This window comes from Electrona antarctica (assembly GCF_951216825.1).
Source record: "Electrona antarctica genome assembly, chromosome: 18".
Taxonomy (NCBI): domain Eukaryota; kingdom Metazoa; phylum Chordata; class Actinopteri; order Myctophiformes; family Myctophidae; genus Electrona; species Electrona antarctica.
Window position 1 is genome coordinate 30,013,064 of NC_136799.1, and position 288,358 is coordinate 30,301,421.

General features: G+C 41.0%; 12 protein-coding genes across 25 annotated transcripts in view; 4 read left to right on the top strand and 8 right to left on the bottom strand.

Moving 5' to 3' along the window:
- Positions 1 to 87,360: 87,360 nt before the first annotated feature.
- On the bottom strand, positions 87,361 to 90,881 carry rpl13a (ribosomal protein L13a). The gene is made up of 7 exons (XM_079528189.1): positions 90,796 to 90,881; positions 90,058 to 90,130; positions 89,728 to 89,793; positions 89,413 to 89,514; positions 88,459 to 88,544; positions 88,201 to 88,260; positions 87,361 to 87,717 (listed from the first exon to the last, which is right to left on the bottom strand). Exons 1-7 carry the CDS (start codon positions 90,814 to 90,816, stop codon positions 87,508 to 87,510), a joined length of 618 nt encoding a protein of 205 aa, XP_079384315.1. The 5' UTR covers positions 90,817 to 90,881; the 3' UTR covers positions 87,361 to 87,507.
- Positions 90,882 to 93,358: 2,477 nt separating this feature from the next.
- On the bottom strand, positions 93,359 to 102,834 carry LOC306941715 (uncharacterized protein). 6 transcript variants are annotated; one of them, XR_013792204.1, is made up of 17 exons: positions 102,770 to 102,834; positions 101,852 to 101,926; positions 101,373 to 101,436; positions 100,860 to 100,903; positions 100,549 to 100,656; positions 100,261 to 100,325; positions 99,706 to 99,761; positions 99,274 to 99,341; positions 98,955 to 99,076; positions 98,398 to 98,461; positions 97,482 to 97,557; positions 96,984 to 97,047; positions 96,470 to 96,527; positions 94,768 to 94,843; positions 94,422 to 94,581; positions 94,065 to 94,224; positions 93,359 to 93,871 (listed from the first exon to the last, which is right to left on the bottom strand). XR_013792204.1 is itself a non-coding variant. In XM_079527338.1 (15 exons), the coding sequence occupies exons 9-13, from the start codon at positions 98,969 to 98,971 to the stop codon at positions 94,524 to 94,526; spliced, it is 273 nt and encodes a 90-aa protein (XP_079383464.1). In that variant the 5' UTR covers positions 98,972 to 99,076; positions 99,274 to 99,341; positions 99,706 to 99,761; positions 100,261 to 100,325; positions 100,549 to 100,656; positions 100,860 to 100,903; positions 101,373 to 101,436; positions 101,852 to 101,926; positions 102,770 to 102,834; the 3' UTR covers positions 93,359 to 93,871; positions 94,065 to 94,224; positions 94,422 to 94,523. The 6 variants fall into 6 exon arrangements, 3 of the variants coding, with proteins under 3 accessions (XP_079383464.1, XP_079383463.1, XP_079383462.1); XR_013792205.1 differs by having other exon boundaries at positions 98,377 to 98,461; XM_079527338.1 differs by lacking the exons at positions 97,482 to 97,557; positions 98,398 to 98,461.
- Positions 102,835 to 104,908: 2,074 nt separating this feature from the next.
- Positions 104,909 to 106,189, bottom strand: LOC306942579 (ATPase inhibitor B, mitochondrial-like). The gene is made up of 3 exons (XM_079528580.1): positions 106,034 to 106,189; positions 105,340 to 105,452; positions 104,909 to 105,212 (listed from the first exon to the last, which is right to left on the bottom strand). The coding sequence occupies exons 1-3, from the start codon at positions 106,103 to 106,105 to the stop codon at positions 105,071 to 105,073; spliced, it is 327 nt and encodes a 108-aa protein (XP_079384706.1). The 5' UTR covers positions 106,106 to 106,189; the 3' UTR covers positions 104,909 to 105,070.
- A 3,000-nt stretch (positions 106,190 to 109,189) lies between these two features.
- On the bottom strand, positions 109,190 to 111,390 carry LOC306942404 (ATPase inhibitor, mitochondrial-like). Its single transcript, XM_079528260.1, has 3 exons — positions 111,262 to 111,390; positions 109,720 to 109,820; positions 109,190 to 109,338 (listed from the first exon to the last, which is right to left on the bottom strand). The coding sequence occupies exons 1-3, from the start codon at positions 111,331 to 111,333 to the stop codon at positions 109,197 to 109,199; spliced, it is 315 nt and encodes a 104-aa protein (XP_079384386.1). The 5' UTR covers positions 111,334 to 111,390; the 3' UTR covers positions 109,190 to 109,196.
- Positions 111,391 to 112,056: 666 nt separating this feature from the next.
- zmpste24 (zinc metallopeptidase, STE24 homolog) lies at positions 112,057 to 119,629 on the bottom strand. Its single transcript, XM_079527630.1, has 9 exons — positions 119,188 to 119,629; positions 117,408 to 117,554; positions 116,996 to 117,199; positions 116,616 to 116,768; positions 115,929 to 116,070; positions 115,170 to 115,345; positions 114,470 to 114,574; positions 113,845 to 113,988; positions 112,057 to 113,683 (listed from the first exon to the last, which is right to left on the bottom strand). The coding sequence occupies exons 1-9, from the start codon at positions 119,296 to 119,298 to the stop codon at positions 113,459 to 113,461; spliced, it is 1,407 nt and encodes a 468-aa protein (XP_079383756.1). The 5' UTR covers positions 119,299 to 119,629; the 3' UTR covers positions 112,057 to 113,458.
- Positions 119,630 to 122,407: 2,778 nt separating this feature from the next.
- Positions 122,408 to 142,026, bottom strand: rlf (RLF zinc finger). Its single transcript, XM_079527168.1, has 8 exons — positions 141,735 to 142,026; positions 137,325 to 137,479; positions 135,924 to 136,005; positions 133,305 to 133,440; positions 132,970 to 133,172; positions 129,664 to 129,800; positions 129,307 to 129,448; positions 122,408 to 128,081 (listed from the first exon to the last, which is right to left on the bottom strand). Exons 1-8 carry the CDS (start codon positions 141,918 to 141,920, stop codon positions 122,910 to 122,912), a joined length of 6,213 nt encoding a protein of 2,070 aa, XP_079383294.1. The 5' UTR covers positions 141,921 to 142,026; the 3' UTR covers positions 122,408 to 122,909.
- On the top strand, positions 131,976 to 146,043 carry znf593 (zinc finger protein 593). Of its 2 annotated transcripts, none has more exons than XM_079527171.1 (4): positions 131,976 to 131,986; positions 145,051 to 145,245; positions 145,532 to 145,594; positions 145,718 to 146,043. In XM_079527171.1, exons 2-4 carry the CDS (start codon positions 145,055 to 145,057, stop codon positions 145,845 to 145,847), a joined length of 384 nt encoding a protein of 127 aa, XP_079383297.1. In that variant the 5' UTR covers positions 131,976 to 131,986; positions 145,051 to 145,054; the 3' UTR covers positions 145,848 to 146,043. The 2 variants fall into 2 exon arrangements, with proteins under 2 accessions (XP_079383297.1, XP_079383296.1); XM_079527170.1 differs by lacking the exon at positions 131,976 to 131,986 and adding an exon at positions 142,711 to 142,829.
- A 293-nt stretch (positions 146,044 to 146,336) lies between these two features.
- selenon (selenoprotein N) lies at positions 146,337 to 154,284 on the top strand. The gene is made up of 12 exons (XM_079528149.1): positions 146,337 to 146,800; positions 148,137 to 148,254; positions 148,810 to 148,940; positions 149,403 to 149,615; positions 149,724 to 149,848; positions 150,074 to 150,211; positions 150,648 to 150,729; positions 150,987 to 151,175; positions 151,317 to 151,422; positions 152,091 to 152,203; positions 152,500 to 152,601; positions 152,818 to 154,284. Exons 1-12 carry the CDS (start codon positions 146,591 to 146,593, stop codon positions 152,983 to 152,985), a joined length of 1,695 nt encoding a protein of 564 aa, XP_079384275.1. The 5' UTR covers positions 146,337 to 146,590; the 3' UTR covers positions 152,986 to 154,284.
- LOC306942315 (nuclear receptor coactivator 7) lies at positions 153,769 to 169,843 on the bottom strand. Its single transcript, XM_079528148.1, has 16 exons — positions 169,751 to 169,843; positions 168,818 to 169,040; positions 168,180 to 168,379; positions 167,167 to 167,246; positions 165,852 to 165,992; positions 164,864 to 165,031; positions 162,393 to 162,524; positions 162,034 to 162,218; positions 160,979 to 161,358; positions 160,234 to 160,393; positions 159,344 to 159,524; positions 156,518 to 156,634; positions 156,197 to 156,349; positions 155,995 to 156,090; positions 155,638 to 155,711; positions 153,769 to 155,428 (listed from the first exon to the last, which is right to left on the bottom strand). Exons 2-16 carry the CDS (start codon positions 168,916 to 168,918, stop codon positions 155,293 to 155,295), a joined length of 2,304 nt encoding a protein of 767 aa, XP_079384274.1. The 5' UTR covers positions 168,919 to 169,040; positions 169,751 to 169,843; the 3' UTR covers positions 153,769 to 155,292.
- Positions 169,844 to 170,146: 303 nt separating this feature from the next.
- Positions 170,147 to 176,396, top strand: mtfr1l (mitochondrial fission regulator 1-like). Of its 3 annotated transcripts, none has more exons than XM_079528543.1 (7): positions 170,147 to 170,263; positions 171,367 to 171,412; positions 171,563 to 171,670; positions 171,809 to 171,918; positions 172,048 to 172,259; positions 173,741 to 174,104; positions 174,232 to 176,396. In XM_079528543.1, exons 2-7 carry the CDS (start codon positions 171,398 to 171,400, stop codon positions 174,344 to 174,346), a joined length of 924 nt encoding a protein of 307 aa, XP_079384669.1. In that variant the 5' UTR covers positions 170,147 to 170,263; positions 171,367 to 171,397; the 3' UTR covers positions 174,347 to 176,396. The 3 variants fall into 3 exon arrangements, with proteins under 3 accessions (XP_079384669.1, XP_079384670.1, XP_079384668.1); XM_079528544.1 differs by having other exon boundaries at positions 170,150 to 170,267; positions 171,373 to 171,412; XM_079528542.1 differs by having other exon boundaries at positions 170,153 to 170,263; positions 171,269 to 171,412.
- Positions 176,397 to 190,443: 14,047 nt separating this feature from the next.
- On the top strand, positions 190,444 to 229,204 carry stac (SH3 and cysteine rich domain). 3 transcript variants are annotated; one of them, XM_079527279.1, is made up of 13 exons: positions 190,444 to 190,967; positions 193,355 to 193,369; positions 195,127 to 195,264; positions 195,629 to 195,812; positions 204,040 to 204,179; positions 211,081 to 211,162; positions 211,585 to 211,691; positions 213,213 to 213,297; positions 214,496 to 214,563; positions 220,239 to 220,330; positions 223,986 to 224,037; positions 226,050 to 226,187; positions 227,383 to 229,204. In XM_079527279.1, exons 1-13 carry the CDS (start codon positions 190,854 to 190,856, stop codon positions 227,479 to 227,481), a joined length of 1,314 nt encoding a protein of 437 aa, XP_079383405.1. In that variant the 5' UTR covers positions 190,444 to 190,853; the 3' UTR covers positions 227,482 to 229,204. The 3 variants fall into 3 exon arrangements, with proteins under 3 accessions (XP_079383405.1, XP_079383406.1, XP_079383407.1); XM_079527280.1 differs by lacking the exon at positions 193,355 to 193,369 and having other exon boundaries at positions 195,121 to 195,264; XM_079527281.1 differs by lacking the exon at positions 193,355 to 193,369.
- Positions 229,205 to 283,939: 54,735 nt separating this feature from the next.
- The window catches only part of tonsl (tonsoku-like, DNA repair protein), a 24,032-nt gene continuing 19,613 nt past the window's right edge, over positions 283,940 to 288,358 (bottom strand). For 2 of the 4 annotated variants that reach the window (XM_079527626.1, XM_079527623.1), the window contains exons 24-29: positions 286,895 to 287,066; positions 286,428 to 286,603; positions 285,952 to 286,025; positions 285,303 to 285,436; positions 284,288 to 284,483; positions 283,940 to 284,157 (exon numbers count right to left, since the gene is read on the bottom strand). In XM_079527626.1, the coding sequence (XP_079383752.1) occupies positions 284,290 to 284,483; positions 285,303 to 285,436; positions 285,952 to 286,025; positions 286,428 to 286,603; positions 286,895 to 287,066 (750 nt within the window). In that variant the 3' untranslated portion in view covers positions 283,940 to 284,157; positions 284,288 to 284,289. Of the gene's footprint in view, positions 284,484 to 285,302; positions 285,437 to 285,951; positions 286,026 to 286,427; positions 286,604 to 286,894; positions 287,067 to 288,358 lie in introns of all 4 variants that reach the window. The other 2 variants (XM_079527625.1, XM_079527624.1) reach the window with 2 other exon arrangements.

Below are 288,358 nucleotides of genomic sequence, written 5' to 3' on the forward strand. Positions count from 1 at the left end.
TGTTTATGTGCTTTCCCTATATTTGCTATCTTATGCACACAGGTTTAGGACAATGGAAAGTGCCTCTTCAAACCACCCATAATGCGAATTCTGTTTCATAAAAGAATGCGCTCCTCTGAGACGGTAAGACCTGAGTTGGAGCTGCCTCGGCTTGAGTCATGTTGCACAACATTCACAGCTCAGAGGTCTCGTTCTGTCTTAATTCTCCACAAATCTCTGTGATTGGAATTTGACTATAATCAGCAGTGTCAATTCCTTGTGCTTATTGTGTTTAATTGTCTAGTCAAAGAAGTTATTAGATTTGCACGAGTGAGGCTGTGTTGGAGCTACTGGACACAAAACAACCCGGCCTCTGTATCAAATATAAATATGCTATATTTCAAGGCAGCAACGTGTGTCGCTCTTCCATGGCCATGGGCCATAGTGTAAATCACTGGGCATAATGTAAAAATGGATAATCTGTTAAAGGTAATGGCAGGTGGCACTGTGATTGGTTTAATCATGGTAACGCCCAAACCACACCTATGCATAATGTAAGGGGTAATGGAGGTGTTTTAGGGACTTAGGCTGTGGCACAAGATAACACATTTTACGGGGCCACACCTCTCACACAATACTAAATCCACAAATTAAGGAAAAAGGGCCCCTGCCACAAGATGGAGCCCAATCTATTTTCCCATTCTATCCCACTCCATCTCTTACACCATAGAATTAACCACTGATACTATAAATATATACAGTACTTCACTGCTCTATCCACATCAAATCTCCTCGCCAATATACAAGCTCACAATGTGTCTGTTGTGCAACACATTGTGAGCTTTCAAATCTGCTGTTCGTCAATTATTATGACATGCCCAGAATATGGACACTAGAATTCGAGTGGTTATTATTACAGTTGGAGGCCATCGATATTGTCCTTTTCTTTTTGCTGAGGTTTGCGTGATCTGCGCAAAAGGACAGTTAACCCATTTTGGGCGGGAACCCCTTTTGGTGTTTTAAACATTGTTATAATTTAGCTATTGAAAAATAGCAGATCTACAAGCTCATAGCGCGCCACCGAGTGGCGCGCTACGAGCTTGTAGGTCTGCTATTTTTGAAAAATCGTGAAAATATTTATTTCAGAAAACTGGAGGATTTTGAGGTCAGGCCTAAATGGGTCAAATGATAAGGGACAATATCGGTGGCACCCAACTGTACATGCTTGTTAAAATTGAAGTAGGCATTGTGACTAAGAAAACATGTCCTTGACGAAATGGACTCTACACCATCTACCCTTTGGGAATATGGATAAAGGTCATTCAATGCAACACATTAGACGTGACGTGTGAAAACACAACATTGCAGCCATCAAACCCCAGCCAAAACACACAGCCCCCTCCCGCCCCACCCTCCACCTCGAATGTTGTTTGTAAAGTAAATTCAGTGTGAACAGTTCCAAAGCGCTGGACCATGAGCGACACTAGGCTGTGGCTCGTCGCTAGTTCTCCCGGTTCCATGGAGGGGAAGATGAAAGCATCCACTCCACAACCATTAGGCACTGGAGGGGTTTATTTCCACTTGAAACGAGACACATCCCAGCATACTAGGTGTGTGTGTGTGTGTGTGTGTGTGTGTGTGTGTGTGTGTGTGTGTGTGTGAGAGAGAGAGAGAGAGAGAGAGAGCTGGGCTATAGGTGCAGACTATTTGTCTTTATATTTGGCAGCCTATAGGGCATACGCACAGACTGGTTGTTAGAGGGTTCCAACAACTTGGGATGCCCAAAAAGGAGACAAAAAGGCTGGCAAAGTAATGTGGTGTCTCTGCTATAATTGGCAGCCTTCATATATGGCGGAGACGCTGTTACTTATACCCATAGAGTATAGTGACATGCTGAGTGTGCTGTGATGTGCTTCTGTTCCTCATTAACATTTATATTACTCAAAGAGCTTGTTAATTAGCTTCCACTGAGCTAGCAATGCTTCTATTACAGATAAAGGGGAACAGGAGACAGGAGCACACACACACACACACACACACACACACACACACACACACACACACACACACACACACACACACACACACACACACACACACACACACACACACACACACACACACACACACACACACACACACACACACACACACACACACACACACACACACACACACACACACACCATGAGTTAAAAGCCTGTATGTAGTAAACTAATACTTACTTGACCAGGGGTCGGCTCTGTACTTGGTCCACTCCAGAGCCTTTAAGATAGAGTTGTCTCAAAACATCATAGGGTCAATCATAAAACCATTGCTTAATTTCTTACAGATTAAGACAAGAGACCAATAACTTATTAAGAGTTATTAATGTCCATAACTATTTTAAACGTAATGTGTTCATTTTATGCCACAATTTACTACAAGCCCCTGTGCAATAATGGCATACAAAATACATACATATTTGATATTGATTGATTGATTGAATCAATCAATCAATCTTTATTCGTCAAAAGGTAATATTTTTAAAATGCCGTGAAATAGGTCAGCCCCACAGACAGTGAGCAATAAAACAGGACAAGAGGACTAAAAGCTAAAATTACAATCTACCATTTACAGCACTTCCAACCCTAAAAACCACAAACAATAAAATAACAACAATAATAATGTCCATAAAGGTATTAATGTCATGTCCATGTGAAGGGATAGGGGAGGGGGTTGTATGTGCGTACGTGCACGCGTGCACTCAACTGGTCTCCACGCTCAAGTACGTGGGGGGGTGACTCGATCCCTTCATTTAGAATCCTAATGGCCTGGGGAAAAATACTTTTCCTCTCTGTCTTTCAAGGACAGCCTTGTGTATTCTATATCTTTTCCCAGACATCAGCAGCTCAAACAGACCATGAGCCGGGTGGGTACTGTCCTCCATGATCTGCTTGGTCTTTGTCCTGCACCGCTTGATGTAGATGTCCTGGAGGGCCGGGAAGCTACCTCCTGTGATCCGCCCCGCCGCCCTGACGACCCTCTGCAGGGCTTGCTGGTCTCGCACCGTACAGTTCCCATACCAAGCTGTGATGTTTCCTGACAGGACGCTCTCTATGGTGCAGGTGTAGAAGTTGTGTAGTGCAAGAGCAGACACTCCAAAAGATCTCAGGCGTCTGAGATGGTACAGCCTCTGCCGTGTCTTCTTCACCACAGCGTTCGTCTGGGTTGACCATGACACGTCTTCAGTCAAGTGGACACCTACATAGGTATTTGAAATAGGTTAGCCAGCTGATTGATTGATTGATTGATTGATTGATTGATTTATTGATCGATTGAAAAATTCCTGGGGACTTGTTTCCATTGTGGCCATATGAATATACTGCTGGCAAGTAATTCTAGAAGGGTTGATCTTCATTTCATGACATTATAAAAGTTTGAAGAAAGATTCACTATGACACAGTACTAACAGCTAAAGCAAGAGTACACAAGTAACACAAATAATGACCAAAAGATTGGCAAACGTTACAATATTCTCTGATTTAATTGCCCAACCATTTGTTTCATTCTGTTCCATAACAGCCTGTACAAGTGAATCTGCCACCTTTCCAAATTAGACAGCACTCTCCTCCTTTCATTCCTCGAAGACTCACACTGAGAAACAAGCTCACGTTAAATAGACAAAATTAAACACGTTTCTTCATTTTCTCTTTCCCTCCTCCCTCCATCCTTCCTCCATCCCATCTTCATCTCTCCATTCCTTCCAGGAGAGATGAGCACATGTTAACCACTAATGTGCCATCTTCATTAAGGTTAGGCACATTAGTGGGATCTGCTCAATGTGTGTGTGTGTGTGTGTGTGTGTGTGTGTGTGTGTTAAATCAAAGCTCAGGCCATATAACTTTCAGTAATTGACAGGACATTTGTACACGCACACGCACGCACGCACGCACGCACGCACGCACGCACGCACGCGCGCGCACACGCACACACACACACACACACACACACACACACACACACACACACACACACACACACACACACACACACACACACACACACACACACACACACACACACACACACACACACACACACACTCTCTCTCTCTCTCTCTCTCTCTCTCTCTCTCTCTCTCTCTCTCTCTCTCTCTCTCTCTCTCTCTCTCTCTCTCTCTCTCTCTCTCTCTCTCTCTCTCTCTCTCTCTCTAAGTTGCCTCGTCTTCCCAGGCTGCAGTGCGTAACTTCCTGTCATAGCCGGTTTAACAAAGTGACACAACCGTGGGCCAATTTGGGGAAAATGTCAAATGGCTAATTTGGAAGTGTTTTTGTCATGGTCTGTGGGCCTGTCCCTATTTTGGCCCATTAAGCACCCTCAATCGTAAATGAAAACTCTACAGCTATATTGCTGACTAGAGGTGCTCTTTCCCAATCTGAAACACGTTTAAAATATGTAATTGGTTTAAGTCTATCCAAATTCTAATTGCTAAATTGAGATATTAGAGTTAGTATCTCAGTGGGTCCCTCTTGAACTGGTTTTGGTTTCACCGTAAAGGGAAACAAGAAAGGGTCTAATAACAGCACGGCTTCCTTATGCAATCTGTTGCAATGTTTAGCTCAATCTCAAATTACTTATATTTCTCAGACGGTAATCCTTCATCCCATATCTGATCACAGGCCAGGCATTTATATTTATGTAAAGTTTTGAATTTCCAATTCTCAATTGTATTTATTGTATGGCAGGATTACACTTTTAGTCTCGTCAGTAACTTTAGCAGTTAACCATTCCGAATCCTATGCAAGACAGAAAACCGATGTTATATGAATAGATTGTTCAGGCTATATGAAACATGATGTACAGATAGGAGAAGGAATCATATTATAAGAAAAAGGGATTCTTTTCAATCCTCAATTTTACACGTCCTTGATCCTCTATCCTACAGCTGTGACCGTAAATTGATCGAGTTCCACCATGGGCTCTTCTCAATAATGATTTTCTCGCATCCCTTACTCGCATGAATGAATCTTAGCCCCCTCGCCCCACACACACAATGACGCATGAAGAGATGCAAGGCAATTTTGGCAACGTCAATTACTTATAGGGAGTAAACGAAACAGATTTCAATTATTGATGCATAGCTTCAGATTGCGAGCTGTTCAGGCAGATACAATTGAGAGTTTTACACGCATTCACATCATTACGTGGGTGATGTATGTGATGTGTCAAGCAGTTGACCAAATTGGCAGTTAAGCTCACCTCAGTCATTGTGCGTCCTCTTGCTGTCAATGCTGTCAGTGATTACGGTGTTATTAAATGATTGTAAAATAACAAAATTTCACAAGATATAATATTTCCTAGGGTGTTTTAGGCATTATAGTAGGCTACCGCAAAGGCTTAGTCCCTTCAGTTTGTATTTGTTGCAACTTGCGCTTTAACTGGGGATCAATGAAGTTGCTTGTCAAGACAGGCAGCCCCTGGTACGTTTACTACCACACTCAGACCACAGGTCAGTCAGTAGATTTACCCACAAGTCCAACAAACGAACTTGGGGAGACAGGGCCTTCGCAGTGGCAGCCGTGGAACTCACTCCCTCACACATCAGAGCTGCCCCCACCTTTGAAATGTTCAAAAGCACACTCAAAACCCACTTTTCAGACTGGCTTTCCCTACATAACCCCCCCACACACACACACCCTTAGCCACTACCAAGGAGGGCTGATACCAGCACCTACAGCAGCCAATCAGCGATAATGAGAGTGGCCACTCTCTAAGGTCACATTCACACCAGAAAGCTTTGCTGCGATTAAAACGAATCATGCTGCGCATTGTCAGAAAGTGCACTTCGTTTGGCAGGTGTGAAGGCTCATTCGAATCCTAATGCGTATCAAAGAACCGCATTCTACTCCGAGCAAAAACGGGGGTTTCGCTTCGCTTCCAATCGCACTTGATTACGATTCGGTGCAGGTGTGAATGCAATCCGCAGTAAATAAAGGAAATTAAGCAAACAATGTGGCGGGTGAGGAGCTGAACACAGTTGGAGACGGAGAAGGCATATTTTACGCAGCGCAAAGATGTCCCGTTACCGTGGATAGACGTGGTCGAATGAGGAGACTGAAGCCCTGATCGAAATGAGGAAGAGTACATTAATCAATTGCTTAAGGAAACACATAAAAACACTGCAGTGTATAGCCTACAGAATATTCTGTCTGTCTGTCTGTCTGTCTGTCTGTGCGTGCCGTAAACATGGAGTGCTGTCACTGTGTGGGGACTGAGGAGTAGGGACTTTCATCTCGATAAACTTGTAAACATTTTGCGCTGCTGAGTGTCTGTTATATCAGTGCGCTCAGCGCTGTGCCTCCATGCCCAAAAGAACAGTGCGTGGCTGCGTGCGTAGAGAGAGAGAGAGAGAGAGGACCAGAGGTCCAGTCCCAGACAGCACTACACATACATGTTATGAGTATAATTTTATCACCATAGATTTCACTGTGTAGGCTAGTTTATGAATGGAACAGATTGATAAAAGTCCCCCCTGCTGCGTTTCCAATTTCTGCGGATGACAGTGTGAAGGCAAACCGCAGCAAATGAAATATGCCTTCAGGGAGGACCTTTCAAAGCAGAGTCTTCATAAGTCACTGCGCGAGAGTAATCATTCAGATTCGATACCAAGATCAGAACCTCTATAACTGGGACCAGTGTAGACGACAAGACCTCCAGAATGGGAAATGGTATGAAAATATAACTGATTATGCTCTGCTGCTTTCTCTATTAATGAGAATGTAACAATGTATATCATCTCTGTTTCCATTCTATTGCAGGTTTAATATCTAAGCCAACTTAACCTAGTCAACTAAGCTAAGCCTTGATAAATCTGATACTAACACCAATCACTAAGACTACATATAATTGGTCATTATAGACACTTTTCACTGTCTGTAATAGCACAATTCATCTTTTAATGTGACTACCTAAAACCAGGGCTAACAAAAGGCCAAAACTGTGCACATAGCCATTACGGATGTGTTCACTAAATGTTGTTTGTTGTATCCGATGAATTAATAATAAAGTTATAAAAAGACACTTTGTAGTACTTAAGCTTGAATATTCACTACGCTATTCTGGAGATCTAAATGGGCTTCTTCTTGTGTGAAAACCCATGGAATACTAGAAAGATGTACAGTGGCCGTGCTAATACAATCTCCTGCAGCCTAATACGTCCTCATTTCCAAATCCAAGAGGACATATGAACTTTAATAATAAATTGCCTGTTGTTTTTTAAATGTCCACATAGGGACAGCTTCGTGCTCCATGCGTCAGGAGCCACACATTTGATGGTGATCTGTTACTGAGTTAAGCAGAGACCGATAAAGAAAGCCAGTAGGCTATGGATCACTGATGATGACTGAGGGTGATTTGAAAATACCAGTAGAGGGGCGAGGCTGCTTAAATCTGTCTCTCTCTTGCTGTTGTTGTTTTTCTTTTTTGGTTATTGGTGTTTTGCTTTCTTTATATGAGTAATTGTCTTGTAATGTTCACTGTTGTTTTTTGTATATTTGTATTGTCATTTGTGTGGAAAAAGGAAAATCAATAAATACATTGTTGAAAAAAAAATCTGTCTCTCTCTCTCTCTCTCTCTCTCTCTCTCTCTCTCTCTCCCTCCCACCCACAACCCACACACACCTCATACCTGTAAAAGTTATGCACTGACAGAATATTACAGTACACAGGTTCACATGCATAAAAATAGACCTCTCCTAAGATCCTTATGACTTCTGCAAACCGGCAGGATTTGCGAGGTTGATTACAAATCATCATGTACACAACTCTTTGCGACTGTTGGTCGCAGATTACTATGAAAACCTGTAAAACCTGTCAGTCCCGTCCGTCCGTCCGTCGTTCCATCACGCCACCATATATGGCCGTCTGTCCCTCACGTCTCGTGACACGTCACGCCACCATATATGGCCGTCAGTCCATCACGCTCCATATATGGCCATCTCCATATATGGCCGTCTCCATATATGAAGATCACGATACTGACCTCATCGAACTCCCGCCCCAAAGTTATTAGTGCAGCCGCAGCCGGCGAAAACTAGAGTTCTCAAGTCGAAAACAAGCCGAAAATGAAGGCCCTGCCCTACCTGGGCCCTCATCAAACCCTGTACACTCAAGACACTGCCCCCGCTGCAACCCTTAGATCTCCATATATGGAGCTGACCTGTTCTGACATTCCATATGTTGATCTGACCTCATCAAACCCTGTACACTCAAGACACGCTCCATTATGGCCATTACAGAATTCATTCCATATGTTGATCTGACCCCCCATGCCAAAGTGCCAGCGCTCGCCCAGCAGTCTGCCGTCACCCAGGCAGATGCGTGAACGCGACCTCGCCCTCAGGGCGTCTTACTGGTTACTGACTTTAAATTTAAAAGTCATAAGAACCTAACAAAGTAAATGAAAAAAACAAAAAAACAATTGCAATTAAATTACACCTCAAAGCAGGTAAAGCTTCTAGCGAGGATGTTCACTGTTTTAGCTAGAGGGGCTAGCTACAGTATAGCACAGACAGGCGTTTGATAGGTTAAGGGAGTTTTTGATCAAAACAAACTTAAGAAAAATGTAAGAGGAAAAATGGCTTTGTAATGGCTCGTACACACTGCCCGATATTTGCTCCGATTATGCTGTCGGGGAGCATTTTTGGCGCTCGCCGACAAAACCCCCGATCTGATGTAAAATCGGGCTTTGATCGGCGAGGTTTTGCTCGCTGTGTGTGAAAGGAGCTGCGAGAAGATCCAGCGCCGATAAAAGCGCTCGCCGACATCTTGGTGAACTCTTGCAGTGTGTGATCCCTGGTCGGCGATCAATCTGCAGTGTGAAATACACAACGATCTGATGACTCGCCGACAACTTTAAAACTCCTACAGTGTGTAGGGGCCATTAAGGTATCCTGTATGAGGTTAAAGATAACAAACTAATGAACACAGAGTGCAACAATGATGGGACCTTAATGCATATAGAGATAAATGTCAGCATTATAGAGAGGATCTATTTTGGCTAGTGGGACAAGCAAATCTATAAACAGTGTCACTGTAATATATCTGAGACGAGCAAAGGCCAGAGACCAACTATACTTACAGAAGGAGGGGGCCGCAGCTGAGTGGTCCAGGCACCTAGGCCGATAATCCAGCCTGACTGCGTGCCACGGGTTCGAGTCCCAAGCCCGCCGCATGTCTTCCCCCATCTCTCTCCCCCTTTCCTGTCACATTACTATACCCTATCAAATAAAGGCAAAAAGATCTCACGTGATTAAGAAGAGCACTGTTCTGTATTAACAGAGAGAACAGAAGATCTTCCTTTTACCATTATGGGGCTCTCTCTGCGAGGTCACAGAAACCTATACAAGGCTTAACAGTGAGAAAGCAGCTCACACCCTGCTGAGTTGAGCAAAGAGCAAAGACAGATAAAAAACCCAGTAGGATCACTGATGACGACATACTCGAGATTTATTTAAAAATATAAGTGGAGGCTACAAGATAATTTAAATGTAATCTGTCTGTTCTACCTCTCTCTCTCTCTCTCACTCACACTCTCACTCTCTCCCACCCATAACCTACAGTACACACACCTCAACTTGTAAACGTTATGCACTGGCCAAGAGGCAGAATATTACTGTAGTACACAGGTTCACATGCATAGACAATACAGGACAAAACTCCACAAAAAACATACTGACTGAAACAAAAATGTAATATGCACTAGTAATTTGGCAGAAGTGTGATCAGGTCTTTATGTGATTAAGAAGATCACTGTTCTGTATTAACAGAGGGAACAGAGGAGAGTGTCAGATCTCAAGGTAACTCAAGGAAAACTAGAAAAAGTGCCCCTCGGGGCACATGTCTCCACCAGGCAGGTCAGGTTGTGGCCTCCTGGTGAAAAGGGTGCCATTTCTTCTTACACCTTGGATGGCAATTGGATGATTTGAGGCATTTTGTTCCAAAAATGTGTTTTGCAAAAATCCACCTGTGGGTGGCGCTATAACAGGCCAATGTGAAAAGGGTGCGATATATTCTTCAGCCTAGTAGGAACGTCTGTGAAAGATTTCACGTAAATTGCACGATGCGTTCATGATTTAAAGGCTTTTTGTTCAAAACGGGCCAATCTTGCAAATTTTGATAGCCAATGTTAGCCAATCAGGATGGAATAGGAAATAACGGACAGATCTGTCTTGAGCACATGACTGTAGAGATACTGTGTAACGATTTGAAGACCTTTTAAGCGTCGTACGAAGCCAACTCGAGTCGTGACAAATCATGACAACAAACACAATATTTTGGACCAAACAAATAATTACAAAGAAGAACAACAAAAAAAGTGTTGTAAGCTGCCGTTTTTTTCTACTTTCTAATTCTTTGTTTGGCCCAAAACATTGTGTTTATTCACTTTATTGTCATGATTTGTGACGACAAGAGTTGGCTTTGTCCGCGGCGGAAACGTCTTTAAATAAATACTTTCTGAAAAGTATATGAGGAAAATGAACGGGGATTTCTTTTCCGGGTCTCTCGAGGGGACGGGACTGCGATGCTCTATAGTCATGATTTGTCACAACTCGAGTTAGCTTTGTCTGCGGCGTGAACGTCTTTAAATAAATACTTTTTGAAAAGCCTATGGGGAAAATGAATGCCAAACCATTTCCTGGGCCACTCGTCGGGGACTGCAACGCTCTATAGGGAGGTAGATTTTGAACATCACAAATGGACGCACACACAGCAAAGAGAAAAAAATACTCTCAGTTACAGTCTGTCTTGCAATGGGGAAGATTGGAATCCTGGCACGCCACCATCAGTGGTCGTGTTGTTAAAAGTACAGTGCTTGTACCTTTAAAGGTATCTTTCTGCACATCTTGTGCTTTCAGCACAATCCACATAGGTGTAGAGTAACGTGTAGTCCTTTTCTCGTCTCAGTGATTCCCATTAAAAAATAAAGAAGGCATACTGTTTCTGCTCTCTAAGCACCTACAGGAAACCTGGGAACCAGTGACAAGTGTTTCTGTAGTGGTAAGCCTTATTGAGGAGTCATTCCAAGGTTAAAAGACTAACCCTGGAGACAAACTGGAGCTCCTTAACCCTTAGAAGATGAAAGACGCCAATTGGCGTCTTCATCAGAATTCCGTAAATGATCAATGACGCCAATTGGCGTCTTCACAGTTTTTGATGAATCTAAACATATTAATATGCTCCGAAGCGCTGTTTAAATTCCTGAGCTTATATTCCAACTACATTACCCAGAAAACCCGTGTCACGTGACACACGTGTACGTGTTGCCATTGGAAGCTGGTCCCACCCCCTGTAAACAGTGGGGGCAGAGGGAGTCTTCATAGTTTTCATTGTTTTGCCTGTTTTGCCGTCTCGCCCGAGCGATTTTCTAGCAGAAAAAGTTGAAAGCAGTACTATTTATTTGAGCGAGTTTTGTGGTAGTAGTATTGATCCATACGCGTCCCAGTCGCCTTCTCCAGGCGGAGTAGCCCTGGTCCAGTGCTTACAGCGAGACTCGCTGCTCCCTCCCTCCTTTTTTCATTGTCTCCCCATCGTCGTCCGATGAGCTATACCGGGAAACCATTGAAGAAGACGATCAACCCGGAATGTTTTGAGGTAATCTTATTGTAGAAAATGCCCTTCTATAGTGATCAGAAATCATAAGATGATCGCTACAAATAGATGCTTGGATAATTACTACTACTAGTCAGATCATGACGCCAGAATGACTCACCACGATGGTCCCCAGCCATTAGCCAGCACCAAAGGTGCTGGCTAATGGTGTTGGTCGGTGCATTGGTGCTGGCTAATGGTTGGAGGGGGGGTTGGTGTCGATCGGTTGGTGCAGTACAAAATGTATCGTAGCAGGCATGCACGCATGGCAGTACAAGTATTTTATATTGTAGCGTGCCTTATAGGCGATCTGATCTTTAGAGTAATGTTCGCTCCTTTTATTTACTGTCTACAAAGACGGAGAACAAACATGCATCGTTTACTGAAGCAACGCGTGGTTATGTAGCCCCATATGTGCCCTCTCCCTACGCTCATCATCTCGGAGCTACAGAATGAGCGTAGGGAGAGGGCACATATGGGGCTAGTGGTTATGATGACCTTGCTACAAGGATCGGAGGGGGGACGGGGAGTGAAGCTAACAGTAGCGTATTATATAAGATCTGTATGACGTTTCATTGACGTCTGAGCTTGCATGATAATTGCATTCATTGTATATTGTATACAATCATGATTGTACATTGTTTAGTGTGTCTCCGTGTGATGATGATGACGATGATGTCAGATAGCCTACGTCGTCCCCCCCCAACTGGCTATTGGCCGGGCTGACTACAGCTAAATGTTTATTTTTATATATTTAGAACTGGCATCAGATGAGGAGGAGGATGATGATGATGATGATGAAGACGAAGAGTCAAGACTGCGATGGAGTTCCCCCGACACTGAACCGGATGCATTCATTCATTTCAGTTGTTGTTTTTTTTAAATTTAGCCTACACACACACACACCGTCAAGAACAACTGGAATGCAGTGGTTTGGGGACACTGGGGAGTTTGGGGACAACTGTTTTGTATGTAGGCCTATTTATTTTCTGTAATATTTATTATAATTGTATTATGTTAGTAGTCATAAAAAATAAAAGACAAGCTTTTACAATGAGTTAGACCTGTCATGGCTATTTTGTTCACTATTCTGAGGTTTATGGTTTGACTAAGCGAGTTTCAACTGTGATTTACTCTGTAACGGTAGATGGTAAGAACCCAATTTTTTGTTATAATACAGTATACATTCAAGTCTATATTTTGATACATATCATGGGCACAAAGTCATATCAAAACAATGTCCTTGGATGTGTTTTTTTTATCAAAACTGTTTCTTCACAACAGGTTTTTGAGATACATGCATGAATAGACACGGTACTGGTAAGACTATGTAAACATGGTATATATCAAAATGTGCGTTAGAATGTCTAATTTTACCCCAAAAAAGAATTGAGTTTATATGATGTTCCATTTCAGAGCTAGGGGGACTTTTAGCTGGATAGGTCAGATTGATCATGACTGACCATGCTATTTATAGATGGCAAAATATCTACAGTGGTACATGTGAGAAACTTTTTATTTTATTTTAATTGAACTAGACAACTCACCCTTTAAAATGAGATATTGCATGGCTATGTACGCCCAGCAGAAAAAAAGTTATTTAGAAAATAAAACTTCAACCGGGCATAACTTTTTTTGTTGTCCTAGAAACACTACCCAGTGTAAATGCAGGCTCTTTTAAATGGCTTCCAACACAAAAACTAAACATTTTATCAACTCAGTTCATTTTTTTCCTGGAAGCAGACAAGCCAAGCTTTCTCTGAAGGTCTTTCGTTGTCACACATTCACAGCAGAGAATTTTCAATAAATCATTCAAAAACGCCATTCTGCCATAGAGAAGTCTAAAAACTATATAGAAATCCTTGAAACTCTCAAAGAGTTAATATGCAACGGCAGCCTGAATCATGTGTCTGTGTTCCTTCTCCCCGTCTTCTTTCAGGTTAAACAAGATAGATAGATAGATAGATAGATAGATAGATAGATAGATAGATAGATAGATAGATAGATAGATAGATAGATAGATAGATTAGATTTTCTTGTTCTGGGGTATGTACTCACTGTACTGTACTGTACCATACCATTTATTTATTTATTTTAGAGCAAAAATATCATTGTGTCACCTGAGATACAAATCTTTTAGCTAACAGCCATTTTGTTTATCGAATTCATCTTACAGTAGGGTCAGTAAAAGGAAAGGACTACTGAAAGGAATTCATCTGTCTGACACACAATGCAGCACAGGCCTATTGTTGTAACGGGAGTGAGGCCTTCTTGATTTATTAACATTTCAAGCTTGAATTGCACTACCTTGCTATTTTGATGGTAAATGGTAAATGGTGCATTTATATAGCGCCTTTATCCAAGGCGCTTTACATAGATTGTGCATTACATTCACCCATTCATACACCGATTGCGGCGGAAGCCATGCAAGGTACCAATCGGGAGCAATTTGGGGTTCAGTGTCTTGCCCAAGGACACTTCGACATGTAGACAGGAGGAGCCGGGATTCGAACCGCCGACCCATGGATCATTGGACGACCTGCTCTACCTCCTGAGCCACAGTCGCCCCTTGATGACCTACTGTACATTAAGTCCATTGTCTGGCCTTAACATTCCCTACTGTTGTCCTACAGCACGTTCATCAGCAAGTTCAGCACATCTTCTGTGTTAAAGGCAAGGGATATTTAAGATATCCATATCCATTGAAGCAGTGGGTTCTATTTGTATTATTTCATGCAACAAGAAAATTCAATGAAAATATGTAATTTGTCGCAGTCTTAAAGGATTGTTTTCTTCACTGACCACTGTAAAACAAAATGGATTATGACCCAACACACTGGCTATAGTCTGGTGCCACTACCATGCTTTGCAATCGTCATCATGCCCCTGAGCAAGATATTAAAGATCGAACAACTTCCATTGGAGTCTCCTCTATAGCTGATGCTGACACTAACCATAGTATGTAAAAGTATTTATATTATATTTTTCTATTCTGTTACTTCCTGGAGCCAATTGCATTATTCATTGGCTAGACTGATGTTCCACTTCATGCATGCTTTCTTGCTAGACATTCATCCACACGAGAGGCAAAGTCAACAAAAAGGAAATACATTCCCCCATTTGAAACGCTGTGTTAATTAACTCCTATTAAGGAGCTTCTTCCAAATTTGCAAGGTATGGTGCTGCATCATTCCAGGAGAGATACTAAAAATCTTATACATAATTCCATCCTGTGCTCCTCAGACAGCAAAGAATATACTGCAGTGATGAATGACTGAAGCTGAGCATATAACCTTGAGAACACAGCAACCTATACAGTATAGGCTATACCCATTACCTATAGTTAAATAATGATCTTAGAGTGCTGTATCATACTGTCAATTACCTCACATGCAATGTAAGCAAACATGTAAAGTACAGTATATACAAAGAGAGGCATTAACCATTAGTTTGGATAATTTTTATGCTGAATCCATGTTAAAATATTAAGGTAACTTTAATGTGCACTAATGTAGTTAACATTTCAGTCTATATAGCCCTAAACTATTATTATATAGCCTACTACTATTATTATTTCTCCGCTATAATCGCTTTAGAGGCTCTCCTGATAAACACGGGCAGAAGGAGAAAGAAGGACTTTCCAATTTCACCTGCACATGACCTACAACACGCACGCACGCACGCACGCACGCACGCACGCACGCACGCACGCACGCACGCACGCACACACGCACACACGCACACACACACACACACACACACACACACGGCTTCTTCCAAAGAAATCACATATATACTTGTATGTACAACTTCAAGTATCAGCCTTTTGAAAGTATGCAACAGTCAGTTAAAATAGAACAATACCACTGATCACCAAGGGTGTTTGGATGAAACTGATGAACTTTTGAACATGGGCTCAACGGTGAAATGGAGAAGATTGCTCTTCCCCGAAATACCTCAATCATCCATGATTAGGCTAAAGCCTAAATCTGAGCAGTCTCTCCTCAGAGGGAGCTCAGCTTGTGGCTGTGCATGGTGATTCATCTAAAACCCAGCACTACCGACTGTCATGGAGACTACAAGAAGAGAGTCAGTAATAAGAAGAGAACAATATTGACAATAGTCTTTCAATTTAAGGTTCAAAATCTATTATTGCAAACAATGCCATAGGACACATGGTTTGGTCTCTGTTTGAGAGATTTTATATATATACTGTATATGCAGAGGCAGAAACTATGTGTCTCTCTGACAGTGTGTCTGTGTACACTTGTCTGTCTGTCTGCCTGCCTGTGTTTGTGCAGCTAATCTCTCAAACCGCTGTCACGGTTCAGAATGTAATGAATCCAAATGCAGAAAAAAGGCAAGCTCAACAACAGGGGCCTGGGCCGTGGCTCAGCGGTCCAGGCACCTTGGCTGGTAATGCAGTCTGGCAGTGTGCTGCAGGTTCGACTCCCGATCCCGACGGCCCCCACCACATGTCACCCCCCCATCCCTCTCCCCATCTCCCGTCAGCCCACTGTCTAGTGTCTATCCCAAAAGCTTCAAGTCGGGATACAGAGGTCAAGCAAAGTCCAGCAGCTCAAACACAAGGCAAGAGCTTCAAAGTATAACATCAAAACATGAAGGTATGAACTAACAGTGTGTGTGCAATGAGTACAGTTTTATAGGTGGTGGTGGTGGGTTGACTGGAGAAGTGTCCTCAGGTGAGAAATGGGCATGGCACTGATGAGGGAGTGGAAACTAGCCTCGGTGATCAATGGACTGATGTTGCATTTACATGAAGCAATTCATTATAAGACAAGATGACAAGACATGAAGCAATTCATTATAAGACAAGATGAAGCTTTATTGATACCTGGATGGAAATACAGGTGTTATTTCCGCAGCAAGGTTGAAACACAGGAAATAGCCTTAATGGCATTCTGCCAAATTATTGAAAGTTCACACATGCATGGAACATGACCTTCACATGCATGGAACATGACCTTCACATGCATGGAACATGACCTTCACATGCATGGAACATGACCTTCACATGCATGGAACATGACCTTCACATGCATGGAACATGACCTTCACACATGCATGGAACATGACCTTCACATGCATGGAACATGACCTTCGTTAAGCTAAAACACATGCATGGAACATGACCTTCGTTAAGCTAAAACACATGCATGGAACATGACCTTCACATGCATGGAACATGACCTTCACATGCATGGAACATGACCTTCACATGCATGGAACATGACCTTCACATGCATGGAACATGACCTTCACATGCATGGAACATGACCTTCGTTAGGGTTAGGGTGGAACATGGAACATGACCTTCACATGCATGTAACATGACCTTCGTTAGGGTTAGGGTGGAACATGGAACATGACCTTCGTTAGGGTTAGGGTGGAACATGGAACATGACCTTCGTTAAGCTAAAATCCTCCTCTTTTCAGCTTTATATAAAAGTATACATTATTTTTAGTTTTCTTTGACAGTGCAATATATTTCTTCCTCCAGGACTGTGCACGGAATGACTTTACAGAGAAATAAGCCTTCACGATACGTGAAATGATCCAAGTAAAAAGCTGACTGAAAGACTGGTGGAGAAGATCAAGAAAACAGCCTAATTTACATTATTACATTATTATTACATTATGGCGCTACTGCCCTTTGGTGCAAATCACTCAGCTATAGTAAGCTTAATGAAAAGAGATGTGTGGGGTTATTTGTACAAAGATTGCACTGAAAGCCATCCATTCATCCGAAGCACCGATGATGTGTGAACAATTGCCAAGACCCCACCCCTTCATTTTCATTCTGAAGATAAATGTATGGCTCTCAATGGAGGTGCTCGTCAAGGTTGATTCTTTAGTTCTGGTCTGGATTGGTAACGAGAGGATAGGAGAAGGCTTATGTATTATTAAGCTGTATAGAGTTGAGGAAGGTCACACAATTAATTATACAGTATGTTATTTGAGCTGTGGTATCTCCCAGCCTTGACAGGTGACACCTTCCGAGTGTCTTCCATGGGCAGACACTGACACTAGCTGTCATTTTGTCTTACGTACAATAAATCAATAAAGGGTTTTTGTGTGATTGTATATATTTATTGGTAGTATTTCCATGTTCTTAGAATGAACTTGGAAAGTAATCCCTCAGCAATGCCCTGTGGCCCACAAGACCCTACTGTCATCTACTTGTAGCAGGAAGTGGCATTGATGTGAGCAATATAGAGGGTATGCACGTGACATCATCATTTACCCGGAAGTTATGCGGGAACGCCTACTGAGTGGGAGAGAAAAAAAACGACTTTCTGGAGTATTTAAATTAACCTAGATAACAAGCAGCAGAGCCAAGATGTATAGCCCACGTAAGCTGCAGCCCACACACACACACACACACACACACACACACACACACACACACACACACACACACACACACACACACACACACACACACACACACACACACACACACACACACACACACACCTCCAAGACCACCACTGCCGCCACAAAAGCCCGCCCCATTGCTTTTCTGAATGCGTCATCCTCATCCGAATGAATTCATTGCAAGCACTGAAAGGAAAATCCAGTATCCTGTCCAATCCAGTCTGGACAGGATACAATAGAGAAATCATACTACAGCAACAATGGAGCACCAGAACCAATACAGATAGTGCAGCAAGGCTGTCTAACAGCCCACGATTCTCAAGCCATAAGCGACTTGAGAATCACTGTATACGGGAGACCTACAGTAGCCTGACACAGTCTGAATTTTCATTTGGTTTCACTTTGAATCGCCAGAACATTTTTTTTAATGGGCGTGGCTATAGCGATTCAGGGCTGGAGCCAGGCTAGACCTAGGCTACAGCAGAGGGAGATTAGATTCAATCCCTCAGCTCTGATTGGGCAGCAGTTAACTCCATTTCACTCTCAATAGTTCAGTCAGATAACTCACGAATAGATTTAACCAATATTTATTATAGAATGAGAATACAAGTGTGCATATAATATTTTATCTTGGCGTTCGGCTCAGCTACATTTTTCTCAGTGCTCGGCACAATTAAACACCATTCATTAAACATTAAGAGCAGGGAGATAGATATACAAACAACCCCCCATAGGGAACATAAATAACAGAGCCGACCGGTGGTGCTGGGGTGGTGGTGGTGGGAGCAAACATCACATAACAACAACCAGGAACCATATGCAGAAGGAAGGCATGAATAAGCATGCATTCTAGTGATCTTAAATACCCCGCCCAATTGGTCAACTGACTGCCACATCAGCGAATGACATGTGGGTCTTGCACACACTGAATACACCCGCATAGTAATGCAGCATATTAACCCCTTGAGTATATGTATGCGCCCTTGGGCACAGCATGAAACCCCTCGAGTATATCTGACTGAACTATAACTCTGCAATCTACGCATCATTTACATTATTGTTAAACATCTGCATTAATAACTAGACAATTAGAGAACGTAGAAGAATTGTTATTTTGATCAACATTTGCCTGTATGCTATCACATTAATACAGCATGGAATTGGAACGACAACTAAATATTCAAAGTTTTGGATCTGAGAGGATAAATCTCATTGGTGGTCTGTGGCTCAAATGCAGACTAAATAATGGGCCTTGATATGAAAAAGGTTGAAAACCACTGTATCAACAGACCATGCCTGGCCTGGACCGGCCTAGCGGTCTGGATACCTAGGCTGGTAATCCAGCCTGAAAGCGGGTTAGAGTCCCGATCCCAACGACCTTTGCGTGTCTTCCCCCCAACTTTTTCCCTGTCTCCTGTCAACCTTCTGTGATCTATAAATAAAGGCTTCTTTTGCAAATGCCTTGCCTTAACTGAGGAAAAAAGTATATGGATTTCATTTGGACCAGCTGTCACCTGAGTTTCAAAGTTAAATACAGAGATAGCAGAGCTGTCTCCCTGTCAGCAGAAATGATGGAACAGTCAGCATAGAGATGGATGGAAGTTAGGATGACAAATAGATATAGCACATTTACATAAGTCTCTCCACTGCCTGGAAAACAATTCTGTCAACTTTCTGTACAGCCCCATTCCTTCTTTCTACTTATCAGTATTATTTCACACCCACATGCACGCACGCGGCACAAACACGCACGCACACACGCATGCACACACACACCCTTCACCATTGCAAATCTCTCTCTCTCTGATTTTAATGTAGCTGCTGTCAGATGAAAAGCATTTTTTTCCCCTTTTTTACAAAAAATAAATTGTAGATGCAGTAGGTAACAATGCATTTTTGAAGTTAAAGAACATTGTCAACATTGGCTTTTTATCCTCTGCCCTTCCACCAACAATATACCCTCTATACCAGACGGTAAGGGGAGAGAGGGGGACCTTTTTACAGGGGCCAGTTTCTAATTGCAGCCGTCCGTAAGTGCTCTTTGAGTACAGTTGGGTCTTGGGATTCACATTTCATAAAGACTTATGGTGCAGAGATTAAAATAGGGTGCATTTTGCATCCCAAAATGCAGTTTATAGTTAAGGGACGCAATAAAACAAAGACCTCTGCATCCACGGGATGCACTACTGTATTATTTCTTCTTCTGTTTTCTACATGAATATAACCACATTATAACCATATAAAATGAAATGGATCCGTACTGTTAGAATCCGTCTAACAGTAGAATATCTGTACAATGAAACTATGAGTATATACTATGTGCTATGTCTACATAAAATGCTATCTAAATTACATAAGTTGAGCCTTTGCATACGCCTATAAGGTCGTCGAGGCTAGGGAAAGTTATACGGCAAGTGCTATGGGCTAAGATGGAGTCTGAAGAGGTGTTTTCAGACTATGGCGGAGGATTGGAAGTGAGTCTGCTGTTCTGATTGCAATGGGCTGTTCATTCCATAGTTTTGGAGCCAGAAGGGGAAAGAGTCTGGGACGAGTCTGGGCCATTGTAGCCTACCTGCCAGCCATGTTGTAATTCCATAAGCCATACACACAGACTGCAAAGAGGGATAATGTGCTGGGTTGGGAGAATTGCATGTCAGATGTGCATATTGAATGTTTTCATAGTATTCGTAATCGTAACATTATCACTGAGCACATGGACAGATTATGGACAGGTACATATAACAGCAATATATAGTATGTATTTGTATGTGTCCGTGTATGGTACGGCACGGCATGCATGCATATGTGCGTGCATACCGTATGTGTGTGTGTGTGTGTGTGTGTGTGTGTGTGTGTGTGTGTGTGTGTGTGCGCGTGCGTGCATGCATTTTTTTTAATTTCCCCTAGATTCAACATGATGGATTAACCATAGGTGCTACACAATTAATTTTGTAGCACCTACCTAGAGAAACAGTGAGGCGGTTTTCAGCTCCAATGCCCCCAATAAGGCTTTAGAAAATTGGAATGCCCTACCAGGCAATATCAGAGAGACTGAAAATCTAAATACTGTACAACAATTAACACATTTCTTAAAACCTTCAGTTAGCCTTTTATTCTGTAATCATTCACATCAATCACTCACACCAGTTGCTGCTGTCTGACAACGTGGCTTCGCGTGCGGTTAGGGTTAGGTTAGGCTAGGGACAGGGTTAGTAATGGGGCGAGTCGGACCAACGCGCCGTCGGAATAATGGGCTGCCTGCTTCACCACTGGTTAATGGCTAGGAGCTTTTGTTAAATACAAACTCCACATAGGAGGCAGGGCAAAGTGACATCAGTGGGACCCTAGACTGGAACTCAGCTATGCTTTCTATGGCATGGAGACTAATTAATTAGAGCGACAGAGAGAGAGAGAGTGTGTGTGTGTGTACGTGTGTGCATGTGTAAGACTTTTTTTTTCTCCCTGGAAATAAAAACGTCAGGGTTTCCGAGGCTAGTGGGACCCCAACACCACCCTGAGGGCCCAAAGATGACAAAATGACCAAGTGACCGAACGATCGACATTGTCACAGATTTACGCGGTCCGATATGGTGTATGCATGCTTAAACCGGTTAGATCAGGTGTGCCCAAAAGGTAGATTGTGATCAACGTTACATCTCGCAGAATTTTGGCCACTTATGTAGGCAACTGCAGGGCCATTGTGTAGTGCGAGTTTTGTTTTTAGTAGCCTATAACCTACAGCAGTAGTAGGCTACAGCAGCTTGTGGCTGCTATAGTTGTACACATGGAACGCTAAAAACTAATAACAGCACACAATGATAAAAAGAGAAGGGATTGACCTGAGCCAACCCGGAAGAAATCTGATTTCACTGACACTCACATGGCGTGTTGTTTATGAAGCATACAGTAACAAAACATTTGACCCCAGCAGCTGCTGTTTTAATCATCAAGGTTGATCTGATCCAGTAAATTAAAACCAGCCTGTTCACCCAAGATACATGAATTGATAAATTAACAAACCTGTCTCCGTCAACAAAGCGGACTGCTGTAAAGCTATTTCCAGTGTCACACCATAATTGGGGACCTATTCAAACATGCAACCAACACACAATGTTGTTTACAAAGTTCATGTGTTTTGACAAAAGGAGACATATGGCAATGACACACTTAGAATCAAATTAACAGGGAAAAAAGCCAAAGAAAGAGGTGAGCTGAAACCCTGCCTGAAACACTGCCTAAAAAAAGTATTATTGTAATTCAGTCAGACAACTCACGAATAGATTTAACCAATATTTATTAATAGCATGAGAATACAAGTGTGTATATGATATTTGACTTGGCGTTCGGCTCTGCTGGATTTTCTCCCTGCAGGGAGATAGATATACAATATACAATAATAACACAAGAGACGGTCACGGCCACACAGCCAACTCAAGGTACGGCCACTGAGCCGACTTGGGGACCCAACACAAGGACAACACAAGAGATGGTCACGGCCACACAGCCAACTCAAGGTACGGCCACGGAGCCGACTTGGGGACCCAACGCAGCTCCTCCAAGGAAAACAAACAAATGAACGGAGCTGAACGTGAATCCCCCCCACCGCCCACCCCTTTTTTTCCCTCACTGTATATGTTTCTTTTCCCTTTTTACCTCCTTTATGATGAATTCCTGTTCTGTCCTTTGTCTATATAGAAGTGTCTATTTGTACGTCTCTAAATGTTTTTGATGAATTGAACATTGTGGACCCTATTGGAAACAAGTGTAATGCTTAATTGGGTCGTCCACTCACAGTTAACAGCCTTTGTATTGAGTTTGTGCTTGAAATGTACTGTAATTCTGCAAACTGTTAAAACATTTTTCAATCAATCAATCAATCAAAACCCCCATGGGGAGCATAAATAACAGCGCCCACCGGTGGTGCTGGGGTGGTGGTGGGAGCAAACATCACATAACAACCAGGAACCATAGCAGAAGGAAGGCAAGGACTGTCTAAAGAGACGAGACACGAAGACCGTACGGGCGACGCCATGTTGCTCACATGGTGCTCCATGGAAGGAAAGAAACATGCGCAGTTGAGACCAGGAAGTTGGACATGACAAATCATAGATATGGCGCAAATGGTCCAGCAGATGGCGTGATGCTTGTACATATGTCACGTCCGACCAACATTACTGTCTGTGTGATGATCCATGCTGGGACTTACTTATCCATTTGCTGTTAAAACGTTAATATAAAAGGTAAAATGCAATGACGTGACATGATATGTACAAGCATATCTCCTGTCAGTGGCATCACGCCATCTGCTGGGCCATTTGTGCCATATCTATGATTTGTCATGTCCAACTTCCTGGTCTCAACTGCTCATGTTTCTTTCCTTCCATGGAGCACCATGTGAGCAACATGGTGTCGCCCGTACGGTCTTCGCGTCTCGTCCTCTTTAGACAGTCCTTGAAGGAAGGCAGGAAGAGCATGCAGACTAGTGAGCTTAAGTAGCCCGCCCAATTGGTCAGCTGACTGCCACATCAGCAAATGACATGTGGGTCTTGCACACACTGAATACACCCACATAGTAATGCAGCATGTTAACCCCTTGAGTATAGTATGCGCCTTTGAGCACGGCATGAACTCCCTCGAGTGTGACTGACTGAACTAACTCTGCAGGCTACGTGTCATTTAATATTTTGATGTGAACCTTTAAAAGAAAAGTACCACAAGTGGAAGGCCACATGATCACCAAAATGAGGCAGGTTAATCCTCCGGGAGGCATGATTGCATTCAGCATATTTATGGCCATCATCCTGTCAGATTTTGAGATAATTGTGTGGTGCTGGAGGAGAAGCCATGTACCACAATCAGTAGTGGGCAGTGTTGTTGAGTGACGAACAGTAAGCAAGGACAAATAAATAAACGCTTGCACACTGAGGGCTCCAGCATCTGTCGAATTGGAGCCCTCGGTGTGCATAATAATTGGGCCTCAGGCTAATGTTTGTTTTTTTGGGTCTTGAGAGAGAGGTTAATGGGTTGGTTCTGTCCTATTGTTTATTATTTTCTTTCCCTTTCCGACACCCTAGTACAACCAAGTTGTATAACAGTAATAATTACAGAGAAAATAATTTGTCATTGAAATGTACCATTTCAAAGTAATTGAATAATCCTTTACTATTTACAACTTTACCAAAATCTTAAAGGAGCAGTTTACCCAAAAAAGTATGTATTTTCTATCAAATACACACCCCATGAAGCCTTGAACTAATGGAGATTATTTTGTTTTTGTAAGCCAATAATTTGATGACCGGGTCATAGGTCAGTAGGAGACTCCGCCCGTCATCAAATTATTGGTTTAGGAATACAGATTTTTATTTTTTAAATAATCTTGATTAATTCAAGGCAGATAGACCCATCACTTTAGCGTGCCCATCCTGCTGCCACTACTGGGTTTTACCACCTGGATATTGACTTGTTTTCTTCTCTCTGACATGCTTTGGCAAATTTGTCATGGAGATTTTGCCAATTTGTGCGAAAACCGTTTCTCTCAGAGAGGAATTATAGGTGTTTGTACATCCATCCTCCTCAGCCAACGTCTCTTAAAAACTATCCACCGATCGATTAGTTAGTTAGGTCAGGTTAGATAGGTTAGTTGATTTTGTAAAAATCTGAGAATCTTAATTTCCCTCAATGTCTAACATAAAAATCTACACTTTGCTGATATACAGAAAGAATACAAAAGTCATATTTCATTCCTTAATCAAATATATATTTGACTATTTGCGATACAGGGCCAGGCAATGGCATCTTTGTATGCAGGAATACAATTAAATGTCTGTCACATCCCACGCAAAAGCAGAGACGTATCTGTGGCTACCATGGGGGGACTTCATTTTTTTACCGCCCCACGTGTGCTTTCCTCGGCCACGTGCAGGCGCAGACAGCACAGAAAACCACCCAATGATAGAACCGCAGAATTTTCGATGAATTATTAAAACTAAGCAACAATGTTTGCTACTAAACTAATATCAAACAACAACAGTACGTCAAAGCAGGAGCAGTGTCTGGGAAGTGTGCCCATGGCAATCCTTTTAACCGTAGAAAACTAAACATATTCTTTAACACCATCACTAAACCATCACTAAAATATATAAAATATATATTGAAGTACAGCAATACATGGCAACTTTCACACAAAAAAACGAAAAATAGATATCATGGGGGGGCCTGTCATAGGGGTCAAAATCGGTGAAAAACATGCATATTATATAAAAAAAATTTCCTTTAAACATTATGAAAATTACAAAAATTACAAAAGATCACCCATGTTTAGCGTTCTAGGGTAAAAAATCACACCCGTGTGAAGTGAGTGGTGCAACTCCGTGTGGGGGTCCCCGGGGGGTTCCCGGAAATTCCAGACCCACAGGACCACGGCCAGGGTGCCCCACGTCCGAAACGGTAGAGAAATGAGAGAGTTACCATGTGGGGGTCCCTCTACTGTACTCTCTACTGTACTGTAATAATAATAATGAATTGCATTTTTATGGCGCTTTTCTATGCACTACGTGCCTACTCAAAGCGCTTACAATGGTTCATTCATTCATACATTGGGAGGTGAAGCGGCGAACAGTCGACGCCAGCGTCCTCACTTCCCACATTCACACACCAATGGTGGCAAGCTCACACCGACCGACTCATTCTCTGTACTGTACTGTACTGTACTGTACTGTACTGTACTGTACTGTACTGTACTGTACTGTACTGTACTGTACTGAACTGTACTGTACTGTACTGTACTGTACTGTACTGTACTGTCACACCCAAAATCATCATATATACAGTTAATATGTGCGTGTGCATTTGTGTGTGTGTTAGGTTGCGCATAGGTGGTGAAAAACAACCATGCTGTTTTCGTGCTCAGACCCAGGCACCCACCCAGCCACCCACCCAGCCACCCAACCACACACATAGCTCCGTAAGGGAGTGGTTGCACCACTCAAAAAATGCTAGAAGGCAGCATTCAAGAGAATTGCATCCCCTAACTTACTCTCCTGAACTTGAATGCAGCATTTTATGTTGAAAGAATTCCCTTCTATAATCCATGCCATATGCTGCATCTCCAGTAAAGCTTGATTATGCTTAATTAAGCTAGGGAGGTCAAATCAAATCCATATCCATTCATGGTACAAATCCATAGTCAAACTAGAAAAAGTGCCCTTCTGGGCACAGGTCTCCACCAGGAGGATAGGACTGTGTGAGATGTTTGGCAAAATGTTTAGGATTAATATAAACATGTTTTTGAGGCATTTTGTTCCAAAAATGTGTTTTGCAAAAATCAACCTGTTGGTGGCGCTATAACAGGCCAATGTGAAAAGGGTGGGATATATTCCTCAGCCTAGTAAGAAAATGTGTGAAAGATTTCACGTAAATTGCATGCTGCGTTCATGATTTGAGGCTTTTGTTCAAAACGGGGCAATCTTGCAAACTGTGAAAGCTAATTATAGCCAATTAGGATGGAATATGAAGATGAGATGAGATTAGCTGGTAACAGACGGACGGAAGGACGGACACACACACACACACACACACACACATGGACGGAGTGCAAAACATACTCTCTCCCCATGCCTTTGGCCTGGTGGAGACAATACATCCTTAGTCATGGTACAAATCCAATAATCCATAGTCAAACGGTACAAATCCAAGAATCCATATTCAAATATCCATAGAGATCCATAGTCATGGTACAAATCCAAGAATCTATAGTCAAATCCATAGTCATGGTACACATCCACAGTCAAATCCACACTCTCCATATGCCTCCACACTTCCCTGGTCTCAGAGGAGGGAGAAGCTAATATGAACAGCAGGCTTTTTATTCCTGGAAAGTTAGCATGCAATAATGGAAGCCATTGTTTTCGCATTAATACAAATCGAAATGAAATAGGTTGAAAATGGGTGAAGTTGTCCTTGAATGAATCTGTCTTTTAACTGTTTCTGCTTTCTGGATCCTAATAAGGATCTGCATAGAAATCATTCTATTTAAAAATAACAAATTCACATACTGTACAGTACAGTACATGTGTGCATGTGATGAAATCTGTGCTGTATTCATGAGAGTGAATACAGTTCATAGAGTTAACAGGACAATGACAGTATGAGATCCTCAACCCTCATCAATACACTGACCTTAGATAGTAAAATCCTCAGTGTTCATTTAGCTTCTTTATGTAAGCAAATGGTTTGGTTACATTTGTATTCTCTGAGAGAAATGAACATTGAAGATATTACTGCGTACAGTTAGTCGGGAGCCATACAAAGTCACAGATATGAAAAAACTGTTTGACATCAATTTATCACAGTGAGTTAATTCTCTGATGGCCACATGAAGGATTGGCCAGTCTGACAGCTAACATTCAATTATGCGTGTGACTTTAGATTGAAGCAGCACAAGATGTACAGTTGGAGGCCATCGATATTGTCCTTTTCTTTTTGCTGAGGTTTGCGTGATCTGCGCAAAAGGACAGTTAACCCATTTTGGGCGGGAACCCCTTTTGGTGTTTTAAACATTATGTTATAATTTAGCTATTGAAAAATAGCAGATCTACAAGCTCATAGCGCGCCACCGAGTGGCGCGCTACGAGCTTGTAGGTCTGCTATTTTTGAAAAAAATCGTGAAAATATTTATTTCAGAAAACTGGAGGATTTAGAAGGAATTTTTAAAATTTTGAGGTCAGGCCTAAATGGGTCAAATGATAAGGGACAATATCGGTGGCACCCAACTGTACAATGACGTTTAGAGCACGTTTCCCAGGAGTGCCCCTATGGCGTGTGTACAGTGTATGTGCATGTATTTGCTGTGTACACGTGCGTGTGTCTGTGTCTATGTGCATGCAGGGTACGTGGGACGGATCTCATGACTATAGATTTGTGGCATCCTTAATGGTAATGGGGGCAGATCATCACATGCACTCATGTCAACAGATCAAGTGGAGCATCTGCCAATAGGCATTGCCCTTTTGTCATGACCCCAACCTGCAGCAGCAGCATGCTCTCTTTTGCCCCATCAGTCTCACTGTGCTGACCCTGACGAACACTACCTCAGCCCCTCCGATTCCTCTGCCTATTCTATTTGTATGTATTGTGAAGAAACATTTTTGGACACTGAATTATCATTTCTAAACAAAGCATTGAGCATTCAGTCTACATTGAGAATGTAATTGCAAGGAAATTATCCATCTGGTCCATTTATCTCGTCATTAACGAGACATCAGCAGGTTTTGCTGATGATAGTTTGACAAAACAAACAGATTACTCTGATTTTTGGATGTGTAGTTCCAGACTCTATACGTGTATAGCATTCAGAGATTGTGGAATAGTTGTCTTGCTACGCGAGACTATAGGCTCTGGTGTAGTATTCATTCAAACTTGGAAGGAATGTGTAGAGAGATGGAGTGGGGTGGTCATTGAGGACTGTTCAAAAATAATTATGCTGGTGGCCCAGAGTTCAAAAGAGGTTGAGAACCACTGCCATAGACATCCAGCCAGCCAGCTAAGAAAGAGAGAAGACAACATGGGGCAGAAAACTAATATAACAGCAACTTCAGCAAGGAACGGCACTAACGTGAAAAGTTTTGTCATTGTGGAGCAAAACTAATATTCTTCTCTACCAAGCTGGGTGTGGAGTAATAATAGTAGCTGTCTGTCTACTAGAGCCAATCAATAATTCCAGACAAAAGCCAGCAACCTGCAAGCATTCTGAGCATTGCTTGGGTCTCCACTGTGTCTCCTCTCATTTACTTCAGCTGAAATATAGCAATCTCACGAGGAGCTCAGCTTAGGATGTCTCACTTTCTGTCCCCTGTCCCCCCAGAATCCCAATCCTGGTCAGAACTCACAGACAGAGGATGTTCCTTCATAATTGTGTGTGTGTGTGTGTGTGTGTGTGTGTGTGTGTGTGTGTGTGTGTGTGTGTGTGTGTGTGTGTGTGTGTGTGTGTGTGTGTGTGTGTGTGTGTGTGTGTGTGTGTGTGTGTGTGTGTCCTCTATTAAACTTTTACAAGTGAAAAGACATCCATTCCCGAGAGTCCAAACTAAATGTGGAGAAGCAGCATTCAGTTTGTATGGGTCACATAATTATCTGGAACAAACTCCCAAAAAACGTCTTTGTCTTTTATTGAGGCATTTTATGTCTTGTTCCATTCTCATAACTCTTTAATAACTAATTGTATTCTAATTAAATGTCATAATGCTTCTCTTGCGCCTTGTCTTAATACTTAATATTGCCAAAACGTTACTCATAGTTCAAGAAGTCCAGAGCACTATACTGCGGTTATGCATTATACTGTATTATTAAGCTCTGTGCACTGTGTAACTACACCTCATGCTTTATAGTAAAATGTCATCAATATAGCCTCAGCTCCAGTGTTTTAGAATGCTTAGCCATTTAGTCATTTGAGTCGCATTCATTTTCTGCACCCTGATTTATTATAATAATAATAATTACAAAGCGTTTCACACAGCATCAAAGATCAAAACAAAGGAGCTATTGTGCAAGTAACATATTAAAAGAGCATATAATAAGACAGACTAACCAGGTAGTAAAATAAGTATATATTACCATAATGACAGTGAATATGATGAATACAATGTTGGATTTCTCAGGTGGTGATTAGCTCGGCAAGTAGACAGAGAGCTTAACCCCTTTTGTGTTGTGTTTTAAGCATTATGTTATACTTTCGCAATTGAAAAATAGCAGATCTACAAGCTCATAGCGCTGCACTCGGTGCCACGCTACAAGCTTATAGATCTGCTATTTTTGAAAAATCGTGAAAATGTGGCACAAATCTTTGAATATATATTATTTCGCAGCGAACGTTTTTAACTCAAATCTTTGCTTCTGGGGGGGGGGTCCCTGGAACAACATATTTTCAGATGGGGGTCGGTGGCCAATTACATATAGTTTCATCATCAGAGATTCCACTGATTGGATCATGAATGCCTGTCTAGATATACAGTAGCAATAAGCTATGTTGCCCACACCCACCATTCTGCCAATGTAAATGGAGATATTTACAAACAAATAACACATATTCAGCATGTCTTCGCACTCACATCAACAAATTGTAACTGTTGCTTTAGAAAATGTCTGTTTAGCTAATTCCATGCAACCCAAATGGCTTCAGATGATAGCAGCTTTTTCCAAGTGGAACAGCTGCTGACTGAACAGTATCTGCAAAATTGAAATCTATTTCAACGAGAGACTCTTTTACAGATATAATTCCCAGGTAGACGTCACATTCCGTGCTTCTTGAGTTCTAGGAATACTCTGTGCTGGTGGCACGCACACGCACGCGCACACGCACACACACACACACACACACACACACACACACACACACACACACACACACACACACACACACACACACACACACACACACACACACAGTCATATCTGTCAAGCGGCTGCATGCAACTGAATGCTAATAAAAACTGCGCTGGTTTGTGCATTGGACCTACTATGCAATGTACTGTATGGGTGTGAGAGACAGCCAAATGCCTATAAGTACATACAAGCATCCTCATTAAGTATACAGAAAAGTTACACTACTACTCCACATTGGAAAGGCAATTTAAAATAAAATGTCATTCCAGGCAGTAGGGAAGATGTCAGCATTGCATGAATGCAGTTTTTTGGTTTTCTTTCCCCCTACCAAATTAGTCCTTCTGCCATTCCTCTTGAGCGATACTACACAGTCCCTGTCAGTCACTGCTAAACCCCACAGTCAGTTAGGAGAGGATGTAGAGACAACCACTCTCTGATATACAGTACTTGGAGTTGCGAGTCCCTTATTTTCACCTGAAAGTGAGGGGTTTCACAGAGGGGATAGCAGGTGGAAGAATGCATTTTTATTCATCTGAGTTCTGCTCTCTGCTGAATTAACCTTAATATAGCATTGTTCCCACTTTAAACAAAGTGCTGTATAGATGCAACAAACAGGTCTGCACGTGCCCCATGCACAGGGTCAGGCAGAGTCCAGTGTGAATCCCACGTTGGACTTTACAGTCATCAAAGGACCCACAAATTATAGCAGAAGTCATTATATGGACTACCTTAAGCGGTAAACTGTAAGTGTGCGTGTACGTGTGTGCACGTGCGCGCACACAGAGAGAGACCACGATGGCGCGGCACCCAGGCCAGTATCGTATTGCTCCAGAAAAAATGACTGATGTCACACTAGCCTTGCAATGAGCGATGGGGTTTGTCACCGTTTGTGTGTACGAGTGTGTGCATGCGTGCATATGTGAGTGTGTGCGAGTGTTTATGTGGTTATGTTGAGATGAATATGTAAGTGAATACAGTGTGTGGGGGGGTCTGACATTGACCCAGTGCTTGTGTTTGTTGGCAGACATGGTTCAGATCCATTAATCAGGAGTCAGGACACAATAATTCTTTAGCGAGTGACAGTGACTCTTGAAGACCTTATTACTGTAGTAGATTGCTGCAATAGATCACATTATCACCATGTCAGCATCATCGAACTGGGTAAATAATCTACAGTAATGAGAACTGAAGCACTGAGATTCTTCATTCAGTGGCAAGGGCAATGTTAAGCCAAATGGCACGTCCGTCCGTCCATTCTTTCGTCTGTCCGTGGCCGTGCACATGCGTGCGTCCATGCATGTGTCCATGAATGTGTGCATGCGCGTGTGTGTGTGCGTGCCTGCATGCGATATGCATCATGTGTTGGTGCATTGTGAATGTGCATAGTCCCTTTCCACTATGTCAATTGCCATAGGATTAATGGCAAAAATATACAGTATATTATTAACATCTCCATAATGAAGGCCACCAATGTCTTTTCTCAAGCTATTGTGGCATTTCAGAGTTTCAAGGATTCTTAACAACAAGGTGCCAGTGGTCATGAGCTGAACAGGTACGGCAGGCAGAGAAATCCAATTAGTCAAAAATGCAAACGGAAAACACGCCTATAAAACATCTAGGTAGACAATTCTGATATAATAAACTAATAATACATTTTTATTTGTATAGCCTTTCATGACATCAAATGCAGACCAAAGTGCTTTACATAAAAAAGAGATCAACAAAAGAAAATAACACAATGTTAAAAGAGATTAAAAACAATAAGATCAAAAAACATGATCAAGAACAAATTAAAAAGAGGCAATATCAAAATTAAAACAATACAAGAACAAAACATCACTACATCACTTTAGAAGGAATACAGACTCTAGACCTATTAAAACATAATTATATTAGGCCTACTGTATCTACATTTAAAGGGATCCACACAGACTAGGCTACCTGTCACCTATTTAGGTACACACTTCAATAAGGAACCACACAGACTCTACCTATTGAAAGATATACTAAATCTACATTTACAGTCAATAAATATATTGTTTAAAAAAAAAATCTACATTTACAGGGAACCACTAAAAGCAAGAGTAGAAATCACACCCGTGTGAAGTGAGCGGCGCTCTTATCATCGTACATCATCATCATCATGATGTAAAATAGATCTATTTGCTCAGACACTATGACTTAAAATTGGGAATTTAATGTTTGTGTAGGACAAAGATTGTGCACATACACCAAAAGCTGGACATAGGAGGGGCTAGCACCCCTCAAAAACATAATGAAAGGATTTTTAGAATATATCCCCTCACTTCACACCTGTGTGAAGTGAGGGGCACTCTTATCATCGTACATCATCATGAATCATCTCATACTGGCCTATCAGAATGCCTGTTGCCACAAATGTACGTCCTATTTGGTGGAAATTTGACCTATTTTCTCCTTTCATTGTCGACTGCAAATATGAGACGTGTGGGGACAAGATGACTTAAATGTTCCCTTCATTGTCAATGGCATTTAGGGCTCCGCATCTTATGCCATGCTTTATCCTCAAGTAATAAACATTTTCTGTGAATTACGCATTTAGGAGCTTCCACTATGCGTAAACGTTATCTTGCGGCCACACAACCCACTATTCATTTTGCCGACTCCTATATTTGCGGGTGGAGGTGTGTCTGTAGGCGTGTTGATGCGCTTTCCCTATATTTGCTATCTTATGCACACAGGTTTAGGACAATGGAAAGTGCCTCCTCAAACCACCCATAATGTGAATTCTGTTTGATAAAAGAATGCGCTCCTGACTCTGAGACGGTGAGAACTGAGTTGGAGCTGCCTCGGCTTGAGGCAGGGCTAACCATTTAATTTCCAGCTTACCATACTGAGAAGGTGTCATTTCTGGAACACCCCTGGGACGACACCTTTTGTGCTGAAAAGTTATAGTTCCTTCCAATTTTTCCCCTGAAAGCACAGGCACATGAGATGAGAATATTCATGAATGATTTGTTGATTAAATAGAAAGCTCATGTACTAGCAAGTAGCAAGTGTAATGATGAAGTAGTGTATACAGCTTTCATTTAGAGAGAGACAAATCATCTTTAATCCTGTAAAGTATTAGTATTAGTGTGAAGCAGGGAAAATCGAGAAAATTGTTGTCAGGAACAAAGCAGCTTCCAATGAAGAGGAGTGGTGGTAATAATAGACCTGGACAGAGTGATGAATGCACTCTCTCTCTCTCACTCTCGAGCGCACACACATGTGCATGCATGTGTACAGTCGGGCACGCACACACACACACACACACACACACACACACACACACACACACACACACACACACACACACACACACACACACACACACACACACACACACACACACACACACACACACACACACACACACACACACACACACACACACACACGACAGTGTCTAACTGTGTGTGTCACTAAGGTCTCAGAGGCGATTGCCCGTCGGGCAAGTACAGGTCATTTTCTACATGCCCAAAGGTCATGCCCTCGAAAAGTACATTTTCCATTATAAAATGATTAAAGGGACACACACGCTGTAGCGGTCGGTAGCGCTGTCGCTTCACAGCTAGAAGGTCTTGGGTTCGGTGGACACTGTGGCGCTGGGGGCGTGTTCTGTCCTCCGTGTCATCAGTGCCCAACTGCCCATACCCTAGGGTATGGGGGTATGGGGGTTGGCGACAGGGCCTTTCTGCGTGGAGTTTGCATGTTCTCCCCATGTCACTTAGGGTAGGTACCCTCACAAAAGAATGCCTGATGGAGGGGAAAGGAACTGGTTGGAATAGCGTGTTCCTTCCACGCACTGTCCAACCGGGGAAACTCCCCCATGTCAGGTGAAAAGAAGCGGTTTGGACTCCTCATGCATTGAAGGAAGCATGAGGTCAGTCCATTGCTCTCCCCAGGTTGGCAAAGGAAGTGTAGAGCCCAGGATTACATTAGATAATTGAAACTGGGTGAAAAAAAGGCTTACAAAAATAGTGAGATAAAAATAAATAAAAAAAGATTGAATGAATGTAAAAGGCAGCATTGTTCTTCATAGATAGCCTAATGAGCATTTGTGCCTGTCGTAGACATGCTCAGAGCAAGTTCAGTCAGGGAACCTCAGTGCAGTCGCTGCCGGCCGTTATTGGGCCACCTCAGCATCACGCTCTCATTCACATGATTCACTCAGCCAATCACACACTCACTCCATCTTCATACCGGCTATTTAAACTAGAAGGGTTTGCACTCCTCCTCCTGCTTCCTTGCTTGCTGCTGCTGATTCTGCTGCGCCGCTGTATGCAAACCTTGCACCCTCCTCCACCCCAGCTACCACCTGTCGTTTTGGATCTACTGTTTAGGTACGGGGGATCCAGAGTCCCTATGGTCGGGACTGATGCGCTTGATCTGAGTACCTAAAAAGCAGATCCAATACCAAACCATAATAAATTGAGTTGTCCTGACTGAATTATATTTAATGAAGATGGAATGCACAAACGTTTTATTTACTTGCATGGGCAGTTGGGCAACCGTATAGTTGTTACCCTTGGGTTTCTATCTCATTGATGGATGATATTGTATGTCATTTTAAATTGTGGCAACACAATTTCTTTAGAGCATACTTATTTACACACACCTGGACAGTGGGTGCAGGACCAATAAAGCAATCATGGAAGGAGGTATGGTCCGCACACCATTCTTTTGGTAAAGGATTACTTTATTGAAAAAAACAACAACGTTTCGATCCGAATGGATCGAAACAAATCGAACTTCTCACTCTCTATGAGAGATGCCAGCTACCCGTCGAAGAAAACTAATTTCAGCCGATTATATCCACAACCTTATTCTTTCGGTCATGAAAGTCACATGTACAGTAGTCTGAATTTCTAAAAACAATTCCTCACTATAGTCCTTTGGGGAATCTAGTCTGTAGAGAGTAAATCCAATATGTCTCTCTGAGTTAAGCGGTCCCTGTCCCCTCCTCATTTGCTACTTCAATGGCCTGAAACATAGTACAAACCTGTACCTGTCCTGTGTGGTATTGAAAAGCCTGTCCTGGCTACAGGGGACTTTTCATCATGATTGCTAATGTTTCATCATGATGCCTTTACATGTATGTATTTATCAAAGCATCATGCCTTGATAAATATTAATGCAGTCAGAGGCTGATTTAGAGCTGTTACGTTCTTAATTAAATGGTGGGCAGGTCTTCATTCATTCATTAATATTTATTAAATTTGTATCTATCTATCTATTTAGTATGCCAATAAATTCATAATTCTATCATGGTTTGTGGAAAGGTTGGTGACCAGTGAATTGTTGAAAATCGAACACTGTACAGTATTTGTGGCCTTTTCACCATTGGACTTATTATTATTATTATTATTTCTGTACAGTTTGGAAGGGCTATTCTTAAATCCACCCCTGAATGCAAAGTTGTAGAAGTGTGTACATTGATTCATGATGCATTGTATAATAGATTACCTGTAACTTGCACCTGTACTTCTGCCTGCATCCATGCATTTGACTATAATGAAATATACAGTATGTGTCTATCTGGCTGTATGCATGTGCTATACACATGTGTCTATGTTGCTGTTACTGCTGTCCTTCCAAGGTTTCTTGCCACTATTTCACCTGAAACACAATTAACCCCCCCTGAGCATATAGCTATTCATCATTTGGGAGATTTCCACTGGGTGTTTTTCTGCTTATACATTTAATCCAGGCTTGGGTCTCGTACTGAGATAAGACTGTTCTGCTGTGAAACGAGGCCCTGTCTTGCAGGCTAACAACATGCACCTTTGACAGAGAGCCTGACTTGTTGACAAATGGCTCCCGCTGAAAACCCAAGATGATGGACCATAGAGAAATCCATGCTGGGAGAGAGAAACTGAGAACAAACTAGAAAAAGTGCCCCTCGGGGAACAGGTCAGGTCAGGTTGTGGCCTCCTGGTTGGGCAATAATAGGCCAATGTGAAAAGGGTGCCATCTGTTCTTACGCCTTTGATGGCAATTGGATGATTTGAGGCATTTTGATCCAAAAATGTGTTTAGCAAAAATCCACCTGTTGGTGGCGCTATAACAGGCCAATGTGAAAAGGGTGGGATATATTCCTCAGCCTAGTAGGAAAGTGCGTGAAAGATTTCACGTAAATTGCACGCTGTGTTCATGATTTGAGGCTTTTTGTTCAAAACGGGCCAATCCCGCAAACTTTGAAAGCCAATGTTAGCCAATTAGGATGGAATATGAAATATCGGACAGATCCGTCTTGAGCACATGACTATAGAGATACTGTGAAACGATTTGCGGGATTTTTGGACAAAATCTGGAGGAGGAAAAATTGGCCTAGTACTGGTGGTGCTATATAACAGGCCATTCTGGAAAATTTGGAGCAGAGGTTCATGTTGGCATCTAGGGAGTGTGTGTGCAATAGTTGGCATCGACCGGGTTAACGGTGCCAGAGATTAGCTGGTAATGGACGGACGGACACACACACGGACGGACAGAGTGCAAACATACTCTCTCCCCATGCCTTTGGCCTGGTGGAGACAATAATGATGGTTGATGGGCAAACATGATTAGATCAGGAGCTTCATCGTAGCCCTAAGACTATGAACATAACGATGGATTTGCTGCAATTCACACTAGTGTACCTCAATTTGGCATATCATTTGCTCTCACAATTATTCATAACTATTTGGCAGATGATCAATTACCCATAATCATCTACTTTAAGTTATTTGTTCACAATTGTTTGATCAATCACTGTACAGTACAGTATGACGACTCGCACGAGTAACCTAAATGCTAAATGCATGCTGCTGCTGTACTGTCTCCAACTTCATTTGCAATTGTTTAAAAAGCATTCAATGAAGTACTTTAATTGATTTGTTTTATTTTATTTGTATTCATTAGTTATTTCTTCCTATTCTTTTCTCCTGACAGATGAGGAGTGAAATGTTATAACTCCCAGTTCCAGGCCCTGCTGAACAGTGGAGTGACAAAGAACACAACCCCCTGCTGGAGTTCTATTGTACCTGCAAACATGGCCAATTGTGTTTGTTGGAGCAAGGTCATGTTACAACAATGGATTGCTTTTTGTTTCTTCTACTCAGCATTTTCTACTTAGTATTTCAGAGCACTTTCAGCAAACTTTGGATGACCGAAGATAAGAAGTGCATCACTTTGAAGTTTACAGAAAAGTGTACATACAGTAAAAAATATGTATTACAGTACATTACCTGTCAAACCGTGCAAGAAACTTGGTACTTAAGGAAAACATTTATCTGAGAAATGTTAATCAAAGCAAACAGTGAGAATGCAGTGCACACATTTCAAACCATTGCAAGCAGCAAGAGAGCTCCCCCTTGGCATCTTATACGCTAACCACCATATCTCGAATAGTGTTTGCACTTATAATTGCCTTGTCAATACCCAAGGCTATGTGATTATTCTGGAGTTTGATTGCTTATTACCAGTGGTGGAAAGTAACTAAGTACAATTACTCAAGTAGGCCTACTGCACTTAAGAACAATTCTGAGGCATTTGTACATTACTTGAGAATTTCCAAAATCCAATAGACCTACTTTTACTTCTACTCCACTATATTTCCGAGGCAAATATTGTAGTTTTACTCCACTACAATTATTTGAAAACTTTAGTTACTAGTAGTTATACTTTGTAGATTTTTATACATTTGAAAACTTGAAATGGGGCTTTTACTTGTAACAGAGTATTTCTATATTGCAATATTAATACTTTTACTTAAATAAAACATTTGAGTATTTTTTCCATCACTGCATACTGCATGGGTACAGTAGGCTCCTGCACACATTTCATGCTTCAGGGAATTTGAGTTTCTTCCTCCAGCCAATGCCTGCATTATTATCCACATAGGGATATTGTATTTCTTAGTTTAAAGCTGCAATCCATAAGAGTCATGCCCTACCTGGGATTCAAACTCTGGTCTCCCGCACAAGTACTTTTTGCTGTAGTAATAAATAATGGGAAGGCAAGATATTACCATTTGACATTCAATTGACCTATCTTAAATAATTCAAGCACTTGCAATGCCTGTGGTGAGGTTATTGGCCATTCCCTGACTTGAATTTCATGTCTTATTCTAAATCTATATATTGCTGTAGCTAAAGGCAATAAAAAGAACTCACACATGATTTATAGTTCCATATATATATTGAAACACATATTACCCACATAAAAACCCCAGGAAAGTGTTTCTTGTCTCCCAAACATAACTAAAATAAGATCTGGTTGCAGAAAGGATGAAGTGTCCCTTTAAAAGACAGCATACATTCATACAAGAATAAAATATCAAGTGCAAAATAATACTCTAAATTAAATAAATCCTAAAAACTAGAGCAATTCGTATCCGAATAAATCACACCCGTGTGAAGTGAGGGGCGCTCATCATCATCGTACATCATCGTACATCATCAACAAGAATGGTGGTCCCTTATTGGCCAAGCGTGTAACCAATGTGATTGGTTAGCCGATTTGCTCGTCTACAGTACATTTTTCCTTCATTGTCAATGGCGTTTAATGTTTTGATGTTTAATTTACGTCATATTTTGCGGATATTTGACATAGTTTTCCTTTCATTGTCAATGGCAAATATTGAGACGTGTGAGGACAAAAGCTGTATAGGAGGGGCTAGTGCCCCTTACAAATGAACATAGCCAGATAAAAACAGTATAAAAACTGAATATAGTGAATCTATTTATGAGGGGCGCTCCTATAGGTTTAATGTTTGTTTTTAGTTCAATGTCATTATGTCATATTGTCTCTTTATTGTCTCCACCAGGCCAAAGGCATGGGGAGAGAGTATGTTTTGCACTCCGTCCGTCCGTCCGTGTGTGTGTGTGTGTCCGTCCGTCCGTCCTTCCGTCTGTGAACAGCTAATCTCCGGCACCGTTAACCCGGTCGATGCCAAATTTTGCACACACACTCCCTTGATGCTAACGATGAACCTCTGCCCCAAAATTCCAGAAAGGCCTGTTATAGCGCCACCAGGAGGCCGCTTTATGCAAAACAAGTTTTTGGACAGTACACCTACAGATTTTGTCCAAACATCACGCAAATTGGTACACAGTCTCTCTAGAGCCATTCAACAAAACGCGTCTTTCAGATTTCTCAGACTCCATCCTGATTGGCTAAGATTGGCTTCCAAAGTTTGCAGGAGTGCTCAGTTTCAAACAAAATGCTGCAAATCATGAACACATCGTGTGATTTCCGTGAAATTGTGCACGCACATTCCCACTAGGTCGAGGAGGAAATGCCACATGAATATTTTCAACTCAGCCTCATGGTGGCGCTATAACTGGCCGAAAAGTGTTTTTACCTCTAACTGCACGGATCTGTGGATAACTTTGTATGCCAACTCCCTAGAGGCCAAGGAAAAACCTTTGCCTGGAATTTTTCACATCTGCTCTTTATAGCGCCACCAGGAGGCCGACATATGTAAAACACATTTTCTAATATCACTCCTTCAGATTTTATCAAAATCGGTACACATGCTCTTCATAGTCATGTGATCAAGACGGGTTTGTTTGATTTCTCATAATCCACCCTCATTGGCTACAATTGGCTTATAAACGTTTCAGTAGTAGCCCGCTTTGTACCCGTCTTGTACAAATCGCCACAACTACTCAACGCAGCGTCCGATTGTGGTGAAACTGTGCATGCATATTCCCACTAGGCTTTGGAAGAAATGCCACTTGACAGTTTTCAAATCAGCCTCAGCTACAACAGGCCAAGCCGCGTCACACACACACGTTTAAATTGCTCCTAAACATTTTGCCAAACATCACACACACACTCCTATCCTACTGGTGGAGACCTGTGCCCAGAAGGGCACTTTTTCTAGTCTATATAATGTAACTTAATATGTAAACTATGTATGTCTGTCTGTCTCGCTGTATGTCTGTCTGTGACTGTCTGTCAAGTCAGTCCATAAATCAGTCAAGCCAAGCCTGGTGAGTCAGTACTAGTAGGCAGAATGCAGACAGCTGTCAGTCTCTAAAGAAAGTCAGTCAGTCAGTCAGTCAGTCAGTCAATAAGCAGTCAGACTGTCAGTCAGTCAGTCAGTAGAGTCAGTCAGTCAGTCAGTCAGTAGAGTCAGTCAGTCAGTCAGTCAGTCAGTCAGTCAATAAGCAGTCAGACTGTCAGTCAGTCAGTCAGTCAGTAGTCAGTCAGTCAGTCAGTCAGTCAGCCAGCCAGTCAGTCAGTCAGTCAGTCAATAAGCAGTCAGACAGTCAATAAGCAGTCAGACAGTCAGTCAATAAGCAGACAGTCAGTCAATAAGCAGTCAGTCAGTCAATAAGCAGTCAGTCAGTCAGTTAATAAGCAGTCAGACTGTCAGTCAGTCTGTCAGTCAGTCAGTCAATAAGCAGACAGTCAGTCAGTCAATAAGCAGTAAGTCAGTCAGTAAATTAATAGTCAGTCAGTAAGCAAGCAACAGTCTCGGTTCAAAGTCAAACCACAGAAGACATGTCAGCCAGCGCATGGGGAACAATTTACAAATGTGAGTGGGGGGTGGTGAGTCCCCCATACCATCACTCAGCACCTGGACGATTAGATGGAGAGATGAGCCTTTCAACAGAGAAGCATCTCATCTCTAAGTTTATCCTTGGCTCAGCTGCAGCCAGCTCATTCATTCTTCTCCCTTTACCTGTGTAAAAAGATCCCAGACATCATCCCATGTGGACTCTGCCCTTGACAGCATGGCACCTTTGCATTGTTTCCTTTTTGTGCAAACGTCTACTGAATCAGACCTGATTCTCAGTGAGTCCAAGGACCCCAGGACCGGGGGTCCGTGGGATGGCGTGGGGGTGTTCAGGGGATTACCATCAAAATAAGGAACAGCCAGGTACAGAAAAAGTGCAATCTACAAGCTCAGAACACCATGAGGGGATCATGCGTTGTGAGCTTGTGGGCCTGTAATATAATTTATCATAATCTCTCCTTATGACATGCACAAAATAGGGACACAGGTTATTTTCTCTCCCCATCTACAGTATAGACAGTTGTATAAATCTGCACTTAATCTAATCTAACATCTAAGGAGCAAAGGAGCATGGCACCAAATTCTTTCAAATGGTGGGTACTGTCTTTAATACGTATCAATGTATCAATTTAGGGGTCCCTGACATGTTTTGAGAAGAAGCACATCACCAGGTCTAAACAAAGGCATTTTATACATCTGGCTCAACTTGACTGGAGCTCGTGCCAAAACGGAGTTAAAAATCGGATGCATGTTTTTTAATGTTTGGGTCAGGGGAAATCTAGCCTTGGATCTACATCTGATCTGATTTACACCTTTACACCTTAGCCTCCCCATCCACGCCCCCCAATCCAGAGGGATGGAGCTTAATGAATAGCAGCGGACATCTGTGGCAGGTTTAACGGTGGTGCAGGGGTAAGTGAAAAGTGCCTGTCCACCACTGCGGCATCTAGGGGTTAGAAACCACTGCATATAGACTGGACGTCTACACAGTATTATGAACACAATAGGCTCTGACTGTCTAATAATAAACTGACTGTAGTCCCAGTTTTGAGAATGTGGCATACCCATTTCCTGTTATCATTCAGCAGCAGATTTGAACAGGAAACCTGAGGATTTTAAGCCTTAAGCCCAAACCACACCAAAGGGTCGGGTCGGGACAAGACTGTTTTTTAAGGTCAACCACACACATGCAACTCATTGCAATTCAATGAGTTGCATTGGTATGGTTGACCTTAAAAACAGTTTCGTCCCGACTCGACCCTTTGGTGTGGTTTGGGCTTTAGGCCTTAGGCCCTAAGGTACTGGTAGGCTGGATCCCAAATGTTTTTAGCTCACCCAAACACCCAAAAGGGAAATTTGATGTCTCCCTGTCCCTGAGACCCAAAGTAGTGGAAATGGCAGATCTAAAATTGAGTTTAAAAAAACAAACTAAATGTAGGAAATGAAGAAACAAAGGGATATTAGCTCGCGACCCCCAAAATGGTTACCGAGTCACCGACCCACTGTTTGGGAACCACTGGCCTTAATGCATATCAAACTGGGGTTTCTTAAAAAAGGTTTAGAGGAAGCATGACTGACTAACTTTAGTTCACTTTACTTAAAATGTCTTGTGAGCGTTAATCATTCATTGATAAAACCAATAGAAGGCTGACCACGATGCATGCCTTTAGAATCAACAAACTCAGCAGCAGGCTTATAGATCACTGGAGGTAGTAGCGGGGTCCAGAAACTGCCACCATTAACTCAAGTAGAGTAAGTGTAGTAGAATGTCAGTAGAATCCAATGAATTGCAGCCAGCTGTCCGTGACGAACAGCTCCATAAACACGGGGTAGTTATTGGGCTGTAACTCAGTCAAGTTAAAGATGTTTAGTAAAAGAACAAACTAGGAAATCCTGGCACTGTGATTGATTGATGGCATCCCTGGCCAATCACAGCAAAGGTACACAAACCTTTTTAGCTTGAGACCCAAAAGTGAAATATGGTGTCTCTCTCCAAAAAAAAGATTATGGATTAACCACTTACAAATTGAGAAAATGCAGCCGATATACAAGCTCACAGCATGTCACATCGACGCAATGTGAGTTTGGACATCAGCCTTTTTTTCTCTTACGTTTGAAAATGTACGACAATTTTTATGAATTGTTTTGTTGGACTTATTTTTAAACGTAACATCTCAGAAACAAGAGGGCTAGTTTGCGCACGGCCCATAAAAACACATCCTTGATCCCTGTGTTTGTGACACAATGTGACAGAGAGGATCAGAGAATGCAGTCAAAAAGTGAAGAGACAGAGGGTCGTAAAAACCAGTGTCCTGGGTGGACACAGAAGTAGAATCTGCACCGCTGGTAAAATGTGGAGTGCCGTGATTGTTTTCCACCCTAAAACTTTGAAACTGAAGGTCCCCCGTTTGCACACCGATCTATGTGTGGAAGTGTCCCTGAGCAAGACACTTAACTTCTGCTCCCAGAGGCGCTGCCTCCTGATTCTTAACCCATTGACGCCTGGTGCAACCTATACGTTGTTGTCTCCACCAGGCCAAAGGCATGGGGAGAGAGTATGTTTTGCACTCAGTCCGTCCGTCCGCGTGTGTGCTTGTGTCCGTCTGTCCGTCCGTCTGTGTACAGCTAATCTCCGGCACCGTTAACCCGGTAGATGCCAAATTTTGCACACACACTCCTGGATGCCAACTATGACCTCTGCCCCAAATTTTCCAGAATGGCCTGTTATAGCGCCACCAGGAGGCGATATTACTCCTCCAGATTCTGTCCAAAGATCACGCAAATCGTTATACACTATCTCTATAGTCATGTGTTCAAGACGAATCTGTCCGATATTTCAGATTCCATCCTAATTGGCTAGCATTAGCTTTCAAAGTTTGCAAGATTGGCCCGTTTTTAACAAAAAGCCTCAAATCATGAACGGAACGTGCAATTTATGTGAAATCTTTCACTGACTTTCCTACTATACTGAAGAATATATCCCACCCTTTTCACATTGGCCTGTTATAGCGCCACCAACAGGTGGATTTTTGCAAAACACATTTTTTGAACAAAATGCCTCAAATCATCCTATTGCCATCCAAGGCGTAAGAAGAAATGTCACCCTTTTCACATTGGCCTATTATAGCGCCACCAGGAGGCCACAACCTGACCTGCCCTGGTGGAGACCTGTGCCCCGAGGGGCACTTTTTCTAGTTGTTAATGTTTGTGTTGGCACCGTTTGTTTTACATCACCATTACATCACCTAATCAACATGAGTTAGACTTTAATATATTAGCGTCCCTCACTTCACACGGGTGTGATTTGTATGCATACATCCCCAAGTTCATGTACATTATCTACTAGGCCAGGGAGACAGGGGTTCAAGAGTCTGATTGCCTGGGGAAAGAAACTGTTCCGCATCCTTTCCATCCTGGTACGATGCTCCTGTATCGTTTTCCAGACGGCATAAGATCAGGCTGTGAGAGGGGTGGGTGGTGTCCATATTGATGTTAGTCACTCTCCTCATGCATCGTTGTTGGTATATGTCTGCCAGTTCAAGTATCTCAGGGTCTTGTTCACGAGTGAGGGGAGGACAGAGAAGGAGATCAGCCGGAGAATCGGAGCGGCAGGGGCGGTATTGCAGTCGCTGTACCGCACTGTTGTGACGAAAAGAGAGTTGAGCCAGAAGCTCTCTGTTTACCGAGCAATCTTCGTTCCTACTCTCACCTATATGGTCATGAAGTGTGGGTCATGACTGAAAGAATAAGGTCGCGAATACAAGCGGCCGAAATGAGTTTTCTTCGACGGGTGGCTGGCATCTCCCTTGGAGATAGGGTGAGAAGTTCAGTCACACGAAAGAGACTCGGAGTAGAACCGCTGCTCCTTCGCCTGGAAAGGAGCCAGCTTAGGTGGTTCGGGCATCTGGTTAGGATGCCTCTCGGGCGTCTCCCTAGGGAGGTCCTCGACGCACGTCCCACTGGGAGGAGACCCCGGGGCAGACCAAGGCGCAGTTGGAGGAAACACATCAACTCACTGGCCTTAGAACGCCTCGGAATCCCCCAGGAGGAAGTCACAATTGTTGCTCTAGAGAGGGAGGTCTGGAGCGCTCTGGTGGAGCTGTTGCCCCCGCGACCTGACTACAGATAAGCGGTTGAAGATGGATGGATGGATGGATGGATGCCAGGGATGGTAGCGAGGTACCAATGATCTTACTGGCTGTTCTCACTGTCCTGTTCAGTTGTTTTCTCTCCTCAGCTGTGCTGTTACCGTACCAGGAGGTGAAACAGTAGGTGAGAATGCTCTCGATGGTAGAACATGGTCAGGGATGGAATAGGTAGATCAGCTCTCTTTAGCTGATGGAGGGGTACACTGCAGGGCAGTGGTGTTGCTGCTCGGGGCCAGGTTGTCTGTCAGCAGTAATCCCAAGAATGTTGTACTTGTTAGTTTTTACCCTCTCAAAGGCTAGCCATTGATGGTCATTGGATGGTGTTGTGGCCTGATTCTCGTCCTGAAGTCGACAATCATTTCCTTGTTTGTTTTTTTGTTAAGGACAAGATTGTGCGTTTTGCACCAAACTGCTAGCTGCTCCACCTCTTCTCTGTTATGTAGCTTCACCATCCTTATGAGGCCAACCACGGTGGTGTCCTCAGCTAACTTTATTATGTGGTTGCTTTTGAACCTGGCTGTGCAGGTGTGTGTATAGCAGAGGAACCCTGCAGAGATCCTGTGTTCACTTCAACTGGTTTAAATGTGTTGTTGGCTGTTGCCTACTTTCACTGTTTGCCTCCTCTGTGTCAGGAAATTCAGGATCCAATTACAGGTACCAGTTGGAGGCCATCGATATTGTCCTTTTATTTTTGCTGAGGTTTGCGTGGTCTGCGCAAAAGGACAGTTAACCCATTTTGGGCGGGAACCCCTTTTGGTGTTTTAAACATTATGTTATAATTTAGCTATTGAAAAATAGCAGATCTACAAGCTCATAGCGCGCCACCGAGTGGCGCGCTACGAGCTTGTAGGTCTGCTATTTTTGAAAAATCGTGAAAATATTTATTTCAGAAAACAGAGGATTTAGAAGGATTTAAAAAAAAATGAGGTCAGGCCTAAATGGGTCAAATGATAAGGGACAATATCGGTGGCACCCAACTGTACCAGTATCCACCTTCAACACCCTCAGCTTCTCCACCAGCTGCTGTGGTATGATATATTATATAGTATTGAAGGCAGAGCTGAAGTCTATGAATAGGATCCTGGCATACAGTAGATGTTTGTCTTTTCCAGATGCGACAGAGTGAAGAGGAGCATGGTGGAAATAGCATCCCCTGTAGACCGGTTTGGTGTGTAAGCGAACTGGTATGGGTCCAGGTCGGCGCTGAAGCCTGCTTTTATGCGTTCCATGACAAGCCTCTCAAAGCATTTCATAACGACTAGGGTAAGGGCCACAGGACGGTAGACATATTCATGCAGGCTGGGGTGTGTTTTTTGGGCATAGTTATGATGGTGGTGCTCTTCCAACAGGCAGGTACTCTGGCTTGACTTAGAGAGATGTTGAAAATGTCAGTGAAAACATCTTTCAGCACCCAGTCCAGTAGCCTTTCGAGGGTTAATGCTGGAAAATCTCAGTGGTGGATAGCTGGGGTACCTGGGTGGGTGAGGATGGAAATCTCTGCGTCTCTGTCATTTGTGGCCTCAGGCTCAAACCTGATGTGTAAAAGGCATTAAGGTTGTCAGGAACAGATGGATCAGTGCATGGCTGGCTGCGTTGCCCATGGCATCCTTTACATTCCCACTGGGTGGAATATAAACAGCAACAATGAAAGCAGCCGTCAGCTCTCACGGCATGTAAAAGGGACGCCATCTTAAAATCATGTATTCCACATTTCCATCGCAGAATGATGATAGTACCGTGACGTCACGACACCAGGAGTTGTTGGTGTACACAGCCACGCCTCCTCCATTCACTTTTTTCCCGAAGCAGCAGCTGATCTGACCGCTCTGTGAAGTTTCAGCCCTGTTTGCTCAATTGCTGTGTCTGTGATATTATCCTTCAGAAACATCTCAGTTAAAATGAAGACGCAGCAGTCTCTCATTCCCCGATGAGACGTTCTCCACAGACTGAGATATATTGATTGATTGATTGATTGATTGATTGATTGATTGATTGATTGATTGATTGGAAATTGTATTTCACAGTATGTAGTAGAATTCACACAGTATGGGTACATTTCAAAACGAAAGCACATGTCAATACAAAAACTGTTACTTTGGGCGGGGCGCCCGCTGGCCTAGTGGTCCAGGCGCATGCCACATATAGGCTTTGGCCTGACGAGTCCCGTTCATGACGACCTTTGCTGCATGTCTCTCCCCATCTCTCTCCCTCTTTCCTGTCAGTCTTCACTGTAACTATCAATAAAAGGCACAAAAGCCAACTTTACTTTACGTTACTTTGTGGACAAAACCATGATAAAGCACTACGACTTATTTACAGGGTCCACTTATATGAAAAAAAACAGGAGATCATCATGGGGGGGGGGGGGGGGGGGGGGGGTCCGAATTTATTTACGGGGGCCAGTTTCGAATTGCAGCCGTCCGTCAAGGGATTCACATGTCTTAATTGCTGTTGCTAGGGCGTTCCACATTTTAGTGGCATAGGAGCGAAATAAATTCAATCCCTTGTTTGAGCCGAATCTGGGTTGCACGTGGTTTGTTGAACTCCCTCTGGTGTTGTGAGTGTGGACTTCATTGACATTAAGGACGTATTTAGACAGGTACATGGGTATCTTGGTGGTGAAGCGAATCTTGTAGACGCTGTATAGGTTGTATAGATGCTGTATAGGTTGTCGTCAACCCTAAGCCATTCCAGCCTATCAAAATGGGCAGGGGTGAGGTGGGTTCAGGGAGTGAGGCCAAGTAGTACCCTGACTTGTTTTGGGAAGTCTGGAGCCTTGTCAAAGAAACCTTGTACAAGTAATACTTTTTTGATTACATTGGTGGCCATTTTATCACCGGAAAGATTTGCCTCCAGGATGGATCCTAGGTATAGGTAATTTCATCTTTTCGTGTGATAATAATATTGTCACCCACTGAGAATCCGTCTGCCTTGCTGATATACATCATACATAAAATATTATCTGAGTAGGTATTGGATATGTCATTTTATTTTTTTAAAGGCCCATGTGGTGGCTGAAAATGTTGCACATCCTGTCCTTGCCAATCACCTGTCTTTTGACTATGATGCCATGCTCAGTATGAAAGGTGAGATTGGCAGGGGACAGAGTGGATATTAAAGCGGGAGAAGAAACCTTTTAGACACATTTACTCCAATAGGCACATTGCCTCCCTCTGTCTTCATATATAACTTTTTGTTTTGCCATGAACATACAGTAGTCATTCTACAACAATGGCTGTGATTGATTGATTGATCATTTTTATTAGACAATAAGATGCAAACAGTACAGGGTACAGTAAAGCACATGCACATTCGGTCCAAAAGGACAGCACCGAAGAAAGACCTTGCGGCCTTGTTTCCATTCGGGTCCCATGCATTCATTCACAATAACAATAATAACAACAATTTAAATATCTAAAAAAACATTAAATCTATGTACAGATTGGAATAGAAATTAATTGGGGGGGGGGGGGGGGGGTTATGTGATAAGCACTATCACAGCAGCAGTCCTTATTTAGTTTTTGAGAGACATCTTTCAAAAGTCCTTTAGACCCATTCACACATTGCTACTATTTAATTGAATACCCCCCCCCCCCCCCCCCCCCCCCATACACACACACACACACACGCGTATAAACTGAGAGTTGATTTCTTTAAGTGTCATATGTCATATGGTGGTCATTTCTGTCTGGCTGGATGGATGTGAGACTCCCTGGTCTGAATTGCTATCCCAGGCAGTGTTATGTGGCCCTGCTAGTCCTTGCATAGGCCTACAAAATAAGCATGGGTCTACTACAACGTATTCCAAACCCAGTCTTCTGTCATCGCAGTCTGGTGTAAACCTTGTATGTCCAAAACTGTTACTTTTCAGTAAATGGAAATAAGAACCTGTGGATCAAATAATTGCAATTATTTACAGTAGTCACTAGCTCTTGTTTATAGTTTTCACTGGTTCAATATTTTAAAGTCCACAGACACACTTAATAATAATAAATAATAAATGTATTTTATAAGGCGCCTTTCAGAGCACTCAAGGTCGCCGTACAACAGATTAAAAACAGTCAATACAGAGCACAGTTAAAAGCGAGCACAGCTTGCAGCAGAGACAGCAGAGGTCATGTTTCTTATCTCAGGGGCAGGGAGTTCCAGAGGTGCAGAGCGGCTGAGTTGAAGCTTATGGAGGAGTTTGTGGGGGAGACCAAAAAGGAGGGAATTACAATAATCCAAGCGGGAGGTGATGAGAGAGTGGACCAGGATTGCGGCACTGTGGGCGTGAGTGAGGGGCGGAGGCGGTTGATATTTCTGAGGTGGAAGTAGGCGGACTGGATGGTGTTGTTGATATGGGTATAGAAAGATAGGGTGCTGTCGAGGACGACACCCAGGCTCTTAACCTGAGGGGAGGGGGAAACCGAGGAGTTGTCTATGGTGAGGGAAAAACTGGGTTGCTTGGTGAGTGTGGATTTTGAACCAATGAGGACTACCTCGGTTTTGTCACTGTTGAGTTTGAGGAAATTTGAGGTGAACCAGGATTTGATGTGGGTGTGGGGGGATGTGGGATGGTGGAAGAGGGTTTGGAGGGGACGTAGAGCTGGGTGTCGTCCTCGTAACAGTGGAAATTAATATAATATTTACGGAAAATACAACAGAGGAGGTAGATGATGAATAGGATGGGGCCAAGAACAGAGCCCTGGGGAACACCGGAGGAGATGAGGGAGAGATGGGATGTGAATGATTTGAACCACTTTTACTTAAAAAATAGATATATTATTAGATAAAAGGCAGATCTACAAGCTTAGCGATGAAGAAAAGCGTTAATTTACAAAAGAAAAAATATACAGAGATGGAATACAGAGATACAAGGTTTCTGCCCTAGTCATGATCCATGCAGCCTAATGTTTTGATGTCTGAATGCTATCTCCAGGAGTCTCTCATTTATTGTGGTGGTGTGTGTGTGTGTGTGTGTGTGTGTGTGTGTGTGTGTGTGTGTGTGTGTGTGTGTGTGTGCGCGTGCGTGCGTGCGTGCGTGCGTGTGTGTGTGCTTTGTTTACCTGACACCCAGCAGGAAATTAAACTACTGCTCAGTAGCAATCCAGAAAGGAGGAAGATTACTGTCATATTGAAAATGTGGGTGAGGGTGCATCCTGTGCTTTTGGAAAAGGTCCCACTTGATTTCCTGGGCACTATTTGGCTGAAAATATGTAGAGCTAGAACAGCGTAGAGCCGGGCATGTGCAGTCAGTTTCTTGCCTCTGACTCTGCTAATGGTATTTATAGGGGTGTGCATCTCTCCCTTACAAGACGATTCGATATGTATCGATACGCATGGGCTACGATGCGATTCGGAGTCGATACATTTTATATACAGAACGATTCGATTCGATTCGATTCAGTCCAAATCGATACGATTTCGATTTTGTGGAACTTCATGGAATTTGATGCGATGCGATTCGATTCGATACGATACGTTGCGATCTGACACATTTAACCTTCTATAGATTTTTTATTTGAAGCTAGATCTATAAAGAATAGGGTTGGGACTTAATTAAAAAACATCTAATTAATTGGAGGCGTTGTGATTGATTAATTAATCTCAATTAATCACATTTTAATCGCATATCAATAGGCCTATTTGACCTGAGCAGTGAGCTTTTTTTTCAAATGGATTTGGATATGAGTGAATCAATGAATAGTGACTACATAAGCATAGGCAATAAAACAAGTAGTAATAATAATAGTGATAATAATATTATTTATATGCTTCTCTGAGTACTTAAAGACACTTTTCAAGGGGAACATGAGAAAACAAATAAAAACAACTTTATTAGAGAAAAACTAAGACTATGGAATAAAATAAATGAAAGCTATAGCAATATTCCAGAGGTGGGTTTGAATTTATAGGTGGTGGCATGTCTCTGAGTTTTGGAAGTGCATAGTTTGACAGGTCTGACTGCCTGCTGTGGACAGTGAAACCCTGACCATTAAACACGGGCAGACGCAACGATACAGTCTATCATTCATTGTTAAAGCTCCAAATGATATTCCCATTCGTCTTTGTGTCTGCCCGTGTAAACGCAGCAGCGAGTGTGAGGGGTTGGGGAACGGATGGAAAGTATAGTGTTATTAAGGAGGACTCCTTCTAACTATATGGAAGTTAAACTAACGTTAGCTCCCATGCTAGCTACTAGCTAGTAGCTTCCCTCGTCAGACAACAGAACACCACCACAGATCGGGTGGAAGCTGTTGATATCACTGCTTGTGCCCGTGGATGGGAAATAAGATTTAAAAGGCTATGGAAGCGTGGATGAAAGCACAGATGTGTGCAATAAAGTTGTGTCGGATCTGCCTGTGCACCCCGTCTGCTGCTCGTGTGTTGTGACTGTCGCTGGTGCAAAGTTAAAGAGCGTCATAAGCATGCGCCCTTCCTGCGCTGGAAGTAGCAGATCTACAAGTTATCTACCCGTCGCAATGCACAGCGCTGTGGGCTTGTACATCTGTGTTTTTCCCGCAGTTAGTTGAATTATATCGATTCACAACTTTAGGATCGATCCAACGTCCGATCCAGACGCTAATTTGACCGATCCAGACACACGTGCATCGATGTAGTCGTATCGTTAATGTTAAAATCGATTATCGATTCATATCGATATTTTTTGACACCACTTCTATTTGAGAAAGTCAGCATGAGGGAATCTTCACTCTGCTACCGTCTGGGTGTAAAGGTCCCATGCAGGCTTGTAGCTCAGTCCTGGTGATGTACTGTTTTATAGGGGATTCCACTTGGCAGATGTTGTGGTAGTGTGAATGCGGGAGCGGATCACCCAACCGTAGGCTACTCGGATACGGATCGATGCAATGTTCCTTAATTAGTGAATCCTCAAGATAAATCTATGGACTATGGACTTAGATGGACTTCACCAGTGTGAATCAAAGCTAGTCTATGGAGTATGGACTGAGTTTGATTGTCGATATTATGTCGCCCTGGGAAGAATAGCCAAATGGTACTAAAAGAGATCCAAATAGGCAACCGACACACAGACAATTATTCTGCCCCGGCGGCGGCCCCGCCATCCTGGAATTCACAGTGCCACCCTTCATGAAAGCGTTTAGGTTCAATGTGTTGCAGTGCTATTTCTATTTGCAATCTCACATAAAGCAAGAGTAACAGTATAAGTACTGTATAGTATAAGGCTATATAGCAAAAGGAGCTTCAGCACACAATGATTATAGTGACAGAAATTGTATGTTGCATTGTGTATTTTTGCAACATACATTTTATTCCTCTCCCCGTAGTCCCCACATCTCCAAGCTTTCCATGATTTTAATCTAGTGCCTTTGACAGTTGACTAATGCACACGACAATCTATCTTTTACACTGAAGGGAGAAAACGTGCTCAGAAATGCACAAGACTTTTAATGGTCAAGCACACAGGCTCTGTCTACAGGAATGCAATTATCATTGCCTGAGGCATAATACATGCAAGTATAATTCAGCAAAAAAGGTTTGCAAGAGATCTGAGATAATATCAAATGATTGAGCTAGAGATGGGTGCACTTTTCTTTTAATCCAAAAAAGTATTACTGACAGGAAGAGAGCCATAACTCAGTTTCTGAACTGACATGAACAGCCTACTATGAACAACCTTGTGACAGGAATTACAAAAAGAGAGAAACACAAGCACTGCATTGCATGTAAATCCATTGAAGCTGGCAACAAAGTTATTACTCTTTACGCAATCTGATTGGCTGAAATAGCTCTCTATAATAAAAAATCACACCCATGAGAAGTGAGGGGCGCTCTTATCATTATACATCATCATACATCATCTCATGAACAACTGAATTTATGTGATTGGTTAGCCGATTTGCTCGTCTTACATTTTCCCTTCATTGTCAATGGCATTTAATGTTTGTGTTGCCACAAATTTACGCCATATTTGACGGACAATCGGACATATGACCTAATTTCTCCTTTCATTGTCAATGGCAAATATGAGACGTGTGGGGACAAAAGCTGTATATAGGAGGGGCTATCACCCCTCAAAAAAATCACACTTGTGTGAAGTGAGGGGCGCTCTTATCATTGTACATTATCATACATCATCTCATTCCGGCCAATCACAATTTGCGTCCTCACCTTTGTCATCAATGTTTGTGTTACGCAATGTTTGTGTTTACACTATATGACGAAAAATTTGATGTAATTTAACTATGACGTAAAATTGAATATCTTAGTTTAAGGGTAACTGTGGTATAATCGCAATATCGGTGAGTTCCATAAGCAGCGCAGAAGTAACGCACACCCTGTCTCGTGTACTTAATCCTCCTTCACAGGGATGAGATCCCAGGGTGAATACATCTGTGCAGCGTTATTGACAACTGCCTTAGTATTGCAAAACATGCCATCCCAGTGGGGGGGAGTGTTACAGAAGATGGTCTCGCAACATTTTTCTATTCTTCTGGCAGGGCTCCCATGAAGGTTAATGATCATGCTAGGGGTCTGATTCAGATCACATCTACTAGATTACTCATGATGACTCATGACTTAATCAAAGCACCAAAGCTTTACATTTTTAAATGTAGGAAAAGAAAATGGGATTTTTACCTATATGAAAATTGGTCCGTGACCCACAAATGAGTCCCGACCCAGCGTTTGGCAAACAGTGATTTAGCCTATATATGTCAGTGGTTTATGAATGCAAACCACATAATTACTAACATAATAATTAATTATTTTCAGATGGCTGACTACAGATATTAGTCTTTTGAATCCTGCTGATGTGCAATCCAAGTAGGCCTATAGCTTACTCTCCTGACACCATCCCGAAAAGGATGGTGGAGGCGGTGACTCAGGGGTAGAGTGACCGGATGGTAACCGCAAGGTTGCCAGTTCGAACCCGTACTCCCCCAGAGTTAGTGTCGAAGTGTCCTTGAGCAAGACACTGAACCCCTAATTGCTCCTGATGTTCTGGTTGGTCCCTTGCATGGTTTCCGTATGAATGTGTGCGTGAATGGGTGAATGTAATGCACAATCCATGTAAAGTGAAACAAAGCCTGGCTGTAATCAGTTGGTTGAACTACTGTGCACATTTAACCAGATACATTGGATATACAAGATCAGTCCTATAGAAATTACAGTTCCAATATTTGCTGGAGCTGCCTTGTTCAGTTACCTCTTGGTGGAAGTGGGAGGAGAGGTTGACTAAAGTTGAAATGAGTTGTTGAGAGTGAGAATGAGAGAAAGACAGAGCCTGAGTCACGGGCAAATAAATCTGATGCTACAGCTATTGATTAGGGGAATGAGTGGCCATCTGTGCAGAATATGTTACTCTAAGAAGAGGAATTGTGTTCGACCATGTCATGTGCATAAATCAAACAAATTAGCTGAATTCATAGGTATGAAGCTTTAAAAGGACAGCCATCCCATTGCATGTTTCTGAGAGAGAGGGGCAGCAGGAATTAGAGGCATGCATTGCACATTGCCCTTAAAGGGACACTTCACCCTTTTTGCAAAACAAAATATATGTTAATGGCGTTTAGAAGATTTAGAACACTTTCCTGGGGTCTTTATGTGTATAATATGTGGTTTTAAATATTTTAGATTTTAGCAGTGTCCATATGATGTCACAGACACTAGGCTCACTTCCTTCCTGGACTACAATTCCCATAATGCTTTGGTGCACTGCTCCTCCATGTGGATAGGGGCAGAGCCATAGACATAGAGTAAGACAGAGTTACGACATTGAGGGGGCAGTTCATTTCAGTTCGAGTGCTGTTCATGCAGCCTGAACTGGGACAAGCTGGAGTTTGAAATACATTGTTGAGGGGCGCTAGCCCCTTCTAGTTTAATGTTTGTTTTTAGTTAAACAAACATTAAAAATGCCATTGACAATGGACAGAGTTTAATGTTTGTTTAGTCGCTAACACAAACATTAAATGCCATTAACAATAAAGAGAGTTTTATGTTTGTTTTGTCTGTGTTTGTTTTACATCACCATTATCACCTAATGAGTCAGACTTTAATATATTAGACTTTAACCCATTGATGCCTTTGATTGATTGATTGAAGAATTTATTAACAGTTTGCAGAATTACAGTCATTTCAAGCACAAACTCAATACAAAGGCTGTTAACTGTGAGTGGACGACCCAATTAAGCATTACACTTGTTTCCAATAGGGTCCACCATGTTCAAATCATCAAAACATTTAGAGACGTACAAATAGACACTTCTATAGACAGAACAGGAATTCATCATAAAGGAGGTAAAAAGGGAAAATAAATATATACAGTGAGGGGAACAAAGGGGGGGGCGGGGGGGGGGGGGGGGGGGATTCAGATTTTACGGGGGCCAGTTTCGAATTGCAGCCATCCGTAGGTGCCCTTTGAGAGCGGTTTTGAAGGAGTCAAGGGATTCGCATGTCTTAATGACAGTTGGTAGGGCGTTCCACATTTTGGTGGCATAGGAGCGAAAAGAATTTAGTCCCTTGTTTGTGCCGAATCTGGGTTGTACATGGTTCGTTGCACTCCCTCTGGTGTTGTGGGTGTGGACTTCGTTAACATTAAGGAAGTATCTAGACAGGTACATGGGTATCTTGGTGGTGTATCGAATCTTGTGGACCAGACCCATTGCAAGATGCTGTACTCTGTCGTCGACCCTAAGCCATTCCAGCCTGTCGAAGTGGGCAGGGGTTAGGTGGGTTCGGGGGGCTAGATCAAGTAGGAGCCTGACCAGTTTGTTTTGGGAAGTCTGGAGCCTGGTTTTAAGGGCCTTTGAGGTGCTGTGGTACCAGGAGGTGCATGCATAGTCAAAGAAACCCTGTACAAGGGCTCCTGTTAAGGTCTTCGGCCTGAGGCCGAATCTGGGAACGCCTTCTAGGGCCTGACCTAAGGTTTCTAAAAACCTTCAAATTCTGATTAATTATTTTTTAAATAGTTATGTTGCTACATGTATAGCAATAGCTGATGAGACGCAGAGAGCGCGCCGGCATCAAGGGTAGAACAATGTATACGTTGCATCAGGCATCAATGGGTTCATATATTAGCGCCCCTCACTTCACACGGGTGTGATTTTTTTCAACGAGGGCAGCGCAAATAAGAGCAATTTTAAAACCAGGAAGAGACGCCGACCACGAGTGGCTTTTGGCCGCGCATGGAATCCCAAGTGTGCTTACACCCTTACTGAGACAACATGTAGTCAAGGAAGGAAGTGAGACCAGTGTCTGTGAGACTGTGACATCATGGACACTGCTAAAATCTAAAGCCACATATTACACACATAAAGACCCCAGGAAAGTGTTCTAAGGGGCCGTTCACTAGCCTGGCTAATAAGCCAGACTCAAATCACACTGTCGTGTGGTATATCCGCCGGCAGGCAATTTTGTTTTGCCAACGGCTGATTCGGTCTGGCTTATTAGCCAGGCTAGCCGTTCACACCTAAGAGACAGCTGTCTCCTCGGTGTCTCCTGTGTATTCTGTGTGTCGCAAGCTCTCAATTCATTTTCAATGGGAGTCACATGGTTTGACGAGACAACCGTGTTCCATGGGGGGGAGGAGGGAAGAAGACAGCCAGGGAGCAAGCTTGTCTCGTCAAACCATGTGACTCTCATTGAAAATGAATTGAGAGCACACATGTTGACACAGGAGACACCGAGGAGACAGCCGTCTCTTAGGTGTGAACGGCCCCTAAATCTTCTAAACCTCATTAACATATATTTTTTGTTTAAAGTGTCCCTTTAAAGGAATAGTTCAGCTAAAAAAAAAAAGAGTAATTATCAATTACATACCCTATGAAGCCTTCCTACAGAAATAATGTAGTGTCTACAGTGTGAAAATGAATAAAATCCGCACATCAAGTCGAGTAAGAGTCTTTGTTTAATGATCATAGTGCTCCGCAGCAGCAGTCATACCAGACAGACAAACGCATTTTCGGCGCGCAGGCCTTCGTCAGTGTCTACAGTGTGTCAATGGGGAGAAACTGGGTTTTACCCTAAAAGGCTGATCAGCACCCACTCTACACTATTAACCCATTAAGAGCTGAGACCGATTCTACAATTATCAATGTCTTCTAAGTTTTCTGAAAAATGTCATCTCAAGGACCCCCAAAATTATATATATTTGGCCGTGGACCCCCATCTTCCAGGGACCCCCAGAAGCAAAGATTTGAGTTAAAAATGTTCGCTTATATATACACAAAGATTTGCACACATTTTCACGATAAAAAAACAGATCTAGGCTACAACATAACACAGCACAAAGTGACACAATATGAGCTTGTAAATCTGATATTTTTTGAATAGTCAAAGTATAAAATAATGTTTAAAGTGGTTAAAAATGACACAGATTCTTTCCCGGTTTTAATGGGTTAATTACTTTAGTCATGCGTGGCCAGCTCTCCAATCTCATATCCAATCTCTTCTCTTTTATTAAGACTAGAATATCAGAACATAAAAGTATTACAAACTAAGATGAGAAAGTCACCAGTGGCAAGACATTTCAATACAGTGTCTGCTCACTGAGGTTCCAGGGTTGAAACTCGTCCGTTGCTCTGTCTGGGAGAGGTAAATAAAACGATGTGAAACTGCAAGCTGTTTTATAGAAGCAGCACAGCCATTAAACAGAGGATGTGACTGGGATAAATACTAGAGTACAGAATTGTTACTATTTTTTCTTTTCTTTTTATAGACTATATGGTGTTGTCTACTTGGTCATAAGGTGGAATTTCCATGGTGGTATTTTTGATGTACCAATATAGCATTTTTAAAAACAAATCAGTGACAAGGCACATGTTCACGTTTGGTCCAAATGTTCCCAAAGAGTCTGTGAGACAGCGTTGCATATATCATGAACGCACTCCAATCATACCCAATTGTGAATCACATTGAGGGGCCCATAGAGCGCACCTCCAAAACAGCTTTCAATTCTGCCCATAGGGGCATCCACAAATATATGAACTGTCAAGAACGATTAACGATCCTCTGCAGCTTTTTCATGTCCTGATGGCTGCATCCCATGATTGAGATAGCCCTGGGTAGGCAATGCAGCCTGCTGGATCTGCGCTCAGAGCAGCACACTTTTCAAATGTACTTGAAAAGTATTTTGGGTGAGAGGTGCACGGCAAGTTTGATTCCATATATGCATTATTTTCAGCCGTTCCTTGTTCCACTGTTATAATAAAATATATATTAACAGTACATATTTGTGCTAAAATGTGTTCCTATTTGCGACCGCAGGTCGCATTTACTATGAAAACGTGCCGTCCGTCCATCTGTCACCCACCCCATGCCTCCATATATGGTCATGCCTCGTGACATCATGTGACATCACGTGACATCAGGGATCTCCATATATGTAGTCCTGACGTAGACGACATCACCAGGGGCCCTTCTCCATATATGGGAATGTATTATGGCCATATCACGCGTCCATATATGGTCACGCCTCGTAACATCACGCCTCCATAAATGGTCACGCCTCGTGACATCATGGAGACCCTTAGATCTTGTGAATTATTTGGTCAAAGACACTGACCTCATCTAACCCTGGATAACCATACATGGAGAAGACCATGATCATCACCTAGATCTGCATACAGTATATGGAGCCGGCCAGCAACTCTACTTCTGATCTCAAACCTCAAACCTTTATATCTCCAATTCTCCATATATGGAGCTGACCTGTTCTGACATTCCATATGTTGATCCCCCCCCCACCCGTCCTTCCTTTCTGACATTCCATATGTTGATCTGACCTCATCAAATGCTGTACACTCAATACACGCTCTATACAGTATATGGCCAGTACAGAATTCATTCCATATGTTGATCTAATCCCCCTCCCCCCCATGCCAAAGCGCCAGCGCTCGCCCAGCAGTCTGCCGTCTGCCGTCATCCAGGCGGGGCGCAAATGTAAGTGCAAAATGTACCATATAGGTAATTTTCCATCATTACAAAATATGCCATCAGTGAAAGAAATGACATATACTTGTCTTGATAGCTCTTTTTCCTAACCATAGGCATTTCACAAGTATATACCTTTTTGATATTATTTTTGAGGGGCGCTAGCCCCTCCTATACACAGGTTTAATGTTTGTCTTCAGTTCAATATTTGTTTTGTAAACGCCATCGATAATGAAGGGAAAATTACGTCAGAATGTACCTCATCATGTCATATTGTCTCTTTATTGTTAATGGCGTTTAATGTTTGTGTTGGCACCAAATCAACATGAGTTAAGACTTTAATATATTAGCGCCCTCACTTCACACGGGTGTGATCTTTTAGACAACCTTGGCTTGTATGGACTGCCATTCAATTCACATGTCAATTTTCTATAAGAAGAACAATTACAGTTTTTGTATATTTGCATGTTTCTTTTGGCTGTGGTCATGACAATGTGGTAAGCAATTATTCAATGCAGATGTTCCTAACTACAGCTTATGACAGCCTGGCGCCATTGCTGAGAGTATGTGATTACAGTGAATTGCTGTTTAATGACACTAATTCATAGTATTCCGGGCTGAGTAGTTTCTCTCTACTGGAAGAAACAGATATATTGCACATCATCTCTACTTTGTCAAACAAGTCACATATGGCTTAATTTATACTGGCAAGCAACACCGTCATATGATGGAGTATAAATTATGTATAAAGAAAGGGATATATGAAAAAGCAGCATTTGGGGAGCACATATCACAGACAGACAAAGAGCAACAGTGAGAGAATGCAGGACTCTCTCTCTCTCTCTCTCTCTCACACACAATGTCATATTAGCGGACACCTGGAGGATGTCACCCCTCCCCTCCAGGTCTGCCAATATGAGAAAACATTATCTACTACTAAGGTCACATTCTCACCTAATACTTCGGTAGACTCGATGCGAATGGGCGGAGAAATTGGGATTCTTGCATATTTAATTTGCTGCGGATTGCATTCACACCTGCACCGAATCGTAATCAAGTGCGATTGGAAGCGAAGCGAAACCCCCGTTTTGTTAAATAACATGCTTTTTATTTGGGTACGATACAACTCTATATAATGTAGAAACCCAGCTTAATCTAATGAGCACAGAAGTACTTGGGAGACAATATAGGGTTCTCTGATGAGCCAGGGAAAATCCTCCATAAAGCACACTACATGAATGGAAACGTTTTACTCTAACATAAGTGAACATAAGGCAAGTAGTCCCTTGCAGACCTTGTCCACTTCTACTGGAGCCGAATATACCTACTGCTATACAAAGTCATATCCACTTCATAATAGCTAGATAACTACTCAAGTGGAAATATGCTTGCCTCATAAAGAGGGGGGGAAAAACCATGAAGAGATTTCCTCAACGATTTTTCTGGATGAGGATTATTAGGGATCCAAACTGCTAAAATGCTGAAACCATTGTGTCTGTCAGGATTTTTTTTTTCTTCCAGTAAGTATCTGGGTCTCACGGCGCATTCACACAGGTGGTTAAGATATTTTTAATGCAATGCTATGAAGCAGAGATTAAAATAGGTTGCATTTTGCATCCCAAAGAGCAGTTTATAGTTAAGGGACGCAATAAAACAACGACGTCTGCATCCACGTCATAATAATCATTTCTTCTAGTTAAATGCTGAGTTAAATGCTGCAATTTGTAAAAATGGCAAAATATGTTGTTGAAGTGGGACTCATAAAATGTCCCTGGGACTCATCTAAAAGACCATCCCTGCATCACTGATAAAGTCAATGTGAATGACTCACACAATGTGATGTGAATTGTGTGATGTTGCATCAGGCAGTGCGATTGAGGCAAACTGGACAACGCAAATTGGTGATCTTTGCCTCTTCCTTGTCTTCGATCAAGATGAAATATCCCAACTTGAGCAAAGTTCGCTTCATGAATTAAGAGACAGAAATGTTTTCTTAACCTCCTGAATTATGCACCTTCACAATAGTTCCCAAACATGGCAGATATAGGTTGGATAATACTTTAGTACACAGCAACCTCTCTGAGCTATAGGGCACCATCTTGTGCCACCCTTATCCCTTATCCCTAAACTTATTTGCCATTTTTTACTATTTTGAAAACATTTTAAAATAGTTCAACTAGCCGATCTACATCGAGACGTTGGGAGCTTGTAGATCGGCTATTTGAACTATTTTAAAAGGTTTTTTAAAATAGTAAAAAATGGCAAATAAGTTTAGGGATAAGGGTTAAGGGGTGGCGCAAGATAAAGCCCATAGTCTGAAAACACCCTAAATGTGACATAGAATGCCCTATAATCCACCCTTCATTCTGACCCTATCCACAGAGACGACCCTCTCATAGTCAAAAAGGATTATATGGAATGCCTCTTGTGAAGGAGACATTCCATATAATCTCCTGAGGCATGAGGTGAAAACTCATTATACTGAACTAACCATGATGAAACCCTCACGTTTGATCTCATCACTATTTCAGGTATATGTTGGTCTATTGCTATAATTTCCTTTTGTAAGGAGGGAATGATGGCATCTGGGAGATTTTCTTCCCCTTTGTCTATGGATTATGGCTTTGAATGAAGTTGGTTCATTTCAAATAGGCTACTGGAGTCAAATGAGCCATGAGAGAGAGTAGCTGCACTCAAGTGCTAAATTGCCTTTCTTTCGTATGGAGTGGGATTTATTCAAAAGCCACAAAGCAAACGATAAAGACATTTTGGAAACCGTGTCATCGATCATTCAGTTGAGGATGTTTTTTAACAACTGTCACCGCTCACCTGCCTATTTTTCAAAATAACAAACAATGTAGATCTACATCTACAAGCTCACAAGAACATGTAAATAAGATGTCACTATATATATTTGGGCTTAAGTGCTCATCCTGTTCAGCGCTCTGTAGGAAAACATTAAAACTCCCCTCAAGGCTCATTTAAGAAGATTCACACCTTTTTGAAACTCTCATATTAATGCTCCCATAGGAGTGGACAAGTCAGTCTGTGTATTTCCAGAAGGGGTGAGGGGAAATGGAAGTCAGAAAATAAGATGAAAAGCTGCATGCGTAGCTGCACCTGTCGCCGTCGTCACTAGGTTTGTTTTCTACCCACGCACATCACAGGAGAGCAATACACCTATTCACAGTGGCACTCTTTGCATTCTTGCTCTTGTAGCTGATGATGAAAGTCTCTCCGCATGAGCGCAGAGCAGTTCTCTGCCTGTCCTCACTCTATCACATGAGATTAAACTACCCAGTCTTTCACCTGAACTGCCAGCTGCATACAACAGAAAAAACAAAGGTGAACATCAATAGTACCGACACAGTAGCGGGTGGGCGGATGAGTGGGTGAGTGAGAGGGCAATAGGTCTTGGGTCTGACATTAGCATCTACAGCGAAGACAGGTAGTCGATAGTCCTCCAGAGCTCCATCATGACTGACATGAGGAAAGGATGAGGAAATCCTGCTGCTACAAGTGTCACTACAGATGATTCACAAATGGTAAATGGTGCATTTATATACATTTATCCAAGGCGCTTTACATAGATTGTGCATTACATTCACCCATTCACACACACATTCACACACCGATGGCAGCGGAAACCATGCAAGGCACCAACCAGCACATCAGGAGCAATTAGGGGTTCAGTGTCTTGCTCAAGGACACTTCGACACTAACTCTGCGGGAGCCCGTGTTCGAACTGGCAACCTTGCGGTTACCATCCGGTCACTCTACCCCTGAGCCACTGCCGCCTTCATGGAAGGTTTTCTCAAGTTGCTGTGCATTGCTGGGCATATTATTTGTGTGCTAGTCAGTGGTTTCTTAGCCTGGAACTCACCTATGCTTTTTATGGCATAGGCAGCTCCCGGCAGGATCCGCCGGGAGAAACTATGCGCAGCTGCTAGACCTGAGACTAATTAATTAGAGCGACAGAGAGAGAGAGGAGTGTGTGTGTGTATATGTGTGCGTGTGTGTCAATTTAACAAAGGTGCAGACGATCAGAAATCAGCAGAGAGTGAGTGATGTTTGCGACTTTGCGCTACTCTATGCCGAATTGAAGTGGACTCGGACCCAGTAGGGCTGGGGCGGTATGGGATTTTTATTACCGCGGTTATTGTCGGCCCCCATACCGCCGGTATGGCGATAATTACCGCACCCCCCCCCCCCCCCCCCCCCCCCCCCCAGCGCGAAAAAAAAATCCTCCGGTTTTATAGTGTTATTTAGTCCGGTGGAACAGCGTGTATGGAGATGTATAGAGCAGGTCTGCAAAATCCGGTAAAACACCGTATACGGAGATGTATAGAGCAGCTGTGTGTCTAGTGCAGTTCCAGTGTCATTCGTCCTCCATGCGCGGCCCCCCCTCACAGCTCACACACACACAGTGGCACCGTTACAGAGACAAGACGACTCATATAGCTTTTCCACGTGTTTCTGTTGTTATCCAGTTTACCAAAATTAAATCCACAGCGCGAGGCAATTATTAACCCCCGCTGCAAACGATCCGGACTTTGTTTGTGTGATTATAATATATATAAATCCTTTTGGGCCAAGTAACCATTCTGGGCGTTGAGGAGGGGGCGTTAGCTATCAGGAGGAGTTAACAGGGGGTGCAGGCAAACAGAGTTTTGGAACGGATATTATGGACTACAGTTTTATTAAGGAAAGATTGGCATTTCAATGCCGCAACACGTGTTCGGGTGTCAATCAAATCAACTGCGTCAGACATCTCCCGCAGCCCGCTGTTAAAAAAAGAAATAAAAAAGCGAACGGATTTCACATAATTTCAGATCAAGACAAGTTGTGTTGAGCGTCTTTTTCCTGCGATCCCATTGATGTCACAACAGACATTTATAGGTGGGTCTGGTTTGGAGTAGCCTAATTTAAAACATTGTCCGACTTTGTTTTGAGCGAATATTAATACCTCGCGCTGTTGTAACAGCCAGGTGCATCGTGCATTGCTCAGACCGTCAGAGAGAGAGAGAAACATTAGGCTAAACGTGTAGCCTATGGATAAGGGCGCATCGTAAGTAACAGGTTTCAACGTTGTATTGATGTCTGTCAGCGAGAGACGAGAAGAGAAAGGGGGAGAGAGAGAGAAAAACATTAGGCTAAACGTGTAGCCTATGGATAAGGGTGCATCGTTGTAACGGTTTCAACTTTGTATTGATGCCTGTCAGCGAGAGAAGAGAAAGGGGGAGGGAGGGAGAGAGAGAGAGAGAGAGAGAGAGCTGTACAGACAGGACGGACAGAACTGTTTTTATCTTTTGACTGACTATAAGAAAAAGTCCTTCTGCACACCTACAATGGACAGGTGCGTCGGATAACTGGAACTGAGAAGTAGAGAAAAAAAGAATCCCGCACACTTCACTTGGAATCGCAATGGCAACCATTCTCACTCCAATGAAATGCCCGCTCAGCAGCGCATCGCATGAAACAAACACCTCACCATTCAAAAACGTCCCCTCATCATGGAACCTAAAATCTTAAACATATTAAACAAATTCCAAGTTAACTGATAGATTTAATATAAAGGTTCAACTTCCAGCCGCTCCACACCACGCAGCAACTGCGCGCCTCCCCAGTCCCCAAGCCATGAGTTAACATTATTGCTTGATTGATTGATTTAAGTTTGTATTAACAGTTTACAGTACATTTGCACAACTCAATACAAAAACTGTTAACTGTTACTCTGTGAGTGGACGACACCATAAAGCATTACACTTGTTTACAAGAGGGTCCACCTTGTTCAATTAATCATAACATTTTGTACACTATACACTTCTATAAAGCCAAAAACAGGAAATCATCATAAAGGAGGTAAAAAGGGGGAAAAACATATACAGTGAGGGGGAAAAGGGGTGGGTGGGGGTGGGTGGAGTCAAGGGATTTACATGTCTTAATGACAGTTGGTAGGGCGTTCCACATTTTTGTGGCATAGGAGTGAAATGAATTTAGGTGGAACCTCTTGTAAACAAGTGTAATGCTTTATTGGGTCGTCCACTCGCAGTTAACAGTCTTTGTATTGAGTTGTGCTTGAAATGTAGGCTACTGTAATTCTGCAAACTGTTAATAAATAGTTCAATCAATCAATCAATACTTGTTTGTGCCGAATCTGGGTTGCACATGGTTTGTTGAACTCCCTCTGGTGTTGCTGGCATATGATTAGACTGACTGAGCCTCACTGTTTATTATGATACACTTTATTTCATATCAACCATATGCACTTAGGCCTAGAACCCAGGGTTAGGGTTAGAACTAGGGTTAGGGTTAGGGTTAGAACCTAGGGCGCCAGAACAGCACGGACAAAAAAACTTAAAAAAAAAAAAACGAACCCGATACCGCGGTATGCGTTGTATACCGGCGGTATGGCGATATTGCGGTTATTGCACCCAGCCCTAGGACCCAGACTTTTTTTTTCTCCCTGCAGGAAATAAAAACGTCTGGGTTTCCGAGGCTAGTGGTTTCTTGACTTAATTGCAGAGCAGTCAGTGTAATCGATAATGTTTTAGTTTGTATAAAAGTGCACAGTAAAAAGTGTTAGAGATAAATGAACACTCAGGATGTTACTGTGTGTGAGGTTAAGGCTGTTAGCCTGCTTGGACATTGTATCTCAAATATATTATTCAGTGACTCAGCCAGCTATCTTTTCAAGCCTGTACTCCCCATTGTTTCCCTTGTTTCTGACCTCAGGCACGTCTGTTGGGACTGGGGAGCTTCCTGCTGGCTTACTGTTCCTGCCTTTGTGCTTGTTAGGGTAGAACATGGGAGTCTCCAAGGACATAGAACAGATAGGCACCATAGGAGAATCTCACTGATGTAAGACATAATCCTTGTGAAATGAGAGAAAGATATAGGAGGTAATTTGAATTAAGAATATTGATCAAAATGCTAATGTGTGCGCATATGGATGTGTGCGCATATGGATGCGTGTGTGCGTGTGTGTGTGTGTGTGTGTGTGTGTGTCAGAGATGGAGAGACATTATACAAAATGTTCAAAACACAATGTGCATGCATTCATGTGGACTGAATGCACTCATCATTCACTTCCATTGTCCATCTCTCATTCTGAACAGGGTTTTATTCCTGCAGACCTTTTTTGCCCCGGTGCTGCTTAAAATCTCTGGCACCATGCCAAGAAAAGCCAAGAAAAAAAAGTGGAGTGAAATATTTAATATTATACTACAGGCAATTGGCACACCTAGACGTTAATAGAAGATTTGAGAACAGATTGTTATAAGTGCCGTTTGTCAGCTTCCAAACAAATTGTTGACAAACTCACTGATGCACCCATTCTGTGGTTGTAGGCGTACGCAGGCATAAAGAAATCCAATGTGCACAGGCAGAAATCATTTTGCTTTGCTTTAATAGAAAATAAAGTGCATATATGACATTCTTTCTGTTCTCTTGGCTCACATTCTTTCTGTTCTCTGTGCTACTGGTAAAAAAACGTGTTTCCACGTAGGTGCATAATTTCCCCCCCACACCTGTCCATAATTAAAGCCTAGGCCTGGGAGGTGTGCCCGTCTGTGCCCAAACAATAATTAAATTAGCCAACAATCAAAATATTAAGGCTAAATAATAACAGAAATAATAATCAGAAAATACAACTGTGAAATGGCTTCTACACAGATTAATCAAACATCAAAAGATGTGTGTTATGAAACTTCTCTTCTATTTTGAGGGCAATAGTAATGAATTAAACAAAATTCATCAAATTATAGAATTAATAAATCATAAAATGTTTGGTGCGGGCGCACTTCGGTCGCGCGCCAGAGATTTAACCCCCAGCCAGCACCGGGGCAAAGCTTTATCCTGCAGGAAACACTCCCTCATCTGTCTCTCTCTCTCTCTCTCTCTCTCTCTCTCTCTCTGCTGCTCTTTTTCCCACGGGTGTTACTAGATTTTAAATACTACAACTATCATGTCATGTCATCTGAGTCTCGCAGACTCTCCTTCTAGACGTATCTGACATTTAAACTAGACTAAATGGAGGGGAGAGCCTGCGTTCCAGCACCCAACACATAGCATGTGATAAAAGAGGGATGGGGAAGCCCCAGGGTATTTTAAATATCAAACAAGATGGCAGGTCACAGAAGTTGCAGACCGAACAACTGGTGAATGCGTGTGGTACTGTGTTAACTGGTAACCCCTATCCCCCAAGTGTGGGAGGCACACCCACACAGAAGGACACCTATGGGTGCTTGGATTGACACACACTATTGGGTGCGTGGAGGTCAAAGTGTGTTGTTTTGCTCGCAAGTGATTCAGTCCATGTGTGTTTGATGAAGTTTGATGAAGAGTATATCCTTACTATAATTCTACAGATCTCTCCTCCAAATGTCTCAAAGATTCTCTGTTCTGCCATGCAGTTCTCTTCACACGGGCAGTGACCATTAGCATATGCCCACAATAACGACGCCAGGTGTGTGTGTGTGTGTGTGTGTGTGTGTGTGTGTGTGTGTGTGTGTGTGTGTGTGTGTGTGTGTGTGCACTCGTGTGTGCGAGTGGTGCTGGTGCTCCTACATTTTTACATGCAAGCAAAGTTACTTTCAATCCCTGCATACTGTATAGCCTACTGTGCACAGTGCATAACCCAAGCTCTGCACATTTGGTTGGACTAGTAAGTATTGTTTTTGTATCGCCTTGCATATTTTATTTATACTGCACCCTAATTTCATCTCATCTCAAACACATACATCTAATTATCTCATCACTTCAGCACCTTATGGTCTGCATATGAGCTAAAAACTCTGTCTTGGTTCATTCATTCGTCTGTCTATATTTCCCTAGTCTTTCAACCATGCCATCTGCCTGTCTGCCTGCCTGCTCGTCTATGATTAAATACCCTTCTGTTCCCCAGTTCCTCAATAGGCCTTGAGAAATCTGATCCAGTTTAGTAAAAGACAGATAAGTCACAGTCAGGGGGTCAGACTGACACGTTTTCAATGACTTAATTGGCTTCTAGGCGTGCACAAATGACACACAAATGACACCAAGGGCTGCTGCTGCCGCGGCGGGTGTAAAGCTACCTGAGAGCAACAGCCGGGCGGGGGTCCGGGGCGATTCAACATAAATGAACATACATGTCGTATCATACAATGCGCGCGGATTGCGTGTTGGGCATAGTGAAGCAGATAAATCACGCCGTTTTGTGGTGGACAAACTATTGGAGACTAGTGATGTATTATGTGTTCAAGAGACATTTTTGCCTAAACAGGACCTGGAGAGACTAAATTCCCTGCATAATGACTTCTATGGGGCAGGGGAATCCACTACTGACCTGAGCAATAACATTGTTCGTGGCAGAATACCTGGAGGAGTGGCCATTTTATGGAATAAAAAGTATGATCAGCTAGTTAACGTGGTGAGAATGGATGTTGACTGGGCAATAGGAATTGAATTCAACTGTGGTGGTAAAAAAATCATCATCTTGAATATATACACACCATATGAAAGTTCACACAATGAAGATGAATATCTAAACAGATTGGCCTGTGTTTTGTCTTTTATTGAGGACAATGCCTCCACATGCATATACGTGGTGGGAGATTTGAATGCAGATGTTTCTGATGTCAACTCCTCATTTGCTAAACACTTAAAGCAGTTCTGCTCTGACAGTGGCTTGATTCTTTCCAGTAAGTTGTTGTTGCCTGATGACAGCTACACCTACATCAGTGAGGCGTGGCACACAACTTCATGGTTGGATCATTGCATATGTACAGCTGATGCACATGACTCCTTACAGACTATGAGAATTTGTTATGAATTTGCCATCTCAGATCATGTACCTTTTTCTGTCTCTGTAAATATGGGTCAGGTACCCACTCTGTTGCCTGTGGACAATAATATGAGTTCTGGGAGGGTTGACTGGTCTAACTTGACTGAGGAGGATATCAGCCAGTACCAGATTCAGTCCAACACCAAGTTGAGTAACATTGTACTGCCAAGAGATGCTGCCGTGTGTAGTGATGTAAACTGTAAAAATCCTCAACATTGCACTGAACTATGTAATTTCTATGACTGCATTGTGGAGTCCCTACTTAAGTCCAGCAGGCCTCTGTATAAACATAGGACCAACAAATACAAGGCTAAGCCAGGCTGGAAGGAACATGTAGGTGAGCTTCATGCCGAGGCTAGAAGAGCCTTCAAAGCCTGGGTTATGTCAGGAAGACAAAGACATGGTCCCTTATTTGAACAAAAGAAACGTTCAAATGCAAATTTTAAATATGCTTTGCGTTTCATAAAAAAAAACGAAAATACAATGAGGGCTGATTCTCTTGCAAAGAAGCTACAACAACATAATGCAAATGACTTCTGGAAAGAAATCAAGGTATTAAATAAGTGCAAAACATCGCTGCCAACCAACATTGATAAGGCTACTGGCTCAGAGGAGATTGCCCAACTGTGGCAGAAACATTATTATGAACTGTTCAATTGCGTTCAAAGTAATGCCTTTATAGTGGGCAACATTGACAACAGTGAGGATGTTACCATTTCCCCACAAGAAATCTACGATGCAATCAGAGTACTTAAAGATAATAAGGCATGTGGTATGGACAAAATATCGGCCGAGCATTTAAAATTTGCAAGCAGAAAACTTTGTCCCTTACTCTCTATCTGCTTCACTGGGTTTTTAATACATGGTGTTTTACCAAGTTCCATTGTATCAGTCTTATTAGTGCCCGTCATTAAAGACAAGTCTGGGAAGCTGAATAGCTCCGATAATTATCGACCAATAGCCCTGGCCAGTATTTTATCCAAGGTCTTGGAGAGGACTATACTGAACAGACTGGAGAAGTTTGTCCTGACGTCTGACAACCAGTTCGGTTTTAAACCTAAACATGGTACCGATATGTGTATCTTTGCCCTAAAGGAAATTTTAGATTTATATAACGGGCATAATACCACTATTTTTACATGTTTTATTGACTTATCGAAGGCCTTTGATCGTGTCAATCACGAAAAATTATGTAATAAATTACAGAACAGAGGGGTTCCTACCTCTTTAATAAGAATCCTGGCCTTTTGGTATACACATCAAACTATGTGTGTTAGATGGGGTAACTGTGTGTCGTCACATTTTACTGTGAAAAATGGCGTCAGACAGGGAAGCATTTTATCCCCTTTGCTTTTTAATTTATATATGGATGACCTATCTAAACAGCTGAACAGCTGTGATACAGGGTGTCGGGTCGGCGACACAGTCATCAACCACTTGATGTACGCAGATGATTTGGTCATCCTATGCCCATATAGTGCTGGCCTTCAGCAGTTACTGAGGGTCTGTTCTCAATATGGCTCAGACTGTGACATTATTTATAATGCGAAGAAGAGTAACATCATGATTGTAAGAACCAAGGAAGACAGTAAACTGTCATTTCCAGTCTTTTTTCTGTCTGGCACAGCCCTTAAAGTCTGTGATGAGGTCAAGTACTTAGGCCACTATTTAACAAATGACCTATCTGATGATAGGGACATATACAGGCAACGTAGAATGCTATATGCACAAGCAAACATGATTGTTCGTAAGTTTAGTATGTGTTCAACTTCTGTGAAGTCCACACTATTTAAATCTTTTTGCACACCTATGTATACTGCCCACTTGTGGCGGCGCTACAAAAAGGGCAGTATGCAGAAACTCAATGTGGCTTATAATGATGCCATGAGACTACTGCTTAAAGTGCCACGGTGCAGCAGTGCAAGCGAAATGTTTGTCAGCATCGGCGTACCCACCTGCTCAGCTGTGCTGAGGAACCTCATGTACAAATGTATGTGTAGGCTGTCTGATTCTGCCAACAGCATTATTGTTATTCTGACTAACCCTTTATTGAGTTCAGTCAGGTTTGTTTCTAAACTGTGGAACCATTGGCGTGTAAGCCTGTATAGTATGCACTTGTGATTTTATGCAGACAATGTTTGCCTTTTGTTTGTCTCTGTATTTGTATGTTTTGTTTTTTTATGTCACTATGGACCTTGTGTCTTTAATAAAGTTTGATTGATTGATTGATTGACACTGAAACCGCAGACCACCATCCCTATCCCTCAACCTCTTTAGTTAGTTGCACGGTTTACTACTAGCGGTCCGCTCATAATTCCGACCTCCCATTATTCCAACATCACAGTAGTCAGACAAACTTTAAGTTAGTGTGAGGTTAGGGTTAGAGGTGGGTTAGTTGTAATGGGGCCAGTCAGACCAACATAACGGTGGAATAATGGACTGTTGGCGTTGGAATAATGACATGGCACCAGTTTATTGTGACACAAAGCCTGAAAGGCATCTGTACCAGAGTATCCCAGCCTTAAAGGGGGTATTTCCCTTTGCCTGAGAGGTAGATGTTTCGTTCAAATCCTAGCGGCTGTGTAGCCTACTTCAGGAATGCCTTTCTTGGATTCCAAATGCAGCTTTTACTGCTCTAATCTTACCCTGTCACTCTGTATCCTCCCTTTGTTCCTTTCCATTTTCATTCTCTGTCTCTCAATACAAGGCAAGCCCACGTTTTTAAAGGGCGCTAGCCCCTTCTATAAACAGCTTTTGTCCCCACACGTCTCAAGATTTGCCATTGACAATGAAAGGGGAATTCAGGTCAAATGTCCACTAAATCTTGTCCCCAGACGTCTCAATATTTGCCATTGACAATGAACGGAGAAATTACGTCAAGTTAAATTAAACATCAAAACATTAATCGCCATTGACATTGAAGGGAAAACGTATGTCATATGTAAACGAGCAAATCGGCTAACCAATTGCTTGACCAAATTTAAGGGACCACCTTATGTACCATATAGCAATGTCAACTGTCATTTCACACGGGTGTGATTTTTATACTTCCCAGAGGGCTCTGGAAGTGATTTAATATACAGTATGTGTATATAACTTCCAATGTGTCAGTATACTTTGAGTGTCTCTCTCTCTCTCGCTCTCTCTCTAGAAGGGGGCCAAAGGAGAACGTCAGGTCATTCCAGAGAATATATTCAGCACAGATCATGAATAAAATGATTTGCTATGTAGACATCTATATATATAGCTCTCCCCTACAATTGGCTATTTTCCCTGAGGACGGGAGGGAGGGAGTAAAGGGTGAGCAGTGTTCATGGCAAGTGTGTTTTTATTCTTTATTTCATGGATGTCTTGCAGTATTATAATCTTTTTCTCCATTACACTCACACACACTAATGGTATTTTTCTTGCCAAAATGCTTGCATGGTTGCATCTGTGAAAGAGTGAAAACAACCAGCCGAAGGGACAATACAGTCTATGAATAAGAATAACTTATTTTGCATTTTGATATGACGGAAGACATTATGCTCTCATTGGAAAAGAATTGCATGTTCATCAAATTCTAAATGAGTGCTACTCACTACTTTTCTGTGGTCTAGGGTTTTCTGGCTCAAACAAGTGCTCTGATTTGCCTGTGGACTGTGAAGTAACAGTCAACAAATCCCATATATGACATAACAATCAAATTTGCCAGCAGATGTCACTGTTGAGGGATTTTGCCTGTTTTAATTGCAGCTCAAAAGGCTTCAGAACACACAGAGAAAACCCCAGACCACAGAAATTCCACTGAATGTTCAAAGTTCAGGTTGTGTGGGTGTAATTGAGGTCATACAACCTAAAAGAAAAACGAAAAATTAAATTAAATGAAAATGAATGTCATGAAACCTTTACAATGGCTCAGGGGCCACTCAGCATAATTCCAAATGTCCAAGGCCCGCAAGCTAATAATATCAGTGTAATTTTGAAACGTTTACAATTTTATTTTGTACCACGACTAGTCTAAAAATTAAGGAAACACACAGTAAAAACTATGAAGCTACATTTCCATCTATAAGGCCAAACCTCAGTGAACAAAAACATTGTGATTAATGATGAAGTTACAAAATGAGTCTTCATTCACAAAATGTGAAGATAACATTATAATGAACAGACTATCACAGATGAATGAATATGTAAGTGGTTAATACTCAGCTGACATCACATTCTCTGGGAACAAACAATACTATACCTACAATCTTGTTCAAAACAATGAAAACTAGAAAAAGTGCCCCTCGGGGCACAGGTCTCCACCAGGCCAGGTCAGGTTGTGGCCTCCTGGTGGCATTATAATAGGCCAATGTGAAAAGGGTGCCATTTGTTCTTACACCATTGATTGCAATTGGATGATTTGAGGCATTTTGTTCCAAAAATGTGTTTTGCAAAAATCCACCTGTTGGTGTCGCTATAACAGGCCAATGTGAAAAGGGTGGGATATATTCCTCTCAGCCTAGTAGGAAAGTCTGTGAAAGATTTCACGTAAATTGCACGCTGCGTTCATGATTTGAGGCTTTTTGTTTCAAAAGGGCCAATCCTGCAAACTTTGAAAGCCAATGTTAGCCAATCAGGATGGAATATGAAATATCGGACAGATCCGTCTTGAACACATGACTATAGAGATAGTGTGTAACGATTTGCGGGATTTTTGGGCAGAATCTGGAGGAGTAATATAAAAAATATTAATTCCAGGAATGCCCGATCCTTACAAGCTATACCTCGTTGTAAAGGTGAATCAATGATAAGAACAAAAATAAAATACAATACCAAAACCAAAGTTACATTTCTGAGTTTAGTTGAAGACCCTTTGGTCTAATTTATGTTATGCCTGGAGCCAAGCACTTCACCGAGATAACACACCATTGTACAAGAAAAATTGGAGGTGGATGCACCCCCAACACATTTGCACCCACTGTTTTAGACCATGCCTCATAGATAGTCTAAATACTTAGATGCAGGAGGTTCTATTTTCACCAAATGGTCCCCTAAGGCATACTTTGTCGCATGACTGTATCATTCAGTCGTGCGACAAAGTATAAATTGGGTCTCAGAGAAAATCATTTGGTAAGGAGGAAACAGCACATGTTCTTCTAAAGAGGACACAATCTCCACAGCTTTGCCCACTGATGAGGAAAAGGCTTGGTCCTGCATGGAATGTCAATGGCTTTCTCCTGGGCCTGAACTCCCTCTGGCCCTTCCCAGGGACAGGGTTTAGAGTAGACCCAATTGATTGGATGGCTTCTCTGAAGTTTCACGATCTGTTTTATGGACCACCTGACTGTAAGAAGAAAGTCTCTGTGGTATATAAATAAATACCATAACATCAGAGAACTCAAGGCTGACTTGAATTTACAAAATGTTCAAATAATAATGGATTGCATTTTCGCATGCACATCACATTTTTATAGCGCTTTTCTAGTATTGCTTACTCAGATTTGTTTTGCCTCCAATCAGTCTCAGATCTCCAGTTGGACCTGCTGTTAAATGCTAATAACATGGAAAATGTTAAATTCACACTTCGTATTTCTGCTGCAGTCTTATAACTTATAACAAGTGTTATTAAAGATAGAATCCAGGACTTATTTTAACAAATATTTTTCTAACCAATCTTTATATAGTAGAGTATTGTATGTTAATACAATATTACTAGCACATCTGCAGGGATTGGAGATACAGTTGGGTGCCACCGATATTGTCCCTTATCATTTGACCCATTTAGGCCTGACCTCAAAATTTAAAAAAATCCTTCTAAATCCTCCAGTTTTCTGAAATAAATATTTTCACGATTTTTAAAAAATAGCAGACCTACAAGCTCGTAGCACGCCACTCGGTGGCGCGCTATGAGCTTGTAGATCTGCTATTTTTCAATAGCTAAATTATAACAATGTTTAAAACACCAAAAGGGGTTCCCGCCCAAAATGGGTTAACTGTCCTTTTGCGCAGATCACGCAAACCTCAGCAAAAAGAAAAGGACAATATCGATGGCCTCCAACTGTAGTATCCCTACTCTTCCATGGAAAAACGTAGACCCTGGTGTCGGGTAGGAAACCTACTTGAAGCAGATGGCGCACCGGATTGGACACTTTATTACAGTTCAGATATCATTGCAATTACCTATCTTTAAAACAGCCAAAAGTTCTGCAACATATACCATAACATAATTAACAGTACATATATCTGCACAAATTGATTCACCTTCCTTTTTCACAAAAAGACGAGGGAGAAGACAAAATATAGGAAAATAGTTCAGGGCCTGGTCCAGGTGACAGCATATTGGAAAATTGAATAATATAATGCAGCCGCAAAAGAGCAGAGGATCCCCATGTGACTGCACCACAGGAGAAACTGCATCCACATTGCAATACATTAATTTGCTCTCTGTGGACCCACGTAACAGGACTTAAATACAAGAAATGTATCATGTACTATGTGTTAATCTGCTTGACACTTGGCGGGTGCATTGTTGATGACCCAATGGAGTGCAGTCAAGTGTGAAGTCGATTGGATGAGAGGTTCTCGAGAACTCTGCAAGCAGGGCATGCTGCAATTCTTGACATGCTGAAAGCAGCACTCTAGTTTAGTGGTCCAAGTAATTGGCCTATGGCATAGGCCAATTACTTTGACCACTACTGTACTGTACTCTGAACGGCCACGCCCCAAACAAGCAAAAACTGTAAAATGTTACATTTATAGAGAGATAAGAGTGATAATGTGTTGTAGAGGCTATTTTGCATGGATAAGAAAGATCTCGACTTGCCCTTGCCTTAGTTGTGCCTTGGGCCCAAAAAGTTTGAAAAGCACTGCCCTAATGAATATGGAGCTTGTATCACTAAGTGGCTTGAGAACATGTACAGTACACACATGAAATATACTGTATGCAATATACCGGTACTGTATTTTCAATATTGAAGTTGGTGGGGGATTTGGTTCCTAAGGGCAATATTATATCTGCTACACCATCCTACTCCCCAGTGTGTTTGCATGCGAGTGAGAAAAGGAGTGTGTGCTTATTTGCGCCGCACGCATGTGTGTGTGTGTGTGTGTGTGTGTGTGTGTGTGTGTGTGTGTGTGTGTGTGTGTGTGTGTGTGTGTGTGTGTGTGTGTGTGTGTGTGTGTGTGTGTGTGTGCGCGCAGGCAAGTGTATGCATTCATGCACGCGTTTTCTCGCTCACTGGAGGATAAACTGGGCAGATAAACAATAATACATTCAAACTTTTTCTTTTCTATCAAAATGAAGGTGGGGACTCAGGGGGTGCTGGTTCAGGGTTCACACCACCATCCAGGGGAAAATGTATTTTCCTATTAAGTTCAGCCCTTTTAAAGTGGAAACCACCCGCTTCGATCAACCCAAAATCACCAGTATGTTCTTATCAAGACCATGCAATGGAGCCAGTATGGACATTTCCTACATACTGCCTATCCGCGATAGGCGACTAGGAAACGCGGAAGTGAAATTACTGCCGCCGAAGTGAAAACATTGTGAAACTGCGCTATACAACAATTTTGCTTTATGTTTACTTACGCAGCCGGTTAAGACTGAGGTTAGGTTTCTGGGTTAAGGACTTAAGTGGTCTGTACCTTACACATTTATGTATATAAGTACAGAACAAAGAATGTTTGCTTTCGCCAAGAAGAGTCTTAGGGTTAGGGTTAGTAATAGGGTTAGTAGTCAGACAACGCACCATCGTGACGTCGGACAATGGCTGACAACAGCAACAACGTCAATATGTAGGAAATGTCCATCATGGCTCCATTGCATGGTCTTGATAAGAACATACTGGTGATTATTCAATATTGCTTTATGAAAAAGCAATATTGAAAATAGACACCATCCATGATCACCTGTGATAATCCTGCACAGATACAAACTTGGCACTCTTCACCCCATTGAGTACAGTCAGGTAAAATAATCACAGTGGGCCTGGGCCATCCTAGTGGTCCAGGCACCTTGGCTGGTAATCCGGCATGACAGTGTGTCACGGGTTCGAGTCCCGATCCCGACGAAATTTGCGTGTGTGTCTTCTTCCCATCTCTCTCCCTGTTTCCTGTCAAGGTACTGAATATCTATCAATAAAGGCACAAAAAAAGCCCCAAACATATCTTGAACAAAATCACAGTGGAGTTGCAGATTAAATTGAAAACATCAAGAAATCAATGAGGCCACTCTTAAACTAATGATGAGTCATTACTCATTTCAGGCCTCTTCCGGTCACAGTGTCTGATTTTTAACCACTTTCAACATATACAAGCTTGTAAATCGGCTACTAAACTAGGAGCAGTGGGCAGCTCTTGAACAGTTCAGTATCTTGGTCAAAGGCACTTCGATGAGCTGCAGGGAAGAGCCGAGATGAAACCTGGATACGTCCAACTGCCAGTAATGCTATTGCTGATGCTGATAGACTAAAGCCTAAACTGAAAACAGTTGATTTAGTCAACTAAAATGTATTTGTGGGCCATGATTGTGTCGTAATGCCTGATTTATACAAGTATTTTTTGGTTACATGCCAAAAATAGCAGATCTACAAGCTCACAAAGTGTCGCACTTTGTCACGTTGTGAGCTTGTAGATTGGCTATTCTGCGACACCCACGCACAACCAAATATAAAATTACTTATCTTAAATCTACTGAATCTCTTCTCCACTAGTCCCTCCCTAACATTTTAGTCTTGTTTCTATCTGTCTATCTGTCAACGAAATGTAGTCATCATAGTTTAGTTTTTATTTAGTTTTTGTCCGTAAAGAAAAGATAGCCGACTTTCTCCATAGTTTTAAATGAACACTGGTACTAACGACTGGAGCAGCAGCTTTCTGAATCAACTGCAGCTATCTATAGGCCCATGCTCTGAGTTTGGAGCGGAGAAAACGATGGGGGAGACGGGAAGGGGTAGGTGGCATCATCGACCCCCTGCGGGGAAACCGTTTCATTTTAATTCTTTCAGTTTACTACTAGCATTGTTTTATACTTTCACACACACACAGTACACTAATATTCTTCTCACCATTCAGTGTGTTGCACACTGAGGTTATTTACACTCACAATCCAGTGTGTGATGATGACCATTGTATTTTACAATCTTGTAGTGTGTGCATGTTAAAGAGAATCAGATAATCTTATAAGATGACTGTAATGTGTGATGCTACCAGATTTCCAAATCTTTTTAAAAGTCCTGTCATCTCAGCCAAGCTTTTTAGTAATGATTTATGTTTCACCAGAGAGCACTAGCACAGATTCAGGTCATTAGTATGTGTTCTCAAACTGCACGCAGCATTGGGTTTACTTTTCTGGTTCAAGGACATTGTGATATGGATCTACATTTGATGTCACATGGAAGAAACCTGTCACCTTCCACCTACAGCAAGGTCACTGCATGTGTTGTGCTTTTGTACATGTGTGTACGAGCGTGCGTGTGAGGGAGAGAGATAGAAAGACAGAGAGAGAGTACTATGTCCAAGGTATTTCATTACAGTCTGGTTGATAAGGGTTCTGTGATTGCTTTCGCTCTTTCGCTCTCATTTTCAGAACACAATTTGTGGCTCTGCTTGCCCAATGCCAATCTATTACGAATGCTTTCTCTCCTATAAATCCTACTAGTCCATTAATGAACGTACAATGCCATCAGGATTGAATAAAGTCATTCCAGTTAATTCCAGTGTTGTGTGCAGCTGTTGCATATAAACAAGGTTAATCTATCATTCATCACACGTTCATGAGAATACATTATCACATCCGCAGATTCCGCACATGCCTCAGCAGCAGTATACATCATTGAATCAGATTTTATTAAAGGCACCTATGCTGTGAGTGGGATGTTGTGTGTGTGTGTGTGTGTGTGTGTGTGTGTGTGCGTGCGTGCGTGCGTGCGTGCGTGCGTGCGTGCGTGCGTGCGTGCATGCGTGCATGCGTGCGTGCGTGCAATCATTTCATATTTTAACCACTTTCAACCTGCTGTCCCTATTTTAAGCATTTACAGCAAAACAAACTGTTCAAAGCCAAAAACGTCAAAAACGTCAACTAAAATGTCATGATCGTGAGTCATGACAGACCTAGATGGAGGAGGGTGGTCTTTGAGCTGCGGACAGCCGGACATACAGTATCTGTATTTTTGTGCACAACTGTTTGCATTTCTGTGTGGGTGTGAATCTAAGACACAGGGTTTTAATGAGGAATGGAAGCCAGTGGAATATACGTTATATCAGTATAAGTAAATGCAAGAAATACACCCACTCAGTAGTATTGTATGCTTCTATAGGTCAGCGACATCTTAGTCAAGAGATAACGGGCTCTCTATCAATAGCCCATGAGGACAAGTCAAGATAACACATGATATACTTTGACGTTCCCTTGGGGACATTAATCTGGACTCCGTCCTACAGTTCCACAGACGATAAAGTTGTCCTCTTTGGCCCTCTAAACGCCACCAACCTTTTAAAAGATAGCCTAGCTAGGCACCTGTAAGTGCTATTTTAGAGCTGTTTTGAAAGAGTGTGGGGATTCACACTTCATGACATTTTTGTGGGATAGCAGGAGAACTAACTTGTTCGTGCCAAATCTGGGTTGAACGTGATTTGTGGAGCTCCCTCTGGTGTTGTGATTGTGGACTTTTGCCTTTTCTTTTACAGCCTAATCCCCTTTTCATGATGAATCAGCTTCAGCCGTTAGATTTCTAAGTTGTTAAATTTCTATTTGCATCCTTTTAAATTGTGTTTTGTTTTCTTCGCTTTTGTTTTAATGTGTAATTTCTGTGTGCAGCACTTTGTGACTTCTGTTTAGAAAGGTGCTATGCTTTCCTATTAAAATTGGCTAATGGGAGGCAAAAAAATAAAGTCTTTCTATGGGTAAACAAAAAGTAACTAAAAGTAACTTTTCATCCTGGAAAGTTTGAGTAAGGCCAATCGATTTATGGATGATTGTTTTTCAGTCCTGCTCCATGTAATTTTTTTTCCTTTTCAATATGTCCTCCAGCTTGTATACACTCCACAATAAAATACAAGCAGCCTCAAACTACTGAGTTTTCTAGGATAACACATTCACAGGAAGGAAAAAGTTCTCTATACAAACTTGGTATCTGTGCCCTATAGACTTATCAACTATAATGCATCAAAAATTATGAACGTTTTTGGTTGAGAATTATTTATCCAATACATTTTATCACCATTAAGTGGGGCACTGTTACTCAAACAGCTCGATCTCTAAACAGATTTGAACTGCTAAATTGGTCACAGTTGGTCTGATGCTTTATTCCATATATTCCTATTTTTGCTTGTATTGTATATATTAGTACTTCATATCCATTTATATCTTATACCTCTCTTATACCTTAGAACAAGTTATATGAGCCACTTCTCAAAGATTGAACACAAAGAAGACGCTGTAGCAGGAGTCTAGCCTGAGATCCTTGGGCAGAGCCCTTGTGGACATTCTAGACTGAAGACCAAAGACCAATCACTATCAGGCCTTTAATTGTCACCAGGACCCCTTAATTGACTTACCTGCCTGATCTACATGCCGTAGATCAGGCTAGCAATCCAGTGTTTTAAAATACATTTTTGATTTCATTGCCCATTTGCTTTTCTTCAATATTTGACCTGAGAACCCTTTTTTTCCAATTAAAACAGATTTTGGTATACGAGTGAATCAATGACTGAGTTTATATAAATTTGAAAAATGCCCCATCCACTGGGCCAAGCAAAGCGGTCTGATGGGCTCCTTCTCACATTGCGTGCACCCACTGCACCGATATGATCCAGATCGGTACACCTGAAATTCATCCAGTGAGAAAGGTTCTGTGGTGCAAAAACTAAGCGATTAAAGTGCATTAATGTTTTTTAATCATGTTATTGTTTCTGTAATTACCTTACAGAAACAAACATTATACATCATTTTCATAATTCAATTGATTTGTTTGTTTTACTGTTGCACCCCTATCCTCATCCACTAACTAAAAGCTATTTTTGATATATTCTTTCACTGGTATATTTTTCACAATAACCATTCCACATAATGTGTTTTTTGACAACTTCTGTAAAGACTTATTTTTGTTCACTAGCATTCCTTTTTCATTCCATATGGATATTGGACAAACGCTGCAATGACAACAGAGCTACCAGAGTGTAGAGTAGGAGAGTAGCGACACGCTTTGATCTCGCCGCAAAGCGGGTGCATATGGGCTATAGTTCCAAACATTGCTCCTATGGCTGGAACTATCCCATTGAGATATGGAATGAGCACTTCCGCATTCCATTGTTACAAATATGGGAGTCAACGTGTGTCGCCACTGTATTACTATATTACTCTGAGAGCTACAATGGGTGTTGTAGCTAGTAAAATGAATGTTATAAAGTATGACTTTAAAACCCATCTATTTACATGAACCCAGTTGACCCTGCGGTTCCATGAATCCCTGTGAAAGTCATGAGGATTGAAGATGTCTGCTATCATTGGCCAACCATAACCAATAACAACACATATTATTGGCCTTCTTCCTGCAGTGCATGCCCACTCTTAGTTAGTTTGGAGGGGGCGAGGGGACTATGACATCACCGTTTCAGCAAATTAGGCGGCATTCGCTGTACACACGGAGACGTGAAAGTCGGGTCTCCAAACTTTCCCACTCTGGAAGGTAGTTTCAAAATTAGCCGTTGAAGTCCCCCAAAACGCCGTCTCCGTGTGACAAAAAGGGCAGATAGGCTAATTACTTGCCCGAGAAACACCGAAATCGTCCTCATCTGGATGGCCCTAGAGCCGGATTGATACCTAAATGCCCGCCAGTGTAGTGCAATGAAAACAGCAGATCTATAAGCTCGGCTATTTTTGGAGCATGACATGGCACACAGCCAAGTATAAATCATTAAGTAGGTAATCCTCCACACATATATGCCTTAATTAAGAAGATAAGCAATGCATCACCTTCCAATACCCACTCACATCATGATCTGCACCTAATCACATTAGCCATTATATACTTCAGTTGACCGGAGTCCCCCAGGGTTCTATACTTGGGGTCCTACCCTCCTTGTTTCTGTCTACATCAAATCTCTTTGACTATTTTCAACCAATGTTATTAAGACATGCTCATTCATGTATTTAATGCATATCATGATGCTCCCCTCTTCCTCATAGAGAGAAGCACTGAGGGAGGTGTGAGGTGGAGCCTGTTCTTCAGCATTCATCACTGTCAGAATCCAGAGCAAGCTAACAGGAGTGCCATAGTCGGTCTCTATCTGTCATGTTCATTTAGCCTAAACCAAACCTTATACCATCAAAACAGAGAACAGACATTTCCTTGGTGTCATGTTAATTTAGCCTAAAACAAATGACAGATTCTTATACGCTCAAGACAAAAGACTGAGATTTCTTGGGTCCTGCTGAGAAGATTTTTTTGTTTCTTCTTCACATTCAACATTTGTTTATCAAATTTAAGTCAAGATTGGAAAAAACAGGAATAACCAGGTGCTCACAGGAGATACAAAAGTATAGTAAAAAAGAAAATGTAAAAAGGTGCTCACACGGATCAAACGGGAATACAGGATCAAGGCATAGAAAAAAGAGACGATCCGGGATTCATCGCCCTGATGCCCTGACATGTTGGATTCATCACCCTGATGCCCTGACATGTTGGATTCATCGCCCTGATGCCCTGACATGTTGGATTCATCGCCCTGATGCCCTGACATGTTGGATTCATCGCCCTGATGCCCTGACATGTTGGATTCATCGCCCTGATGCCCTGACATGTTGGATTCATCGCCCTGATGCCCTGACATGTTGGCAGTTGCCTTTTAATTAAATAAAGGCTATTCCTACTATTACCTTTGAGTGCCGGATCATCACTCTTTTTTTAAGTCAAGATTGGTTTGAAAAGGGTTTCTTTGTCTCAAACATGCAACAGAAACTAACTAGAAGAAGTGCCCTTCTGGGCACAGGTCTCCACCAGGAGGATGTTTTGTGTGTGTGTGTGTGGGTGTGTGTGTGTGTGTGTGTGTGTGTGTGTGTGTGTGTGTGTGTGTGTGTGTGTGTGTGTGTGTGTGTGTGTGTGTGTGTGTGTGTGTGTGTGACGCGGCTTGGCCTGTTGTAGCGCCACCATGAGGCTGATTTGAAAACTGTCAAGTGGCATTTCTTCCTCAGCCTAGTGGGAATATGCATGCACAGTTTCACCGCAATCGGACGCTGCGTTGAGTAATTGTGGCAATTTGTACAAAACGGGTACAAAGCGGGCTACTCCTGAAAGGTTTAGAAGCCAATCGTAGGCAATGAAGGTGGATTATGAGAAATCAAACAAACGTGTCTTGATCACATGGCTATGGAGAGCATGTGTACCGATTTGCGTGAAATTTGGATAAAATCTGAAGGAGTAATATTAGAAAATGTGTTTTACATATGTCGGCCTCCTGGTGGCGCTATAAAGAGCAGATGTGAAAAATTCCAGGCAATTAAAGTAAAAACACTTTTCGGCGAGTTATAGCGCCACCATGACATCGACCGGGTTAACGGTGCCGGAGATTAGCTGTTCACAGACGGACACACACACACACGGACGGACGGACACACGGACGGACGGACGGAGTGCAAAACATACTCTCTCCCCATGCCTTCGGCCTGGTGGAGACAATAAGTGGAGACCTGTGGCAGTGTTTCCTTTCAGGGCTCTGGCACCCACCTGTGTAAAGCAAACACCTATTGTCATACAAAACATAAACTAATGGTCCAGGTGATTAGACTGTCATGGTTGGTGCCCCATAAGGGCCACAGGGGCCACCATTGGGATCCCAAGAACTGCTGGAATTTACCCTGACAGTTGCCTACCCCGAAAATATAATTGTTATAGCACATACCCTCTTCCTTCCAGTGACATTCTTGTTTACCGTTATAAAATAAACTGTCCAGATTCCAAATGTTCATTTAGGATCCGAAATACATGTTTTGATCTATCTGAAAATATACAGAGGAAACTGCAAGAAATTAAGTGCAATACTACCATCTTCTGGTAAAATTGAGAAACTGTATTTATTTGAGTAATTATCTTTAGAAAAGAAATAATCTCTTTTGTTAGCTTGTCCTTGAATTTATACATTGTTGTTTACTAATACATATTCAAATAGTTGTTTTATTTAATATAAAAACAATGAATATGAAATCACATTAATTATGGGTGAGGGCCTTTGTTAGTCCTACCTAAGGGGGATTTCAGTTTCTATTTCATTCTATTTTATTTTTCCTTTTATTTCTTCTTGCTATATTTTAACTATTTATTTTAATTGTTTTTCTTTGTGATGCGAAATGCAAGGAATTGTTTCTGTTTTATTGGCGTATTCGAAATAAACATGACAAACAAACAAACAAACCATGAAACTTGCAGCATACATATGCTTTTACTCATGAGAACAATTCTGCCATTGTGACCCATGAGCCCTTAGATTTTCTGACATGAAAAAACACAAAGAAAGAAAGACAGACAGAAAGGGAGAAAGAAAGAAAGAAAGAAAGAAAGAAAGAAAGAAAGAAAGAAGGCCCTGAGGGAGAAGCCTATATACTGTACCTGATATACATAGACACAGGTTTTGCCACTTGCCAGTCATACAGCCACCCTGTCACAGCTCACAACCTTCAACAACAGCCATAACGCACGCACGCACGCACGCACGCACGCACGCACGCACGCATGCACACACGCACGCACGCACGCATTTAAGTGACCAAGACCTGTCCTACACATATATACCGTACCCTGTCATAACTCACCACCTTCAACATCAGAAACAGAACATGAATATACACATTGTAGTGAAGATTCACATCAGCATCCAATTCCAGAGCCACAAACAGTCACTGAACATGTTTCATTGCTACCCAGACCCAGTCATTGGGCTCCAAAATGACAGCAAATAGTAACAAATACACACACAGCATACAGCACAAGCAACAGCAACAAAGAAGAATACAAGGTTCCTACCTTGAGCAGTCTTCTACTTGACTTCATCATAAGTGATGGCCAGGGTCAAACTTTCAAAATCAGAGAGCCCCTTTCTCTAGTTCGTCCTTGGACAAGATCATCATCTCCATCCTCCTTATGTCCGGAGCTTCGCCAGTACTCTCCTCCCCTGCTGGGACCTCCCGGTGTCAATGCTATCTTCATAAGGCACCTATCCCATAAAGATGCTTGTTAGTAACATGTTGATGGTGGCTGCCGGACTAATAGTGCTGAAGTGTTTAATGTAGTGTAATAATAAAGTTTTCAAATAAATGTAGTAGAGTAGAGTAAAAGTACAATATTGGCCTCTGAAATGTAGTGGAGCAGAAATAAAAGTATTGGAAATACTCAAGTAGAGTACAAATACCTCCAAATTGTATATAGTAGGCCTACTTAAGAATTAAGTAAATGTTACTTTACACCACTGCTCACAGCATTCTGATGTGTAGTAGTGGCCAGGTTGGATTTCCACACTAGACATGGCCTTCAGAGCCCTCCATGCAAGTTATTACCTCACTGTGTTTGCGTTGACCGATGTGAGCCCTCAGCCCAGGTATTTAAAGTCAGTTACTTCTTTCAGGGCATTGATAGCCTTGGTTTTCAAGGCATTTCTTTGCAGCTCGGCACAAACAAGGGACTACATTCTGTCATTAAGACATCTTGTAAACAAGTGTAATGCTTAATTGGGTCGTCCACTCACAGTTAACAGTCTTTGTATTGAGTTTGTGCTTGAAATGTACTGTAATTCTGCAAACTGTTAATACATATTTCAATCAATCAATCAAAAGCTGCAAATTTCCACATAAGGAATAATACTGTTTTCTATCGACCTACCCTAATTGAAAGGAATTCAGTAAATAGTGGTTGTGGTATTATTTTAAATTTGAATGTATCCGAGCAAAAACACTGCTTGGGTTACAATGCAGATGTGGGTCAAGAAAGGTCTATTCATAAAAAGGTCAGGTGCTTTCTTTCTTGATTTTCTATATTCTTCTACATTCTTATAACTAGACTTCTTGCAGATATGTTATAAATACCTTTCTTTCTTTATTTATTATCTTTATTTATTTCATCTGGTTGTAAATGATAGATACATTCATTTAAACTTAGCACCAACACTTAGCCTATTTATGAGTGCTTATTGCTTAACTATAATTTGTCTATGATATAAATAAGCTAATGTGTTATTATAAGCATTTATAATGCATTAGACATGTCACATGATGCCAAAGCTTTTAGTGTAGCTGTAGCCTACCGATTCTTTCATCAAGCGCACAATAGACAGGCACTAGGCTAACTTGAACGAATAAACCAGAATTCGCGGCTGCCATATACTTTTCTGTCGCTCTATTACTTTGAATGGTGTGCCGAAATACATACATATATAGCATATAGGCCTACTTTTACTTACTTTAGTAGGGTACAGCCTAAATTACTTTAGTAGGTACTAGCCTAAATTAACCAGCAACTTTGCTAACTTGAGGAACGAATAAACCATGCAGGACCCCACTTCTCTGCCATATTATTTTCTGTCGCTCTATTACTTTGAATGGTCAAATATTTTGGCAAGGGCTACTACTATATCGAATATACTTTTACTTACTTTAGTAGGGCACTAGCCTAAATTAACCAGCAACTTTAGGCGTTTTTGCCAGTGGCTTTTGAAAATAAGAAAAAGCTTGAAATGATCGCTTTCTCTTGGTCAGCTTGGCGGCTGTTGAGCATCAATCAATCATAGAATAGGAGTCAATCAACCAAATTGAAAATTCCCGCTACAAATGGTCAGAGCCATCTAAGGCTCTGCAAATGGTGTTATGACTAATGCAGCACCGCCGCCTACTGGGCTGAATGTTAATGACCTGGCTGATATACATGCCATATAGAATACCTAGATGGATTGGATACCTATTGCCTACGTATAACCTAGGCTTATTGTATGCACATCAAAGCTCTTGTAGGATACTCTAGTCTCAGGTGCCCATATATTTGAGCATTCACCTACATAAACTTGAATTCTGAATGGTGCTCTACAGCCGTCCATTCACGTTTCAATGATTAAGTTCAGTAGTTCTTCATGAAAGGTCACTAAAGTAAAGGACTTCTATAATATTGTGGTCTGTTACTGCCTGAGGTCAAGCCTGTATTTTAGCAGTTCACTGAAAATTCCTGTTGCACAATAAACATTTGAATTTAGCATCATATTAAGCCAATGTGGGTAAAGTGAAGCAGAAACCCTTTGACATCGTTCATACAGCGATGGAGTACAATGTTAAACAATGACCGACAGCATACAAAAGCTGTAGACAAATGTAATATTTGGTATGACTCCACATTTTAAATACTTTTTGTAAGTTAGTGTAGGCCAGTTATATGCCTACAACATCCATACTGCAGGTGTATAAAGCATCGTCTGAAATGCTATATCAGTCACGGTTACCCATCCTGAATCCAAACTGTCAACACCATTTCTACAGTACCTTATCCACCCATTTAGAGTAGACAAGTGATGAGCTGGTATGTGCACGTCATTGCCAAGAATTCCCTTTCATTCTACAATAAAGTTAAACTCAGGAATACAACACATGCTCTATAAACATCTTTATTGGCCAACTGACAGAACTCAAAATTCAGAGAACCGCTGTGTATGGTGCAAGCTTGCTCTCTGTGATCTTCTTCGCAATGGAATAAAGTCAAAACATGTTCTATAAAGAACCTTTATTGGCCACCAAATCAGACAAGAACTCCAAATTCTTTGAGAACTGCTGTGTATGGTGCAAGCTTGCTCTCTGCGATCTTCTCCGCTTTCTTTCTCATGGTGATCAAGGCCTTTTTCTTTTTGTAGTGGATCTTAGACTTCTCTTTTCTCTTCTCCTCCAGAGTGGCTGTGATAGCCTGGTACTTCCAGCCAACCTCATGGGCCAGGCGCCCAAGGAGGGCATACTACGAGTGGAGAAAAAGAATACATGGAATCAGACATTTACTAGTAAAATCCACGTCTGTTCTTCTGGGAGGTTTTGGTAGTACCACCACCAACAATGCTGGCAACTGCAGATTTGCTTAATCTACAGATCAGATTATTAAATGGTCATTAGCCCCAAAAGCACAGGACTTCTTAAACCCTCCAAAAGTGCCTTTCGCCTGTAGACCATTATTCACAAAACCAGTTGTAATGCCACTAGTAATGTTTCCAGACTGACTACCGTACACAACTTTATTGACACATTTTAAACCAGCTCTTAAGGATATGGCTATTGTATTTTAAGGGCAAAGGCATCGGTTCAAATTGTCTCATGAATGATCAGATATGGGATAAAGAGCTTAATCAATAACATATTGTGGCACAATAAGTGAAGCTAGATTTAGGCATCATTAGTGTGCATACAATGGGTAATCAATATCCACCTCAATTTATAATAGGCTCACCTTGCGAGTGGGCTTCAGGCGCACAATCTTGAGGGCAGCTGGGACGACCATACGCTTCCTCTGTGAAAGACATGAACATTAGATACAGTATACAACAGCAGATCAGCTTATGAGAAAATAGCATGTCTCAGACAAGTGTATCGTTTCAGAGTCAAGACTCAAACAAGGCATGGTAAGGTTAAAAAAGTTACATCACAGACAGCACAGGTTTAAATAGAACCCCATTGGCGCTTCCTGGCTGGAAGACTAGGTTAATACCTTATCGTATGGAGGGGGGACACCATCAAACACCTTCAGTCTGTCCAGTGCAGCCTGTCCTCGCTTAGTTTTGTGAGGAAGCATACCTGGTTTTAAGACAAAATAAGTTAACATTAGAACTATAGTCACAAATGATTGCTTTTAAACTTTTACACAGAGCCAATAGCATAAGTGTTGACAAGATCATGAAAATATCCAATGGCTAAGACTGTCCATGCCTCAACTCAGTAGTCAGATCCGTTAGCGTCTCATCAATAGATGATCAGTTTTGGGATAAAGACTCATCAATGTCAAGCAAGGGACCATCACACCCATATGTCTGATAATGATAGCCATGTGAGCGTCTTAAAAAAATATTCTTCCAAGTAAGGTTAATCATGCCAGTTATTAAACACCACATTTCACCAAAAATATCCAAGATAATCAGAAACTGTACAGGTAACCTTGACCAATTTGTTTAGATGCATTCCTAGACCAAGTGATCTAAGCCGTAACATGAAATGTAGCATTGCTTTTCTGGGCCCCATAAACAAATCTACAAGCTCAACTTGATACATTGTAAGCTTCCCCTCCTGTCAGTGATTTCTGACAGGAGGGGGCTTAGCATAACTACATATGACTACAATAGAAATAAGTCACCAGGACTTTTGTCTAATCATTTCAGCCTTTATGCAGTGCACATTTGAGTTATGCAGTCAAAGTATATAGGGTTAAGTGGTTATCAACCAAGAAATTACACTAATTAAGCTAATGGGAGGAGTCTGAAATTAATCTTAACACCCCTATTTAGACAAGCAGTCAGGTACCACATGTAATTTAAAAGACGTTTCATAAATAATCATTCTGGATATAGTGGGATACATTACACAGTCATGGACTGGGGTGCCCTGCTTTGAGCACATAATAGTATCATTTGATCATTCATCAGATTAGTAATCAGATCTACAGTCTTACCTCTGACAGTCCTCCAGAAGATCTTACTGGGAGCTCTGAAGTGGTATGGTCCACGGGAGGGATTGGTGTTCATCCTCTTACGCAGGAAAGCCAGGTACTTCACTGTTCAAAAAGCACAACAAACACCATTTAATATCGTTACACATGAATGATAGTGGGCCAAGACAATAACATTGATTAAGAATGCAACGCTTATGCCTCAGATGGTAGTGCATGTAAAGTATTCTCATTGTTAACTCAAATGTGTACATCATCATCGACAGTAAGCAGGTCAAACAGGATGAACCATTCAGTATCTGAATGTATAATACTGACGTTTGTTGCGGTAGAAGTTTCCAGAGATGTTGATTCCCTCACATCTCACCACTACTACCTTGTGGCCTATAAGGAGGGAACAAAAAAAAAAGTCTTAATATTTCGACAGACAACTACTGACACTTATTTGTGACAGTCAGTCAGTCTCAGATGGTAGTGCATGTGAGTTTTTTCATGGTCGTTAAACTCAACCAAGGCGAGTAGTGTAATCATCGACAGACAATACAGCAGACAATTCTAGAGGTGGGCAAATGTGCCTATGGAAATAGTCATGACCATAGCAACAAGTATTTAGCATGGATAATGTTTGTCAAAATAACCTTTACATACCCAGCAGGACCTGTTTAGCCACAATGGCAGCAAGACGCCCAAGTAGATGGCCTCTGCCATCAAGCAGCAGAACCTACATGAATTAAGGACACGTTAGTCAAGATGAAAAGTTCCCAGATAGGCAACAAGCCATTAATGAGCAAGGTAGCCAACCACCAATAAACCGTTAAATAGCTAGACACTACTATTGGCAGCATGTACACACAAATGTGATAAACTACAATCCGCGCACATGTCAAACTATGTAGTTTATTTTAAAAATGCTGAGCTTTGACAGCGCATGGAGAAAGACTGACGTTTAGCCCGGCATAATTATGCACGAAGCACTCAAGACAGCTTTTAACACGTGTGCTCTGAAATAAAAACGCCAACGTAGTCAATTGGAAAACGAACACGATGTAGACCAATCTGGTTGTCAATAACTCAGCTTAATGTAAATTAAAGTCACGGTACACAGTAGACTTAAAATCAACACAGGGCCTTATGCTAACGTTAGCCAGCTAACAAGTAACAACGTTGGCTTGCTAGGGGGCTGCCATGACACAGGCAGCACTCAACAGTAGCTGTCCAACACAGAACATCATCGGCTTAAAAACACTTGTAAGGAGACACGTTAGGCAACACTGCGACTAAAATAAGATGTATTATGATAATCGCTTTCAGTTCTGCCCTAAAGGAGAGATGTATATCCAGCTGAGGCACAAAAAAATGAATTATAAATGCTCCGCAGTTGCACACCTTATTGAACCGGTCCGCCATGATGTCCGAAAAGAAGGATGCACGGGGTTGCCCGCAGTATAATGCAGGGGTTCGGCGGACGTGACGACATAGATTACTTCCTCTTGTATTATGTAAAATGGATAAAATGGGCAAACTTTACTATGAACTTTACCCACTTCAAATTGGAATTTAAAATGCTCATCAGATCTTTATCACTAGTAAATAACAAACAAAAAAAGAGGAGAAACTGTATGAATGAATTTGTATAATAAATCCTCTTTCCCCGAACCTTGATGTCATTGCTGTATTATATATATATATTATATTATTTGTATGTTTATTTTTTTATTTTTATTTTTCTTTCTCTGGTGTTTGTGCTGGTTAAATACCTGAATTCTCTGTAGGCCTACCATATCCATGTCTTATAAAAAACGAAAGAAAAAATAAAACAGAGCATACAATGATCCTACACCGCCACCCTCTGGATAGGCAGAGGGTTTTTATTATCAGTATACAGACGTAAAAACAACTCTCTCTCTCTCTCTCTCTGTGTGTGTGTGTGTGTGTGTGTGTGTGTGTGTGTATATGATCATAGTTGCCGTTTTTCTATTTAATCACTTCTATTTGGGATATCTATCTTTTTTATGTAAATGGTACATTTATCCAAGGCACTTTACATAGATTGTGCATTACATTCACCCATTCATACACTGATGGCAGCAGAAACCATGCAAGGCACCAACCAGCACATCAGGAGGGTTCAGTGTCTTGCTCAAGGACACTTCGACAATCAACACTAACTCTGGGGGAGCCCGGGTTCAAACTAGCAACCTTGCGGTTGCAATCCAGCTACTATACCCCTGAGCCACTGTCGCTCATGTGTAATGTGCTGTATTAGCACATGTGCTATAGCCTACTGTATATGAATTATGAATGTTTTACTTGATCATGTAATGCGTGAAGTGAATTACAGTCAGATGTTTGTTTAAATTCATCATTTCATTATCGTCAAATCTTGGTCTGTCTGCACTCCAGTGTGACTAGTTCTCTCTAATACACACTTGAGCCTCATTTGTCATTTACATTTTTTAAATCTATGAAATCTGTTCTGCCAAAAGTGGCAATGCCTCTTATATTGTTTGTACAAGTTATTTAAGTTTATGCCTATATTTATATAGTAAATATGAACTTTGATATATTGTTGAACAATTCAGAGAACATCTTAATGGTGGCCTTTAAAGTGTGCACTGTATGTCTCAAACAAAAAGGTGTATCTGTAGTTCCAGACCTCCTTAGGCCAACGTCTGACCATGAAGGCCATGGCAACAATGACCATTTTTTTTAAAAACAAAGCACATTGCTTTAACTTTCAAGCATAATACATATGAATCAACCACACATCAACAGCAGGCCTGGCTAGGCAGTGAATTCATCAAGTAGTTTTGGCAATGTGAATCACTCTGGTATTGCAGTTTTCTCCTCCATTTGTGCTTCAGTCTTCCCTTATGGCAGTGAATCTGCAGATGTTCAATCTCCTTGAGGTCATGTGCTGTAAATCAGGATCAACCGTCCGTGTGTGTGGGGGGGACAAAAGGAATACAATGCACTAGTACAGCAGTTCCCATTTTGCCCAAACCTTTTTGGTCATGCACCGTTACCTCCTGACCTAGCTGACGCACCCCCCCTCCCACATGGAAATAAAATTTGCATAAGCTATATATACACATATGAACCTGAATATGGCATATATATGCAGCATAGGCTATATTCTATATACTTGCCATATATATATATAGGCATATGTTAATATATTTATAATATAAAAATAACCTTTTCATGTCACACACACCCCCTAGAAGGCGTGCACGCACCAGTTTGGGAATCACTGCACTAGTACAATAGGGGAAACAAATGGGATGTAGTATACAGCTAAAGCATGCAATACATACTGGAATCATGTGACCAAATGTAGTTAGTTGAAACAATCCTCAGCACTGCAGCCAGTTTCTTCCCCATGGCTCCAACCACATTTACCCACCAATATATATATAAGGTGGCATAAGCTGGAGCCCATTGGGGGAAGATACACACAGGATTAAACTGCTGTGATTTGAGGGTGTTTATTCATATTGCTGGGCTCCGCTATCAGAGTAAATGATGGTCAAATTGGGCTCAAACTGTACAAACAACTACTGGCATGCCATTTAAGAAAGGTACATTTACAGTTGTACATCTTCATCAAAATTAAGTTCATAACACCCCTCAACTGCAATGATTCCTTTAAGCCTATGCTGAAGCATTTATCTGGCCCAGAAAGCCATCTCTGGAACGGTAGTCACTCCAAATAACTGCAAGATGTGAATCGGAAATCAGTAAATTGAAGCAGCAATTGGAATTTATGTTTTGATTTGAACCAGTTGTGATTATTGCATACATTTTAGTTTCAAACAATTAACCCAACAGTCAAAGATTAAATTGGTTAGTTTGTGCAAAGTAGGATGCCGATACTCGATAGTTGGAAACCACATCTTAAATATTCAAGGGGGGAGAAAAAAAAAAAAAAAAAGTGTGACTCTTCTGGTGAAGTTAAAACACTTTTATTAGATGGCCATTACAGTGCACGGTACAGGATACAACCCACGCATATAGACCCTACAGCTTATGGCCTTCTTCAGGTGTTCACATTGTTGACCAGACCCCCTGGAGTCTATACTTTGTTGCCGATCTACAAGCTAACAACGTGTCAGAACATGTTGCAAGCTTGTGCATCTGCTATTTTTGCGAGTATTCAGCCATTTCACTCAGTTTGCAAATTAGGTTTGTAAGCTTTTGAGGCTGTTGTGTTGCAATTACTTTTAGTTTAAAAACAAATGCATTTCTTAGTAAAGAAACGTGAAAGTCTCATCACAGAGCCAGGAGTGGCAGTCCTTGCGGGGAGACTAGTTCCCCATCTGGTGGACATTACCCAGGGCTTAAAGGCGTTCCAGGAGCAGAGGGAGAGAATACTGCCACATGAGAAACTAGACAGCTCAGAGGTTGGTTCAGGCAGCAGCCAAACAATCTTGAGGGCAGCTGGTACAACCATGGGTTTCTTCTGTGAAAGACATTAACAAATGTTTTGTTACAACCAAACTAAACAAACCAAACCTACAAAAATCATAATGTTTCTGGATCAGAAGTAATAGGAACAAAATGTATCATTGTAAATCAATGAGCTGGGTGTGTCATCATATCCAGATCAGCAACCTCTAAACTAGATAAAACTTTAACCATTCATTGTGACTCACTAAAATCTGATGAACTGCTGCAGATGTGGTGCAACCTCCTGGGGACAGACATAACCCAGCCTGGCAACATGGAGAGATTGGAGACACGACACACCAAGGGTTTTAGTTACACCACGCAGACTGCTTCTCGTTATTCTGGATATTCCTCAGTGACGTACACCTGGGCAGGAGTGGTTACAACAAATGTTTCGTTATAACCCAACCAAACTAAACAAACCAAACCTACAAAAACAATAAGGTTTCTGGATCAGAAGTAATAGGAACAAAATGTATCATCGTAAATCAATGAGCTGGGTGTGTCATCATATCCAGATCAGCAACCTCTAAACTAGATTTTAACCATTCATTGTGACTCACTATAGTCTGATGAACTGCTGCAGATGTGGTGCAACCTCCTGGGGACAGATGTAACCCAGCCTGCCAACATGGGGAGATTGGAGACACGACACACCAGGGGTTTTAGTTACACCATGCAGATTCCTTCTCGTTATCCTGGATATTCTTCAGTGACGTACACCTGGGCAGGAGTGGTTACAAATGTTTCGTTATAAACAAACTAAACAAAGCCAAACATACAAAAACTGTAAGGTTTCTGGATCAGAAGTAATAGGAACAAAATGTATCATCGTAAATCAATGAGCTGGGTGTGTCATCATATCCAGAGCAGCAACTTCTAAAACTGTAACCAGTCATTGTGACTCACCATGGTCTGATGAACTGCTGCAGATGTGGTGCAACCTCCTGGAGACTGACATAACCCAGCCTGCCAATCGTAATGGCTGCACTCATGGGGAAATGACACACCAAGGGTTTAGTTACATGTACAGTTGGTCTGGCTGCAGTTTAAATATTAAGTACCAGCAAATTTACCTTGGAACGATGACATCCGTCTCAAATACAATTTAAAAAATATATATCCATGACACAGAACACCAGGCTCTGCTGTCGTAAATGGGTCTCCATCATGTGTGCCCCAATTATACATAATCCTACACCTCCTGATGCAATTTCTGTATACAGAATATCCACCAATATAACATGGCTCAGTAGGGGTGAATCGCCCATTGTCTCGTAGACTATTGTTTTGGAGAGTGGTTGTTTAGTGTAGGGAGTTAAGTTTAGCGAGTGTTTTGTAACGGGCAGCTACATGACATACACATTTGAGTCCCAGAATTGGCATCAACTCAGCTACAGGGACAAGAGCACCACAGTGTATACACACACATGTCTATAGAGCACGAAGTCCACAGGTTCATGTACTTTTATTTGTATTATAATCCCCTTAGGGGGATTTTGGATCACTGCATATCAGAACTGTGTTCTGATATTAAACAAATCATATGGAAGAATCAACCGACTGAGAAAACGCTAATGTTACTGCTGTCAAATTAGTTATTTTCACTAGAAATAGACAAATATGAGAGACCGACTGTCGTAAACGATAGACACATCTGACAATTTGGGACCATAATGCTTATGAGAAGCATTTAAAACTAGAAAAAGTGCCCTTCCGGGCACAGGTCTCCACCAGGAGGATAGGAGTGTGTGTGATGTTTGGCAAGGATGTTTAGGAGGATGTTTTTGTTTTTTTTTTATGATTTGAGGCATTTTGTTCCAAAAATGTGTTTTGCAAAAATCAACCTGTTGGTGGCGCTATAACAGGCCAATGTGAAAAGGGTGGGATATATTCCTCAGCCTAGTAAGAAAAAGTGTGAAAGATTTCACGTAAATTGCATGCTGCGTTCATGATTTGAGGCTATTGTTCAAAACGGGGCAATCTTGCAAACTGTGAAAGCCAATTATAGCCAATTAGGATGGAATATGAAATATCGGACAGATCCAACTTGAGCACATGACCATAGAGATACTGTGTAACGATTTGTGAGATTTTTGGACAGAATCTGGAGGAGTAATATCAAAAAATGTGTTTTACAAAAGTCGGCCTCCTGGTGGCGCTATAAAAGGCAGATGCGGAAAATGCAGGTCAAAGGTTTGTCCTTGGCCTCTAGGGAGTGTGCATGCAACGTTTCACGCAGATCGGTGCAGTTGTAGGTCAAAAATGTGAAAAGCTGCCTCATGGTGGCGCTATAACTGGCCGTTGTGGAAAATGTGGGGCAGAGGTTCATCGTTGGCATCCAGGGAGTGTGTGTGCAAAGTTTGGCATCGGCCGGGTTAACGGTGCCAGAGATTAGCTGTACACAGACGGACGGAAGGACACACACACGGACGGACGGACACACACACGGACGGAGTGCAAAACATACTCTCTCCCCATGCCTTCGGCCTGGTGGAGACAATGACCATGTTATTCTCCATAGAGAATAAATTCCAAACCCCTTGGAACCAGGGAGTGACATCAGGACTCTATACACATTGATTCTCAACAGGTGGAAATTTTAAGTCACCTTGTCGTATGAGGGGGACACCATCAACACATCTGTTCAGTGCAGCCTGTCCGCATACCTGGATTGAAGGCAAAGAAAGGAAACCTTAAAACTCCAGTGACAAAAACACTGCCTTCAACTTCACACAAGTGCTGCAAAGTATATAAAGTATCAAATTTGTCCATGACACAACTCAGTAGTCAGATCCGTAAGTTGTTCTCATCAATAGATGATCAGTTTTTGGATAAAGACTCATCATTGTCAAGCAATAAACAGCCATCATCATGATACCAATTTGGGTGCGTTAAGGTTGTTAAATATCGAAGAGCACCACAGTTCAAAATGCAAATGTCATGACAAACACCATTTGATATCCTTGCACATGAATCATATTGGTCAAGACAACATTGGTAACGCTTATGCCTCAGATGGTAGTGCATGTTAGGTATTCTCATAGATAACGCTAATTAAATGTCAGTAAGCAGGTCAAACAGGATGCACCCTACAGTATTTTGAAAGTATTAATGCTACTAACATGTATTGCAGTAGAAGTTTCCAGAGATTTCATTCCCCTCATCTCAGCACTACCACCTTGTGGCCTATATGGAGGAAAGACAAACAAAACAAGTCTTAAAAACTCAATAGACAAGATCATCATATTGACACTTATTGGCAACAGTCAGTCTCAGATGGTAGTGCATGTGAGTTTTTTCATGGTCGTTAAACTCAACCAAGGCGAGTAGTGTAATCATAGACAGACAATATAGCACTAGAAGATAATTCTAGAGATACTAGGCAAATGAGTTTATAGGAAATTGTTGGTGTCGTTAGTCACATTAGACAGTCTCGACAGAAACTGACCATTTTTCCTTTTTTACAGATTTAATTAGATGAAAGATTCACCTAATTCAATCTGAGAACCCAACAGTTGGTCCTCCAGAAGATTTCACTATAGGAGCTCTGAAGTGGCATGGCCACGCCGCCACAACAATGGTTGGTGTTCATTAGACAGGGACATTAACCTTTCACGTACCCAGCAGTACCTGTCCCGATTAGCCACAGGAGCAAAACAAGCAAAATAGATCCCGCCTGCCATCAAGCAGCAGAACCTACATGGAATAAGGATGCAATGAATTAGTCAGAATGAAGGACATAACGACTCATTGATGGGCATGGTTGCCAGCACAGAATTTACCAGCTTAATACAGTACAAGCATTAGAATGTTCCTTAATCACAAAGGTAAAGAAGTCCCCAATTCAGCTCAAAGGGGTTAAATAAGTTTTGCTCATATGCAACTAAACTGTAACGCCACACCTTAACAGCAGTTAAATGTGAATCCCTAGACTGCTTCAACTTATAGGCAGCTGCAATTCAAAACTGGCCCCTGTAAAAAAAAAGTCACCACCCGTTGTTCCCTTTTTTCTAGTGTCTGTACACAGTATGATAATTTATTGTTTTGCATAGAAGTGTAGAGTATGTCTTTAAATGTAGGTCTCAGATACAATGGTTATGTTATATACATCACATGTTCAGCGTGGTGCATGGTTTATCATCATAGACCACAAAACGTATTTTTAACTGAACCCGACACCCTAAGCACGAAATAAGACACCCTTCAATCACCACGTGTGCATAAAGTAAAACATGCAGTCAACTGGCCCAAAGGCCATGTGACTGAATCTAAACAAATGTATTCAGCTTAAGCCAATACATTAACGTCAGTGTACAGTACACAGTATTAAATCCACACTGGGCCTCCGCCTAAGGCATAGTTGATTCTATTCAGTAGCGGCCCAACAACCCATAAACATCCATGTTGTGTTGCAAGAAGGAGGCAGCCAAAGGCGATAAGCAAGTATATTGATTATGATAATATTTTTCAGTTCAGCCACGAAAGTGAGAAAGTCAAGCTCAGTGAGTCAGCTACCTCAGTGAGTCAGCTACTAACATTTATTGCAGTAGAAGTTGCCAGAGATTTCATTCCCCTCATCTCAGCACTACCACCTTGTGGCCTATAGGGAGGAAAGACAAACAAAACCAGTCTTAAAAACTCAATAGACAAGATCATATTGACACTTATTGGCAACAGTCAGTCTCAGATGGTAGTGCATGAGAGTTTTTTCATGGTCGTTAAACTCAACCAAGGTGAGTAGTGTAATCATAGACAGACAATATAGCACTAGAAGATAATTCTAGAGATACTAGGCAAATGAGTTTATAGGAAATTGTTGGTGTTGTTAGTCACATTAGACAGTCTCGACAGAAACTGACCATTTTTACAGATTGAATTAGATGAAAGATTCACCTAATTCAATCTGAGAACCAAACAGTTGGTCCTCCAGAAGATTTCACTATAGGAGCTCTGAAGTTTCTCATCAATAGTTATCAGTTTTGGGATAAAGGACTCATCACTGTTAAGCAAGGACAATAGTCATGGCCATTGAATTGTTTAGAGGCCATAACAGACAAGTAGAAGTTAATTTTGTAACTTGTGGGCATTAGTACCTAGTCTGGTAAACCATCCTGGGCCAACAATTCACATTTCATGAGTCTACTGCAGACCGGTCTTGCCGCAAGCACTTGGGGCATTTTGCAGAAATCAAACGGTGGGATGACCAGTACGTTTCCTGTGAAAGAGGTCAACATTAGATACAGGAGGCAACGGCAGATAAACTTCAGCACAAATGGCATGTCTCAGACAAGTGTATAATTTCAGAGTCAAGACTCAAACAAGGCATGGTAAGGTTAAAGCAAGTTACATCACAGACAGCACAGGTTAAAATAGAACACCCTTGGTACCTCCTGGTTGAAAAATTAAAGTCACCTTGTCTTATGGAGGGCCATGGACAGCATCAACACCTTACATCTGTCCAGTGCAGCCTGTCATCATACCTGGATTGAAGGCAAAGAATGGAAACGTTAAACTCTAGTGACAAAACAAAAAAATACTGCCTTCGAACTTCACATAATGCAATAGGATAAGTGCTGCAAAATATAGGAAAGTAACAAATTTGTCCATGACTCAACTCAGTAGTCAGATCCGTAAGTTTTTCTCATCAAGAGTTATCAGTTTTGGGATAAAGGACTCATCACTGTTAAGCAAGGACAATAGTCATGACCATTGAATTGTTTGGAGGCCGTAACAGACACATGAATTCACATTTCATGCATCTACTGTAGACTGGTCTTGCCCCAAGCACTGGGTGGGCGTTTTGCAGAAACCAAACTGTGGACAAGCTAATCAGTGTCTGCTCACCTAGTCTTATGGAGGGCCACGGACAGCATCAACACCGTCAGTCTGTCCAGTGCAGCCTGTCATCATGCCAGGATTAAAGGCAAAGAAATGAAACATTAAAAACACAGACGCAATGGTATAAGGGGTGCAAATAATATCCAAGAAAGTTAACAGAGCAAAACTAAAATTACAACTTGAACACATTTCCAAAAGAATAAATGTGAAGATGATGTATGGCCAAAATTGTCCATGACTCAACTCAGTAGTCAGATCCGATAAATGTATCATCAATGGATGATCAGTTTCGGGATTACTCATCATTGTCAAGCATGAGACAATAGCCCTGATCATGATACCCATTTGGGTGAATTAAGCTAAATGTTATAAAGGCTCATACCACCTTATGTTAAATATCCAAGACCACTTGATATCCTTACACATGAATGATAGTGGGTCAGGGTTAGAAATTTGGCATAGTTAAGAAGGAAACACTTATGGCTCAGATGGGTAGTGCATGCAAGTATTCTCATGGTTAGAATGTCAGTAAACAGGACAAACGGGATGGATCCTACTGACGTTTGTGCGGTAGAAGTTTCCAGCGATGTTGATTCCCTCACATCTCCCCACTACCACCTTGTGGCCTATAGGGAGGGAACAATAAAAAACATGTCTTAATATTTCGACAGACAACTACTGACACTTATTGGTGACAGTCAGTCAGTCTCAGATGGTAGTGCATGTGAGTTTTTTCATGGTCGTTAAACTCAACCAAGGCGAGTAGGTGTAATCATTGACAGACAATAAAGACGACAAGTCTCGAGATAGGCAAATGTATTTATAGGAAATTGTCATCTACAAGCTCACCTCTGACAGATATTATAGGAGCTCTGAAGTGGTATGGACCACAGCAGGGATTCCGCAACAGGTTCTTCAAGTACACAGCAGTATCCGTTTATCCACACGAGCAAGAAGCTAATGGTGAAAAAGGTCACCATTAGATACAGTAGCCAAAAGCACACACACACTCTTGAGAAAATAGCATGTCTCAGACAAGTGTATCGTTTCAGAGTCAAGACTCAAACAAGGCATGGTAAGGTTAAAAAAAGTTACATCACAGACAGCACAGGTTTAAACACAAGACCTTTGGTCCTCCCTGGTTGGAAAATTAAAGTCACCTTGTCGTATGGAGGGGACAACATCATCAACACCTTCCGTCTGTCTGTCCAGTGCATGAAGGCGAAGAAAGGAAGAAAGGCGAAGAAAGGAAACAGTCATTACCTTCAAAGGACAAGTGCTGCAAAATATATTATATTACATCAAATTTGTCCATGACTCAACTCAGTAGTCAGATCCGTAAGTTGTTCTCATCAATAGATGATCAGTTTTGGGATAAAGACTCATCATTGACAAGCAATAAACAGCCATCATCATGATACCCATTTGGGTGCGTTAAGGTTGTTAAATATCGAAGAGCACCACAGTTCAAAAAGCAAATGTCATGACAAACACCATTTGATATCCTTGCACATGAATCATATTGGTCAAGACAACATTGGTAACGCTTATGCCTCAGATGGTAGTACTAGTGCATGTTAGGTATTCTCATAGACAACGCTAATTAAATGTGTCAGTAAGCAGGTCAAACAGGATGCACCCTACAGTATTTTGAAAGTATTAATGCTACTAACATTTATTGCAGTAGAGGTTTCCAGAGATTTCATTCCCCTCATCTCAGCACTACCACCTTGTGGCCTATAGGGAGGAAAGACAAACAAAACAAAGTCTTAGAAACTCAATAGACAAGATCATCATATTGACACTTATTGGCAACAGTCAGTCTCAGATGGTAGTGCATGTGAGTTTTTTCATGGTCGTTAAACTCAACCAAGGCGAGTAGTGTAATCATAGACAGACAATATAGCACTAGAAGATAATTCTAGAGATACTAGGCAAGTGAGTTCATAGGAAATTGGTGTCGTTAGTCACATTAGACCGTCGACAGAAACTGACCATTTTTACAGATTGAATTAGATGGAAAGATTCACCTAAATCAATCTGAGAACCCAACAGTTGGTCCTCCAGAAGATTTCACTATAGGAGCTCTGAAGTGGCATGGCCACAGCAATGGATGGTGTTCATTAGACAGGTACATTAACCTTTCACGTACCCAGCAGTACCCGTCCCGATTAGCCACAGGAGCAAAACACCAACGTAGATCCCGCCTGCCATCAAGCAGCAGAACCTACATGGAATAAGGATGCAATGCATTAGTCAGAATGAAGGACATAACGACTCATTGATGGGCATGGTTGCCAGCACAGAATTTACCAGCATAATACAGTACAAGCATTAGAATGTTCCTTAATTACAAATGTAAAGAAGTCCCCAATTCAGCTCAAACGGGTTAAATAAGTTTCGCTCATATGCAACTAAACTGTAACGCCACACCTTAACAGCAGTTAAATGTGAATCCCTAGACTCCTTCAACTTACAGGCAGCTGCAATTCAAAACTGGCCCCTGTAAAAAAAAAAAAAAAAAAAAGTCGCCACCCGTTGTTCCCTTTTTTCCTAGTGTCTGTACACAGTATGATAATTTATTTTTTTGCAAGAGGAGGTCTTTAAATGTAGGTCTCAGATACAATGGTTATGTTATATACATCACATGTTCAGCGTGGTGCATGGTTTATCATCATAGACCACAAAACGTATTTTTAACTGAACCCGACACCCTAAGCACGAAATAAGACAACCTTCAATCACCACGTGTGCATAAAGTAAAACATGCAAACATGCAGTCAACTGGCCCAAACGCCATGTGACTGAATCGAAACAAATGTATTCAGCTTAAGCTAATAAATTGAATTAACGTCAGTGTACAGTACACACAGTATTAAATCCACACTGGGCCTCCGCCTAAGGCCTAGTTGATTCCATTCAGTAGCGGCCCAACAACCCATAAACATCCATGTTGTGTTGCAAGAAGGAGGCAGCCAAAAAGGCGATAAGCAAGTATATTGATTATGATAATATTTTTCAGTTCAGCCACGAAAGTGATAAAGTCAAGCTCAGTGAGTCAGCTACCCACCGCATTGTGCTGTCTCGCCATGATGATGTGCATAAAGAGAAAGATACACGCGGGGATGGCCCTTATTATACCAGGGTTCAGCGGACGTGACGACGTCTTTACTTCCTAAAATCGTATCATAAGAAATTACCCTCCAGTGCCACCCTGTGGATAGCCTGGCTCCAGCCCCTGAATCGCTAGCCACGCCCATTAAAAAAATAAATTCAGGCTGAGTGTCAGGCTAACCCTGTGGATATAGTCTGTAGAAAATATATCACAGTTGCTGTAGTGTTTCTTGACTTCTATTATGTATTTCATTCTTGTAATGACTTGAATGGAATGTGCTATATGAATATTGTATGTGATTACATTAATCTATCGTATTTGTAAACTAACTGAGATTATTGAAGTCAGATGAGTTCAAATTAATCATCAATAATTATCCTGGCCAGTCTGTAAAAAGATTTGTAAATCAGCTTAACTTTTAACATAACTTTGCTAAAAGTTAGTTATGCATTTAATATAGGTAGTCTGAGTCCACTGACTTGTTCTAATTCATTGATTGATTGATTGAAATATGTATTAAGTTTGCAGAATTACAGTACATTTCAAGCACAAACTCAATACAAAGACTGTTAACTGTGAGTGGATGACCCGATTAAGCATTACACTTGTTTACAAGAGGGTGCACCTTGTTCAATTCATCAAAACATTTAGAGACGTACAAATAGACAGACACTTCTATATACCGGTAGTCAAAGAACAGAACAGGAATTCATCATAAAGGAGGTAAAAAGGGAAAAGAAACATACAGTGAGGGGAAAAAAGGGTGGGCGGTGGGGGGGATTAAGATTTTACAGGGGCCAGTTTCGAATTGCAGCCGTCCGTAGGTGCCCTTTGAGAGCGGTTTTGAAGGAGTCAAGGGATTTGCATGTCTTAATGACTGTTGGTAGGGTGTTCCACATTTTGGTGGAGCGAATTTAGTCCCTTGTTTGTGTCGAATCTGGGTTGTACATGTTTCGTTGCACTCCCTCTGGTGTTGTGGGTGTGGACTTCGTTAACATTAAGGAAAGGAAGTATCTAGACAGGTACATGGGTATCTTGGTGGTGTATCGAATCTTGTGGACCAGACCCATTGCAAGATGCTGTACTCTGTCATCAACCCTAAGCCATTCCAGCCTGTCAAAGTGGGCAGGGGTGAGGTGATGATTATACATTGATTGATTGAATGAATGGTTGATTGATGGATTGTACCTAGAGGATAATGCAAAAAATTATGTTTCAATTGTGGTCCTATACTAAAATCATAAAGATATCATAAAATAACACCAAAATACATTATCAACCAATATAATTTATATAAACCACTATATGTGCAAAGCAGAACAATGGGAAAGAGAAAAAATAGCAGCAGTGAATGCCATCTCCTTTCTATGGTTAAAGAGAGTTTACCACCCCTTGTTGGAAGTTGTGGTCTCCTGAAAGATGGATTTTCAGTCCCGTTTGATCCACATTTTTAAGGGATTGTCAGCGTATTCCACATTTGTTTGTTGTGGTCACTCCCTCTGGTATTTGTGGCTGTCACTCACTTGTCACTTTGAAGTAGTTAGTGCAGGTATGTGGCCCACATAATCTTAAAACCCAATCCCATTTTGAATTCCTAAACAGTAGTCTACGCTGAGCCATCCCAGACTAGCAAAATGTGTTGGAATTAGGAGGGCCCAGGCCAAGAAGTAGTCAAATGAGTTTGTTTTGGGAGGTCTGAAGCAATTAGTCTTAGTGACATTGGGGAACTAAGGTGCAAGCATATCCAACGTGGCATTGAATGAGGGCTCCGGCAAGAGTCCTGAGAGCACCTTTGTTAACAAAGAGGAAATTTGCCCAAAAATCTTATTTGATAACCTTGTCAAGAAAAGAGCTCAAATAGGTAAACTCATCTTATTCTTTGCTTGAGAGTACTATATCTTATTATAGTATTGTGTATCATCTGTTCAAGGTGTTTACCATGCCGAGTAAAACAAAATATAGGTTGGTTATTGTTGCAGTATTGAAATTAAATTCAAATAACATCTTAATTGTGGCATGCGCTGTCCTAACAAATGTGTAGTTGCATGCAGACTTCCCTAGGCCAATATCTGAAGATGTGTTCAATGGCAACAATTATAACAAGTACTTCCTTTATTAACTTTCAATTATTTACAGAAAATGAATGAACCACATAACAGTGGGCCTGGCTAGGCAGTGATGCAACAAACTTATTGAGTAGTAGGGGTTCTTATTGGCACTGTGAATCACTGAGACTTGGGATTGTGGTGTGGTTTCTCAGTCATCGTGCTTCAGTTCCCTGATCTTTCCCTTATGGCGGTCAATCTCACGCTGCAGACGTTCAATCTCCTTCTTCTGGTGGTCAATTTCCTCTTGGTGGTGCTGCTTCAGTGCATTAAGTTGCTCCCGCTCTTTACGCCTGTGCAAGGGAGATGAAAGGGTAGGCATGAAAGACACACAAAAAGAAAACTTGAATGAGGAAGTTAACAGCGAGGTACCACCGAGGTAGGCCTAACCTAAAGTAACTAAAAGAGGGAAATGCATACTTGAAGTACATCTCCTCCTCAGCAGCCTGTTTCTTCCCCATGGATCCACCTGCTTCTCTGATAGATCCACCACCTCCTCCACCTTTCCCTGCACCTCCACCCAGATCACCCATCTAAGAGGAAAGAAATATAGACCTATGGAATTAATATTATAGCCATCTTGATTGTGACATTTAGCTCATCTGCCACCTGTAGAACAGCTTTCTCCCATTAAGTATGGATCCTGAAAGTGCAACACCATTCTGAAGGTCAGTCAAATTTTAAGTTATTTGATACAAAAAAATAACTTCCCCTTTTGTTGTCATCCACACGGCCAGAGAGTGGAATAATCCAGAAGGTTTCTCAACAATATAATGCACTGAACTGAGGACAACACGTATGCACAGGCCTGAACTAGGTTTCAAACAAATAGCACAAAAGTTCACATTTCCAACTAAACAGATATTGAATGAAAGAAAATCAATTGAATATATTTGTCATAATGAAAATCAATTGAATACATTTGTCATATAGTAAGAGTTCAACGATACTCGAAACTTCATTACGTTCCCTAATCAAGAACATGACAACGTTATTGCCAGTGGACCATGTCAACAACATGCAGTCAACAACACACGTCATTCATTTGAAATTAACTGTATTTTGGTAGCTAAAAACTAACATTCATAAAGTCTGGTCTAGCAGTTAATTTTACCTGGTGGTCGGATGCCATTCTTAACTGTGTACTGATAAAGTTCGTAACGTTGGGCCTCAAAAATCTTGCCATAATTGCTCTCTAAAGGAACAACACTGACTGAATCGCATTCATTCTGACAAGCAGGCAGCTGACTTATGAAGGTTACCGTTGACCAGAAGGGGCGTGCCTATTTTATAGAGGGGAGCAAATAAAAAGAAAAAACAATCCAATACAATTATCAACTTCAAGAATGAGTCAAATAACAATCAAAATCTATTCTTGAAGATATCCGATATTTGTTATATTCATGTAGCATTTCTAAACCCTCAGGAAACAGCAGGAACAACGTGTAAAACTGATAAATCAGTAGACCTACCCATCTTTGTAATGGTATGGTCTCGCACGCTCTGCGTAGCTAGCTACTGGTTTAACGTGGAGTGAAGCGTGGCTGCGTAGGTCTGCTGCGTTCAAGCCGCTGCCACACTATCGAAAGAGCTGCGCACGTTCTCGGCTGCGTGCAGCTCAGATTGAGTTTTTAGACAGCTGGTGGATGGAAATTAAGCTCCACCTCCGCGGAATACTTGCGCGACGGCCGTGCGCAGCTCTTTTCATAGTGTGGCAGCAGCTTGAGTTAATTTGGAGCAGCTACATTGCGTCATTGCGTCTTTGCAACGTGATGTCGCTGGCTTCCATTGACAATGAATCGTCGACAATGCATCGTTAAAAAGCCCGTGTGAACTCATCACCGTGGACCGTACACAAGGGCAAAAAATGGGAAGAATTGAATCTTTTATCTCAATAAAAGTAGTGCTTTCACTCGTTAACACACAATCGTGAATTATTTTTATTCAAAATGTAGCAATACACGAAAACAATCATGATCAGTACAGACTTGGACAAGTATTTTAAAAGTTCACTGTCTGTACTGCTATTATAATTTAACTGCAGTCAATTAAACATAGCTGTCGATCCAAATTTTCACACATCTCACATGGGCTCCACTGACTATTCAAACCAAAATAAATCTTTTGATTCTTAGTCAACTTTTGGCTCATAAATAGGCACCAAAACAAAGAGAAGAAATTAAACAATAGAAAAGACAGGAACTTAAGATAATAAGATTTCAAACCACATTCAATATTATATGGTACTTATTATATAGATACTTCCTTAATGTTAACGAAGTCCACACCCACAACACCAGAGGGAGTGTAACGAACCATGTACAACCCAGATTCGGCACAAACAAGGGACTAAATTATTTTCGCTCCTATGCCACCAAAATGTGGAACGCCCTACCAACAGTCATTAAGACATGCAAATCCCTTGACTACTTCAAAACCGCTCTCAAAGGGCACCTACAGATGGCTGCAATTCTAAACTGGCCCCCGTAAAATCGGAATCCCCTTTTTCCCTGTTTATTTTCCCTTTTTACCTCCATTATGATGAATTCCTGTTCTGTTATGTCTATATAAAGTGTCTATTTGTACGTTTTGATGAATTGAACATGGTGGACCCTCTTGTAAACAAGTGTAATGCTTAATTGGGTCGTCCACTCACAGTTAACAGCCTTTGTATTGAGTTTGTGCTTGAAATGTACTGTAATTCTGCAAACTGTTAATACATATTTCAATCAATCAATGGTTCATGGCTCTTCATCAACTTTACATGTAAAGGTTGATTACAGTTTGGTAATTACGTGCATTAAAATGAACTGCTTTAGAGAAAAACAGTGGCATATTTGGCCATGTTTCCCTAGCCCAGAAAAGCTAACCATTGTAGAAACTTCACTTGTCACTTCAAATTATTTCACTACAGCATCTACATCTGCCAGTTGTAGATTTTAAATCTAGCATGTTAATTAACTTGAGCTTGACTGGAGAAGCACCACCAAACATGGGATGGACAGGGATCATTTCCATTTACTCTGGACTGTATACAAAACTAGTAACAAGTAGGTGAGAAGAGCACAGGACACTTGTGCACTACAGTCAATTATTTGATTGGTTAGTTTGTGCAGTGTACTGTAGAAAGAACTTGTTCATTTGTTCCCCATCAAAAACACTGATGCTTATTGGAAACGGCTGTCAAGCAAGACAGCTGTATAGGCGAATGGCTACAACGTGCCAAAAAGAACCTCCTCCAGGAATAATTATTAAAAATAAATGAAAACAGTAAATGAAAAAACACATCCCCCTCACGTATTACAAGGACGATATCAGCACCAGGAACAAGGATGGGTGTTTTCGATTAATCTATCATGGTTACAATTGAGTTTTAAGTTACAATGGGTTTGTATAGGAAGGGGGCGGGGCAGCTAAAATTAATATCAAATATCTAAATACTGAATCGAGCAACTTAAAAACTGTCTGGGATGTTCACATAAACCTAAGTAGACGATAAAATGCCCAAAGGTTTTTTGAAAGTGTTAAAATAGAACTGATGAAAAATAAACCCCTTTAAGAAATACATTTTAAATTGCAATATAAAAGTTGATTATTGTTGGTGTGCAGTATTTAAAAATTCAGAGAATATCTTAATTGTCTCCAGTAAAGTATGCACTTTCCTTCTCTGTGTAGTTGCACTTGCAGTCCTCCCTAGGCCAATATGAACGTGTTCAATGGCAACAACAAGGACTTGCTTTCTTAACATTTACAGAACATAAATCAACCACATATCAACAGTGGGCCTGGCTAGGCATAACCTGACTCCGCCAGATGGGGCAGCAGAGAGTACACTGGGTTCCCCCCTCCTGCTCCCATCTGGGAACTCTCAGGCAGACTTGATGCCCGGCCACAAAACGGCCTGGCCAATCAGCAGCAGCTATCCCGCCTCTAGCTGCTGCTGATTGGCCAGGCCGTTTTGTGGCCGGGCATCAAGTCTGCCTGAGAGTTCCCAGATGGGAGCAGGAGGGGAGACTCTCTGCTGCCCCATCTGTCGGAGTCAGGTTAGGCTAGGCAGTGCATGCAGCAAAATTATTGAGGGCGTAAGCCCCTCCTATGTCCAGTTTAGAGGATTTGTGTACACACATTGTGTACACACCAATATTGAGTGCCACTGACAATGAATGGCCGGCTTTGAGTGTTTGTAAGACGAAGGTGAGGACGCAAATTGTGATTGGCCAGAATGAGATTGAGATTGGCCACTGAGACTCCGACTGGGATTGCTGTGTGGTTTCGTCTCAGTCATCATGCTTCAGTTTCCTGATCTTTCCCTTATGGCGGTCAATCTCACGCTGCAGACGTTCAATCTCCTTCTTGTGGTGGTCAATTTCCTCTTTGTGGTGCTGCTTCAGATTGGCAAGTTGCTCCTGCTCTTTACGCCTGTGCAGGAGAAATGGAAGGGTAGTAACATGGTTAATAAATAAAGCTTCCACTTGCCCAGGCATATCGTGATCTAATGTTCTGTCACTTTTAGAGACTGCCTTTAAGGGAATGACGTAGCGGCGTAGCCTATTGCACTTCCTAGTCCATCTCTGCTATAAAAGCGGTAGGTTGTGATTATTCTACTGTGCAGATTATTTTATTTATAGTGTTCATTTTCATTCCCAATTGTGCATTATATTAATACATATGTACGCATAGATAGTGTAGACACTGATACTTATGATTGCGTTAAGAGCTAAAGCATGTAGCCTATAATATAATCCTACATCACCAAATGAGGTAGGCCAACAGTCAGTGGTCTAAAAGAGGGAAACATACTTGAAGTACATCTCCTCCTGAGTATACTCTTTCTTAACTTGTGTCTTCGCCATGGCTCCACCTCCTTCACCCTTTCCTGCACCTCCACCCAGATCACCCATCTAAGGGAAGAGGGAAGAAATATAGACTTATATAATTATTGCGACCGGAGGTCGCAGATAACTATGCAACCTTGCGTTTGTCACCTCACTCACAATCCCGGTTACTTTGACACGTCACCGGTCACCTAACTCAAATCCTGTCACCTAAATCCCGTCGCTCACCCCAGGCAAGCCCCCAGGTTATCGTGACATCACGTGACATCAGTCCCCTGGTCTCCCCAGGCAAGCCCCCAGGTGCCCAGGTCATCGTGACATCACATGAAAAAGTTCCATACATGGGCGGGCATTCCCAGCTCATACCCTAATACAATCCCTGTTATGTCCATATATGGAGATCCCTGCCTGTGATCATATTGTGACAGTCTCATGATAACCACTGTATGCCGGAATCATGCATTTCCAGTCAGTCAGACAGTGTATCACTCAAAATCCCCATACATGGAAAAGCCCCATATATGGTGCCCAGGTCTCGTGACATCGCATGACATCATCAGGGATGGAGATGTCATAGTAAATGCGACCTGCTGTCACAATTAAGCCCATATATGGAGATCCCTGATGTCATCAATATTAGTATATGAATATATGTCAGCACCTGTTCTGACATTCCATAATGTTGATCGTTCCCCATCCATCCTTCCTTTTCGATGTCTCCCTTTTGACTGATACCTGTCCAAAACTCTAGACAGGCCTGCCGCACCCGGCAGCCAGCGAAAATTAGAGTTCTCAACAGGCCTGAAAATTAAGGCCCGACCCTACCTGAGCCCTCATCAAACCCTGTAGTACATTCAATACAGTGCCCCCACTGCCACCCTTAGATCTATATGGAGCTGACCTGTTCTGACATTCCATATCTTGATCTGACCTCATCACACCCTGTACACTCAAGATATGCTCAGGCGTTTTACTGGTTATAAAAATCTGCATTTGCTCACGTGAAATTTAACTTGCCAACAGCAATTAATTTCTCCCAGTAATGTTAGGCTAGTGCAGGATGGATCCTGAAAATGCAACACCATTCTGAAGGTCAAATTTGAGAGAATTCCCCTTTGTTGTCATCCACGCAGCCACATGAGTTCTTTGGAATAATCCAGAATGTTTCTCAAAATCTCAACAATATAATGCACTGAACTGAGAACACGTATCCATGCACAGCACAGGCCTGCACTGTTTCAAACAAATTAGCCCAAAAGTTCACATTTCCACTTAATGAGCTACTGACATGAATGAAAATCAATTAAATATATTTGTCATATACAGTGTTGTTCAACGATACGCGAAACTGGTTCCAATTGTCAAGTTAATTACGTTACAATCAAGAACATGGACCGCCGTGTCAACAACATGCAGTCAACAACACAGTCATTCATTGAAATGAACTGTATTTTGGTAGCTAAATCGAACATTCATAAAGCCTGGTCTAGCTAGCAGATACTTTTACCTGATCATCGGATGCCATTCTTAACTGTGTGCTGATAAAGTTCCTGACATTGGGCCTCAAAAATCTTGACATAATTGCTCTCTAAATGAACAACACTCGCATCCAGGTCAGCTGTTATGAAGGTTAACGTTGAATACACCAAAAGGGGCGTGTCTATGTTTGTATAGAGGGGTAACCTCGCGTCACCAGGCTTTCCATTAGAGGGGAGACAATGAACGAAAACGAACAATCCAATAAAAGAATAGGTCAAATAACAATCAAAATCTAATCTTGAAGATATCTGACGAGTTTGATATTTATGTAGCATTTATAAACTCTTAGGGAATAGCAGGAACAATGTTAAACGTGTAACTAAGTCATTAAGTCAGTAACCCTCTTTGACTCTGTAATGGTATGGTCTCAGCACGCACGCTCTGCGTAACAACTTCACGTAGAGTGAAGTGTACTGTGCCTGCCTGCGTAACTTTTAGGTGAACTGCACTGCGACTGCCCATGGCACTAGTAGTGCACGGTCCAGACTCCAGATATAACTGACCCTGACACGGGCACAACGTAAAGAATTTCATCTTTGAAGTCGTGGTTTCACTTTACACTCTCTAAAGTCTAAAAATCAACTTCTAATATCTTGAAACGTGTTGCAATAAATAAAAACATTCATGCAGTGTACAACTATTTTAAAAGTTCAGTATCTTTACTATATATTTTATAATTTAGTTGTTGGAGTTGGAGCCAATTAAACATTTCTGTGGATCCAATTTATCATGATTTCTATCTTTAGAGAGAAAACAACAGAGGTGCTTTGAGGGTTTTTATTCACATTTCTGCAAGTATGGGCTTCACTCTACTATCAAACCAAACAATGACTGTAATAAATCTTTTGATTCTTAGTCAACTTTGGGCTCACAAATAGGCACCAAAACAGAAGAAACTAAACAATAAAAAAGAGGAACTTAAGATTTCAAACCACATTCAATATTTTCCACGGTTCGTTCTCTAACCAGTTACATGTTTATGCTCTTCATCAAAATTACACATGTATAGGTTGATTGGGCCCTCGGTAAAAATTAAGTGCATTAAAACAAAGAAAATATTGTAAAAACCAAAAGTAAAAAATATAAATTTCAATGATTATTCCTAAGTTTAGAGAAACAAGGTGGCAAAGTATGGCATACACTCGACCATGTTTCACTAGCCCAGAAAAGCTACCATTGTAGAAATTTACAGTGACTCATAATGATTTCACTACAGCATCGGCAGTGGTCTGTATCTGCCAGATGTGGAATTGAAATCTAGCATGTTAACTGATTTGAGTTTGAGGTTGTCTGAGAAGCACCACCAAACATGGGATGTTCTGGGATAATTTCCATTTACTCTGGACTGTATAATCCAAAACCTAGTAACAAGTAGGTGAGAAGAGCACAGGACACTTTTCATTTTTCACACAACAAACCAATTAATCCTACAGTCAAACATTTCATTTTTAGTTTTCACACAACAAACCAATTAATCCTACAGTCAAAGATTTGATTGGTTAGTTTGTGTACGGTGTACTGTAGGATGAACTTGTCCATTTGTTCCCCATCAAAAATACTGACGCTTAATAATTGGAAACTGAGCAAGACAGCTGTATAGGCTAATGGCTACACCATACAATGTCTGGAATTAGGTTAAATTATTTATTTTCATAATCTAATAAAAAATAATGTCATTCACTCAAATAAAACTGAATGAAAAATATACCCCTTTAAGAAATAAAACAATCAATAAATCCCTTGAACAAATAAAACAACCAATAAACCCTTTGAACAAATAAAAATCAAATTAGCTCTTTGTAAAATCTGACAAAAACATTCCATTACACATACTCTGATACTGGCCAAGTGTACGGTATGTAAAAAGTACCTCCATTTGCCTTAAGGAAAAGCAGAAACTTCATCCCAGGTTTGGTAAGCGTTTTAGGCTGCTTTGTGCTGACTTTTCTTCTTCTTTTTTTTTTGGTTTTCTTTGAAACAAATAAAATTCTAAGTAAAGGGAACCGTATGAAAATTATGATCAAGTGTCAAAATCAAATAAAACCAAGACAAAAATAAAAAAAGAGAAAGTTATATTTGGGGGGAAAAAAAGAGCAGAGCACATCACAGGGCCAGGAGTGGCAGATCTTGGGTGGAGGCGACACCCACGCCCCATTCTGGGCCTGTCAGTCCTGCTTGACATTGCCCAGTGCTCTGAGGCGCTCCAGGAGAGGAGGGTGGGAATAGTGCCACATGGAAAATAACCAGTCAGCCACAGGGAAACCCAAGTTGTCCTTGTTGAGCTTGATGAGGGCAGAATAGAGCTCAGAAGCTTTGCCCATAGCCCGTGCAAAAGCATCTGCCTGGAACTCAAATCTGCGGCTTAGGACGGTCAGACAAAATGACAAGAGCTGCAAAGGAAAATGATGACAACTAATGACGAGCAGTACACATAATAAAATACACATTTCAATAGTGGTACAATGACAGATGCCAAAAGATAAACAATGCTTCTTTTCTTTTAAATTATTTTAGTAAACATAATTACGAGTATTGGAAGAACAAAAATTACCTCATTGTAAGGAGAGAAAATGAACTGGAAGATGATCATCAAGCCAATTAAGGTTGGCTGGCTGTCATGGAAACCAAAGGCTAGGAACAGCTCCTTCCGTCCAATCAGAACAGCGAAGAGGAAGAAGCACAGAAAGGAATTCATCTGCAGAGCAGAAAGAGAAACAACTTGTGTAATTGGTATAGAAGGAACACTTATACCATATATTGATATAGCTACATTTGACCGAGTTACTGCTGTGTATAAAACATTGGACAGGACAATGGTCAAGTAAACAAATGTAAAATGCTCAGGGCAAGAGGTATTTGTCACATTAGTTTTTCTTGACAAATATTATGTATTTTCATTTATATTTTGGGGTTTTTGTTTGCCTTTACTTGATATGTACAGTGGAGAGAGAGTAAAACAACATGAGTACAAGAGTAGGGGAGCGACATGCAGCAAAATGGTCCGACCGGCTGGGAATCTAACCGGAGACAGAAATTATGAGTTTTCGACGTTTCAACATATAATGTGTTTACAATGATATGAGTCAATGTCAGTGACAATAATAAACGTTATAATTGTCACTGACATTGACTCATATCATTTATAATATAAAGGATCCTTTATTCTGAAAACCCACCTGACTGATGACAATATTCTTGACAGTATGGCCCAGCTTCCAGTGGCCCAGCTCATGACCAAGAACTGCAAGGATCTCAGGGTTGTTGCAGCCTTGCTTTTTGTTCTTAGAGAGACAGAAAAGCAAATAAAAATGTTAAATGTTAAAGTAGTACATACTTCATACATCAAATAAAATTCTACTTTCATCAAAATGACACTCTTTTCAAGTCAAGCAGAAAATGTGTAATAATAATAAATAATACAAGTTTCACTAGAATATCATTTATCAAAACAAAATAAAAAATAAAAAACAAACATGATAAAATTGTATTTATTTTTTGTTTGTTTTAATGCTCATGGTAGGAATAGACTGGCCTCTATGTACACTGATAACAGGTACTGCACAAGTACTCTGGCAACAGCTCAAACTACATTGTAATACTACACACTTATTAATTGGATTGTTATTCCTCCAGCTATGATCCCATTTAGGTTCAGCCAGGTAACAAGAAATAATGTTTACATGGAATCAGGTGGTTTGTAAGGGTCTTCACCCTAAAAAATAATTGCGCATCCTCTGCATGACAATGAAATAAAAGTTATATTACCATCGCTGATTGTGTTTACTTAATTACTGTACTGTTACTGGTGCAGTATGTCTTGCAGAAGAAGTTTCATAATTATTACTAATATGACAATATATTATTTTGCATTGTAACCTTAGGCTTGGCTTTGAGCTCGCTGGGTGTGTCATTAGCCTCTGTCTGGTCTGGCTGTTGTTCTCCAGGCTTATTCAGAGGAGAGTAATCCTCCAGCAGGGTGTCAAACAGCACAATGCGCTTGTTCTTGAAGAATCCATAAAAGTAGGCGTTGCTATGTGAGGAACGCTTGGAACCTGGAAGAATAGTAGTAGTTTAGTTTTAGTCTACATTGGGTAGGTCTACCTAGTACCTACTTTAGGATGGTAGAAGATGGAACAGACATTTTCAGATATGGTAAACATTTTAGAAATGTCAGACTTTTCACCATCTACGTATAGGTGTGCAGCGTACTAAGGATGATTATTTTATTTTTTGCGAGGAGGGTGTAGCGCTAGCCTGGTAAACCATCCAGGTGGGTCACGTGAATTCACATTATCTGGTACCAAAAAGTGGAAGAGGGCCCTGTGATTGACAGATGCTGATTGGCTCTTGGTTCATGCAAAACACCCAACCAGTGCTTGGGGCCAGACCGGTCTGCAGAAGACACATAACATGATGTGAATTCACACGACTGGAATTGTTTACCAGGCTAGTTTAGCGCAATCTGTGTGAGAGAAGCCTGATTTATACGTTGCCAAATCACAGTGCTTCATCAATCCGATCCTAGACATCATTATCCCAATCACATATTTACACAAACTATCTGCTGATCCCGATCGCTGGCCGATCAATCAGAGCACCTTGTGTGGTGTAATGGGTGTTCCATGGGTTTAATACCTTCTACTACATAAACCTTCGTGAGGGGGAAGTCGATAGATTTGGCCATGGTTTCGATATCCGTTTTCAGCTCCCCGTCTGACAATGGAGAGAATTTATCAAACAGAGGAGCTATGTAGTCGGCATAGATGGTTACAAGTACCTGGGAGAAAACACAGAACAAACACATACAAGATGAAATCAATTGTGTTGATAATTTGCTTTTAACTTTGTTTAACTGACATTACACAAAGCTGCAAATAGAATGAATCTGATGCATGTTCATGTGGTTTATATTACTAGTAATCTTGTCAACAAAGGAATAACAAAGCAAGCATTACTGCTTTTGATTGACAACAGGTTAGCATGTTGCCTTCTAAGAGTAGACTAAAGACAATAAATACCTTAATGGGGAAAAATGAATCTTGTGAGAATCGTGATCTCAATTCTTATGGAGGAAAATCGAGATTCACATTTGAGCAAGGATGAAGGATCGTGCAGCACTAAATGATAGAATGCATCTATAAATCATGAAAGCCATACATTCTTTGCTTTGTTCTATAAGAATCCTGATTCCTGATGAAACTCGCAAACAGCAAATTGTATTTTCAGATAACATTTACATTTTCTCCAGGAACATCTGACTGATTTGGTAGAAATATTGTCCATTTCAAATATCAAGCCTGGTGAGGTGAAAGTATCACTAACCAGAGACACACACAAGGTAAAGAGCCAGGCATAGATGAAAAAGTAGTCTCCACCAATCTTGATGATGTAGAGGAGCAGAGATGTCACAGGCAGCAGGATACACTGGGTGACTACAAACTTCTTTACAGCATCTTTCAGGAAGAACCCCATTGTCTAAGCAATGTGAAAAATGAAAATAAGGACAAAAAATAATTATGCCATAAGTATGCAGTCAAATCAGTGCAAAACAAATATCATGTTAATATCATTATCTTGTTATATACTGTAATGTTGTTAGAACAGTCTGCAAAGCATGTTACACCAACATGTTGCTGAACGTGGCAGCAACTTCGAGAGGCCAGGATGAGGTCATATGTACATGTTGTTTAAGGACAGTTTACCTGCTGATTGAAGCCATGCTTCTCCTCAATGACAAATGTGCTGTAAATGCTCCACGGAAGGCCAGTGAAGGCACTGAAAAGGGTGGCCAGGGTCAGAAACACAAGGGACTGGGTGATCTCATGTTCTGGACCTAATCCAAACCGAGCTGTCACAGAACCTGCCGCACTCCAGAGGAGAGGAATTCCTCCAAGAAGCAGAATCAGCTACAGGACAGAACAGGAAAGTAATGACAATAAGATCCTATAAAACTAAGTGGACAAATGATTGTATACTTGAATTGATAATATACAGTAATTGTCGTTGTGCACCGAAAATGGTAGATCTACAAGCTGAAAACATGTCAGGCCTGCAACGTGTTGTGAGCTTGTAGATCTTCTATTAAATGTGACACTGACATAAGTCAAACCTTACCGTTCCTTCAGTCTCAGAGTAGAGTCCTGACCAAAAACTGAAGTTGCTCTTGTCCAGCTGGTAAAGCCGTGACTTCTCAAATGTCTCATTGTCCACTATTTTCCCCAGCTCCTGGGGAACGTGTGTGACTGTTCTGTATATCTTCCTCTGTGAGGTAAACAAAAGGCAGACAGACAAGACATTAGGGTTGCAACAGTTAATCAAACTAATCAATTTAATCTCTTTAAAACATTATGTATAATTTAACAATGAATAAAAGATCCCCATTTTGGGCATGTCATTAAGTTACAAAAAAATGAAAATACAAGCTCTCAAAATGAGTGTGTGTGTGTAATTTGTATTCACAACAGTAGTATGTAGAATGGGTACATTTCAAATGAAAGCACAAGTCAATACAAAAACTGCTCGAGGATAATTGGTAAATGGTGCATTTATATAGCGCCTTTATCCAAGGCGCTTTACAGAGATTGTGCATTACATTCACACACATTCACACACCGATGCCAGAGGAAACCATGCAAGGCACCAACCTGCACATCGGGAGCAAGAGTTCAGAGTCTTGCTCAAGGACACTTCAACAGGTTCCCAACTGGTCACCACGGACAGTATGTTCTGTAACCATCCGGTCACCCCTGAGCCACTGCCACACCCCGAGGATGAAACCAGCACTAAGACTTGTTTACATCAGGGTCCTCTATTTTCAATTCATCAGAACATTTAAAGACGTACATATATAGTCTTCTATATAGGTGGGTTCTGGGAGTAAGGCCAAGCAGTAGCCTGACCAGTTTGTTTTGGGAAGTCTGGAGCCTTTCTTTATAAAGGGCCTTTGAGGTGCTGTGGGGTGGTACCATGAGGTGCATGCATAGTCGAAGAAGCATTGTATGAGGGCTCCTGTTAGGGTCTTCAAGGTGTTTTTGTTGACCAGTGAGGAGATCCTGTACAGGAATCTTGTTCAATTGGTGGCCTTTTTTATCACAGTTAAGATTTGCCTCCAGGATGGAACTTGGGTGGTAGGTCATTTCTAGCCGCAATTTGCAACTCTAGATTTTTTTTATAATGGGATGAATCTAGAGTTGCAATACCCTCCATTGACTTCAAGCTTGGCCTAGAGCTGCAATGGTGAGTTTAACGTCATTTAATACAAGCAGATCGCAAACGCAAATTGGATGAGTAGGGAGTCAATGGAGGGTATTACAACTCTAGATTCATCCCATTATAAAAAAAATCTAGAGTTGCAAATTGCGGCTAATGATAGAAGCTAATGATATAATCCTCTGTAGAACTGGCTCGCTGATAACAAACTATCATTGATAGTTTGTTATCAGCAAGCCAGTTCTACAGAGTTCAGAGGTGAGGGCCTTTTCAACCTGCAGTTTGTTTCTGTCTTGAGACCAGCAGTGCAGTCATCCACAAACAGGAACAAGTTGCAGTCAAAATTAAGGAACAAGTTGCAGTCACTCACTTTTTTTTTAAATTAATTACAAAGATAATCTATAGAATAATCTATGCCGTTACAAGATTTTCAATATGTCCAAGAAAATGTAAAATTGTTAAATTTCAATGTATACAGTTAGGCTAACAGAAACAAAATAGCTGACCATAATGAATATAAATCTTCCTCCAAAGCTTGATCAAAATTAGCCCCTCTCGGAACCCTCGTAAAAGGTTTTACGAGGGTTCCAAGAGGGGCTAGATCAAAATGTAGTTAGTAGATTCTAATCTAAACTGTCGTCTGTCAAAGATCAAACAGCTGTTTTGACAGTGAATTTCAACTTACCTGTCTGTACGAAAGGTATGCCTCCCATAGGTATACCGTCCAGGAGAATCCAAGCACAGAATAAAATATTTGTTTCTCCACTGGTAGGTCACATAACGTTTCAATCATCATTTTTTCTGTTCTGAGCCTATGTTATTCAAGCTGGGTTGGCTAGCGTTTCAAGCTAAACACTAGCTAGCTTGAATGTTTATTAGCCAGCAGCTAATAACCGCCTGCTTCCCCACTTGACGTGTACACAAACGCAATTTTCAGACAGATTTTAGTTGAGGTAAAGTGCTGTTGACTTCACTTTATTTCTAGACATTAGCAAAAAGTGTGAACTTGGTCACTAATGCGTCCACTTCCCATTCCAGTGAGAGCCTCGTCTTCGCCCCATTCATGAGGACCAGAGTGTATGCGGAGTCCACAGAAAAGTGCAACAAACTTTCTGTCGTTATTGAAACAAGGACCAATGACTTTGGTTCCGCTGCAAATTTCGTTTAGGATTAAATATATAGATGATTTTGCTTAAATGTCTTTCTATCTTAAATTCATATTCATTAATGGGAAGTGTGTTAAAGATGACAAATAATATTTAGCCGAACTGACTGAATTGCATTAATACTTGCTGCTGTTCATCAGTGGCCAAAGATGATTCAAAGCAGTAGGATTCATGAATGTACACATGATCTGTGTGTGTGTGTGTGTGTGTGTGTGTGTGTTGTGGCCCCCTCAGGTCCTTCTGCATTTACCCATTTTCTCAGTCTCCATGAAGATTGGGGTCTCACAGATGCATATTGTGCCCCTTAGCTCTGTCGTCATCGCAACGGCAGCATAAAGGCTATGGACCAGAGCTAGGGGTCCCTGTGATTAAAAAGTTTGAGAATGCTTTAATGGATACAAGACAGTAAAGACACCATTGGGCAGCTGTACTACTAGCCTGATAGACAACACTAACATTGAGTATTAACATATATATTAAAGTACAACAAAACATGACAAATTGAGAGGTAGGCCGTAGGTACAGACAAAATCTGTGAATTGTTTGGGAATTGTTAACAAAAAATTAAAAAAAATAATAATGGAGGTACATGTGAGGTACAAAAACTTTAAAGCCATTTTATGTGCAGGCAAATGGTTTGGTAAAACATTTAAATAAAAGATTATAGGCCTATGAATGTGAGTAATATTTTTTCTCTATGTATGATAATCTGTCAAATGTTATTGTGTTTTAGATCTGCATGTTCAATGTTGATGTAGTTTTTATCCTATGAATGTACAAACATTCCTGAAGAATGCCACTTCTCAAGCCCCTGAAGGGTTTTTAGGCTTTCTCCTTCACATGTTTTTCTCATTGACTTTGTGTATCATTTTTAAATATTTTTTGTAAGTGAAAAAACAAGCAAGCAAGCAATATCTGCACCCAAACACTGTCTTGCCAAAATATGGAGGGATGGTGAGTCTGTCTGAGATCATGAATGTGAACCTAATAGACAAAGTATTGAATGAATGAAGTGAATGAAAAATATTTGAGGATTCAGGATTATTTTGCCCACTGAAAGGTGGAAGCAGGTAATGCTGACTACGGCTCTGGTAAACCTGCATGAGGCTAGTAGTGCATCTTCCCAATGGTGTCTTTACCGTCTTGTATCCATAAAGCATTCTCAACCTTTTTAATCACAGGGACCCCCAGTTTGGTAGCACAATATGCATCTGTGGGACCCCAATGTACACAGTGAAAACAGTTGTGTGGGGGGCTTAAAAATCAGCAAGCAATATGATATGAACAGCAGTAATAGGGGTTCCTGGACTGGCCACCAGATGTCACTCATGTATCACCTTCAGTTTCCCCCATTCATAGTTTTGAGTTCACCTGGGTCTGGTCATAACATTGCATTTACATTTTCCTTGTCCTTTGTTCAGTCTATGTGAGGGACAATGTTTTCCTCCTGCTGCCTAATAGGTATTCCATGTCTCAACTCTACATAACACCTTTCAATGTTTTAATAATTTAATTAGGAGACTGATAAATTGATTCATGTGCAAACTATAAATCAGAATATAATCACATATCTCAGTACTCATGAATGACCCAAGCTTCTGTTTAGTGTCTGAAAGAGATGAGAATACCATTGCCATTCGTCATAATAACTGAATATTTTCACAAACCTTTTTCAGCTCTGATGTCAAATTACTCCCACAATCTCTAGCAAATCCAGGCACCCACCCATTCTTTCACTCGGTGAAGGAACGTTTGTTTACAACTGAACATTAATACAATTTGTCAGGCAGAGGATGCAAGTCACATATACATTTTCCCATCCTATTGTAGTTAAAGAAACCTATTTAGCTCAGATAAAGAGGTTTCACAAACATCAAGGCACCACTTTCATGCCCATGGATAATTTGGAAGGGTAGCATGCAAAACTCACTGGAGTCATGCAATAATTTCAAGGCCAGAGACAACAGGAATTATCACAGAACCTTGTGTCTAAAGTAGAGTTTGAATGTGTTACTGTATTGTAGCTTGCTGTGTATCAGTGAATGGTACATTTTTCTTTAGTGTACCACCTATGTTAAAAATAAAGACCATCATGGTACTACAATATGTTTGTATGAGAGCACTTGACCAGATGGCGAAGATGAAACATCTTTGTCCAGCGTGTTTAAGGCAATGAGTAAAGAAATGCAGCAGTTCCCCAACTTGAATTTACATAACGCTGTTTACATTGTTCGATAATATCCACCTAACAAATATCTCTGCTGTCTTAAAGAAACCACATAACTCCAAAATGTTCATTTTTCAGGAAATGAGAAAAAGAAAAAGAAATCCAGCTCAAGTGGAGTTAGGTTTGTCGAAGCGCTTTTTAATATTTCATTGGTTCAATATTCTTGAGTGGTGCAACCACTCCAAGGAAGAGCTATGTCCCCATGTTTAGAGTACCAACATGTCCCTATGTTTAGAGTACCAACAGGGGGCACTGTTGCACCACTCACTTCAGACCGGTCTGATCTTTTAACCAACACTCAGGTAAAGGTTGTTCAATAGCATTGATTTATGAAGAAACTGATTCATACAAGATTCAATGATTTATAAAGAAAACAAACTGGCTAAAGGGGTGGTTAGCTGGTTTGGCAGATTAAAAAAAGAAACAAAAAAAATGGCGTTAGGTGGTTTCTTCCGGACAGCAACGATATGCTTCTTAACCATTACAAAGAAAATTAAATTCAAAAAGGGATCTTTTCAAACATTTATTTTTATATAAAGAGTTACATACATTTCAGGCAATATCTGCCAACTGCACCCAAACACTGTCTTGATACAAAGTAAAATGGAAATTCAACATATTACCCAAGTACTTTACAGTGAGGATAACATAACAAGTCATTGCCATAGGCTAGTTACTGACCTGTTTTTCTCTAAGTAATCTGAACATTTGTACAACATGTAAGCCTATTTCATTTTTGATATTTTAGGAGTTAACTGAAATGTGTATTAAGAATCAAAAAGGTTTGTCACTTTCATACCTTTTGAAAAATACAACAGTGCCATGATATTTTTAAAAATATACATGTTACTTGCTTGTGGGAGTTAAAGTATTCGGAGTTTGGCAACTTAAAAGCAGTATAATACGATAATGTTGCTATTATTCGCTATTATTAATATTTTTGAAAGGCAAAGAAGAAATACTGGGACATATTAAAGTATGATAAAAGAAGCTGCTTTAAAAAAAAGAAAGGTGCTAATGTAAATTATTTCCAAAAAGTAGTTTGCTACCGTTAGCATCTGAAGGGAAGCACACAGGTCTTTCCAGGACCACCACAGATCTTTCCAGGACCACCACAGGTCTCTCCAGGACCACCACAGGTCTCTCCAGGACCACAACAGGTCTCTCCAGGACCACCACAGGTCTCTCCAGGACCACCACAGGTCTCTCCATGGGTCTCTCCAGGACCATTGTGGGTCTCTCCAGGACCATTGTGGGTCTCTCCAGGACCACCACGGGCCTGAGGTACTGAAGCTGCTTAATGGCCAGGTGGTCCCCGCACTCTGCTAGGGCTTTGTCCAATATGAATTTCAGATTTTTAACTGATGTGAAATCCCGAGTCATGGCAAGGGGCTTCACTAGTGGGATCCGCATGCGTTTGAGAGAGATTCCCAGCTGGTTGTTCTCCTTGACAGAACTGCTTCTGAAAGCGTCACGCATTTTAAGCTGTGTCATTTCTTTATCCTTGGGAGTTTTCTCTTGTATGAACTCGAGAAAAGAGGACTCAAAGCCTATAGGCTTGTAGGTGGCAATGTCAAAAGGACGAGGTGAGGGGCAGTGAGGCTGGGTATCCTTCTGATTGTAGGGTTGCATCTCAGACATCTCATTTTTACGTTTTAGTGGTTGACGTACCGGAGGGTTGGGCACATTGCTGCCCTCATCAAGAGTGATGCGTAGTGAGGATGGTGGCGAGAGATCAACAGTAACAGCAGGAAGAAGCATATTAGACATCTGCTTTTTTGGTCGCTTCTCACGGATCAAACCACTTTGTGTTGTGGCAGCTGGCTCTTCTGTGTGCCCACCAGTGCTTGGTTCACCATATAGCACGTCGTCAGCTCCAACCAGGACATTATTTCTCTCTACAGGAGGTGGCTCCTCCTCTGGGAAGCCCAATGGCTCATGGTTATTCTTAACCAACGTGTCTGTGTTGATGGAATGTAGGCTCATGGGTGTGGGTAGTCCCCCTGGTTTGTCTGGTTCTGCCTGATATTCCATTTTGCGAACCCCATTGGGTGTGCATGCTGCAGTAGAGGTTGACCGGGCTGATTTCCTCTGTATCAGTTCCTCTAACTGTTCTGCACTGAGAACAAGCTTGTCTTCATTGTAAGAAAAGACCTCTTTACGCATACGGTGAACACGTGCATAGTGACGATGCATGCTCCTGAAGTACTTCACAACCGAATCACAATCCTGAACCATGCATGGGTAGACATGGGTAGATCGGTCTTGGCACATCTGTAATGCCTCCTCATGAGAGCGGTAGATAAAATCATCATAGCGTTGCGATTTAGATTTTGAACTTGGGACTTTTTCGTCAACATCGTCCTCACAGGTCACCTCTGAATGGGCATCATTTTCAGACTCAGGACCTTCTAATGGAGGTTCTTCTTCTAATGGAGGTTCTTCTTTCTGGGGACTAGGGGGTGCAACTATAAGCTTCTTTTGGCATCCACTGATTGACTTCTTGTGAGTGCTCTGCAGACGCAACACAAGTGAGTCATAGTATCCACAATGGGTATACAGACGATGTTTCTTAAGTGCACTGGCATTAATGAACATTCGCATACAGCCTTCATACTTGCATCTCAATGGTTCTGGTGGCTGACAATGAAAGTCACGAGTGTGACGCATCAGGCTGCTTTTCAGGTGGTAAGAGGCATTGCAGTTGGCAAAGTGACATTTGTATTGAGGCTGAGGTTCGTCTGAGAGTAAGACAGGCCTCTTTTTTGCAGAGTCCTTCCTTTCTTCAGAGGTGGGATGGACATCCAAGTCATTTTCCAGCAAGAGTTGTGAGCGATTATAGTGATGCACACTCTGTAGGTGTCGGACAAGCCCTCCCTGGTTTGAGAATGCAGCATCACAGTCCTTCACTACACAATGGAACGGCTTGTTGAATTTGGATAATATATAACACAAATTTCCTTTAGATACCAACCGTCTTGTTGCTCTGCCTTGGTATGAAGTTCCATCCTCATTTTCCACCTTTTGCTCACTGCCGTCACTACTACCCTGCTCTCCATCCCCTACCTCTGCTTCATCCTCTCCTTCCTCAACAGAGGGCTTGTCTAAGTGTTTCCCATTTTCTCTTCCCATCACACTTGTCCTTCTTATTTTGTAATTACGCTGCCAGCTGGGAACCTCTCTTTTCTTCACTTTAAGTCTATCTTTCACTAAAGATGGAGATGTGTGCATTGTAGGCTCTGTACTTTTACTTCCCTCAATCTTTACAGAAACATTGTTTACTATACCCACTGTAGCTTTGTTAAGTTTATGGATATTAATATAGTGATGCTTCAATGCACGCATCGATCTATGACTCTTAGAGCAGATTTGACACACAAATGGCGTAAAGGAAGTGCTTTTTAAAGAAGTCATCTCCTTGGCCTGTTCCTTGGTGCGGCGATGTTTTAAGTTATAATGACGCGATAAGCTGTAACTCAGTCCAGTTTTGAAGTCACAGCCTGGAAACTCACAGACATATGGCTTAGCAGAGGCAGGCAATTCTACAAGTTTTTTTTTGCCATTTTCCGATGCTTGCTTTAATTTTATGTTCACCCTCTTCTCACCCACGTTGGCCTGTTCCTTGGTGCGGCGATGCGTTTTATAATGACGCGATAAGCTGTAATTCAGTCCAGTTTTGAAGTCGCAGCCTGGGAAATCACAGACGTATGGCTTAGCAGAGGCGGGCAATTCAACATGTTTTCTTTTGCCATTTTCTGATGCTTGCTCTAATTTTATGTTCACCCTCTTCTTACCCACGTTGGCCTGTTGTTTGGTGCGGCGATGTTGCGTTTTATAATGACGCGATAAGCTGTAATTCAGTCCAGTTTTGAAGTCGCATCCTGGAAAATCACAGACGTATGGCTTAGCAGAGGCGGGCAATTCAACATGTTTTCTATTGCCATTTTCTGACGCTTGCTCTAATTTTATGTCCACCATCTTCTCACCCACGTGTGGAGGCTTCTTTGGAAGCAATACAACTGGGGAATTGGCCATGATAGCCTGGTGGAGGGAGTCTTGTGACGCATTGTTCTCTGAGGTAGAGGGCTCACATGGTCCATTGCAACAGGTAGAGGAGTTCAGGTCCAATTTGCCGAGTCCAGTTAGTATCTCCCTTAGAGTATCAGTGGGTGCAAGGTTTGAAGCGTTAGTCTCATTGAGGATGAGATGAGGGATTACTTTTCTTTTTTTCCCTGCCTCAGTGGATGGACATGGATTTGCAAGATCATTTTTGACCTTTTCCTCAGTCTTCAGCTCAGTTCCCGCATTTATCTTTTTGGATTTTGAGCCTCGCTCTTTGTCATGTTTGTGTTCTTTGTTCTCTAACTTGAGGTGCTCTGGGTGGGCACATTTCAGATGTCTCTGGACATCTCTGGCTCTGGAGAAGGTCATGCCACACTTCTCAAAACCACAGGTGAACTTGCTTCCATCAAAACACACAGCCACTGAGGTTATCACACTCTTGGGCTCATTGCTGCTAGATGAATGTGAGGAGGAGGCACAACTGGTTGAGTAAGAGGTTAGGTTGTCACCATTGACCAACTCCTCTGTCTTAGATTCCACACAATTCTTAGGGCTGGGCATGTCAGTGACTGTTTTAGATTCCACACACTTCTTAGAGCTGGGCATCTCAGTCAGAAGACGTTTCTGTTTAGCTCTTTGTTTCTCAAAGTCATCTTCTGAGAAAACAATGCTGTGTGTGGCTAAATGCTGGATGAATTCTTTTTTGGATAAGTAGAACCTGTTACATTCTGGACTAGTGCAGCTAAATGCTGCATCTCGGAAATGCTGCGCTTCATGGTGATACATCTGTCCCAAGTCAGCAAAAGAAACATAACAACCTTTGAGCTCACACTGGTAGTTAAGCTGATAGCCATGTACCTGTTTATGTGTGACAAGTGCATTAGAAGTTTCAAACTGAGCATCACAACCTATAACCACACACCTGTAAGGTTCATCACTATTGTGTACTCTGCGATGTTTGCGGTTGTGGTAAACTGACATAAAATGGCGTCTACAAAACGCACACTTCTCCCGTTTATCTCTCATTTCAAGAAAATGTTTCACATTCTCATCCTCCTTGTGCTCCGACTTCAAGTGGATATATAGATACTTGGAATGTTTAAAGATCTTTGTGCAGTGAGCGCCTGGGCATGGATATTCATCCCGGTTCTGCAAGTTAAAGTGACTGTAAATGTAATCAAAAGTGATATGCTCATCATCCTCCACCCGTTTCAGATTTTGTGTTTGCTTTACAAGGTGCTGCAGCACATCCGGATCATGTGTGGACTGATAATAAAGCATGACAGAGGGGTCAATGGTGATCTCACCTGGCTCAAAGTCATCCTCATCCATCTGTTTAAGCAAATCTTTCTTTTTCTTTTCATTACTTACACTTTTTACTGGATAATGAATGTGTTGTTTCAAGTGACGAACAAGCTCCTTTCTGCTGGGAAACCTGACCATGCAGACTGGGCACGTGTGGCCGTTGTCTTCTTCATGCTTTCTGGAATGGGTAAGGATTTGCTTTTCAGAAACCCACTTCTTGCAAAGCCGACAGTAAAACTTAGTTTTCTTGGTCTGATGGGATTCACCTAAACTTTCTGCCTTATCAGATGATTCCTTTTTGACATCCATGTTGTCATTTTGATCATCAATATATCTCAAATCCTGATGCTTAGGTTCTACAATCTCCTGTTCTTGTTGCAGTTGATCGTGTTTAACGCCTGTCAAGCTTTCCACCCCACCCTCCTCCTCCTCTTCTCCCTCCGACTCTGGCACCAGCCCTAAGAGGGAGATGCAGTGATATTTCAAAGTTTTCCAGTCCCAGAATTCAGGGTCAAAAGGCCAGTATGCTTTGAGAGCAAGGAAAAGCTCACAGCGCAGCGAGTTTGGGATAATTCCGTTTTCCTGGTCATACTTTTGGTCTTGGCGCAGGTACAGTTCTTCAAGGCAGCCAAAGCCCTCTTGACAAGGGCCAAGGAGAAATACTGTGAGTTGACAGGCACGCAACACCTCAAGGTCCTCTGGAAGAAGGCCGCAAACAGTCTTGCAGACAGAGATCCTTGTATCCGAGTCATTCTGCTTTGGAAGCTGGAGAGCTTTAACACAAAGCTCCACTGATGAAGCTAGTCCCAGGTCTTCTGCCTGAAAAGAGTCACACCTTATTAATATGCAGCAGTTGTTTGGTGGTCAAAGACATCAACTATTATGACTGAAATAGTTATATAACATGTATACAGCTCCTTCTAAAAAATATATATATTGTGTAAAAGTACAATTTCTTCCGTATTTAAAACCATTTTTTGTTTTAATCTTGATGATTATGGCAAAATCTTATCTCAAAATATTATAATATTTTACGAGACCACTAAAATGTTTTTTTTTTATCGAGAAATGTCGACCATCTGAAAAGTATGTTGTCTGCTGGTGTCCACTGACAGTGAAAACTTAACACTGGTTTCAACACAGCCATCTACCAAGAGATTTTAGAGCACTTCATGCGTCAGTCAGTATGTTGACAAGCTTTATGGAGCTCGATTTGGCACCTGCCCACAGTGCCAAAACTACTAGTAGTTGGTGTACTGACCATGGTATTACTGTGTACGTAGATGGCAGATGCCATACCCTAGCCTAGGGGGTACGATTATCATCGTAGAAAGCGAAGAAAAAGTTAATATACTTTTCAGATGGTTGACATTTCTCAATTAAAAAATCTTTTTAAGGCCTGGGCCGTGGCTCAGCGGCACCTTGGCTGGTAATCCAGTCTGGCAGTGTTCCGCGGGTTCGACTCCCGATCCCGACGGCCTTTACTGCGTGTCATCCCCCCCATCTCTCTCCCCATTTCATGTCAGCCTACTGTCTGTCCCTCCATAAAAAATATAAAACTAGAAAGGCGAAATAAAACAAAAAAAATAAAAATCCTTTTAAGTAATAATATTTTGAGATAGAATTGATTTTTAGATTTTCATGAGCTGAATGCCATAATCATCAAGATTAAAACAAAACAAAAAAGGGTTTAAATAACGGTACTTCACGTTATGCGCAATGAATTGAGAATATATGAAAGTTTCACTTTTTTAATCATTTTACGGAAGAAAATGAATTTCGGTCATTACACTCAGACTAAATACCAACATCCAATTATTTTCATTGCACTAGAACAGCGTTTCTTAAAACTTAATAGAATACATTTAGTTTAACATTTGGAGCCAAGGTCGTAGAAACACACTTAATAATCCAATTTCCGATGTACCCACAAACCAGAAATTGGAACATAACACATTTTGTTTCAACGCCCATGTTTGGGAGCCGGAAATGCGTCATAATTTAACTAAAATATCTAAATGGGAAAACGGTTTAATATTCTTACCTCTGTTCGAATAACTCGGACCAGGTACAACAAATGGTCGACCGTTTTGGCAATGGCACCTAGCTGAAGGCACCGCTCCAAGAGAGATTCCAAGGAAGGGTCAATCCTCCTCTGAAGCTTACTCCACAACAGTGTCAACTCCCTTTGGACAAGATGAAAACACAGTCGGGCTTAGTCTCGATTTAGACTTTGTTGTACAATGGAGTTGTACACTGATAACATACCAGCACATGTAACTAGCCCTGTATGACCCTGTATGATAATACATAGAACAAATGAAGGCTTTCTAAACAACAACTGTATGCATTGACTTGCTTTCACACACAACAAACCAAATATGACATGTATTATACACACCAAGAGCAATAAAGGCTTTGCTGTTGAAGCTGTTGCGTCAGGAAAGTGGTACACAAAATGAAGGCTGTATTCTCTTCCCCTTCTGTCTCCAAGTTACATGTGATCTCCAGCACATCCTTACAGTCGAGCCTAGATATCTGTTATGAGACAAGAGACAGCCATAGCAGGCAATTGTGAGCATTTGTTTGTGTCTGTCTTTTGACTTGTTCGCCCGGAGCCCCCCAAAAACCTGTAAAACTGTATTAATACAATTAAACAAAGAATAAGAATGTGTGTGTGTGTGGCTGAATTCACATGAGATTAATTTCCACTATACTTTCTGCACTTTGGCTATGTGAAAACAGGGCACTTAGCTACAGCATATGCTGTTGTGTTTCTTACTTTCTTCCCAAACAATTCTTGAAACTTGATGAGGGTCCATTCATATGCCCGAAATGTTGGGAAAAAGGCTAATTATAGTGGAAGTGAGTTTAAAAACAAGGTTATATTGCTGTGGCATGAGAAGAAAATTCTGGTATATGTAATTGTATGTCACATGCTGAAAATAGCCTATTTTCTGTGTGCAACTCCATTAGATGGAGTATGAATTAGATTAACTGTTATTTGATATGGGTCCCCTGTTGAATGGCAACACAACAAAGCTCTTTAACCACTTCAAAACAAACTACAGTAGTGAGTGAGGGGTTCCCAGCACGAATGCATCAGATGCAACTACGCAGCCAGCTGTTACAAAGCCAAAACAAAAAGTATAATGAAGGCATAAGAGCAGTTATGGACCCCCGGTTTGCTATGCTTTTTAAGTTATGGACACCAATATACGTTTTGTTTACGAGGAAAAATAAATTTCACACTTTTAGAGCATCATATTGGCATACCTAACAATAGATGCCAAAACAATGGGAAATTTCAAATTTGTGTGTATTTTTATATCAAAAGTCCATAAAAATGCTATTTTAATTACTTCCTTTGAACAAAAAATGTGCTGCGTGTCGAGGTCCGAAAGAATCTTGATTTCATTCACCCGTTTTATTCCCATTGCTGCACATTCCTACAAACACAGCTGGCTTTGATTACAGAACTACACTGTTTTTAATCTCATTCAAGATGACATCCAAGCACTGTATTACTCATTTTAACCTTAATCAGCGTGCTAAAATATGTATCTGAAAACAATATAAGTTAGAAATAAGCCACATAGTAGCACACATGCTGAGAGCCACTGTCTCTAATACTCATACTCCTGTAAAGAAAGAGATTAAACACGGATGTAGCCTGAAGGGATGCAAAGCTCGGATTGGTTCAGAAACACAGAAGCTTCAGTTTCAGACTGAAACTACAAAATAAAATGCCCAAAAGGCCATTGTACCCCCACTTTAATCTCTGGGACTGGGACCCTGCCTAAACTACACATTAAATTCAACAATGCTATTTAAAGTCGTTCTAACTCTTCCTAACTGTCCAACCGTCATATTTCAGAGGACTGCACAACACGATGGGGAACAAAGATGATAGGCACAATATTGGAGCAAGAGGCTGCTCACATCTTGTGTGTCTGATCGTAAACAACACATCTCATACATAACTGGCAGGACAGTCTCTTCAGTGAAACCTGATCTGCTAGTGGGAATTTCCTGAATGAGAGTGGGAAAATATATCCACATCACACCCACCCTGGCCACCCACCCTCCATTCACTCCACTGACTCCCCATTGCGTGAATTTTGAGGTGTTTCCATTCAGGAATTTAAGGGCTTGATGGAAACGCACCTACTGACACTGAACTCACATGGAACATAAGAGAGAAGCTAAGTGATGTTCTGTGTGGAAAATATGGAGCAGAAGTCTATAAAAGGACTGCTGGCCAAGAATTACAGACCCCTAAATATGCACTACTGTCTTGAGAGATATTGGCAGCAAACGACTGAAGCAAATCCGACAGCTGCTGCTGGCAAAGTTGGAGATAGTACGCCCCCTCCTGGTATAAAAGAAACTAAGGACATCTCCTTAAAATGATGAGTCAAAGTAAATCATCAACATCAACTGCCTCCCCCACGAGAATGCATTAACTAAAGGTATTTGCAGAAGGCTGCATTTCCGGAATTCTTCTGTTTTTTCACCCCTTTTCACAGCAGTCTGCAAGGACCTTATGAGTTAGTTGAGGCATTATCTTCAGTAGCACAACCTGGATGCAAACGATGAACCATTTCACTGGTGTCAGCGTTCCCTCACATTTTTACCAATTCATTATAATATAAAACATTTCCACAATATTTTACTAAATGTATAGGTCTATATCAGAGGATCCGAACCAAGCACGTGTAGCGGTGCTGGTATGCGGGACATGTCCCACTGCTACGCAAGAAGGGAATCCCAAGTTTTCCCGACCGTGAATCTGTAACTGTGCGTCACCAGGATTTTCAGCGGTGAAAAGTTGACTTGGTTGAATGAAGATACCAAGGATTCGTCAGTGACGTACAAATGTAAACACAACCTAACAAGACTACAACGCAAAATTATTATGGAGATATCAGATTGTTGTCCCGGTGCTTCCGGTTCATCGTTTCTGCTTGAGAGATCCCAGATGCAGGCAGCAGGAACTCAATACTGCCGCAATCTGGCAGAGTCAGGTTAGCCTGTGGAGGCTAGCAACGGAAGCTAAATAAAGGTACCAATAATATTTTTTAAATAGGTTTTAATCAAATCTTCTGTTTCTCGTGGATGGCCCAGATGGTAATAATAGCTTTCGAGATATCTCGTGGATGGCTTGGATTGGGGTAACTTAGTCACTCGCCTCCCCTCATGTCTTCAAGGTGCTCCAAGTGATATATTTTCATATATATTAATTATTAAAACAAGTTTGTTTAAGTTAAAGCTCCATATTCTGACTGTAGTGTGTGTTCAGTAACAGGGGTCCCCACGTCTATTCAGCTCAAACACTTTAAACACTAAGCAAAAACTAATTTGTCAGACTGCAAACAAATACGATTGAACAACAAGTGAAAACTACAGTTGAAAGGAAACAAATTGGATAATGGCCAAAAACATCTACAACTGCAGGTGCCTCCACCCTGGCCATTATTATTATTAAACTAACATCTATTATTAGGCATTAATAATTGTGCAGTCTGTCATTACCAGATGTCAGTCAGTGGAAGTCTGAAGGGAAGGTGAAGGATGCTCAGCAACTGACTATTGATAAAGTAAAAATATTTTGCAAACATTTTCAAAGGTTGGTCAACATTACAAATTAAGCTTCAAACTATTTGGTACAGCCTTACACGATTCCCATTCTAGATGTAAATAATACCTCTGTGATGGCCTCCTCACTGGGCAGCAGATGACATAGCAGGGAAACGTAGGTATGACGGAACGTGGCTTGGTTGGAGATGAGGCAACAGTCAGTACAGGCTTTAGCAAGCACTACTGCCTTGGTCACCTCGCCCATCTTCTCCAGGTGCTTCACTCGCATTTCCATGAATCCCTCCCCCTCTAAGCTGATGTATGCATCAACTAGGGAAAGAGGAAGAATAGAAAGGCAATGAGAAATATGAGATAGACTTAAATAATGTCACAGACACTACAAACGCCTCCCACACACACCATCTCAAAATCTAAATCTTGGCATTCAAGTGAGTTACCAACCTTCTTCTGGACTGATATGCTGACCGGTGAACAGGGCAGTAAGAACTTGGTTGCACCACGCTCCACCCTCTCCTGTGATTTGGAGCAACGCTTGGAGGTCTGTGCTCCCATACTGCAGCAAGTTGTCATGTGCAAGCTGCAATACACAGGAAGTAAGTGTTAAAAATGAAACTTGATATGGTACCAGGCCAATCAAATGTAAATTCAACTGTTGTGAACTGTATGACATGGCTTGTTTTGGAACATTTTCCCTGTGATATTGATACCCATTAGGCTATGTATTCCTAGCCTCGGTATCCAGGCTTTTATTTTCGTTCATATTCAGCTCAAAAAGAACCTGGGGAAACCCATTGGAAAATCTGGCATAGGAAGTGGGAGCAAACTTGTATTTCGCTAACCAATAACAGTGCAGAGGGGCGTCACTCCAATATTGACATCAGTGTTCTCTGCCGTTTTCTACCGGGGAGAGGAAGAGGGCAGCAGGCACACAGATCAGTGAACCAATAGGATCAACCGGCTGTTTTCGCTGGCACCTGCCCCTCTAGACCAGAAATCACACAGGCTGGGGTAGGCTAATCATTGTTGATGTTCCTTTACATATGAGTGAGTGACATGGCGTCTGGTAGCTCGCCTCGGCTTGCTGCTGCTGCGGGAGCGTTTTCCAGACATAAACCGGAGATCTATACTACTACGATGAATTCCTGTTCTGTCTATAGAAGTGTCTATTTGTACGTCTCTAAATGTTTTGATGATTTGAACATGGTGGACCCTATTGGAAACAAGTGTAATGCTTAATTGGGTCGTCCACTCACAGTTAACAGCCTTTGTATTGAGTTTGTGCTTGAAATGTACTGTAATTCTGCAAACTGTTAATAAATTCTTCAATCAATCAATCAATCAATACTGATGGAAGAGTAATAGTTGAAGATGAGCTACTAAACTTAGAGATAAAAATTAGAACTTTGAGTCACGATGAGATCGTGTTGCTGGCGACGAGCAGTTTCACCTCGGAACGGATAGAAGCTGCTAAGAAGGCACTGTTTGTTGAACGAGTGTGACATCTTGTGCCTCCAAGAGACTTGGCTTGCCAAACAAGATTTGGACAAGTTAAATACAGTACACAATGACCTCCATGGTGCTGGTGAATCCACCACTGACCTCAGCACCAAACTGGTTGTTTCACAGTTGTTTCAGTTAATTTTAAGTTCTGTATAGAGATTCAAAATGTTACACTTTCTGTTGTAGTTGTAGTGTAGTTTGTTAAACACGTTGGGAAACTTAACAATGTTTAATTCATTGACTACAGGCGATAGAGTGAGAGACAATGCGTCGTCAACGCTGCATGCCCAGCTGTGCATGGGTTGAGACGAGTGGATGTTTTTCTTTTCTTTTCTTTTAACATGATCGCAACTTCAGTTAGCGTCTTGTGTTGTTGTTGTTTTTGGAAGCTGTTGCTGAATTAAGGACTTTTCAGATGGAATAATTTATTTGGAACAATAAAACAAGAAGACACGCAGCAGGAGGACTGCACAGGTAAGAGGAAAGAGGTAGAAGACTACGTTTGCACCCGACAAGCTCAATTGTTCAACCGTGTAAAACATGTGTGGCTCACGCAGTTTATCAATTTGACCCAACATGAAACCTGCATTTATTTATTTTTTTATTTTTTTTGTGGCTTTCGCCTTTATTTTATATTTTTTATGGAGGGACAGACAGTAGGCTGACAGGAAATGGGGAGAGAGATGGGGGAAGACATGCAGTAAAGGCCGTCGGGATCGGGAGTCGAACCCGCGGCACACTGCCAGACTGGATTACCAGCCAAGGTGCCTGGACCATTGAGCCACGGCCCAGGCCGAAACCTGCATTTATAACAGTGAAGGGCCCGTTACTTTAGTATTACCCCGCTCTGAATCTCGCTGTGACGTGTGTGTGTGTGTGTGTGTGTGTGTGTGTGTGTGTGTGCGCACGCCCAGTGGGGGCAGTTATTAAGGCAAAGTAACGCAAAAGAATCAAACCACTTGGCAAATGGCAACACAACTACAATACACAAATATATCTCTGGTGTTCATGTTCATGTGCGCTACACAGATTTGTTCTGAGCGGGACGTTTGGGGAACATTGGTTACCGTAATGACTGGAAAACTGTGCAGAGGGAAAACGGTAAAATGAACTGCTATGGGCGCCGGTCGGGGCACATGGGCACAACAGCCACTGTGGCCATCTGGGCATATACTTTTTCGAGGGGCACACGGCCAAAGAGAGGGGCAACGACGGCCATGGCCGCCGTGGCCGTCATGAAATTCCTGCCCTGGTTACAAGTACAATATTGAGCGAAGTGGAGATGCCACATGAATTTCATTACCAAATGAGTTTGGTACTGTGTACATTGGGGCGATCCATTCTATTCAAATAGATTTATACAAAACTATGGTTGATCTTTAGAGCTTGATTGTTTGTTCTTTAATTTTATTTTTCAAAACATGCAATTCAATATTATTTAGTTTAATTAGTAAAATGCACCTTACAACCGTACTTGGTATGCTCTTTTTCCACTTTGTGTAAATCAAGTCATCATCCCTACAATTGTCTTCACAATTTCTTCAATCTACTGTTCTTTACCTGGACAGCATGGTGAAACTGATCCCAAGCTTCATAAGGGATGTCATTTTCAGGCACTGACAGCAGCAATTCAAAACAGCTCCTGTAAGCACAAAAGTGAAAATGTGTTTCCCCCAGGCATGCATAATTAGGCCCCCAGTCAATGGCCCCTGCAATTTCACCACACTACAGGGGCATTTAAGTTTGCTTATAATTCACATAAACTTATATATCACGAAAATACACAGTCTATGACTGCAGTCAGTGCTCAGTCTTTATGTGTCACTTTGGGACATACACATCTTCACCTTTTAGCAAAGCATCCACATCCCGTAAACACATAAAACACTAACCACTGAAAAAAGACACGTGTTTTAATGTAAGTCATTAACACTTTAATTGCCCGGAACTATTTAATCCATTACATTCATGCGCCCAGTCGATTTATAAACACGGACGCCTTTTCCGGACGGACCGGCCGGAAGTTCATGATGTTGTGTAGCAGCTAACAATAGCCACAGCACTTTAGAATCGATCGACAACAACGGGAGACAAGAATAAATCTATCGAGACTAGCGACTGGACCGCGGAGCGCCGTCTAACACAGGATCTTTTTTCAGAAAAAGACGGGATGATTTAGATCGCGATTTATGAACGTTTTAAGATTTTCGTTTTCATCAGCTAAACAGAGGAGGGAGTTTTTTGATGACGTCTCAGTCTTGCGCGTCACCGAGGAGAGCCCATTTTCCTGGGAGTAGTATACAGTTCCAAAATATAATCATGCAATTTTAAGCAATAGCCAAAATGTTTTAGTATATAATTGTCTCCACCGGCCGAAGGCATGGGGAGAGTATGTTTTGCACTCCATCCGTCCGTCCGTGTGTGGACAGCTAATCTCTGGCACCGTTGGCTTGTTAGTAATAAAACAGTTCTAAAATATTCAGCAGACACTGTGTTTTCTCAGATAATTCGTTGAGTTAGACAGATGCAGAGCCTACCCTACAGTTCAACAATACATGTCTTTGAATTAAAATAACATGCATTTTCTGTACATTTGCTATTTAATGAGTACTGTATGCATTACAGCATTGTGTAACATTACACATAGCAATAATACGTTAATTTTATTTTCATAAAAATTTGGCGCAACCCACGGCCGTGCGTCATGACGCACGGTCCGCAACGACGCCCGCACGTCGAGGCGTGCGTCGAGACGTCGATGAAAATAACGACGTCGTCGTTCGTCGAGGAATGATCTCGCTGTCTCTCATGAGGATATATACAAATTAATGTATCAGATCGGCGACTGGAAAAATATGTGCACTTTTCTGTGGTGTAAGTAACACCAGTGAATCCTCCAGAAATCTATACATTTAATCTCATAATGAAACCTTGTTTAATGTAATAATCATTAGTACTCACAAAGCAAGTCTCTTCAACACGAGGGCCACACTGTCTGACTCTGGGGTGAGGTGGTTCCTGGCGGCAGCAAAGCAGTTTATGGACAGGCAGTAGACCTCCAGCAGAGGAAGACCATGTTCTACCGAGTTTCTGCTCCCAGCATAGTGCATTAGTGCCTATAAAACAAACAACCATTAGAGTTGGGTCCAACAGCCAAATAGCATATCGTTGCTGTTGGACAAAAACCTTGTATCTCCATATTTTACCTTAAATTATGTTGTGTTGTAAATGAGTGCCTTACTTCGTCACAATAAGTAATAATAATAGTCACACAAAAGTAGAAAAATCACACCTGTTTGAAGTGAGGGGCGTATCTTATCTTATTATACATCATCTCATGAACAACTGAATTTATGTGATTGGTTAGCCAATTTGCTCGTCTATGATGTACATTTTCCCTTCATTGTCAATGGCATTTAATGTTTGTGTTGCCACACATTTACTTCATATTTGATGGACATATGACGTAATTTCTCCTTTCATTGTCAATGGCAAATATGAGACATGTGGTGATAAAAGCTGTATAGGAGGCCCTCAAAAATAGAAGATCTACATGCTTGTGAGCTCGTAGATCTATTTTTGAGGGGTGCTAGTCCATCTATGTGCAGCTTTGAGGGCTTTGTGTAAACACAAACATTGAAGACAAAAGTGAGGACGCAAATTGTGATTGGCCAGAATGAGATGATGTACAGTATGATGATGTGACGTATGATGATAAGGCGCCCCTCATTCACACAGGTGTGATTTTCCTTTAACAAATTGTAAGTGAAAGTACTTTTTTAACCAATGAAATGAGTGCTTGTAACTGAATAACTGAGTGCAGTCACTCAAAATCCCCATACATGGGAATGCCCCGATATATGGTGCCCAGGTCTCGTGACATCATCAGGGATGGAGCAATTAAGTCCATATATGGACTGAGATCCCTGATGTCATCAATATTGGCCAGCAGCAACTCTACATCTGACCTCAAACCTCAAACCCTGGCTTAGATCTCCATTTATGGATACATGTCAGAACCTGTTCTGACATTCCATATGTTGATCCTTCCCCATCCATCCTTCCTCTTCGATGTCTCCCTTTGACTGATACCTGTCCATTCAAACTCTAGACAGGCCTCCCCCAAAGTTATTAGTGCACGCAGCCGTGCCCGGCCTGGCCCTCATCAAACCCTGTACACTCAAGAGAATGTCCCCGCTACCATTCTTAGATCTCTGCAGCTGACCTGTTCTGACATTCCATATGTTGATCTGACCTCATCAAACCCCGTACACTCAAGACATGCTCCTTATATGGCCAGTACAGAATTCATAGTAGTAGAGGAGGCTGAATAAACAGTCAAAAAGGACACGCACATCTAAACCTATTGGCTGGATCAAAATAACCTATTGGCTGGATCAAAATAAAGTCACAATGAAGAAATGAAAAAATCCACACACCAATTGATGCTCCCAAGATATCTTTACTGGTAGGTAATGCTTCGGGCCGCAGCCCTTCCAGTTTTTTTTGGAATTTTTTCATTTCTTAATTTCTTCAGTACAGAATTCATTCCATGTTATCTGACCCCCCATGCCAAAGCGCCAGCGGTCGCCCAGCAGTCTGCCGTCAACAAAGCGGATGCGTGCACGCGACCTCGCCCTTTGGCGTCTTACTGGTTATGTTGTGGCTACAAGACATACGACATGGTAATGTCACAAAAACAGAATCTCATGGGTATAGTAGCAATGTAATACGCTCTGCACCTCATCAACTTGTAGACACACAATAATGTTAATCTTAGCCTCCTCCCCCCACCCAAATGTTTAGCTGCACTAGTGAGAGCATGGGGTTCTAAGGATGAAAATGATGGGTCATTCAAAACACTTCAGCCAGTTCAAGGCTTTTACTCGTTTAGACTCGTTAGTGAACTTTGCATTTGTTTATCACTGATGTGATCCAAAAGATGGTAATATTAGATGAGAGGGGTTGGACACCCATGAGAGATGCCAGTCTAGACCCAACTGCTCCCAGCTGACGTTCCGTCTTGTGTGAGGTTCTCCTTATTGGGCCTAAGGGTATTCAAATATAAATGCACCTGACACAGGCAGGCTTGGGTGTCATTAGAAGGACGTTGTTGTTTTTTTAAATCACATTGTAATTGTTTGCAAGGCTTTTCTCATAATTAAGGAATTCTTGAGTTGAACTATATAAAACAAATATGACAACATGATCAACATGAAACATGTTCACAAAGCACAAGTAAAGCTATTAGCTAACCTCATTGCTGTTAACAAAGACAATGTTTAGTTTTTCCTGATTTGCCTGACAATAGAAAGTATTTTTGATATAATCTTGGCAAGAATTTGATGATTAATGTCCAAACAAGACCTAGATATTTTTACACATTGTATTTTCCAATTTATAGCAAGTTAGGCTACACCAACATATGTATTGTAAAGTACTTTTACAAGTTTTATTCTTATTAATGAAAAAAATTACTGTCAATTTATAGACAACTTAATATAAAATTGGGTATGAACACTACCCACGTTACTAAGGCTCTCCATATAGGGACCGACCATCAAGACTACATTACCTGAATACTCATATATGGGCATACCAACACTAACATCATCACTTGGATCTTCAGATGGGAATGACGACATCACTCTGACAGCGGAATAATGACACCTCACTTTGACAGCAGGCTTACACAGTATAAAAGGACAGCTCTCAGCTTCAAAACCTCAGATGCCAACCAACGCACACGGTATCTCCAATGATCTCAAATCCCCAGTCTACAGGACCCAAGCAAGACACAGGATACAGAACATAGGACACAGGACTCAAGACACCACAGTGACCACACCCAAGGCTTAAGACCCAAGATTCAAGTATCAAGATCACCTCAACACATACGAACCAAGGCATCTGGCCTTACAACCCAGACCCCTTCGTACCATATACGACTCCTACGCCGCGGCCCGAGGTATCTGGCTTAGTGGCTTTACAACCCAGATGCCTTGCATTGCTTCACCAAGACGGTACACCTGTTAAACATCCCGGTTTAAGTTCTAATTGGACACCACTGAGGCGAGCCCTAAATCTAACCTTTGAATAACAGTCCTTATCGATCCTATTTAACACCCATGATTTGAACCCTGTCCCCCACAGGGGAGACAAAGTTTCTACTTCTGAGTGTGAGAGATTCAAATACATTTTAAACGGCACGCATATCAACCACACTGCAATGAGATCTTGTCTCTACAACAAAATTAAAGTGAAAGTCATTAAGAGAATATGAAAGTTGCTTAGGCCTTATTGTTGACCTATAATACAAAAAATGTATAGGATATATAAACAAAGTAAAAAAGTGTGTGTGTGTGTGTGTGTCTCCACTGCTAAGGTAAACACGAAGCATCAAGGCTCCATTCAGCATCCCAAGAGTCTCATTTGCAGGGGGCGGACACCTTGGTGCCCAAGGTTAGTTCTAGTCTATATAACAGCTACTATTTTAATTCCCCTTAGTCTAAATATACAACCTGCCGAACGTGGTTTAATTCTGGAGGAGAGCCCTCCCCCCCAGAGATAAGACTCATGACATCACACAGGAATGCTTCCGATTTGAACTAGTTCAACCAACACGTTTTACTGCATACATTAGTTAGAGCTTATTCATAACGTAAGGCTTATGCTGCAGAAAAAATATATAACCGGTACAACTGACCAAAATAACGATGATAATAATAACATCCACTGCATGCACTGAGCTACAATCATTACATGATTTGGGGTAACTAGATATACATGCATACTGTGTGCGCCCCGCCCCACACACATCTGTTCCAGTACACTGCACAACTCACATTGTTATCTGACGTACATGCACGGTTTGAAATCTTTGAAGATGTCCATAAACAAACCTAGTTAACTTTTATTTATTTAATATTGCACATTTAGCAGTTTTGCAAACGAGCAAAAAAAAAACAAGGCTTCGAAAGAATTGTCAACATTGCGTAAGCTTTAATGCATGAACGTTATTTGCCACACAAATGTGACAAAACATAATTGATTTGTGCATTGCAAACCGTGAAAGAAAAAGTATTGTTATTGTTTATCACGGCAGAAGCTAGCGGGCCATAGTGCTTGCTTGGCCAGGCCGTCGTCGTGTAGCCTGCTTTGCAGACTAGAAAGCGAAACAACCTCGCTCGGTTAATGTTATGCGAAACTAGCCGATCTGCAAGCTTACAACGCGTCGCAGTGCGACCCGTTGTGAGCTTGCAGATCGGATATTTTCACTGCGCGGCACGGAGTCGGACACAGCCGTGCCAACTAAAGCCCAGGCTTTAGCCAGGGTTAGCATTGTTTTTGAGCATGCACACACTACACTACCTGACAGAAGTTGTCGCAGTATTCGGTGGAAGACGATGAGGATATTTCTTGTTGCCTGAGGACGTCTTCGAACGTTTTCAGTGTGGCCAGCAAGGTCTCCATCGCCACCAGAGTGTCCTCGGCGGTGTCCAGGGCCCGGTCGCCCCACTCGGGCTCATCCGAGGGCTCGACACTGTTCTCCGCCATCTTCGCACTCCGCCACAGCGCGTATGCAGCTTTCTGTTTCTGTCATGTGATAACGATGTGAAGTTGAACCGAACCCCCACACACACTCACTGGCGTCGCCCAAACCAGCTTCAATAAAAACAACTTCCTGTGAGTGTGGACACACTTCAAAATAAATGCGCACAGTTTTTCGAATTCAATTCAAAGGAGATGCAAATGGAATGACAAAACATGCGTTTACATTGCCAAATCAAACAAACAAAATAAAACAATGGAGGTATTTGTAGGGGCAGAGCCTCTTAGATATAGATGGATCTGCTCTGGTAGGGGATCTGTACTGTAAACACTAAAACAGCTAGCCTATGTTGCTGTAACTGACTGTTATAGAAACAGTTATGGTATCATTGGTGAGGGTTGGTGCCAGTGGTATAAAGCTACCTGTATATTTGAAACAATCTGGGAACCCATTGGCAAAACAAAGGAAAAGCAGCGCCCTCGCCTTTCCTTTGGATTTGCGTGAGTCAGCAGTCTGTCCCGAGAGTCTTTGAAATAAAGCTTATTGAAACAAAAAAGGGAAAATATATTAGTAATGTTTTGAAAGCATGAAGCAACCCATTTCCGACGGAGCTGTATATGAAGTTGAATTGGTACATTGACCGTGTTGTTTATCAACAATCAGTATTTGTATGTGGATAAAATAGTGCATTCGATGGGTGGATTCATACTACATCGGGTGCAAATAGACACCAAGCAATGCAAATATTAAATTAACGTGTGAGAAAGACGAGTAATTTAGCACTGTATCCTTCCGTTTTCATATTATTCCAAATAGTGTGTGCTGCCCTCTCCAGGCGTGTAATATACTTGTTTTTGTTTTTTCTTCTGTTGACCCGGAAATAAATCAGTCTTTCCGATAAACACGTGTTAGAGGTAAGCAAATCCAAAACACTTTTCAGCAAAGAGCACTGATTAATATAGAAATATAAAGAGTTAACGGCATATGTTTTGGTCTTGCAGTTCTGTAAATAGGCTATAGTGTGAATTATAACATTTAAAAGTCCCTTTTACAGGTGTACTGTGTTGTTTGGTCTGGTACGTGTAACATGCAAGTTTATCATGTTGCTAGCTTAGCAAAATCAACGATGTGTAGGCTATATTACAAAGTTTAGATGAAGAAAATCCCAGCACTCATTGTATGTCCTTCCGCATGATTTGTATTTACCTCTGACGAGAATGAACATACTATATTACATAGTTTAACAAAGTAGTAAGTCAAGAAATTGATCCGTGGCCGACAAACGTCCCCTGATCAAGCATGGTTATGCAGTTGGCATAGCCATCCTGAGACTGTTGCCATTCTAGAGCTAAAGAGGAATTTACTTCTGTAACGAAATTTCAATTTTATTCCTGTTTCATTATTTATTAATTATTTCATTGAGTTATTTTCTAAATTTGTTTTGCATCACTGTAGTCTGAACGGCTCATTATTTAGTGCATATATAGTGCAGTGCACAGCAACTTGCAAGTGTATCTGGATGATTTCTGGAAAGCGTGTCCCGGTAGAGAATGTCAACATAGGCTAGCTGGCGGATATTGGATAAGGGGATAATTGCACGATGTTTACTGAGGAAGGAGACTGTTCAGCCAAAATACTGTTTTGATTGAAAATGTTATTCACACAGTATGTAGAATGAGTACATTTCATATGAAAGCATTGATTGAAGTATAACAGTTTGCAAAATTACAGTACATTTCAAGCCCAACTCAATACAAAAACTGTTAACTGTGAGTGGACGACACCATAAAGCATTACACTTGTTTACAAGAGGGTCCACCGTTTTCAATTCATCATAACATTTAGAGACAGTAAGACTCCCTTCCATTCATATTATCGGATCTGGGAGAGTTGCTCATTGGATATAGTCTCCATACATGGGGATATTCGACTAGGTCGTCGAGCTATATGACATATCCGACTAGCACGTTGGATTATATGACATGTCTAGTATGACAATCCCTATATTTGGACCGGGTCGACCTAGTGCTGATATTAGATCGATGTGGTAGAACCCATATGGATAGATCTTATTGGCTCAGTCATCGTGACAATGCATAGTCGGATATAATAGAGGTCTGCTCAGAGCTTAGAAGGCGAAGCATCCTGGTTTAAGTTCTAGTTGGACACCACCGCGGCTGGCTCTAACCTAAGCAACCAGCAATAGAGCTTTGAGCTATTTTATAGAGACGTACAAATATACACTTCTATATAGCCAAAACAGGAAATTATCATAAAGGAGGTAAAAAGGGGGAAAATACATACAGTGAGGGAAAAAGGTGTGGGTGGGGGACAGATTTTACGGGGGCCAGTTTCGAATTGCAGCCGTCCGTAGGTGCCCTTTGAGTCAAGTCATGTCTTAATGACAGTTGGTAGGGCGTGCCACATTTTTGTGGCATAGGAGCAAAATGAATTTAGTCCCTTGTTTGTGCCGAATCTAGGTAAAACAAGTCAATACAGAAACTGCTACGAGGATGAAACCAGGAAAATCACTAAGACTTGTTTACATCAGCTAGGTTCCTCCATTTTCAATTCATCAGAACATTTAAAGACGTACAAATATACCGGTACACACAGGAAATCATCAGGGAACTCGACTTTGCATCCTCCTGGAGCTCTATTATTTCAACTTTCAGATCAGTGTCAGACAAATGGACCTTCACAATGTCACAGCTGCTCAATCCATCCTTCTTTTACTTTACTTTCCATGTATACCCTCTCTGTTTTATTTGTATTCATCGTTATCTGTTGTATCAAACAAACCTAGTACTAAAGACATTTAGTAGCAATTCTTCCTTCTCTCACAGGGACTTTTTTGAGGGGCACTAGCCCCTCCTATGTCCAGCTTTGAGGGTTTGTGTAAACACAAACATTGAAGACAAAAGTGTGTAAACACAAACATTGAAGCTAAAAGTGAGGATGCAAATTGTGATTGGCTAGAATGAGATGATGTAAGATGATAAGAGCACTTCACACAGGTGTGATTTTTTTTGGTCAACTGTTTGCAATATACCAAGATACAGGGGAAATCTGTCATTTGACAAACATACAATCATTACATTTGGATAAAATTACATACTTAATTTTCCTGCCTAGAACCATGGGGAAGTCCGTGCAATCAGGAAACCACAAGACCAGGAAAGAGGGTAAGAAATGGAAGACAAAGCGCAGGGTGAAGGACATAGATCAGATCCACTCTGATATGAAGCCTGAGACGGCAGTGAAGCTGCTCAACCAGGAGGAAGACTTTGATGTGACAGGATGTGCCCAGCACTACTGTTTACATTGCGCGTAAGTGTTTTCCTTATTGAAACACATTAACCCTGCCATCCCTATTTAGTATTTTGGGCATATATTTGCAATGCTCTGGAAGTCTTTCAACTGTTAAATATGAAATGTCTTTGATAAATTAGAGAGCTTTCTGAATATACTATACAAACAGAATACAAGTATGCATGGACATTATGTATGAGCACAGAAACATAATATAAAATATTTTGACCTGACAGGAGGTCTTCTTCAGGGAATGTGGCATACATACTTTAAATGTTAACATTTTGTTTTTTCTGTCCTGCAGGAGATATTTTGCTGACATGAAAACCCTGAAAGACCACTTTAAAACGAAAGCGCACAAAAGACGGTAATATACCCTATTAATTTACTATTACAACTCTTGATTGAAGGCATAGTAGTATAATATAATTCTAAGAAGACTAACTGAGGAGTCATAAGATTTTCATAACTCACTCTTTGCACCATCCAGACTAAAAGAGCTCAGAGAGGAACCTTATACCCAGGCAGAGGCAGATCGAGCAGCAGGTATGGGTTCCTACATCGCACCCAAAGTTGGGCCCAAAGTGAAGACACAGTCTGTGGAAGAGAAAATGGATTAAGAACAAACAACATCAACGAATGGACTGATTTACTCAATCACAGATTAATAAATTGGAATATGCCACCAATGGAGTGGAGTGTGGAGATGGGTGGGCCTTTTCCAAATGGCTGATGCTTAATTTAATGCTTTCTGTGACAGTCTTTTCTCCTTCAGTTATGTTATGCCTTCCAGAACCAATAAAAACCTTGCCTTGATTTGGTTATATTTTTTTGCAACATTGTGCACGTGTTTAAATATGACCTGTTTGTAGATGATGTGAATTCAATTCTACACATGATAATAAACTAAAATAAGATAATGAGTATTGAGGGGAATTTATTATGATGATTGATGATGATGATTATTGTATACTACATTGGCTAAAATCGAGGCATGATTTGGGTGGGGGGGGAGATTTCCGGAATAACTATAATTATGGTTGATGACTAACCAAACTCACATTCCTGCTATGCATACACTGGCCCTTTAAGAGAGGTTACGACTCCCGGGTTGCAGCAGTTTGGTTTGGTTCCCCTGGATGTGTGTGTGGTGGTTACATCTACAGGCTAGTAGCTGTCAGACAAGCGGCTGGGGAAAGGGCGTTTGGTTCAGTTCAGATTCAGACGACGTGTAAAATAAATGATGAGACTTTAGCCATCGTTAACGTTATTACGCAAGGAAGAAGCTATTCGAGGACGCGACGGTTAGCCCAATTGGACGTTCTTCGGCTATACCATGTCTTCTTCTAAATAGCTGGGTAGGATGGCCGCGGACGTGGACAAGAGGATCCCCCAGGAGTTGGCCGAAAATGTTACTCCACCAGAGGACCAGCACGGTGCTGGGGTACCTTCAGACAGAAGCGCAAGTAGATCGTGGATTAGACTCATTTGGACTCTGATGGTGGTCGCTGTTGTCCCTATCCTAGCTTTTGGGATCAAGTATTACCAAGACACGCTGCTCCTTAAACGCCATGTAAGATCACATTTCTTATTTATTATAGTGACGGTCGAGATGGGATCCTTATCATCCTTTATTCCTTTTCTGATTACTTACTAATATACCTACCTAAACATAGTGTGTAGGGCTGGCTATAGTGTTTGTCTCTTGGGCAACTTAAAATGTGCATCATGACCATTTGTAGAGATAAATGTAGCCTATGTATATCCTTTTTTGCTTTGATATGCGATAGATAATACTGTATACATCTACTTTGCCACGTATTGTCAGTAGTGGAACAAACTTCTGGGTTTTTCTACCAAGTTTTATTAGGGGGCTGGGTGTCTGCACAGCTGTTGGAGTCGTCAGCCACTATTCCAACAGTGTGCCTACAAAAGTTACCCTGAAGTTCTAATTGTACCTCCCCCTGCCCTCCATTGTACAAGCTACAACAGGCACGCAGTCTGCGCTGGGACGGTGGTCTCATAATAAAACAGTATGTCTAGACGGCTAGGCCTGCTTGGTGGATGGTACTGTAGTAGTAGACCAGTGATTCTCAAATCTTCTAATTCAAGTACCCCCAGTTTTATATTAGGGGTGGGCTGCGGCCAACTGATGGAGAGAGCTACTGCATTTACCCACGGGGGGCACATTGCGTACATGCGTATTGCGTACCAATAACCTACCTACTCTCACCAGTAAATCACTCAGATAGCCCAGGATAGTACCAAATCAAATGTATGAATAAAGGGATATTAACAATCATGATTATTCAGTGTAAAATTTGTATTTAGTAACTAGCATTTAGTAACTATATTAACAAATACATTGGACATAAAAATACAATAGGCTACCATATTTGCATGTTTGGAACAGCTGAAATCCATATCATTTTTCGGATATTGACCTGCAGGCCACATTAAGTGTGGGGGACGCATGAGGCCTTTTGCCCAGTGATTAGATTAGACTAATGAGATCAAATGTTACAAATTGTAGACTCATTACAGACCCATAAGGCTTAATTTGGTTCCTAACTGTCAATCACTATTTTTTTCTGCACCCCCTGGAACTGCAAACAAGTGCAGTAGGCTATCTAGCTTCTGTGCCAAAAGTTTGAGCAGGACTGGTACCATGATATTTCTCATCGGGTCGCATCATCTCAGTGTCTAGATTTGTCAAACTGTCACAATTATTCAATAAGCCCTCCAATTCTGTGGCACATTATTGCCTCTTATTTATTGTTTTTCGTTGATTATGCAACAATAATATGGCTATTTTGCTCTAGTTTAACATGACACATGCTATTGAAATTCTGTGGAGCATGTGTAATGACTGAGTACGGACAATCCTTTTCTGTGTCTTCCTCCAATAGGAAGACAGTGTCAAGGCCCTGGGTGCAGAGGGGCTCTTTCTGTTCTCGTCCTTGGACACAGACCATGACCTGTTTCTCAGCCCTGAGGAGTTTAAACCCATTGCTGAGAAACTCACAGGTTTGTGTGTGTGTGTGTGTGTGTGTGTGTGTGTGTGTGTGTGTGTGTGTGTGTGTGTGTGTGTGTGTGTGTGTGTGTGTGTGTGTGTGTGTGTGTGTGTGTGTGTGTGTGTGTGTGTGTGTGTGTGTGTGTGTGTGTGTGTGTGTGTGTGTGTGTGTGTGTGTGTGTGTGTGTGTGCACGCACGCACTGACTAGCCATCTACTCTGATATTGATATTGATCAGCGTTTTGGGTTTTTTGGCTGGGGACCCCCAGAAATGCTTTGGCCATGTCTCGTGACCCCTGACCCTCCCCCCTCCCCGCCCCAATACAAATTGACCGCTACATTAACCTTAATAATAGAGAAAATACATCATAAATAAATACTGAAACCAGATCTAATCATTAAGGAAAGTTTATGCATGTACTATGTAAACTCTTAATTTACATTTTCCAGCCATTCAGTTGCAAAAAAGAAAAATCTTAGTCTGAGGACCCCCCCAAAATAATTTGGTGACCCACTGAGGGGTCGTGACCCCCAGGTTGAGAACCTCTGCTTTATCTGACTGTCTGCAGGGCTCGCAGCTCCAGTAGAGTTTGAAGAGGAAGAAAGCCATGACCCTAATGGAGAGACTATGACACTGGAGGCTAAAATGGAACCTCTGCTTCTAGACACCATGACCAAAAGCAAAGATGGGTTCCTTGGGGTAAGACGAGAAACTAACCAGACAGGCTTATACATATGGAATCCCATCATGTATCCTACTGTACAGGACTCTGTAAAAAATAGACCACTCTCAGAGTTAAATGAATACGGAGGATTTTATTTTGTAGCTATATAATTGCGGCAAATCACAGTCAAGGGCAAAGCTGAGACCAGACACCAAAAAAATGCCCTCAAACTCATACTCTACTCAACTCAACAATAAAATGTCTTAAATGAATAAAAGGTACTTTAAAAGTTGGCTTTGCATGTTTGTTAACCATGGCCTTGAGCAGTTTTCCACCCGCCAAAATGTGATCACAGAATATAAATATTTAAATTTTGTAATGGAAACCTTGCCCAAATATGGAGTTATTAGACCCTGTCTTACTAAATGTAGTTCATAATTTCTTCTAAACTATTGGTTATAGTAATATAAGTGATTCCTGGCTTCTGTCTCTCCCAGGTTGCCCATAGCTCTCTGAGTGGACTGCGGTCATGGAAGACCCCAGCAGTGCCTTCCTCTACTTTCTCTGCCAGCCAATTCAGGGTCTTCTTGCCCCCAAAGAACAAGGTCAATGTGGGAGACACCTGGTGGGTGATGGCTAGTGAGCTCAATATCTTCACCGGGTACTTGCCTAACAACCGTTACCATCCTCCCACACCGAAGGGCAAAGAGGTATTTTTGCATAGCATAATATAATACTTGGCCAGAACAATGAGAACATGGTTATACATATCTGAATGTCTACACATAAGTTGACCTATTCTCCCCCTACCTGTCTAGGTTCTTATCCACACCTTGCTGAGTATGTTCCACCCTCGACCTTTCATCAAGTCACGCTTTGCTCCTCAGGGCACAGTGGCCTGCATTCGTGCCAGCAATGACTTTTACTATGACATTGTGTTCAGGTGAGGAGCAATGCCATATCTATACTGCGTCACAATGATGACAGACTTGACTATACAGTGTAATATATTACACTGTAGCATAAATGTGTTTTGACTTGACAGTGGAATGAGAAGTGCATTTATTGTATTACACCTCAATATTATAGATGAATTCCGTCATGGGATAGTCTTGTTACTGGCTAACGGAGGCCTATTTTGTAACAATACTGCTTTCACATTTCACAGGATTCATGCAGAATTCCAGCTGAACGATGTTCCAGATTTTCCCTTCTGGTTCACCCCAGGCCAGTTCACTGGGAACATCGTCCTGTCCAGAGATGCGTCCCATGTCCGTCACTTCCACCTCTATGTCCCCAATGACAGGTTAGTCTTGTCAGTATGCTGTTATACACAGATGCACACTCATAGAACAGTGGTTCCCAAAGTGGGGTCCCAGGACCACTAGGGGTCTGAGAGAGTCCCAGGGGGGACCCCAGCAAAATGAGTAACAGTTTACACTTTAACCCAAATATATTCATTGGCTATGTGAAATTTCCCTACAAGCTAACAACACGTGATGATATTATGTTGTGAGCTTGTAGTTCGGCTATTTTGGAAACATTTAAAAAAAATCTTAAATGTGTAGTAATATTATATTTTTAAAATCTCTTATGGTGATCCCCGGTAAAAATCTGTTCAAATGGGGTATGTGACTCAATACATATCAATTTGGGGGTCCTTGTCATGAAAACTTTTGAGAACCACTAACATAGAAGCAGACACCCCTCTAATTCAAGTGTAATGTCATCTGGTCTCCCAGGTCTTTGAATGTGGATATGGAGTGGCTATACGGGGCCAGTGAGAGTAGCAACATGGAGGTGGACATTGGTTACCTACCACAGGTAAAAGCTGCAATGGCCACACATTTCGGCTTTCTGATGAATGGCTGGTGCTTGTGTATAGCCACTTTAAACCTGGCGTCTTTATTTTGGGTATCACAATGCATTGCATTCATTGCAACATGGTGTGTGCTTGTAGATCAGCTACTTTTGTGCGACACTGACATGCAATCAATTATAATATAGGACTTAAGGTGTGTGTGTGTGTGTGTGTTTGTGTTTGTTTGTTTGTTTGTTTGTTTGTTTGTTTGTTCTCATAGTTGGAGCTGCAGTCCACTGGTCCATCCACTCCCGCATTCATCCAGGATGAGCAGGGTAACATCATCGACAGCCGGGGCGACGGGAGCGAGCCCATCCAATTTATCTTTGAGGACATCCACTGGACCTCAGAGATCAGCCACCAGGAGGCTGTTAGACATATGGAGGTCACCTTCTACCCCTTTAAGAAGGTATTTTTCTGTGCCACATCTGTGGTCTGGTTTGAATTGTTTATTGTCTCTATAGCTACAGCCACTCTGTTTCACTGTTGTATGTATGCTGTTTTGTGTACACTTACAGTGCAAAACTTTGTCATTTTGTTTGCCTCATAGGTGCCTTACCTACCTTTTTATGAAGTCTTTAATCAAGCACAAGCAGAAAGTAAGCTAGTGCACTCCATTCTCCTTTGGGGTGCATTAGATGATCAGTCCTGTTGAGGTGAGATAATTACAGCAATATTTTTAAATACTTGAAATATACACTGACATTTTAAAGGTTTATGTTTGGCATCTTATGTTTATTTCAGATTGCTAGTGTAGAGAGACAAGAAACCAAGGGCAGAGACCAGATGGGGGTCAGATTAGAACCCAGGTCCTCACGCTCACTAGGAGCATAATGTCTACTAACTGGCGGAGTCACAAGGCACATGTCATACAGTTAGTTGTTTTATATTTCTAAGCCTTATACACTGACTAAAAATAAATCCATTTAAGCAAAAAATATTGGACCAGATACTTTGGAGAAGATAATGGGACACCCATTAATCTGAGAAAATATCATTGTGGTCAGAGCTAATTTATATTTAGTATAATATAAACTTTAATGATACTACAATTATTTATATAGCATCTTTCTAAACATGTCACAAAGTGCTGCACATAAAATGTACACATTAAAACAAAGCAAGGAAAACAACAAAACGTAGAAGATTTCACCGCTGCAATTGATACAAAGTTCAACAAGGAAAGAGGGGGAATGCTTTTCTGAATAATTTTGTATTGCCTCACAAATTTGAGGAGCAAAAATTTTTTGTTTGCCATGTATACTCCTCTCCACTTTTTGTGCCTGACCTTTTCATCCCTGTCCCCCCTTCTTATTCCCTGTAGGTTCGGGGCGAACTCTCCGGGAGACAGTCCTGGAAAGTTCGCCCATTCTGGCCTTGCTCAACCAGAGCTTCATTAGCAGCTGGTCCCTGGTCAAAGAGCTAGAGGAAATGCAGGTGAGAAAACATGACGGTAAAATCACACCTAAAAGTCAGCCATACCACCCATGGGCCATGACCAATTTTTCTTTTCTTCTTTTAAACAAAATGTCAGAAGGTTTTAACCACACCATAGCATCCCTATTTCGGGGCGAAAATAGAAGATCTACAAGCTCACAATGTGTCACATTTGTGTGTGTTGTGAGCTTATTTTTTCGCCTATTTTTTCCAGTTAAGTTAAGTGGTTAAACATCAGATCTAAAACAAACAAAAAGTCACATTCTCAATTTCCTATTACTGTTCTGATTTATCAGGCTGATGGGAAAAATCCTCTGCTGAGCGAAAAGGCCCGTCTACATCTGGAGAAGTACAACTTCCCAGTAGAAATGATGGTGGCACTGCCCAATGGCACTATTGTAAGTATTGTAGTTCAATCCTCTATTTTCCAGAAATATCCCAAGATTAGCTAAAGATTTAATATATCTACTAAATATCTACTAAGCCATGAAAAACGTCCTCCATAATTCATCGCTTAATCAAAAAAGTAATCTATAGAATAATCGTTAATACAATAATCGAATGTTGCAGTCCAACTTTTATATAATTTCTATCTGTGATTCTAATGATTTTAGGTCCACCACATCAATGCAAATTATTTTCTCGACCAGACGGCCATGAAGCCAGAAGATGAAGGAGCCACATTTAGTTTCTCGGCTGGGTTTGAGGACCCCTCCACTTCAACATACATGACCTTCCTCAAGGAAGGCTTGGAGAAAGCTAAGGAGTACCTAGCACATTAATGTGTGTTTGTGTCAGTTTGTTTATAGGAGAAAAAAGGAGGAAATGGTAGGAGTTACTGATCAAATATTACAAACAATCTCCAGTTTTGTGTAGGGATATATTTCCTATAGTTTTGGCGCCATCTTCCTATCCTGTTCTTCTTTGTCTTAATATTTATTCAGGCCTTTTCACTTTCACTCAGTATTCAGTTCAGATCAGTGCAAGCAAGAGTTAAAATCAGTTAAAAAATTATGTTTTGTCAAATATTTGTTGTTGTCACTTGTCAGTCCATGCACACTAAATAGTAACAAAGCTTGATATATTTCAACTATGCTGTCTCTGCTTGTACTGTAGCCTAGCACAGAGTTATAGTTGGTTAACCATTAGGACTGATGTTTGCAAAGTAATTCTTGAACTGGTGTTTTTCCCATATGATGCAAGCTTGCAACATAATATTCCACATTTATTTTTGTATATCTCAATGATGTGTGTGTGCAATATTTAGAGACTGAACTACCGCCAGCGTGTGTTTCTGATGTTTTTGCTGCTAGTCATATAATGCCAGGGACAGGGAGGGTCCAGTTGTTGCCTGCCATTGAGCTGAAGTAGTTTGTGAAGGCCTTGCCTTAAAGCTTTCCGTGGGCTGGGCAAGGCCTGATGTCATTGCTGAGGCCTCTGGAGGGAACATCTCTACCCCAGGACAGCAAAAGCAGAAGGAAAACGAGACTGGATAGTGCTGGCACATAAAAGGTGTAATAATATTTTTTATATATATATACTTTTGTAGATTTTCCAATGTGGGATAATAGCCCACATGTCTATCACATGTGACCCACACCAAAGACACTGTACATATACAGTAGACTAGATGCTGAGCAAAATAATATTCAGCAGAAATACTTGTACATTGTGTAAGTTACTTGTAAGTTGTACACAAGGATATTTTCATGTAACATAATAGATTTGAAACCCATCTCTTTGTCCCCGTTTCCTCTCTGACTTTGTATAGGCCAAAAGAGGCCAAAATGGCTAATTCTTTACGTTGATAGTTTCTTCCTATACGTTTCATTTTTAACCAATTCATATTACGGAGTAAAGAGAGTAACTAGTAGAAATTTGTGATGAAGGACACTTATTACATTTCAGTAAATGTGGACTTAATGGGAACTTTACTTTTAATGTTACCTCTGAAATGCCTTAAGACCATTCTTGTTCTTGGTCTTGTCCATTGGAATTTGTGGTTTTTGTTTTCCTTTTTTTGCCACTTATGTGGAAAATAACTTTATGCATAAGATGAAATAAAACTTTGTCACAACAAATGGCAAAAATTATTTAAGGAAACATGCCGGGCATATCACAAGTACTGTAAGTGACAATATTTCAATGGTCATTGTTTGTCTTATTGTGCTAATTTTATTATTTCATCTACAGTATTATACAATATGAGAACGTCTGAGAGGATCAGTGAGTGCATCTCATAGCCGAGTGTTGCTGAATGACTGGATTGCATTAAATTATTTTAAAGTGTATCTGTTCCCCGGTGGGTTTAAAAGCATGGGATTGATGTGAGAACCCATGCTTTTTATCAACATTTTAAATCTATTGGATGAAGTGTTCAAACTAAAACAAAAAGTGCAGTATAGGGATAGTATGGTAATAAATGCCTCAAAGTCCAAATGTCCTTTAAGTGGGTTATTGCCTTCAATGTTGATAGAGTTGCTGCAAAAAGGCTTATGAAGGTGTGCTTGTGGACGTCTGGGCCATATACAGGTACATGCACATACTGTAGGCTTTCAGAATGGTAGGAATGAACCATCCATGCATTTTGTTTTTATCTTGTACCTTGCAGATATACTGTAGTTGTGTGATGTAGGTGATATACAATACCAATAAAGAAATAGTTTGTAAGTTTACATACCTACTACATTAAGGAATAAGAGACATGGGTCAAATTGCTTTCAAAAGTAGCATTCCTGTGCAAATTACAATAGCCTCTTCTTCAGCTCCCTCTCCGTTCAAAAATGAGCATTCAAAGAATTGGTTTCAGATTAGTTCAGCACTCCTCAGTTTGGTTGCCATACCCACAGGATTCAGGAATGAGTCTACCATGTAATTCTTCATGACTAGAACCCAACCCATTCAGGGAGACCAAGTTCAGAAAAGTTCATATGGTTAAAAGCCATAATGACTGGATCAAATAAGCAAATCCAACAGTTGCTATCACCATCTAATGATCCTTTGTATGTGGGTGTTCACTGATGAATGCTGTCTTGCTAAAGTCTATCAGAAGACTGAGGTGAGGAGAAGGTCAAAGCTCAATGGTCTCCTCAGCTGAATGTCCACACCTCCATCTCCATGACCCGGAAGTCATCGGTTTCAGAGAGGCAGCAGTTATTGAAAGTATAACAGGGGCTACTCCGTCCCAAATATAGTGTCTCATCTAGCCACAGACCAAAATGGCCGCTGAGGAGAAACAGCCAGAGAAAGGGAAATGGAGTAACACACAGGGACACGTAAAGATGGAGAAGGTATATTTTTAACTATGTTAGTTTAATATTGATTTTCCATTTTGTATACATCCATAATCAAAATACTGAATTTACCATGCAATACAAGGTGTTACATCAGGCTTTGCCAGAAGAATTGATCGAATCGATCAGAAAATACATTACCTGCCACCACCAATGGCAAAGGAGTCTAGATCTCCCTTGATGAAAAAGGAGTTCTCCCCAGTCCACCGAAAGCACTGCAAATAGGGACAGCAGAGATAGAGTCAATATCTAGTTTAAGTCCTGTAAATGTAGATAGCTCAGGTTAACCATCTATAATTAATGTAACACTAGACCTTTTTACAATATGGACGCCTATTTCTCAAAGACATTGGATGAGCAATGAAGTAGTGGGTGTGTAAAGTTGTGATACAACTGAATTGAAAACAGTTGATCAAAATACAATGTTTATTGGTTAATTATCTAATCTGTGCTGTGTGCACTCTCAGAAGAGCTAAGCAATGAAGACTGTGTCTTGACCTTGAAGCGGGGATGCAACATGAAGAGGAAGGTCTCCCCTGTGCCATAGAACGTCTCACTAATTCTCAGGGGATGGGAGAGGAAACTTCCAAACACCTGCAACAGTAAACTGTTTTAATGAAATGAATTTACTTTAAATCTTTAAGTGAAAATTAAGACCAGTTAACACAACATTACATTTTTTTGAAATTGTATTTTTTACCTGATCAAGTGCATCCCTGATAACAATTAGTGCAGGAGACTCAGTCTTGCTGAGTTTTCTGTAGAGGGTCTTGAGGCTGAAACCGTGGCAGGACGTGCTGTATGACAGATGCCAGGTATGGCCTATTGTCCTGGGGGGCAGTTCTGCACATAGCTGGGTGGGTAGAGGACAGGGGGTGAGGCAGAGAATACAAAGGATGCAACTACAGAAAACAAGGTGATTTAAGTAGGTCAAAGAGGTTTATTGTCGGTATCAGACGAGTACTATCTCGGTTAAAATGTGCTAGACGGAATAGTGGAATGAAGTATTGCTGTGACTCACCTCTCTAATAAGTGATGCTTCTAAAATGCGGCTCTGAGCAACAATTTCACTCAGTCCCTCAGGGTCTTTGTCAATGACCACTGTTGGTTTGACCAAGCTCTCCTCCACTGACACCATCTGAAACAGAAACAGAAAGAAACATCGAAAAACAAGACTTTTACAAGAGCTTGAAAACACATTTTATTTTGCACACTATATATTTCAGCTAACAACTGGACCATCAGGATTCTACAGCACTACATTCTGAAGGTGATCAAAGGCTGTGACTGCTTATTTGATATATTTTGTTTCACAGACAGATAAAATCTGTACAACTACCATCCTGTGGACAACTGGCTCCTCCTCTCATCCTCTGCCATGGACTTTGCCGTAACTTTCTAAAGACTTGATTAAAGTGCCTCCATCCAAACACTATCTTCTCCTCTATCACCCACCAAACCTCCGCTCTGATGCTCCTCATTGTGACACACCACAATTATAATCCCAGTTGCAGCAACAACCTTTACCCCAGGGATACAACATCCATGAAGACACAACAAAGACCCAACATCAGCAACAGTACCAGCTCCTGGAAGGACATAATAATAATATAATAATAATAAACTTTATTTGTATAGCACCTTTCATACATAAATGCAGCTCAAAGTGCTTCACAGGGCAGGACACAAAAATAGAATACAATAAAACACAGTCAAGTAGTTAAAATGATAGAACAATGGCAAAGAACAAAATAAAAGTATAAAAACATAGAGAAAAAATAAATAAAAACACAACATGCAGCAAATCAGTCAGGACAGAGTAGGAACGCAGATATTAAAACTCAATTAAAAGCAAGAGTGAAGAGGTGAGTCTTGAGTTGAGATTTAAAAAACATGATAGCACATCATCAAGGATGCAGCATCAGCAACAATACTAGCTTCAGAAAGGACATGATGCTGTGGCCACACTGGCAGATGCAAAGCTACAGTCTACCATTAATTTCCAGTGGAAGCCAGCAACATGAATGACGATACAAAGCTATATCTGATGTTCATAGCTGCTAGCCTTAATATAAAATACGAATCCAAGTTGGGCTGGCTTCAACTTCAGCTACAATCAAACAACAAAACGACAACAAAGTGTCGTTTAACCATTTCCACTCCACTCTCCACACAATTCCTGCTTGTAATGGAGGGGTAATTATTTCTGTCCTTTTTTTAACCCCAGGCTTTATTTTACTTTTTGGTGCTACTTTCCTTTTTCTTGCTTGCCAACTCATGCTTAATGACATGAACGAGCTCCTTGTGCAACAATGAAACAGCGACAGATATGCTGCTCTGCTTTGTATATGTTATATCATAGTAAAACAACACAATCCCCAGAATCAGCCTCATGATGACGCACTATGGCCACACCGTAGTAGTGAATTGAAAAAGGGATGACCTTTCAAACACACTCTCAGCACCAGTGTTGTTTTCGTCGACTAAAACTAAACGAAAAATGTTCGTAGACGAAATGAAAACTAAGCTATGATGAGTAAAACTAAGACTAAATATATCGACAATTTCAATAAATAAATACTAGACTAAAGTGTTAAGCATAAAATCAGCCATTACGGCGGCATCGAGGCCCAACAAAATACATTTTAGTCGACTAAATCAACCGTAGATTTAGTCGACTAAAATCTCATGACATTTAGTTGACTAAAACTAGACTAACATTAAAACATTCCAGGGGACTAAAATGTGACTAAAACTAAATGAAAACTATTCAAAAGACTATGACTAAAACTAAAATCAAATGTTGCTGCCAAAAACAACAATGCGCAGCACCAATCTCTTCCTTATCTAAATTCCTTTGTCATTCCTTTGTCATTCTATTGCAGATGCTCCAGTAATCAATAAATAGACAAGCAATAACTTTCTCACATTAAATGAGAATAAGACAGGCATCTCAACAGTTGGCCATGCCCAAAAAAGAGATGAGATATTTGTCAATGTCCACAATAAGCCCACAAGCCCAGGTGTTATGACTAGGTGACTAGAGTTTTGATGTTTATATATTTGCATATAAACAAAGTGACCAAAATAATATAGTTTTCTGATGAATTGAAAATGGTGGACCCTGTTGTAAACAAGTGTAATGCTTTATCAGTGTGTCATCCACAGTAACAGTCTTTGTATTGAGTTGTGCTTTCATGTGAAATGTACCCATTCTGCAAACTGTTAATAAATCCATTTTAAAGTCCTTGTCCATTACAAAGCTCTCAACAGGTAGGTTAGGGTCGACCTAAATCACAGACTCCCTGTTTTTTTTTGTGGCTTTCGCCTTTATTTTATATATTTTATGGAGGGACAGACAGTAGGCTGACAGGAAATGGGGAGAGAGATGGGGGGGAAGACATGCAGTAAAGGCCGTCGGGATCGGGAGTCGAACCCGCGGCACACTGCCAGACTGGATTACCAGCCAAGGTGCCTGGACCACTGAGCCATGGCCCTGGCCAGACTCCCTGTTTTTAATGTACTTATATAATCCATTACATCACACAGCAGGGTTGCTAGATGTGCATACTGCATAACCCTACCTAAAAGAAAATCAAAGATTCACTTTTTTCATATACCGTGTATGTCTGAAATTATGGAACACCTTTTACCTCAAGCAATTAGAGAGGCATTCTCTGTTAAAATCTTTACCTGACACGTACTAACAGTACTATTATTTAGTATTGGGGTTTTTTAAAGACATATTATACACAAGCTGACATACAGTACTTCTGGTGTTCTCAGACGAGTACTCACTCAGTTAGTTAGTCCTAAATCACAGCAGGAACAGAATTCATGCGCTTACCTCCCACTCGTCCCCTGAACACCAGTGGCTCTGGAAAACCTCTTCCTCCTTGTCTGCCTCTTCCTCTCTGTCTTCAATCACTACAAACTCCTCTTCGTCACCATCACCACCTGCCCCCTCTCCCTCTAGGATACATACGTCTGGGCGACAGTGGGCTAGGTAGGCGTACAGCTCGTCTGAGCTAAAGAGTGAAGGCAACAAAGAGTGCATACCGTTACAAGAACTGGAATGTTTGAAGGAACTCCGCCTCCAGTGCTTTCCCTGATACAGTTACGGGCTGCGAATTCTTGGCACAGAGAAATTGTTGAAATGACAAACAAGTCCTATAGTTATGTCAACATGATGAGACATTGGGCAATGCACAAGATGACACTGCCTGGTTATGGCTATGGCAATACTAGCACATTAATGTTCAGTGACGTCTGTTCATGATGTCAATCGTTCAAAAATATGTTTTTATTGAGTTATCCGATTCCTACAGTTCACGTTTTTAAGATACAACAGGTCTATGGGTAGAGGACTCAACACTATGCTGATGGATTGGATTCAGTCAAAAGTAAATTTGTATAGGATAAACCTTAACATACAAAATCTTAGGTGTGAGCAATAGTGACTGTTATACAGTGATTTAAAAAGTGCAGTTATGAACAGGAGTGTTACAGGACTGCACATCCAAAACAAAGAACCAAGTAAAACCAAATTCACTTTAACCCTGAATCTGGATATTGATCTACTGACAAGAAAATAATAAAATAAAACTTGTGCACCTACCACTTAACAAATCAGTAATATAATACAGATACACATACAGTTCCCCCATTAATGTAGGTTACTTATATTAGCTCTTAAAAAACCAAATGCTACACAGTCTTTTTTTGCTGTTACTGTACCTTTCTTTTGAGACGGCTAACCAGGAGTCCCTTCTGGGTAGGGTTTTGGCTGTTCCCAACCGAAGGCCTGCAATCGTTTTCTTCTTCCCTGCAGCCTGGTGGACCCGCATGCGGATAAACATCAGATCCCCAGGACAACATGAAGGTAGTCTTTGGGGCACTGAAAGACAAAGATTAAAGGTCAATGTCTTGTGACAACATGTCCCGCAACAGAAATGCTGTATTTACAAATGGAAAATAGGTCAAAGCAACTAGCTGCCATCAACCTCAGATGTGATGTAAGGTGACCAAATAATACTGAAAAGGTCTCTTTGTATTTTAAATTTGTGTTGAGTACCCTTTCAGAGAACCTAATTTTCTGCATCACATGATCATGTGTAGGAGTTGGAGAGCTATCTTTATACCTATGTGAAGTGTATAGCAGTACTGCTGGAATTAAAAAAGAGGGGGTTTTGATTTATTGTCAAACTAAAAGCCTTCTGATAGAATTCAAATATCTTATACCAGTATTGATTTAGCTTCAGGCATGACCACAGCAAGTGGTCATGGTATGCAGGAGAAACTATTGCATAACATGCATCGCTATGTTGGAGTAAAACTTTGCATACCATGTATTCATGTAGCATACTCTGTGGACTGAGGATTACAGTACAGTAAGTCCCTGCATCACACATATAGGTGGCAGTTAATTTTTAATGGAATTACAGACAAAACTGTTCAGTATAGATTTGACAATTATTCCCACCTGCAGTCTGATCTTTCACATAGGAACCCTTCTCTCTTTTGTCGGTGTGCAACAGCTCCATTTTGACTTTACTGCCCACATCTTGGCCTCCACAGCAGAAGGAGGCGGCACTGCTGAGAACAGCCACCCCCAGTGTTCCTGCAGACTGTGCTCCTTCGTCCTCCGGTGGGCTGCCATCCAGCTGGCTCTCGGTCTCTGCCATATCTCTGGTCTCTGTCCCCTCCTCAGAAACCTCTCTGCTCAGACTCAGAGCCGGGGTGGACTGCACTTTTGACATAGCTGCAGACACCAGGGCTGGGACTGCCTCTGCTTCATGGTTCGAAGAGCTACCCTGGAGGCACTCAGCTTTGGACTTCTGGACACTTTTTGGTCCTTTCCACCTGGAAATAGAGAAAAGTGCACTTGACTTACAATGTCAGTCTTATCATGGTCTACCGAAACCACAATATTTATGCTAGGCCATAGGCCTACATCCCCATTGACAGAGACAATTCTCATTTCTGTGTATTTTGGCTGTTCATGGTTTTCCTACAATTATCATAATGCATTTTGCAGGTAAGCAACATCATAGCACACCTACAGTATATGTCTGCTGTCAGGAAGAAACCACCTAACTCCAAAATGTCCATGTTTCAGGAAATTAAAAATATAACATTTTCAGGAAATTAAGAAAAAAAAAAGAAAAAAGAAATATTTTGAAAACAAAGCAATACTGCCTCATCACAGTTGGTGGTCAATGACTTGCATGAGAGGGAGAGGTGGTGGAGTTAGTTGCGTTAGTAGTTCAATATTTTCGAAACAACACACAGACGTAAAGGGTGTTCAACAGCACTGATTTATGCAAATCAATCAAAAACCTAAAAAATGTAGTTAGTTAGGTGGTTTCCTCCCGACAGCAACGATATGGTCCATGGCTATTATTACATCAACCACCACTGAGGGTAGTGGCTGTAAAACATCCCAGGTGGCATCACTGTGTTGCGTGCGTGCGTGCGTGCATGTACTGTACATGTGTATGTATGCATGAATATTTCAAACTGCAATTCCATGCTAACCTGAGCTGGGAAGGGTTGAAGTGAACATGTGTTATATCTGAAAAGAAGGTGACAGATGCCAGACAGTCGATTGAACATGACAGGAGGTACTCCTCACATCCATGCTCCATAACCAGAGGATGTGTCTTACACGGATCAAAGAAAATCTTATTAGACGTCACCAGCAAGACACCAGATACCACACCCTGAGAGAGAGAGAGGATGAGAATGACAGAATGTTATAGCCTGTTAGCCTGCAAATGAAAACTACTACAATAACACAAATTTTGTTTGAGTTTCATTCTTTCATTTCCGTCAGTGGCTTTATAAGACAACAATCCATGAAGGTTTCTATTCCCCCATTTAAACTTCAAACTCACCTTGCGGTCAGTGATATAGCGGCAGAACAGTTTGAGGTACGGCATGACCGTTGGTCCCTCCCCTTCGGTGCACTCTGGTGGAAGAGCCAATAGGCACGTATGTCCATCAGGCATTGGTACTGCCTCCACATCCTGTCAGAAACAAAATAAATGTGTATTATTGCAGCATTATGAAGTAAAAAGTGCTTGGTTTGACATAGAACCAAAAGTGATCATTTGATTGATATTATGCATACAGTATAGCAATGCTACTGGCAAATGTCTGATTTTGCGTGTCTTTAGTTCATCAGCAATTAGTAATCCTAAAACTGTAAGCCTAGAAAGGCACTGAGTTTCAAAGTAATACAGTTTTTTTTATAACATTTATAAATGCATGAATCATAATAGATGTCGTAATAGCTGTTTTTGCTTTTCCATCCCTAAAATGTTTATATCAGCCTGTTCCACACCACATTGGATGTTTTTTTTTTTTAATATTTTTGCCTTTATTGATAGATCACAGTAGGTTGACTGGATTACCAGCCTCGGACCTCTAGGCCGGCCCAGGCTGGATGGTGTTTTTTAATTCAATCATTCTTCTCATATTGCTTCGCTCGTACAGTATACAGATTTCTGGTCAATAATAGTCTTGAACCCTAGTGTCAGTATATTCTGGGCAATATCATAGTAGGTGAACATGTAGTAAGAAATAGGCAAACATTTGGCGAAAATAGCAGATTTACAAGCTCAAAACGTGTCAAAGCACTGTGGGCTTGCAGATCTGCTTCAGTTGAGAGATTTTGGTGTAGATGGCAAAAGATGGGGGCCATGTATAGACCCATAGCCATGGGTACTTGGGTATAGTGCTTAAATGGTTAACAAGCTTGATGCATGTTTAAGTGTTTTCCCTACAGAAACACTATACAGTACATCTATTGTAATGCTGACTGTGACATTTTTAAAAGCAAAGAGAAGCACCATGAAAATTCAATCAATGAAAGCCATTAACCACTCAAGAGTAGTTTTTTCCACACCTACATTGATCCTAAATGTATTGAGAAATGCCACTTTGTTTTGTTCAGCTACATGGGCTTATATTGAAGGCCAACCTAAAATAGGTAGCCTAACATAACATATCACAATGTTAAATAATAACTGTAACATATTTCAAACAAGGCAACCTAGAGGTGACAGACATTACAATAGTTTCTATTTTTAACTTGAGTAATTTATACATAATAATAATTACTCTCCATTTCTTTGGGGCAATCTTTGTCAATGTACATTTGCACATAGATGAAATGTGTCTGCATTTACTCATGCTAACTATTAGGAGCAGTGGACCCCTAATCCAGTGCCCGAGGACCAGTTAAGTTTCTTGCTCGGGGAAACTTCAACAATGGGCAAAACAAAGGGCAAACAGGGGACCTTCTAATTCCCAGACAGCCTCTTTACTCTTCAGCTACTATGGCCACCTAATATTCCATTCAGTATAGCCCCGTCCCCCCAAAAAGGGGGCAGTTTGCTACTACTTAAACTTTACAGTTTCTATTGAGATGCAGAACTGCCTGATTCATTCACATACATAAGTCAAAGAAAGGCATTTAAAAGCTTAACGTGTTTTAAAACAAATACAGAAAATAAGGAATAAAACATAATGTGGAATTATAGTTTTATTTCTCACACTATAAGCAATAAACGCTTCATCAAGCGTATTTCATACAGTAGGATAATGTATCCTTCTGATGAAGCTTTGTCTGTTTGTCTGTCTTCAACAGACACAAAACAACTGTCACTCTCACACACACACACACACACACACACACACACACACACACACACACACACACACACACACACACACACACACACACACACACACACACACACACACACACACACACACACACACACACACACACACACACACACACACGTTTTTAGCCTGGATTTAAAAGTACTCAAGAGTTGGCACAAGTCTCAGATCCTCTGGAAGCTTGTATCATCTAAAGTATGTGTGGCATAATAATTAAACGCTGCCTCACTATGTTTTGTTGTAACTCTGGGAACAGTTGACAGACCAGTCCCAGACGACGTGAGATGACTCAAGGATTCACAATATAAAAGCAAGTCTGAACTGCATAGTTCCCTAAACCAAGAGTGATTTAAAATCAATTCGGTCACTCATTGGAAACTCATTGGAAACCAATGCAGACTAAAAAATAAACGTATCTTACTTCTTTTCTTTACCAAAGATTGCTTGCAAGAAAACCAAGGTCAATTCTAACTTCTAAATTTCAGTTCATTTTAACAAATCCTTAGCAAAAACTGGAATATACAGTATTACGTGCTGTGAAATTTTTGCTTGTTGTGGGCTGTCCCTCCCCACTGAGCTGACCTTCTATTATTTATTACCATTGCCACTACATAACTTTCTTAAGTGAGAGCTTCTGCATCTATGTAAATATGTTAGAAAATACTTTGCTTCTTACCAGTAGTTTGTCATATTCCGCATCTGGTGAGGGGGAGTGGGAACAGCCAGGATCAGCTACTACTAACTGTGGTTGTAGCCTCAGTTCAGGATCAGGGTCTGGATTGAGTTCTGATAGAGATGAGCCTTGGCTGGTGAAGCTCTTGTTTTCTTTTGGGACACGTAGTTGCTTAAAAAAGGCAGCCATAACAAGAGAAGAATATAACACAATCTCATGACTTAGTAGTAGTTCCTCTTTCCACTGACCTTCCTGCATGCCTCGTCTGTTTGTTTCTGGTCCTGACACATAGGGGCGGGGGGAGTGCTGCGTGCATAACTTCTTAACCATCTGTCTACTACATAGTTAAAGTGACAGCAGACTTGTCGAGGCAAAGGTCTTGTTTTGCACTTCAAATCCATTTTAGAAGCATACAAACCAAACAAGAGAAATATTTTTGAAAGATAGCACTAGTCAGCCATCTAAATGTATGCCTATCAATAAGACGCCTGAGGGCAAGAAGCAACCTAGCCCTAAAGGGCGAGGCCCAGGTAGGGCCGGGCCTGTTGAGATCTAGTTTTCACACAGTTCTCCGGGCGCGGCTGCACTAATAACTTTGGGGGAGTTTAAATGGACAGGTATCAGTCAAAAGGGAGACATCAAAGAGGAAGGATGGATGGGGAAGGATCAACATATGGAATGTCAGAACAGGTTAGTTCCATATATGGAGATCTAAGGGTTTGAGGTTTGAGATGTATAGTTGCTGGCAAATATTGATGACATCAGGGATCTCCATATATGGGCTTAATATTGATGACATCACATCACGTGATGTGACCATATATGGGGCGTGACTGACTGACTGGAAATGGCGATTTCGTAACTGCGACCTGCGGTCGCAATACATTTGACAAGACTATTTCCACATTTCATTATGTGCAGTGTGCACCTCATTTAAAGTGTGTAGTATGTAATTACAAAAGCATCATCATCCTATAGTTGACCCACGTACCTGCCTGGGGATGAGGGTAGATGATAAGGTGGACACATGTGAAGACGAACTAGGATCTGGGTTCCTTTTGGTCTCATCTGCTAATGTGCTGCTGTTCTTCAAGTGAGAGCTGATGCTGAACACTGTGTCCGCAGGGAGCCCCTTGGAGGAAAGCACACATGAATACAACACCAAAGTCCCAACAAACCTGTTCTGTTTTAGACAACACACATGAATATAAACCCAAACTCCCCAATCTTCCCAAGAAGCATATCATCAATCATCAAATCTTTATAAGTTTTATGTGTTCATATTGGTACAGCATATATAATATGTGTACTGTTATTTCCTAAAACACTGCTTAAAACCCTTCTAAAACAATTTCCTTTAGTAGATTAACCACAGAATTTCTCAGAATTAGAAATATTTACATTAAATAATTACATCTATATATTGGCGGGTTACAGACAATGATGAACTACTGCTCTGTAGTTTAAGGAACACACACAAAATAAATAGGATCAGTGAAAATAATGTCATTGTCATTCTTATTTTTTACATTTACAATATTGACAAATCTTTCAAACAAACAAAAACATGCCAATCAAACAAACCTAATACTGTATCTAAAATCTGACCAAAGAGGAACTTCGCAATATGAGCACCACGGCAGCTTTCAATATCACTGACAGCACACAGGTTATCAATGAAGACAGGACAATAATCAATGCTCTTCCTGATTCTGTTTTATCAATGCCGAAAACAACAGCATCAATTTTAAGTAATATGCTTAACAATACCTTAGAATACACATTCCACCTGGAGTACTTGTGGTAGAGATTCTGAAATAGACCTGCTTTACCCATGGTGAGGGAACTGCTGTGGCCACTCAGACTCTGACACACAGTTCTTCCATGAACCTTGGACATTGTTTATCAGACTCGCCATAAATTACCTTATGCACATAAAACATATTGGGTGTATCAGTGTTATGAGGCTGTTTGCTGCGCATGCCTGCAGATTGTTACGTATTCATTGCACAAACACACACACACACACACACACACACACACACACACACACACACACACACACACACACACACACACACACACACACACACACACACACACACACACACACACACACACACACACACACACACACACACACTCTCAATCATCTCAAGTAGCTGCACCTGCTCCTCTCAGGACTCAATAGATTACAGTTTAGACATTAGACATTTTAGATGCCCTCATCCAGATGAACACAGCATCAAATGATACCAAGCAAGGTTTTGGCCTCTCTTTACAAGACATTTTTGTTTTGTACTAACCTCTCTGCTTGGTTTGTCTTTTTCCTGTCCATTCTCGTACCCTGGCTTCACTGTGACATTATTCTGCTCCGATGAAATTCCTGAGAAGTCAAAGAACAGTGTGTCCTTTTCTCTCTCTAAACTCTCTCTCCAACTTGCTAATATTATATTAATGCTTGTTGTGTCCCCTGCAGTGCATCTACAGTGCTTATCCATTTACCTACACAGCATAGGACATTTATTATCCAGTAATAACATAACCCAAAGCCCTCTATACATTTAGCCAGTTGTCTTTTCACTACTGTCAACAGCGGTACCACATGTCAATCATGATAAGCATGAAGCTGTGACAGTCATGTGCTCTGAGTGTCGTCATAGTGGGAATATATGGTGTGAGCATGTGTGTGTGTGTGTGTGTGTGTGTGTGTGTGTGTGTGTGTGTGTGTGTGTGTGTGTGCGTGCGTGTGTGTGCGCGAGTTTGTGTGCGCACGTGGGTCTTTCCCCCCCTTTTTTTCCCCCTCACTGTATATGTTTCTTTTCCCTTTTTCCCTCCTTTATGATGAATTCCTGTTCTGTCTATAGAAGTGTCTATTTGTACGTCTCTAAATGTTTTGATGATTTGAACATGGTGGACCCTATTGGAAACAAGTGTAATGCTTAATTGGGTCGTCCACTCACAGTTAACAGCCTTTGTATTGAGTTTGTGCTTGAAATGTACTGTAATTCTGCAAACTGTTAATAAATTCTTCAATCAATCAATCCCCATGTTCATGCCATGTCAAACAAATGTTTTCCTATTAGTTGTTGGAGCATTGTAGTGCCATTATCAGTATATGTGAAGTCATGCACAGCAAGTCAATACCTGCCTTTGTCTGCATATGTCACATATGAAAATTAATGAAGATAAGCAAATGCAAATTGGTCAGCTATAAATCAGCTATGATGTTCATCCCACTAGCTACTTCATTGCTCTTCCTGGTGCAAATAATCCAGGTCTTGACCTAGTTAGAAACGTCAACACATTGCCTGAGTACCTTGGAGGTAGTATTGCCGCAGTTTAGGGTTTCTGATATGGGGGACACGGTTGAGAGTGCGACCTGCATTTGGGTGGTGGTGAATGGTGCCGTTGTCTGTGGCATCGTTGACAACTTGAACCTGCTTCTGTGTAGACCTGTATGGGCCTTTGGTGAACTCTGGTGGCTGTTTGACCCCTGCAGGCAACTTGGAACCCAACCTAAGCAAAAGAGCAGGAGCAACTATATGTAATGCATTTGTTCTTGTCATGCACACACAATATCCCTTCATTTCCACTTAAGAATTATTTGCAGATTTGGTAGGCTTATTGTGGGCATATTATAAGAATAATGATAGCTCAGAGCTGAGTTCACACTCTATATGAGTTATTTATAAGAGAGTAGGAGTTGCTAGAGTCGTGACTAGAAAAGCAATGATGAAGTTATCGCCTACGTAATGCATTTGTTGGAGGGTCTGGGTCATCGCTGGAAGGACGTGTGGCTGCCGAAAACACAACACTCGTACTTTCACCATTTCAATGATAAGAGAGCGCGAGAGAGACTTACAGTAGTCAAAATATGTAGAGACAAAGCTAGCCAATATCCTGCAACAAGCTGTTTTTTGTTATCACAATAATCCACCTAACATTGAGGCTGACCTGGTCTTGACATTGCCAAAGTAGCTGGTTCTGTTCTTGTCCCTCTGGAGTTTATGTTCCACGGCTCCAAGCACCTCAGGTCTCCTCACAGATTGAGCCATATTGTCTGTCCTAGTCTGAGTTGAGGTGAGCAGCAGTGATGAGGGGCTCAGCTATAGTATCAGCCTTCCAACTCCTCTTGATCTCCATGCCCAACATGCCTCAGCTAAAGCACCTGATAAAACTGAGAGACAGTGTAAAAGCGAGGGGAATTAAAAACACAGATTTGTTATGGGAGACAAAATATCAACCAACAGCTGCCCACATGCCCAGCTCTTTAAGTAACGTGATTTATTCACTTAACAAAATAATGTGCCTAAATAGACCTACGTTTTTCCATTTCATCAAATTGTCAATCAGTGCATACTGCATATAATCACTCTAATAGCATTCAATAAATATAATTCATACAAAAATATGGCCTCCCTTTGTTGAATGAATGAAACTATGTATTACGTTATGTGCAATGCCACTGCTGCTGTTGCAGCAGTAGACAATTCCGGAACCTGTGATCCTGCAACAGCCAAAATGTATGCAACTTTAATACAGTTTTCCGCCAGAGTAAATTCTCTGGCAAGGACTGCAAAGGCAGACCTACGTAGCTAGCCTACATATTTCTCTAGATCGTGCATGTAGACCTATACACTACAATATAGAAGATAATTGTATCAAGTGAAGTGCTACGTTCCACCATATCGTGAAGTATATAACGTTAGGTAGCTTTGATAACATGGAAGGATGACATGCGACGCCTACCTGCATGTTTACAGAACAGCAGAAAAAATACAGCTAAGCTTCATTCCCAGGGCCATTAAGGCCACTATAAGAGATAAGAGAGCTTCTTCTGGTAAGAACAACATTAGACAAAATAGATGAAGAAGAATTGAAACTGACCTCGGTTTGTTTTGGGATGGAGACGTATTGCTGCAACCATAATTATGAACGCCTCATATTGCAGTGATATCACTGCAGACCACGGTCCTCGCCGTCAGTGACCAGTTCAGCATGACAGCATCCATGCTCCGCCCATTAAAGGACCAGTGGTGGTGCTGTGGACAGTGATTGATTGTTTGTGGTCATGCAGAATGCTGTGTGACAGTGTGATTACATTTACAATTGCATCTTAAATAATGTTTTTATTTCCTTTCATTTTTGGGCTGAAACAGGCGCTCCGTTAATCGTCCATTCTTGCCCGGTTGGTGGCGATATGCACTGTAAGCACACTAGCACAGGCCATTCAGTCACACAAGAAGAAGACGAATACGACCAATCAGACGACACAAAGAGAAGACCCCAGTTCCCGGCCTAAAATACGACAACACACACAGTTGAAAGACGAAGAGGAGAAGGAGGTGTTTGTGTGATATATTTTGCTGGTTTGCGTGTCCAGATACTGTATCATATATGGTAAGTACATGTGCAAGTCATATTCCTCACATTTTTTGTTGAAGAAATACGGAATGGTGTCCAAAAAAACGACATAGTGAGTGACGGTGAAAGGCAGAGGGTCAACGGTAGGGTGACGGTCTCTGATGCTACTGTTGCTTGCTTAGCTAGCTAGGTTATAATCTAAGTGTGGGCACTGGGCAGAAGGGTAGGGGGATGGATGGTGTTTGGTTTAACGAGTGACTTTCAGCCGCGTCTGTCTGTGCCTGGTAGTTGTCGACGTAGTTATACCATGGTGGTATGAGTTGTTTTACTTGTACTACGAGTACAGAATAACAACGTGAATGAGTTCGCATCCCGTAAACACACACCACGTCACCAACAACAACACAACAAGCAGCTGTCAAAACATGAGGGAGTTGGTACGCGAAACGTTTTATCAAACAAGACTCCAATGATGAATTAAATCACACACGTGTGAACTTGTGAAGTGGGGGCGCTCTTATCATACATCAGCGCATTCCGTGCTCAGCCAATCAAACCATATCACATTCATCACACAAAGCTGTGCATTGAAAAACTTTAATAGAGAAAAACAAGCAGAGGCATTTACAGTTGTACAGATCATAGACGGTACAGGCAATGTTGTACCAAATGACATAATATATACAGACTATTATGATATTGTTCTTAGATTGGTGTCCCAGAGATAATATCTTATCAAATGGGTATTATAATTTCTAACATATCAAACTGGGGGTCCTTGAAATTAAAAAAGTTGTGAATCTTTGCTCTAACCTGTTTTCAAGAGAATATCAACTACAGTAATTGACAACCACATACTTGCAGTATTTGGCTGAAAGTCACCAGTGACAGGGTCACTTGTAAAAGAAAACACTAGTCACTTAACACAATTTATTCTAGTCAATATTTGATGATGAGAACAAGGGTTTTAACATTAACTGCACATTAGCTTGCTTTTGTCTAATGGATAAATGTATTGCTATTGCCTATTGCTCAAAACAGATGTTCTGAGACTTCGCTGTCCCATACTGAAAACATAGCAGAGGGTTGACGTGGTGTTTGTTTAATGAATTGCTCCATCCATCTTCAACCACTTTAAGCACCAGCAAAGGTGGACACAGATTCTTAACCATGGAAACAGAAACGGTAAGTTTAAATCTCATGTCCTTCATTTATGGGTTTATTTCATCTCCATACAGCTTTTGATGGCTGATATTTCCTGCTTAAGCTGACATGGGAATGTAACTTGGTATCTGACACTAGTAGGCTAACTGTTTTTTTCACTCACCTGTTTAGGAAGTGATACCCATATGGCAAAACAAGCCACATGGATCCACCCGTAGTGTGGTGAGAAGAATAGGCTCCACTCTTCCCCTTAAACCTCCACAACGGGCATGCTTTCAGGTATGTTTAATTTTTGTACATGTACTACAGGCTATGGTGAATCACTTGTATAAAGACAATAATCTCCTATTTCTGCCATGACAAATGTACAAATTTTGATCTGTATTATGATGTCGTCCCTCAATATCTGGATATTAGGAACTACCAGGCCTGCCCCCCTTGCGGCCTATGGATGGCCCCATGGTTCCTACCCTGGCAGACATAGCTTGGATTGCCGCAGATGAAGAGGAAACGTATGCCAGAGTACGGTAAGTTATACTCTAGACCCAGTCTAGCCCCAAATGATAGTGGGGATTATTGGGCGTGATTCCAATATCACCTTTTAATTATGTTATTCCATGGTTTCAATGGTTTCCATACTTTGCTTTGGCTTCCAGGAGTGACTCGCGTCCCTTCAGACATGAATGGAGACCCACACCACTCCTGGTACTCCATAGGAACTCATCTGTACCCAACTTCCGCCGTGAGGGAAAGAAGGTGGAGGGGCTAAGGAAGCCTGCTGTGACCGCAATGAACCGCACTACATCTCTTCAGGATGAGTTAAGCAGACTACGTTCACAGATTGCCAAGATCGTCGCAACTGAATCCGGTAAGAAGCCCAACTAGATAAGTGTGGACTTGCATACGTCAATTCTGAAGTGTGATTCATGAAAAGGTGCACTGCAGAGCCCTGACTTGTGCGGATCACAGGTGTTCCTCATTTTTGTTGTAAGTCAGAGACACGTTCCCGTGAGTCCCATTGAGACCATTTGCATTGCTCCCCGCCCCATTTTAGGCTATAAAAAGCAACCGAAAACATCTAACTTCAGAGGGATGAAAAATATCACTTGTCCAAATGGACAGTACAAGCTTATAATGCACCCACTTGACAACTTGTAAATCAGCGCAAGCGAGTTCCTTACACAATAGATCCGCTGAATGTTAATGAAGTAAAATTCAGTATTTTAGCCGTGACGTGAGCGCCCCCTCTAGAGATACTTCCGGGTCCTACTTTTGTGTCGCTTTTGTGTCCCCATAGAGTTATACTGTGACACTCGTCGGACTAAATCTGAGACGAAAACAACCACGAAAGTCTAATTTTACCGCTTTCCTCACAACAACAAAGCTGCTGCTCTCCCAAATCTGACTGACAGGCCATCTGCCCCACACCCCATACGATCGCCATTTTATTTCATTGTGTCAACTAAATCCTCATTAATTGCAAACTAGATTCAACATACTCAAACCTGCACACATTCTAAATATGCTCCCGAAATATTGTACTGAGCAAGTTACCACCTTCAATAATAATGATGATAATAATAGTCTTTATTGTCTCCACATCATATATTTTCTTTGTCATGGACAAAACATTAATAATTCTACTCGAGTTGGAAGCATTAAGACCCATTTTAACCCGCAATGGCTTCCTTTCTGAAAAATAACGTCATTGTAAAAAGATTCACGCGTTTAGATATTCTATTTACAATGAGATGCGGGCGGGAGCTGGTGCCACTTGGACCCGGACGTAACGTAGCACTACAAAATGACGTCAGACTTAAATACTGAATGGCCTATTCTCACGTGTAATGAGAATAAGAAGTAAGTTTACGAAGTTTAACCTCACGACCAAAGGCTAAGGTTGCTAGGCTTTTTTTTTTTTACAGTACAGGACAGTGTGACAATTTTGGGAACACCTCCCAAATTACACACACCGTGTAATATGATCAGATCATCAGTCTCCCATGATCAACCATCTTTGTTGTTGTTTTTGACCATGTTAAATGTCGGGGTCATTGTTATGTTGAGTACTGTATAGTGAAAATATTCACTAATAGCAGGCTATATGAGTTGACTCAGGTCTTTGGCACATGAGTTATGATGATGTAGACATGTCATGATGTAGTAGTACTAGTGAGTCCAGGAGCGTTACCACCTTTCCCATGCTTCTGCCCCTTATCTCAGACATCTGAAATGCTATGTTGTCTCAGTTAGATAACGGTCTCACCATTCATTATCCAATTCAAGTTTTTGTGAATTCATAGCAAACCTACCTACAAATTCTCTCCCCACTCTGCTCTTCCCGTTCAGACTCCAACCCGGTGACCCCTGACCTTCTTTCACCTGATGACACCAGCATGAGCTTTTCCCTGGCTCCTTTCGAAACGGCACCCTACCAACCAGCAGCTGCCGCCTCCTTCGTCATCAGTGATGTCACAGAGGAGGACGAGGAGGAGGAAGACGAGGAAGACGTCGTCTCTGTGGTGTCGGAGCTGGTCCCCGATCCCCTACCTCCTGTCTCAATGACAGCCTCTGCGACCTTTGACCTGGATAGACCCAGCATGGACTTCAGGGAGGCAGAGGAGGACACTGTGTCGCTTTCCAAGTCCACCAGTTTTGCCGATGTCATGGATATCCTAAAAGATATGAACCGCATGAAAATGAGTAAGGACAGGTAAGAGATGCCAGTTCAAGTGTCTCATAATTTAGATAATTTGTTTATGACGGCTTCTGAATAAATGTTATCACCATCAATCAGTCCTTGGATAACAACCTGTTTTATCTGGTATATGTCAATACAGGTACAACTACAACAGAGGCTGTACCTCCTTGAGAGAGGAGGACTCTGCCACTCTGATTTCAGAGGCTCTGCGGAAAAAGTTTACCCTGAAGGAAGAAGACATGAAACGGAAGTAGCTAATTTTTCCGCCTCTCAGTGCTACAGCATGTAAGTCGGAACAGGACAATAGCTTTGAGATGATGCTTGAAAAGTTACCTCAACAAGCTGTTTATTCAAGGGTTATTGTTTAGGGTTATTTGTTTTAAAGATTTGCAAGTGTTCTATATTAAAAAAAATATGAGTTTCCGCTCATTCTATGAAATGTCTCTGCTTGTTACAAGGCCTTTGCCTATGGAAATATGTACCCAAGAAGACCCATCTTGGCCTCACGAACCAATGGCAATATGAGGAAAATTCAGAAGGCCAAAACTAACAAAGTATAAAACAAATGCACTGTCCTGGTGCAATGGAAAGGGAAATTACCTACTCTTGATCCAGTTAACAGTCAGTTTATCAACACATACCCAATTCAATCTCCCTGAAATATACAATACCTTATCAGTACCTTATGGTACAGGAAGATATTCATGTTTAAGTTACTTCATTCCCATAACAAGGATTGATTTAACTTCTGCCAATAACTTGCCCTTTGTGCAGGCTATATTCTCTAAAGAGCATAGAAATTGTACTGCTATTGCAAGAGGCAAGTTGTATAGTGCGATTCTTTTCATACAAATATAAACTTTCTATAGAAGAGACGCAAGTAAACCTTTTTTTTAATTGATGTAAAAAGTCCTCCAACATACTTGAAAATATTTTATGTACAAGCAGAAAGATCTAGCCAACAAACAGTGATGACTTTTAGCTTATTACAACTTTGGAGCCTGTTAATGTCTTTCATTGAAATATTGAGTTTGTTAATAGTCCATTAGCAGCATCATATCTGTTGCGCACTTGTCCCTGTTCATAAACCACTCCACTGCACCCATAAATCCGCTAATTTAATTCCTGTCTTTGGTTTTCGTTTAACCTTTCATTTAAGAGCAGCCACTGGCTAGCATGACAGTTTCTCACAACTCGGAAGCCTATACATGTGTGTGACATAGTTTGAGCTGGAGTGACTTGTGTGATGCATTAAAAGAAGCAGGACTTTGCTGAATGACTGTTCTACTGTTGGGTGACAGAAATACAGTATCTACTGCTTGTACAGTTTTCTTTATTAATACAGTGACTTCCCTGTGGCTTAGAAAGGGTGTCTCTCCGAAATGGCTAAAATCTACTATTACCATGTCACTGGATTTCCTGTGACATACAGACTTCTAAACTCTGCATGTGTGCTTTAATATTCTGTATTCAGGGTTATGTCAAAGCGAGTATGATGCCTGTGTGACTCATGTCATGATAACGAGTTTTCCTGTTGACGCCTTACTGCAACCTGCCTGATTTTATTTTATTCTCCATTATTGTTAAGTTCAAAAGCTATTTTTAATCGGCCCACCCCCCACAATTTTCACCCACATTTGTTTTTTTCCAGAATATCCCCCTATTGCTGAAGAGTGTTCATGGCACAGTGACTTTTATGCCCCAATAGCTTTTGTTTGCTTGTCGTTTGTAGCTCCAACCATATCAAGTTAGAATGATTTGATATGACCAACTCCTTTTTGAATTACTATGTGTAATTACGCATGGAACACGAGTGAGTGACTCTTTTAATGTAGTTTTGCAGTGTGAGACAATAATATGCCCATCTGTTGGGATTAATAATACCCTTTGGCCTTCTCAGTAACATTCTTGTACTGTAGATGGAGTTGATAAAAGATTCAATAACCTGGCATTGCACAATGTGTATCTCTGAGCACTTTGTTATTGTGATGATGTTAGACATGGTTCACTCAGCTGTATGCAGTCTTTTACTTGAGCTGTTGAACCTATAAACCATGTGAAAGGGAGCGAGAAAACCGTCTGCCAGTGCTACCTTATAATTCACAAACGTAACCTTTTTTCTTTCTTTTTTCCTTTCTTTTTTTTCTTCCCTTCAGTCTGTGCCACCTCATATCTATTTAGACTAAGTTATACTTAATTGTTAGTGAGGATTACCACCACCATGTGTATGTTTGTTTCCTGCTGTAATGTGGATGTCTTGTTTGTCTTTTGAAATGTAAATAAATATGGGCTGGTATTTTGAAATTATGACGAATTACTTGGGATATGCTATACTTAAAAGAAGAACGAAGCAGTCGAAGTTTTTCTCTTTTTTCTTTTTCTTTAATTTTTGCATTTTTGTGCAGTTGCACTGAATCACCAAGAGGTGGCAATGTAGAGACACCAAATAAAATAGTAATTTCCAAATAATGAAACTAACTTTAAGCCTTGTTCTTTAATTATTATGCATACTATAGTATAAACACACTAGGGTGTGTTAAGTGTATGTTTTTCAGTATATCTGATCTGAAATATGATGAACAAGCAGTATTAAAGAAAGGGAAATTAGTCATTGTATTCCTTTTCAAAAAAGATGTCACTTTTGATGCTATTAAAATGTGTTAATGCAAGAGTTAGAATTATCAGATGTTTGAGACAATAGAACCTTCTCTTCACACATTGGTGGGCCTATTCTCTCCTATTTGTGTTGCTCTTACGCTGTTGCCTCACAGCAAGATGCAGTTGTGGATGTTCTCCCCATGTTCACTCTGGTTTTCAGAGGCTGGCAGGATGCAGACCTAGGCTGGAGCACGCATATAGTACATGCCACAGGCAGTTTCTCAACCCAGAACAAAATAACCTTAAAGGAGTATTTCACCCCAAAAAATTAAATATCAATTACACATCCCATGAAGCCTTGAATTCATGGATTTTTATTTTTTTCCACATTCCTAAGCCAATAATTTGATAACCGGCTGTGCAGACCCTATGAAAACCATCGATCTCTATTTCACCTATAAAGTACAACAAAAATAGTTAATGATAACATTTTGATGTCTGAGTTGCATACCAATAGGGTGGGAATTGGGAATCTATTTTGAAATTGCACATGGTACTTGACAATGAAAGTATATGAGAGTACTTTGAGGCTACTTCTATAAATGTTATGAAATGCATTTCTGCTCCCAAATGTTAACAAACTTTGTAAATGTGAAATTCAAATGAATCCATATTGAGCAACTGCATGGGCTATTTTCACCTAAAATGTTATCAGAAAATAGTGTCCGATAACATTTTAGGTGAGAAATAGACCATGCAGTTGCTCAATATTGATTCATTTCCTTATTACATTTTCTGATAGAAATAGGCCATGCTGCTGCTCAATATTGATTCATTTCACACAAACTATTATCTGATAACACCGAGGTCTGGGGCGTGAAACTGCCGGGTTGTCAAACTGCCTGGGCTGTAACCTATATCTGCCTGTGCTCCAGGTTTGCAGGCTCCCCCTAGTTTCCTCCTGTACCAAAAGACACAGATTAGGGATATACTCCTAAAAATCACCCACCGTAAAAGCTAATCCCGGGGGCTGCTCACAGTGGCTGCCCACTAGGCTGGGTTAAATGCGGAGGACAAATCAATTTCCCCTTGGGGGTCAAAGTACTGTAGAACTATAACGTTTGTTGTTAACCCACATTGTTCAATTTCTACTTCTTCTCAAACATCGAAGATGATCCTGCCCCTCAGTGAGTCGGCGCCTATTTTCTGTGTTTCTGAGTCCTTGGCCTACTTTGTCCCTTGTCACCTCCACTATGGACTTCCCACTGTACCTATTTTAGATGCAGGGAGATGTCTATGGAGAGTTCAATTAATAGGGCTCGGCATCAGAATGTGTCTTTGTTCAATCTATAAATATAGTACTTTAGAATGTCATTGACATTTTTTCATCATTTAGAAGATGTGCATTAAATGTATTCAAAACAGATTATGTTTTTGACAGTTAGAAAATAATCTACAGCTTCAAACCATACATAGTAAGCTAATACCCTCAAAGGTTATGTAACAATGCGTATAACTGTTTACCCTATATAGATCAGAAAGTCTGGTTGAAAGGGAGTACAGATCAAAGGAAATAAACTATTTCCATCAGAGAGATGTCTTTCAATGTCACTAGTAGTATCCCTAGTAGAGGAGGCTGAATAAACAGTCACTAGTAGTATCCTTTCATTATCTACATTACCACCAAGAGGGTCGGTGGCCTTCTCAACCGTGATAGCCTGTGATGATTAGTGGCCGTGAGGCAACAAACAGGCCAGCAAGTACAATAGTCCTATCTGTCATATTGACAGGTCAACAGGACGGTTCTTCTCCCTCAAGCTCACTTTTCATCACTGTATCCTTGGCTTGCTGGAAGATCTTTATAAGTAAACCTGCTATTGAGAACAAAATGTATACCCAATGCCCTATTACTAGTAGACGTAGTTATCTCTCTCTTGTCAAACGCTGGTAACCTTTTTCTATTCCTCTCCCTAACAGAAATATTGATTCTGTTTTAATAGTTGTCAGCTATAAATGTTTCCCTTCAGGGAACAATAATTTCCTTGTGCTGTTGAAGTGATAAAGTTTCACTTTGTGCAGGAACAATGTTACAGGCTTTAGCTTTGATTAATCTTTCTGACAAAAATGTTTCAAGCACTGAAGCATTGCACACCAGTGGCTGGTTAATTCTCAGCTGCAGCTGAGCTGAAGTGAAGTGAAACCAAGGAACTAGACATTGCCCCAGAAGCTATCATTCTCATAAAACCAAGGAGCAGCAGGTCTAGGTGAAAACATTTCTGCAGCATACACTGGCAGATTCACACCCCTGTAGACCGTATGGGTCATTATCCACTTTCAACCTGGATATCATGACATGCGCATGTCATCATTATAAACAAACATTTTCAAGAATCTTTGAAAACAATATTTTTTGATATTACTACTACAGCTTTTGTCCAAACGTCACACAAATCGGTTATTACATTATCTCTATAGACTTGATCAATAGGGATCTGTTAGATTTTTCACATTCCATCCTGATTGGCTAAGATTGGCATCTAAAGTTTGCATGTCTGCAATAACTTCATTGACATTAATCCCTCAACTTCTACAGATTCCACTCACCTCGATAATTTCAGAACATTTGCTGGCCCACAATAACTTACCTGACCCAGCGGAGACCTTTTTCTTTTTCACAATTTCTTCAAACATTTTAATAGTATAAAAGTGGTTACGGATGTTTTAGTCTTGCATAGCCAGACAATCGGAGATCTCTGCCTACTGATCCAGCTGACATTTAAATTAATTGAATGAATGGGCTTGATCGAATGTTGGAGAAAACAAGAGGTAACAAACCTACGGCCAGTGCTGAAAGCCAATTCCGAAGTCTTTGCACTGATTCTGTTAAGTTTTATTTCATGTCTTTTTCCCAATCTTTTCCTCCCAGTTTTTGCCCATTCACTGGATTTAAATGTCACACCAGACTTATCTGTAGGTGGAAATCTTTGTCTCTGATTGTCTGGATATGCAAGATTAAGGAAGGTGTATCCTCCTGATCCTGATGCCCTTAGTCATGGTTCATATTGTGGGTTGCCTAAATGAGTTGCTAGTAAGTGTGTGACTGGATCTACAGGTATATGTGCAAGAATGTCTCGCTTTCAGTGCTGTAGTTGCATTGGAAGGTCTTATCAGTGACAGGGAAGTTGAGGGAACCATAGAAAATGCCATTTGTGACCTTGTATATGCATCGCCTCCCATAGTCAAGTCATATTACCTTTTTCTCCATGGTAATGACACAATAGTCTAGACAGACTGGCCTGCCAATGTGGAAGTACCAGAGGAAATACCAGAGGCATGATTCTAATGGGCATGGCAGCTCTCGAACTCTGCCTCACCCCAGCCCATAGCAACAGATGAGCAGAGAGGGAAAATAGCCACAATATTGCGTCAATCTGAATCTATCAATTGCAGTGAAAGTTGAATCGATCAATTATTGCTTGGCCCCAAATAGATAGACACATGGGTATTTCTGGCACACACACTCACACGGAGGGACACTGGCCTTCGGCCAACTGTCTTAGACAATTCAAATAAAAAGGTGAAAACAACAGAAATGGGATTAGATTAAAGCTTTTGACGGCGGTTTTAAAAGAAAGAGAGGGTGAGAACTGCTTTGATTTAGTGAGTTCCACTGAGAGGGGGCGGCACGCCGGCACATGTGAAAGGTCTGTCACCCGGTCGCCCCAGGTTCAGTGTCAGCGTTGGGTTCTGGGGATTTCTCTACGCTATGGGATTTCTAGGAGTCAGCAGATCACCTAATCACCTAGAATAATATTTGTTTTCTGTTTGGAAGTAGTTATTTTATATACGAATCATAATAAAAGTTAAAACAAATAATCTCAATTTAGACCTGTGTATAAAATTATTTTATTCTACAGAATGTTGTAATCTGTGTTCTATCCATTATGATGAAGTGAAGTCATAATTTGGCCAGAATTTGACTCTGAATTGAAAATTCCACATTTGGTATTCAGGCTATGGCATGTTGTCTGTAAAAGGTTATGGTTTATCTTCATGAACATAAACTGACAAGAATGCTGAATTCCTGAATACTAGGAAAGCAGCCCACAGCTTTGCATGGCAAAGTTAATGTTTGATTTGAGAGTCAAGTAGCTTATTATATCGGCCTGTTCAGCTTGATTGATTGACTTTTATTTTGTTAAAAACAGGCAAAAGGTTTTCCGTCTGTCAGTCTGTCTGGACAATATGGAGAGATCCCCAAGGCCTGAGAAAGAGCCTGGTGACTCAAAATTAGTGAGCTTTATTCCAGCACTCAATCTTTTAGGTTTGGGGTCTTAACCGGCCACGTAGGTCGCTAACCCTAACCTCAGTCTTAACCGGCCACGTAGTTCACTAACCCTAACCTCAGTCTTAACCGGCCACGTAGGTCACTAACCCTAACCTCAGTCTTAACCGGCCACGTAGGTCACTAACCCTAACCTCAGTCTTAACCGGCCACGTAGGTCAGACTAATGGGATGTCGGACTTATGGGCAGTCCCCTGTGTGGTCTGCCTTCTTCTGATCTCCAAACTCTGTTGATTCTATTTCACTCGTGCAATGACGATCGTAGACTGCCAGTACTGATATCAGCTATTGTGTCAGAAGAAGTCACTCTATACACATTATCTATTCTTTTACGATTTTACAGATTGTTGTTGCTAAAGGCTCATACTGACCATACAACTAAATAAGGCCACGTAACCTCTATTTTATACTTTAAAATGCGCCAGGGCGAAAGTAACACCAGGCCAAATGTGTGGGTTTACGGATTTCTAAAGGTTAAAAACTATAGACTTATAGTCCTAATTCCAATGCACCGCACACCTAAATCTAACACCCCCATTATTCATTGTATGATCTGCAGCTGTGTTGCTTGCTTGCTTAATGCTTCCATCCTGTGCGCCACAAGATAAGCTTAGTGTTTAACATTTAGAGGTCATGAAACTCAAACTTGTCCAGGTGTTAGGATGCAAAACGATGTACTGTACTGTATGTGTACTGCACAGAATGTAATCATCAAAGGCACAGTGAGTGGGGTAGGGTGGAAGTTATGAGAACACTGGTTCCACTTTTCCTCAGTTTAAAATACAGTGCTCCAGGGAGACGAGGGATAGCTAGCAGGCCTATACTGTGCTACTTACAGGAATAGGTCTCAGAATTAGCATTGTCACTATCATGAAACTTTACTTGACTATTAGTTGTCATACAAATCATTGCATTTAACAATTTAATTGTGTTTTTGATACATGAATAAAAATTACTTTTGTTTGGCTTTTAGGCTTTGTAAAAAAGAAAAAGAAAAAAAAGGACTGATTGAACAGTGTCACACGTTTTCTTTTCTTTTAAGGATTGGATTTATACCAGAACTAAAAGACTTATATCAATTTGGATACTGTTGTTTGTATTCATTGGAATTTTCTAGTTTCTCCAGAAAGTTAATGTGTTGATTTTCTGATATTGTCCAACTCTTCATTTCCGATTCCGATATCAGCCCATACTGACATATGCAGGCTTTTTCTAAACTATATCACATATCTAATACAATATATATAATATCAATATCATATCTAGTTAAGACAAACTCTGTAAGCTGCAAATTGCACTTGTGATTACCACCCCACCAGTGACAACGTGAAACTGGACCGGTAAACTCAAGATTTTGCTGTGTTATGTGCTGTTTGTATACAGCTGTGATGTGTCCGACAAGGCAGGAGACCTGCTATAGCTCTGTGCCATTTATAGTCTCTGCTGTCTCATTAGCCTTGCTTTTGTGCTCCCAGAGATTGAGAAACCAGCTGGAAACCATGCAGCATGGTCCTAGGGGGTCAGCTGTGCGTCACTGAAGGAAGTGCAGTAACGACTGAACTGTACACACTGCAGTCAGAGTGCAGACTAGAGCCAGACCTTGGCCAATATATCGGTTTGGCCTATATATTGGCCATTATTTTACTTTTAGGACGACATTGGTATCGGCAACTATTATTTGTAAAGAGTTTTGGGCATGTCATATAGGCAAAAGATCGGCTAATATTAAAAATCAGCCGATCTACAGTACAAGTCCACGATGCGTGACCATCTACTTTTGAATATTCTTATTTTTCTTTCATTTACTTTAAGTTTTTCTAATTGATTAGAATTCATTTTGCACTCTTTGATATAATATCAGTCAAAACATGGACGGTAATTGGTGGTCTAGGTCTAGGACAGTGGTTCTCAACCGTTTCAGGCAGTGACTAATGTGACCCCACAAAATAATCATATCTGAACTGGGGACCTCACAAGTCCCACCCTGATAAGCACTTGGAATGCAGGAGTTGAGGCATTACATTTAGTTTGATTCAGTTCCATAGATAAATATTGTGGAAAATAGCAAAGTTGTGAGCTTATATATCGGCTTTTAAAAAAAATCCTTTCTTATTTGACAATTTGGCCAATGTTTGACCAAGTTTTATAGTTTAGTTTGTTGATTGCTTTTTTATTTTCTTTATTCTTCCCCCTATGCTATGTACAGTATATAGCAATATAACATTTTTGGAATAAATATTTGAAGTTTTTCAGAACACATTTTTATGTAATTTTGTTACCTCTCTCTTGTACATGCACGCCTGCAGGCATGCGCATGCACCTCATGCACACACGCATGCATGCACACACACACACACACACACACACACACACACACACACACACACACACACACACACACACACACTAATTTCTCTCATAATTTTGTCCCCTTCCCTGCAGAGACCGTTCCACGATCTCTCCTAATAAGGTGGCTTAATTAGCCATGGTTCTGTAGGGAATCCATTTGCCCAACACACGTGTGTGTGTGTGTGTGTGTGTGTGTGTGTGTGTGTGTGTGTGTGTGTGTGTGTGCGTGCGCGTGCGCACTAAGCACATGTGCATGTGAGTGTGGTTGGTAAGGGTCGGTAATTGGTAACATTTTTAGTCTCAGTTTGAGTTGAAGACACAGACAATGAATTAATGAGGTGCATACTGCATACCTGTGGTCCATACACTTCAGAGGGATCTGCACCATCAGATATAATGTCATATTCCTGTTTATTTGCAGCCTCAAATGACACCACTTCAAAACAAGTGTACACAAATGGATTGCTTTGATGAAGCAACTTTGATATTCTATCACATTATATGTTGAGTGCTACATATCTAATTGATGGTCTTTAAAAAAAAAAGCTATCATTCATATCATTTCTAGGGCTATACTGGAGTGTTCAAATGAGAATGGTTTCATGGTACAGATCGAGTCAATTGAAATATTGATTATAATCATAATGCAATGTTTTTCAATTTTAATACATTTTTCACAATGATTAAAATGAAGTCTTGTGGAAATACATCAGGACTATTAATTATATACAAGATGAATGGATAATCATTTATCATCACTAAAGCTGATCATAGGCTTTGTGAGCTTGGATGCTGTGTAGCAGGTGATAAGACTCTCTTGTTGCCACCGCATCATGCTGCAACACGTGTATTTAGGAATTTGCTTTCTAAGAATAACTGGCTGACATGTTATGTCTCTCAGAGGACACAAGAACCAACCAGAAAGAGGTACATAAATGTGGAGCTTGACGCACATCCCTTTGTAAGTGTCAGAAGGGATATAGTAACATCCTATTGTGGGATCAGTGAAATTGCTCATCTGTGGCATTGATGGAGATCAGTGTGGCATTGATGGAGTTCAGTGCAACCTTTTCCCCTTTTTCTCAAATTATTTTGTTCATATTGAGCCCAGACAGTTTACATGGACAGGTTAATAAGAACAATGTTGCTGCTACTGTATAACAAAAATATTACTATTCTTACTGTCTTACAGTAGGCCTACATTTTATATAGAGGGTATGCAGATGCATAAAGTGAGTGGCAAAGTGTGTGGCAATGTGAGTGTAACATTGTTTAACAAAATAGGTAGGACTTTTCTGTTTGAATGTATGGGCTGTAAAGACCAGAAAGTAGTTTTTTTGCCACTCAGTAGGCATTCCCGCATAACTTCTGGGTACGATGACGATGTCACATGCTTACCCTCTATTGTGATGATCTATATGATTCTAGATCCCCTTTTAACTATCAATAAATCAAATCAGTATCATTCAGGTAGGTATATTAAGAAATACATTTTATATAAATGGTACCCTATTACATCAGAAAGGTGTTTTTGTTAAATGTAGCCTGTTCCTGAATCCTGTGTGAAGTCATTAGACATGCACTGAGATTAACCTACTAAAAGCTCTGACAGCAACCTGCAAACAGCTCGAGCACAATTACGCCCAATTGCTTCAGCATGTCCCAAAATATAGCTCACATCAACAGATGTACCACTCATTTGAAGAGAGAGGAACTGACAGTGTTATGCTTCACCAAATTGATTTATCTTGGTGTTATCGTGATGTGTGGCTAAACTGGGTATCACTATGTATGTACAGTAAATCATTTGAGTATTATAAAGTGAGTGTGAGCAGAATTTAACATCAGTTTAAGATGTTATTAACATTTTCTTGAAGCAAGAAAATGAAAAGGCCTTTTCACACAACAAACATCTTTTGGTTTTGTTGACAAACTGCTGTGGGTGAATCCCCTTATTCCCATGGGTGGATGGATGAGTGGACAAAGTTAAAAATGTGGTGTTTGAACAGGGCCACACAATTGAGGAACCTTGCACCTGCACAGGGTCTACTAAATAACCTCACATCACGATTAAGATGGATTGGTGATTTATGTTTTTTAGCATTTTATTGGAATTTGATTTCATATTAGTAATTCGATTTTAGTAGATAGGGATTCCGCTGCAAAATGAGCAGTTTATACAATCCCATTCTTTCTCGATCTGTTTGTGTTCATTCAACTTTCAGCATGACAGGTTTATGTAAGAAGAACCACTGCTCATCTGCTGAAAAACCTTAAGTGAGGTGCTGGAGTCACAAAGGGATAATGAAAAAAATGAAGGGAAGCTCCGCACACTAAGATCACAGAGCACAATCAAAGTATTTATTTTGCAAGCTTTCGGTCTACTGACCTTCTTCAGGCAGCATGACAAGTTTAAAAAGACAGTTGTCAGTGTCCAGATTGTCTCCATTCGATATCGTACATGTACACATACACAGATATGTTCTATAAAGACACTTAAAAATGCCCTTCTCTTTTATAGTAAATTTGTTACTTTGTATGGGCTGTCAATGGCAAATTGCGGCTAGTTATCACCCTGATAAGTTGGAAATGAATGCCCCACCCAGTTATTATGTCTGTGTCACTTTTATGCCCATATATGAAGTTATTTGTCAGGCATGCCCAAATATGGAGTCTATCCAGATGTCAGACCATCACTGTGATGTCAGAACAGGCCAGCTCCATATATGGAGATCTAGGTAGGCCTTTTGTGGCGGTTCTGGACAACCGTGGGTCTGACCGACCAAGGCCGGGCACTGCACTGAACGGTTCTTGGAGTTGCGTGGATTACAGCCGTACTGATGCCGCACGCACGCACGCACAAACGCACGCACGCACGCACGCACGCACGCACGCATGCACGCACACACACACACAAGGTCAATAGCCTGAGTGTTAGTTTCTTAAAAATTGGTTTGTTGTTTTTCCAAGTTTAGTCGCCAAGTGTGTATTCCTAATTTCCTATTTTTGGAACATTGTTTTTGGCCAGTATTATTTATTACTTGCGTGAGCAGAGCGTGCGCAAGTACTGTTTTCGGTTGCGTATGTCTGTGACACCCATATTATGAGTGTTTCACTGTGTGTAGAGAGTACTTTGCTTTCTTTTAAATACCTTTTAAAGTTAGAATTATTTTGCTAGTACCGTGCTGGGTTTTTTATTGTATTTGTATATTTATGTATTGTCCTGAATGTATGCATTGACCTGAGCAAAACCATTTTCTCTTGTGGATAATAAAGACATCTAATCTAATCTGGTCAACATAGATTGAGATTTTGGATTCAGTTTAATTTTGTGCTCGTTTACCCAGATGTCCAGACCATTCAGGGTCAGTTGGAGGGTGCAGGGTACCTTGGGCTTCCACGACTGGGCCATGGTCAAGTACTGTAATACTTCAGAACATCTTTTCTCAAGAAGGTGGCTGAAATCTCATGACATTTTGACATTCATTGCTCATGAATTATGTGATCACATGCCTTACAAAGGTAAATGTATTGCTGAATGGAACTGGGTGTATGAGTCAGTCCAATAAACAACTCAAGCCGGTGCTCAATCCTTCATCTGGCAATAGGTAAACAATTAAAGCCCCCTGGATTACTTTCACTCAGCAGTATAAATACCTAAAGGTTAGAGCATATGGAGAGGGATTCTCTAGCATCGTGAATGCAAGGGACAGTCAATGCATATTGATAGTGAAAAATGAAAGAAATCTGTCTGATTTTTCTTTATCCCATCACATCAAATACAACTACAAGTGTCATGAAACATCGATTAAACTGAAGCAATCAAAATAGATTTGAAATGAATGTAACAGAGACATTAATAGAAAACAGGCTTTTGGGATTATGAAAACTGTAAGGAATGCTATAGGCCACATGCCCAGAAAAAAAGAGTGAGAAAGAATGAAACTATTTACAATTAAGGCATCTAGCAGATCTGCATCCAAAGTGCAATTTCTGAGTAACCCTATAGTCAAACATCGTCAGGGCGACCGGGTCAGGGGATCTTAGTATAATCTGATCGACAGGAGGAATTAACTTTAAAGAAACACGTTTGTTTCTGAACAAATATCAAATATTGGTTAATTTTTCTAATATTCTAACCCACAAAAGAATTCAGGACAATGCTTCAATTGGCCCGGCCAATCAGAAGAGGGCAGGTTTAGGGCCCGGCCAATCAGAAGAGGGCAGGTTTTTGGGCCCGGCCAATCAGAAGAGGGCAGGTTTAGGACCCGGCCAATCAGAAGATGGCAGGTTTTTGCTGCGCGTGCGTGCGTGCGTGCGTGCGGATTCATAATCTCCGATCCACGGACTTGGAGCAGGCCAGTCTGGAGCTGTGTGGAACTCCATATTTGGGCAAGACTGACATCATCAATATGGGTCTACTGAGCCCCCCTTTCTATAGTTCTTGTGTACTCTAGAGTGGATATTGGAGTACAAATGTAGACCAAACATTTTAATCAAAAACATTTCCAGTATTGTAACATGGAAACTAGTCTTCTATATATAACTGTATTGACACTAGTAGTCACACTTTATCAAAGTAAACATACCCTGTAAGTGTGGCTGCTACCGGCCCTGGCTGTGTTGATGTTTGCATTCCAGTCAGACTCAGAGAGGGATGTCTGCAGTCTGCTGGCTGCGGTGCAGTCGTCCTGTGATATAACTTCAAGGGCATCACATCACAGGGGAGCCTTGAGGGAGCCAAAGAAATGTATCATCGCACAGGGGATCACACCTTTTCCATCACAAAGCCTAATTTATTATACTTTGTCGCACACCACGTGTCGCTTAATGCAACAAAGCATAAATTAAGCTTACGGGTCGTGATTTGCCTGTAGAGATGCGTATCTCTCCTCATAGCCTATGACAAAATGTTCTGGTGGTCTGGCACCTGAGCAACAACAGTTGGTTTATACATTTTCTAATGATCATGGTAGATAAATAAACTAAAATGATGGAGGAATGGCTCAAAAATAAATGTGCTGTATAACAGTGCTAATATCTTTTAATCTTAGAATCAGTGTACTCTTTCCAGAAATACAGAGCAAAGCTGATTTCAAATAGGTGACAGAATTGGATTTTAGGGCACCAATTAATTAGCCCGAATGTCACGGGGGCTGGTCCAATAAGAGTTCCATCAACTCTTCTAATGTACAATAGATACCTCTTGGAGCTGAGGAGTGACAGGGCAATTATGAAGACCCCCAGTATAATGACACAGTGAACATTATTGCCAGGCTATGAGGAAAGAGGCTACCCCATTATCATTATAATGGATAATGGGGTATTTTAAGGTCACAGGTGTGTGTCTGTGTGTGTGTGTGTGTGCGTGCATGCGTGTGCGTGAGAGAGAGGGGGGAGGGGGGCAATAACCTGATGGAAATATAAAAATCACACCCGTGTGAACTGAGTGGTGCAACTGAGATCATTCTGACGCGATGTCGGTGATGTCAGTGACGTCACATACTAACCATAGCAACCATGCTCACCCGTACAGGCACAAACACACACGGGTACTAACAAAGCCAGTTGTTGGAGTGGTTTGCACCACTCAAAAAAATAAGATATATTATTTACTATCTGTTTGGGAGCAAAAGCAAAACTGTGTGGGAACCGGGAACAACTATGTTTTAATCAGTATTTGTAGCAATCAAGCCTAATGTATACTGTGTGAGACAAGCCATAGCCATAGCTCAGTTGTTTTCATTTGTATCCTAGACCTAGTTTCTTTGAAGCTATAAATTATTGTCTTCTTTTTTGCACTCTATATATAATGTGACCATCTCACACTTTTAAGTCACTCTGGGTAAGACGGTCTGCTAAATGGTGAAATTCTACTGGTAATTGTATTACAGAAGGCTAATTGTTATGGCTCATATATGAGCCATATCAATTAGCCTACAATTTAACCATTTAGCACTGCTCTTATCCTGATAGCTCTGGGCATTATGAGCCATGACTCCAGCCATGAACAATGGCTTCTCTCACAGGATAGAAAACAAAGGTGATGGATCGTGCCAAGAGTACATTTTAATTAGGCTATTTTTATTTTCTACACCATAGAAAGGCTGTCCAGCCTTCATCAGTGTGGTCTCACAGGAAAAGAATTAGGCTGCCGCCGACAGACCCGAAAGTATTTCAGAAATGTCGTTAAACAAAAAAGAATGCATATAGATGGATGTATATTATTTTTCAGTAACAGGGCCAGGGGTCTCCTCGTCTCACCAGCTCTTTAGTAAACAGAAGATACATTTTCATGTTGGGATACCAATTGTGACCAATCAGGAGAGAGAACTCATACAGGATAATAAACAGGTGTACTGGAAGTAATAAAAACAAAAATAGGCCGCCTAATATTGATGAAACAAGATGACAAAACAGGAACACCAGAAATGAATGGGCCCTCCTGATGAAATTGGCAGAGAGACCCACATTTCGGAACAAACTCTCCATAGCAATGATGATAGAGCTTTAAAGTTTTATTTGAATAATAAAAAAGAGAATCCCGCACACTGTCTTCACTTAGGTTGGTTTTTATTGCAACGTTTCGGTCGTCAGACCTTCATCAGGAAGTGAAGACAGTGTGCGGGATTCTCTTTTTTCTACCTATCAGTTTCATGTTATCCGACGCACCTGTCCTTTGTAGGTGTGCAGAAGGACTTTTTCGTATAATAATAAAAAAGTAAAAAATGATTTTGTGTGGCATTTTCTATCCTAATTAAAACATCTCACACCACCTTTTAAACAAAAAATATTATTTTTTCATCATAAACTGACATCAAAGACTAGCTAGCTACTCAACAGGCTGTGTGAACTGTGAATATTCCTCCTCCTTCATCCTTCCTTCCCTGCCTCCCTCACATTATTGTCTCTTCCTCATTCTCTTCTCCATCCTTCCTTCCTTCCCTCACATTGTGTCTCCGCCCATCTGTAAGTTTACAGCAGGCCAAGCAGCAACGCGTGCGGCCGCGGCGTGCCTGCCCTGCCACAGACCACTGTGTTTAGTCGGTAGAAGCGCACGCATGGACACGGAGCTGTTTTGGCACGGCAATGAAGCGACCTTTACGCGATTTAAAAGGTACCCTCGATTGACTTTCAACGCGGTCCCATACCTATGAGTTGTTTCGTGGTGGCTTGGGTTATATTTGTGTCATTGTGTGTGTGGGTGCCTCCCTGAGTCCCTCATCCAGATCCAGACACATCGGTTCTTTTCTTTTCAACACAGCGCGTCTTCGGTGGCGTGGACGTGGACACAAGTTTGGACTTCTTCTCTGTCCTCCCAATTCACGCACGTGTTTTACGAACGTAACATAATTATGTAGACCAAACTCAACAAAGTGTTTTGTGGAAATTCGAGACTCAAGTGGCGATTATAGAGTAGTCGTCGCAACAGTTTTTGACATCACACTCACTGACAGACAGGCGAGAGGATGATCCCGCCGACAAACACGATTCAGGACCAAAGTGACGGGAAAGATGACGAACGGGACGACGGAGAGACGCCTCAGTCACCGGCGACAAGTGTCATTCAGCCGGAAACCAAGGTAGATCTCAAATCTATTACAAGAACACCTGATCAACTTAGACTATCATGTATTTGATCGATTCTGACATTTGCATATCTATACGAAAGACAGTAAAAGTCAAACTCGATAGCCTATAATATGTAGATGATAGTCTTGACCCTTGATCAAAGGCTATGATCAAGGGCAAGGCTGTGATCATATGTGATATGATGGCTTTCTGTCTGACTTAATGAAAGAAATAACAAAGATTCGCTTAATTTAAGCCTCATAGATCACTCATAATCAATCATAATTCGTTTATTGTAGACCCTGGTGTAGGACTTCTTCGCATATTATCTCCACTGATTATTACCACATACATTTGTAGTGTTTAAAATGTTGAATAACAAAATCCATAGGCAAGTCCACAATTGTTCTTTTAGGCTTATTATGTCAATTCATGCATATTCAGAATTACTTGAAAGTATGGACTATAAAGCCTTTTTTCTGTAGATATATTGTAATCTCAAGTAGTCTTAATTAGTTGGCTATTGTTTGTTCATACTAACATGATAGAGGTGGAAAAGCATACCTTCAATTTGTTGTTTCCTTGCAATATTTCCGGTTTATGGTAGGCTACATTCAAGTAAACAACAGTTGGCTGATACAATTATGAGAACATGATCAAGAGTTCTAGGTTTGCCATAGGCATTTTATGGTGTTCTGCCATTTATATGGGTCACTCACTCATCGCCCACAGACACAGTAATACAATTACCAGTGAAATATTGTGCTATTAATCATGGTTGTTGAGGGGTTTATAGCTATAATGTTACTTTCTCTTGCTCTCCTCAAGGCAGTGAGACAGATTAGACCGCTCTGACCGTATAACCACTTTCACCCTGGCCTCCTTATTTTGGGCGTGTTATTATAGGCGGAAATGTCAAAAGATTTTCAAAAAATGTCAGTGTGAAAACATAGCAGATCTACAATAGCAGATGTACAAGCTCACAATTGCATTCGTGACATGTGAGCTTGTCGATATAGGCTATTTTCACCACACGACACCACACCATCCTGCAGTGTATACAATAGTGGTTAGTGGTTAAAACCACAACCATCTGTCAAAAAGTCAAAAAGCTGACGGAAATGTATTAATCTCTAGCCTACCTGATTATATAAATTATCCGTGGTCAATTCAGCTGTGCAAATGAAATGCCTATTTTTCTTGTTTTAAAAGAGACTTAGGTGCTGGTTAAATAAAGGTTTATATTGTCTCTGCCGGGTGGAAACCATATGTTCAAAACTGTTACTTTTCAGGATTCAAATTCCAAAGCATCAAAAGTAGCAGATCTACAAGATCAACGCGTGCCGCTTTGTGCCATGTTTTGAGCTTGTAGGCTAGGGTTGGTACTTGGTAGCCACGGGTCTGATATGGAGATAGGAAGTTTCTGCCCGACAACAGCGATATATTACATTTTCCATGCATTATACTGTGACATTGCAATATTAGGCATCATTTTAATCACCCACCTGGCTGATATTTCCCTCAATTGTAATGCATTTGGCAAACAATCTCTGCCTTCAATATCTTGGGGTATTCTCAACAGCTGACCTTAAGTCAGCAAGTTAAAAAAGCATGAAATAAAGAGCTCGCCTGTCGTTTTGTATTGATAAAACAAGTCGCTGTCAATCAGAAGAAATACAAGTACTTGTAAGTATACAGGTATGTAAAGTTGAAGGTTCAGTAAGTGATTTGTTTTTCATTTAAAATAAGTGTTAAATAACTCTATATTCGGATACCAGTCATTCCTAGAGTGTTCATCTCTTCAGCTCTTTTGTAAAGTGAAAATGCATTTTCATGTCTGGAATCTCAGGATACCAATTTTATCCAAGCAGGAGAGAGAACTCCTACAGGATACCGTGTAAACAGGTGAAACAAAATTGGAGCTGGAACACTAACATTGAAGCTGATAAATGGGTACTCTCTCCAGAATGGCTGAAATTGGCAACCCATCTGAAAAGGCTTATTTTCCTCTTCTCTCTAGCTCGAGAGACAGGGTCCAGGACATCCTTGTTACTGAACAAACACAAACACACTATAGCAATGATTACAATCAGAATATAGACTATAGAGCATTAACCTTTTAACACAAAAAACGACTTTTTGTTTTAACAAAAAAACATCACTTTACACTACCTTTAAGGTTAAGGGTCCCTGCCGTTATACTGCTAACTATACTGTTTGCACTACAGGAGAAAGAAGTGTAAAGCTACTGCCTCGTATGATGGTGTCACGCAACATCACACATATCAGATCGACAAGCCCAAAAGGAGCCTGTATGGACTATTTTCAGCACGCGACACCAGTGCGAAACCAATTATAAATCTGGCTTAACACTTAGGGTTTTGTTTCTCTTCCACAGCAGCAGAAGCGCAAGGTGAGAGAGTGATCTACTCGTCTGCGATCTGTAGCGTATTCTGCCAATTTAAATTCATCATAACAGCATTCCTGCATGTAGCCTACATGAAGATAAAAGTTGTCTCACATCACAGCTTTTATTGCCCTTTTAAAATAACGTCACTCACTGATACAGGCTAATATCACATGTATAACTCACATTGCTGCCTAATATACAAATGTATTTCTTGATGAAGCTCTTGCCCGTTTCGTTTTTTATCCATATAATTCATAATATAATTTGTATTATAAGAATATAAGGAAAAAGAAGCCTAGCTGTTTTTGCATTAGCCTACCCTTATTGTCCCCCCTTAAACATCTCATGCTTTATGGTAAACTCTCTGAGTTAAATGAACACTGATTATTAACACTGAAGTCTCTCCATTTGGCTGGGTAAACCTCATGTGATAGATATATATTACCATCAACAGCATGAGCTCTTATAAGTGCATGTACTGTATCGCATTCTCTTAAACTCTTAAATTTATTTTTAATATTATTAACTGCAACTAAAAAATATTAACTGCTTAGCGGAAAAAGCTAAGATTTAGTCATTTACCGTATTAGATGTAGATAATGTGGCAACAAGACTTAAAACATTAAAATATTAGTTATATGATATGTGGCCTGGCAAGTGTATGGGAATTGCCAATACCAGAGTGTATTCCTTCCCTTCCTGAGGCCACATACAGTCAAAGAGCAGTGAGAGGCCAAGAAAGGTGTGTGTGTGTGTGTGTGTGTGTGTGTGTGTGTGCCACTGAGCACAGAGTTTTCTATGTGTACTGTATTCATAGCTAATTCTCTAGTACTGTACACATAGGCGCACACTGACCGCATAGGAAACCATGCTAGGCACCAACCAACCTGCTCATCGGGAGCAGTTAGGGTTAAGTGTCTTGCTCAAGGACACTTCGACACGCCACCAAGAGGAGCCATGGATTGAGCCAGGCATTGAACGAAGGACCTTCCGATTCCATGATGGCTGCTGTTCCTCCTGAGCCACTTCTATGTTATGAGACAGAATGGATGATTAGTCACCCTTTCTCCACTCATCCCAAACACATATAGATCATGTTCTTTAATATTGCATCGTCAGACACCGGACTGGACAGAAACCAGCCCTATAAAATTACATTATAGCAATATAGTCTGGAATGTGTTACTATACTGGGAAGTATGGGGGGGGGAAAGTGGATTACATTGTTGAAGAGGAGGTCCTCATACGGAGGGTATATGAGGAGATGCTGTCGCCAGTCGTGCAGCTTTATAAATAGCATTTGTGTAAAAGAGGACCCTAATGAGATGAATCGAGGCTGTGGTCAGAGACGGCAACACAGTGTCTTTATAAATAGTGTTGAAATGATGCATCACCCTGACCTTGGAAATTGCATTACCTCTCAAGGTGGGGGAACTCTAAAGCTTTCCACTGAACAATGGGAGGTTGCCCCTAGCAATGGTCTTTTCCATGGCTACCCGAGTGCAATTAAACAACTTGAACACTAGCGTTCCTATTGTGGGAGAACTGTTTTGCGGAAATAGCAGATATAAGATATTTAGTGAAGAGGGAAAACACAAAACGTAGGTAGTGGAGGTAGTTATGGGACTGATGCACTCACAATCCACTTTCTCTTTTTTGTCTCTCAATCTCACTTTCTGTCCTTTCTGCACACTGTTATTATGCCCTTCTTTTTGCCTCCTCTCTCGTCCCTCTCTCATCTCCCTCTCTTTAAGTTGCAGCGGCTCAAGCGATCCCTGTCCTTCAAGACCAAGACCGTCCGCAGCAAGAGTGCAGACAACTTCTTCCGAAGTAGCAACGACAACAAGACAGAGTTGCTCTGCGATGGTGGCAGCAGCAGCACAGGGCATCTCAGCACGGTCAGGATGCCGCTAGGCCTGTCACAATTACTACATAATCGCCTAATCATCAGAATAATTCATCTGTATAACTTTGAATCTGTTGAAAAATTGCGTTGCGTTTCAAGCTTCTAGATTGGCTTGAAATTATCAAATGATAAAATGAATGGCCTGTTTTGGCCATAGTACATTATTTATTTTGATTATTGGTACCGGCCATTAGTAATTTCTGTATATATTTGTCACATCTACCCTGTGGCAAACATGAATGCAATTTAGATTTATATGTTCCAATGTTCAATGCCAAAAACACAGTTAAATCATTAATCACAATTATTTGTATGCCAATTATTCATCTAATATTTCATGATTGTGACAACCCTAGAAGGCGGCGAAGGCGCCCCCTCACTCCATCCCTCCGGTGCCTCCAGCTATACCCAATGCCCCGCCTTGCTCATCACGCTCCCCAGCACGCAACGCGTTCCAGCTCGACTCAGCAGGCCACTGTTTCATGGAGCATATCTTCAAAAAGCCCACCTTCTGTGACGTCTGCAACCACATGATCGTAGGTATGATATGATGACCCCTGATTACCTCCATTTTCTGTCGTCTGGGAAAACAGCATGTGACAGCTGCAATGTGAAAACAGTTCTTTAAATGTACAGGAAACTGTGTTCAGTGTCACTGGACCTCAGAGGATGGTCTGCATTTCTAGAAATGGGCTGTATTGTGGAGTTTGCATGTTCTCCCCGGGTCCCTTAGGGTAGGTAGGTACCATCACGTGGGATAAAATGTTAGAGAAAAATGGGCTGTATTTCTATAGCACCTGTATCCAAAGGATGTTACTGTGTGCATTCACCCATTCACACTCACACATTGACAGTGGAGCCAAAACTGGCATCAAGAGCAGTTAGGGGTTTAGTGTCTTGCTCAAAGACAGGCTAAGAGGAGCTGGCGATCGAAACAAGAACCTTCCGGTTCCTAGACAGTATGTACGTAGTTAGTTAGTTAGTTAGTTAGTTACGTACATACATACATACATACATACATACATACATACATACATACATACATACATACATACATACATACATACATACATACATACATGTTGTAACACAAGAATGTTAGACATTGATGAAATGCCATTAGTAAATCAGTAAATATGGATGTATTCATCATCCCATCCCATCATCCTTTTGGGGCTATTTTTCCCTAGAAGCTGCACAGCAGGTGCGTTTCTTGATTGTTAAGGATGCATCTTCCGTTGTCTAAGCAACCAGACTTTCTAAAACGGTGACTAAATAACAGATTACCAGTCAGTTATGCTGATTATGACCTCTCAGGATGAAGAATAATATTTATTCACCGAACATGAAAAACAGCTCTTTAGTTGGAAAACCTGCCCTCTGCATGCAGTGTTCTTTTGAAATCATCAATCAGTCAGTGGCATACGTATACAGTATATTTCACTATTACATAAAAGTTATTTTGTGATGCAGTGTTATTGATTGCAGCCCCACATTACATTTGGCCTATTAAATGAATGTCTAATGAATGTGCTGGAGAATTAATTGAACTGTATCTTTTGTTGATTGGAGGTGAAATATAATTTAAGACCACAACTGGAAAAGATGATAAATTAATCTTAAAATAACATTTTACTGATGCCCATGGACGAATAATATTGAAGCATTATTCTACAGAATGCTACAGAAATAACTCATAGGATAATAATATCTTAATACCAATTCTAGAGATTGCGTCCTCCAGAATGCTAGGACAGAATGTGTCCTCAGACTGATTCTTGTGATTGGCTGAGCATCACATACCGGGTGTGCCACATGAGCCAATGTAAGTGGCAGAGAGAGAGATAGGGGAGAGGGGAGGAGAGACAGTACGGTACGGTACGGTACAGTACAGTACAGTACAGTACAGTACAGTACAGTACAGTACAGTACAGTACAGTACAGTACAGTACAGTACAGTACAGTACAGTACAGTACAGTAAGGCCAGAGCCATAGAGTAAGACAGAGTTACGACATTGAGGGGCCAGAAAACAGCCTGGTCACGTGGTTCATGTACTCGCGTGAGCCCATAGACTCCAATGCATTCCGTAAACTTCCGGTTGTCCCGATTTGAAGCCTTCAAATCGGGAAAAAAACCAATATAAGTCTATGTAGAAGAGCCGCCATTGGACTGGCCCCATGAAGTGAACGGAGTTGTCGTAACTCTGTGCCTCACGTGCCTGCGTGTGTGGTACAGTAGTTTGGCTGTTCTTAACCCCGCACGGGTATGAACTAGATACTTGCGTGAGCAGAGCGCAAGTACTGTTTTCGGCTGCGTATGTCGGTGACTACCTTGGCCAATCAGGGATTGTGTATTTTTGGGCGGCGTCGCTGATCGGCCAATCCAATCAGGGATTGTGTATTTTTGGTGGTGTCGCTGATCGGCCAATCCAATCAGGGATTGTGTATTTTTGGTGGTGTTGCTCGGCCAATCGCAAGTTGGCAGCTTGCTGCGTATGTCGGTAGTAGTAGTAAAAAATTAAAATGTATTAACAAGAGTTTGTGACTAAATAATAACTACATTGCTTCCATTGGAACACAGGTTCTTTTTTCTATTTCCTGAAAAGCAACAATTTTGAACAATTTTCCACCCAATAGTGACGATATTCTCCTCATTGTGAGTCGCAACGGCCCCAGTTCAAATCCAACTCATGTCTCCCAGCATGTCTGCCTTGTGTTTCTTGTCTATTATTCTACACTCTAATATCGAAATAAACCATTTAAGATCGCCTCCTCCAAAGAGAATGATAATCCCCAGAGATTGATTGATTGAAATATTTATTAACAGTTTGCAGAAGAATTACAGTACGTTTCAAGCACAACTCAATACAAAGACTGTTAACTGTGAGTGGACGACCCAATAAAGCATTACACTTGTTTACAAGAGGGTCCACCTTGTTCAATTCATCAAATTCTGCTGATTTGTGGAAAACATGCCTGTCTATGTCTATAATGTAATCTATCTACCGTATTTGCTGTTATTTTTGCATTTTTGAGGGGGACTAGCCTCTCTTATAGCATTTGTCCACACAAAATGTTCGCAACACAAACATTAAATGCCATTGACAATGAAGGGAAATTTTACGTCATCTTGTCCCCACACGTCTCATATTTGCCATCGACAATGAGAAATTAGGTCAAATGTCCGCAAAATATGACGTAAATTTGTGGTAACAGGGAACAGGCATTCTGATTGGCCAGTATGAGATGATGCATGATGATAAGAGCGCCCCTCACTTCACACGGGTGTGATTTTTGTATTGTTTTTGGTAGGGAAAGTAAATCATAAACATTTGATTACAAACCAAAGAGAGCTGCTCAGGCCAATGTTTTGAAGGGGAGATGTGGAACATGGAGGAAAACTGCCTTTGCCATTGACAAAGGTCATTTACACAGGAAATGAGGAAGAGTGAGGTGTATTGTGTGGGGCCTGGATGACAGAATATCAAATGAGGGAGAAATTGAGACAGTATTAAAGCAAAAGAAGACAAATGAGATGGTGACACTTATCTGGCTGCTGTCCAGTCTTATTACTGTGGTCGGTGTGAAGAAAAAATGGGCATTAATGGAAGCAAGAGTTAAAAGCGGTTGCCAGAGGGAGCAACTGAGTGCTGCCATTCACTTCTCCTTTTTTGTTTTGAAATATATATATCTTTTTTCAATGTAGGAAAAACGAATGGGATTTTTACTCAAGTCGTTTCCGAGGCTACTCGAGTCGTGACCCATAAAAATGTGTCTGTGATCCACAAATGGGTCCCGAGTCAGTGTTTGGGAAACAGTGCCGTAGATACTCAATCCTCTGTAGCCACAAACAGCCGCCTCTTGAGGTCATCTCCCATGTCAGATTTCCACTGTAGCCACAAACAGCCGCCTCTTGAGGTCATCTCCCATGTCAGATTTCCACTGTAGCCACAAACAGCCGCCTCTTGAGGTCATCTCCCATGTCAGATTTCCACTGTAGCCACAAACAGCCGCCTCTTGAGGTCATCTCCCATGTCAGATTTCCACTGTAGCCACAAACAGCCGCCTCTTGAGGTCATCTCCCATGTCAGATTTCCACTGTAGCCACAAACAGCCGCCTCTTGAGGTCATCTCCCATGTCAGATTTCCACTGTAGCCACAAACAGCCGCCTCTTGAGGTCATCTCCCATGTCAGATTTCCACTGTAGCCACAAACAGCCGCCTCTTGAGGTCATCTACCATGTCAGATTTCCACTGTAGCCACAAACAGCCGCCTCTTGAGGTCATCTCCCATGTCAGATTTCCACTGTAGCCACAAACAGCCGCCTCTTGAGGTCATCTCCCATGTCAGATTTCCACTGTAGCCACAAACAGCCGCCTCTTGAGGTCATCTCCCATGTCAGATTTCCACTGTAGCCACAAACAGCCGCCTCTTGAGGTCATCTCCCATGTCAGATTTCCACTGTAGCCACAAACAGCCGCCTCTTGAGGTCATCTCCCATGTCAGATTTCCACTGTAGCCACAAACAGCCGCCTCTTGAGGTCATCTCCCATGTCAGATTTCCACTGTAGCCACAAACAGCCGCCTCTTGAGGTCATCTCCCATGTCAGATTTCCACTGTAGCCACAAACAGCCGCCTCTTGAGGTCATCTACCATGTCAGATTTCCACTGTAGCCACAAACAGCCGCCTCTTGAGGTCATCTCCCATGTCAGATTTCCACTGTAGCCACAAACAGCCGCCTCTTGAGGTCATCTCCCATGTCAGATTTCCACTGTAGCCACAAACAGCCGCCTCTTGAGGTCATCTCCCATGTCAGATTTCCACTGTAGCCACAAACAGCCGCCTCTTGAGGTCATCTCCCATGTCAGATTTCCACTGTAGCCACAAACAGCCGCCTCTTGAGGTCATCTCCCATGTCAGATTTCCACTGTAGCCACAAACAGCCGCCTCTTGAGGTCATCTCCCATGTCAGATTTCCACTGTAGCCACAAACAGCCGCCTCTTGAGGTCATCTCCCATGTCAGATTTCCACACTCCTCATCCCATCAAAGGAAAGTGCCCTCCGGACCTTCCAATGAAGCAATCCAGGCACCATCGTCTTCGAGTACCATCCCTTTGGCAATGGCAATGTTTTTGTCCTCTGTGTTAAATGCCATTACTTTCGTTTTCTTGGCATTTTGAGCGAGGCAAATCTTCCCGCACTCCGTTTCTACTGCCTGTAGTAGTTGTAGTGTCCTTTGCATTGTAGTGTCCTTTGGTCAGTAATTGTGATGGGATGTACTCTGTGCTTAGCTTGGACAAGCAGCTCTGCAGTTGTGTACACTGTACAGTGATTGGACTCAACTCAACTCAAACGTTATTTATAGAGCACATTAAAAACCAAAGTGCAAAGTCGCGATCAAGCAATTTAACACACGCCATACACACTTGCATGCATGTGTACTCACACGCACAAAAACGCCCATGCATGGCCCACTCTGTCATTAGAGTAGACACATGGCCCATCTGACCCAGTCATTATTGGGGGTGGAGGGGCATTGTGAGACGCTTGTGTCTTACTGCTCAGGTTTTCCTCCCAGTTGAGGCCATTTAGCTCTTCTTATTATGCTGTCATGTGATTGGAAATTGTAATGAGACAACCACAATCAACAATAGATTGACATGGGGTGTCTTTTGTCCCCTTGCCAATGTCCGGTGGCCATTGACTTCATATAGCAATGGAGTCCGAGAGCTAGGGTCATACAAAATGGTTGCGACTACTACAAGCATCTTGAGAATTGAATACAGACAGAGATTTGCCTGTTAACTACTTAAATCCTACTTACGGTAGTTGAATCCAGGGCTATGTCTGTTCTGTCAACACCAAATCTTGAATGACACTGTTCGCAGAGAATAGGGGCGATAGGGTTCATGTCATTGATATAGTCTACTGAATAATGATTCCTGTTGACCTGATTTAGCTTGGCCTAATTAAACTTCTATACTGCAACCCGATCAACAGTAGTCTGTGGCTTATTGTTGTCTGTGGTTTATATTGTTGCTGTTGCCGCTGTTGTTGTGATCTTTGACCCACCACTGTGGTTTACAGATCTACATTGCGTCTCTGGTTTCTCTCACAATATCATTTACACTCTTGTTCTGTGCCAGGCTCATGCAGGCTCAGTTAAGCGAGTTTCAGGTTACTGACATTTTAGCATGCCATTGGAAAGAAGTTCATGTTACGGCACGTGTGCTCAGCATGCACAGATTTATTTCCCCTCTACTGGCTATTAAAATACCCATGAGGAGATTTGCGCCTGAGAGTGCAGAGCATCCCATGTTTGCTGTCTTGTTCACGGATCTGGTTTCATGTTTAATTTCATATTTACAACACAGTATCACCTCTCCACTCCTGCTGGACCTCATCTTGACACTAATTATGTATTTTTGTGTATTTTAACACCTTTTCTTTCTTTTTTCAAAATAACGTTGCTGCATGACAGACTATTCACTGAAGTTCCAACTGAATTTCTGTAACCAATTTAACAAATTATTCCCACATTTAGGATCCTATCAACTTGACAACATAATGTATATATAGACTGTCCACGCGTGCAAGCTACTGCATTTTAATGCGTAAAAAATAATAATACACACACATACATGCCCACTGACAGAAAGGGATCAATGAATCCTTTGCAAGCCCACGTTTTCACATGCACATAAAGATTGTGTGCCAGAGCATGGCATGTGCACATTGATTAATCAATAAAGAGCTGGAAACACACAGCTGACTGACTACAACTAATGACAACACTGGTATGAGGTAACCCTGCTTCACACCACCAAACTGCACGCCATTGTTGTTTGTAAACATCTGTTTAAACTTTTAATGCTAATTGGTAACATGACTGTATTGCAGTGTCACATGATTATTTTCAGCCTGTCATACAAAAAAGCCTTTTCTACAAAGTCTCTCTACAGAGAGAGGGAAATATCAGCACTGATCTCAGATCTGTAGTCATTTAGAACCTGATGCTTGGCTTTAGCATTAACGCTTCATAAATGATATATACGAGAAGTGACCTCGAGGTCACGCTGAAACAACAGAGCTTGCGAAATACGAAATGCGGCACAGTTAAGAAGCAGGAGTTAAACTATCATTCTGGAGATCAATCATTCTGTTCAGCTCCTGGTCGAGTCACCATTGTGGATGTGATGTCAGAACAGCATTGTGATGTCAGAACATCATTGTGATGTCAGAACAGCATTGTGATGTCAGAACAGGCCAGCTCCATATATGGAGATCTCGGGGTTTGATGAGGTCAGATCAACATATGGAATGAATTCTGTACTGGCCATATATGATTGGCCATATATGGAGCGTGTCACGCAGCGTGATGGACGGTCATGAGTCGTGACGGATGCCTCGTGCAGGTTTTCATAGTAACCTACCGTCGCAATAGGTTCTGAGAGCCGCACCGATAATGAGTGCTTAATTACACGTGTTACAAGTGTGCTCTGGAGCGTACACAGTAATATACTGTTGCAGGATCATTTTAATGGTTTCAAATGGTATCAAAATATATAAACTTGTAACAGGTATTCAGGAGAGCTTGACGTTATTCACATTTTTATCAATTGAATATTTAAAAAGAGATAATTTATTATGCAAACATGGCAAGATTGATTGACATGAATCTCTAGGTCACAGATCAAAGTTAATCTATCTGTGGGCATATTTGTGGCAGAAAGGTGTGTTCATTTACTTCTGATTGTAGTTGCACGCCGAGTTTGTAGATCAGCGATACGCGAAACTATGCGCAATTGCGCATCCAAGTATAAATTGGCCATCATTATTCAAATAACACTGGATTGTATGTACCTTCCCTCCCACCGCACCAATGTGCTGTATGCAGGCATTCTCTATACACACGCACGCACGCACGCACGCAGGCACGCACGCACGCACGCACGCACGCACGCACGCACGCACGCACACACGCACGCACGCACACACACACACACACCTAATCAGGTATCCACTCATTAGAAGTGAGTCAGCTCAGCTGGCAGGGTGACAAGAAGGTGGTGCACAACAGGAGTCTCCCTCCCTCCTCGACAACCTCTTTCTCATTACTTCTCCTCACCTCTCCACCCAAAACTGTTGATCATTTTATATTATCATACACGCACGCACGCACGCACGTGCGCACGCACGCGCGTGTGTGTGACCGCTTGCTGTTTCGTAAATTGAATTTACAAACAAAGTGGATTAATCTTAATTTAATGCATCATTAATGAGTCATTTCTCATTTGGTGCAGACAGACAGGGTGCACCAGACGTCCTTCTGTAGCATGCCAAGTGAAGAGCTGAATGGGAATGGGGGTTGGTTTGAAGGTTAAACGTAAAACACAGAGTAGTGCTTTATGAGGAATATTATATTACGTGAGCTCCAATTTTAATTTGAATACGTTTTTGTTTTGAGAAGTTACACTGTGCAGGAGGATGCTAAACGCACACCAGTCTTAGTAGTCTTAGTGATAAAAACATATTTCTTGTACAACGAATGGGGTAAATAACCAAAGATCTGTTATATTCACTGTTGTAGAAATTCTTTGCCTATAATGGCCAAAATACAGACAACAGATTGAAATTAGTTAACTTAATACACACTGTATGTGATATGTAATATGTAAACAATATTAAAATGTGTGTATGTGTGTGTGTGTGTGTGTGTGCGTGTGTGTGTGTGTGTGTGTGCGTGTGCGTGTGTGTGTCAGGTACCACGGCTAAGCACGTGGTTTTTCTGGCGGGGAACACAGCTAAACACGGCCTGCGATGCAAAGCCTGCAAGATGAGCCTCCACCACAAGTGTGAGAGTGGAGTACTATATATGCAGCAGCGTTGCATGGGCAAACTGGTAAGTTTGGATCACAATCACTATCTCTGTATGGTACCATCTGTATTGCCATATAGATAGTTCCATTAATATATAATTGGTAATATAATATAATAACTGACGACAATGTTAACGAAACGTGTTGACAAGGTTGCAGTTTATCAGTGGATACAATAGGCCTACACCAGTGTTTTTCAAACCTTTTCTTTTCAAACCCCCAGTTTGATATGCAATAGGTCACTACCTCGATTTGATATGTTTTTTGTTTTGTTTCATGTCTTTTATCTCTGGGACCCCAATCTACACCTCAAACTTCCACAGTGTTCATATAACTCTCTATGTTGGTATAAATGGACCCAGGATCCATTTGGTTCGATTTGAACACTCTTCATTCCATTTGGTTCCTGACTGTCAATCTGGTGGGGGTCTCTCTGGAACCCCCTCAAGAACCCCTGGGGTCCCTGGAACCCACATTCCCAAGTAGCCTATCCGCAGCTATATTATTATATCAACAATGTTATGTCATTGACCTACCGTTATATTAACAACGAGAGTATTAAAAAAAAAGTTAGGTATGTCTTTTTCTGAAATGATTTTGGACATAGTTAAACAGGTAGAGTGACGCATTACTTTACCTGGGTTACGTCATCTTCTGACATATTATGAAATAATAATCCCGTCCCGTTGTGTTGTGTTTCATTAGCGCCAGCGTGACAAAATAGGCTACAGCTTGTTGTTGTTACGCTGCTGCTGGTTGAACACACGTGAACGGTAAAGATACCAAGGATTCAACAGTGATGTCACTGTTATTCTATGCAACACAGAACTGACACAGACTCAAAGCTGTTTATAAACCACAGTCAGTGACGCGTCGCTGGCGAATCCTTGGTATCTTCATTCGACCGGACAGAGTCGACTTTTCACTGCTGTTTGGAAAATCCTGGTGACGCATGATTTTTCACCGTCGGGAGAACTTGGGATTCCCTTCTCGCGAACCGGTGGGACATGTCCCGCGGATCGGAACCGGTCCATATACCGGTGGTTGGGAATCTCCGTGATAGACCTACCAGTAGAGCCGATGCCTCCGCCTCAGACCTCCGGGTTCAAAGAATCCTGTGTCCCCTCCTCAGGCCTGGCTTCTGATTTTTCGTTTCTCGTGATCCATAACGCTGCGTTCACACTGGCAGATTCAAAAGACACAAAGCTACACAGCATATCTGTAACTAAGTGTCTGAAGTTGAAACCAGCTCAACCTTTTTGTAATCTTATAACTGCTGTTGTTTTTGTAGTAGCTACAAGCGTTGGATGTATTCTTGTATTTTCGTGTCGCTGGTTTCCATTGAAAATGAATGTTAGCCTGTATCTTTGTATCTGCCAGTGTGAACACAGCATAAGCCCCTCTCATTGCCTTTTGGCACGTTCCATCAAGGGGTCATCTAAACCTCATATCCCAAATCTGGGACCATTTGGTCTATGGCTCACCGAGTTATGCCCTGGACAGGGATTCTGTACACAGAGATTTTTCTGCGGACAGAGATGAGGGGCTATATCTTGCCTTAACCCTTATCCCTAAACTTATTTGCCATTTTTACTATTTAAAAAAACCTTTTAAAATAGTTGAAATAACCAATCTACAAGCTCACAACGTCTCGATGTAGATCGACTAGTTGAACTATTTTGTAATGTTTTTCAAAATAGTAAAAATTGCAAATAAGTTTAGGGATAAGGGTGGCACAAGATGGAGCCCTTGGTGTCTTATGAGACAGTCAGCATTCAACAATACTCTGTATATTCCTGTTTGTCAGAATATTAAAAGAATATGAAGTGTACTTCATATGAAAGTAAAATGAAGTACATTCATGCAAAAATAAGAGGTCATGTTTAACCAAAAATGTAACAAAGAAAAATTGAAAATGATGTGTCATGCTGCACTTGAGCCGAGTACAATCATCTCATCCCATCCTTATAGTCCGGCAGCCGAGGTGGACGGGTGGGAAATTTGGTATAAAGTATTTTTTATTGGCCTAAAATATTGTCTACATACATTCATGAATCCACTTGCTGACCGGCTGAAAGTATTGGGAATTTTTTTTATAGGGGTTTCTTGTGACCCTACGATTAACTAACCTGACTCCGCCAGATGGGGCAGCAGAGAGTACACTGGGTTCCCCCCTCCTGCTCCCATCTGGGAACTCTCAGGCAGACTTGATGCTCCGGCCACCAAACGGCCTGGCCAATCAGCAGCAGCTAGAGGCGGGATCAAGGCAGCACTGTGTATAGTGTGTCTGTGCTGCCAGACTTACTAAAGAGCCGCGCATGTTCTCGGCTGTGCACAGCTTCTTTTTCCGGGTTTTTAGACAGCTGGTGGATGGAAATTAAGCTCCACCTCCGCGGACGACTTGCGCGGCGGCCAGATTCCCGGAAACGCTCTCCTCCGCGCAAGTCGTCCGCGGAGGTGGAGCTTAATTTCCATCCACCAGCTGTCTAAAATAAGCTGAGCACAGCTTAAGACGTGCACGGCTGTCGACCGTTTTGCGCTTTAGGTGTGGAAACACTGTATGCCTTGAAGGCAGCACTGTGTATGCCTTGATCCCGCCTCTAGCTGCTGCTGATTGGCCAGGCCGTTTGGTGGCCGGAGCATCAAGTCTGCCTGAGAGTTCCCAGATGGGAGCAGGAGGGGGGAACCCAGTGTACTCTCTGCTGCCCCATCTGGCGGAGTCAGGTTAACAACACCTTGCTTGCCCGGACCTATTTAATCCATTTAATCCATGTGCCCATCATTTATAGCGCCCGGACCACTTTTACCGGCGCACCGGAAGTTGTTGTACATGTCTGTGTAGCAGCTAACAATAGCCACACCACTCTAGAGTCGATCGACAACAACGGGAGGTAAAATAAATCTATCGCGACTAACGACTGGACCGCGGAAGGCCGTCAAACACAGGATCTTTTTTCAGAATTAGACGGGATGATTTAGATCGGGAGTTATGAACGTTTTAAGATTTTCGTTTTCGTCAGCTAAACAGGCAGGGAAAATTTTCGATGACGTGTCACTGTTTGACACGTCATCGGATTGGGCAACAAGCGCTCCTAGGCTGTGGAGCGATGCAAACGGTTTTGATATCATTAATCTCCGTCCTATTTATCAATCTCCGGCTTGGGCACTTGACCATGACCTTGAACTTGACGGAGATCTCCGCCCCGGGCCTCCATGGTGTTAACGATTAACATCCTATGGGAGGCAAAAATGTAAAAAATGTCAAACTTTCCTTTTGCATTAAGTAACATGTGACATGTCAAACTAGGGGGTTTTCATGATTCTGAATCCATTCCAAGCATTCGTTTTGCACAAAATACACTCCTTGGGCTAAAACGGCCATAGACATCATGACAAATGTGATGAGGTCAGCACATTTTGGGCACATTTGGGCAAGTAGCTATGGCTGCATTTAGCCCGAGGAGTGTATTTTGTGCAAAACTAATGCTTGGAATGGATTCAGAGTCATGAAAAACCCCTAGTTTGACATGTCACATGCATGCTACTTAAAGCAAAAGGAAAAAATTACATTTTGACAGGATGTTAATGGTAGGGTCACAAGAAACCCCTATAAAAAAGATTGCCCAATACTAACAGCCGGTCAGCAAGTGGATTCATGAATGTATGTATATAGACAATATTTTAGGCCAATACAAAAAGACTATATACCAAATGTCCCACTTTAAACAAAATAAGCCTGTCGGCTGCTGGACTATTACCTTTTCTGCTTCCTATGATGCACGATAGCCTGCTGGAGTCAGGATTTGTTATTAAACGCAGAGGCATGCAAAACGGCAAAATAATAATATAATGATGGATTATTAAACCACAGTGTTCATACAGTTCATGGAGAGAAAAGTACAAAGAGATTTGCGATATGATATTAATGTGAGTCATTGAATAATTATTAAGGTCTGAATTGTATGCTTAAATCAATGTCATACATAAGATTGTCTATTCAATTTCAGATCATGCCTGGGGGGTCCTTTATTTGTTATTTGGCAATGATTTTTACCAATAATTTATATTGAATGTATAATCAGCACGTCTCTCCCTCTTTCTCTCTCTCTTCTCTCTCTCTCTCTCTCTCTCTCTCTCTCTCTCTCTCTCTCTCTCTGTGCGCTGTATGTAGCCTTCTTCTTCGTCTTCTCTTCTCTCCCCATATGTGGTGTTGCATCATAATGAAACCATTTTGGTTCTGGTATTGGTCCATGGGGGTTTTGTGTGTGTGTGTGTGTGTGTGTGTGTGTGTGTGTGTGTGTGTGTGTGTGTGTGTGTGTGTGTGTGTGCGTGTGTGTGCGTGTGCGTGCGTGCGTGCGTGCGTGCGTGCGTGTGCGTGTGCGTGTGTGGTTGGGGGTGCTCACAAAGGCCTGTGCCAAGAAGCATTCGTCATTTTCCCATCTTCTATCGCAGTCCAAGACACTGGCAGTCATTACTGAACTGGGACTGTTTAAGCCAGAGTTCTACGTAACTGCGTGCCGGTGATGTGCACCAGGCACCGCAAATAGCTTGTAGATCAGCTATTTGCGGTGTGAGACACATAAATCATGCTTAGGTCATTCAAATGCATATGTCCCACATGGAAATAGGGAGAGCTTATAATTTTATTCTATTTTTTGGGGGCTGGGAAATTAATCTTTTTCGTAATCGTGATGATGCGAATTTCCGTGTCAACCTTTGCAACACCACCCTTCATATACAGTATTAGTAGTATTAGTAGTAGGAGCATTCCTGGGGATTGTTTGAATTCAGGGTGAGTTGTAATGTTTTTTCTCATCCACTGTAGCCTTTATGTGATTGAGATAATTTGATCAACCGAAACCCTGAAACTCCACATGGGACACGAGACACAGCAAGACAAATAATTCTCCCTCTTTTACGATTGTTACTTTTTTCCATATAATGCTTTGAGGATGAGCCTTCGTTGGTGATAGGATCAGCTTTCAGGAGTGGAAAATGAGGTTGAGGGGTCACACATAAAAATGGAAAATGTCCCAGTGGAGTACTGCTCTAAATTAGGGTCGCTCTAAACATGGACACTACATCCGTGCTTATTTCTCTTGGCCTGAGAACCGTAGACAAAAAGAGACTTTATTTTATTTAGACTCTCAAAATGGATCTATATAACTCTGTGACCGTGATATTTATAACACTCGCCTTTGTCTCAGATAACTTACGCCAAAACAACTGAAAATGATTAGGTGACAAAAAATTGTTTTGTATTTCTCAAATGCAACTTGAGAAATGGTGTTAAATGATCGCATCAGTGTGTGGTGGATGAAAGGCCACGCAACAAATAGGTGATGTTCATTTAAGCAGCATTAAGCATCTCTTTTTCCGCCTTTCCTTAATGAATTTACCCTTGAATGCCTGACAGCTCAGCTCTCGAGAAGAGCTCAAACAACTCAAGGGTTGCTTATTTTAGCCTTCTCTTTATCAGTGTTGCAAAATGGAGAATTAATCAGGGCTATTAGGGATGCAGATTACCACAAATGTTTATCATGCCAAACTTAAACAAACAGAGGGAGGCAGTGTAAGCAAGGCCAGCCAAATTAATTTGTATAGCATTTCAATAAGGTAATTCAAAGTATTTTACACAAACCAGTTAAAGCATTAAAACAAAGTGTTAAACACATTATAAAGGAACATTTACATACAATGAAAATGTGATAAAAATAAAATAAAGCAGATTATGAGAATAAAAATAAATTAATCAGAAGCCTCAAGCAAGATGTAGAGCATTTTATAATGTGAAGTTACTCTTATTTTGATGTAAAAATAAAATTGTATAGTGTGTGTCTGCAATAATGTGTAGCTAACAAAAAAGAAGATGAAAACACAGCATTGTAATTATATCTAAAAATTCCAGCACTTCTTGGATGTTCAGCATTGTTTGACTGTTTACCCAGCACTCGCAGCAGCACATCCAAGAACATCTAATCACTGAAAATTTTAGGCTAAGTTACATTTATCACATTATCCTCTGTGCTGAGCTGACTTCATCTGAGGATAGAGGAGAATTTTACCCATCTGTCATTTTTTGCTGGTTGTGAGAAGAACTCAACATTGATCAATTGAATAATGAGATAGGAGGCAGTGTGTAGTGTACAGATAGATAACGGATTGATAAATGATAAAGGCTTGAAGCCTGTCCTTATGTGAACTTGCACGATGACATGCAAGTAACTTTAGCAGGTGGAACTAAAGGTACCATACTATATCTCAGTTTAAAATATGTCATTTTTACCGTAAGACAAGGTCGTCCGGCAACGTATAAATTAGGGATCAACTTACACTCTATATACTACGTACTCAATTTCTTTCGATCCGTCACCACAACTCAGCACCAGCTCACTCTCAATCGGTGGTCACTTCTTAAAGTCATTAGATGCTGTATTTTCTTTTAATATTATAATTTATAAATGTACTTTGCATAATATGTCATCATTATATTATTGCTGGTAATCTCTACATTGCATAACATGATCACCTAAAACTAAAATAAGTAAACAGGGAGGGTAATAGTGATACTACTCAAGGCATGATAAAATGTGAGCAGCAGGATGGACTGTGAAGCTATGATTCAATAGTTGTTAGCTTTCTTTTCAAATTGTTTTAGGTTTACGGAGTCACTGGCCTGGGACTGATTGAGTTAGCCTGCTGAAAAATGAAAGGCATATTGCATTGCTGGCTGGAGGAGCAGTCCCTTGTCCAGACTAGCTGAGATTTAACAGCACATTACCAGTGGGTTTATGTATTTTAGTGTCAGGATACTGAGCTGTCTGTGGCTCTATATATTGATCCATCCCTCAATGTAATGGCTCTGTCTGCTCCCCATCCCCTCTTTTGTCTTCCCTCTGTTGCCCTTCTCTTTGCCTTCTGCAGCCAAAGGGCTTTCGACGATACTACAGCTCCCCATTACTGATTCAGGAACAGTTTGGGATCATCAAGGAAGTCATGCCCATTGGTGAGGACAGTCATCTTCATTTCTGTGATAAAGTTTAACTTTCAACCCACCAAAATGAAATGCATTGAAGTGGGCAGTAGCAAATTCCATTATCCAAGTGAAGTGACACATTCTTCCAGTCTAACCATTATCCAAGTGACACTTTCTGTCAGTCTAAATGTTCTTACACACCAGGAGCATTTTCTCTTCTTTTTTTGTGAAATTAATTCACTAAAAAAAAAATTTCTTCAAACTATTGTTTGTGTCATGAAAACGTCCACACAGAATGCAGATTTTATGTGGCGATAAACACATTTTATTCGCAACGAGGTAGAACTTTCACCACAAACAAATGCATCAACCTGTATGAATGAGACATCACACTACCTTTTGTCAACACATCATAGTTCTTATAGCTGCTCGTATTTCTCTATGTTGTCTAGCTTGTGGTAATAAGGTGGACCCTGTGTACGAGGCTCTGAGGATGGGGACATCGCTGGCACAGAAGGCCAAGAGAAACAGTGGTTCTGAGTCCCCTCACAGTCTCTCAGTAAGTATGATTCAGAGGTTTAGCTGCAACTATAGATGACTTTCTTAGCGATTATTCTATCTATTATTTGAATAATGGAGAACTGTGATTTATTTCTTCTTTACTTTTTTTAATACAGTATGTCAACAAATCAACACAAAATTTGAATAGTTTTTTTTTTTTTTTTACAACCAAATAAATCAATTAGTCTGATTAACTGATGAAGCACTTTTTTATACTTTGTTGATGCACAATAAACAGAAATAAACAGAAATCTACAAGCTCACAATGCATCGCATCGCAGTGGTTGTAAACATGTAGATTAAGTTTTGAAAATGTCACCTGTAATGACAAATAGAGATGCCAAATTGAAAGGGGTTACAGACCTATTGGACTTCATGGCCCATTTATGCTACTGTATTTTAAAATGGTAGGGGAAGGATGTATAGAAAACAGAACAGAACAGTACAGAACACAGACCAGAATGCCACTATTCTTGCATTTGTCTTTGTCCGGGTGATTCGAGCTCGAAGTTACATACTGTACAACTCCCGTCCTGCAGTTTTTAGATCAAGTCCCTTAGTTCTGCTCAGTCTCTCTCAATTACTGTATTGTTGTAATCATTAAATGGGATAGTTTTCCACATACACAGGCACATTAAGATAAGAAGATTATCACAGTTTAGAGCAAGCATTATGAATGTTATGTTTAGTCCAAGTCAGACATACAAAGTCGATGCTCTCCTTAGATATGGCCACTGTGCAGCAGTAAACACTACCAATAAAGGTAGTGGTTATAGGGCAATGAAGAAAGGGATGTGTGTGGGACTGCTCACATTACAGCTCTTTAGATGGACTGGATAGATTGTTGAGCTAGGCTACACTCTCCAGTCTCCTGTCCCTAGTTTGTGTAACACAAAATGAAAGCTCTTATTTATAGCTTATCACTTATATTATAAGCTGTATCTGCAGCTGGAATAGGCAGCTCTCTCTTAAGTGGATGTGAACGCTGTTGGCTTGAGGCCACCCTGTCCAGTACAGCTGTTGGTGAATGGGTGTGTGTCACTTGCAGGCTTAAGACTGAGTTATACGTAGCTGTGCACGGGTGTCGTGCACCGGAAATAGCCGATCTACAAGCTTATTGCACATCACGCTGCAATGTGTTGTGAGCTTGTAGATTGGCTAATGTTGGTGCACGACACCAGTGGACAACTAAGTATAAATCAGTCCTAACAGACACAATGTGCACCCAGAGGGGGTTATGATAATAGTTACCAAATGCAGTCAGACTGGACTGCACATGTGGCGGTTTCTAAGGTACTTTTCCAAACCTTACAGTCTCCCTGCTGCAGTCTGTTATGTTCAAGTCATCCACTCATTCACTCTGTGTGTATGTGTGTGTGTGTGTGTGTGTGTGTGTGTGTGTGTGTGTGTGTGTGTGTGTGTGTGTGTGTGTGTGTGTGTGTGTGTGTGTGTGTGTGTGTGTGTGTGTGTGTGTGTGTGTGTGTGTGTGTGTTCTCTCTCTGTATGCGTGTGTGCGCAGACCAGTGATTTGGACAAGGTTCCAGAGGAAGTGGCGGCAGCCCACAGCAGTAGGCATGAACTATCCAGAGAACACAGTGATGATGGTGAGTAGTATCCAGTACAGTGAGTAGTATCCAGTACAGTGAAGTATGAGTAGTATCCAGTACAGTGAAGTATGAGTAGTATCCAGTACAGTGAGTAGTATCCAGTACAGTGAGTAGTATCCAGTACAGTGAGTAGTATCCAGTACAGTGAAGTATGAGTAGTATCCAGTACAGTGAGTAGTATCCAGTACAGTGAGTAGTATCCAGTACAGTGAGTAGTATCCAGTACAGTGAAGTATGAGTAGTATCCAGTACAGTGAAGTATGAGTAGTATCCAGTACAGTGAAGTATGAGTAGTATCCAGTACAGTGAAGTATGAGTAGTATCCAGTACAGTGAAGTATGTGCATCTGGAGAAAAGAAAAGCCAGGCGGCGGTGACATAGAGGGAGAAAAATGCAATTGTGTTTTTCCTGTAAGTGAGGCTGCAAAGGTTGCAACATATAATTGCATGTCCCCAAAACACCATGAAGTATTTAGGAATAAGGCCTTGGGTTCCATTGAGCTAGACTCTCTTTTCTGTCTCTTCATTCATTGAGCTGTCTACAGAATACACCAAGGGCAGAGCTCAAAGAAAACTAGGTTCTCTGTATTTTCTTTGTAGTGGTGGCTGGGCTCTTTCAATTGCTGATACAACAGGTCCCTAGACTCCCTACTGGAGGGCAAATCATTGACCCTTAATTCTTGCAGCAGTCAACCTCCTGCAGCAGTCAAAGAAGAGGAAACAAAGACAAATGTAGAGAAACATCACCTATAGTGAGAGTGGTAGAGCATAGACCTCGCTATTGAAATAAATCATTTGAAGCACAGAAGGCTGATCAATATCCTTCAAAGACAACTGAAGCATACCCTGAAGGAGACAAATAAACCTCACGCTGGGATTCTTGGGATTTGCTGAATGAGAGTGAAGGGAGTTGACGTGGAGAGAGACGGCTGATTTAAAGGAGCAGAATGAATTACTGATAGAGAATGAAGGTGGGATTATATAATAAACCTTCTGACTTCCGTGTCTCAATGAACTATCGCTGCGCTGGATTCATGCATTATAAACCCAACCTTAATATGTCATACTCACATTTCATTATCAATACTTTGAACTGTTATTCCTGTGAAGCCTTAGTGGTTAAATCTCGTTGCCAGTGATTGTAAAACATATTATTCTGTGTTGTTTTGTTACTGAGTGATCTGTTCTGTTTTTAGTTTTCACAGTCATGGAGAATGGAACAGAGCCATACCACCAACCAGAGAGAATGCCTGAGGATTCACTGGTGAGAAACTCGCAACCTAACCACTTGAACCCTAGCATCCCTATTCTGGGGATGAACAGGCTTTAAGTGCTTAAAGTACACCAAAATGTTCAATTAAAATTCAAGATTGATTGTATCATGAGAGACATATTAACACACTGCAACAAAACAAACCACACCAATGCAACTTGTAACTGCCATTAGGGATAATGGTTGATAAGTAGTTGCATGTTGCAAGGAGTTGCGTGCCGAATCATTGGTGTGGTTTGGGGCTAAAGAAGGACATTCAAATTCAGTAAACACCTATTCAGGACACACCGCAGAAAAAAGTTAAAAACAAATTGTAACTAGAAAAAGTGCCCTTCTGGGCACAGGTCTCCACCAGGAGGATAGGACTGTGTGAGATGTTTGGCAAAATGTTTAGGATTAATATAAACATGTTTTTGAGGCATTTTGTTCCAAAAATGTGTTTTGCAAAAATCAACCTGTTGGTGGCGCTATAACAGGCCAATGTGAAAAGGGTGGGATATATTCCTCAGCCTAGTAAGAAAATGTGTGAAATATTTCACGTAAATTGCATGCTGCGTTCATGATTTGAGGCTTTTGTTCAAAACGGGGCAATCTTGCAAACTGTGAAAGCTAATTATAGCCAATTAGGATGGAATATGAAATATCGGACAGATCCGACTTGAGCACATGACCATAGAGATAGTGTGTAACGATTTGTGAGATTTTTGGACAGAATCTGGAGGAGTAATATCAAAAAATGTGTTTTACAAAAGTCGGCCTCCTGGTGGCGCTATAAAAGGCAGATGCGGAAAATGCAGGTCAACGGTTTGTCCTTGGCCTCTAGGGAGTGTGCATGCAACGTTTCACGCAGATCGGTGCAGTTTTAGGTAAAACATGTGAAAAGCTGCCTCATGGTGGCGCTATAACAGGCCGTTCTGGAAAATGTGGGGCAGAGGTTCATCGTTGGCATCCAGGGAGTGTGTGTGCAAAGTTTGGCATCGACCGGGTTAACGGTGCCGGAGATTAGCTGGTAACAGGCGGACGGAAGGACACCCACACACACACACGGACACACGGACGGAGTGCAAAACTCCGTCCGTGGAGACAATGATTAAAAGGGCGACCATCTCTAAGGCATCTAGTCTCCATATAATCCCTTTGGGTGGTGGGTGAAGATCCATGTGAGTCGCAGTCGCGGAGAACACATGCCAACACAACAGTGATATGTTACCATGCATTCTATACAGTAGGACAGTAGATCTATGTCATCCCTAGTAGATTATGGAAACCATGATAAGAAGTAAGAACAGAATGAGCAGGAACACACTTGCATCTCATATCATATTGTACGTACAGTCAGTCCCTCTGATACAGTAGTATCAGAGGGACTGACATGGTTATCAATATGCTTATGCAGCTATATGTAGCTACAGTATATGTGTCGTCTGAGTCAGGCAGCTGAGGCCAAACACAAATCAATATAAAATACACAATAAAAGGAGAGTTGTTTGTATACAGTAAATAAATAATATTAAATAAAACAGAAAAATAAGAGGCAGCTCAGCAGCAATGATACAGCAGACTTGTAGTTTTCTGTAGTAGTTCTGATTCTAGAAACATAAAGGAGACCTGTCCCTGATGACATGATATCGCACAAGATCAGAACATTTTGACCCTAAACCATTCAAAGCATTAGTATTTTGAAACCAGAGTAGAAATCTAAGAACTGGAGTAATTTGCTCCACTTTCTTAGTATTAGTAAGGACTCGACCAGCAGCCTTCTGAATAAACTGCAGCTACAGTAGATAATATAATTCAGACTTTCCATGTTAATTGAATCAATAGAATAGAGTCCTCACTGAATTTGGATAATGGAAATAAGAGTGAGAATTTGCAAATTGTTGTTTAACAGAAAATGCATTGTTTATGTGAAGCACTTAAACAAGGTGCATTTCACATTGTTTGAAACATCTTCTCAAGGTTTTCTCATGTTTCAAGGTATATGGTGTATTTTTTTTTATTGCGCTGTCAGCATTTAGTGTACCGTAGATCAGAGTCTAGGAGGGAAGTGCTGGCATGGTCAGAAAACCTCTGACTGACTGACCAGCTACTGAACTCTTGCTAGCCTGAGAACCAAGACAGTCAGTTCTTACTGTGTGACCCTCATCAGCTTGCTACACTTGGCCTGGCTCCATCATCACTGCTGTATTTCCCAGGAGTTAAGAGGAAAAACCTATTTCTCTGTCAGTACAAATCATACCCATACTGCCTTAGACCCTGGCACACACGATAAGAATAAAACCAGCTTGAGAGACTACAGGGCCATATTTATTTTATACTGCACAAACAGAGCTAACTGTGCAATACTCATGTGAGTGAAACAGAAATGGTAAGATGCTTGTGGACACAATACTATCGCCTGTAGAAGTGAAATAAATATTGAATCGATTCATTGCCATTCACTCTTTTCAATTTCCATTGTGGTTACTTGGTGAGAGAGCTGCGGCAGTGACCACAGTGGAATACTGGGAAGATTCACAGTAGATTTTCTATTTGAGGTTAGATTTCCTGTTTACCTTTTAGTTGTACATGTTTATCTCCTAATTCAACAATGGAAAAAGACACATAAACATGTTGGCATTTACAAAAATGAACAAATAAGCATAGAAGACACAGACCAACACACACCCCCACCCTTACCTCTATCCTCTGCACACACCCAATACAATCTCCCAGGCCAGTCGGCTATTTCAGGGAAGACGCACGCTGTGTGTTTTGCGGTTATCAGCCTGGGCTGCGCACAGCTGGCAGTACGCCGTTTGTCTGTCTGACGACAGGTCCATTAGAGCAGAGGGGCCAACAGACAGACGGAGACTCTGCAGGGTAATGAACATAGGAATGAGACATACGGTCATCACTTCTCCACCTCTCCACAGGAGCATACTGCCTGTGGAGAGGCAAACGCACGCACGCACGCACGCACGCACGCACGCACGCACGCACGCACGCACGCACGCACGCACGCACGCACGCACGCACGCACGCACGCACGCACGCACGCACGCACGCACGCACGCACGCACGCACACACACACACTGACAGTGATCCCTTGGGATCACTGTCAGTTCACATTTCCACACTTGAGGTTGAACTGCAAAGTTCTAAACCAACCCTGTCACAGACTGCACAACATTTTGTAATGTAAACAATTACGGTGTGAATTGTTTTGATTGGTTTTATTTTTGTTTCACTTATGCAAATCCACCACAGTACGCAATACTACTTTTTAAATTCAGACTTTTTTTCCCACCCACAAGCTATCATGTCTGAATGACTTGATAGACCTGTCGCTCTCACCCCAATAGTCAGCAAATGCTTTGAGAAGCTGGTGAGAGAATAGATCTGCTCCATACTACCTGCCTTGTCGGACTTGTCGGACGTGGCAGTTTGCATACCGTCAAAACGTATCCACCGATGATGCAATTGCCACAGCTCTTCACACCGTCCTGTTGCACAAGGATGACAAGAAGCTGACATACGTTGTTCGTGGACTGCCGCTCAGCTTTCAACACCATTGTCCAAGCAAGACTTGACACAAGACCTAGGAGATGATCATGAACTTCTGGAGGCAGAGGAGAGAGCATGTCTTCATCGAAGTAGCTGCAGTGGAAATGTCAGCGAGTTCAATTTCCTTGCAGCACACATCGAGGAGGAGCTCAAGGACACACACATGAGGAAAAAGGCTATACTGACTATACTGGTTTCGCCGCCAAAGGTACGGAGATAGACTCCGATTCAGATTGTACTACAACAGCTCCATTAAAAACATCTGGTTTGCACTGCCCGAAAAAACAAAAACCTACAGAAAGTGGTGCGGTCAGCAGAACGCATAATGGGAGGCAAGCTGCCCTCGCTCCAAGAACTGTACAAGAAGAGGTGCGTAGTCAAAGCTCAGCGCATCAAGGACAGACACCACCCCAGAAGAGGTGCGTAGTCAAAGCTCAGCGCATCAAGGACAGACACCACCCAAGAACTGTACAAGAAGAGGTGCGTAGTCAAAGCTCAGCGCATCAAGGACAGACACCACCCAAGAACTGTACAAGAAGAGGTGCGTAGTCAAAGCTCAGCGCATCAAGGACAGACACCACCCAAGAACTGTACAAGAAGAGGTGCGTAGTCAAAGCTCAGCGCATCAAGGACAGACACCACCCAAGAAGAGGTGCGTAGTCAAAGCTCAGCGCATCAAGGACAGACACCACCCAAGAAGAGGTGCGTAGTCAAAGCTCAGCGCATCAAGGACAGACACCACCCAAGAACTGTACAAGAAGAGGTGCGTAGTCAAAGCTCAGCGCATCAAGGACAGACACCACCCAAGAAGAGGTGCGTAGTCAAAGCTCAGCGCATCAAGGACAGACACCACCCAAGAAGAGGTGCGTAGTCAAAGCTCAGCGCATCAAGGACAGACACCACCCAAGCCACAAACTGTTCAAACCCCTACAACAACAACCGCGGCCGGGCAAAGTGGCCTACCGTAGTATCAAGGGCTGGATGCACCAGGTTTATGAACAGCTTCCATCCGGCTACCATAAGACTGTTGACTGTTGAACTTTTGCTTTCCTCATGTGAAACCTAATGGTGAATTATACCAGTAAAGCAACCTTTTGTGGTCGAACTTGACACTTGCTGATACTTTCATGTACAATGCACTGATAGTGCACCTTATTTCTAAACCTCATGCACATAATGTGCATTTATTGTCATCTTTATTGTGACAATAAAGATGATTCTAGAAAATTGTAGGTTATGGAAGGTTCTGGGTTACCCTTCCTAGTCGAAAAGGCCAATAGAGGCTTATCTATGGTGAAATGTAGCTCTCAAGGCTGCTGGTGAGCTGTTAGTTGTAATAAATTGACATTGGGCGATGTTGTGCCTTTCATTCTGGTTCAATGGAGTAGTTTGCTTTGTTACCGGGGAAACTTGCCTCATCCATCAGCCATATCGCTCGTCCACCTGGGTTTATGTTTATTGAAGGATCCCCATTAGAGACACATGACTGAGCCTCTAGTCAAAATGGCCACAATGGGTGCTCCATTGGGGCCATTTTGTACAATGGCAAATTACTCCTCATTTATACTGTGCACCCATGTCTCACACAAAACATAGACAATCTACAAGCTCACAACGCACCGTAGCTTGTAGATCTGCGATTCTCAGTGATACACAAGTGAGTACAAATCAGGTCACATTATGTCTTTGACATGGCTCTATCACATTCCTGGATTAAGCAGATTTTCACATTGTCTTGTAAAAAAAGAAAAAAAAGTGAGCCTTTGATTCTTTCTTATACTAGCAGGATTGCTAGTATAGGAAAAGATACATACATGTAATGTATCTGGAGGACATTTCCCAGAACCATTAGACAAAACAGCCCTCAGCTTCTCAGCTTCGGGTGCAGGAGTAAGGAACACATTAAGCATTCGTCCAACTCTAAACAATATTTTTTCCCACCTTGCGACTGGTAGTGCTAGAATCAATTATGATGTTGTTACAAGAAAATAGACCATGACCAGCAGCATGGTAAAATTCATATTGGTAATTTATGTGTGTGTGTGTGTGTGTGTGTGTGTGTGTGTGTGTGTGTGTGTGTGTGTGTGTGTGTGTGTGTGTGTGTGTGTGTGTGTGGCAGGAGCAAACACAGTTACAGGAGGATGACCTACTCAACACCTATGTAGCATTGTACAGCTACACTCCCCAGGACACCCACGACCTGGAGATGAGGTCAGTTGTTTTTTGCCACTCAGTAGGCGTTCCCACATAACTTCCGGTCACGCGCATACCCTAGTCTATACTGTAACTGTCTTGGGATAGCAGAGTGATATACTGTACATGTACACAGTATTAATGCACTTATTTCCTTTCGAAAACACTGTAACCAACCTACTTGGTCCTCTCATTTATATTTTCGCCCCAAAATGGCAGATCTACAAGCTTGTAATGCGTGGTAAGCTTATAGATCTGCTAAATTTGGTGAATATTCACCTATTATGATATGTCCAGAATAGGGATGCTAGTTTTTTTATGTGGAGCAATAGGACGTTTGTGCTGTGAATATTTAATGTTTCTTTATTCTCTCTATTAATGTATAACAGCCTACAAGAGAAACCAGCTACATTTACCGTACTTGAGTATTGTACTTACAGGGCAAGAGCACTTTGGTAGAGGTTTGGGTTGTGTAATTACCTTGCCACGATGTAACTCCAAAGGTGCATGGACAAGAAATCTAAAATAATTGCTCCATTGACTAGAAATTGATCATTCAAATTATGCTTGTGCGGTGAAACAGCTTTCACTCTTTTAACACTTAAACGAACACAAACAAAGCTGATTCAGACAATATAGAACATCACCAAACCCAGTACGGTTTATTTCTTAAATTAAACTTTTGAAGATTTGAACATCCGGATCCATGGATCCAATCTAAAATGTCTTCCTAATAAAAAAAATTGCAAAAATAATAATCGCTTTGTGGCGCAACTAAATATGTTGAATGAAGTAATTCAAGCATTATTACTCCAATAGTCACTTGATATTACTTTATTTGGATCTCTCACAATTACAAATGCTTACAGCTCATCCAAAATAAATCTGTTTGTATATTTGCTGTCTCACTTACCGTACAGACTCAAAGTAGAAGCCATACGTTGCTGCCAGTTCCTCCTTCAGTGCAGACTTAAATGACCATACTGGTGGTCGGGTATGTTTACACCACTGACTACGGCTCAACATACTGTATACTTGACATGACTGCCAGCATCACAGTTATGTTTAGCCAGCATTCACTCAGGTAACTGCGGTAGCGTATGAATGATGTTGGAGAAAATGTAAACAAACACGGTATCTAAAAATAAAGCTATTAACAGGAAAATTGCCTTGTGTTTACGTACGATGCGATGAAGCTGTGAATAGACATTAACATGTTTTGATGGCGTATTTTGACTGCGTTATGGTTCTCTGACTCAGAGCTGATGTGTCACCGGATTCTAACCATGAATAGCCTCTTTACTGTTGCTTTTCTGATTGACTTTGTAATGCTAATATGGCAGTTATTCTTAGCTGTTTCTGAATGCTAAACAACATAATGTGTGAGCATACAAACCTACACATGCACTCACACATGCACGCGCACACACACACACACACACACACACACACACACACACACACACGTGTGTGTTGCGCATGTATTTACCTTTACAGATAAGCGGTGTCAGTGAATGATAGTCGATAGTCAGTGGAGAAAATCTATCTGGTCATAGCATAGCTTTCCAATGACTACTTGATATGAACAATAAGGCCATCACACGGCTAGCACTTTTGATGTTATGTGCTCTGTGTTGGTTGTGATGTGGGTGTTGAACAGACTGAAGACGAATATCCTTCGGGACAATAAAGATTATTATTATTATTATATTATACTTTTTTGGTAGTATAATCCACTTGTTTTTCATTAGTCTGCTTGTGTTATCTCAGGCTAATTTCAGGCTATTCAGTGATTAATTATATCAGAGTGCTTCAGAGATGAGTCATAGATATGAGAGATATGAGACCTAATTATTATTATTAACATTTCTTCTTTTTTGGAGGTGGCTATTAATTAGTGTGGCCTGATTACCTGTTTTCTGTTCAAGATCTTATTTTTAGTAACCTTAACAGGGGCAGCTAACGGAGGAGAAGTCGGATTTGGGTTTCATTGGCCAAAAAACGGACAAAAATGCAGTCAATTCCATTAGCTTGTTTGTCCATTCGCCTTCACCACAGGATACGATAATGTTTGTTTCACGTCAACATGTGAGAGAACAACAATGCACAATGGCTACAGTATGACTGTTACAATGTTATTGTTATTATGGAAGAATCTGAAGCTTAGACCATCAATTTCTGCCCTCTATGATCTCTGATGAATAGATAGATTTTAGATTAGATTTTTAACAGCCCCTTGAAAGAGAGCATTCTCCTTCTATCCCTCATTCACTCCCTCCTTCTGTCACACACACACACACACACACACACACACACACACACACACACACACACACACACACACACACACACACACACACACACACACACACACACACACACACACACACACACACACAATTCCCATAGAAACTTCAATCATCATGTCTGTTAAGGTATTCATTGGAATCTCTCGTACAGTTCAGTTCACTGAAAGTGTCTCTAAATCTCTCCTGATGAAAGTTTATTTCAAAGGCTCAGGATCCCAGTATAGTGAGTATGCATCCAGACCAACATGGAAAAGCTTCAATGGTGAAATGGTTAAAGTGGTTAAAAATCTGGACACATAAGCGCAGCATAATTGCTGATGATGGTCAAATAATGGTCAATATATTGACCAAACCTATCAGTCTAGTTCTAGAAATCTCTAATCAGAACATTCCATTTTCTCTTGAAAAATGGAAATGTAGCTACTTGCAGCTTCACACTTTGATTACACAATTACTGTGAGACTGTATGATGATTATGATAATGACGTGTGCTGCATTATTAAACATCAGACTGATTGCTCTGCTATTTGATGTACTTTCTTGTTGAATAACCATCTTTTACCCCCTTGTATAAGTGAGGGTCTGTCTTTTGCTGAGCCTTTCAGCACTGAATGCTGTGTTAACTTCACTGCATGCTGGAAAAATGTACAGCAGCTTACAAATGTCCTGCTCTTACCCTGGAAGTCCCATGTATCAAGTTGTTGTTGACAGCAGAGGAACATTTTACAGCATCAAATGTCATCGCGTGTTTTTCCTCACCTGCCATAAAACCACATTCTCTGAGTCATGTTGAGTATTCCCAGCAGAAGACTGTCAGCATTTTAATTGGACCACAAGAGGGAAGCACAGGAAACAGCCTAAACTGCATTTGGGCCCAGCTTTTGTCCCACTGCTCTCTTTTGGTTCTTATGGGTTGAGTACACCATGGCTTTGAACAGATGCTAGTAATTATGACACATGAGTTGATGAGGTATTTATGATTCATTTTGCCCCGAGTCTGCTGGGTGCGGAAGAGCTTCAGAATGATAGAAGACCGTCAGGAAACATGAACTATAGCCTAAAAAGATCCCCAACTTGATGATTAAAAAAAATACTCTTTTCCTTTCCTTTCAACCGGGTGTCTCCATTTGGACATGTCATCTATTGACTTGCATGTCGGCTGCCAAGCATATTTGCACATACCTCTCAATCTTGTATGTGCCTCTCAACCTGGTTTCATATGTGAAACAAATGTCCAAGGTTTTGTTGTTTTAAGTTATTCTATAGCTTTTAAAGAGTGAGACTACAGGACTTTCTTTTTTATGTTTCCCATAGTACACTTATAGTACACATAATGCACTTATTTTTGTTGTATTTCTGTACAGACCTGGGGAGAGAATCATTGTGGCTGATGACTCCAATGATGACTGGTGGAAGGTCAGTCTGCAGTCAGTAATGTATTTAATTATAACTCATGCAATTTATTTAAGTTGTTTGTTTTGTCAGCCTTATTTCAGACATTTCTTTATATCCGTACATTTACTGGTAACCAGTGAGCATACTGGTTCTCAAAGTGGGTCCTTTACTGGGTTCCAATCCAGGAGGTCCCCGGCAAAATGAGGAACAGTTTATACTTACATTTCACTTAAGCCGTATTTTATTTTTCAGCTATTTTTGAAAAAGGTTGACAAAATGTGTCAACCCTTTTCAAAAATAAAAATAATTAGTGCCAGGGACTCCCATAAGAGCATATGTGTCAACATTTAATGTATATGCTCTTATGGGAGTCCCTACCACTAAATATTTTCAAATGGGGACTGCAACCAAATACATATGAATTTGGGTGTCCTTGACATGTCTGCATGCCACTGTGTTGATCAGTGACGTTAGTGTTTTATTGTATTTTGTACCAAGCCAAGAATGCATGATATATGGACTGATAAATTACAGGCATTAGAGCAGTAAATGATGTTAGTAAGACAACAGCCAACCTCACGACAGAGAAGCATGGCAGATAAATTAGGGAAATGGGAAAGCCAAAACGTGACTTGGCAGGGGAAGCGCAGCGCTACCAGGCTACAGAGACATCCATGCATCTTAACAATGTTGATGCTTTCTGCAGATTCTTCGGAATTCGATACATCCAAGCTGTTTGGCCTTTAGCAGTTTAGCACTGTGTAGTAAGCCTTGCTGAGCCATGACAATTTCGTCGCCGCCATTACCCAAGACGTGGCCCGCAATTCAGCCGCTGCCCGAAAATTACGAATATAGGAACTTGCTCTGTCCCTTAATGGTATTTTGGTCAAGCGTCACCCGCTATCTTTTTTGCCGACACCGGTATTTGCGCCTAGAGGTGTGGTCATGGGCGTGTTGGCACGCTTTCCCCTAAATTGCTATTTTGGTCACACACATTTGGGAAGACGATAGTGGAGTTTAAAACCACCCGTAACGTATACCCGTAAGCCGTGCCAAATTAGTTTGGTAGACATGGAGATGTCCTTGGAGTAAGGCTGCGTCATCTCTCCTTATTCTCCTATACGCATCTCTTTGTAATTTTCCTATAATCAGCAGAAGTGAGTGCCTGCCACTTCCTTGTGTCCATTGTGTTTATAATTGTATAGTCAAAGACGTTATTTGGCTTGTGCGCAACTCCAATCCAATTGATTTAATACAAGTGAGACTTCAAGGCAGCAACGCAACACTCTTCCATGGGCTATAGACCGTAAGGCTATGAAGCAATATAGAACTGGGCATAACGGGCAACGGATAAGGGATCTCTTAAAGGCAATGGCACGTGGACTGGTGATTGGTTTAATTATTGTAACGCCCAAACCACACCTATGCATAATATAACGGGTAACGGAGGTGTTTTAGGGATTTAGACAGGTACCAACTTTAGTGGGGGAACACCCCTTCCCCACTGCTAAATCCCAAAACAGTGTATTTAGAAAGATCAGACGAAAATGGAGCCCTATATCTCCTGTTTCTGTAGCATGAGGATGGACAAGCTTGATGGACAAGATGTACAAGTACGCCCCCTGGACATGACTCTAGTATGTTGCAGGGCCTTACCCCCAATCCAATCCTTGATGCTGAAGTCTCTGAGTCTTTCGTATGACCCAGCCATGCAGGGATCAAACCCCCAGTCCCAGGGCGGAGCACTGTACCAAGTGATTATGTTATATATGATGTGGACATTTTTTTTTAGATAATCATTTGTGATCCCCAGAGGGAAATTCAGTTTGTATCGGAACAAATAGCAGTAATAATGTAAGTATAATATACTGTAGTTACAACAATGAGTTAGATTGGTTAGCCAACAACACCAGTTATCTCAAATCACCTCTTTACATGAAACTGTTTGTCTACAGTTAAAGGGATTCTTTCATTGAAACTAGTTGTATTAGTACCTTCTGTTTTTTTACGCTTGGTGTCTTTTTTTTGTCCAGGGATTAATAGAGGACAGGATTGGCTTCTTCCCATCATCCTATGCTCATCCTTTGCGGCCTGGGGACCAGGTGTTCAGGTGTTCCAGGACTTTCATTGGCTGTAAGGAGCAAGACCAGATCACTCTAAAGGAAGGACAGGTAGTCTTGACTCTGTGTTTTTATAGTGCATTGAGATTATTGGTATGGACAGAACTAGAAGACTTATTATTACAGATACTTAGTGCTATTCTCTTCCCAACTACTCCAAGTCCTTACAGATTAATCGAGCAAAATAATCATTGAGGACAAGCCGTTACTATAGAAGGACTGAATATTCTGGAACTGTAAATTGTAAATGATGCATTTATGTAGCACTTTTATCCAAAGCACTTTATGGCCGTTGCCGTTTTGGTATGGCTATGCTTGAACCACTTGTTCCTGCAACCAATCAACCCCCAGTTGAGATTAAACCACTAAACACAACTTCAGTTCCTGGCCCTGTTCCTGTGTTCTTGAAGGAAGCTCAATATGCACTGTCCAGTAACACAACAACAACCACTACTACGCCACACTGGTAGAGCAAACACACAAAGAGAATGTTCTGTAGTTCTCAACATTTTTAATTTCAAGGACTTCGTTACTCTGATAGTAACTGAGAGTACTAATGGAACCAAATGGACACTTATGGGTCCAATTGGTCCCATTTGCATACTCTCAGAGTTACAATCCTGTAAGGGTCCACAAAAGGAACCCTGAGGGTCACTGTGGAACCCAGTATCCACTGCTCGAATTGTTGTTTCCCCTATTGATAATCTTACGGTTGTCCATAACCACTTTGAATCTGGCATCCCTATTTTGGGATCTTTCTTTCTTTCTTTCTTTTTGCAAAACTTTGTCACTATTTCACTTTTAAAAAATTGTCTTTTTTCTGGTGACTGATATTGTCCTTCTAATACGTGAGTTCCCGGAGGAGGAATAAATAAAAACAGTAAATGAAAAACCATGGCCTCCTCAAAAAACACCCGTCCTTTTTTCTTGTGACTGATATTGTCCTTATCCTGATACGTTATAAGGACAATATCAGTCACCATAAAAAAGGAAGGGTGTTTTTGATTAATCTATTATGGTTAAAATGGGAGTTTGAAGTTACAATGGGTTTGTATAAGAAGGAGGCGGGGCAGCTAAAATTAATATAAAATATCTAAATACTGAATCAAGCAACTTAAAAACTGTCCGGGGTGTTCACATAAGACTGAGTTGACGATGAAATTAACAAAATATGTTTTGAAAGTGAAATATCCCTTTAAGTGGTTAATAGTCATATTTGCCCTTATAATCGTCATCATTCCCACAGATTTGTGTGAGCTGCGAGGATGAACGCAGTGGCTTCATCAAAGTGTCCTGTGGGAAAAGGATTGGTTGTGTACCCTGTGATGTTCTGGAAAACATTTGAGAGAGAGAGAGACGCTGAGAGAAGTGGAGAGAGAGGATGTCAGTGGACGAGAGTCAGAGCGAGAGAGAAGAGATGAGAAGGGCATGAAGGCTGTGACGAGATCACGTAGACAAAGGAGAGGGGACTTTCAAGATGGCTGTCATGGAAAGCACTGAGTCTCTGTGTCCATATTTCAGAACGTGATGCTGCTTCTGCCCCTGTGGACATGACCTTGTTTTAGGCCACTGGCTGAGCTTACGGTACCTTCCTCTCAACCTTAAGATGAGAGATGCTGAGCTGATGGATGTTGTACTATATAATGGGAACCTGGGGGGGGGGGTATTTTTGTTTATTTGCACTCTTGTTTTATTCTTTTGACACATATAATACATGCTGCAGTGTGATTCTGAGGGTGAGACGTCCAGGCTTAAATGTGTCCCTATATTTGGCATGTCATAATAGGTGAAAACTCTCAAAAATAGCATGGGCCTATTATGCTTAATTTATTCTCCGTCCTACAACGAATAGATCAGGCTTTAAAGTGGTAAATATATGAGATGTGTAGAGATGTAAGAGACAACTTTCAACGTGCATAGGGCTTGATTTATACTTTGTCACATTGACAGAGTAACTCAACTGAATTTACGAAATTTCTGACAAAGTGTAAATTTGCCATAAGACAAAATTGTATACATCTGCTTACAATGAATGTTTGTTTGTTTTTAATTTATGCAATGGCATACTTCTTACAGGTACTTCTTACATTTGTTTCAAATTATATTAAAATCAAAGGTTTTGCTTTAATACAAATGTAGATAATGCACTAAAATGCACTAAAATGTGTATTTATTGTCTCTTGGATAAATCCTAATACTAGCAGCTAATAAGATAAGAAAAAGATTCCAGCAAAAATAATACAGTAACCTTGATTATTTCACCATTCATGAAATCAACTATTTATAGCACACAGATTGTCACAGATTCCCCTGTGACAAAACCAATAAAGCATAGTAACATTGCAATTTACTGAATATCAGGAACAGCAGAAACTGTGGAGGAGTGTTGAGGAGCTTGAGACAAAGAGTTGGGAAAGTCTTCTCTAAGAAGCCCCATTCCTGTTTCCCTCTCATTTTATGCAAGATATTGGCTTGTCTAGTTGCTTAGCCTATGCAGTACAATTTATTTTAAGTATAATTATGGAAAATAATTTGAATGTTCTTTTTTATTTCTCCTGGTCCTGTCATAATTAAGTATTATCACTGTAAAAGACAACTGAATGAGATGCAGATGATGAGTTACGGTACAGCTGCCTTGTTGGCAGTGTGTGTGTGTGTGTGTGTGTGTGTGTGCGCGCACGCGTGCATGTTTGCTCAGAACTAATGAATCTGTTCAAAGCAAACACTTGAGAATACCTTGAAGACATTAAACAATACATTTCTAGTTATAGCTTTAAATGTAACCTCTCAAGACAGATTTTCAACTTGCAATAAATATGTGTTACCATGATCATTGGGTTGTTGAAGTGAGCTCCAGCCTCCCAGGGAGCAGGCCCATGTGCAGGAAGGAAGCACCTGAACATTTGCATGAAGTGGCGTGACCAAGCTTTAGTTTCTGTTATTGTCTCCACCAGGCCGAAGGCATGGGGAGAGAGTATGTTTTGCACTCCGTCCGTCCGTGTGTCCGTGTGTGTGTGTGTGTGTGTCCGTGTCCGTCCGTCCTTCCGTCTGTGAACAGCTAATCTCCGGCACCGTTAACCCGGTCGATGCCAAATTTTGCACACACACTCCAGAACGGCTTGTTATAGTGCCACCAGGAGGCCGCTTTGTGCAAAACAAGTTTTTGGACAGTACACCTACAGATTTTGTCCAAACATCACACAAATTGGTACACAGTCTCTCTAGAGCCATTCAACGAAACAGGTCTTTCAGATTTCTCAGACTCCATCCTGATTGGCTAAGATTGGCTTCCAAAGTTCGCAGGAGTGCTCAGTTTCAAACAAAATGCTGCAAATCATGAACACATCGTGTGATTTCCATGAAATTGTGCACGCACATTCCCACTAGGCCGAGGAAGAAATGCCACATGAACATTTTCAACTCAGCCTCATGGTGGCGCTATAACTGGCCGAAATGTGTTTTTACCTCTAACTGCACGGATCTGTGGATAACTTTGTATGCCAACTCCCTAGAGGCCAAGGAAAAACCTTTGCCTGGAATTTTTCACATCTGCTCTTTATAGCGCCACCAGGAGACCGACATATGTAAAACACATTTTCTAATATTACTCCTTTATCCAAATTTCACGCAAATCGGTACACATGCTCTCCATAGTCATGTGATCAAGACGGGTTTGTTTGATTTCTCATAATCCACCCTCATTGGCTACAATTCGCTTCTAAACTTTTCAGGAGTAGCCTGCTTTGTACCCGTTTTGTACAAATCGCCACAACTACTCAACGCAGTGTCCGATTGTGGTGAATCTGTGCATGCATATTCCCACTAGGCTTTGGAAGAAATGCCACTTGACAGTTTTCAAATCAGCCTCATGGTGGCGCTACAACAGGCCAAGCCACGTCACACACACACACACACTTATATTGCTCCTAAACATTTTGCCAAACATCACACACACACACTCCTATCCTCCTGGTGGAGACCTGTGCCCAAAAGGGCACTTTTGACGAACTATGACGAAAAATGTTCGTCAACTATACATTTTATTAAAAACTATGCTATGATCATGATAACTAAAAACTAGACTAAAATGTGAGATCCAGTATAACAAAAGACATGTCAATTTATGTTTGGTTGCGCATGGGTGTTGCGCTCTGAAAATAGCAGATCTACAAGCTTGTATATTGTCTATTTTCAGTATGTGACCATGTATAAAATCTGACATTGCGACGTCATCAAGGACTGCCAAAATAAATTTTTGTTGACAAAATCAACTGTACATTTTGTTGACTAAACTTTTATATTTAGTCGAGTAAAACTAGACTAAAACCAAAACATTTCAGATGACTAAAATATGATTAAAACTAAATGGAATTGTATTCAAAAGACTATCACTAAAACTAAATCAAAATGTGCTGTCAAAATCAACGCTGGAAACGAGGTTGCTTCAGATTAATCTGAATGGATTCTCCAATTCATGAGTTTCAAACGTAGTTATACACCTGTTGGTGTTGCAAACAAATTAAGTAGTTCTACGCCAATCAGACCGTTCAGACAAATTGAAACACCTGTGGTGATCCCCAACATGGCAGGTGTAGGACTACATTTGAAACTCATGAATTGTTTTAAATGTAAACTCCCCCAGGTTTCCTCTTTCCTGGCTCAGAATGTTCTACAAAGGATACAGTACTATCTTGTTCAGATCCTACTTGAGTGGTAAGGTTTCACACTACAGTATATACAATAGGATATCTCACCCTGAAACTCAGCTTCATGGAATGTCTTAAGACCATTGTATTGTACATATTGTATGCACACAATTAAAATATCTTGATTATTGAGAGGATAATATTGTATTTTTTTGTACACTACACTCTTGCACTTTTATTTAATGTGATCCACAATGTATCCATAATATTCAGCTTTATACTTCCGTAAGCCCCTGTATACTGTAAGTGATGGTGTCTCCTTACACATCTGACTAGGCAATCTAGAAACCCTGAAGTCGACTTTATACAAGATTACTCCTCTGTAGCCCTTAAGGCAGTGATTCCCTGGTGGGTCCCCAAATAATTGGCAAAATAGAAAGATTTCAATGATAAATGAATAGTAAAAAAGTTACAAATAAAAAAGTGGAATTTAGAAAACTTACATTTCTTTGTAATATAGCAATAAATAGGAACGTACTAGCCTACTTGATCCAAGCAGGAACACAATTTATTGATTGATCAAATAACCATTCTCTAAAAATGCACACGACCACAAAGGTGTTAAGTGGGCCGTGAAAACGTTCAAGATGTTCAAATGGGAAAGGTTGGGAACCTCTCTGCCTTAAGGTTTCTGCAGGTCCATTAGGCAGCTGTTCAAATCGCAAAGTAGCTGTTAGAGGCAACCAACTGAGACTATCACAAAACCTTTCCTGTTCCAATGCATCCCCACTCTGTAATGACACTTACTGGGGATCACTGCAGAAATCAAACAGGTTTCCAACTGCTTGACTCTAGCACCCTCTTTGGTATATTAAAGCTGAGAACATTAACATTTGGTACATCAGCACAAGGCTGCTGCTGCTGCTGCGTGTGTGTGTGTGCGTGTGTGTGGCATTGTCAGTGACAGAAAACCCAGACGCTTGTTTCCATTGTGATTCATAAACATTCGAATGTCTAGATAAACAGCACAACAAACGATAGACAAAGCTCTTGTTATGTTGTTACACTTTTTGCACCAATGACAATGTTGTTACTCAAAGGAAACGGAAAACGGTCCTGTTGCAGGTAGCATATAGCTCAGTGAGTTAGGTCATTGGCTACATGATCTGGAGGTTGTCGGTTCAAACCCCACTCAATTCTTTACTTTCAATACCTATTTCTAGAAGAACAACTTCAAAATTAAAAAAGCAACATGAATTGACTGGTACCAATGGCGCAGTGGGCAGGTCACCACAGAATACCTTGATGGTTCAAACAACGTGTTGAAAGTACTATATTTCTAAAACTATGCCGTGTATGCCGTGCATACAACGTTGATACGCCGATATCTCTCTTGACGGCGTATCAACGTCGTATGTACGGCGTGTCGGCGTAGTTGGACGTCCGCTCACGCCGCCGGTCAAGTCGGAAACATACTTTTATGAACATTCAGTTTGTGGTGATGATGATGATGATTGCCTGGTTCAATAGGTAAATGTTTATTTAGAAAGTCTACTCTAAATAAACATTTATATTAAATATATTTTATTTGTAAACCTGACAGTGAAATAAATCTGTCTGATCACTTTGTGACTGTGCTTGATTTCTTAACGGGCCTCTTCTTCTGTCATATGTCCTTCGACCTTCAGCTCCGTTGCAGCAAGCCAGTCCAGTGTGTCATTGTCTAGATCAATTAGCCCACGATCACCATTCGGTGGCCGGTATATAGGGCAGCTGGTCAGCACGTGTTCCACAGTCTGTGATGGGTCCCCACATTCGCAGTGGGCACTGTCTGTGAGACCCCACTTCTGCATAGATGCACCAAAGCGTCCCACACCCGTCCTCAGGCGGTTGAGGGTTGTCCACTCCTTGCGGGGGAGGTGCTGGCCAGGAACATCTGTGGGATCCTCTATGTAGTGGTGAAGCCTGGAAGGATCTGCTGCCTTCCACTGGTCCCTCCATCTTGCCTTCACCCAGGAATCCTTGGAGGTGTCAGCTGGTGTTGTGCGGAGCAGTTCCTGGGCCTGTGTGGCAAAGGGCCGCCGGGACTTGAGACGCATGCGCTGTGGTGTCTCTGTGACGACCTTGTGGAGGAGGTGGGCTTCGCTCAACTGAGCCTTCCGAGCGTGGGCCAGTGTGGCTGCTTCTCGCCTGACCTCTGCGGGGGCGATTCCAGCAAGGACTGGCAGTTGGTTGGTTGGAGTGGCTCGTAAGCCTCCGGATACAGTCCGTAGGGCGCTGTTGAGGGCAGCGTCCAGTTTTTGGACATGAGGGCTACGGCTCCAGACTAGACTGGGGAACAGTACTCAGCGGTGGGGAACACCAGGGCCTCGGTGGAGATGCGCAGTGTCTTCGTGGACGCCCCCCATGTCGTGCCAGCTAGACGCCGTATCAGTGCTGCACGGGCGGTGGTCTTTCCCTTGACGCTGTCCAGGTGTTGCTTAAAGGACAGCGTTCTGTCGAGCTTCACTCCGAGGTATGTCGGGGAGGACTGGGACTGTAGCTGGGCGTTGTCAACCATGATTTTAATTCCACGGGTTGCTTCCCTGTTGTAGAGGTGGAACATTGTGGCCCAGACCGGCCTGGACTGGACCGGGAGTTGTCCCGAATTTCCCAATGGCCAGCACCGTAGCACGTCTCTGCTCTGAACACTGGTCAGCGAGTGGTACCGGCATAAAGAAATGCATGCATTCATTTGATCCCTGAATTGAATCCAACATCATAGAAGAACACGTTTATCCACAGTCACAAGGGAAGGGGGCGCTCTGTAGTAGTCTGTACCAAGAAGACGATCTGACGACGAGTATAATAAACTGGAAGAAAAGTAACGAGTGTGTGTTCTGGTCCTGTTGATTGAGCTGAGCAGGAGCCAGGTTTCTAGGACCTGCTCAGCTCAATCAAGAGGACCAGAACACAGGTGCGGCTCCCAGGATCACATCCACCAATGGGGAGGTCAGCTGCATGGATGTATGCATGCAGTGGTGGAAACTGGAAAGTAACTAAGTACTTTTACTTAAGTAATGTACTTAAGTACAATTTTGAGGTATTTGTACTTTACTTGAGTATAAACAATTTCCTACTTCAAGTATGTACTATGTAGGACTAGTAGCATGCCAAAGTTTGTGCTATTGCCATTGAGAATGCATTGGGCGTTTAAGTTAAATAACTCAGAAACTACAAAACATTTCAAAGTAAAAAGTTCCAGCATGTGTCTCCACAGAGGGCTGAATTATAAAAAGTGTGAATGAAGTTTCTAGGTGAAAGTGCTTTTTTGACGTGCCAATATCTGCCATTGAGCCCCATTGTAAATGTCTCAAATTTGAAAGCACTATATTTCTAAAACGATGAAACATTTCAAAGATTCCTTTTCAGGCAAACATGTCCACCGTAAGATGAACCTAAATAGGTTTGAATGGGGTTTCTAGGTGTAAGTATGTAGAACTAGTAGCATGCCAAAGTTTGTGCTATTGCCATTGGGAATGCATTGGGCGTTTAACTTAAATAACTCAGAAACTACAAAACATTTTAAAGTAAAAAGTTCCAGCATGTGTCTCCACAGTAAGCTGAATTATAAAACGTGTGAATGGAGTTTCTAGGTGAAAGTGATTTTTTGACGTGCCAATATCTGCCATTGAGCCCCATTGTAAATGTCTCAAATTTGAAAGCACTATATTTCTAAAACGATGAAACATTTCAAAGATTCCTTTTCAGGCAAACATGTCCACCGTAAGATGAACCTAAATAGGTTTGAATGGGGTTTCTAGGTGTAAGTATGTAGGACTAGTAGCATGCCAAAGTTTGTGCTTTTGCCATTGGGAATGCATTGGGCGTTTAACTTAAATAACTCAGAAACTACAAAACATTTTAAAGTAAATAGTTCCAGCATGTGTCTCCACAGTAAGCTGAATTATAAAACGTGTGAATGGAGTTTCTAGGTGAAAGTGATTTTTTGACGTGCCACTATCTGCCATTATAAATTTCTCAAATTTAAAGCACTATATTTCTAAAACTATGAAACATTTCAAAGATTCCTTTTCAGGATCTCCTCACTGGTCGACAAAAACACCTTGAAGACCTTAACAGGAGCCCTTGTACAAGGCTTCTTTGACTATGCATGCACCTCCTGGTACCACAGCACCTTAAAGGCCCTTAAAACTAGGCTCCAGACCTCCCAAAACAAACTGGTCAGGCTCCTACTTGGCCTCACCCCCCGAACCCACCTCACCCCTGCCCACTTTGACAGACTGGCATGGCTTAGGGTCGGCGACAGAGTACAGCATCTTGCAATGGGTCTGGTCCACAAGATTCGATACTCCACCAAGATACCCATGTACCTGTGTAGATACTTCCTTAATGTTAACGAAGTCCACACCCACAACACCAGAGGGAGTGCAACGAATCATGTTCAACCCAGATTCGGCACAAACAAGGGACTAAATTATTTTCGCTCTATATGCCACCAAAATGTGGAACGCCCTACCAACAGTCATTAAGACATGCGAATCCCTTGACTCCTTCAAAACCGCTCTCAAAGGGCACCTACGGATGGCTGCAATTCGAAACTGGCCCCCGTAAAATCTGAATCCCCCCCCACCGCCCCCCCCCCCCCTTTTTTCCCTCACTGTATATGTTTCTTTTCCCTTTTTACCTCCATTATGATGAATTCCTGTACTGTTCTTTGTCTATATAGAAGTGTCTATTTGTACGTCTCTAAATGTTTTGATGATTTGAACATGGTGGACCCTGTTGTAGTGTTGTAGTCGAGACCACCTAAAGCGAGACCAAGACAAGACCAAGACCTAGAGGGGTCGAGACCAAAGACGAGACCGAGACCGCCGCGACCCTAGGGGGCCGAGACCAAGACAAGACCAAGACCTAGAGGGGTCGAGACCAAAGACGAGACCGAGACCGCCGCGACCCTAGGGGGCCGAGACCAAGACAAGACCAAGACCTAGAGGGGTCGAGACCAAAGACGAGACCGAGACTGCCGCGACCCTAGGGGGCCGAGACCAAGACAAGACCAAGACATAGAGGGGTCGAGAACGAGACGAGACCGAGACCGCCGCAAGGCGAGACCGAGTTAAGACCAAGACCTTGTTTTGTTTTTTTCTTATTTGATAGGCACAGAAAACAATCTTGATCTGAAACACTGCAAATAGATTTTACAAAAATTAGGTATAGGCCTACTACAGCATGATTCATTCAAATATTTATTTTAAATATCAATGAATGAATAACAATGAGGCATGCCTGGGAGAAAAATGTTTGTGTTAATTAATTAATCAATATCCAAAACTATACAAAATCTATAAGGCCAAACCTTATTAGAAAAAACTAGAAAAAGTGCCCTTCTGGGCACAGGTCTCCACCAGGAGGATAGGACTGTGTGAGATGTTTGGCAAAATGTTTAGGAGTAATATAAACATGTTTGTTTGTTTTTTGCAAACAGCCTTAGGCTGAGCTCAGACCTTTACTGCGCTTGTTGGATGAATGTTGTGTAGTGTCATGGCCGCCCCAATGCATTTCCAATGGAGGTCACATGGTTTGACACAACATTGTGTTGTGTGAGGGGGAGGGGGGCAGTCGAAACACAGCTGAAAGCCATACAACAGACCATGTGACCTCCATTGGAAATGCATTGGGGCGGCCATGACACGACCGTGTGAGTGAGGCCTTACACTTAAGTAACTAGTAACCAAAGTTTTCAAGTAATTGTAGTGGAGTAAAAGTACAATATTTACCTCTTCCCAGCCATGTTTGCTAGCCTACTTATTTGAGATTTGTACTTCACAGTTTGCCAAACCAGCTGGACACACCGTATTTTAGGATTGACTCTATACTAGCTCTGTAAAAGGTCAACATGATATTTACACTGACTCCAAAGAGCCTTGACTGACTCCTCTAGGTGTATCTTAGAACACAGTGTTGTAACATGCGTGTGCCAGCTCAGGTCCTCATCGATCTGTACTCCCAGGTATTTATACGAGGGGACCTGTTTGATGTTATGGTCATGGACACTGATCATACTGTGGTCTCCTATGGACCTGGGGTCCACTATGACCTCCTCTGTTTTGTTTACATTTATTTTCAGATGGTGTAGATCACACCACTCTATAAACTTGTCTACTCCCTCTGTATGGCTGAGGATGTTATTATCGCTCTTGAGCAGACTAAGTATCACGGTGTCATCGGAAAACTTGATAACAAACTGATTTGGATGTGAGCTGACACAGTCGTCCGTATACAAGGTAAACCGAAAAGAGGAACTGACCCCTGTACTACACAGTGTCTCCTCTGAGAACACAGAGTTATCAGAAGCAACTGAAAATATTTGTGCCCTTGATAATGTATTTTATAAATGTGGACTCAAATAAAGAAATTGAAATGTGTGTGTGAGAGAGAGAGAGGGGTCCCGCCCCCCCATATCTGTGTGTGTGTGTGTGTGTGTGTGTGTGTGTGTGTGTGTGTGTGTGTGTGTGAGTGTGAGAGAGAGAGGTCCCGCCCCCCCATATCGGTGTGTGTGTGTGTTATAGTATGGCGTATGCCTTCATGACCAGCTCTCACTGCGGACTCGGCTACGCAGCCTCTCCGGCCCGGGGCAAGACTGCCTCAACCCCGCGGAGCGGCTCGGACAACCAGGGCGATAATTCATAATAGCGATATTGATTATTACAATGAATAAACAAACACACAAGTTCACTTGAACAATGTTGTGGTAACTAAGGTATTGCAGAGGGTATACATTTCGTCCTGTGGCTGAGAGGGGAAGAAAGGAAGGGAATAGAACAGCGGCACATTAGACATGCACTGCGGGGATGAGAGCGCTCAGAGCGGGCAGAGGCAACAGCAGACAGTCCGTAGTCCGTAGTCCCGCTGCGGGGCTCAGAGCGGGCAGAAGCAAGTTGGTGAGCGGGGGCACGTGGGACTCGAGCCCGAAATTTGCGCTTGTGCTGCATTTCCCCTAAAAAACCCCACGCAACCCTCAATTGCATTCTAACTAAGAGTTTCGATCGAAAAAATATTTTTTTGAATGACACTTTCACCCAGTATGGAGCTAAACGTGACCTCAAAACTAGTAGCCTGAAGTGCGCTAGCCACTCAGCTCGCCTAGATGCTAGGTCACGTCAGAGCCTGAGATACAGCCGCGTGCAGATCGAAACCGTTTTCATTCAGACCACGTGATGTACAGTATCAGCAATATTAATTTCGGGGCATGTCATTCCCCCTTTAAGGGAACTTGGAAAGACAAGTTCATTTCAGATTTATTTTTCCTAGACGAGAAAATTAAAGAAGGAACTGAAACCTCAGCCAATTAGCTGACCATGCATATACGGCCCCAGGAAGAGTAGACTTCACTGCGGCCGTGAGGGCTAAATGGGGAACCACAATAAACCGTAAACGCATGAAACTGGATCACAAGCATGGATGGCATCAATGTTTTACTGTACGTTTTGTCGCATCGACAACTGTGACAGACACACCACACAATGACTGGCAGCAACGACGTAGAGTCTGTGGGGGCCGGGGGGCCAGGGCCCCCATGAGGAATTGGACCAGGGATCTCGGCCCCCATGAGGAATTGGACCTGAATATATATTCGCCTCGGTTCGTCCCGTTTGTGCCGCATCAGGTCGCGCCCGTTCGCGCAATTCTCGTCTTGCATTGACTGTGTATACAATCGCGCCGCTCTAACCATCCAAGTCTGGCACCTTAACACGTCTGTTTTACTCACTGGCGGGGGTGCTGGGGGGTGGACCGCGTTGCCTGTCCCTTGTACACATGCAGATCAGGCATTGAAATGCTAATCTTGGTGCTTAACCTGCCAGGTAGGTATGTGTGTGAGGAGCTGATCACAGTCACAGATAGAGGGAAAGTGTTATATTTGGCCTATTATTTATGCTATATATTATTGACCGCGTCTGTGTCACAGTCTCACAGTCATTGCGCACACGAGAGGGAGAGAGAGGGAGAGGGTTGCTGCGTGTTAAAAAATAAATAGGCTACTCATCTTTGTGTTCTGTTTCACCTTATTGCTGAGTGACCGTCACATGGAAAGCAACAAGGGGTTTAGAAGCGAAAAAGTCAGTTGTGGAGAAAAGGAACTATAGCCTATGCACTCCTCACAGAGTGATTAGACTACTAATGAGTGACAGGTGATGCCACTTTTGGAGCGTGGCTGAGGATGTCTGTTGGAGAGAGTGTGAGTGAGACAGAACCTGCCGAGGCAGACAGGCCTGCAATCATGGCATTTAAACATGCTCTTCTTTTTTTTTTTAACTTTGTTTTTATTTCAAAAAATGAAACACGAACAATGAAACAGAAATCAAACATAAATGTGAATACAAGAAAACAAAAATACATAACAAAAACAGAGACAATAAAAGAAATCAAAGAAAAACAGAAAAACAGCTTGACAAACTTCAAAAATACAGCATTCTTCAGACAGTACAGGACAAGGCAGGGAACAGCAGGAGACATGACTCACAATACAATACAATATACAGCAGATATCCAACATTCGAAGCATTTTTATAGACTCAACAACCCCTACTCAGCACTCTTAGACCTCTACACATACACCGAAACACCCAAGTACAATATTATATTGCAAGTATGAAACTTTCCATTTTTAATTGTAACCTTGCCGTCATTTCCTCCATTATATAAACCTGCTTCAGTCTCTGTTTCCATTGGGTTATAGTAGGTGGTTTTACCTCCCTCCAATTTACTGTTATCATTTTCTTAGCAATCAGTAAAAGTATCCTTAATATGTAACTCCATCCACGCAACTCCTCGGGTATAATTCCCAGCAGAAATAACTCGGGTCCAGAAGGAATATTCAACCCCAAACATTTTTCAATTTCCTTTTTAACATTTTTCCAGAACCCTGAAATTATTGGACAATCCCAAAAAATGTGTGTATGGTCTCCAACTCCCCCACAATTTCTCCAACATAATTCTATGGATGGTGTTTTCACGTATGAAGAAATGACCAGAGGAGTATTGAAATATCTAGTTTTGAGTTTCCAATCAAATTCCTTCCACAACTGGCTATTTATTCCCTTGTGACAACCTTCACACATGTCCTCCCAGGTTTTGTCTTCAATTATTATATTTAATTCCAATTCCCATTTATCCTTAATGTACCATGTATTTTGAGAAACATCATCCAGCGCTTTATATAAATTAGAAACATGTTTTTTAGTTGGGAAATTTTTTTCTGCAATACCAATGAAATACACCTCAATTTCGTTTGGGGTTTTCCTAACCAGCTCTCTCTCTCTATGATCCATGATATAATGCCTTATTTGGAAATATCTAAATAAATCACTTGAAGGGAGTTTAAATTTCGTCTGGAGTTGAGCAAAGGATTTAAAAGTTGTTCCCTCAAATAACTGATTTATGGTTTTAAGACCCTTATCAGCCCAACGACTGAATCCAGTATCACTTATGGATGGAGAGAAATCAATGTTACCCACTATTGGCATTGCCCTTGAAACTGACCCTGGTCCCCACAGTGTTTTCCTAACTGCTTCCCACACCTTTAATGTATGCTTTATCCATTCATTTCCTATTTTAATTTTGTTTTTATCAATAGTTTTTTTATCAAGGAAGGGTAATGTTGACAGAGACACCCCTTTAATTGTGCTCTGTTCTATTCGGTTCCAACCTGTCTCCTCATCATTACCTATCCATGCGACAATTGCAGTCAGCTGAGCCACCCAATAGTAATGCTTTAAATTGGGAAGGCCTAGGCCTCCCCTAATTTTTGGCAAAATAAGTGTTTTGAGCCTTATCCTGGGCTTTTTATTTTGCCAAATAAATTTAGAAATCATTCGATCAAGTGCCTTAAAGGTGGAGATGGGTACTCTGACAGGCAAGGACTGAAACAAGAACAGAAGTCTAGGCAATACATTCATTTTCACCGTTTCAACTCTACCCAATAAAGAAAGGGGAAGAACATCCCATCTCCCCAGATCATTTTTAATGGCTCTAATTAATTTTGTATAGTTTGCATCAAATAATTGTGTGGGATTTGGTGTGATTATAATCCCCAAGTACCTAAACCCCTGTTTAGACCAACGATATGATACATCTTTGTTTAGTTGTGTAGGCCAGGACCCAGAAATCATCATTGCCTCCGATTTGCTTTCGTTAATTTTATAACCTGAAACGGATCCATAACTTTGCAGGCACTGCATGAGTGGGGGGATAGAGAGCAGTGGATTTCTTATGAAGAGCAAAACATCGTCAGCGAATAGCGCCACCTTGTGGACGAACCCACCATCGTCTGGAATGCCTTGGATCTGAGTATTTCGACGTATAGCTTCAGCCAAACATTCTATGCTAATTGCGTAGAGAACAGGGGATAATGAATCTCCCTGTTTTACGCCCCTCTCAACCTTGAAAAATTCTGAACAGTGACCATTAACTCTAATTCTTGATTTGGAATTATTATATAGCAGATTAATCCAAGAAACAAATTCTTCTCTAAAACCCATTTCTTTTAAAGTCTCTTCTAAAAAGAGCCAATCTAATCTATCGAAAGCCTTGATCCCATCGAGGCTAAGGAGCATCGATGGGTCTTTATCTCTTGCTGCTATTGACTGTATGTTTAATGCTCTCCTAATATTGTTTGTCCCTTGTCTAGTCCAGATGAACCCCGTTTGCTGAGGATTTATTAATTGTTTAATGTACTTTTGAATTCTATTCGCCAATATAGAGGTTAATATCTTATAATCCACGCACAAAAGACTGATTGGGCGGTAACTAGAACACTGTATGGGGTCTTTTCCTTCTTTATGTAGTACCGTGATGATGGCTTCTGACCACAACTTTGGGGGGTCTCCTGATGATAATACACAATTATATAATTTGCATAACCTAGGAGAAAGTTCATTTACAAAAACCTTGTAATATTCCCCTGAAAAACCATCTGCACCTGGAGATTTGTTATTTTTCAAGTTGGAAATGGTTTCTCTTATTTCCTCCTCAGTGATGCGCTTTATTAATTTGGATGCTTCCCCCTCTGCCAATTTATTTAATTCGAGAGGTCTCAAGAATTCAATGATCTTTTCTCTTTTAAATTCTTGTTCTTGACCCTTGTATAATTGTTCGTAAAATTTGGCAAAGGCATCCGAGATCTGCTTAGGCTGCGTTTCAACAAGGTTGGTTTCGGGGTGTCTGATTTTGGCCACAGCACGACCAGATTGGGCCTTCCGGAGTTGAAAGGCCAACAACCTGCTCGCCCTATTTCCCATTTCATAATATTTTCTGTTAGTGTACCTAAGTGCCCCCTCTGCCTTATACGTTAACAACTCATCCAATTGTTGTCTAATTTCTTTTAATTCTTCCAGTGTTTTCCCATTCCCAAATTGTTTGTGTTCTTTTTCTAGGATTTTTATTTTGTTTTCCAATTCTTGTTGTTTTGCAAGCCTTCGCTTTTTTATTCTCGCTCCTATAGAAATAATCTTCCCTCTGATTGTGGCCTTACCCGCATCCCAGACTACTGAGGGTGAAACACTCCCATCATCATTTATAGCAAAGTACTCAGAAATGGCACCCATTATTTCCTCCTTAATACTAGCATCTGATAGTAATGAGGCATTAAGCCTCCAGTACTTTAAGTGGTTGACTAACTCAAAGCCAACTTTCATAGAAACTGGGGCATGGTCTGAAATAGTGATCTGTCCCATTGTGCATTCCCTAATACGAAAAAGATCCTTCTTTGACACACAAAAGTAATCCAACCTAGAATAACTCCCATATACTTGGGACATAAATGAAAAATCTCTTTCATTCGGGTGAAGATGTCGCCATGCATCCACCAAGCCCAACTCCCTCATCATGTTTGTTAAAGCCATTGCCTTTTTGGATAAAGGTTTTGTTGATGACGGTAGTTTATCCCACTTATTACTCAAAGTACAGTTCTGATCTCCTCCCATGATTATGAACCCCTCTCCGTTGTCTGCAATTAATGCAGCAATTTTTTTACTAAACAGAGGACAATCCTCGTTCGGGGCGTACACATTCAAAATTGTGACCTTTATGCCTCCTAGCGTCTCAACCACCATTACATACCTGCCCTCTTTATCTTGGAAGGTTTGCTCATTGCTGTAATATACAGATTTACTGAATAAAATAGCCACCCCTCTCTTCTTTCCACCCGCACACGATGCCCCGTACACTTGATCTACCCACTCTCTTTTAAGTTTTGAGTGTTCAATCTCAGACAAATGAGTTTCCTGAATCAAAGCCACAGAGCACTGCAATTTCTTCAATTGACTAAGTATCTTTTTCCTTTTTATAGGGTTGTTAAGTCCCTTTATATTATAGCTAATAAAATTTAAATCTGCCATATTTTTTGCTTTTCATTTTAACATGCCTCCCCTCCTCACCACACAAGCCCAAGTCTGCCTTACAAACACAAACAATGAATTTAAGCTGTATAAACACTGAGTCCCAAAAGTATGTCAAGAAAAATGAGAAAGTAAAGTAAAAACAACAATCCAAATTCCCCATAGAATGCTTCATCCCCAAAACAAAAACACACATAAAAACCCCTATGAGCATCCTGGGTAGAGAGAAACTCTCTTGGTTTGCACAGAGTGCAGTTGCAACGGGCCTCCACCTGATGTCGCCCTCATCCCATTGCTTGATTCGCATATCTCTTAAACTTAGAGCATGCATAGGTTCCCCCCCCTACTCGCACTAAAACCTATCTGAAATTAAGAAAAAAGGAATACTTCCCCCCCCCCCCCCCTCGGCAGGCATCCCCCTTGATAATAGAATAAAACAATATTTGAGGATATTCCCTTGTCTCTCTGTCCCCAAAATATGCTTGTTACCCAACATACACTTGAGAGATTGTTATTAACCAAACAAAAAACAAACAAAAAAAACCTCAGTATTTAGCCTGCCGCCCCTCCCCTAGAAGAGACAATCCAACACTGAACTTAAAAATTATGTCTATATTTGCTGTCCCTTCTTTACCCCCCCCCCCCCCCCCCCCCCTGGTAAGCCAAACCCTCATATGTACACACTCAAAAGATTAGCATAAATGTATTAGCCTCCCTGGCAGGATCATATATTATTTCACAAAATTCACATAAATCAAAATAATACAAATTAACAAATCCTTAGACTGACTTCCGTTTTTACATATTTCCATCTGCCACCCCCCTCGCACCCTCACCCAAAGCATTCCCCTTCATTTCAAATAATAACCATTGCCTTATATATTTTTTACCTTAAGTCCTTATTATACTAACAAATGATTCAATTTATCACTACATCCCTTCAGATGATACTGACCTCCTGGACGTTCATAGATGTGATTCAGAATATCTAGATAACTCGCTGTCCTCGACGTCCCTGGATGAGATACTCTGTCTGTTGCTATTCTTGGTCGTCCTCTTGAATGGTGGGTCTGGTGTCATCGGGATTTAATTGACTGCCTCTTTTTATGGCTCTGATGTCCTCCAGGTTCAGCTGACGGCTCCTTCTTTTCCCTCCTTGCGTCTTCCACCCGTCCTGTGTCAGCTCCCTGTCGAACACGTCTTGTTCCTCAGCATCCACGATGATTCCAATCTGCTTCAGTGTCTCTCTAGCATCCAGTAGAGATGGGAAGACCTTCTCTCCGGTGTCCAAGAAGATCTTTATTTGGGCCGGATAGATGGTGCGGGCTTTGATTTTCTTTTCTTTCAGCTTTTTAATCACTTCCCACACCGCTTTTCTCTTTCTTTGTAAATTATGTGAATAGTCATGGTCAAACGCCACTCTTCTTCCCTCATACTGGATGTTTCCCTGTGACCACGCTTGCTCCAAGACTGTCTGTTTTACCCCATAGTCCAGGAAGCGAACGATTATGGATCTTGGTGGTGCTGTCGGCTCTTTCGGTTTGGGCACAGTGGCCCTGTGCACTCTCACCACCCTTACAGACAGTTCTTCTTCCAAATGCAAATTTTCACACATGAATCCTTGTATAAAGCCAGGCATATCATTCTTTTCTGCCCCTTCTTTAATTCCAAACAAACGAATGTTGTTGCGTCGTGACATATTTTCCATTTGATCACACTTAGCAGCCAGGCTGGCCTCCTTTTTTAGCAAGTAAGCTAATGCTCTGTCATGTAGCACGCTTCTGTCTTCTGTTTCACTCACTCTTTGCTCTGCCGTAGTGACTCTCTGGTCCAGCGTGTCCATCCGTTGTTTTATTTCAGTCATGGATGCCTCCAGTCTGCTCAACGAGGTCTTTGTGTCTCTATAAAAGTCACTGTTTTCCGCTCGGAGCTTCCGTAGCTCTGTTAGCATCTCCGACTCCACGTTCCCTCCACCAGCCAGGGCTTGCGATGATTCACCGGTTAGCTTCAGCTGTGTTAGCCGTAGCTGCCTTGTGTTTGGTCTTAATTCGGACCCTTCTGTGCTTCCTTTGCTAGAATCTTTCGTAGTCTTGCCTTTCACCATTCTTTGACGACCATTTCAGTATATTTTCGAACTCATTTGTTAGGTTTTGATTAGTTTTAAGGCTATTTTGTAAATAGGTTCAGCGGAGCTAGTCTTTCACACGTCTGCCTCGGTCATGACGTCACCGGAACCTAAACATGCTCTTCTGTTTATAAACTAAACACTGTGACGTTTACAAAGTGTCCAGAACAGCAATGGATTCTGAATTGGACAAAGTCCACACACACACGCACGCGCGCGCACACTCAATTTGAAAGTGATATTATGTGTGTACATTATCAATATTGAATATTCAATGTTTGAGAGAGACACTTCACCTCAATTTGCATTTGCACTTGCACACGCACGCACGCACGCGCGCAGTTTGAATTACGTTTTGCTCACCCCAGTGAGTGACCAATCAGAGCCCACTATTCAAAGTGAGACGTCATTGCTGTGATATTGGAATCTACTTGTGTCCCTTAATCTTCCACACCAAAGTTACAGACTAATATCTACGCATTATCTCTATGAATACATAACAAGTCAGCTATGGGGCGCCCGCTGGTCAAGTGGTCCAGGCGCATGCCACATATAGTCTTTGGCCTGACAGCGTGTCACGTGTTTGAGTCCCGTTCATGACAACCTTTGCTGTGTGTCTCTCCCCTTCTCTCTCTCCCTCTTTCCTGTCTATCTACACTTGATACTATCAATAAAGGCAGAAAAGCCTTTATGGGGGGGGGGTTGATTTATATCAAGGGTCAAATTTGATCCACTAACACCAAAAGTGTTAACAGGATTGTAACACAATGCAAAGGTTAAGGGCGAGACGAGACCTAGACGAGACCGAGTAAATGAAAATATGGACTCGAGACCGGAATCGGAATTGACAGACTACAACACTAAATCTTATTTTATGTTTGTCTCCACCAGGCCGAAGGCATAGGGAGAGAGTATGTTTTGCACTCCGTCCGTCCGTGTGTCCGTCCGTCGGTTACCAGGTCATCTCCGGCACAGTTAACCCTGTCGATGCCAAACTTTGCACACACACTCCCTAGATGCCAACGATGAACCTCTGCCCCAGATTTTCCAGAATGCCTGTTATAACGCCACAACCTGACCTTATTATTATTATTATTATTATTATTATTACTACATTTATTATTATTATTATTATTATTATTATTATTTTCTCCACCTGCACGTAATGCTGCTGCCAGCTGCATTGTGCAGTATGTGACGATAAACAATACATATGTATTCTATATTTCCATACACACATTTCCTTCATGTGTCTCTGTCTTTCTCATCAAGCTCCCTGTTAAGGTGCTATGTGGTTTATTGGTGGTTATACTGTAAGTGCCTAAAAAACCTCACAACTTGGTTTTGTCTATGCTGTAGTCACGTATACAGTATGAGAAACAGGAACCTACTGGTCGCAGTTCACTCAGTTACAATGACAGAAACAAATGTTCCCAACCAGGCCATTCTCACCAAAATGCAACTGTAGACTGAGGTTTGTATGACGTGCGTTTGTACGTGAGGTACAAACGCACGTAGGCTACAAACGTCTGTGTAAGTATGTGCACCATGGAAATGTGGTTTGTGGTCTGGCTACATTGACACATAAGAAGCCCCTCACACTGACTGATTTCATCACTGATCAGTGATCACTGATCTAATTTTATCTAATTTTGCATCATTCATTTTTTGTGTTACAAACATAAGGATGGGGGGGGGGGGGGGGGGGGGGGGGGGGGGGGGGCTTGGGGGGCGGGGAGGCGGGGCGGCACGGGCCCCCTTGAGGATTATGAAAACTATTCGTCCCTGACTGGCAGTGAAGTGGCAAGAAAGACAGAACTGAAAGTCATATGACTGAGATTTCGGTTCTTTCTTCCAGTATCGTGTGTGTGTGTGTGTGTGTGTGTGTGTGTGTGTGTGTGTGTGTGTGTGTGTGTGTGTGTGTGTGTGTGTGTGTGTGTGTGTGCACGCACGCGCGCGCGTGATTTATTCATGCCTTTATTCATTTTAAACTAGTGTTAGTTTACTGTTAGTTTCAAATTATTTAATTATTCCGTTTGCATTATTCAAATTAGCAGCCTATAAAACATAAAAGTAGCAGTGATTTTCTCTGGTGATTTTATTATGTTTTAATCTATAACTAATTGTGTTGTGGTTTATTTAATTTAACGCTAGTACCGTATGTCCATTGAAACCAAAGATCTAGTTTAATCGGTTTAGGTTCAAAACATATATTTTCTACCAGCATTAATGGTATAAGTGTACAATTGTTTTATTACAATTTGTCATATAGCTGTAGCTCCTCATACCCACTTACGCAGGGTCTGTACCCCAAAGATAAAGATTTTATCATAATTTATGTTTTGTAGTGACTTAACACAGCCGACGCGAATCGCGTATCAATACGTTATCAATTAATCAAACGTCGGGTGCGGATCACGTATCAATACGTTTCAATCACTTTTTTATAGCATACTTTCATTCATCTTTTTACCCACCCGGACAATGAAGAACCATCGCCCTATCATTGCTGCTTAGTCCCGCTCACGTGATCAGAAAAAAAAACCAAAAAAAAAAAAACCCCTCCCCTCCTGAAAACAGGAGGGCGGGCCGCTTTACGTGTAGAAGCCAGTGTAATGGATGCCCCCATGCCGATGTAGCCCGTGTGTGAAAAGAATCAAATTTCACCTAACCTCGCCTCACCAGGCTTTCCACCTCGGACATTTGATTCCCCCCTCCCCTCCTGTTTCTCCAGGAGGAGGATCTTGCGAGGGGGTACGTACATGCTCTCCTCTGTCTCTCGGAAAAAAACATGATGAATGCTGAACGGAACGCTGCCTAGACACATATGCACCAGATCGGCATTGCAATGCATAGTCTGCAACACACATGGACAGATGCATGTTTCCTTCTTCATACTGTAGCGACCAAACGATCCCCGAGCCTACAATACTACGAACTAACCACAGTATCGAGGGGCCGCCACGACAAGACAGTGTTCCGTTGGTGGATCACGTATCGCCATGCAGAGCCGTCATAATCGGAGATCGCTCAGACGTGTGATTGTAACGCTTTTTTATTCATTATAATTGTAGTGATAAGACCGCAATGAACGCGTCGGGGACGTAATCGACCCGGGTGTAATGTATAACGAACTTTTCCGCGACCTAAACCGTGGTGTTGTCATCTGTGGAAGTCATTTTTTCCTTCTCGTCGACATCACAGCCGGGTGACGCTTTTTTCCCCCTCCATCGCCCCCAAGCTGCATGCCCATAGCCTGGCTTGGCCAGCCTCATAGCGGGGATTCACTGAAGATTCTTCCCCGGAGGAAACATCAGTGAACCCTCGCTATGAGTCTGGCCGTGCCAGGCTAGCATGCCCAGGCATGTTCCCCTACACTAGCTTGAAAAACAAAATCAGCTGATGACAACGCGTCTCACCGTTATACTATAGTTCTGAACCGAACGGTGGAATGGGACTTTTTATAGCCGTACGGATCAAGACTTTTGCTGCCCAATGTGCCCATGACCCCCCCCCCCCCCCAATGTTACTGCGATCAAAACAATGAAAGCAGTGAGATAGATTAGGCGAGGCGGCAATCATCATCATCATCAAAAAGAAAGCATAGTTATGAAGGTTTATAGTCAGACATTGACAGGCAGATATAACAATAAACACAATAAATATGCTATACATCCTATACACCGAATGAAAGCCCTGAATGTGTACTTTTACGAGGAAAAGTAAACATTGATCCCATGTACAGTCTGTCATAAATTGGTTACTGGGTGGATGCACATTGCGCCCACCAGATATAACTGCAGAGAAGACATGGACCCGAACTCAATATTCACAAAATAAGGCCTATAGCGACATATAAATACTATATACCGTATGAAACAGAAGACTCTCTGCTTTCATAAGAAAAAAACTTCTACTGTAGTAATAATAAAAATCACACCCATGTGAAGTGAGTGGTGCAACTCTGTCCCATATTCTGTTCTCTGCTTATTCAATACAGGTCGCTATATACGGACTGAGGCAGAAAGTCATGTAAACCTTTTATTTACAGTTTGGTCTGTAAACTTCTACTGTAATAATAAAAATCACACCCCTGTGAAGTGAGCGTTGCAACTGTTCTGTACTTATTCACTACAGCTCGCTATATACGGACTGAGGCGGTGCAACTGTTCTCTAGAGAACAGTTGCACCGCTCACTTCACAGGGGTGTGATTTTTATTATTACAGTAGAAGTTTACAGACCAAACTGTAAATAAAAGGTTTACATGACTTTCTGCCTCAGTCCGTATATAGCGAGCTGTAGTGAATAAGTACAGAACAGTTGCAACGCTCACTTCACAGGGGTGTGATTTTTATTATTACAGTAGAAGTTTACAGACCAAACTGTAAATAAAAGGTTTACATGACTTTCTGCCTCAGTCCGTATATAGCGACCTGTATTGAATAAGCAGAGAACAGAATATGGGACAGAGTTGCACCACTCACTTCACATGGGTGTGATTTTTATTATTACTACAGTAGAAGTTTTTTTCTTATGAAAGCAGAGAGTCTTCTGTTTCATACGGTATATAGTATTTATATGTCGCTATAGGCCTTATTTTGTGAATATTGAGGAGTTCACGTCCATGTCTTCTCTGAAGTTATCTGGTGGGCACAAGCTGCATTCAATAACCAATTACTGTCTAACTGTACATGGGATCAATGTTTACTCTTTTCCTCGTAAAAGTACACATTCAGGGCTTTCATTCGGTGTATAGGATGTATAGGATATTTATTGGGTTCAATTTTATATCTGCCTGTCAATGTCTCTGACTTTAAACCATCCATAACTCTGCTCGCTGTTCAAGATAACCACTTCCAGGCAAATGCAGGTGTTGCAAAAAGGTCAATATCTCCAGAATGGAACATGGTAAAATCAAAATGTATTTTTTTAATTGAAGTGGACAAGTTCAGCTTTCTTTTGATGTATGCGTGTGATTCTCGCTATAAGAGAACATTTTGCTGTGGGCCCCCGAACAAGGCCTTTGTGCAATGTTAAACGGTAGCAACATCCAAATAGGCCTGTCGAGATCTTGTAGCAATCAAAGTGTTAAAAGTGAGGTTAAAAGCATAAAAGGTTAGTTTATCACACTGATATAAAATAATCTTCTATTACGACCAGTAAGACGCCTGACTGCGAGAAGCCACCTTGGTGGTGAGGTCGCGTGCACGCATCCGCCTGGGTGACGGCCGAATGCCGCTGGTGCTTTGGCATGGGGGGGTCAGATCAACATGGAATGAATTCTGTACTGGCCATATATGGAGCGTGTCTTGAGTGTACAGGGTTTGATGAGGTCAGATCAACATACGGAATGTCAGAACAGGAAGGACTGGTGGGGAAGGGTCAACATATGCAATGTCAGTGCAGGTCAGCATGCAAATATGGAGATCTAAGGGTTTGAGGTCAGATGTAGAGTTGCTGGCCGCAGTGGCCGGCTCCATATAGAGAGATCTAGATCTGATGATTCAGTCATCTCCATGTATGGTTATCCAGGGTTAGATGAGGTCAGTGTCGTGATCTTCATATATGGAGATTGGAGATAGCCATATATGGTGGCGTGATGTTTCACAAGGCGTGAGAGGCGTGACCATATATGGATGTCACAGTGATGTCACGAGGCGTGACCATATATGGATGTCACAGTGATGTCACAAGGCGTGACCATATATGGATGTCACAGTGATGTCACAAGGCGTGACCATATATGGATGTCACAGTGATGTCACGAGGCGTGAACTGGAGGTGTGATGTCGTGAGGTGTGACCATATAGAGCGTCGCAGTCCCGCCTCCTACCCTGGACCAGGAAATGAAACGCAATGCATTTTCCTCATAGACATTTCTTAAAGTATTTATTTAAAGACGGTTACGCCGCGGACAAAGCCAACTCGAGTCGTGACAACTCATGACAACACAAACAATATTTTGGACCAAACAAATAATTAGAAAGAAGAAAAAAACGGCAGGTTACAACACTTTTTTGTTGTTTTTACATACATTTATATATATTTTAAATTTTGGCTGAAAACTTGTCTATATCACCTTTAAAGCCCCGTTCCCATTTCAAATAATTAAAAAAAGCTGTCTAGCGTGAGGCCTCTCAAGCCGCACCGTTCGCACTATACCTAAAAAGTCAGGCTGTGCCGCTGTGTAACTCTCCACCACCCGGCCAACACTTTATTTATGCCAGCCTGATATCATTTCATACAATCAGAACATGTTCTAACCCAATTTCAATAGACTTAAGATTAGACGTCTGCTCTTCTTCTGCGCTGCGCTGCGCTCCTACAGCTGTCTTTAATGTTAATATGAATGGGATCACCGGATCAGTCCTTGCGATCGGGTTGATAGAACGTTTCGCATTGTCTCGTCTCGAGTGGTCTCGGTGGGGGAAGAGACCCGAGACAATTGGTCCGAGACCGAGACGAGACCAAGACAAATGAAGGGCGAGACCAAGACGAGACCGCAAGACAAAAAAGGAGAGAGGCGCGAGACCGAGACAAGACCAAGACAAATGAGGGGCGAGACCAAGACGAGACCGCAAGACAAAAAAGGCGAGAGGCGCGAGACCGAGACAAGACCGAGACAACGAAAATGTGGTCTCGAGACCGGTCTCGAGACGAGACCATGTCTCGAGAACTACAACACTACCCTGTTGTAAACAAGTGTAATGCTTAATTGGGTCGTCCACTCACAGTTAACAGCCTTTGTATTGAGTTTGTGCTTGAAATGTACTGTAATTCTGCAAACTGTTAATAACATTTTCAATCAATCAATCAAAGGCAAACATGTCCACCGTAAGATGAACCTAAATAGGTTTGAATGGGGATTCTAGGTGTAAGTATGTAGGACTAGTAGCATGCCAAAGTTATAATTTTTCTCGGACGGCATACATTTCAATTGTAGGAGCCTTTACAAAAGCTTTACTCCAATCAATGATTTTCTGAACACTCTTAAAGGTAAATTCAAGTTGATAGCCTTGTCGGAAACCTGGATAGATGAGGAAAGGGGTTGTGACTTCCACATTGATGGTTATGAATTATACCACACAAATAGATCAAATAAGAAGTCAGGAGGCGTGGCACTCTTTGTGGACAATAAACTGAATTGTAAATCAGTCGAATACATGACAATGGCAATTGATGACCTAATGGAGTGTGTAACGGTGGAAATACAGATGGAAAAAAGGAGCAATATAATTGTTACTTGTATATATAGGAAACCTGGGTCAACGGTAGAAACATTCACAGAAACACTTGAAGATATATTAAGTAGGGTAAACGAAAACAAAACATTCTTTATCTGTGGAGATACCAATGTGGACCTCTTAAAGGTATCCAGCCATAAGGCATCATCCGAATATTTGGAGTCACTATACGGCAGAGGATTATACCCATTAATAACAAAGCCTAGTAGAATAACGGAAACATCTGCTACATTGATTGACCATATTTTTACCAACAGCTTGGAGAAGAAAATCATAAGTGGTTTGGTGATAAATGATGTCAGCGACCATTTACCTATTTTTCTTACATTAGAATGCCAAATCAAGAAGGATGAGGAGGAAAATGTGCCTAGATATATAAGAATAAGAAAGGATAATGCAATAAACATGTTCAGGGATGATCTTAGGCAGGTTGACTGGACGGGGGTCTATGTGAATGAGGTTAATGCAGCATATGAGGCTTTTTTAAATAAATACTTGGCACTGTATGAAAAACACTGTCCATTAGTTTTACATAAGCAAAAAAAAAACGGCAACAGAAAACCTTGGATAACAAAAAGCTTACAGAATGCATCTAAAAAGAAAAACAAATTGTATAGAGACTTTATCAAATCTAGAACAAAGAATGCCGAAATGAAATATAAAACGTACAAGAATAAGTTAGTATTAATTATGAGACTGGCCAAGAAAGATTACTATAACAAATTGTTGGATGAAAATAAAAATAACATTAAAGGTACCTGGAATATCTTAAACAAAGTAATGGGTAATAAACCAGTTTCCACAAACTTACCTAGTCATTTCAATACTAATAATACAATTATAAAAGACAAGAACGAAATGGTGAACGAATTCAATTCTTTTTTTGTAAACATTGGACCAAATTTGGCAGACTTAATTGAAAATCATGATGAAACAGATTGGACAGGAAGTAGTAAAGTGTTGCAATCTATGTTTGTGGCAAATGTTAGTGAACAAGAAATCCTAACTATGGTAACAAAGTCTAACAATAAGACATCCACTGATTGTGATGGGTTAGACATGGTTATAGTGAAAAAGACAATTGATTGTATCATCAAACCCCTTTGTTATATTTTTAATTTATCCTTTCAGTCAGGCAAGTTTCCAGATCGAATGAAAGTTGCAAAAGTTATTCCACTTTTTAAATCAGGAGATAAGCATAGCTTCAATAATTACAGACCAGTGTCATTGCTCTCACAATTCTCTAAGGTGCTTGAAAAGATCTTTGCACAAAAGTTTGATGCTTTTATTGAAAAGCATCAATTGTTGAGTGAATGCCAATATGGCTTTCGGCAAAATAGGTCCACAGCAACAGCTTTAATGAATATAATGGAGGAAATATCAACATCAACACATGAAAATAAATATACAATAGGGGTATTTATAGATTTAAAAAAAGCTTTCGACACTTTGAATCATTCAATTTTGATTTCTAAATTATACACATACGGCGTGAGAGGAATGGTACTGGATTGGATGAGAAGCTATTTAGACAATAGACAACAATATGTGCAGTGGGCAGGTAACACATCAGAGTGTATGAAAATTGAATGTGGAGTCCCTCAAGGTTCTGTTTTGGGACCCAAATTATTTAATCTATACATTAATGACATGTGTGACGTATCAAAATTATTACAATTTGTTTTGTTTGCAGATGACACAAATTTCCATTGCTCTGGATATGATTTAAATAAGTTAGCTGAGACCATTACACATGAAATGAAAAAACTAAAAAAATGGTTTGATGTAAACAAGCTCTCGCTGAATTTGGAAAAAACGAAGTTTATGGTTTTCGGAAATAGGAAAAAGGATGACCAGGTGGAATTATCCATAGATGGAGTGGCCATCGCAAGAGTATCAGAATTTCGGTTCTTAGGTGTAATAATGGATGACAAATTAACATGGAAATCCCATATAGCACATGTTAAGAAAAAGATCTCAAAGAGCATTTTTATTTTAAACAAAGTGAAGCATGTGCTAGAAAAGGAAGCAATGCGAATATTATATTTTTCATTAATTTCTCCATATCTTAGTTATAAGTGTGGGGGAATACGTACATGACCACCACAAAACCATTATACTTATTACAGAAGAGGGCAGTACGAATCATGCACAAAGTGCATTATAGAGATCACACAAATAGTCTATTTATAAAATCGAGAGTATTGAAATTTGAACATATCGTGAAGCTACAAACCTTATTAATTATGTTTAGGGCAAAAAGCAAAACATTACCAGTTCATCTACAACAGCTATTCGATCCTAGTTCAGAAAGTAGGGATAGTAGGAGGAAATTTGATTTCAAACATAAGTTTGCACGGACCACTCAAAGACTGATGTGTCCTTCAATAACAGGAATCCGAATATGGAATTCTCTGGATGACAATTTAAAGGGTTGTACAAATATTTGCCAATTTAAAAGAAATTACAAAAATCAAATATTTAGACAATATGAAGACGATGAATAGGTTAACTAGAGCTAGAGCTATCATTTGTTGCACGTGTCATTGCTCAACTTCTTGCTTGTTTTGTTTTTCTCTTTTGTTTTGTTTTTGTTTTGTTTGTTTTTTTGTTTTGTTTTGTTTAAATGTGTATGCGCCAATCAATAAAGTAAACTAAACTTTTAAGTGAAAAGGGGGCAGGTATTTATAAGAATTTATTCTTCTTCCTGCTCCTTTTCGTCATAGGTGTATCAGATACTGTATGAAAGACAAATGAATTATGAAAGATATTAATTGTTATCTATTATGATTGTACTGTATTGTGTTACACTATGTGCGAAATAAAATGAAATGAAATGAAATGAAATACTATAGCATGTCGTTTTTCGTGATTTTGGAGGATTTGAAAAAAAGATGAAAATCATGAAAAAACGACATACTATAGTCCATGGTTTGGGACGGCATAATATATTATGTCATATTTTCGTGATTTTGGGACACGATGTCAGAGCCAGGACTTGAACCTGCAGCCTCCTGATTCCCAGGCAGGCTCTGTACCCAGTGAGCCACTGTGCATGCTGTTCTTAAAAGGCCGAATAGATAATGACAGAAGACTTGTTTCCATTGTGGTTCATAAACATTCGAACGCCTAGAGATAAACAACAGCAAAAGAAACAATAGACAAATCTCCTGTTATATTATTTTTTGTATTTTATTTTTGTATCAATGTTGTACTCAAAGGGAACAGCAGACTGCATTGTGGCAGGTAGCAAGTAGATCAGGGACTTAGCACACTGGCTGCATGATCTGGAGATTGTGGGTTCAAACCCCACTCAAATCATTACTTGCCAAAATCTGCCATTGACCCCCATTCTGAATTTCTCACATTTAAAAGCACTATATTTCTAAAACTATGAAACATTTCAAAGATTCCTTTTCAGGAAAACATGTCCACCGTAAGATGAACCTAAATAGAATTGAATGGGGTTTCTAGGTGTAAGTATGTAGGACTAGTAGCATGCCAGTAGCATGCCAAAGTTTGTGCTATTGCCATTGGGAATGCATTGGGGGTTTAAGTTAAATAACTCAGAAACTACAAAACATTTCAAAGTAAAAAGTTCCAGCATGTGTCTCCACAGAGGGCTGAATTATAAAAAGTGTGAATGAATTTTCCAGGTGAAAGTGCTTTTTTGACGTGCCAATATCTGCCATTGAGCCCCATTGTAAATGTCTCAAATTTGAAAGCACTATATTTCTAAAACGATGAAACATTTCAAAGATTCCTTTTCAGGCAAACATGTCCACCGTAAGATGAACCTAAATAGGTTTGAATGGGGTTTCTAGGTGTAAGTATGTAGGACTAGTAGCATGCCAAAGTTTGTGCTATTGCCATTGGGAATGCATTGGGCGTTTAAGTTAAATAACTCAGAAACTACAAAACATTTCAAAGTAAAAAGTTCCAGCATGTGTCTCCACAGAGGGCTGAATTATAAAAAGTGTGAATGAAGTTTCTAGGTGAAAGTGCTTTTTTGACGTGCCAATATCTGCCATTGAGCCCCATTGTAAATGTCTCAAATTTGAAAGCACTATATTTCTAAAACGATGAAACATTTCAAAGATTCCTTTTCAGGCAAACATGTCCACCGTAAGATGAACCTAAATAGGTTTGAATGGGGTTTCTAGGTGTAAGTATGTAGGACTAGTAGCATGCCAAAGTTTGTGCTATTGCCATTGGGAATGCATTGGGCGTTTAACTTAAATAACTCAGAAACTACAAAACATTTCAAAGTAAAAAGTTCCAGCATGTGTCTCCACAGAGGGCTGAATTATAAAAAGTGTGAATGAAGTTTCTAGGTGAAAGTGCTTTTTTGACGTGCCAATATCTGCCATTGAGCCCCATTGTAAATGTCTCAAATTTGAAAGCACTATATTTCTAAAACGATGAAACATTTCAAAGATTCCTTTTCAGGCAAACATGTCCACCGTAAGATGAACCTAAATAGGTTTGAATGGGGTTTCTAGGTGTAAGTATGTAGGACTAGTAGCATGCCAAAGTTTGTGCTATTGCCATTGGGAATGCATTGGGCGTTTAACTTAAATAACTCAGAAACTACAAAACATTTCAAAGTAAAAAGTTCCAGCATGTGTCTCCACAGAAAGCTGAATTATAAAAAGTGTGAATGGAGTTTCTAGGTGAAAGTGCTTTTTTGACGTGCCACTATCTGCCATTATAAATTTCTCAAATTTAAAGCACTATATTTCTAAAACTATGAAACATTTCAAAGATTCCTTTTCAGGCAAACATGTCCACCGTAAGATGAACCTAAATAGGTTTGAATGGGGATTCTAGGTGTAAGTATGTAGGACTAGTAGCATGCCAAAGTTTGTGCTATTGCCATTGGGAATGCATTGGGCGTTTAAGTTAAATAACTCAGAAACTACAAAACATTTCAAAGTAAAAAGTTCCAGCATGTGTCTCCACAAAGGGCTGAATTATAAAAAGTGTGAATGAAGTTTCTAGGTGAAAGTGCTTTTTTGACGTGCCAATATCTGCCATTGAGCCCCATTGTAAATGTCTCAAATTTGAAAGCACTATATTTCTAAAACGATGAAACATTTCAAAGATTCCTTTTCAGGCAAACATGTCCACCGTAAGATGAACCTAAATAGGTTTGAATGGGGTTTCTAGGTGTAAGTATGTAGGACTAGTAGCATGCCAAAGTTTGTGCTATTGCCATTGGGAATGCATTGGGCGTTTAACTTAAATAACTCAGAAACTACAAAACATTTCAAAGTAAAAAGTTCCAGCATGTGTCTCCACAGAAAGCTGAATTATAAAAAGTGTGCATGGAGTTTCTAGGTGAAAGTGCTTTTTTGACGTGCCAATATCTGCCATTGAGCCCCATTGTAAATATCTCAAATTTGAAAGCACTATATTTCTAAAACGATGAAACATTTCAAAGATTCCTTTTCAGGCAAACATGTCCACCGTAAGATGAACCTAAATAGGTTTGAATGGGGTTTCTAGGTGTAAGTATGTAGGACTAGTAGCATGCCAAAGTTTGTGCTTTTGCCATTGGGAATGCATTGGGCGTTTAACTTAAATAACTCAGAAACTACAAAACATTTTAAAGTAAATAGTTCCAGCATGTGTCTCCACAGTAAGCTGAATTATAAAACGTGTGAATGGAGTTTCTAGGTGAAAGTGATTTTTTGACGTGCCACTATATGCCATTATAAATTTCTCAAATTTAAAGCACTATATTTCTAAAACGATGAAACATTTCAAAGATTCCTTTTCAGGCAAACATGTCCACCGTAAGATGAACCTAAATAGGTTTGAATGGGGTTTCTAGGTGTAAGTATGTAGGACTAGTAGCATGCCAAAGTTTGTGCTATTGCCATTGGGAATGCATTGGGCGTTTAAGTTAAATAACTCAGAAACTACAAAACATTTCAAAGTAAAAAGTTCCAGCATGTGTCTCCACAAAGGGCTGAATTATAAAAAGTGTGAATGAAGTTTCTAGGTGAAAGTGCTTTTTTGACGTGCCAATATCTGCCATTGAGCCCCATTGTAAATATCTCAAATTTGAAAGCACTATATTTCTAAAACGATGAAACATTTCAAAGATTCCTTTTCAGGCAAACATGTCCACCGTAAGATGAACCTAAATAGGTTTGAATGGGGTTTCTAGGTGTAAGTATGTAGGACTAGTAGCATGCCAAAGTTTGTGCTTTTGCCATTGGGAATGCATTGGGCGTTTAAGTTAAATAACTCAGAAACTACAAAACATTTCAAAGTAAAAAGTTCCAGCATGTGTCTCCACAGAGGGCTGAATTATAAAAAGTGTGAATGAAGTTTCTAGGTGAAAGTGCTTTTTTGACGTGCCAATATCTGCCATTGAGCCCCATTGTAAATGTCTCAAATTTGAAAGCACTATATTTCTAAAACGATGAAACATTTCAAAGATTCCTTTTCAGGCAAACATGTCCACCATAAGATGAACCTAAATAGGTTTGAATGGGGTTTCTAGGTGTAAGTATGTAGGACTAGTAGCATGCCAAAGTTTGTGCTATTGCCATTGGGAATGCATTGGGCGTTTAACTTAAATAACTCAGAAACTACAAAACATTTCAAAGTAAAAAGTTCCAGCATGTGTCTCCACAGAAAGCTGAATTATAAAAAGTGTGAATGGAGTTTCTAGGTGAAAGTGCTTTTTTGACGTGCCACTATCTGCCATTATAAATTTCTCAAATTTAAAGCACTATATTTCTAAAACTATGAAACATTTCAAAGATTCCTTTTCAGGCAAACATGTCCACCGTAAGATGAACCTAAATAGGTTTGAATGGGGATTCTAGGTGTAAGTATGTAGAACTAGTAGCATGCCAAAGTTATAATTTTTCTCGGACGGCATACTATAGCATGTCGTTTTTCGTGATTTTGGAGGATTTGAAAAAAAGATGAAAATCATGAAAAAACGACATACTATAGTCCATGGTTTGGGACGGTATAATATATTATGTCATATTTTCATGATTTTGGGACACTATGTCAGAGCCAGGACTTGAACCTGCAGCCTCCTGATTCCCAGGCAGGCTCTGTACCCAGTGAGCCACTGTGCATGCTGTTCTTAAAAGGCCGAATAGATAATGACAGAAGACTTGTTTCCATTGTGGTTCATAAACATTCGAACGCCTAGAGATAAACAACAGCAAAAGAAACAATAGACAAATCTCCTGTTATATTATTTTTTGTATTTTATTTTTGTATCAATGTTGTACTCAAAGGGAACAGCAGACTGCATTGTGGCAGGTAGCAAGTAGATCAGGGACTTAGCACACTGGCTGCATGATCTGGAGATTGTGGGTTCAAACCCCACTCAAATCATTACTTGCCAAAATCTGCCATTGACCCCCATTCTGAATTTCTCAAATTTAAAAGCACTATATTTCTAAAACTATGAAACATTTCAAAGATTCCTTTTCAGGCAAACATGTCCACCGTAAGATGAACCTAAATAGGTTTGAATGGGGTTTCTAGGTGTAAGTATGTAGGACTAGTAGCATGCCAAAGTTTGTGCTATTGCCATTGGGAATGCATTGGGCGTTTAAGTTAAATAACTCAGAAACTACAAAACATTTCAAAGTAAAAAGTTCCAGCATGTGTCTCCACAGAGGGCTGAATTATAAAAAGTGTGAATGAAGTTTCTAGGTGAAAGTGCTTTTTTGACGTGCCAATATCTGCCATTGAGCCCCATTGTAAATGTCTCAAATTTGAAAGCACTATATTTCTAAAACGATGAAACATTTCAAAGATTCCTTTTCAGGCAAACATGTCCACCGTAAGATGAACCTAAATAGGTTTGAATGGGGTTTCTAGGTGTAAGTATGTAGGACTAGTAGCATGCCAAAGTTTGTGCTATTGCCATTAGGAATGCATTGGGCGTTTAAGTTAAATAACTCAGAAACTACAAAACATTTCAAAGTAAAAAGTTCCAGCATGTGTCTCCACAGAGGGCTGAATTATAAAAAGTGTGAATGAAGTTTCTAGGTGAAAGTGCTTTTTTGACGTGCCAATATCTGCCATTGAGCCCCATTGTAAATGTCTCAAATTTGAAAGCACTATATTTCTAAAACGATGAAACATTTCAAAGATTCCTTTTCAGGCAAACATGTCCACCGTAAGATGAACCTAAATAGGTTTGAATGGGGTTTCTAGGTGTAAGTATGTAGGACTAGTAGCATGCCAAAGTTTGTGCTATTGCCATTGGGAATGCATTGGGCGTTTAACTTAAATAACTCAGAAACTACAAAACATTTCAAAGTAAAAAGTTCCAGCATGTGTCTCCACGGAAAGCTGAATTATAAAAAGTGTGAATGGAGTTTCTAGGTGAAAGTGCTTTTTTGACGTGCCAATATCTGCCATTGAGCCCCATTGTAAATATCTCAAATTTGAAAGCACTATATTTCTAAAACGATGAAACATTTCAAAGATTCCTTTTCAGGCAAACATGTCCACCATAAGATGAACCTAAATAGGTTTGAATGGGGTTTCTAGGTGTAAGTATGTAGGACTAGTAGCATGCCAAAGTTTGTGCTTTTGCCATTGGGAATGCATTGGGCGTTTAACTTAAATAACTCAGAAACTACAAAACATTTGAAAGTAAATAGTTCCAGCATGTGTCTCCACAGTAAGCTGAATTATAAAACGTGTGAATGGAGTTTCTAGGTGAAAGTGATTTTTTGACGTGCCACTATCTGCCATTATAAATTTCTCAAATTTAAAGCACTATATTTCTAAAACGATGAAACATTTCAAAGATTCCTTTTCAGGCAAACATGTCCACCGTAAGATGAACCTAAATAGGTTTGAATGGGGTTTCTAGGTGTAAGTATGTAGGACTAGTAGCATGCCAAAGTTTGTGCTATTGCCATTGGGAATGCATTGGGCGTTTAAGTTAAATAACTCAGAAACTACAAAACATTTCAAAGTAAAAAGTTCCAGCATGTGTCTCCACAAAGGGCTGAATTATAAAAAGTGTGAATGAAGTTTCTAGGTGAAAGTGCTTTTTTGACGTGCCAATATCTGCCATTGAGCCCCATTGTAAATATCTCAAATTTGAAAGCACTATATTTCTAAAACGATGAAACATTTCAAAGATTCCTTTTCAGGCAAACATGTCCACCGTAAGATGAACCTAAATAGGTTTGAATGGGGTTTCTAGGTGTAAGTATGTAGGACTAGTAGCATGCCAAAGTTTGTGCTTTTGCCATTGGGAATGCATTGGGCGTTTAAGTTAAATAACTCAGAAACTACAAAACATTTCAAAGTAAAAAGTTCCAGCATGTGTCTCCACAGAGGGCTGAATTATAAAAAGTGTGAATGAAGTTTCTAGGTGAAAGTGCTTTTTTGACGTGCCAATATCTGCCATTGAGCCCCATTGTAAATGTCTCAAATTTGAAAGCACTATATTTCTAAAACGATGAAACATTTCAAAGATTCCTTTTCAGGCAAACATGTCCACCATAAGATGAACCTAAATAGGTTTGAATGGGGTTTCTAGGTGTAAGTATGTAGGACTAGTAGCATGCCAAAGTTTGTGCTATTGCCATTGGGAATGCATTGGGCGTTTAACTTAAATAACTCAGAAACTACAAAACATTTCAAAGTAAAAAGTTCCAGCATGTGTCTCCACAGAAAGCTGAATTATAAAAAGTGTGAATGGAGTTTCTAGGTGAAAGTGCTTTTTTGACGTGCCACTATCTGCCATTATAAATTTCTCAAATTTAAAGCACTATATTTCTAAAACTATGAAACATTTCAAAGATTCCTTTTCAGGCAAACATGTCCACCGTAAGATGAACCTAAATAGGTTTGAATGGGGATTCTAGGTGTAAGTATGTAGAACTAGTAGCATGCCAAAGTTATAATTTTTCTCGGACGGCATACTATAGCATGTCGTTTTTCGTGATTTTGGAGGATTTGAAAAAAAGATGAAAATCATGAAAAAACGACATACTATAGTCCATGGTTTGGGACGGTATAATATATTATGTCATATTTTCATGATTTTGGGACACTATGTCAGAGCCAGGACTTGAACCTGCAGCCTCCTGATTCCCAGGCAGGCTCTGTACCCAGTGAGCCACTGTGCATGCTGTTCTTAAAAGGCCGAATAGATAATGACAGAAGACTTGTTTCCATTGTGGTTCATAAACATTCGAACGCCTAGAGATAAACAACAGCAAAAGAAACAATAGACAAATCTCCTGTTATATTATTTTTTGTATTTTATTTTTGTATCAATGTTGTACTCAAAGGGAACAGCAGACTGCATTGTGGCAGGTAGCAAGTAGATCAGGGACTTAGCACACTGGCTGCATGATCTGGAGATTGTGGGTTCAAACCCCACTCAAATCATTACTTGCCAAAATCTGCCATTGACCCCCATTCTGAATTTCTCAAATTTAAAAGCACTATATTTCTAAAACTATGAAACATTTCAAAGATTCCTTTTCAGGCAAACATGTCCACCGTAAGATGAACCTAAATAGGTTTGAATGGGGTTTCTAGGTGTAAGTATGTAGGACTAGTAGCATGCCAAAGTTTGTGCTATTGCCATTGGGAATGCATTGGGCGTTTAAGTTAAATAACTCAGAAACTACAAAACATTTCAAAGTAAAAAGTTCCAGCATGTGTCTCCACAGAGGGCTGAATTATAAAAAGTGTGAATGAAGTTTCTAGGTGAAAGTGCTTTTTTGACGTGCCAATATCTGCCATTGAGCCCCATTGTAAATGTCTCAAATTTGAAAGCACTATATTTCTAAAACGATGAAACATTTCAAAGATTCCTTTTCAGGCAAACATGTCCACCGTAAGATGAACCTAAATAGGTTTGAATGGGGTTTCTAGGTGTAAGTATGTAGGACTAGTAGCATGCCAAAGTTTGTGCTATTGCCATTAGGAATGCATTGGGCGTTTAAGTTAAATAACTCAGAAACTACAAAACATTTCAAAGTAAAAAGTTCCAGCATGTGTCTCCACAGAGGGCTGAATTATAAAAAGTGTGAATGAAGTTTCTAGGTGAAAGTGCTTTTTTGACGTGCCAATATCTGCCATTGAGCCCCATTGTAAATGTCTCAAATTTGAAAGCACTATATTTCTAAAACGATGAAACATTTCAAAGATTCCTTTTCAGGCAAACATGTCCACCGTAAGATGAACCTAAATAGGTTTGAATGGGGTTTCTAGGTGTAAGTATGTAGGACTAGTAGCATGCCAAAGTTTGTGCTATTGCCATTGGGAATGCATTGGGCGTTTAACTTAAATAACTCAGAAACTACAAAACATTTCAAAGTAAAAAGTTCCAGCATGTGTCTCCACGGAAAGCTGAATTATAAAAAGTGTGAATGGAGTTTCTAGGTGAAAGTGCTTTTTTGACGTGCCAATATCTGCCATTGAGCCCCATTGTAAATATCTCAAATTTGAAAGCACTATATTTCTAAAACGATGAAACATTTCAAAGATTCCTTTTCAGGCAAACATGTCCACCATAAGATGAACCTAAATAGGTTTGAATGGGGTTTCTAGGTGTAAGTATGTAGGACTAGTAGCATGCCAAAGTTTGTGCTTTTGCCATTGGGAATGCATTGGGCGTTTAACTTAAATAACTCAGAAACTACAAAACATTTGAAAGTAAATAGTTCCAGCATGTGTCTCCACAGTAAGCTGAATTATAAAACGTGTGAATGGAGTTTCTAGGTGAAAGTGATTTTTTGACGTGCCACTATCTGCCATTATAAATTTCTCAAATTTAAAGCACTATATTTCTAAAACGATGAAACATTTCAAAGATTCCTTTTCAGGCAAACATGTCCACCGTAAGATGAACCTAAATAGGTTTGAATGGGGTTTCTAGGTGTAAGTATGTAGGACTAGTAGCATGCCAAAGTTTGTGCTATTGCCATTGGGAATGCATTGGGCGTTTAAGTTAAATAACTCAGAAACTACAAAACATTTCAAAGTAAAAAGTTCCAGCATGTGTCTCCACAGAGGGCTGAATTATAAAAAGTGTGAATGAAGTTTCTAGGTGAAAGTGCTTTTTTGACGTGCCAATATCTGCCATTGAGCCCCATTGTAAATGTCTCAAATTTGAAAGCACTATATTTCTAAAACGATGAAACATTTCAAAGATTCCTTTTCAGGCAAACATGTCCACCGTAAGATGAACCTAAATAGGTTTGAATGGGGTTTCTAGGTGTAAGTATGTAGGACTAGTAGCATGCCAAAGTTTGTGCTATTGCCATTGGGAATGCATTGGGCGTTTAACTTAAATAACTCAGAAACTACAAAACATTTCAAAGTAAAAAGTTCCAGCATGTGTCTCCACAGAAAGCTGAATTATAAAAAGTGTGAATGGAGTTTCTAGGTGAAAGTGCTTTTTTGACGTGCCACTATCTGCCATTATAAATTTCTCAAATTTAAAGCACTATATTTCTAAAACTATGAAACATTTCAAAGATTCCTTTTCAGGCAAACATGTCCACCGTAAGATGAACCTAAATAGGTTTGAATGGGGATTCTAGGTGTAAGTATGTAGAACTAGTAGCATGCCAAAGTTATAATTTTTCTCGGACGGCATACTATAGCATGTCGCTTTTCGTGATTTTGGAGGATTTGAAAAAAAGATGAAAATCATGAAAAAACGACATACTATAGTCCATGGTTTGGGACGGCATAATATATTATGTCATATTTTCATGATTTTGGGACACTATGTCAGAGCCAGGACTTGAACCTGCAGCCTCCTGATTCCCAGGCAGGCTCTGTACCCAGTGAGCCACTGTGCATGCTGTTCTTAAAAGGCCGAATAGATAATGACAGAAGACTTGTTTCCATTGTGGTTCATAAACATTCGAACGCCTAGAGATAAACAACAGCAAAAGAAACAATAGACAAATCTCCTGTTATATTATTTTTTGTATTTTATTTTTGTATCAATGTTGTACTCAAAGGGAACAGCAGACTGCATTGTGGCAGGTAGCAAGTAGATCAGGGACTTAGCACACTGGCTGCATGATCTGGAGATTGTGGGTTCAAACCCCACTCAAATCATTACTTGCCAAAATCTGCCATTGACCCCCATTCTGAATTTCTCAAATTTAAAAGCACTATATTTCTAAAACTATGAAACATTTCAAAGATTCCTTTTCAGGCAAACATGTCCACCGTAAGATGAACCTAAATAGGTTTGAATGGGGTTTCTAGGTGTAAGTATGTAGGACTAGTAGCATGCCAAAGTTTGTGCTATTGCCATTGGGAATGCATTGGGCGTTTAAGTTAAATAACTCAGAAACTACAAAACATTTCAAAGTAAAAAGTTCCAGCATGTGTCTCCACAGAGGGCTGAATTATAAAAAGTGTGAATGAAGTTTCTAGGTGAAAGTGCTTTTTTGACGTGCCAATATCTGCCATTGAGCCCCATTGTAAATGTCTCAAATTTGAAAGCACTATATTTCTAAAACGATGAAACATTTCAAAGATTCCTTTTCAGGCAAACATGTCCACCGTAAGATGAACCTAAATAGGTTTGAATGGGGTTTCTAGGTGTAAGTATGTAGGACTAGTAGCATGCCAAAGTTTGTGCTATTGCCATTAGGAATGCATTGGGCGTTTAAGTTAAATAACTCAGAAACTACAAAACATTTCAAAGTAAAAAGTTCCAGCATGTGTCTCCACAGAGGGCTGAATTATAAAAAGTGTGAATGAAGTTTCTAGGTGAAAGTGCTTTTTTGACGTGCCAATATCTGCCATTGAGCCCCATTGTAAATGTCTCAAATTTGAAAGCACTATATTTCTAAAACGATGAAACATTTCAAAGATTCCTTTTCAGGCAAACATGTCCACCGTAAGATGAACCTAAATAGGTTTGAATGGGGTTTCTAGGTGTAAGTATGTAGGACTAGTAGCATGCCAAAGTTTGTGCTATTGCCATTGGGAATGCATTGGGCGTTTAACTTAAATAACTCAGAAACTACAAAACATTTCAAAGTAAAAAGTTCCAGCATGTGTCTCCACAGAAAGCTGAATTATAAAAAGTGTGAATGGAGTTTCTAGGTGAAAGTGCTTTTTTGACGTGCCAATATCTGCCATTGAGCCCCATTGTAAATATCTCAAATTTGAAAGCACTATATTTCTAAAACGATGAAACATTTCAAAGATTCCTTTTCAGGCAAACATGTCCACCGTAAGATGAACCTAAATAGGTTTGAATGGGGTTTCTAGGTGTAAGTATGTAGGACTAGTAGCATGCCAAAGTTTGTGCTTTTGCCATTGGGAATGCATTGGGCGTTTAACTTAAATAACTCAGAAACTACAAAACATTTTAAAGTAAATAGTTCCAGCATGTGTCTCCACAGTAAGCTGAATTATAAAACGTGTGAATGGAGTTTCTAGGTGAAAGTGATTTTTTGACGTGCCACTATCTGCCATTATAAATTTCTCAAATTTAAAGCACTATATTTCTAAAACGATGAAACATTTCAAAGATTCCTTTTCAGGCAAACATGTCCACCGTAAGATGAACCTAAATAGGTTTGAATGGGGTTTCTAGGTGTAAGTATGTAGGACTAGTAGCATGCCAAAGTTTGTGCTATTGCCATTGGGAATGCATTGGGCGTTTAAGTTAAATAACTCAGAAACTACAAAACATTTCAAAGTAAAAAGTTCCAGCATGTGTCTCCACAAAGGGCTGAATTATAAAAAGTGTGAATGAAGTTTCTAGGTGAAAGTGCTTTTTTGACGTGCCAATATCTGCCATTGAGCCCCATTGTAAATATCTCAAATTTGAAAGCACTATTATTTCTAAAACGATGAAACATTTCAAAGATTCCTTTTCAGGCAAACATGTCCACCGTAAGATGAACCTAAATAGGTTTGAATGGGGTTTCTAGGTGTAAGTATGTAGGACTAGTAGCATGCCAAAGTTTGTGCTTTTGCCATTGGGAATGCATTGGGCGTTTAAGTTAAATAACTCAGAAACTACAAAACATTTCAAAGTAAAAAGTTCCAGCATGTGTCTCCACAGAGGGCTGAATTATAAAAAGTGTGAATGAAGTTTCTAGGTGAAAGTGCTTTTTTGACGTGCCAATATCTGCCATTGAGCCCCATTGTAAATGTCTCAAATTTGAAAGCACTATATTTCTAAAACGATGAAACATTTCAAAGATTCCTTTTCAGGCAAACATGTCCACCATAAGATGAACCTAAATAGGTTTGAATGGGGTTTCTAGGTGTAAGTATGTAGGACTAGTAGCATGCCAAAGTTTGTGCTATTGCCATTGGGAATGCATTGGGCGTTTAAGTTAAATAACTCAGAAACTACAAAACATTTCAAAGTAAAAAGTTCCAGCATGTGTCTCCACAGAAAGCTGAATTATAAAAAGTGTGAATGGAGTTTCTAGGTGAAAGTGCTTTTTTGACGTGCCACTATCTGCCATTATAAATTTCTCAAATTTAAAGCACTATATTTCTAAAACTATGAAACATTTCAAAGATTCCTTTTCAGGCAAACATGTCCACCGTAAGATGAACCTAAATAGGTTTGAATGGGGATTCTAGGTGTAAGTATGTAGAACTAGTAGCATGCCAAAGTTATAATTTTTCTCGGACGGCATACTATAGCATGTCGTTTTTCGTGATTTTGGAGGATTTGAAAAAAAGATGAAAATCATGAAAAAACGACATACTATAGTCCATGGTTTGGGACGGTATAATATATTATGTCATATTTTCATGATTTTGGGACACTATGTCAGAGCCAGGACTTGAACCTGCAGCCTCCTGATTCCCAGGCAGGCTCTGTACCCAGTGAGCCACTGTGCATGCTGTTCTTAAAAGGCCGAATAGATAATGACAAAAGACTTGTTTCCATTGTGGTTCATAAACATTCGAACGCCTAGAGATAAACAACAGCAAAAGAAACAATAGACAAATCTCCTGTTATATTATTTTTTGTATTTTATTTTTGTATCAATGTTGTACTCAAAGGGAACAGCAGACTGCATTGTGGCAGGTAGCAAGTAGATCAGGGACTTAGCACACTGGCTGCATGATCTGGAGATTGTGGGTTCAAACCCCACTCAAATCATTACTTGCCAAAATCTGCCATTGACCCCCATTCTGAATTTCTCAAATTTAAAAGCACTATATTTCTAAAACTATGAAACATTTCAAAGATTCCTTTTCAGGCAAACATGTCCACCGTAAGATGAACCTAAATAGGTTTGAATGGGGTTTCTAGGTGTAAGTATGTAGGACTAGTAGCATGCCAAAGTTTGTGCTATTGCCATTGGGAATGCATTGGGCGTTTAAGTTAAATAACTCAGAAACTACAAAACATTTCAAAGTAAAAAGTTCCAGCATGTGTCTCCACAAAGGGCTGAATTATAAAAAGTGTGAATGAAGTTTCTAGGTGAAAGTGCTTTTTTGACGTGCCAATATCTGCCATTGAGCCCCATTGTAAATATCTCAAATTTGAAAGCACTATTATTTCTAAAACGATGAAACATTTCAAAGATTCCTTTTCAGGCAAACATGTCCACCGTAAGATGAACCTAAATAGGTTTGAATGGGGTTTCTAGGTGTAAGTATGTAGGACTAGTAGCATGCCAAAGTTTGTGCTTTTGCCATTGGGAATGCATTGGGCGTTTAAGTTAAATAACTCAGAAACTACAAAACATTTCAAAGTAAAAAGTTCCAGCATGTGTCTCCACAGAGGGCTGAATTATAAAAAGTGTGAATGAAGTTTCTAGGTGAAAGTGCTTTTTTGACGTGCCAATATCTGCCATTGAGCCCCATTGTAAATGTCTCAAATTTGAAAGCACTATATTTCTAAAACGATGAAACATTTCAAAGATTCCTTTTCAGGCAAACATGTCCACCATAAGATGAACCTAAATAGGTTTGAATGGGGTTTCTAGGTGTAAGTATGTAGGACTAGTAGCATGCCAAAGTTTGTGCTATTGCCATTGGGAATGCATTGGGCGTTTAAGTTAAATAACTCAGAAACTACAAAACATTTCAAAGTAAAAAGTTCCAGCATGTGTCTCCACAGAGGGCTGAATTATAAAAAGTGTGAATGAAGTTTCTAGGTGAAAGTGCTTTTTTGACGTGCCAATATCTGCCATTGAGCCCCATTGTAAATATCTCAAATTTGAAAGCACTATTATTTCTAAAACGATGAAACATTTCAAAGATTCCTTTTCAGGCAAACATGTCCACCGTAAGATGAACCTAAATAGGTTTGAATGGGGTTTCTAGGTGTAAGTATGTAGGACTAGTAGCATGCCAAAGTTTGTGCTATTGCCATTGGGAATGCATTGGGCGTTTAAGTTAAATAACTCAGAAACTACAAAACATTTCAAAGTAAAAAGTTCCAGCATGTGTCTCCACAGAGGGCTGAATTATAAAAAGTGTGAATGAAGTTTCTAGGTGAAAGTGCTTTTTTGACGTGCCAATATCTGCCATTGAGCCCCATTGTAAATGTCTCAAATTTGAAAGCACTATATTTCTAAAACGATGAAACATTTCAAAGATTCCTTTTCAGGCAAACATGTCCACCATAAGATGAACCTAAATAGGTTTGAATGGGGTTTCTAGGTGTAAGTATGTAGGACTAGTAGCATGCCAAAGTTTGTGCTATTGCCATTGGGAATGCATTGGGCGTTTAAGTTAAATAACTCAGAAACTACAAAACATTTCAAAGTAAAAAGTTCCAGCATGTGTCTCCACAAAGGGCTGAATTATAAAAAGTGTGAATGAAGTTTCTAGGTGAAAGTGCTTTTTTGACGTGCCAATATCTGCCATTGAGCCCCATTGTAAATATCTCAAATTTGAAAGCACTATTATTTCTAAAACGATGAAACATTTCAAAGATTCCTTTTCAGGCAAACATGTCCACCGTAAGATGAACCTAAATAGGTTTGAATGGGGTTTCTAGGTGTAAGTATGTAGGACTAGTAGCATGCCAAAGTTTGTGCTTTTGCCATTGGGAATGCATTGGGCGTTTAAGTTAAATAACTCAGAAACTACAAAACATTTCAAAGTAAAAAGTTCCAGCATGTGTCTCCACAGAGGGCTGAATTATAAAAAGTGTGAATGAAGTTTCTAGGTGAAAGTGCTTTTTTGACGTGCCAATATCTGCCATTGAGCCCCATTGTAAATGTCTCAAATTTGAAAGCACTATATTTCTAAAACGATGAAACATTTCAAAGATTCCTTTTCAGGCAAACATGTCCACCATAAGATGAACCTAAATAGGTTTGAATGGGGTTTCTAGGTGTAAGTATGTAGGACTAGTAGCATGCCAAAGTTTGTGCTATTGCCATTGGGAATGCATTGGGCGTTTAACTTAAATAACTCAGAAACTACAAAACATTTCAAAGTAAAAAGTTCCAGCATGTGTCTCCACAGAAAGCTGAATTATAAAAAGTGTGAATGGAGTTTCTAGGTGAAAGTGCTTTTTTGACGTGCCACTATCTGCCATTATAAATTTCTCAAATTTAAAGCACTATATTTCTAAAACTATGAAACATTTCAAAGATTCCTTTTCAGGCAAACATGTCCACCGTAAGATGAACCTAAATAGGTTTGAATGGGGATTCTAGGTGTAAGTATGTAGAACTAGTAGCATGCCAAAGTTATAATTTTTCTCGGACGGCATACTATAGCATGTCGTTTTTCGTGATTTTGGAGGATTTGAAAAAAAGATGAAAATCATGAAAAAACGACATACTATAGTCCATGGTTTGGGACGGTATAATATATTATGTCATATTTTCATGATTTTGGGACACTATGTCAGAGCCAGGACTTGAACCTGCAGCCTCCTGATTCCCAGGCAGGCTCTGTACCCAGTGAGCCACTGTGCATGCTGTTCTTAAAAGGCCGAATAGATAATGACAGAAGACTTGTTTCCATTGTGGTTCATAAACATTCGAACGCCTAGAGATAAACAACAGCAAAAGAAACAATAGACAAATCTCCTGTTATATTATTTTTTGTATTTTATTTTTGTATCAATGTTGTACTCAAAGGGAACAGCAGACTGCATTGTGGCAGGTAGCAAGTAGATCAGGGACTTAGCACACTGGCTGCATGATCTGGAGATTGTGGGTTCAAACCCCACTCAAATCATTACTTGCCAAAATCTGCCATTGACCCCCATTCTGAATTTCTCAAATTTAAAAGCACTATATTTCTAAAACTATGAAACATTTCAAAGATTCCTTTTCAGGCAAACATGTCCACCGTAAGATGAACCTAAATAGGTTTGAATGGGGTTTCTAGGTGTAAGTATGTAGGACTAGTAGCATGCCAAAGTTTGTGCTATTGCCATTGGGAATGCATTGGGCGTTTAAGTTAAATAACTCAGAAACTACAAAACATTTCAAAGTAAAAAGTTCCAGCATGTGTCTCCACAGAGGGCTGAATTATAAAAAGTGTGAATGAAGTTTCTAGGTGAAAGTGCTTTTTTGACGTGCCACTATCTGCCATTATAAATTTCTCAAATTTAAAGCACTATATTTCTAAAACTATGAAACATTTCAAAGATTCCTTTTCAGGCAAACATGTCCACCGTAAGATGAACCTAAATAGGTTTGAATGGGGATTCTAGGTGTAAGTATGTAGAACTAGTAGCATGCCAAAGTTATAATTTTTCTCGGACGGCATACTATAGCATGTCGTTTTTCGTGATTTTGGAGGATTTGAAAAAAAGATGAAAATCATGAAAAAACGACATACTATAGTCCATGGTTTGGGACGGTATAATATATTATGTCATATTTTCATGATTTTGGGACACTATGTCAGAGCCAGGACTTGAACCTGCAGCCTCCTGATTCCCAGGCAGGCTCTGTACCCAGTGAGCCACTGTGCATGCTGTTCTTAAAAGGCCGAATAGATAATGACAAAAGACTTGTTTCCATTGTGGTTCATAAACATTCGAACGCCTAGAGATAAACAACAGCAAAAGAAACAATAGACAAATCTCCTGTTATATTATTTTTTGTATTTTATTTTTGTATCAATGTTGTACTCAAAGGGAACAGCAGACTGCATTGTGGCAGGTAGCAAGTAGATCAGGGACTTAGCACACTGGCTGCATGATCTGGAGATTGTGGGTTCAAACCCCACTCAAATCATTACTTGCCAAAATCTGCCATTGACCCCCATTCTGAATTTCTCAAATTTAAAAGCACTATATTTCTAAAACTATGAAACATTTCAAAGATTCCTTTTCAGGCAAACATGTCCACCGTAAGATGAACCTAAATAGGTTTGAATGGGGTTTCTAGGTGTAAGTATGTAGGACTAGTAGCATGCCAAAGTTTGTGCTATTGCCATTGGGAATGCATTGGGCGTTTAACTTAAATAACTCAGAAACTACAAAACATTTCAAAGTAAAAAGTTCCAGCATGTGTCTCCACAGAAAGCTGAATTATAAAAAGTGTGAATGGAGTTTCTAGGTGAAAGTGCTTTTTTGACGTGCCAATATCTGCCATTGAGCCCCATTGTAAATATCTCAAATTTGAAAGCACTATATTTCTAAAACGATGAAACATTTCAAAGATTCCTTTTCAGGCAAACATGTCCACCGTAAGATGAACCTAAATAGGTTTGAATGGGGTTTCTAGGTGTAAGTATGTAGGACTAGTAGCATGCCAAAGTTTGTGCTTTTGCCATTGGGAATGCATTGGGCGTTTAACTTAAATAACTCAGAAACTACAAAACATTTGAAAGTAAATAGTTCCAGCATGTGTCTCCACAGTAAGCTGAATTATAAAACGTGTGAATGGAGTTTCTAGGTGAAAGTGATTTTTTGACGTGCCACTATCTGCCATTATAAATTTCTCAAATTTAAAGCACTATATTTCTAAAACGATGAAACATTTCAAAGATTCCTTTTCAGGCAAACATGTCCACCGTAAGATGAACCTAAATAGGTTTGAATGGGGTTTCTAGGTGTAAGTATGTAGGACTAGTAGCATGCCAAAGTTTGTGCTATTGCCATTGGGAATGCATTGGGCGTTTAAGTTAAATAACTCAGAAACTACAAAACATTTCAAAGTAAAAAGTTCCAGCATGTGTCTCCACAGAGGGCTGAATTATAAAAAGTGTGAATGAAGTTTCTAGGTGAAAGTGCTTTTTTGACGTGCCAATATCTGCCATTGAGCCCCATTGTAAATGTCTCAAATTTGAAAGCACTATATTTCTAAAACGATGAAACATTTCAAAGATTCCTTTTCAGGCAAACATGTCCACCGTAAGATGAACCTAAATAGGTTTGAATGGGGTTTCTAGGTGTAAGTATGTAGGACTAGTAGCATGCCAAAGTTTGTGCTATTGCCATTGGGAATGCATTGGGCGTTTAACTTAAATAACTCAGAAACTACAAAACATTTCAAAGTAAAAAGTTCCAGCATGTGTCTCCACAGAAAGCTGAATTATAAAAAGTGTGAATGGAGTTTCTAGGTGAAAGTGCTTTTTTGACGTGCCACTATCTGCCATTATAAATTTCTCAAATTTAAAGCACTATATTTCTAAAACTATGAAACATTTCAAAGATTCCTTTTCAGGCAAACATGTCCACCGTAAGGAATATAACAGGAGATCCCAATGAAACATTTCAAAGATTCCTTTTCAGGCAAACATGTCCACCGTAAGATGAACCTAAATAGGTTTGAATGGGGATTCTAGGTGTAAGTATGTAGAACTAGTAGCATGCCAAAGTTATAATTTTTCTCGGACGGCATACTATAGCATGTCGTTTTTCGTGATTTTGGAGGATTTGAAAAAAAGATGAAAATGATGAAAAAACGACATACTATAGTCCATGGTTTGTTACGGTATAATATATTATGTCATATTTTCATGATTTTGGGACACTATGTCAGAGCCAGGACTTGAACCTGCAGCCTCCTGATTCCCAGGCAGGCTCTGTACCCAGTGAGCCACTGTGCATGCTGTTCTTAAAAGGCCGAATAGATAATGACAGAAGACTTGTTTCCATTGTGGTTCATAAACATTCGAACGCCTAGAGATAAACAACAGCAAAAGAAACAATAGACAAATCTCCTGTTATATTATTTTTTGTATTTTATTTTTGTATCAATGTTGTACTCAAAGGGAACAGCAGACTGCATTGTGGCAGGTAGCAAGTAGATCAGGGACTTAGCACACTGGCTGCATGATCTGGAGATTGTGGGTTCAAACCCCACTCAAATCATTACTTGCCAAAATCTGCCATTGACCCCCATTCTGAATTTCTCAAATTTAAAAGCACTATATTTCTAAAACTATGAAACATTTCAAAGATTCCTTTTCAGGCAAACATGTCCACCGTAAGATGAACCTAAATAGGTTTGAATGGGGTTTCTAGGTGTAAGTATGTAGGACTACTAGCATGCCAAAGTTTGTGCTATTGCCATTGGGAATGCATTGGGCGTTTAAGTTAAATAACTCAGAAACTACAAAACATTTCAAAGTAAAAAGTTCCAGCATGTGTCTCCACAGAGGGCTGAATTATAAAAAGTGTGAATGAAGTTTCTAGGTGAAAGTGCTTTTTTGACGTGCCAATATCTGCCATTGAGCCCCATTGTAAATGTCTCAAATTTGAAAGCACTATATTTCTAAAACGATGAAACATTTCAAAGATTCCTTTTCAGGCAAACATGTCCACCGTAAGATGAACCTAAATAGGTTTGAATGGGGTTTCTAGGTGTAAGTATGTAGGACTAGTAGCATGCCAAAGTTTGTGCTATTGCCATTAGGAATGCATTGGGCGTTTAAGTTAAATAACTCAGAAACTACAAAACATTTCAAAGTAAAAAGTTCCAGCATGTGTCTCCACAGAGGGCTGAATTATAAAAAGTGTGAATGAAGTTTCTAGGTGAAAGTGCTTTTTTGACGTGCCAATATCTGCCATTGAGCCCCATTGTAAATGTCTCAAATTTGAAAGCACTATATTTCTAAAACGATGAAACATTTCAAAGATTCCTTTTCAGGCAAACATGTCCACCGTAAGATGAACCTAAATAGGTTTGAATGGGGTTTCTAGGTGTAAGTATGTAGGACTAGTAGCATGCCAAAGTTTGTGCTATTGCCATTGGGAATGCATTGGGCGTTTAACTTAAATAACTCAGAAACTACAAAACATTTCAAAGTAAAAAGTTCCAGCATGTGTCTCCACAGAAAGCTGAATTATAAAAAGTGTGAATGGAGTTTCTAGGTGAAAGTGCTTTTTTGACGTGCCAATATCTGCCATTGAGCCCCATTGTAAATATCTCAGATTTGAAAGCACTATATTTCTAAAACGATGAAACATTTCAAAGATTCCTTTTCAGGCAAACATGTCCACCGTAAGATGAACCTAAATAGGTTTGAATGGGGTTTCTAGGTGTAAGTATGTAGGACTAGTAGCATGCCAAAGTTTGTGCTTTTGCCATTGGGAATGCATTGGGCGTTTAACTTAAATAACTCAGAAACTACAAAACATTTTAAAGTAAATAGTTCCAGCATGTGTCTCCACAGTAAGCTGAATTATAAAACGTGTGAATGGAGTTTCTAGGTGAAAGTGATTTTTTGACGTGCCACTATCTGCCATTATAAATTTCTCAAATTTAAAGCACTATATTTCTAAAACGATGAAACATTTCAAAGATTCCTTTTCAGGCAAACATGTCCACCGTAAGATGAACCTAAATAGGTTTGAATGGGGTTTCTAGGTGTAAGTATGTAGGACTAATAGCATGCCAAAGTTTGTGCTATTGCCATTGGGAATGCATTGGGCGTTTAAGTTAAATAACTCAGAAACTACAAAACATTTCAAAGTAAAAAGTTCCAGCATGTGTCTCCACAGAGGGCTGAATTATAAAAAGTGTGAATGACGTTTCTAGGTGAAAGTGCTTTTTTGACGTGCCAATATCTGCCATTGAGCCCCATTGTAAATGTCTCAAATTTGAAAGCACTATATTTCTAAAACGATGAAACATTTCAAAGATTCCTTTCCAGGCAAACATGTCCACCGTAAGATGAACCTAAATAGGTTTGAATGGGGTTTCTAGGTGTAAGTATGTAGCACTAGTAGCATGCCAAAGTTTGTGCTATTGCCATTGGGAATGCATTGGGCGTTTAACTTAAATAACTCAGAAACTACAAAACATTTCAAAGTAAAAAGTTCCAGCATGTGTCTCCACAGAGGGCTGAATTATAAAAAGTGTGAATGAAGTTTCTAGGTGAAAGTGCTTTTTTGACGTGCCAATATCTGCCATTGAGCCCCATTGTAAATGTCTCAAATTTGAAAGCACTATATTTCTAAAACGATGAAACATTTCAAAGATTCCTTTTCAGGCAAACATGTCCACCGTAAGATGAACCTAAATAGGTTTGAATGGGGTTTCTAGGTGTAAGTATGTAGCACTAGTAGCATGCCAAAGTTTGTGCTATTGCCATTGGGAATGCATTGGGCGTTTAACTTAAATAACTCAGAAACGACAAAACATTTCAAAGTAAAAAGTTCCAGCATGTGTCTCCACAGAAAGCTGAATTATAAAAAGTGTGAATGGAGTTTCTAGGTGAAAGTGCTTTTTTGACGTGCCAATATCTGCCATTGAGCCCCATTGTAAATGTCTCAAATTTGAAAGCACTATATTTCTAAAACGATGAAACATTTCAAAGATTCCTTTTCAGGCAATCATGTCCACCGTAAGATGAACCTAAATAGGTTTGAATGGGGTTTCTAGGTGTAAGTATGTAGCACTAGTAGCATGCCAAAGTTTGTGCTATTGCCATTTGGAATGCATTGGGCGTTTAACTTAAATAACTCAGAAACTACAAAACATTTCAAAGTAAAAAGTTCCAGCATTTGTCTCCACAGTAAGCTGAATTATAAAAAGTGTGAATGGAGTTTCTAGGTGAAAGTGATTTTTTTACGTGCCAAAATCTGCCACAGTTGTCTGTGATGGGGCCTGACTTTTAAGTGGTGAAATGTGTTTTAAAATGTGTTTTATTCAAATATTGAAACATGCTGAGATAGCATGATGGTCTTCTCACAGTTGTCTCCGCCTGGCAGAGATTATGTGTTGCACCCCGTCTGTCCGTCCGTCCATGGACAGCTAATCTCTGGCACCGTTGGCCCGATCAACGTGAAACTGCACACAAATTCTGAATGCCAGAGCAGAACCTCTGCCCCAGATGTTTCACATGGGCCTGTTAAAGCTCCACCAGGGGGGCAATTTTTGCATATTACATATTACAGATTTTGTCCAAACATCACGCAAATTGATACACAGTATCTCTATAGTCATTAAACCAAACTGTCCGTTAGATTTTTATTGGTACCAGGAGGCCGATTTTTGAAGGACACATTTCTTGATATTACTCCTATAGAGATTTTGTCCAAACATCCCGCAAATATATTAACTCTATAGTCATGTGATCAACACAGACCTGTGATTAATCTGTCATTGACTGACAGCCCAGCACAGGCCCCCTACCCCCCTTTATTGTAGGGTGCGCATTCTGTGGTTGACAGAAAGGCTGAGATGTGCATCTTTTCACCTTAAGTTACCTTTCTTGTTTCCTGTTCATATGGCTACACAAGTAAACTATAATTGTATGCATTGTTAGTTGGAAGTCTGACTCATGATCTCAAAGGAGCCCATACCATTTGTGGTGTGCAAACGACTCGACAGCTGCAGTTGTGTTATTACTTCCTGTGCCATTCTACCTACCGTTGAATCAAACTGCTAACTCTCACAAGACAGGAAGAGGCCCCAGCTAAGAGACCCCTGGTCTCGCGTCTGGCTAGACTTGTGATAAGTTCATGATAAGTTGAATACATAGAGTTCAATTTATCATGAACTCTATGTATCTGTGCAATTAGCCTACTAATCCCAAGTGACTAATACTGGGATGTCTGGTATTGAACACAGACACCTTTTTCGACTTCAGTTTGTTCCTGATGTATCGTTCTCTTGTGCTGCTCTCCTGACTCAATCAACCTGGGTTCACACCTTCTCTCATCCACATCATCCTAGAAGACTAAAAGGCAGAAAAATATCATTACAGGGATTATATCTGAATGAACTCTGTCCAGCTGAAGTTTTATAGAAATCATTTCTAAATCATCAAATATTTGTGTTTCAATATTTTTATTAAACAGAAAGAAACATAGACTATGCCCCATGAGCATGACAACATGGGGCACATTGCACAACATAACACCCTTAACAGTACAACGAATACATAAAAACAAAAACTATATACAAATCGTAGAATACATATTCACACAAAATACAGTATAATAATCATTATAATACTGCTGCCACCAACATCTCTTTCATATACAGCTCAGCCGTTTTATATTCATCCCCTACTATACCTCCCAATTAGTGTGACGTCTAACTGGCACTGACTGCCACACACTGTACTGTACAAGTAAAGGGCTTTTCTCCTGTATGCATCCTTATGTGATATTTAAGAATACCCTCTGAACTAAATCGTTGCACTGTACAAGTAAATGGCTTTTCTCCTTTATGAATAATTGCGTGCTGTTTCAGATGGGCCTTCTTATTAAACACTATAGACCTACATGCCCGTCAGCCACCGGCCTACTGGGGAACTATGCAAGTTGGGAACCTATAGTATGCAATACCCGTTGTCATAGCACCCGTTTTAATTGTCTGTGACTGAAGATTGCAAACTGAAAAGTGGAGTGGGTAAGTAATCAAATGGCAACACTGGGAATTCTACAGGTGAGGGGACGCATTAGGTCAACTGGCTGACCAGAGCCTTTTGTGGCGGATCTGTATCCTACCGACTCAAGGCCGGACACTGCACTCCCTGTGGTGGTGTGGAACGCATGTGTCAAATTTGAAGTTGGCGGGGCGAACGGTTCTCGAGTTACGTGGATTACACACACACACACACACACACACACACACACACACACACACACACACACACAGATGTGGTGCATGCATTTATAGATTTTGCCACACTGTACAACTAAACCTTTTCTTCCCTGTGTGACTCCTCATGCAGGCAGTTTGTTTTGGTGTTTTCAGGTCCTGGGACCGCTTGTTGCTCAACGACCAGCTTTGACCTTCCACATGTTGTGTGATGTCAGTCTGTATAAAGCTGATGGACCTTCCCCGGCCTCCTCCCACTCATCACCGTCTTCAGTGTCAGATTCAGAAGAGTGTCACTCCAATACAAATAACATTTGACCACTCATCCCCTGTATATGGCGCCAATTGCAGCCATGCTTCTACAAATTCGGCCAAGGTACCCCATAGGGGTACAGGCTTTAGTTTAGACATACTATTGGTCCGACTGTCATTAGACACACACTCTACCTCCCAAAACAAGATATTTCAAAGCTTGATTTAACCAGCTTGCATTTAGTCTAATGGGAATGTGCATGAAAGTTTTAAAAAATTGCATGCTGCGTTCATTGAAAACCACTGTTGTAGAACAATAGTAGCACCCCCTTTATCTGCTTTGTAATATGTTCTCTGGTGATCAGTCATGTGTGGTTTGAGGTTAGAAGTGATGAGACCCCCCGCCCCTCCCCCCCTCCCCCCCCCCCCCCCCCCCCCTCTGTTCACAAAGGCTTTCTTGTGCAACACCTCAGTTCGGCTTCATATATAAAAGGTGTTTTGAGACAAGAAATGCTCAGACTCAATTCACCACATTGCTGCCACCATGAATATGACTTGGGTCCTGCTTGCTGCTACTCTGGTGATGTGTTCAGGTATGGTTTTCTTGTGTTAAAAATGAATGTATTATTTTGAGTTTTCTTTAGATATTTAGCAGCATATTATGTGGTGCTGTCTGCTACATGTTGGCTTCACGTGGGTGTTGCAGTCTACAGTGCCTTATAAATGTATAATTTAATTTTGCACGTTACATAATACATCACACATCATCTTACAATAGGCAGACCAAGTCCCACTATATTGTAAGATGTTGCAGGCTCTGTGGGTCTACATTTTACAGCTGTTCCTTTTTTTGTTTTCTGCAGCCATGACGATTAGCCATGATGACCTTGAGGAAGAGGAAACTTCAGAAGATGAGAGCCTGGTAAATTAAATTATATTAAAAACAACACATAATGACCCATATGCAAAAGGAATATTGATTCATGGATGAGACATGTTATAACTAAACATTACTACTACTGTATCTATACTTTCATTTCCAGCCGGGTGATCCAATGGTTATAGGTACATGCAAGGTCTGCAAGTGGGTTCTGAAGAAAGTGAAAAAATCTGTCTCTGATCCCAGCGATGTAGAGGTAAGATTCAGTAAACACCATAACACAACCTCAATTATGTTATATCTGCTGTTCAAGATACTGCATGATGGATGAACATCTAGAGTTAGATCGTTGTCCATCACCATGGTTTTTGTTGTAGAGCAGTGGTTCCCAGACCTTTTAATTTCAAGGACCCCCATATGTCCAAGAAACAAATGGAACCACATTGACCCGGGTCCAATTGGTTCCATGTGTACACTCTCAGAATTACAGGAACACCCTCTGGGAACCCTGAGGGTTCCTGGACCCCTTTGAGAACCACCGTTGTAGAGATGTCTTTAATAATAAAATGCATCTATTTATCTGGACTTTTGAACATTTCCATTACAGAAGCTGACACAAGAGCTCCATTCCATCTGTGACAAAATCCCGTTTAAAAAAGAGACATGCAAGAAATATGTCCACAAGTACTTCCTAAAGATAGTACAGGACCTTGTTGCAGCTGATGATGTGAGGACCATCTGTGTCGATGTCAAGATGTGCAAGTAAGTGAAAAATGGGATTTTGCCACTAGTGTTTAAAATGAAGAGTATTTCTATGTCTTTTGTTCACCTAATATCTGTTGTGTATATTTTAGGCCAAAGGAGCTTTTGGTCCTGAGCAACGACGTAGAGTCTGTGGGGTCCGGGCCCCCCTGAGGATTATGAAAAGAATTCGTCCCTGGTCCTGAGCTACTGAAGAAACTTCCTGGGTTCATGAGATCACCAGAACTATGAATACCTCTGGCTATTATGATCTGAGAACACAATCAAAAAGTATCATTACCTGACAATGTATTGACATCGAAACATTGTCACTCTCCATTTTACTTGCACCCTGCTATTAAAAAGTCTTTAACTGTCCAAGATACTCCAGTGCCTTAATTCCTTCCTAACAATTACAATTCTGTCAGTGCTTGGTTTACCTGATTACATTGTATGAGTACATGTATATGATTCAAGTAAACATCAATACATTTGAGTTTGAGGTTATTGTGTGCATTACTGTGCACAGGCAAGTGGCAATCACACAACCATACTAGTGTATTCAACAAGAAAATGACATGACATTATCTGTAATAAAGAAAATAAAGTGAAATTATTACTCCATTCTATGACGAATGCAGGCAACGAGAAGCATTATAACTATGTGGTCTTGACTAGAATGTATAATAATCTACAGGTCCATCTCAATGAATTTGTAAAAGTTCATTTTCTTCTGTAATATAATTCAAAAAGTGAAAGTATTTAAAACGTTTTTTTTAATCTTGATGATTATGGCGTACATCTCATGAAAATCAAAAACTCCTATCTCAATGAATTAGAATGTTTTACGAGACCACTAAAATGATTTTTTTAAACGAGAAATGTCAACCATTTGAAAAGTATATTAATGTATGCAGTTAAGAACTAAAATAACATCGCCTGGATGCAACTGGGACGTATCCTCAGTGATGTATCCCAAGGTCATCGGGGTTTCGGGTCTCTCGAACATCATACCCCCCCCTGGGCTACTTTTGAATTTTGTTTCATCAATGGGGCGTGGCATGGAGGTGATCAGCCTGTGGCACTGTTGAGGTGTTATGGAAGCCCAGGTTTGCTTTGATAACAACCGTAAATTAATTTGTATTGTTCAGTCTTGTGTCTCACACCTTCCTCTTGACAATACAACCTAGATTCTATGTGGGGTTCAGGTCAGGCCAGTTGGCTGGTCAGTTAAGCACAGTAATACCATGGTCAGTACACCAGTTACTAGTAGTTTTGGCTCTGTGGGCAGGTGCCAAATCGAGCTGGAAAGGAAAATTAGCATTGCCATGAAGCTTGTCAACATACTGAAGCACAATGTACTCTAAAACAACACCTTAGCAGATAACATGGCCTAAATCATCACTGTTTTGTCATGTCCAGAGTCTCAACACACGCTGCTGGAATAGGAAGATCAGCATCAACGTAAAGCTTGACAATGTACGGAGGCACACAGTACTGTAAAATATAATAGATGGCAAATTAGACCCATTCGGCAAAATAAAGACAATTGGGGCAGATTCACACGATGGTCCCGGATGTGCACTCGGGACCACTTGGCAGATGTTGTGATAGTGTGAATGCTGCGTAGCATTCCCGGGAGCTGGTCACCCAAACATTCCCGGGACCACATGGAGATTGTCTCTGGACCGAATGTAGTGTACAAAATCAAGGCCAATGTGAATCATGGCCAGCGGGGAGTGTGGACCAGGTAATCGTATTCGGGAACAGTTTGGATCAAAAGGACTCGGTGTGAATCTGTCCTTAAAGAGTGGAGATCTTCAAAGATTCTGGCTGTGAATAGACCTCAAGGACAGGTCATATTGTCTCACTCACACACTCACAGCGTAAGCCGTAAGTAGTCTAGAAAAAACAAAACAGATCCAAGCGCTGCGCTAGAAATTCAAAGGGGAATAAATTGCCATTGGGTTGCCAAATTGCAGAAGAAAGGATCCGATATTGTCTCCCACTGGAAAACACTCAAGGTATAGTAATGTGGAGTATCATCTACAGCAGTGATTTTCAACCTTTTTCAAATCAGTGGTTGACTAGTACTAGTACCCCATCTCAGATGGGGTACTAGTACACCACGGATATTTCTGGGTACTAAGAAAATCTCTGATATTGGTTAATCATTCATTTTATTCCACGTTCATGTTGCTGGTCTCATGGAAGTTACTATGAAGTCGCACCTTCATCGCTCTGGTTAAGAGCGTCTGCTAAATGCCTAAAATGTAATCTGTAATCATGTGAACAGTTCATTGTGGCATCCAGTTAAATTTTCTTCATATCTTAACTTTGTAATGGTCATTAATGTGAATCTTGCACGGCCTACATGCATTCAAAATCAATCACCAGCGAGGCTATATTCTACTTCCCTCACTTATGTACAATGACGCAACCACACTGCCACAAAATAGGGGTTGTGAGTAATGTATATACTACACTAGTTTCATGAAACGTGTACCCAGTGAGAAGAAATTGCAAAATATCATCTGAACTTCAAATGACCAAACTACATACAGTATGACCACTTTAATCAATTTCTTCTTTATAGAAAAAAACCATAAGCTATCAGAATAGACAAAAAAACATAACATACATATAATATACATACATTAACACATGTTACAGACTGTCATTCGATGCCATTTCACAAGATGTTTCATTGTCCCATCTCAGTCAAGTAATGACGAAATCATGGAGTCCGTGCAGCAACACTGCAAAATAACCCCTATCTAAAACAAAACATGCGTCTTTATTATCTGTGACATTACAGGTGTCCTGCTGATCAAGATTCTGTGATGACAAAGAGGTGAAAATAATGAATATTTTAGTGTCACCGCATTCTACTGAAAGTTTCCTTACAATCATGGGGCCACAGAGAGGAGGCACTTGGTGTTGCGGTCAAGGAAGGATCCTTGCGAATGTCCACGGTCCCAGCATTGATGTAAGGCCTGGCGATCAAGTTTATTGAGACCCTGGGAGCAGAGTCGGAGGTCCCTGACCTGTTCTGACAAATCACCCAGGCTTGCACTGTTCCAGGGACCAGATATTTGGCACCCTAGATGGGAACAGGTATAGGAAGGAACAGGCAAAGAAATCATACCGCGTACAAAACATTTTTGTAGTTTACTTCTACATCTACATGAAAGGGCCAGATCCCTGAACTATGGTCTAAAGCTGCAACTATCGATTATTTTCTTAGCAATTATTCTAATTGATAACCAAGAAAGAAGTTTCCTTTCCTCCCATCAACGAATCGAAATTACCTTCGCAGCCTTAGTGGACTGCACAGCCTATTTATGCCATTTTATGTGTATTCAATTGAACTTTATGTGTAGATATCAAAGTATCCAAGCCTAGAAAGCTATCACTAATAAGGGACAATAATGGACTGTCCTTCCTCCTTGCATGTGCAGATGAAGTTACGAGAAACTGAAAAGTTACGCTTTTACAGAAGCCCTTACCTAGAACAATGAACTCAGGATATCAATGGTGTTAGCCACATGAACACAAGTGTCCCCCAGCGCCCCCCATCCCCCATGTGTTTAATAATACACTGTCCCTCCTTGCATGTGCAGCTGAAGTTACGAGAAACTGAAAAGTATTTTTTTTCCAGAAGCCCTTGAAAACAGGATGTCAATGCTGTTAACTACATGAACGCTAGCGTCCCTATGACTACTACTTTTGATAACCATACACACACCATATGCACTCCTGGAACCTTCACCAGCACAAAAGAAACCCACCAAATCTTCAAATTGTTTCTTTTACAAAATCAATTAAAACAGTTTATTGTTTATTGATTACATTGATTAGTTTACTGTTTCAGCCACACTATGGTCTGGTAGAGGCACAATGTAACAAAGTAAGAAAGTACCTTGAAGGTTTAGATGGGTCAAGGGTCGGCGTGCTTCACTAAGAGCCATTAAAATGCTGTTGAGACCTGCTGACGTCACAGATGGATTTCCTGACAGGTTCAAAGACACAAGAGACGTACAGACAGGAAGACACCTGGAGGGACAGACAAGAGCGTTGGAAGCACAGACAGCAGGATAATAAAAATGTTGTTAACAGTAGAAAATAAAAGGCTCTGTTGGGTCTGTGTCAATTTTAGTCTATCTTCCTGGTACAATGGAACAATTAATCAGAACTCTTGCATGACTGCTAAGGTGCAATTATTTTACTGAAACTAATTTGGAGACTTATGGCCGGGCTACACTAGTACACTGGGGACGGAATTGGTGCAGAATTGAAACGGAGCGGAGTCCGGGGGTTCTGCAACAGTACGCTGCCATTATAATCAATCACCAATTTCACCAATTTCTTTGGTCCGTGGGGGTTACGCAGCAGTAAATAGTAGAGTAAATACAGAACTCCCTGCGGGATGAACGAATTGTCGGTGCAGCTAGCAGCTGCTTCTGTTCCACTCCACCCGCGGTACGGTGCCGTTCCGTCCCCAGTGTAGGCCGGCCATGAGGATTACAGTACTGTACCTACTGTACATACAGACCTATAGACAAACGCACCTGGCCAGTGTGGCGACACTGGTGTCAGTCAGACCATTTCCTGCCAAGCTCAAGTGGGTCAGCATGCATTCTTCCTGCAAGTGAAACAATGACTGGTTAGCACTTGCGTACAGTATACGTATCTGGATCATGAATATCCACTGCATGCAGAATGAGAAATAATCAGATTCGCTTTTAAAGGAATGAGTTCCGCTGTCAGTGACTCAACTTACAGTTGCAGAAACATACAGCAGAAATAAAACACAGAAGTATAGCCTGTACAGTGTAACATTGTATGATTTATGCATATCATGTAAACCCATTTCCATTACTAGTTAACACTTTGATGCAATTAATCTTGCTTATACCAAGCCATGATCATAGAGTGTTCCAATGCAGTGTACAACTCATTGTGGATATATGCATGTGTGTAAAATATGTGTCACTCTGTACACACAGAAGACTTTCCTGAGGTGTTCCAGTGTGTCTCTGTATACCTGGGAGAACATTTTAGTGAGGTGTTCCAGTGCAGGGTGATCACCAGGCCCAGATCGAACAGCAGACAGGTCCAGATGCGTGAGACAAAAGAGGGGCAGTGTTTTCAGCACCAGCTCAAAGCCCGTGGAGCCCAGGGCATTATGGGATAGACACACCTGTTTCAAGTGGCCTGTGCCTGTCAGAGGAAAGATTGTTATTTCTATCGCAGTGTGCATGTGTTTATGTTTCTGCCAATTAGGGTGAAAATCAATTGTTTACAATATTGGGTACTTTGAGTCATTATATAATGTCTTTGATAACCTAGCACATGTGTTTAGCCTATTCATTGGCAATGTAAAGGATGTTTCATTCAAGCTTGAAATGATTAGTAGTAGAATACAAGTACAATAAAAGAGAATGTGCAGCAAAGTGTCAAAATAAATCCTATGTGGGCTTTTCAATGGCCTCGCCCCTCGCTAAGCATCACCTGCCAAGGCGCGGGCGAGTAGTAGACGATGCTGCTGCAGGAATCGAGCTGTCAGGCCACAGGCCTGGAGGGACAGCTTAGCCAGCAGGGGGCAGTAGTTCAGCAGACAGGACAGACATTCAGACACACCATCGCCAAGTGGGTTCATGCCAAGGTCCAGTTCCTCCAAATACTGGGCATTATAGGAAAAAACATCAGGGGAAAATAAGTAATTAAATGAGCAACACAGAGATGCTGAGAAATTATGATACTGCCAGCTCGAATTAAAATTCATAACAATGATATATAATATCGTACTTTACAGAACAATTCTTACAAGCTGCTTTTCAAAATAAGTAAAATTGTTTCATGAAATGGATGCCACCTGTACATGTTTGTCTCTAAATGTTGCAGCCCAACTAGCCAAAAGGGCCTACTCGTGAATACATGCCCACCCGTTTGTGCAATACTCCCAAGTCATTTAGTTGTTGACACGTCTCAAGCTCGTCCCAATTTTCTCACACGCCACCACAAATATTGGCGTAGAGGTACAAACATGGTGCAAAGCTCAGCCGAGGCTCAGTGAAGCCGATGGGGCGAACATGTTACATTGTTGTAACTGATGTCACAAGCCATCATAGGCCGGTCTCTCGCTCTCTCACACACACACTCACACACACACACACACACACACACACACACACACACACACACACACACACACACACACACACACACACACACACACACACACACACACACACACACACACACACACACACACACACACACACACACACACACACACACACACACACACACACACACACACACACACACACACACACACACACACACACACACACACAACACACACACACACACACACACACAGTTTATTTGAATAAGGCAATGAATTTATGGTAAGTGTTTTAAATCTGGTATTGCCAGTAGGTCAGGAGGACTGACCGACTTTTCACACATTTCTTACGAAAAACAATTAAATTAAACTGAAAGCAGAAAAGGAGCTACCGACACCTAAGCTCACCACAATGTGTGTGTCACATCTCAGCAGTAAACAAGGACGGGAAGTGACCGTTGGTGCATTGGTGTAATTAGTCACTAAAAGATCACAGCTCGTTGTACCTCGTTGGTACCACAGCATGTTAAACTATTCATTCATTTTCCAGTTTGCACCACTCAGGCCTGTTATAGTTTCTCATGACTGTTTGGCTGTGCGCTCAATGCACATTGCAGTAGAGTTCAGCTCCCGCTGAATGACACAAATACGTGCAATCTACCTCTTCATTTATCCAACATGCTGTGAGTGTGAGGTATGTGGATTCTGGATTGTTTGATTTCGCAGAGCCATTTTGCCTGTTTGTAAGAAATCATACTCATGTGAAGTGAGGGGCGCTCTTATCATCATACATCATCACATTCCGGCCAATCACTTTTGGTGTCCTCACTTTCTGTCCTAATTCT

Excerpts from the sequence above, each read along its gene's own strand:
- LOC306942404 (XM_079528260.1), bottom strand. The coding sequence starts at position 111,333 with ATGTCAAGATTTTTGAGGCCCAATGTCAGGAACTTTATCAGCACACAG. Across the intron at positions 109,821-111,261 it reads GAATGGCATCCGATGATCAG|ATGGGTGATCTGGGTGGAGG; the intron begins GTAAAAGTATCT and ends CTCTTCCCTTAG. Across the intron at positions 109,339-109,719 it reads CAGGAGGAGATGTACTTCAA|GCGTAAAGAGCAGGAGCAAC; the intron begins GTATGTTTCCCT and ends TCTCCTGCACAG.
- zmpste24 (XM_079527630.1), bottom strand. The coding sequence starts at position 119,298 with ATGATGATTGAAACGTTATGTGACCTACCAGTGGAGAAACAAATATTT. Across the intron at positions 115,346-115,928 it reads GAAGGTTTATGTAGTAGAAG|GTTCCAAGCGTTCCTCACAT; the intron begins GTATTAAACCCA and ends CTATTCTTCCAG. Across the intron at positions 114,575-115,169 it reads AGCTCAAAGCCAAGCCTAAG|AACAAAAAGCAAGGCTGCAA; the intron begins GTTACAATGCAA and ends TGTCTCTCTAAG.
- LOC306941715 (XM_079527337.1), bottom strand. Across the intron at positions 94,844-96,469 it reads TGTCCCCCTCATACGACAAG|CCATTACGATTGGCAGGCTG; the intron begins GTGACTTAAAAT and ends CCATGAGTGCAG. Across the intron at positions 94,582-94,767 it reads CAGCAGTTCATCAGACCATG|GTGTACGTCACTGAAGAATA; the intron begins GTGAGTCACAAT and ends ACTCCTGCCCAG.
- rlf (XM_079527168.1), bottom strand. The coding sequence starts at position 141,920 with ATGGCGGAGAACAGTGTCGAGCCCTCGGATGAGCCCGAGTGGGGCGAC. Across the intron at positions 133,173-133,304 it reads GCATATCAGTCCAGAAGAAG|TTGATGCATACATCAGCTTA; the intron begins GTTGGTAACTCA and ends CTCTTTCCCTAG. Across the intron at positions 129,449-129,663 it reads CAAAGCCTTTATTGCTCTTG|GGAGTTGACACTGTTGTGGA; the intron begins GTGTGTATAATA and ends TCTTGTCCAAAG.
- stac (XM_079527279.1), top strand. The coding sequence starts at position 190,854 with ATGATCCCGCCGACAAACACGATTCAGGACCAAAGTGACGGGAAAGAT. Across the intron at positions 211,163-211,584 it reads CAAGGAAGTCATGCCCATTG|CTTGTGGTAATAAGGTGGAC; the intron begins GTGAGGACAGTC and ends TATGTTGTCTAG. Across the intron at positions 226,188-227,382 it reads TCACTCTAAAGGAAGGACAG|ATTTGTGTGAGCTGCGAGGA; the intron begins GTAGTCTTGACT and ends TCATTCCCACAG.
- LOC306942579 (XM_079528580.1), bottom strand. The coding sequence starts at position 106,105 with ATGGCAAGATTTTTGAGGCCCAACGTTACGAACTTTATCAGTACACAG. Across the intron at positions 105,453-106,033 it reads GAATGGCATCCGACCACCAG|ATGGGTGATCTGGGTGGAGG; the intron begins GTAAAATTAACT and ends CTTTCCTCTTAG. Across the intron at positions 105,213-105,339 it reads GAGGAGGAGATGTACTTCAA|GCGTAAAGAGCGGGAGCAAC; the intron begins GTATGCATTTCC and ends TCCCTTGCACAG.
- LOC306942315 (XM_079528148.1), bottom strand. The coding sequence starts at position 168,918 with ATGGCTCAATCTGTGAGGAGACCTGAGGTGCTTGGAGCCGTGGAACAT. Across the intron at positions 168,380-168,817 it reads TTTGGCAATGTCAAGACCAG|GTTGGGTTCCAAGTTGCCTG; the intron begins GTCAGCCTCAAT and ends TCTTTTGCTTAG. Across the intron at positions 160,394-160,978 it reads TGTGAAAGATCAGACTGCAG|TGCCCCAAAGACTACCTTCA; the intron begins GTGGGAATAATT and ends TTTGTCTTTCAG.
- znf593 (XM_079527171.1), top strand. The coding sequence starts at position 145,055 with ATGGGGAAGTCCGTGCAATCAGGAAACCACAAGACCAGGAAAGAGGGT. Across the intron at positions 145,246-145,531 it reads CACTACTGTTTACATTGCGC|GAGATATTTTGCTGACATGA; the intron begins GTAAGTGTTTTC and ends TCTGTCCTGCAG. Across the intron at positions 145,595-145,717 it reads ACGAAAGCGCACAAAAGACG|ACTAAAAGAGCTCAGAGAGG; the intron begins GTAATATACCCT and ends TGCACCATCCAG.
- mtfr1l (XM_079528543.1), top strand. Across the intron at positions 171,671-171,808 it reads CACAACGGGCATGCTTTCAG|GAACTACCAGGCCTGCCCCC; the intron begins GTATGTTTAATT and ends TCTGGATATTAG. Across the intron at positions 172,260-173,740 it reads GATCGTCGCAACTGAATCCG|ACTCCAACCCGGTGACCCCT; the intron begins GTAAGAAGCCCA and ends CTTCCCGTTCAG.
- rpl13a (XM_079528189.1), bottom strand. The coding sequence starts at position 90,816 with ATGGCGGACCGGTTCAATAAG. Across the intron at positions 90,131-90,795 it reads TGGCGGACCGGTTCAATAAG|GTTCTGCTGCTTGATGGCAG; the intron begins GTGTGCAACTGC and ends TAATTCATGTAG. Across the intron at positions 89,515-89,727 it reads AAACTTCTACCGCAACAAAC|TGAAGTACCTGGCTTTCCTG; the intron begins GTCAGTATTATA and ends CTTTTTGAACAG.